Source organism: Perognathus longimembris, chromosome 4 (genome assembly GCF_023159225.1).
Source record: "Perognathus longimembris pacificus isolate PPM17 chromosome 4, ASM2315922v1, whole genome shotgun sequence".
Classification (NCBI taxonomy): domain Eukaryota; kingdom Metazoa; phylum Chordata; class Mammalia; order Rodentia; family Heteromyidae; genus Perognathus; species Perognathus longimembris.
In genome coordinates this window covers 15,986,527-16,271,502 of record NC_063164.1, presented here as the reverse complement: position 1 = coordinate 16,271,502, position 284,976 = coordinate 15,986,527, and the positions used below count along the sequence as shown (strand labels likewise).

General features: G+C 53.3%; 2 protein-coding genes and 4 long non-coding RNA genes across 22 annotated transcripts; 4 read left to right on the top strand and 2 right to left on the bottom strand.

The window, feature by feature from the left end:
- Nucleotides 1-52,386: 52,386 nt before the first annotated feature.
- Nucleotides 52,387-213,020, bottom strand: Tns1 (tensin 1). Of its 17 annotated transcripts, none has more exons than XM_048344781.1 (34): nt 213,001-213,019; nt 157,378-157,419; nt 146,197-146,325; nt 145,469-145,522; nt 139,654-139,703; nt 137,579-137,750; nt 135,437-135,487; nt 134,398-134,520; nt 134,235-134,299; nt 133,357-133,440; nt 131,645-131,757; nt 130,858-130,918; nt 130,571-130,646; nt 129,544-129,673; nt 128,636-128,701; nt 127,428-127,544; nt 97,617-99,146; nt 92,572-92,652; nt 87,456-87,652; nt 86,401-86,476; nt 81,706-81,798; nt 80,866-80,889; nt 80,386-80,424; nt 73,303-73,501; nt 69,406-70,463; nt 66,516-66,602; nt 64,870-65,001; nt 64,592-64,684; nt 63,049-63,126; nt 60,233-60,304; nt 59,824-59,992; nt 59,033-59,101; nt 58,685-58,717; nt 56,002-56,777 (listed from the first exon to the last, which is right to left on the bottom strand). In XM_048344781.1, the coding sequence occupies exons 3-34, from the start codon at nt 146,314-146,316 to the stop codon at nt 56,633-56,635; spliced, it is 5,457 nt and encodes a 1,818-aa protein (XP_048200738.1). In that variant the 5' UTR covers nt 146,317-146,325; nt 157,378-157,419; nt 213,001-213,019; the 3' UTR covers nt 56,002-56,632. The 17 variants fall into 17 exon arrangements, with proteins under 17 accessions (XP_048200749.1, XP_048200738.1, XP_048200737.1 ...); XM_048344780.1 differs by lacking the exon at nt 213,001-213,019 and adding an exon at nt 178,900-179,147; XM_048344782.1 differs by lacking the exon at nt 213,001-213,019 and adding an exon at nt 172,627-173,052.
- Nucleotides 60,311-74,669, top strand: LOC125350322. The gene is made up of 3 exons (XR_007210718.1): nt 60,311-60,565; nt 60,713-60,722; nt 74,655-74,669. It is a non-coding gene; the product is annotated as an uncharacterized LOC125350322 (long non-coding RNA).
- LOC125350319 lies at nt 102,330-119,887 on the bottom strand. Its single transcript, XR_007210716.1, has 3 exons — nt 119,760-119,887; nt 103,269-103,276; nt 102,330-102,341 (listed from the first exon to the last, which is right to left on the bottom strand). It is a non-coding gene; the product is annotated as an uncharacterized LOC125350319 (long non-coding RNA).
- Nucleotides 124,062-126,629, top strand: LOC125350318. Its single transcript, XR_007210715.1, has 3 exons — nt 124,062-124,377; nt 125,460-125,464; nt 126,616-126,629. It is a non-coding gene; the product is annotated as an uncharacterized LOC125350318 (long non-coding RNA).
- Nucleotides 158,754-166,497, top strand: LOC125350321. The gene is made up of 3 exons (XR_007210717.1): nt 158,754-158,767; nt 162,959-162,966; nt 165,971-166,497. It is a non-coding gene; the product is annotated as an uncharacterized LOC125350321 (long non-coding RNA).
- A 52,297-nt stretch (nt 213,021-265,317) lies between the features above and the next one.
- Nucleotides 265,318-284,640, top strand: Rufy4 (RUN and FYVE domain containing 4). Its single transcript, XM_048344171.1, has 11 exons — nt 265,318-265,419; nt 265,536-265,642; nt 266,765-266,890; nt 267,044-267,150; nt 267,466-267,609; nt 268,377-268,446; nt 269,601-270,221; nt 270,780-270,886; nt 275,098-275,244; nt 283,206-283,316; nt 284,134-284,640. The coding sequence occupies exons 1-11, from the start codon at nt 265,374-265,376 to the stop codon at nt 284,231-284,233; spliced, it is 1,686 nt and encodes a 561-aa protein (XP_048200128.1). The 5' UTR covers nt 265,318-265,373; the 3' UTR covers nt 284,234-284,640.
- Nucleotides 284,641-284,976: the final 336 nt, after the last annotated feature.

The following is a 284,976-nucleotide window of genomic DNA, read 5'->3' as shown; positions in this document are numbered from 1 at the left end:
GTGACTTCTGTCCTGGCTGCTGAGGCACAGATGAAAGGCTCTGGGAGAACCCAGAAGGGAGTTGAGCCTTCCACTGGGCCTGAAGGGAGCAGGCATTTGACCCCAGTGGCATTTCTGTGCCCCAGACAAGCCAGATCCATGGAGATTTAGCAACTGGCTTTCCCTTAGGGAGGCACAGGGACACGGGGTGACAGAGACAGCCCAGAGTGCTTGCCGTGAAGACTTTGAAGGGAGCCAGGGCTGAAGAGCAAGCTATGGTCCTCAAGTCTGCTGTGCCCATGGGCTCTGAGGCTCCCCGCTGCATGCTCCCCAATACCTAAGAGCCCCCAGGCTCAGCCTAGCTGGGTTTCTAGGCAGGCAGAGTCTCATCAAGGGCCCCAAAGCAATGAGCCTGGAAGATACCTCTGCCCCCATGAGTTCTTGGGCTGGGGAAGTAGGGGAGGCACCTCTCGGACCCGTCATTCAGCAAGCAGGAATGAAGTCCCTCTGCTCCCCTAGACCTGGCAGCAGAGCAGCACAGAGAAAAAGACCGGAAGCTCAGGCTAAGGCACTTCCGGAAACATCTGCCTGAAAGCAATCCCAGAACTCTGAGGTCCTTTTCTTTCTGTAATTTGTTTACTAGTTCTTTTATTTAATGAATACTTAGTGAACCTCGACATTCTGCGATGTTTGCGGCCTGTTTTAAAAACATACTGACTTTGCAGCAAAGGGCTCCCACACTGTAGGGCTTTGATCTTCTGGCACAGATGAGGGGGATACAATTGAAGGATGACCCAAGGGTCCCCTCACTTCTACACCACACAGAAGTGGAGTCCCACCCAGACGTCTGAGGGTTTATTTAGTCAATGGTAAACCTCAGCTGGTTTGTTATTCCCACGCAGCTGCAGTCTCGCCTGCCTGCCTGAACTTGATGTTCTACGGGGCAGTGCTGGGTCCCACTCATCCCCACCCCCAAATACCTGGTTCAGTCTTGCTGTGACCAAACCACAGACTGACTCCTAAGCAAGACATCTGTTGCTCATGCTCTACAGGAAGACCAAGGCACTGGTAGAGTTGATGACAATACCATCACTTTGGAGGCGATGGTTTCCACATGTGAATTTTAGGGGGACACAGCCTTCAGAACGTACTCATTTCACATGCTAAGAACTGGGAATGGAGCAAGAGTCTATTTCTATGAGCATTCTCAGACCCTCCAGATAAAACTTCCTAGACAAGGAGAATATTAAAAATACTTAGCAGGGCTGGGGATATAGCCTAGTGGCAAGAGTGCCTGCCTCGGATACACGAGGCCCTAGGTTCGATTCCCCAGCACCACATATACAGAAAACGGCCAGAAGCGGCGCTGTGGCTCAAGTGGCAGAGTGCTAGCCTTGAGCGGGAAGAAGCCAGGGACAGTGCTCAGGCCCTGAGTCCAAGCCCCAGGACTGGCCAAAAAAAAAAAAAAAATACTTAGCAGCTGTATACACTGGTGGACCACAACTATAAACCTAGCTACTTGGGAGATCTAGAAGACAGAGGTTCAAAGCCAGCCTAGGTAAAAATGTCCTGGAGATGCCCATCACTAAAATAACCTGCAAAAAGCAAGCATAGTTCAAGTGGTAGAGTACCAACTGAGCAAGCAAGCCAAGGAAGCACAAGGCCCTGAGTTCAAATAGGAAAACAAACCAAGTAGTAGAGCAGAGGCAATGAATCAAATGGAACCCAGGTATCAATACCCAAGCCCTGCTTCCTGGCCAAGCCTTCCATGTAGTCATTCAAGGTCTCGTGCTCACACATATTGAGTTTGACATTCTTTCATCGCCATCTTGAAATTCTGATTTTAGGAGGAGGCAGAACTAGAGTTTGATCCCAGGGTCCAATGCTAGCCAGACAGGTGTTTGACCACTTATACCATAGCTCCTGTCTTTTTTGCTTCTAATTGATTTTTTTTTAATTAGGGCTGAGCTTTCTGCCCTATAGCATCAGGCTTTGATCCTCCTACTTATGTCCCCCACATATTTGAGAGATAGGATTATTGAGATGGGATCTCACCAACTTTTTTGCCCAGACTAGCCTTGATCTTATCTTAGAGCCTCCTGATCTCTGTCCTCCAGTTGCTGGAATTACAGACATGAGCCACTGCACCTGGCCCATCTTAAAATTTTTATTCTACCATTTTTGTTGTTGTTGTCAGTCATGGGGCTTGAACTCAGGGCCTGGGCACTGTCCTTAAGCTCTTGCTCAAGACTAGTGCTCTACCACTTTGAGCCAAAGCTCCACTACCCTGACCAGGCTGGCTTTGAACCACAATCCCTCAGATCTTAGCCTCCTGAGTAGCTAGGATTACAGCTGTGAGCCACCAGCACCCAGCTTTTCTTTTTCTTTTCTTTTCTTTTTCAAAGAAATTGTGAGCACAAGAGAAATGGGAGGATGTCTGGCCAGAATTCCTTCGGTATATGGAAGACACTTCCATATTTCTCATGAATACAGAATCATAGCGGATTACTGATACACAGCAGTGTAAGACCCAAAGCGAGTACAGAGTGTGTTTCATCAATACTCCAGAAACATGAGAGCTGATATCCCAGAAAACTCAGCTTTCCATTCTAAGCAGAGCTGGCTTTGAACCCAGGAACAGGAAATAGCTTCTAGGAAACACATACAATCAAAAAACCTAATCACGCCTTTCTTTTCTCTGTTGACTCCCACTGTGACCTAATCATTTATCTATGCTGCAAATGGGGACACAGAAGGAAAGGGAGGGCTGGAGGAAAGGCCCAGGGATACCTGTCTAGCAAGCATAAAGCAGTACTAGAAAGAAAGAAAAGAAGAAGAATCAAAAAACAGAAGGAATGAGGGCTGGGGATATAGCCTAGTGGCAAGAGTGCCTGCCTCGGATACATGAGGCCCTAGGTTCGGTTCCCCAGCACCACATATACAGAAAACGGCCAGAAGCAGCGCTGTGGCTCAAGTGGCAGAGTGCTAGCCTTGAGCGGGAAGAAGCCAGGGACAGTGCTCAGGCCCTGAGTCCAAGGCCCAGGACTGGCCAAAAAAAAAAAAAAAAACAGAAGGAATGAAAGGGAATGGTAAGACAATTGTTAGATCTTTTCCTTTCATTCCTTCCTCATTCATCAATAACCTGAAAGTAAAAAGAATCTGGTAGGATATGTGTGTGTATTGTGTGTACGTATGTGTGTGTATGCACACGCGCATGCATGGTGTCAAGAAGTGAAGAACAAGTTAGATGCTGATGGTTTCCATCTATGACCTTAGCTACTCAGGAGGATCTAGGAGATATGGAAGCAGGCTAGCAGTGAGATTCAGATATGTTTACTTTGTCCTAGGCAGAAGAGTTTGCAAGACTCCATCTCCAAAATAGCCAGCAAAAAGCCAGACTGTAGGAATGGTTCAAAGGAAAGAAAGTGGGGCTGGGAATATGGGCTAGTGTTAAAGTACTCGCCTCATATACATGAAGCCCTGGGTTCGATTCCTCAGCACCACATATATAGAAAAAGGCCAGAAGTGGTGCTGTGGCTCAAGTGGCAGAGTGCTAGCCTTGAGCAAAAAGAAGCCAGGGACAGTGCTCAGGCCCTGAGTTCAAGCCCTGGGACTGGCAAAAAAAAAAAAAAAAGAAAAGGAAATGAAACATAAAGAGGAAAGAGTTGGATTCCTTTTGTGAATGTTTCCATTATGTCATGTCTGGAACTGAATTTTGCAGTTTTGGGTTAAGCAGTAAAGGAAATTTGATTGTGTAATTTTAGTGTTCCTACAGTTAAATGCTCTTCTGTTTATATGTGAAACCATTGTTGAACACTATAAGAGTAAGCCTGGCATGGTAGTGCATGCCTACAGTCCCAGTACATGGGAAGTGGAATCGGGAGTTCCAGAGTAGTCTGGGCTACATATCAAGATCCTATCTCAGCAAAATCAAAAGGAAGCGGGCCAGGGAAGATGAGTCTAGGCTACAAGATAGGCAGGGTGATGCACGGGCTGGGTCCTAGAGTTGGTGCTAACAAACCAGGCTAGCATGGACAACATGGCTAGAAAATGGCTAGCTACAAGTTAAAAGTAGAAGGACGGAAGGAAAACAAGAAGAGCAAAAAGAATAAGTAAGCAAGAAGTTGAAACAGGTCACTGAAGGCACAAGAAGGTATGACAAGGAACTCAAGAGAGAATAGGTGAAGCTAGGTGCCAGTGGTTCACATCCATAATCCTAGCCGCTCAGGAGCCTGAGATCTGAGGATTGAGCTTCCAGCCCAGGCAAGAAAGTCTGTGAGACCCTTATGTCCAGTTAACCACCAGAAAACCAGGAGTGGCGCTGTGGCTCAAAGTGGTAGAGCACTAGCATTGAGTAAAAAAGCTCAGGGACAGCGTCCAGGCTCTGAGTTCAAGACCCATGAAAAGCAAAATAAAAGAAAAACAAAAACAGGTAAAAGAAGACAAAAAATAAAGAAAAAATTGAAGAAAAAGAAGAAAAAGCTGCATAATGGAGAGAGATTAAAAGAAGGCCTGGGGGCATGGCTCAAGTGGTAGAGTACAAGGTCTTAAGTTGAAACTCCAGTACAAAAATAAGAAAAGAAAGAAAACCTAGAAAATAGAAAGACAGAATAGGAAAAGACATCAGAAAGAAGAACTGGCTCAGCTGACAGAAAAATCAGAATATATTCAGTTTCATCATGAAGCTTGGGGATGGTACCAGTTTTAAAGAATAACTTCAGTTGGCTCATGCCTATAATTCTAGCTACTCAGAAGGTTGAGATCTGAAGATCACAGTTCAAACCTGCCTAGGCAAGAAAATCTATGAGACTCTTTATCTCTAATAAACTACAAAAAAATAAAAGCTGGAAGTGGAGCTGTGGCTCAAGTGATAGATCACTAACCTAGAGGAAAAACAGTTCAGTGACACCAACCAGACACTGAGTTCAAGCCCCAGATCATCACCTCCACCAAAAACAAATCAGTCTCGTATGGTACTGCATACATGTAATCCTAAGTTATTGGGAGAGGGAAGTAGTGGAATCTTGGTTCTAAGTATGGCTCAAACAAAAGCTCAAGACCTTATCTGAAAAATAACTAAAGCCAAAAGGGCTGGTTTTGTGGCTCTACTGGTAAAATGCCTGCCTGCCTGCCTGCCTGCCTGCCTCCCTGCCTAAAAAGAAAGCAATTTCATAGCAAACACCAAAATGGCCCAGACAAATGTATCAGAGGAAAATTTTGTTAGCTACTTTGACTCCAGCTTGAAGAAAAATGCTGCTTTTGTCAGAAAACTAAAAGCTATTCAGAACAACAGAGAGATTCCTTGTCCCCTGGGTTTAATGGTCTAAATTGAAGCAATGAGTTGCAGAAGCCGGCACTGTGGGGGCCAGGCTGGGAACTTGTGATATGAACTGTGCAATGTGCCTATGATTGCATTTCAGAGCAAGAGCCAAGGAGAAAATATCTACCCTTACCATGCTGAGAACTGGTTTACAGTCCATCAGAGAACTGACAATTTCGACTGACCAAAGGGGCTGGGAATATGGCCTAGTGGCAAGAGTGCTCGCCTCATATACATGAAGCCCTGGGTTCAATTCCTCAGCACCACATATATAGAAAAAGGCCAGAAGTGGCGCTGTGGCTCAAGTGGCAGAGTGCTAGCCTTGAGCAAAAAGAAGCCAGGGCCAGTGCTCAGGCCCTGAGTTCAAGGCCCAGGACGGCCAAAAAAAAAAAAAAAGAATTCACCTCGACTAACCAGAAAGGTCTATCTTTATTCTGTGAATAGCTAAACACCCTCATTAATGTGTAGTTCTGTGGTGATTTCTTTCTGTCACATTGTGGCAATGACATTTTCAGATCTGTACTGAGAAGAAAGATCGGAGCTTTCCGCCTATTGAGATAATCAGCCTAGAGCAACAACAAACAGCCTTTCCAGAATGTTTTAAGAACACTTTACGTTGTTGCTCAAGGTCTTGAACAGTGACTACAGAGAACTCCCGATTATAATGACACAAAACAGGCGATCTTTCTCAAAACGGAGAAATTATTTCAGAGTTCACACATAGCAATGATTAAAGTCCACAGGGCACTAGAAGAATTCAGGGAAAGGAGCTCCTTACAGGCAATTTCTCAACATTCTAGGGAAACTTACAGGTGTAACTGTCTAGGTACTCACGCTTCAGTGTGAAGCTGCAATCTCTTTTGTTTCTGATTCCTTAAAAAGAAATTCGACAAGTTGACAATGATTTTTTTTGCCATGTGCATATGTTTTCTTTCTGTGATCTTAAAAGATCTTTAACACTGAGGAATGAATATCTCTTTCTGTCACTTAAAAAAAAAAAAGAGTAAAGTTGGAGCTGGCCACTGATGACTCATGTCTATAATCTCAGGAGGCTGAGATCCAGAGGATCTTAGTTCAAAGCCAACCTGGACAGAATAGTTCATAAGACTCTAACTCCAAAATAATCAGCACCAAAGCTGTGATGGAGATGTGATTCAAGTGGCAGAGTGCCAGCTGAGCAAACAACCCAAGCCCATTCAAGGCCCTGAGTTCAAACACCAGTACTAGAGCTGGTGGCAGTAATTTAATTTCCAATATTCATTTCTTTGGAAATGTATTCAGCAGCCATGTAAAACCACAATGAGAAGCCATGAAAGAGAGAAATCCTTATGAACCAGCTGTGGGAATCCTGTATAGGCACAGGTGTTGTAACAGGGAGGTCAGATCTGGCCAGTGCCATCATTAACTGTGGAGGGACTTCAGATTGACTCCAGCTCAGATAAGAGCAGAAGCCAACTCCATCTCCACTAAGCTCTCCCCGACCCTAATCAGGGAGGCTACTCTTTATTATGATAAGTTATGTAGATTGACCACCTGAGGCCTGGGAGCTTCAAGGGAACCTGCTATGAGTAGGCGTATCCACCTGCATCATGTGAGCCCCGCCAAATCCATGCGTCAATTCTAACTAGAATGATAGGTTAGTTCAAATAGATATTATGAGACAGAATGTAACTCTATTGGCCACCTGCGTGCAGCCTAGCATGCTCTGTAAGTGTTGTATCTTCATTGGTCACCTGCATGTGGCAAGTTTGTCTGTGATGTTTACCTTATAACCAGGCTGGAAGGCCACACGGACACGCGGTTCCAGCTCCCGAGTCTGGGCTGCACACGTGCGGGCGGTTCCAGCTCCTGAGTCTGGGCCCTGATCCTGCACATGTGGTCGGCAGTTTTGGCTCCCGAGTCTGGGCTGCAACCAAGGCCGGTCGGTTCACTTTTTGTTCACTTTTTACTTCCCCAATAAAACTGTCTTATTGTCATCTTGTAGCTGGAGACTGTGTGGTAGACTCTTGGGGGAACCAGGAATCCCCTCCCTTGGGGGGGACCCCGTTTCATTGTAGCGAACCCCCACTCTACTTCAGTGTCTATTTGTGTGATAGAGCTGGTCAGTTGTATCAGCAATATGGCAGATGAACTTGAATAAGACCCAGTGGGGTAAGGGTGAAGGGACCTGCGGGTATCAAGATGTTCAGAGCTAATGTGCTAGACTGGCTCCTTCAATACACATTGGTTCCCACATTGGCACATGTGGGCCTTGCTTCCCAAATTCACATCCAGTGACATCACACCATTGCTTAAAATTGGTCATGGTAAAAGTATTCTCACCACAGGAATCAACAGACGCTACAAATCAGGGACATTTTTCCCCCAAAGAGCCGACTGGCATTCAACTTTCACAAGCATACAACTGTTTACACTCCTTCCAGTTCCACTTCCTTATGGTGCCACAATCACCAGGGACAGAACTGTCCACAGTCCCATCATCACTCCTAAGGAAGACTTCACCATATTTAGTCTGGGAGGTCCCAGCATTCAAGAGAGTCCACTGGGGGCCTCAAGGAGTCCATTAGGGGCCAAAGTCCAGATTAGCTGGCATGCAGAATCCTGGCAGTGCCAGTCTGACCCAACGCCTCCAGGAGTCAGGCCCCCTGGGATGGGATTGGGGATAACTGGGCCTGATTATGCACCCCCCCCACCCTGGGGTTGTCCCGTCACCAGGCAGGAAGGGTAACCTTTGCTTATAAATGCTGGGTCTCGTTCCAGAACACGCTTCCCGACCCATAATTACTTTCAGAGCATGCTGTTTCCACTTAGGGAAACCTGAGCTTCCTTCCAAATGGCACCGGACATGACCTGAATTATATGTTTGCCTTCTGTAATGGGCACACAAGTCAAGCTTGCTGCCTTCCAGTCACAATGGGCTGGGGTGGAGGAGGGGCTGGCCCTCTGGGAGTTAGCTGAACTGAGAGAAGCCATACTGCCCGGTGACTCCACTGAAAGCTGGCCTCAGTCAGGTCCCACTGCCCGGCAGAGGCCTACTGGCAGAGGCCTACCCTGTGCGATCCCCACCCAGGACTGGACTCGCTCCCAGTACAGGTCTGCAGCCTGGGTGATCAGGGGCATTCTCTGCTTCAATATCTTTGCTCCTTAAAGAAAAATACATGTGTTAACACCACCCCCGCTGCCATGATGGGGCAGGCATTGCAGATAGAACCCTGAATGAAATGCGCATCCTGTCCATCACAGAGCTCACAGTCTAGAAGCAAGTACTTGTAAGTTAAAGGAGACTGTGGTGCCATCCTGAAGAGGAAGAGGACATACAATCTGATTGGTTCTGACCCAGCAGGGAAGGGTAGGATCCAAGGTCACATGACAGGCAAAGATACTCAACCTGGACTGGTACGACTGGATACTTTATGGTCTCAAAGCACTTGCATGAATATTCGTGAATTTGATCCTAATAATCAGGTAATCAAAATAGGAAAGAAGGTATTATCTGCCACTTTCTAGAGGTAAGACATAAGCTTTACCAGGTGCTGGAGGCTCAAGCCTGTAATCCTAGCTATTCACGAGGCTGAGGTCTGAGAATTGTAGTTCAAAGCCAGCCTGGGGGGGGTGGCAGGGGGAGAGACACAAATCCAAGAGACTCTTTATTTTCCATTAACCACCAAAAAAGCAAGAAATGGAGCTGTGGCTCCAACCTTGAGAGATAAAGCTAAAGGAGAATGCAAAAACACTTGAGTTCAAGACTCAGTACTGCCAGGCACACTTGTGCATGCACCTGCATGCACACACACACACGTGCACACGCACACACACACACACACAAAGGTTCAAGTTGATTTACCCATGACCATTCAATTAAGGAAGGAAAAAGACAAGTCCCAGGGGCATGTAATTCTATTTTGACTATTTTATTTAAGCAATACCTGTCGGCACAAGGGTATTCACAATAGCATTTTATGTAGTAATGGAAAGCTTGTTCTCCAAGCCCTTGGGAATCATTTCACCACTCTGCTCTGTCTTCAAATGGAACCACCCCCTCTGGAAGGCCCATTTCCCAAGCTTCTTGGAGAAGACATGACAATGGCATTGCCTTCCTCCCTGAGGAATGAAGGGCAGTAGTTTCCAATAGTCTACCTCCATCCCATCCCTGTAGCCACTTGACCATCGACACCAACGTTCTCCTTCAGTACTTATATAGAGTTGAAGGCAGACAATGCTAATCCACATTTCAGGTGACGATAATAAAGACCTGGAAGATGCGTTTGTTCAGATGATATAGGAACAAATGCAGCAAATAAAAAGGAGGGGGAGGGAAAAGAAAAGGGGGGGCACACGAAATCTCCTGACACTTCCACAATGAGAAAAAAAAATGACAGGAGGAAAGTGTGTGCCTTCTCTTAAAAATTCTGTGTCAAAGCACCACAGACAGAAAGGCTCAGAAAAACAGAATGTCCTAGAAGTCTAAAAACCAAGGTGTTGACGAGGTTGGCTCCCAGAAGTATCTGTTTCAGACCTCGCTCCTTAGCTTAGAGACCATCCCCATACAGTCTTCCATGTGTCTCTGTCCGCATTTCCCCTTGCTATAAGGAGATGGTTCCTATTAGATCAGGGCCTCATCCCTTATGACCTTACTCGACCTTCATGACTTCCATAAAGACCTCTATTTTGAGGTACTGGGATACACAAATTAAGGAGGAGAGAGGGAAGTAGACAAATAACCCCAAGGGACTTAGCACCTCACCTCCCTAGTCCTCCTCGTCTCACAGAAAGGCAAACTGAGGCTGGGGTACAACAGGCTTTCTGTGCCCAGTAACTTCTGAGAAACCCAGGCCAGGGCCAGAAGCTGACCTAGCAAACCCCGATTCCAGCCTGGAAGGGTCACCACAGACTCCCGCAGGGCCAGAAAGCATAGGCTTCAGGACAAGATCTGACTCCATCCAGTACCATGTGGTTTGCTCTGAGAACATTTTATTTACTTTAAAATATAGATGTATAGAGATCTGTGTGCCCCCAACATATGTCAAAGAGCCTCAGGACAGATGATCTGCAAAACCCCAAATTGTCCCCATTAAGTTCCCAAGAACTTCTTTGCTGAGCTCCACCGGACCTCAAACCCCACTGCCTGGACAGCATCCAGCAAGTCATCCTGGTCACTCTAGAAATCCCTCTCATGACCCCCGTCCCCTCCCTGCCTCTGCCACGTCATCGCAACTCACTGGCTCCCCACTCTGTTCAAATTCAAAGCTAAATCTTTCCTCCATTTCTTTCTAAGACAACCTTGTCTGAGGCCTCCCCAGTGACCAAACACCCTCCAGTCCCTGGAAGGAATTCCCAGGGTACCCAGCTTGCCTTAGCAACTCTCTATGGTAGCTAGCTGCTCAGACAGCTCCAATCAGTCTCCAGGCTGAACTCAAGGGACTCTTTCTAACCATTCTAGAAGGAAGGCATTGGCTGGGGAAATTCTATAGCTGTGCTTGGTACTGTCTGAGGTTCGGTTGAATCCCTGGGTAATAAACCTAATTTCCTATAGCTTCCCCATGGGGGTTAAAAAAAAAAAAAGCATGAAACCACACACAGAGAATTTTCAGGGACAGTAAATGTATGAATTGCTTGCTATTGTCCCCAGTCCTTTGTAGAAGAACTTTCCAGAAAGAGCAGAGGACTGGCACCGCAGATCCATCATGGTCAGATGCCCAGGCTGACAATGGTCTAGATGGTTTAGGGTCAGAAAGAGACACAATGGTGTAAGACCACCAGTGTGTCCATCATTTGCCTCTCTGTAGAAAACTACCTCTCCTGGGCTCCCTGGCACAATGACTCTGGGACAGCTTTGTCCTTAGAGCAGCAAGATGAAGGCTTCAGGCAGAGGGAGCACATACTATTTCTGCCCCTTCTTTGTGCTTTGAGCAGTCTCTCAAGCAGCAGCAACCTCTGCTTCGGGGCTAGCCATGGTTTCAGACTTTGCTAAGCAGCACTGTCCTGCTGGCCAGCAATCCTACCTCCCCCGCTGTGTCTCCAGCCCTAGGCAACTTCTGTGTCATGGATTACTGTTTGGCTTCTCAGAGGTGCCAACGCCATGTAACCAGTTCCCCACACTGGACTCTGTGAAACATGTCCAGAGTGATTTCTGTTTTCTGTCTGGACCCTGACTAATCCAGCAAATGACAGAAATCAAATGCTAACGAGCCAGGAAAGTGGAGGGATTTATTGCAGAGGAAAATATGAGAAGGGCAGGGGTGCAGCTGGGGCTCAGGAGCAATTGGATCCAGAACTCTCGGTCTTGCTCATCTCTGCCTCCCTCTGTGGGCCTGCTTCCTTCTGCCAGATGGGTTTCCTCCACAGTCCCTGGGAAGCAGCCCCCAGCAGCTCTCAGACTCTGGGTTCAATGCCAGGAGAGAACAATTGCTTTTCCTTCCATTCTTATTAAGACACCAGGGGAAGGTTGGGCCTGGCCAACCTCCAAAACCAAAGGACCAAATCTAAGACTTGACACTGGTGGCTCAGGCCTATAACCCTAGCCACTCAGGAAGCTGAGATCTGAGGATTGCCGTGAAGTTAGCCTTGGTAGACAAGTACATACGACTATCTCCAACTACTCAGCAAAAAGCAGGAAGTGGAGGCATGGGTCAAGTGGAAGAGCACCAGCCTTGAGTGGAAATAGCACAATGAGAGCACAAGGCCTTGAGTTCAAAGCTCAGTGCTGGCATGAAAGACAGAAAGAGGGACAGGAAGGAAGGGAGGGAGGAAGAAAGGAAGGAGGGAAGGAAGGAAGGGAGAGGGAGAGAGGGAGGGAGGGAGGGAGGGAGGAAGGAAGGAAGGAAGGGAGGGAGGAAGAAAGGAAGGAGGGAAGGAAGGAATGAAGGAAGGAAGGGAGAGAGGGAGAGAGGGAGAGAAGGGCAAAGGGAAAGGAGGGGGAAGAGACAGAAGGGAGAAAGGGGGAGGAAGGGAAGGAGGGAGGGAGGGAGGAAGGGAGGGAGGGAGGGAGGGAGGGAGGGAGGGAGAGAGGGAGGGAGGGAGGGACGGAGGGAGGGAGGGAGGGAGGGAGGGAGGGAGGGAGGGAGGGAGGGAGGGAGGGAGGAAAGCAGGTAGGCACTGGGAGGTACAATCTCAAGGTGAGAGCCAGGGAAAGGGAAAACACCAAATACAAGCAAAACTGAAGAAGCTGTCTACAGCTTCGCGAAGGGGCGGGACCTGCATGTCTCACATAGCGGGCGTCTTCTCTCAGCCTAGGCGTAATCACTGTGCCCGAGGACATTCCACGAGCTAGAAGAGGGGAGGAAGTACGTCTGCCCCAGTCTATCCACACGAGGTGTCATCTCCCCCACATCGCTGGGTATTCCACCCCCTGGCAGCTTGGTGGAACTCCTGGCAAACATGGGAAAGAACCGAGGTGTGCTCTGGGAAGAGATGTGCAAGGCATCTCTGTGTGTGCACTGGAGAACAGACTGAGAAGGAGATGGAAGCTTGAGACAGGGACCAGGCGGGGCCCACTACTGCATAATGGGGACTGTGGCTGAAGCCCACAAGTCAAAGGAACAAGGAGTAAGGACCTTAGACGTTAAGGTAATGCAGCAAGAGGGCAGGCTCCAAGAAAGAAGGGATCCGGGCTGGGGATATAGCCTAGTGACAAGAGTGCCTGCCTCGGATACACGAGGCCCTAAGTTCGATTCCCCAGCACCACATATACAGAAAAAGGCCAGAAGCGGTGCTGTGGCTCAAGTGGCAGAGTGCTGGCCTTGAGCAAGAAGAAGCCAGGGGCAGTGCTCAGGCCCTGAGTCCAAGGCCCAGGACTGGCCAAAAAAAAAAAAAAGAAAGAAAGAAGGGATCCAATAGGGGAGAGCCACAGGCCAAGAGATGGGAACCCACCAGGGTGAATAACCCTGCCCACAGCTCTCTGCTCCCATCCCTGCCTTGTGCTGAGCCCCTGCTCCGTGCTAGGGGTATTTCGGGGAGCTGTCACCTGTCTGTGCCACACTTACACCACCTCTCACCTCCCCAAAACTCTCACCTCCCCAAGCCCCCTGCTTTGCTCTATCATGCCCTTCCTTCTCTGTCTTTCCTCCATTTCAGTCTCTCCTATGCAGTGGTCAGGAGATCCTTTTAAAACCCAAATCAGAAGTCAGATGGGCACCAGTAGCTCACACTTGTAATCCTAGCTACTCAGAAGGGTAGGATCTGAGCATCACATTTTGAAGCCAGCCTGGGCAGGAAAGTGCCTTGAGCCTTGAGATTCTCATCTCCAATTAACCAGCAAAGAAGCTGGCAGTAAAGCTGTGATTTAAGTGGTGGTAGAACACCAGCCTCGAGCAAAAACAAAAGCTCAAGTACAGCACCTAGGCCCTGAGTTCAAGCTCCATACATTACAAAATCAGATTCTACTTGCCCATTTCTCCAATACCCCTCACACTTCAAGCAAAATCTTTGCTCACGGAGCCCTGCCTGCCCTAACCTCTACATTTTCTGCCGCCTGCCCACCCCTTTTCTCTTTCACTCACGCAGTTTCAGAAGCACCCTTTCGCCTAGAGCCTCACCAAGCGCCATCCTACCTCAGGACCTTTGCTCTAGCTGTTTTCTCTCTGTGGTCCTCTTTCTCTACATGTCATTGAGGCTCATACCCTGGCTTCGTTCTGGTCTGTGCTTGAAGTCACCTCTTCACATGGCCTCCCTGGTCACCCAAGCTTAAGCTTCTATTTCTGCTTCATGCTCTTCCCCTTAACCTATTCCATTCATCCTCAAACTGGCATCAAAATGGGAGTGTGTGTATATGCACATGTGTGTGCATGTGCACAAGTATGCATTAGTGAAGGCGCATATGTGTATTTATGTCTCCCTCTGTGTTCACACATAAGTGCCATGCCCTAAGGAACTTTGTTATCCTTCCCTGGAGAATCTAGAATAATTCCTGGCACTAGCAGGCTCTTAGCACACATGTATGCAATGAATGCATTCATTGGGTGGAGAACAGATTGGTCCCAGGCGCATGACAAGTGTTGAAACAGATGTCAGAAACCCGAATCTTGAGCTTGGCTCTTCTACCAGAGGATTCCGGAAAGTCCATGAGCAAGTGGGACCTGTCGCTGCCCTTTCTCAATCAGTTTGATGATGATGGGAGACTTCACTCAAAGCCAGCCTGCAGAGAGGCCAGTTCCCTGCTGGGGAAGGACACCTGAAGGTGAACATCAAGGTGAGCCTACCAGGTCTCCTGGGGACTGTGCTTGCCACGCTGCCTGTTGTCTTGTCTTCAAATATCTCTCATGGGGTGCCAGGCTGGGCACGCGTCCATGCCAGCTTCCTTGTGTAGGCCAGGAAAGCATTCTCAGAGTAACATGACTTGTTCCAGGGGGGCAACTCTGCTCCTATCTGTGACTTGTAGAGTCTCTCAAGAGTCTGGGTTGCTGAAAGGACTTGGAGGATACTTGACTGCTTGATCAGCCCACTCTGAGAAACTTCCATAGCAAGACTGCTAAAGGGAAACTGGGTTACTGGAAGAAGTTTCATGACATTTAAGTTTAAAGCAATAAAGTGACTTTCAGTAGACCAAGGATTCTCCAACTCTGTGTGTGTGTATATGCATGTGTGCACACTGGGACTTGAACAGAGGGTCTCTTGCTCTCACTTGGCTTTTTTGCTCAAGGCTGGTGCTTTACCACTTGAATCACGCCTCTACCTCCACCTTTTTGCTGCTCACTAGGAGACAGGAGTTTCACAAATTTGTCCTCCTAATGTGGCTTTGAACCATGATCCTTAGATCTCAGCCCTCTTGAGTAGTAGCTGGGAGAAAAGCACTAAGAGTGAAGTCGAGAATTCTCTGCATTTTGTGTTTATAAGGGGGATGATTCAAGAAGACATATTTTAACCTGACCGTGGGAGTGTCAAAATGACAGACTGAGTTTCCTAACTTGAATCATTCTGTTTTGGGACTAAAAAATAACAATTCTTACCACTCAGCACTCTTGGTGTTTTTCTCAACTTACGCAGGAAGAAGAGTTGGTGGGAAACTCGTTGAGCTACTCATAGCCTTGAAGGATTTGCCTTAAGTGGATGTATCACAAGAAATGTCCCAGTGGAGCTTTTGAGATGAAACCAGCAACATTTTTCTAACTACCATCAATATCTGAGAGAAAGTGGCCTTATTGCATTCAGGAGTTTGCCTCTTCTCAAATTTGCTTCTTAAAACTTCAGTTTACTCCTAAGTGGTTTGTTTTTGTTCAAGCCCTAGAGCTTGAACTGAGGATCTGGGCACTGTCCTTGAGCTTTTGTGCTTAAGGATGGCATTCTACCACTTGAGCCACAGCTCTACTACCAGGTAGTTTGAGATAAACAGTTTCACGAAGTCTTACCTGCCTGGGCCAGCTTTGAATTGCAATCCTCAGCTCTCAGCCTCCAGGGAAGCTCAGGTTACAGGTGTGAGCCACCAGCACCTGACACTCAGAAGAGGCTTTAATAATGTGTTCTGTTCCCTTTCCAGCTTGGAGAGTCAATCACGTCTGACCCAGGGCCATGACTCTACATTCTGCAATAGCTCACTTCAAGACGTAAGCAAACCCCCTTCTAAGCTGGGCCAGCAAGTCTAGCATTTCCTTCAAGAGGTCCCTGCTCTGGGTCATTCTCCAAATACCCATTCCCACCCTGAACTTCCTCTGTTCTTCCATAACAAGCATCTCCTGCAACCACAAGAAGATGCCAGCCTAGAGCTCCTGTTCCCTTCTGGAAGGAAGATACCTACAGAGGGCTTTGCCCTCCCAAGACTGGTACATGCCACCCCCAGGAGCTAGCACAGCCCAGGACTTCCATGGTGGCCAGCAGGGCTGCCCTATGCTTGCACCTGGAACCTCTGGGTCTGTGTAGAGGTGGAGTGGGCGGAGCAAAGGGGCCAGGGCTGCTTTTCCAGCTCTAGCATGGCCCCAGCCCAGAATGCTCACTGTAACTATTCCCCTGTGGCTCTAACTCTTAAATGCCCAGCTGTGCACTATGGAACTCCACAACTACTCCCGCATGGGACTCCATCCACACCAGGGCTGAGCTGGTAGGGAAGGCAAACCCCCACCAAGGCCCCAAGGCCCACTGCTGCAGAAGCAAATCCCTGGCTTATTTAGACTCGCTAAGGCAAAGGGTCCCAGGCCTGCAGAAATAGTCCTGTAGCCTTGGCAGTAAGAGGCCTTCTTAGACCTGCAGTCCATAGGGACAATGTGGGGACCTCCCCAGCACCAGACATCTCCAACAAGTGTGAGTAGCCCAGCTGGCAAATGTGGATAATACCATCAGAGGTGGGTAGGACAAGGCCATAAGAGCTATTCAATTAACAAAGTGGTGATGAATAGTGATATTTTCAGAAGTCGCCAAAAGTTACCCATTGGGTAAATGAGAGACATCTTCAAACCAAAGCAGCTCCCTCTCCCAGTCTGTCTTTCATACCTACAAAGCTGCCATCTGAACTATGGTTGGTTAACATGGAGATAAAACTCCTAAGGGCAAAGCAAGGCAGCAAGCCTAGCAGGAAGTGGAAGGAAGCAGAAACCAAGCAGAGCCTCGCAGAGCCTCTGGGCTCGGCAGCCAAGAGTCAAAAGGAGCTTAGGGCCAGATGCTCTCAAATAATTACCCCAGCAGACTCAGGATCCAGGTTTAGAGAAGAAAGAGACAGGAGGAAGAGCTGGGCCATGACCCAGGGAGAGTCACCCTGAGCCTGGTGGGTAGATCCTTCCAGTGTGTATTAACATCCCTCCAGAGTGGCGCATCTCTCCCTCCATGTACAGGCAGGGTGCTAAGACACCCCAGGGATACCGGGGGGCCATCTGACTTTTCAGATCTTGAGGGAGGACCCCTCTCACCCCACACGTTCCAAACCATTTCCTAGTATATTTCTGAAATTATTTTTTTAAAAACCCACACTGACCTCTGTCCTCTTGCTCTCTGCCCCCCTTCCATCTATCACCTTAGCGTTCTCATTGACAGAAGACCCTCTTAGAAGGACTAATTCACAGCCCAGCTTGCAATTTTTTTAATTACTTCAATTTTGTTTGGGCACATGTGCAAGTGTGTGTGTGTGTGGTGTGTGTGTGTGTTTAATCAGCTGAATCCAAGCCAATAACCTGAGTTTCTTTAAAAAAAAAAAAAAAACTTTATTGGATTGAAATCAAGATCAACAAAGTGTTTTGTCTTCGATTTCCCAAACCAAACAACATGTGCAGATCTAGACTCTAAGTGTCAGAGCGGCATCCCTGACGCAGAACACACGCAAAACCAAACAAACAGGAGAGGAAGGGTGGACGGAGCAAAGCCCATTCCTTCCGGGCCAGCTGCTTGATTTCCATCAGGCCAGGAAGGCCTGAGAATTCTATGGTCCAACCACATGGCTGATTATGATTTAGGGGCTGGCAGAGTCGAACAGGCATCAACAGAAGCTAGAACCTTCTGATGGCTGCCCACAGTGGGAGGAAAACAGTACTTGATACAGATAATCATGGAATCCTGAAACAAAGCCATCAGTCCAGCAAGCCTCAGGGCTGTGTGCAAGGAACTTGAAAGATGATTTATTTGAGAGATCCAGTTTTAGAAATTAGCCAATGGGTTCCGGAGAGATAAAGCAACTCAGCCCCCAGGACCCCTCCCAGTCAGGACTAAAATCCAGGGTTCCCAACCTCCAGCCCAAAGCTGTTGCCATGACGTCACTTGCTTCCCTCTCCCCCTCTCCACCTCCTCCCCCACGTCTGCCTTTGCCCCCTCCACAATAACTTAAGTGAACTCAGCTGAAAATTTCCAAAGAATTTCACTCTGGGAACAAGCCCAGAGATTGGAAACTTTTAGCCTGGGAAGGGAACTTAACAGGATGCAACGCAAGTGAGAACAGAAGAGAGATATTAGGAAAGAGAAGAGCATCATAGCCTCCACACAGCTGCCCCACAGAGGCCCAGCACTGGCCTGGTACAACCTGCAGCTTCCCCCACGTGGGGGCCCAGAAGCACTAGGGGCTGTATTGAAGGGTGCAGGGGTCCTACAGGGCCCAGAGGACCCATTCCAAGCAAGAAGCCATTGCCTACATGGGAAAAGATGGGGAGGCTACAGAGAAATCTCTCATTATGGAGGTAATCTCCATGAGCGTCTTCATTTCCCCATGGAGATAATGCTTCTGTAAGAGAGGCAGAGCCTGACAGACACCCCCACCCCCACCCCAGGCTGCTGTCCCAGTTAAATGAAACAACAGTGTAGAGGTCGGGCCTGGCACTCAGCATTGACCATCCCTGGAGCCCAGCCCTCTGTGGCATACAGTGGTGCCTAATTCATATTAGATGAACAATCACGTATCAAGAAGTGCTAGGGGACCTGGCAGGCTGAGTACGGCAACCAGTCAGCTCACTTAGGAGCAGCTAAGTAGGCAAGCCGCCTTCCATATTAACCACACCTCCAATGTGTTTCTCTCAAGCTAAAACCTTGCACAGAAAACTGAGCACGCCCAGAAATGTTCCCAACCACCATCTTTATGAGGCAAGCTGAGGTTCCCAAAAGCTGGAGCACACTTAGTTCCCATCCACACCGATTTAACCTTTTCAACAGGAGCTCCATCACTTGAGCTCAACATGCCCAAAAGTACGTCCACCGTCTTTCCCTCATGGAGGTACGTGCTACTTAACAGAGCATGCTTGGGAATAAAGCGCATTCCTTTATGGATATGGATAGGGTCCTGGAATAAAACCCTTTGTTCTAAGGGAATATGGCTTTGCAAATAACTTCATGTTCTCCTTATGTGCTGCAGGTCACTGTTCTTTCTCCAATATTTCATTTTTGTTGTTGTTGTTGGGGTTTTGTTTTTGGGGTTTTTTGTGGGGTTTTTTTTTGGGGGGGGGGGGTTGAGACAAGGTCTCATTCTGTAAGCAAGCCTGGTCTTGAACACTCTCTGTAGCCCAGGCTGATCTGTAACTTGATATCTTGCTTCCTCCATCTCCCAAGAGCTGATATGACAGATGTGAACAGTTTCACTGTTTTATTTCTTGGCAGCATTTTGAGAGAGCTTTGAGCTTGCCAAGATGTTAACCTACTGCATTGAGGTTACACTTCTCCAAGACATGGGGGCTGCTCCTGAGAAGGCTGAGGCCCCTGTGAATGCACGTATAGCTCAGGGAGGCTGCAAGGGAGAATGTCCCCCTCATGGTTGAAAACAGTAAGGTAGCCAGTCAGAAAATCCTAGGCAAGCTCAGTCCCTGAACCAAGCAGAGAGCAGGTGTTCTCCTCACCCCAGCCATACATCAACCTGTAATGAACCTCCCACTCCAGCACTGTGGGGAGCTCAATGGTATCCCATAGCTCAAGTTCTCCCCAGACTGGGAAATGGCGGCATAAGCACAAAGTATAATACTGTGGACAGGGGTTTCCATACTGCAACCAGCAGACGCATGTGAAGAAATATGTTTAACACGTGAGGAAACTGAGGCTTAAAAGTCCTACCACCCAGCCAAGCTTGCACAGTACTAAGTAGCAGAGCTAGGATTTGAGCACAGCCAGATGTTCTGGCTCCAGAGTATAGACTCCTCGTTAAGAGGTAAGAGGAGGAGAGCTGGGCATGATGGGAGTTGGACGGAGAACTCGGCTGCCATTGATTCAAGCCAGGAAGGCATCCTGGAAGAGGCAGGCTCTGAGGGGTTGAGCCAGATGGCACCAAGTGACCAAGGAAGGAACAGATTTCTCGGGACAGGACTCTCAGAGAAAATAACCAGACATGGATCAGAAAGCCCATGGCCACCTTAACAGTAAGCTATAATGAAGGCATGAATAGCCCTACACATTGCCCTGTAATCCCATCCTGTACCTAGAATTGTCCTGTTCAAATGAAATGCATTCTTCTAGGCTCATCCTAGCAGTGTCCACAGATTCAAGGAGGGGAGATTTACACTTCTGCCACAATCTGGCCACAAACCTGTAGAGGTGGCATGGCCCTTGGCATGAACCCAGACCCTCACAATTGGATGCCATTTGCCCATTCCCAAATCATCCCATCTACCTGGCCTGGCTCAGTCCAGCCACAGGGATAGGCTGCTGTCCCCCAATCTTACTGAACCTGATGCTCCCCAGTCCTTCACTTGCTCTGCCCCACCAGCCCAAACAGCACAGTGTTCCTCATCTTTGGAAGCCCAATTCAAATGTCACCATCTGCTTCAGACAAACTTCCCAGCTGTTTCAAAAGCAAATTGATATTTCTATTATTTTTATTATTATTGACTACTTCCGCCTTGAAAAACTATATATTTTCTTCTTTGTGCTAGTACTTGGACTTGAATTCAGAGCTTGCTTGTGCTTAACTTTTTTCCTCTCCGGAGTCTCTACCTCTCAAGCCACACCCCTACTTCCGGTCTGTGGGTAAATTGGAAATAAGAATCTCTCAGATTTGTCTGCTCTGACTGGTTTTGAACCGCAGTCCTTAGATCTCAGCCTCCTGAGTGGCTAGGATTACAGATGTGAGCCACTAATGCCTGGCTACTTCTGCTACTTTTTGATGTTGGTGAAAAATACATATAATGTGAAGTTTCTCACTATCACCACATTTAAGTGATACTTTGTTGGCATTAGGTGCACTCATCATTAGGTACACAAGCATCATCATTGCCATCTAGTTCCAGAACTTTCTCCATCATCCCAAGTGGAAATACTGTACCCATAATTATCTACCACACCTTCCCCATCCCTACCATCTCCGCTCCTGGTAATCACATCCCAACTCTGGATTTGACTGTGCTGTACTATACTATATACCTCCTCATGCACACTGAGTCACACATTTGTCCTTCTGTGTCTGGTTTATTGCATGTGGCATAATTTCTTCAAGATTCACCCATGTTGCATCCTGTCTAGCCTTTGAAAGGCTGAATAATATTCCATTGTGGGAGAAATTGCATGTTGTTTATTAGTAGACACAGGTAGCTCCCCTCATTTGGTTCTTGTGAACATGGCTCTGCAAATAGAAAGGCAATGGGTGGGGGGGCAACTAAGGTTTGCTGGGCAGGTGCTCTTTTGAACCATACCTTACATTATTTGCTCACATTATTAAGATAGGTAGGGTCTCTCTTTTTTTCCCAGGCCAGCCTAGATTGTGATCCTCCTATTTATGCCTCTACTATAGCCTAGATAACAAGTGTATACCTCACGCCCATTTGTTTTTGTTGAGATGGGTTACATAAACATTTTCCCTGGGCCAGTCTCAAACCCCAACCCTCCCCATCTCCCTTCCTGAATAGCTAGGATTACAGCTATGAGCCACGAGTGCTCAGCCAGAAAGGCATTTTTGATGGGGGGAGGAGGGAACTTTGGGCCAGAGGGCCAAGCTAAGGAAAGAACATATCAGGTGATTCACCTTGGTGGACAATGATGGGAAGAGTCGTCCCAGCCCAGTCCTGCCTCTATTCTCCTTTGCTCTCTATGACAAATGAGCTAGCATGAGCACACGCACGTGGACAAGACCTTTTGCAGTGCTGCATTCTTTCTCCTTTTCTCTTCTTTCGTGTGCTAGGGTTTGAACTGATGGTTATATCTTGCCACATAGCGTCCCTACCATCTAGCATGTAAGAATTCCTAGCTGTCAGATCCGACAGACAGCCTTGTGCACGCACTCTGCTAACACGCCCTCTTTACAGGAGAAGAAAACAAGGGCCAGGCCCTCGGCTTCACACCGCAAGCTGGCAGGAAGCAGGGACTTTCAGCCTTCCCGGAGAGCCTTGCCGAGCCCAGCCCTCCTCCGGTGAAGAGAATGATCTGGATGTACCCTGATCTAGCTCCACAAGCTCCTCACCAGAGAGCACGGGAGCTGGGGGTCAGGAGCCAGGACAGTGTGGCAGATGCACCCCTGGCCCAGTTGGGGGGACTTTGAGCTGAGGAGGGAGGAGAAGCCCCAAAGAAAGCCACAGTGGCATTGGCCCCCAGGGGACGCAGGGTGCCATCCCAAAGCCAAAGGGACTCCTGGACAGAGGACCTTCTTGGCAGCCTGGGTTTCTGTGGGCCAGTTGACTCGGGAACCACAAAGCCAAAATGTAAAGGAATCTTATTTTCTAAGGAAAACACATACTTATACATTCTGAGTAATTTCCGTGGAACAAGGAAAAAAATAAGCACAACATCCCAAATGTTTGTTTTTTTTTTTTTTTTTTTGCTTACAAATGGGTTCAAGTAAAGACAAGTGGGAAAAGAAAACCAAGGGTCAGGGGGAAACTGCCCACAGGTGCCAAACCTCAGAAACAGCCAGAGGGCTGAAGGGACCAGGCAGGCTGGGGATAGAAAGAAGAAAGGAAGGGAGGCAGGCATGGCAGTGGGAAGTCCCTCAGAGCTGGTGATTCTTCTCTGAGATCCTTGCCCACCCCCTAGGGCTGAGAAGTTGGTTTTCACACAGAGGAACAGGGTGTGAAATCAGGGAACTGCATGCCACAGCTTTGTACAGGTTCGAGGCCACGTGCATTGTGGGAGTTAGCTAAGCAAGGGCAGAGAGGCAGGATAGGGTAGACACTATAGTCCTGTGATTATGGGGTAGAAGATAATGGGTTCCGGAGGGAGGTGTGTGTGGTGGGGGGGTGGGCGGGGGAAACAACTGAGGAGCTGTAGATCATGGTTCTATTCCAGAGCACTCATGAAAAAGAAAAGGGGTGGATCAAAGCACTAGAACCCAAAACAAACCACTTCTCCCTCCACGGCTCGCTGAGTCTCGCTTGAATATAATTGGAATTCTCTTAGATTTGTTAGATCCCTTCCTTATAAATCCAAACTGGGATTTATAAGGGAGTTGGGGTGGGGGGGAAGGTTGATAGATGGAGTTGGGGACAAGGATGAGGACTTGAGAGCCAAGAGAATGTGGAACCACTAAAGAGCCAATTTGCCCTGCAAATCAGACCCAAGGGACAACATCATGACTGGCAGGGGTCCCAGGCTATTGAGAAGTCTGGCAGTGCCAATGTTCAGAGCAGCTGGCTTGGATTTGTGCTAGCAAAAGATTCCTAGCACACCACCAGCCTGTCTGCGTCTCCAGAGCTTTGAGGACCCCACTCTGCCTGGAGCAGCCTCAAGAGTTTGAGAGTTCTCTCCCTTACCTGCTGCCAGCTAACTTACTCTTCTCGCAAGGCCTGTAAGAGCTGCGCACTGCCCCCATCCCCGTCATCCTGCTCCTGAGATAGTCCTTAAAACACGCCGTGCTCCTTTGCCCATGCTATTTCCTTAGTAGAAAACAAAAATGTCCTTCCTCATACCACTCTCTCTCACCTAGGCAAACTCTAACCATCCTTTCAACCGCAAAACAGTACGATTTCCCAAGGAACCCCTTCCCTGGCCACTGAATGTCCTTGGGACCCACACTCCAGTCTGTGATTATCCAATTAATCCCTCTACCTCCCACAGGCCATAGAGATCCACAGAAACCAACGCCTGCCATGGTGCACCAGCAAATGTGCACAGCTCCTAACTCCAGTGCCTGGGACAGAGCCAGTTTTCCAGCAAGTGTTGGTGGAGTGAATATGCAATGCTGTTGCCACAGCGAGGGTTCCAAGACAAGCCAAAGCTAAAAAACATCTGTGTTCTCCAGCCAGCCGCTCCTCTCTCACCTGCTTGAAGGAGCTGGCTCGTCCCGCCCCTCCCTTTCTGAGCCACCCTCCCTGCCTCCAGCTTGGATAGTACAGATGGATACTGGACCCTTCTGGGTGGGGTAGGGGGGACAGCTGGAGCTCTCTACACTTCTGAGAAAGTGGTGGACAATTCTGTCCTGGGCCTTTAGACCACAGGCCAAGGTACACACTTGCCTGGTTTCCTCCGTGACTTCCTTTATCTGCCCATCCTCTATGCTGGTCATCCCGTCACACGGAAAGGACAATCCCTCCCTAGAAAGACTGTGCTCCGGTTCCAAACTGGGAGGCCAAAAATCCACGTCTGACCCACAGGCAGAAGAGAGCTTGCTTCACATGCTCACGCAATGATGCTCACTTTGCCCTCTTCTGCCTTCCTCATCCACACAGCCAATGTCTTCATGCTGGATCTGTCTACCCCATGCCTGCTGCTGGTGGGCCAACATCAGCCCCCGTCCACTTCCTGGTAACAGAGACCCTCCTGTTGCTATCACCGACAGCCCCTCTGGAGCCCACCCTTCCCCCAATACAAGCAGGAAACATAAGAGGAAGTCCAGGAGAATGGAGTCTGGGGTCCTCCCTTCGGATCACAGCTGCCTTGGCCCCTGTAGCCCTGAGGCCCTGAAGCCCTTGGCCAGCCAGGGGCTGCCTTCTCCTGTCTGGGCCTATCCTGACCCCAATCTTGGCCACCACTGAGATCCACTCTTCACAGCTCAGGGTTCTTGCTCTGTTCTTGGCCCTGCTCTTGCTCTGAGGCCCTGCTGCCAAAGAATATCATCTTGGATCCCCCAAGTTTCTGAAGAACACCTTCTCCAGAGGCCCAGGAGGTAGGAAGGACTCTTCCAGTCTCCCAGCCTTGGTCCTCTGTCCACTCACTTGAACTAATATCTCCCATCACTTCTCTTCTGTCCTAGATCACCCCCAGCATAGTCTACCTCCTCTTTACCCTGCTCCCCAAGGAAGAGCCCCCCCACACACACACAGATTGCTCCCTACAGAGATGACCCCCAAAGTCTCCTTTGGCAAGCTTTTGTGGAACCCTAAGTAGATATAAAGGACTCATGGCTCTTGCCCTAAGACACCTTATGTTTCCTATGTCCATGGAACTGAGTTGTTGTTTTTTTTCATTCTTTATACTGGGCTCTATTTCTTGTGCTGGGATTGAAGTAATGAACCAGACAGAAAGGAACCATTGCCCTGGTACGTTTTGTCCTGGTGAGAGGTACCAGACAGGGTGCTAGAGTGTACACAGAGAGTGTCCTCTGCTGTCCTGAGGCCTCTCTACCTCCCAAGATGGAAGCCTTCCTATGCTACCATCTTGAGCCCCAGACCATGGAGCTCTGTTCTTGTCCCATCGAGTTCAACTCTCATTCCATTATCACCAATGCTTTTCTTCCCCATTCCCACAGCCTCTCCCTCCTCTCTCTGCTTCAGATTCACTGATCAGCACTTTCACTGCAGGGGTACAGCCCTCCCCTCCCATCTCCAGTAACCTCCTCCTCTCTTTATTGAGTCTCCTCAGTACCACCAGCGGGTGCTGGTCTCCTGGAGACTTTCTCTTGCTCAGAGACTGCCGCTAGAGTCCATAGTAATGGAGAGCTGGATTTCCTACTCCGTCGCCAGCCCTCAGTAGAGCTTGGCCGGGGGCCCATGCAAGCATCTCAGAAGAAAATCAACTTTCCTGGCCCCGGCCGCTGGCTTTCCAGTGAGAGCCACAGCCTCCACAAGGCGCTGGCATGTGCTCTGGAAAGGACACAGCGGATGGTAAGCAGCACTGCTGATGCCTGCAGCCCAGCTCCATAGGGTAAAGGCCTGCGCATTACCATAGGAAAGGGCCCAACATGGTGCACTGGTTTTCTGGTCCCAAGTGGACCTGGTATTCAACCAATCTGGGATACCTGAGTGAAAGAGCAGCCAAAGAACTCCTGAGAGCACTGAGGCTGGAACAGGGACTTAAATATCTAAGGCCCGTTAGCACAAATACCAAGTTCCAGCAGCTCTACCCTGCCCTCCAGGGGCTTCTCCTGTATAACTTCACATCTCAGGGCCATAGAGCCCTGGCAGGATGATAAGAGTCCGCATACCATCCTCTTTCCCCCTTCCTATGCCCTTAAAGAGGGTGCTGGGCACCAGTGGCTCACACCTGTAATCCTAGCTACTCAGGAGGCTGAGATCTGAGGATCATGGTTCAAAGCCAGTCTGGGCAGGCCTGTGAAACTCTTACCTCCACTAAACTACCAAAAACAAAAGCCAGAAACAGAGCTATGGCTCCAATGGTAGGGCACTAGCCTTGACCAAAATGAAGGTCAGAAACAGGGCCCAAGACCTGAGTTCAAGCCCCAGGACAGGGACAGAGACAGAGACAGAGACAGACACAGACACAGACACAGACACAGACACACAGACACACACACACACACACACACACACACACACACACACACACAAAGAAAGGTGCTCTTCATCCTCACAGGGCAGCAAGTAGCCCATACCAGCTCTCAGCTGAAGACTCAGTGAAGTCAAACACCCCACCCACAGCCTGGCCTTAGCCCCTTCACTAGCCTGGGGCCATTCCACTCCGCCACCCTCTGAAGGGATGTGCCTGAAGAGGGCAAGAAAGGCCAAGATAGTGCGGCTCTCCCAGATTGTCGCCGAGAACACACCAGACGTGAGCAAGGTAGGTCGAGGTGGGGAAGGATTGCCACAGAAACCAAGTGATCTCTTGTGGGACTTGCCCCTGGAGAAGATGGATTGTAGGATGACTGACACTTTCCCATCGTTCCTTCCTTCCCTAGAGGACAATTTTGAACTAGAGAGAGGTTAGTCCCAGCACAAACCAGCCCTGAGTTTTAGCCCCAAGTAAGCTGAAAACAGAAACTAAGGAGAAAAAGGTGGCTTTCAAAGGCCAGCTTTCCTGGGAGGAGAAAAGGGGAAAAAACAATGGAGGTGTCCGGCCCCAGTGGCTTACTACCAGCTCCTCAGGAATATCAATGGCTCAAATCTGTAATCCTAGCTATTCAAGACACTGAGATCTGAGGATGGAGGTAGAAAACCAGCCTGGACAAACAAATCCACAAGATTCTTATCTCTAATTAACTAGCCCAAAAAAAGCCAGAACCAGAAGTACAGTTCAAGTGATAGTGCGTCAGCCATGATGCAGAAACAGCTGAGAATGTAAGGTCCAGGACTTCAAGCCCCAGTACTAGCAACCATGGCAATGACATCATTGACCCTGGCAACCTAATAAGACTCCCACCAGGAGCTGCCAGGAGAGGGGTCGATGGTATTCAGAAATACCACTGAGATGATGGCAGCCAGCATCCTGGGGGCAACTTTCCAAAGATGGCAGAAGAGTGGTGAGCTGTCACCATCTTCTCTAGAAGTCAGTGACATAGAGGGAGGGGGGATAGCCAGCTTCCAGCTGCCACTCAAACAGCAAAGCTTCTATTGTAGAAATGCTGGCATGCGTGAGGACCAGCTGAGGACAGAGAGGTCAGCCAGCCCATCTGCCTTGGTCCCTCCAGGGTAGGAGCCATTATATCACATTTGGGCAGGTACAAAGGAACCAAGAATGAGCTCCAGCACTCTGAGTGGCCTCCCCTGTGTCACCCAGAGCATCTTCAGCCTGACCACATATGTTTCCATCATTACACAGCTCAAACAAATCTCCAGGCCCCATGATGCCTAAAGGATCCTTCCAGCCCCGACAGGTGCCATCTGAACTGTTCTGTCCTTTCCTTCACTTTCCTAGCTCTAGGAGCAAGAGTTGGCAGGCTAAGCTCCTTCAAGGTTGTCTTCCTCTGTCCCCAGACCCATATGATTCTCCCCCTCATGACACCTCGCTGGCTACCAGCACCCATCTTTGACTGTCATGTGAGTTGTGTTACAAGGAGAGTTCACGCCACACATTTCAAGGCCTGGGATATTCCTTGGAGAGTTGCTGGATATTGAGGCTCCTGGGAGCCCAGGAGACGTTGGGCCAATCTTGCTGGACCCCATGCTTTCAGACTCAACCTCCCTTTGGATTAGCATAATTCTCAGAATCTTCTGGGAAGAATTCTAATCCCTTTAGATACTCCAGGGAAAAAGGAGCCCTTCCGACAAATACTCACAGAAGCACGGCAACAACCCTGGCCTGGGCCCTGCCCCTGTCATTAGCATAGCAAAGAACTTGCAAATCCTACTGTAAGAAGGGGGGAAAGAGTTTCATTTTGGCTGCTGTTTTGCTGGGGTTTTGTGCTGTGCTACCGGATGTGGAGGGTGGAACCCACAACCTCCTGGCTACTAGGCAAGTGCTCTACCACCACTGAGCTACTTCCACAACCCTGGCTGCCATTTTTTTAGTCAGTGTCCATATGGGGATTCCATCCTAAGTGCTTTATCTCAAAGCCAAATTTCTTTGGGGTGGGGGCGGCACACTAACCATCATTCATAGGGTAGGAAATGGAGGCACCAATCTTTCAGATACTAAGTGACAGAGGCCAGACTTCAATGCAGACTGTGTGACTCCAGAGTCGGAGCTCTTTAGACGCATGCCACAGTATCAGGCTGGCTGGTGGCCGAATCCTGAGGCAGGGCAGGGCAGCCTGCATTCTGCCACCTTGGTCTGCCCAGTTGGGCTCAACTGGGGAGACCAGGGAGGGGGCTGTTGCTGGAAGGTGGGGTTCCAATGCCGCTTCAAACCCTAACACTCCCCAATTTTCTCCTAGTGGTCAGGATTTGTGACAGGCTGCGTGGGAGGGACGTTTGGGGACAGGTGGCCCATTTCAGCACCTCCTAAATTAGGTCCAAGCAGGGTATGATTGCTTCCTCTTGCTCACCATGTGGCTCTCACTAGGACTGCAGAGAAATGGACAAAAGACAAAAGATAGGAAAAAAACAAAATCCTACTACCATGAAGGAAGATAAATGCCCTGGGCAGGGTGGGAATCCATAGCCAGCTAGAAAAATTCCACTGCAGGGCTTCTCGTGCATGTATCCCAAGCCATATCCCAGCATCCCAGCATGCCTTGGGAAGGGGGATCTGCAGGGCATCTAGACTATGGGGAGTAGGATCGCCTGTTTCCTTAGTAGCATTTCTTCCACTGGGTCCGGGCACATCGTTCTCAGCTTGTAATGGAAGATGACCGAAAACACTCATGCAGAGGAAGGTGGCCCAGGGTGGGAGGCCCCTTGCCCTCCTCCCCCTCCCCCTCCCACAGCTCACCTCACCGGCTTCTCCCCTGAAAACGCTGATGACCAACTTCCTTCCCCCTGCTGGCTCAAAGAAACAGTGGCCGCCCAGCACTTTTTAGGCTCATCCTTCACCTTCTCTGTACCTTGGGGAAAAAACCAATAGGACAATCACAACACCTGTCTCACAGGATTCTTATATTAAATAAGATAGAAGCCAGGTGCTGGTGGCTCATGCCTGCAACCCTAGCTACTCAGGTGGCCGACATCTAAACATCCTGGTTCAAAGCCAGCCCAGGCAGGAAAGTATATAAAAGTCTTATCTCCAATTCACCACCATAAAGCTGGAAATGGAGCTATGGTTCTCAGGGTAGAGCACCAGCTTTGAGCAGGGGGGGAAAAATAAAGCTAACGGACAGTGCCAGGCCCTGAGTTCAAGCCCCAGTATCAACACAAAGAAATACGGTATAAGGGAAATCCTACGTAAATACATAGCACATAGATAGCTGCTCATAACTCAGTATTGGTGATGAGCATCCTTTAGATTTTGGGTCAAGGGGAGGCCTCTAAGGTCCCCTGGAATGTCAGTGGCCCTTAGCACACATCCCCAAGTACTACTGTCTGTCCCCAAGAGATGAACGCTAGAGTATCTGCACAGGCAAGAATAGAATCTGGCCCCCTGCAACAGGCAGAGAGGAGACTCCGGGGCAGACGCTGCCATCTCCTTTTGCAGGCAAGGAAACTTGAGAGCCTAGGGCCTCCGGCCTTTACCTCCAAGCACTTCTGCCAGCATCTCAGAAGTCAGCAACCATCACCAGGGGTGCTAAAGCCGGAGATGAGAGGAGGGGATTGGAGGATGCACACGGCCACATGGCCCCAGGAGGTCTCTCTCTTAGTGCCAGAGAATGCCTTGGCTTCAAGTTTTTCCAAATTGTGCCTCTGTCCCGAGAAGCCATCACAGGCTGGGCTCCCTCTCCCAAGCTTCTGTTTACAAAATTATAAGCTTCCTTTGTCCCCAGTCGCCTCTGGTTATAATAATACTCACTGGCTCTCCGGAGCTTTCGGGGCCTGGAAAATATGACCACACTCCTCAAAGATGTTCTGCTTTTGCAAATGGCATTGGGGAAAGAAAATGAAAAGGGGTGTCTCTATCCATCCTCATGGCTCAGAGTAGGGGCCGCAGAGCCTTCAGAGACAGGGGCCTCACTCCCCTCCCTCCCTGAACTCCTGGGACTGGAAAGAAGGCTGAGACCAGGCCTAGCCAAGTGTTAGCCCTGGAGACACAGAAGCCGTTGCTTCTGGCCTTCATTCCAATCATCGAACGGTCCAACGCTGGACTGTTGGAGGCGCTGATTCCAACGTGCCCTCTGTGTCAAGCCTGGCCCAGGAGCCTCCTTGTTAGGACCCAGTTGCTAGGCCTCGAGTAACAGGGAAGTTGAACAAACAGGACAAGCAGCGAGAAGGGATCCGTGCGCATGCGCAGCACCCAGTGTAAGTGCTGCGGGGAAATTGAGAAGCAGTGACTAGAGACAACTCCGTGTGGGTGAAAAATGTCTTCATACCCATTTCATTAAATCACTCAGGGAGCCGGCAGCTCACACCTGCAACCTCAGGAAGCTGAGATCTGAAGTACTGAAGCCCACCCGGGTCAGAAAAATCCCACCAGACTCTTAACTCCAATTAACCAGCAAAAAGCAAGAAGTAGAGGTAAGAATCACCAGCTGCTAAAAAAAAAAAAAAAAAAAAGAAGAAGCTAAGGAACAGGAGCCAGGCCCTGAGTTCAAGCCCCAGTACTGGCACTCACAGACACACACACACACACACACACACACACACACACACACACACACACCCCATATTTCAAGTTGGATACCAGTCACTTATACCTGTAATCCTAGTCTGGAGGCTGAGATCGGAGGATCACGGTTTGAGGCAAGGCCAGGCAGGATCTGCGAGACTCTTATTGCCAATTAACTGCCCAAAAGCCAGAGGTGGAGCTGTGGTTCAAGTGGTAGAGCACCAACCTTGGGCACAACAACTCAGGGACAACACCCGGGCCCTGAAATCAAGCCCCAGAACTGGCACACACACACATGCACACACACACCCAAAACAAACAAAAAACCCACCGTATTTCAAAATCTGCCTCTAGGTCTCATCCCACATCAACACACGCCCCCCTGCCCCCTACCCCTGCCTCACCAGCGTCCTGTCCCCACAGAAGCATGCTTGGTCAGGAGCCACTGGTTCCTTCCCCATGGCTACTGCTGAGATGCCCACGCCAGCCCACATGGCCCCCCACAGCCCAGAGGCCCTGCTGCTCCCATGCCAACGAGTGCCAGAGAAAACCGGCCCCAGACACACCACACAACCAGTCCTTTCCCCAGCCCTGCCTCCCTGGGCACTGCCGGGGGGAGGGGGGCCTGGAGGGGGGGGCCTCTCAAAGAGCACCATTTCAGCCTGTAAACACAGGCTCCCAAAGAAGAGGCTGCCTGTGTGGGAGTCAGGGGGGGAAGTGGAGGCAAAAATATAGGGAGGTGAGAAAATGAACACCGAGATGGGCGGTACACACTCACCTGCGAGGAGGTGGCTTCCGGGGTGCCAGGGGGAACACAGGAAGACATCTTCGTCCCTTCTGGAAAGCCGGGGTGCTACCTCAGGAGTAACAGAAGCCCTCCGGGACGCGATTCAAACTGCAGCATCTTCCTGAACACCTACCCTCTGTCTACAGGCAGCGTCCTGGCAAAGTCTCATAGCCACACGGCTGCCTGCGTGTCACCGAAGCAGCAGCCCTGCTCTAAAACAGAGCTTATTTTGCACCTGCCAGGTTGCACGCGGGTTCACAGGCCTCCCACCTGTTCCGCCTCCGTGATTCGGGGAACAGGTGGTGTTGCTTTGCCCTGCTACCGACAAGGAAAACAAGCGAGACGCACCAAGGCCTCTTTGTATTACGTGATGTCAGAGCTGAGCTGAGAGCACTCAACCCATACTTGATCTTTCCATTTCACGAAGAAGACTCTCAGACACTGCGCTGAAATGACAGTGAGGGGTCCCAATGTGGTGGTAAATGCCTGTAATCAATCCCAGCTACAAGGGAGTCATACATAGGAATATCTCTGTCCGTGGACATCCTACCTGAAAAACAGCTAAAAGCAGAAGGGAGTGTGTTCCAGAGGTAGAGCCCCTGCGCTGAGTTTAAACCAGGCAGTACCATCACATACACAAGAAAAAGAAAGAAGGAAGGAGGAAGGAGGAAGAGGAGGAGTGGGAAGAGGAGGAGAAACAGGAAGCAGGTGGCTCAAGAACCCTGACTCCCAAGAATTCACTGTGTATCCTACAAAGTTAAAGAGTGAGGAAGGGGTGAGGAGAGGAGGGGTGCGTGAGACTGTGGAAAGCCGTGGCATTGATCAAGATGCATTGTATTCATAAGCTCCTTTGTTAAATGGCAACTCCTTCCCACCACCACCTAAAATTAATTTTTAAAAATTAACTAATAGGGGCTGGAGATATAGCCTAGTGGCAAGAGTGCCTGCCTCGGATACACGAGGCCCTAGGTTCGATTCCCCAGCACCACATACACAGAAAACGGCTAGAAGTGGCGCTGTGGCTCAAGTGGCAGAGTGCTAGCCTTGAGCGAGAAGAAGCCAGGGACAGTGCTCAGGCCCTGAGTCCAAGGCCCAGGACTGGCCAAAAAAAAAAAAAAAAAAAGAATAAAAATTAACTAATAAAAAGAATTCTGACCCCTGAGCGATTTTTGCCACCTCTCACCCCTCTTTTTTTTTTTTTCTGAGGGGTGAGTGTGTATAACGTCTTGCCCGGATCTCTGCCAACGGGCAGGGAGCTCTGCCCAGGGACACGGAGAGGCCGTGCCTAAGAGTTAAAGGCTATTTTGAAATAAAACTTGCTCCCACATTGCAAATGTTTAGAAGTCAAAGCATTGCTCTGGGGAGCAGAAAGTAAACAGGGCTCCAGGGGTCCCCTCTCCAGCCTTCTCCCCACCTCAGAAGGAAGGCCTGGACTCTTAACTCTCTCAAATGAGCAGCCATGTTTCTGAAGAGAAAACTCAAGGAGCCGAGCCAGGACAAAGGATCACAGACTGTAAGAGGAATGAATGAATGGATGAATGAATGAATGAATGAAACAAGGTGCAGAAGACAGAGCAGGGCAGGCCCAGGTCTAGCACCTGAGTGCAGGCCGCGCCTGCTCCAGTGCACCTCCTCCCCAGCCAGTACCCCCATCCCCTGCCCTGGAAGTGAGCTGCTGATCTGTGGGGGGACACCACCCCCTGGCGGCCATCTGCACCCTCTGCAGGCCCTGCAGCCTGAGCAACTCTCCCCTTCCTGTGAGATCTTCCCCCCAAAAGAAACCCTGAGAGGTGGAGAGGGCAGGAGGGAAATAGGGAGGGAGGGAGGGAGGGAGGCTGCTCTGGTGTAGGTCTGGCCTCTGTGGTCTTAGAACCGGGGGGGGCGGGGGGGGAAATAAAGCTGAGGCTTGGTGTTGCCGGTGGGTTACCTGGGATGAGCAAAGGCAAATGGATTGCAAAGTTTTCTAGAGGTCCATACCCGTTTTTGGTTTTTTCAAGGGGGGCGGGGCATCATTGGGGGCTGAGCTCAGTGACCTGAGGCCTCCGTTGAGCAGCGAGGCTGGGGTGGCCTTCCAGGGCTGCGTGACTCAGCAACGGGGAAACACAGGAGGCCGGATTTGATGTGGATTTTAGGAAGACTGTGACTGCTTTGTAAGCTTGGTGACAAGGGTGGTGTGTGTGGGGGGGGGGGCTTTCCACAGCTCCCACAGGGGGAAATGAGGCCAACCTGCAACGAACTAAGGATGGGGCACCGTTGGAGGTGGATAAAGGAGACACGGCAGGAGAGAAAACAGAAACCAGCCAGCCCTGTGGAATTTGAGATACTGGTATGAACTCTGTTTTAAAATATGGAGATATAGGAATAAGTATCTACGCACCTGTAATCCTAGCTACTCAGGAGGCTGAGATCTGAGGATCACAGTTTGAAGCCAGGCTGGGCAGGAAAGTCCATGAGACTCTTATCTCCAACTAATGACCCCAAACCAAAAGTAGAGCTGTGGCTCACAGTGGTAGAGCACTACCTTTGAGCACAAAAGCCCAGGAACAGTGCTCAGGCCCTGAATTCAAGCCCCACGACTGACAAAAAAAAAAGTGAATAAATAAATATCTATAAACAAATGGAAATGTGTGTATATTATCCCTACGTCAACAATAAGGCTTGGGAAGAGCCACATTTCAATAAACTCCAATAACTGAGCACATGCCTTCACTTCTAAATACAGGTTGAATAGTCCCTGTGCCTGAGATGAGATTGGGGGTAGGGTTCTTTCAGATTTGGGGGATATTTCCATAGATATAATGTGATAATAATCTTGGGGATGGACCTCAAGTCTACATCCAAATTCATACATGTTTAATATAAACCTTATATATATAGCCTTATTGCAAATGTCCACATTTTTATGGCATGTCTGCCTTTTGTTTTCAAGGTCAGTCACGGGATTCTTCACTTGTGACATCATGTCACCAGTGGGAAAAGTTTGAAATTTTGGAGCATTTTGGGTTTCAGATTTTTTTGTTTGAGATGCTAACCTAAGGGAAATTAAAAGTTACAGCAGAAATAGGCACTCCTAAGAACCAAGGAGAAAAAGGTACTGCAACTTACTGAATGGTAGGTATTCAAACATCCATCTGTGAATATCTATTTCTCCCTTTAGTGTTATCACTTTTGCTTCATGTATTGTGAAGTGCTAGTGTTAGACTTACGTGCATTTAGAATTGGTATGTCATGAATCAACCTATACTAATGAATCTGTATTAGTCTGCTAAGGCTGCTATAACAAAACTTTACAGATGAGTGGCTTAAATAATAGAAATGTAGTTCTCTTTATTCTAGAGACACTAAATGCCCCTATTAGTAAATAAAATGGGTCTCATATCAATGGATGGGCTGATCTTCTGCTTTAAGAAACTAGCAAAGTAAATTCAACCCAAAGGAAGAGGAAAACATGAAGTAACAAATAATATCGCTCAGTGCAATAGAAGTCAGAAAATCTATGAAGAATGAGATGAAACCAAAACCTGGCTCCTGGATTAAAAAAAATTAAAATGAATAGACGTTATAAACCTCTGGCTCTGTGGATGATGAAGGAGAAAACTGAGATAACACGCCCCAATGTTAGGGATGAGCAAAGTGGTGTGGCTTAGCATCCCGCCCATACTTGGAGGAAAATCAGATAAAACCATGGACAGTTTTAGGCCAATAAATTGATCAACGTAAGTGTAATGGACACATGCCTCACAACACATGACCAACAGTAACTAAATCAAAGGAAGAGGGAAATGTCTGAAAATTTCTTAGATTTGGTAAGACTGGGACATGCAGGTTTAAGTTTCATCTCTGAAGGTCAGAAGCCAGCCGTGAGGTTCAGTGAGCTGAAGTCAGGGTGATGGAGGGGCTCCCTTCCCTCCCAGAACCCCGGGGTGTTCATCTTCTTGCCTCTTTCCACTTGTGGAGACGGCACTCCTTGGCTGGTGGTTCCCTCCCATCCTCATAGCCATCACCACTCAGAGCTGCACTCCTTCCACCTCTGCTTCAAGTCCTCCCTGACTCTCTCTCTCCTGCCTTCTTCATGTAAGGATGGCTATGACTACAGGGGCCCACTTACCACACTCACAAGACCCAAAGGTTACTGTATGGGTATCTCTCTGCCTACTACACTCTTCAGATGCAGATGAAACAGAAAACCAAGCAGACAAAGCAACCTACACCCTAAGTCCCAGTTGTCCCCTACTCAAACCCAGTGCTTGCTCAATGGGTTCATGAGCTGAGTGGTCAGGGTGGTAGCACTGGGGTTTCCTCATCCTTGCTGGGTACTCTGTAACAGAAACAACGCCAATCACTCAGTGCAATCATCTCCGTCCATTAGACACCTTCCTCTGTTGGAAGAGCAAACAATCTGCCCTTGTTGGAGTAGACATGGCCTTAGTTGTGGGTCTGTCTTCACTGCTGGTGGTAGCTCTGCCAGCACAGCATCTGGGGCTTTCTGACATTCAAGACTATCCCTCTTGACATGATTTCTATCCAGCTAAGTCATTTGGATAAAAGACCCACGGATCATAGGCTCGTATCCACAGGATAGACGGGTCTTATCATGGACCTCCTCACCCCAAAGCAGGTAGATTAATTTAACAGTGAATGAAACTGCTCAAGATTTCACTACAGCCCCAATGTGGAGTCATCGCCTTATTTATGGTGTGGTGGGCAGGGTGGAGTATTTGCTCAGAACTGGACACTAATATAAAATGGCTAGAAATGAGTGAATCCAGTAGCAAAGGAATGGAAACAGGAGAGGTGCCCCTAACTATTAAATCTAAAAGCCCCTTACAAATATTTCCCCCTATCTCTTGGTTCCAGTTGACTTAGAGACCTAAAGGCTCAGGAAAGGAATTCTCCTAAACAACCAAAAATAGCTCCACTACACAAAGTTCTAGGGACCTGTTTCCTAGCCATTTGGCTTTTTTCTATATCATCAAATCAGCAGACAAAAAAAGAGAGTAGGTTCCTATATGTGGGGTGGTTGACATGAGAGATTCTCAAAGGTTTCTGTAACTATTGCCATGTCTGGAGGTAAAATGAATGGGATGCTACACTGACCCTGACAGGAACAAGTCTCAGAACTCTGATATAAAGTTTGGGGTTACTTCACCAAGTAAATGCCCAAGTAATGTAGCTCCATGACCACTTGCAGGAAAAAAGGACCATCGACTCTATTATTTTCCTTGTTTGTTTAATTTCCTCTCTTTCTCCTTGATTTTTTATAAGGTGTATGTTAGACTAAAAAATATGAAAATGGGATTGTAGTGGAACAAGATAGGGAAGGCTCATCACTGAGAGATAATTATAACTGATAGGATAGTAGGTATCTCAATTGGGGGGAAGACAGAGACTTTATTTTTCCAGGTGCTTGTCCTATCATTAAAAAGAAGTTATGTGTGATAGACTAAAAGGTATGTGAGGTACCTCTTTATGGGTGGGAAAGGACCAGAAATTTACTTGTGCATTGTTTAAGCCTGACTACCATAGTAGCTTTCTCTAGTAATGGTTCAAAGTTCTCCTCATGAGGTCTTTCAGATTATAACTTTGTTCTCATAGCATCATTTTCCTTTTTGTAGAGTGAAAATTGGAGTAGTTTCTAAATAAAGAGCAATCTTTCAAAAATAGACTGGGAGACATTTTAGTCTTAAACTACATTTGGTTTTAGAAGTTGTTAACAAAGCCTAATTGATGTTTTTAAATCAAACACAACGGAGAATAACTACAATTTGTATCTTGGAATTTATGTTTGAATAAAACAAAGCTCAATGAAAAAAATAAAAAGAAGTTAGCTAATTTCTAAAATTTGAATTTGGAGGATAACCTGTTCATAATTCCTTCTGTCCCATAAAGTTCAGTATTTCACCCTAAATACCTTTTAATCTACATATGTTTATCACGTCTAATAAAATAGAAAAATAATGGAGGAAAAAAAAGTTAGCTAGGCACTGATGGCTGACACCTGTAACCCTAGCTATTCCGGAGGCTGAGATCTGAGGATCGTGGTTCAAGGCCAGCCCAAACAGGAAAGCATGAGACTTATCTCCAATTAACCACCAGAAAACTGGAAGTGGCTTTGTGGCTCAAAGTGGTAGAGCATTAGCCTTGAGCAAAAGAACAGAGATAGCACCCAGGCGCCAAGTTCAAGCTCCACCACTGACATAAAAAAAGAAGCTAGTAATTTTCTATTTAAGTGTAAACAAAAGAATATGATTATTCAAAAGGATGGAGTTTGATAACCACAGAAAATTGATACACAGTCTCCATCTACCTTTGTTGAATGGTGGAAGCTAGAAAAGGAAGAACTACATTTATTGGATCTCTTGCAGCTACAGTCTTACCTATGATTTACATCCTATTCATCAGATATGCTCCAGCTTTCTCAACAATGAAGTGAGGCAAAGGGAGAATGAGTTTTGAGCAACCTGTGCTACACTCTGCTGAAATGCAGAGCTGTGGGTATGTGGGGTTTTCTTTGGAAGCATTCACAGAAATCCAAGTGTCTAATCATAAGCTTCACGTATGTTGGAGCAGTGAATTGGTGGTGTGGCTAAAGTAATAAAGTGTGTGCCTGCTTAGAAGTATGAAGCCCTGGGGGCTGGGGATATAGCCTAGTGGCAAGAGTGCCTGCCTCGGATACACGAGGCCCTAGGTTCGATTCCCCAGCACCACATATACAGAAAACGGCCAGAAGCGGCGCTGTGGCGGAGTGCTAGCCTTGAGTGGGAAGAAGCCAGGGACAGTGCTCAGGCCCTGAGTCCAAGGCCCAGGACTGGCCAAAAAAAAAAAAGAAGTATGAAGCCCTGGGTTCAATCCCCAGTGCCATAAAAAAAGAGGGAGAGAAAAGTGTTGAGTGAAGGCTTATAGTACTCATTCTGCTGGCCAGGTCAGAGCAGCTCTGCGTGGTTCTAGAGCATGCCACAGTGGAAACTTCCTCTTCAAGACAACTTCCTATTCACAGAGCTGGCCCATGTGGTTGTAGAGACGGAAGCTTTCTGACCATGGAAGCATTTCAGATCTCTTAGCAACTATTCTGAAGTGCTTCCTGAATCTCCATCTACTGTGTGTTTTTTATCCCTCCAAAATATAATATTGAGATCCAGTGGATGAATTCCTTCCACCTTAGCCCATGAGGTCATTAAAACAAAATACCATAGATCCAGGTAGGTTGTAAATCACATAAATCCTAGGAAATCCAAGATCAGATACTAGCCAATTCTATGTCTGGTGAGGTCCCACCCCCTGGTTCATAGACAGCACCTTCTTCCTTCTCCTTGTGTCCTCATGTGGCAAAGCGCAGCTCTCTGGACCTCTATGACAAAGGCATTAATCCTATTCGTTAGTGTTCCATCCTTAGGACCTAACCACCTCCCAATGCCCCACCTCCCAACCCCATTTGCTTGAAAACTGGACATCAATTGTGACTTTGACATAACACAATATTCAGACCACAGCACCATCTTCCTCAGACTAACTACAATGAGTTAAGCTCTACACCGTATCCTGACCACACAGTGGCATTCGGGTAAGCCCTGGAAATTGATTTTCAGCTTTTAGAATCAACTTACCAATAAAGTATTAAAGATACTATAAAGACTAAAGATTTGACAATATAAAAATGATCAAATTCTGGGTGATGCCAATGGCTCATGCCTATAATATTAGCTATTTCAGAGGCTGAGATCTGAGGGTCATAGCTTGAAGTCAGTCTGGGGAAGAAAAGTCCATATGACTCCATTTCCAAAAAAAGAGAAATACTGGGCTAGAGGCATGGCTCAAGTGGTAGAGCACTAGCTGTGAAGGAAAAAGTAAACAAGACATCCTGAGTTCAAGCCCTGGTATTCAGGGGGGAAAAAAGAGTGACAGAGTCTACTAGTCATCAAGCAAAATAGTTTTCTGTAGGAAACTCTGGAGCCGAGCTGTGAGATCTGGAAAGAGTTAAGAGATTGGGGGCTGGGGATATGGCCTAGTGGCAAGAGAGCTTGCCTCATATACATGAGGCCCTGGGTTCGATTCCCCAGGACCACATATACAGAAAATGGCCAGAAGTGGCGCTGTGGCTCAAGTGGCAGAGTGCTAGCCTTGAGCAAAAAGAAGCCAGGGACAGTGCTCAGGCCCTGAGTCCAAGGCCCAGGACTGGCCAAAAAAAAAAAAAAGAGTTAAGAGATCGGAAGGCCATCTAACAGCTCAGAAGTCTGAGAGCGGAGCCCTGGAAAGATCAAACAGTCTAGGCAAAACAGAGGTTCAAGTTTCTACCCAAAGTATGAGCTGCTTGTGCACAAAATGTTTAAGACCCTGGAGATAAGATGGAAATCTATGTTAATCTATGAAAATCTATGTTGGAGTGTTTATTGCTTCCCTCTGCTTCCTAAGGGAGTCAGTTATCACTTGTATACAAACTATGCCTCCTGTTAATGGTTGTAACTTCTAAGATATTGATACCCAAGTCTCTGAATGTACCTGTAGTCACCTTTCCTGTACTGAACTAAATGAATAAGCTTATTAACAGGTTCAGAGGCCAGTAACCTCTGGACCCCCTGATCCCCCCTTTCCTATCCTTGCTCTCCTTTCCCAGTTCCTTGGCCCTAGTATCCTATCCTTCTGCTGTCCCTAGTTACGGTTAGCAACAGTTTTCCTTTCCTTCTTAGACACTAAATCTGACTACATTCCTACCCAAATTTCCTTACAGTAAGGTGTAATCACATGACTAAGTTCCCGCCGAAGGAATATAAAAGAAGTGACACCGCCACTTCCAACCTGCACAGAATGGGTGACAGGAAGACCTTATTGATCTGTGGTTGAATTCAAAATGCTTCCATCAGACTAAATCAATGATGGGCCTGCCAGCCTGTCCACTCTCCAACCCAGTGCTGTTTTATGATCAGTTGTGTTTCTAATCTTCCAGTATTATCCTAACAAATACAGCAAATAAAAGCCCACACAAACTATGTGAATGTAAAAGGGGAGTAAACAAGTGAAGAAATTGGCTCCTTTGTAATGGAGGCTCTGGGTACATTTCCATCATTTTTATAAGTTGTATGACAGGAAATAAGAATGTATTTTATAGCCAGGACCAGTGGCTCATGCCTGTAATCCTCAGGAAGTTGAGGTCTAAGGAATCACAGGTTGAAGCCAGTCCAAGCAGGAAAGTCTGTGAGACTCTGATCTCCAATTAACCAGCAAAATGTGGAACTGGGGCTATGACTCCAGTAGTAGAGTGGCAACTTGGAGCAAAAAGCCCAATGACAGTACCCAGGCCCTGAATTCAAGCACTGGGACAGGCAGAAAGAAAGAGAAGGAGGGAGGGAAGGAGGGAGGGAGGAAGAAACTTACATAAAGATATACATAATATACCAACTACATATAATTTTAAAGAGGGACTAAATGTAACTAGTATGGTGCAGAAAGCGAAAGGAAGGGTATAAGGGAATTAGTTCTCACCTGTCAAGGCATAAAATGACTGAACAACTTCTATAACTGATCATCAAAAATTGAGAATATACCATGGAAGAGGGAATCACAAACAAGCAGTACTTGGAAACAGAAACTGCATTTCCTCTGGATCATGGACTGAGGTAAGCAGGGCCTCGGAAGGAGCTCCTTGATGAGGGAGCTGACCAGCCGCACAGGGAGAGGCCTGGGCTCAAAGGGCCACTGGTTTGGCTTAATAGTCAGTGTCAATGTCATGAAATTCATGAGTTTGTCTTTTTTTGTTTTTTGGCAGTCCTGGGGCCTGGGCACCGCCCCTGAGCTTTTGCTAAGGCTAGTTTTCTACCACTTAAGCCACAGCTCCACTTCCAGATTTTGTGGGTGATTAATTGGAGATCAGTCTCATGGACTTTCCTGCCCAGGCTGGCTTGGAGCCTTGATCCTTAGCTCTCAGCCTCTGGAGTAGCTAGCATTACAGGTGTGAGCCACTGGCACCCAGCATGAGTTTGTCTTTGAATTTTGGTTTTCCAATTTAAAAATCCAATGAACCCATGGAGCAAGCCCATAAGTAAAGAGATGCACAATGTGCTTGTCTGTGATTCCTTCTACCATGCGCATGAAGCTGTTGGCAATGTCCCACGAAGCCAGAATCCAGAGAAAGCCCTCTACATGGACATCAGGTGGGTATCTGGTAAGAATGCCGCTTCTGGGACAGCTCTGGGAGGCCACACTTACGGGTTGCAACCACCATCTACTTTGAACTCAGAAAGAACAATAGTGTTCCAAGACACACAAGTGACCAAAAACACCTACCAGATTCTTTCTTATTACTGTAATCTCCTAACCCTCTGAATTGAAGATGATGATACAGGAAGAGAGAGAGAGAGAGATCTATTGTCCTGGTCCTTCCGGTCCCCTTTTACTCTATCAGTCAGCCTAAGACAGAGAAGGTTGGAGAATATTTGGTGAGATAGAAGCCGTTGAAATAGTTTGGGAGACAAAGTTCCACTGACTACATGAGCTATGGGATATGAAGGGAGTCATTTTCATGATTTTGCATGAATATAATGGGATCCCCAGTAGATGCGGAAGGATTTTCATTTTTTAAATAGCAATATGAAAATAGAAACAACTCTCCATTTCACTTAGACTGGTAAAATGTTGACCTATAGGAGGTGATAAGTTATGCATCTATAATGTAAGAGTGATCATTTTTTAAACAAATCTATGTAAGTCAAGAGCTGGTGGTTCACACCTATAATCCTAGCTACTCAAGAGGTTGAGATTGTGGATCACAGTTCAAAGCCAGCACAAACAGAAAAGTACTTGTGAGACGCTTACCTCCAATTAACCACACAAAAGGCAGAAGTCTTGCTGTGGCTCAAAGTGCTAGAGCACTAGTCTTGAGCAAGAGAGCTCAAGGACAGCACCCAGGCCCTGAGTTCAAACCCCGCAACTACCAAAAATAAAAATCGTCTCTACAAGTAAATGCATGCAGATCATTAGACAAATAAAATATAATTCTCAAAATGTTCATGTAATGCACAGGAAGCTAGCAAAGAAAAACAGAGAAACACATACATACACAAATCAAATAGGTGCCTAACAACAGTTGAATGAATATGAATAAAGAAAATGTGGGGCTGGGGATATAGCCTAGCGGCAAGAGTGCCTGCCTCGGATACACGAGGCCCTAGGTTCGATTCCCCAGCACCACATATACAGAAAATGGCCAGAAGCGGCGCTGTGGCTCAAGTGGCAGAGTGCTAGCCTTGAGCGGGAAGAAGCCAGGGACAGTGCTCAGGCCCTGAGTCCAAGGCCCAGGACTGGCAAAAAAAAAAAAAAAAGAAAAAAGAAAATGTGCTTTACATACACAATAGAGTTTCATTCAGCCATTAAGAAGATGAAATCCTGTTGTTTACAGGAGATAGAACTGGAGGTCAGCAAACTAAGCAAAATGCACCAGACTCAGAAAGACACAAAGTCTTTCATCTACAGAAACTACATTTAAAAAGAAAAGATATGATTTTTGAGGGGCCAGTGGCTCACATCAGTAATCCTAGCTACTCAGGAGGCTAAGATCTAAGGATTGTGGTTCAAAGCCAGCCAGGAAGGGAAAGTCTGTGAGAGTCTTATCTCCACTCAACCAGAAAAAAAAAGGCCAGTAAGTGAAGCTGTGACTCAAGAAGCAGAGAGCTAGCCTTGAGCGAAAAATCTCAGGGATAGCACCCAGTCCTTGAGTTCAAGTCCCAGTGGCACAAAAAGAAAAGAAGGAAAGGGTGGACATGAAGGGAGGAGGGAGAGAGGGCGGGAGGGAGGGAGGGAGGGAAGGAGGGAGGGAAGGAGGGAGAGTGCTTGGAATAAGGAAAGAGTTGATGGTAAGGGGAGCAGGGATGAGAGGAACTGGATGAACCTGATCAGGCTGCATTACATGCATCTACAAACTCATCTCTATTTTGTACAGTCACTATCTGCTAAGAAAATGCAAAAAAAAAAAAAGCACATAAATTTCTATAGCAGCTTTTGTTGTAATTGTTGTAATATGTCCTCCACAGGATGGAGCAAAAAGACACTCACAAAAATGAACAAGAAGACACAGATACCAACTATTTGTAGAGCTTTAGTCCTAATAGCTAAAGACCGGAAACAATCCCTCTACGCTGACATACATTTCTATCAGGTGACCTTTGCTGAGTGGATGTTACTGTATAAAAACCAGCCCCATGCTTTGCATGGAAGCAAAGCTCTTCTGCGTGGCCGCGGCCCATCATTACAGCCTGTCCTGGACACAGTTACCCAGACACCCCACAGCTCTGCCTGTGCACACGGGCCCACCGCCTCTACCCACTTTGACACTTTCCTCTGAATTTCCTGCAAGTCAAATCCCAAGTCAGAAGGGACCTCCTTCTAGAACCTTCTTTGAACTTCTACTTCACACAAGCTCTCTCTCTGTCTCTGTCTCTCTTACTCTCTCCACCCCCCCCCTCTCTCTCACACACACACACACAGACACACACACAGGCTGAGTTCTGCACTTCTATCTTCTGTTGTAATTTCTCATCACACCTGCAGCTTTTGGACATGGCTGATGACCCTTGACACTGAACACATAAAGTGGGTTGATTCTCATTATGCATGACTTCCTGTGAATTTTAGGATTCCACACCCCCCCCCCCCGCCGCGGGCCAGTCCTGAGGTTTGAACTCAGAGCCTGGGGCGCTGTCCCTGAGCATCTTTTGCTCAAGCTAGCACTCTACCACTTGAGCCACCTCATTCCTTCTGGCTTTTTCTGTGGTTTAATTGGGGATAAGAGTCTCACAGACTTTCCTGCCTGGGCTGGCTTCAAACCATCATCCTCAGGTCTCAGCCTCCTGAGCAGCTAGGATTACAGGCGTGAGCCACCAGCACCCAGCTAGGATTTTTTTTTTTAATTTCACATCTTTAGCCTCCATCCACTAGATGTGAATATAATCCACACCTCTCCATCACCAACTGACACAGATGGCTCGCTGGCTGGGCAGCCCACACCACTGCCATCTGAAAAGCTCTGGTGGGGTTGGAGGCATGGCTCAGTTGGTAAAGCTCCAGCCAATGGGCAAAAACAGCAGGAGCTCAAGTCCCAGTCTAGGACCTAAAACAAAGAAAAGGAAAGAAGCAAAGCTGAAGTGTTCTGCAAGATCAATAAGTGACATCCCCTTGGCATAGCTGACTTCAGCAACAGTTGCAACGCATCCAAAGTCAGCAAGGTGGAAATGCAAACACTGGAGACAGAGCTCATGGGACGCTGACTTCCCCCCTGTGGCTGTCAACCCCTGCTCACCACGCACCTGCGAGGAGGCCTCCAGCCCGGAGATGAGAAGCGCAGCGCGCTGGGGAGCTCCTTCTCAGGACAGGCAGAACGGAGAGCGGGATGCCATCCTCCTGGGCACACTCGGGCTGTGCCGGGGACGGGGCCACCGGCTCTGCTTCTCCTCTCAAACTCCCAGCCAGGATATAAAGCAAGACTTCTTAGGTGGAGGGAGGGGTGAGGAGGGGCGGGGGCTGGCCTGGGAGCCCTTCAGGGGGAGGCATGGCACTGGTCCAGCTCTGCCTGCCTCCATCATGCCCCCAGGGCATCCCTCTCTGCCTCCTGCATCGGCGGTGCAGGCATGGACCGCCACGACCACCCCTGCATGCCTGGAGCCTGGCACGGGCTGCACGCATAGTGGCAGGAGTTTGGTTCATCCAAGCCCTGCTCTTGATGCTTTCACCATTGAGTGCCTGTGATCCAGAGGATGCCCAAAGAGAGCCACACTCCGTGCTGTGGGACCTGAGGGTCGCTCCTCTGGGAGCCCTTCCCCCTGGCTCCTGGACTGTGCTCACCGCAGAGATCCTGGCAGCTGGCAGAGGTGCCTGTGTCTCCTTAGCTGCGGCCACCTGGGCTGCCTGGGCCACCAGGGCCACCTGGGGAAATCCCTCTGCACTCCTGGGCTCAGCCTTGCAGTACCAAGCTGTGACCACAAGGGGGCGGACATTCCCTTCCCAATGCCTGGGCGGCCACATCCTTCAAACCCACATCCCTGGGACCCCACAGAGGCAGGAAGGAAGCAGAGGCCGGGAAGGGAGGCCTGCAGGCCAAAGCTGCCTGTTTGGCTGACTCTAGATCTAAAGAAGGACACGGGCGGGCACGAGCTGCCTCTCTGTGGCTTGTCCTTCCCCTTGCCTGTATCCCTTTCAACCCAGCCTCTCACCATTCCCTCCAGAGCCAGAAGAGGGGACCCTCCCTCCCCAGCGCCACCCCAAAGCTGCCCCCTAAGACTATGCTCCCCTCTGGGACTCACGAAGGGGTCCTATATCCTTCCTTCCCCAAGATGCCCAAGAGACTGCCTGGCCTGGCAGCCATTCTCCAATTCCCTGTATATGGACCCCCAAGGGTTTCATCACGGCCACTGCAAAGGTGAAGGGGAATCCAGTGGCCACCAGGATTACCCAAACCCCAGATTCCAGTCTCTCAGACCGGCCCTGGTTCTCCTCTGATCCTAGGGGACTTGGGCTCTGCTCCCTTCCCAGCTCCCAGCTTGCTCCCGCCAGCACCGCCCGAAGCATTTGCTAGAAGGCCGATGTGAGCTCACAGATGCCAGCATTGTACCAACAGCTGGTCACTCTCTGTCTCCCTGAGCCGTGGTTTTTCTCATCTGTGCAATGGGATAGAATGTGGCCTCCTCCTGGAGTTTCTGTGAAATTCTGTACTGAGGTGGAAGTGTGGCTGGAGTGCTAGAACACACGGCTAGCAAGCATAGAGGCCCTGGGTTCACACTCCCGTACCAACGGCACACAGAAAGAGCGAGAATGAAACAGGGAGCGGTCCTGTGCACGACACACAGGGCCGGCAGTGGGCTGTGTTACCTTCTCTGTATCCCACACACGCGCTAGTGTGTGCGTACACATACTACATGTGCACAGCTCTCCCACTTTGTACACAAGGAAACCGGGGTGCAGAGTGATCAACTCTGCCTGGCGAGGACGTAGCAGAGCTTATCCACGGGCCCAGATCAGAGATGGCCTCAATGGCCGGTCCTCTGGGCCACACAGAGCCTCCGCGTGTCACGTTCGGGCTGCAGCCAAGTGTGGCTGCTTTCGGTCCTCCATCTGACTCCGCTTCTGCCCCCGCAGCCACCATGGTGCCTTTGCAGGGAAACCAGTCCAGTCCATGTGTGCTGCTTTGGAGGTACTGGTGTTTGAACCCAGGTTCCTGGTCCTTACTAGGCGGGTGATCTCCTGCTCCAGTCACACCTCCCGGCATTTTGGCTCTGATTACTTTTCCCATTGGCTCTCCATTCTGGCTTGGGCAGGCCTGGACTGTGATCCACCTCTTTAGGCGCCTGGCTACAGACAGGCATGAAGTGCCACGCCCAGCTTTGACAGCGTTTGAGATGGGATTGTGTGAACTTTTGGGCCCATGCTAGCCTTGTACCTCAGTCCTCTGGCTCTCTGCCTCCCAAGTAAGTGGGGCTACAAACGTGAGCCATCGTGTTCGGCTCCGCTTTTCATCAATTACTCTTCCCCAGGCAGAGACGTGGGCAGGTGGACGAGAGCAGAGGCCTGGGAGTCATGGAAGAAGGGTGAAGTTCATCGCCATTGCCATTTCCTAGATGATCGGACAGGAGTGACACTTGCCCCTCCTGCCAGCTTGATGTAGAGGGCAAAGGGCAGGCCAGCTGCAGGGGGCTACAGGGAGTGAGTCCGCACACCAGGGAGCAAGCTGATGAGCTCGGGCTCAGAGGGGCAATGGCTGATCTGGGAGAGGAATGATCCTGCCCATTCCCCGTGTGTCCAGAACTGTGTATCCAGTGCCTCCTCCGTAGAGCCACACCCAGGGGCCCTTCCTATCTCCTGCCACTTCTGGCTGGCCCTGCCCTGTGCTGGTCTAGCTATGACTGGACCCAGATACTAAAGATGGGAAGAGAGGCCACCAGGTCTCTCTCTGTCCTGCAAACTCCTCGGGAACTTTTAATCAACAGAACGCCTCTCTAAGTGTCCAATTACTCCCTGCTTCCAGCTGTCAATTAATGGACTCCTGGGCCCTTGCAAAGTGCCCCCCTCCCCCCCCCCACCTCTTTCTTCTAAATTGGACAGGAAAGGACTGTAACTCCTAGATTGGCCACTGGAGGGCGTGCTAGGCACACCCACCACAGCACCAGGACGCTAGGAATGCCTTTAGTTCTTGGTTGTTTTTTTTTTGTTTTTGTTTTTGTTTTTGCCAGTCCTGGGGCTTGGACTCAGGGCCTGAGCACTGTCCCTGGCTTCTTCCCCCTCAAGGCTAGCACTCTGCCACTTGCGCCACAGCGTCGCTTCTGGCCATTTTCTGTATATGTGGTGCTGGGGAAGCGAACCTAGGGCCTCGTGTATCCGAGGCAGGCACTCTTGCCACTAGGCTATATCCCCAGCCCCTAGTTCTTGGTTTTGGGGAGTAAACCAAAGGATTTCGGGTTCACCCAGCACTTACCCCTAAGAACTCCTGCTCCTGATGTTGCTGGGACACCTGGAGATTGAGACGTGCTTGGTCTCAGCACCTGTAGCCAAGCCCAGTCTACTGTTGCCTCGTCTGGAGAGGGTGACAGACGGATGATTACAAACAAGGGGGAGACCCAGAGAACTAGATTGGGGGGGAGGGGGAGAAGGGGGGATGTAGACAGGAAGCAACACGTGAAGGTGAGAAGCCTCAAGGAGGAAACCTTGAACAGCTTCCTCCGCCCCCCACCCCGCCCCCCTTCCCACGGGCCCAGTGTCTGCGGTGACCACAGGACAGCGAGGAGTGAATAATGCCCAAGAACCCAAGTTGTCCCCACGTGCCTCTATCTATGCTGGGCTGCAAACACTGAGGGAGGCATGTACCCCCTCCTCGTGGGGGGGCCCTGCACTCACTCACTCTTGTCCCCAAAGAGGAACAAGGATGACTTTGAGAAGCAGTTTAAGAACCTTCTCCCAGGGACCCCTAGACGCCATCCTGAGGTGGTATTGGACTGTGGACCAGCCAGCCGCCTCCTTCTAGAAATTCTCACCCCAGCGCACCCCTTGCATAACTTGCCCATCCTGAAGTTATCAGAACCACAAAGCTGACTGATGCCGGGCCCCTGAGCACCTCCGTGAGGGAGAGCCTCGATTTGAGAGACTTTGATGGCTACCTGAAGTGATGGGAGTTCCTGAAACCCTGAACCAGTGTTCTAACCCTGCAGCGCTCGAGTTAAGGAGAGCTTCAGTTTGTTCCAACATGGCAACACTTTCCAGGGATGGGACCTTTGGAAAAATGATCTTTCGTGCGTGCATTAATACTAGGGCTTGAACTCAGGGCCTGGGCACTGTCCCTGAGCTTTTGTGCTCATTGTTGGCACTCTTACTATTTGAGCCCCAGCTCCACTTCCAGCTCTTTGGGGGTTACTTAGAGGTAAGAGTCTCCTAGACATCCCTGCCCGTGACGGCTTCGAACCTTGATCCTCTCAGATCTCACCCCCGCTCCGTTTGTCAAAGCTCTAGTTTTCCTTCACTCGATGCCCAGGCTCATTTTATGAGTTGACGGAGACAGCACGTAATTGAACGCCTACTACAACATCTGATGTACTGGGAAGGCTGGACAGAGGCTGGGGTGGACAGCCCTGTCCTTGCAGGACGCTGCCCGCCTGCCCCCCACCCCCGACTCGGGGCCTTCACGCAGGTCCTCTGCGCATGCGATCAGCTCCCAGTCTCCACAGGGGACACAGCCCAGCTGAAGGAAGGGGCCACACTCCCTACCCAACCCTCTCACCTCCCCAGCTCCCCCACACTGGCCTCACAAAGCCCCCTCCCCATGAAGAGAGGGTGGCCCACCCACCACGGGTCCATACCACGGTCATTCCTCTTGGGGACTTCCAGTCCAGTGATGGAGAAAGGGAGAAAAAAGTCAAAGAAATAATACACTAACATTTACTGAGCACGCACTATTGGTTAGGTGCATGTCTACCCTGCTTTGTTTTTGCAGGGATAAACACTCAATGCCAGTGGCTGTTTTCAGTTGAGTACCAACCACTGCCTGCTGCACCCCCCCCCCCATTTACAGATCTGGAAACGGGGCCACTGCAAGTTCAAGCAACTTGCCCAAGGTCTCACAGCTGGTAGGGAGTGAGCCCGAATTTGAACTCCGGGAGTGACACCAAACAGCCTGCTCATTTAACCACTACTCTGGCTTTAGAACTCGAGAAGGTACATGAGGTCAGGCATCCCACAACCCTCCTGCCCCGGGGCCCTTGGCCTCTGTGTTCTCTGGGATTGAAACACCCTCCCTCTCCTCTTCGCCCAGTCAACTCCTGTGTACCCTTTGACCTTGAGCACTGAGGTAAAAGGGACACCTCTGCCCCCACCCCCAGGCCATCCCATACCCATACCGTTCCTCCAGCGTGCTTATTCCAGTCCGATTTATTCCCTGAGCCCGTGTCTCCCCTCTCATTTGACCCAGAGTGCCGTAAAAGAGACGCTGATAAAGCAATGCCCGCACCCAGTGGGTGTTCCACCGACATCGCTGGATTGATTGGCTGAGTGACTTACCCGGTGGCAGTCCCGAGCCTCCTCTCATCCGGAAGCTTCACGGGCGGAGGCTCCCCTGGGCTCTTCCAGGACCCCTGTGTCCCCTGCCCCTCACCCACCCTGCTCTTCACCACCCAAAGCAGCCCGCGTCCCGGGTCAGGGCTGCACAGGATGTGGGGTGCAGGGTCCCCCTGGGCTGCCAGGGCAGCTGGGGCTCCTGTGGGATAAACCACGATGCTTGCTTTCCCCAGAGCCGTGGAGATCGACTCCCCAGCTAGCTGGGCACTGGGTGCTGCTGAGAAGGGGCCAGGAGGGAGACATCCACAGGGAGACACAGCGCCCCCCAGCGGGGCTGCGCCGCGGGCGCACGGAGGGCGGCTCCGCGCAGGCTGTGTTCCCGCGCCCGTGTCCACCCATGTGCCCGTGGGTGACTCTGTGTCTGTGTGTGCCCTTCTGTGACTGTGTCCACGTAGCTGTGCACGTGTGCGCAGGTGCACGTCTGCGTACACATACCCGTGTGTGTGTTCCTGCATGTGTGCATTGTGCATCCGTGTTCCTGTGCCTGTGTGCTGCATGCACATCAATGTGTGTGTGCATGCGTGTGCGTGTGCCCGTATACATCAATGTATGTGTAGGGGGCATGTTCACGCCTATGTGTGCATCAGTGTGTGAAGGCATAAGTATGTGCATTTGTGTGTAAGTGTCTGTGTATGTGTGTGCCTCAGTGTATGCATGTGTTCACGCACATGTCGGTGGCAGGGACACACATGCGGCACCTGTGTGCCTGGTCCTGGTTGGTATTAAGAATGGCCCAGGGGCTGGGGATATGGCCTAGTGGCAAGAGTGCTTGTCTCCTATACATGAGGCCCTGGGTTCAATTCCCCAGCACCACATATACAGAAAACGACCAGAAGTGGCGCTGTGGCTCAGGTGGCAGAGTGCTAGCCTTGAGCAAAAAGAAGCCAGGGACAGTGCTCAGGCCCTGAGTCCAAGCCCAGGACTGGCCAAAAAAAAAAAAGAAAGAAAGAAAGAAAGAAAGAAAGAATGGCCCAAGTTCTGAATTGCTCAGAAACTACTAAGTGGGGAGCACCGGGGCAACCACTACCCCACCTCCTCCAGATTGCAGATCTCCTTGTGTGGCCCGGACCAGGACAGAGATCTGTGCCAAGCAGGGCAGCTCAGGGCCCTACGCACCTGCCCTGGGTTCCTGCTGGGGACAGGGAGTGTTGGGGATTCATCTTGGCCTTAAGGGGGGGAAGGGCGAGGAGAGCACTCCCGAGACGCCGCCCTTCCCCCAGCCCTGGGGCAGTGTGGAAGTGAGCCACACCTATCTCCTTCTGGGTCCAGAACCAGAAGGGGTAGCTTTGAGACCATCCCCCACCTTGCACCAGTGCTCCCTTTTCGCATGGGCTTTGCACAGAGGGCGGTACTTGGGAAGTGATGTTAGCCCATGAGGGAGGTCCTTGGGAGCTGCTCTTGGACGGACAAGCTCGCCAGCCTATCGCCAGCTCATGCTCAATCCTCGTCATCATCATTATATTACTGTGAGTCCCTCCCGATTAAACCGGATTGCTCTCCAAAGCGTCTCCGAGATCCGTCTGCGCCTGGCTTCCTTGGTGGGTAAGGAGGGAGGAAAAGGGGATCTCGTTCGGCCACGTGCACCTTAGGCTAGCCCGTGTCCCTTCGCTCCACCTTGGCCGCCCGCGGGTCGGGCGCCCAGGGGAGAGGGTGAAAAGGGGAGCACTGATAAGGGAGTAAGCTTAGCATCCCCGCACCGGGAGAGGTAAATCTAGCCCGGCAAGGGAGAGGCACCCTTCTCCTTGCAGGAGCCGCCTGGAGCCTCCTGGAACGCCTGGAGCGTGGACAAAGCCCAACAGCCGGCCACCCCACCCCACCCCACCCCACCCGGGCCTGAGACCCGAGCCGCCCAGAACCTCCTCCCTGCTCCCGCCATCCGAGCTCCTGGCACCAGTTCTGCCCACCCTTCTCAGCCACTTGGTTCGAGAAACTTATTCCTTCTTCTTTTTTATGACTTGGAGTTTCCTTCCAGGTAAAAATGTGCGGAAGAAAAACCCTCAGGGCTCAGGACCCAGCTTTCAGTGGTGGGGAGACTCCAGACCCATCACCCCAGGACCCACAGAGCTGGAGCTCAAGAGAGACCCCCCCTTCTGCCTGTTGCGGACCGGTCAGAGCACACACCCCCACCCCCCCGCCCAAAACAACACAGCGAGAGAGCACAGTGTGGATTTGTCTTTAGCTTTATCTCTGTAAGGCCGTACAATAGATGGCAGGAGGCCAGGCGCTGTACAGGAGTGGGCAGAGCATTAGTGTACATACATTCACGTCTGGGAAGAGGCGCACACGGCAGGGTTTATACAAGGTGGCAGAGGTTATAGTCACCACGATACAAAATATAAAGTACATTTCCATCTATATAAATACGCAGCTGGGGGGAGGGGGAGGGAGGAAGGAGGGGAGAGACCGGGACTGCTTTTCCAAGGGTGGGCTTGTGACATTGGGAATCGCTTACATTTGCTTTGAATGTGCCACACACATGCACAAACCAAATGTGGACACGCAGGAGAGTGCCACCCGGGGTAAACATGGATCAGAAGACAAAACCCAAGACGTCACTCAAGAGCAACCTCGCCGCTGAGAAGAGCCAGGTTGTGCCAGTAGCCTGAGACCATTTCGATCTCGATTCCTCTCGCTGCTGTGTGTCCCACTGAACGTGACATCCCACCACCTACCACGTCCGGCCCCCACCCCTAAGTTCTCTAAAGAGATGAACACAGTACGCTCACACACATTCACACTTGCACGCACACACACATGCACATCCCATGTTACCACTGACCAAGGAAACACAAGTCTCAGGATCCCCGAGCCTGAGGCTGGGTAAAACACAGCTCTAGTGCTCTGCCCCCCATGTTTTTCAAGGACCCCCCAGCTGAGGGGGACGGGGAGGGGATGGCTGCTTCCTGTACCCAACTTCCCCTCAAGACCTAAAGCTGGGGAAAAACCAAATGAGGAGGGAGGAATCCCAGGAGGTAAGGCTGGAGGGCCATGTATCACACTCGGGGTTCCCTTTGTACCCCACTGGGCAGCACAGGGAGCTGGTTCTACCTCTGCCCAGGCCCTCAGAACAAGGCAGAAGAGTTGCTGCTCTTCTGCCTCCTGCAAACTTTTATTGAGTGATCACAGCCCCCCGCTCCCCCAGTCACACATAGCCAGTCTCAATACATCGGCAGCCCCTCAAGAACCCGGGGAAGGGGGGCAGGAATCCTGGCCATCGATGTCCACAGCCATCAGAGGTGCCGGGGAAGGCTCCCGTGAGAGAGGGCAAAGGCCAAACCTAGGACTGAGATAGCAGGCGGGGGCCTCGGTCCCTCTGAGGTGACCGCTCCATTACTCTCAGGCCCAGTTCCTTCCTCTGGGCCCCTTGGGAAGAGCCACAAGGACCCCAGAGGGCCCTTACCAAATCAGAGATGTCCTTTCCTGACCTCCTGTCTCCAGGTTGCGGCTGGGACAGAGCCCCCAGGCCGCTCCCCGAGACCCGCTGGGCAGCCAGAGGCAGCCCGGCTTTGCCACCATCCTGTCTCGACATCTCAGGCTGGCCATGTCTGTCCTGCTCTTTCCCTCCATGTCTCCCAGACCCTTGTTCAATCCCTGGACCCACATTCAAGATCAGACAGCACTCTTCCTGCTGACACGCAGACTCAACAGCCAACGACGGCAAACCACGTCAAGGGAGGGGACGCTAAACACTTAGAAAATAATAGCAATGAATCAAAGTGCTTTCTTTTAAAGGAAATCTTTGGCAAGAGTAGACTGCAGGTGCGGAGTGGTTCGTGTGTGCATGTGTGTGTGTGTGTGTGCACGCAGGTGTCTGTGCGTATGGGTGTGCACATGCCCAGGCCCACCTGTGAGACAGGGAGAGGAGAAGGGCAGCAGGCTATGGTGTCGTCCCCCAAGTGGGGCTACTGTGAAGTCTGCATGCCCCTTCCCACGTCATTCTTCTGGAAAGGCTGACGCCCTTAGGCTCCCATGGCCTCCAGAGGCATGCTGGGAATAACTGACCCACTCTCCAGTGGGGTCCCTGGTTTTCCCCACAGCTCTCGCGTGGTGAGGGCCTGACATACAGGGGCTAGCCACACTGAGGAGGGGCATACTGGTGGGCTCTGGTGGGAAAGCAAGTGTAAAAGCTGACCCCAGACACAGACCCAGAGGGGGCATGAGACCCCACCCAGCTTCAAGCACATACAGGACACCCCGACCGGAAGAGCCCCTGGACTGTGCAACATAGGATACAGTATTTACAAAGAACGGGCAGAGGACTTTTCCTATCTCAGAAGAAGGACTCTGGGGTCCACGGGGAATGAAGAGAGGGGCCACGGGGCATTGGTTTGAATTATCCCAGAAGGAAGGACACTTGAGGAGGCGCTCGGTCACTAAGCCCAAGGTTTTATCCTTTGGGGAGTCTGCCCCTGCTCCCCGTCTAACTGAGATGCTTCCCAGCTCCCTGAAATATACCTTCTCCCTACCCCCACACAGACACAGCTCCCTGGAGGAGAAAAGAATCACAAAATAGACAGCACCCCCAGCCGCACACAGCTGGGTCTTACCACACTCACACACTTGCTCTGGCCCTCGGTCACAAGGTGCTCTCTACTCATTCCGGGAGCTGGGCCCCTGGATTGCCAGAAAATAGTGGGGGGGGGGGGCGAGCAAGAGGGTTAGACTCGTGCACCCCTTCACCACGGAGCCCTACAGCTCTAGACACAGTCTAGGGAAACCAAGGCCAGGGTTTCTGGCTGTTCCACAGATAAAGGTGTGCAAAGGCTCTACTTCCACTGAAACTGGTTCATGGCCAGAGAGGCCGTAAGGTAATATGGGAAAACAATAAATACTTCTTGTCAATTTACCTATTCCTTTTTTTGTCACCTTTTCTTATATTTTATTAGCTTACAGATTCTGTCAGTATGTCTCACATATATTATATATATATATATTTATATATCAATACAATGCCTCTCTCTAGAGGAACCCCCCCTACCTCCCCCAGAGGCTTTAGAATGGACTCCTGGTGAATTTTCCCTCTGGCTAAGAGTCCTGGAGATGGTGGCCAGGGGTCTCCTAACTGCCCAAATGGATCCTAGACCCTTTAGTCTAAGCGCATACCGTTCATTGGCCCACCACTCGGTGGTCACTGTGGCTTTGCATGGGGGAAACTAAGGCAGAAGGAGAGACAGCAAGGCTTTGGCATTGCAGGTAGGCCACACGGTGCTCTGGTAGCAGCCCAGGACCCTCCAACATCACCCCCCGGGGTACCTGGGTGGAGACTGGGACTCGGGGAGTCCCCGTGTTCTTGCGGAGTGGGGCCTTGGGAAGCAAGCTCCTCGGGATGAACCCCAACAGGAGGACCCTGTAAGGGCAGGGCAGAAAGGCTTGGTCCCCACACCCCAGAAGGCATCATGCAAAGGAGCAAGTCTGAACTAAGGCTGGTGTTGGGGCTCCCAGCTGAGAAAGGAGGCCGAGAAGAAAGGGTAAGGCATTGTCCTGGGCAGCCCCCGCTGGCTGCGATCCACTTTCCTCTGGGAAGGCTGGGGGGCTCAGCAGCTGCCCTGCCTGACAGATCTCTCCCTCTGGTCTGTGATTATACAAATATCTGAGTCTCCACGTCCTCAAACCCAGCTCCAGCTCTGCCAGTGGAGACAGAGGTGACCCTGGACGGGTGCCGCTAGAGGGCAGGAGCAGTGGACCAGCAGAGAGAGAGAAAGAGAGAGAGGGAGCACGTGCTGCTACCCATAATGCTGCATGCTCTGTCACCCATCACTCCCTTGGGACGGAATGCACATGTGTGTGGACACATGGGCCCAGGCAAGCAGAGCTGTTCAGAATAATTCTAGCAGACAGAGGCGGATCAGAGTCTGTGGCTGCGGGTAAGGATTATACACACCCCGCAACGATATAGGGGAGCACAGTGCAGACCTGGGGGGCTCTGGTCTAAGAAAGTTGAGAAAGTCCCACCACGGATGGCCCATGCTGGCTGACTGCTTTAGCAACCGGCCCTGCTGATGGCCAGAAAAGGGACTCTCAGCTTGATTTCTCCTTGCAGAGCAGGTGGGTTGAGGAGACTGAGCTTTTTCATTACCCCCCCCCCCCCGAAATATGGATTCCCAAGGAGGCAGGTGAGTCCTCCTCTTGAGGGGCTCTGTTCTCTTTGCAGGGGACAGAGGGGAGCCAGGAGGAGCACTGGGTTCTTGCAGTTTCCATCTACCCAGGGGAATCTCAGGTTCTCCGTCGCATTCTTTCTCTTTCTCCCTCTCCCCTTCCCCTCCATAACTCACTTCCCTCTCCCCAACCATGCACTTTCTTCTCTCCTTCTCCCAAAAGTGGCCCCCAGGTCCTCCTTCTGGGTCCAAGGTGGGTCCCCTCCCACATGCCCCCACCCCGACCGTCTGGCGCTAGGCAAAGACTCCCGGGGTTCATCTCTTCTGGCCAGCGCTCAGCATGACCTTGGAGACGAAGTTGACAATGGCGGATGCAGGCTGGTTGGCATCGAGCTCGGCGAAGAGGTGGCAGGCATTGTCCGTGGTGCTGCCTTGCTTCCGGGCCACAAAGCCAAAGAGCCTGCAGGGGAGGGCAGCGGGGGGGAAACGGTGTGAGGGGGGAGTAGGAGGACCCCCAAGTCCCGACAGCGGCCTCAGAGGCAAGTCTGACTCAGGTCCGACTGTCTCCCATACCCCGACTCTTCCAGAACATCGGAAATGGCGCTTTGCCCAGGGAGGAACCCAGCAAAGTCAAGTCCTGGAGACAATGTCTTGCTGTGTTTCAGGGCTGGCCACGACTTCCCCTTTCTGGGGAACCACGTCTGTCTATACATTGCATGCATCTATGTGCATTTGGGGTACACAAAAGCCTAATTGTATTCATGCAGGTTTGTGAAGCACAGACATCTACTTCTTGCTCCCTCATTTCTACTGGCTTTTTTTGGGGGGGGCGGGTTGGCTCAGTTTGGGGGCTTGAACTCAGGGCCTAGGCACTGTTGTTGCTCAAGGCTAGCACTCTACCACTTTGAGCCACAGCTCCACTTCCGGTTTTCGGGTGGTTAATTGGAGATAAAGAGTCTCATGGACTTTCCTGCCCAGACTGTCTCTGAAATGCCATCCTCAGCTCTCAGCCAGCCTCTCAGAGCCAATCTGCCTGTGTGTGTGTGTGTGTGTGTGTGTGTGTGTGTGTGTGTGTGTGTGTGTGTGTGTGTGTGTGTGTGTGTTGTGTGTGAGTGGCTAGGATTACAGGTGTGAACCACCAGCCCCCTTCCCCTGCAAAGGGGAAGCGGGACCCTGCTCCCACCCCTGGCTAGGCTGGGAACCCCAGAGAACAGAGCTGTCCCTTACCTCCTCCCACCTGTCCGCCCTCTCCCTCCCTGCTGTCCGAGACTGGAGAGACCTAGCTGTTCTCTTTTTGCAAAACGGAGTTAAAAATATGAGGGCAGAGAACAGAATGTGAGTTCAGGGCCTCTCCCAGCCGGCATGTTGCTAATTAGAGCGAGATGGGGACATCAGGACAGCTGGAGATTCCGATGGAAACCCCTCTGCCTGGAATGGCTCAGCATGGCTAAAATTAGCCAAGTTGGGCTCTGCCTGGTGTGTGTGTGTGTGTGTGTGTGTGTGTGTGTGTGTATACATGCATTTGTACACACATATATCTACACATACCACATGCATATCACACACACACCCACACGGGCGCGTGCGTGCGCGCATCATATACTCTGTGCTTGGAACTGCTCTGCTAGCTCAGGAAACCACGGGGGTGAAGTGTACGTGGCAGGGCGAGGGACATCTCTTGGCCTCTTGTGTGGAGCCCTTTTCTGCTAGGATGGAGAGCTGGCCAACTAACGCCACGCCCTAAATACTGTCACCTGCTGTGCCTACAAGTTCCAACTCGCCCAGCTGGCCAGCAGGAACACCAGGGGGGAGGCACAGAGACTGGGGGGGGGGGGGGAGGGGGCGCTAAAGAACCCTCTGTCCCACACCACCCTCAAGGTTAGTGGTTCCCAGACTGCTGACCAATCCCCTCCCATCCCAACCAAGGTGGCCTCCCAGAAGCCCTCTCCCGCCTCCACCCTCTCCTTCCTCCAATCAGTCCCCATTGCCAGCCTCCCCACGGGCCAGCACCTTGTTTTAGGAGCCTGCAGGCTGGAGGCCGGGCCATGCCCTCCTCGGGAGCAATCTTTCACCAATCTCCACATCCACTTCCACCTGTCCGCGCATCACGCCTTTCCTTTAAGACCCACTTAAATACACCTGTTCTTTCCCCAAACCTTTCCATCTCTCTCTCTCCGTCTAAACTTGCTCTCCTTTCTTAGTTTCACAGATGTGGCTGGACTGTCCTCTAAAACTGTGTGTTTTTTGGCACAAAGAGCCAGACTGCCCTCTCTCAACCCCTGTCCTGGATTCTAAACCTGCCCCAGCTGCACCGGTAGAGGCACACAAGACCAGCTAGACTGGAGAGGACAAAGAAGACACACTTACTTAGCCGGGGCTCCTCCCTCCATCTTCATCCACCTGGGGAGAGAAAAGACACTCGAGGTAAATCACAGCACCTCTCCCTCTGAGCCCCCAGGCCTGAACCAGACCTTCTGAGAGAGGACAGAGGAACCCCCACTTCTGAGAGACAGAGCTTCTCCAGGTCTCTGGAGAAAAAGACTCAAAAAGATGCCCAGCGCAACGGCACTGCCCGGGGTTACAGGCAGACCTTCCACCTGAGCCAAGACTACAGAAGGATGTACGCATGCAACCACTGCAGAGTTAGACAGCAGGCAGAAAGGAAATTTGTCTGGTTTTTGTTGTTGTTGTTGTTGTTTTGTCCAAGAGACTTACTTTCTTTCTTGTGGATCCAGGTCACAGAAGGTGACAGTGTTGAGAGGGTAGTGTCGTCGGAAGAAGAGCCTGTGGCACAGACAAACCAAGAATGAGTACTTCAGTGACTGCTTTTCCTACATTTCACCTACTGGGCAGGTTACTTTCCCATCTTCTGCCTGCCATGGGTCCACTTGCTTAGGAGCAAGATGGCCCGTGGCCTGAGAAATGCACAGGGGCAAACAGGTGTGCCACAGAAACATGACCCCAGGACTGGGGAGGAAACCAGCACTGAGGAACGGGAGGACCCTGGAGGAGGAAGGAAATGGGCTCGGGACACGTTTAAAAGAGAGCCTAAGGGCAAAGACTCTGCTTCTAGAAAGCAAGGACTTTTTATAGGTTGCATTGACAGCTGTACACAATGCAGGCACATCCTTGTAGGATGGGTAGATGGATGGATAGAAGGATGGATGGATGAATAGATGGAGGGATGGATAGATAGAAAGATGGATGATGGATACAAGGAAGGAAGGATAGATGGATGGATAGATGATGGATAGAAGGATGGATGGATAAATGGGGGGATGATAGATGATGGATAGAAGGAAGGAAGGATGGATGGACGGATGGATGGATGGATAGATGACAGATAGAAGGATGAATGGATGGATGGATGGGTGGATGAGTGGATGGATGGGTAGATAGGTGACAGACAGAAGGAAGGATGAATGGATGAATGAATGGATGTATGGTCAGACAGCTGGGTTGCAGGAAGAAACAGTCCATCATAGAATTGGATAGAAGATGCTTACTTTCTCTGGTTGTCAGTCAGTGTGATTCCCTGGGCAGAGACCTTGAAGTGAACAATGGTGGCAGTTGGTGTGGGGTCAGCAGCCAGTGTCTCAGATGTGGCTTTGGAGATGGCCTGTGGCCCGGTGAGTGACTCCATGTCCACAGAGTTGATGAAGAGCACATTGCAGGCTAGAATAAAGCCAAGGAGAAGTCAAGGGGTTGGGGAATGGGATGACAACAGCCCAGGCTCAGGGTTCAGGGAGACATCAGCATATTCACGTCAGGCCAGCCTCAGGCCAAAGCCTCTGCATGTAGCAACGTGATCAGCACAGCGACATCTGAGCCTAGGAGAGGCTTCCAACCCACTCGTGCAGGAGAGGGCAGAAAAGAAAGGCCTGGGCATGGGTCCAGTCTCAGGTGAACACTCACCTGCTCCTTGCTTCAGCAGGTCAGTGGTTGAGTTAGCAGGGCCAGAGCTATCTTTGGATTCATCTGTGGGGTCTGAGACAAAAATGCAGGTAGTAATTAAAACCTTAAGAGCTAGGGGGGAAAAAAGTAAAGCATGAATTTGGCTGGGCCTAAGGCAAGCTCTGCAAATACTCTGTGCACTGGATATGGCTTTTCAGATCAGGCCCCGGGGCTTGGCCTGGCCTTGGACACAGTTACTCTAAGTACTCAGCACACTGCTTGAGAGCTCTGGAATCGGGCAAAGCTGGGTCACTAGCCAAGTAGCTGAGACCGTGACGGAGAGTGATGGTGGTGGTGGTGGTGGTGGTGGTGGTGGTACCCTATCACCGAGTCTTTGAGATGTTCTATAAGCGTTTGTCTATACAAAACTACATGGTGTAAACCAACTGTACAACTCATGGGGGGAGAGGGAAATGGGGAGGCGGAGGGAAAATGAGGGAGGAGGTAGCAAGTTGGATGAAACGTATGAAACTGTAACCCCTATGTACGTCACTATGACAAAAAAAATTTTTTAAATAAAAATAAAATACAAAAGTGTTAATAAAAAGAGTGTGTGTGTGTGTGTGCGCGCGCACACACGTGCAAGCACATGCGTGTGCTGGTTCTGGAGCTTAGACTGAGCCTAGGCACTGTTCTTGAGCATCTTTTGCTCAAGGCTGGTGCTCTACCACTTGATCCACAGCTCCACTTCCTGCTTTTTTGTGGTTAATTGGAGATAAGACTCATGAACTTTTCCTGTATGGGCTGGCTTTGAACCACAATCCTCAGATCTCAGCCTCCTCAGCTAGGATTACAGGCGTAAGTCACCAAAACCTGGAAGGTATTTTTTGTTTTGGGGTGTGTGTGTGTGTGTGTGTGTGTGTGTGTGTGTGTGTGTGTGTGTGTGTGTGTGGTGTTGGTGCTGGTCTTGAGGCTTGAACTCAGGGCCTGGGCCCTGTCCCTAAGCTTTTTGTTGCTCAAGGTTAGTATTCTACCACTTGAGCCACAACTCCACTTCTGACTTTTCTGGTACTTCACTGATAAACATGAGGGTCTCACAGACTTTCCTACCCAGACTGACTTTGAAGGGCAATCCTCATTCCTTAGGCTTTTAAGTAGCTAGCCATATAGCTTTTGGTCTAGTACTCAACAAAAGGCAAGGCTTCAGGCTCATCCACTGGCATTTGCTGTTGTTGTTTTGCACTGATGTATCTTTGTATAGAACAAATGACCTCATCATTAAACCACAAATGCAGCACAGCCATTGTTGAGTGATAGTGATTACACTTGCACTCAAGAAGCTGAGCCTGGGGTTAACCTAAGCTTTAAGAGTCTAATGTCTCAAAAACCAAAACAAAAACCCACCTAAGAACTGAGTAGATATGCAAAATAGCTTGGCTTTACATTTCACAACATGTCTGTATATCAAAGCATCACAGTAGGGAATGGAGGCATGGCTCAAGTGGTGGAGCACGATCTTTGAGTGGAAAAAGCCAAATGAGAGAACAAGACCTTGAATTCAAGCTCCAGTACTGGCACCAAACAACTATTTTATTTTCTTTTTGTCAGTGGTGGGACTTGAACTCTGGGCCTGGGCGCTCTCCCTGAGCTCTTCAGCTCAAGGCTAGAACTCTACCACTTGAGCCCACAGCACCACTTCCAGTGTTCTGCTAGCTAATTGGAGATAAGAGTCTCACAAACTTTCTTGCCAGGGTTGGCTTTGAGCCCTGGTCCTCAAATCTCAGCCTCCGGAGTAGTTAGGGTTATAGGCATGAGCCACTGGTGCCCAGCTGAACAAATAATAAGCAAGTAATAAATCACAAAACACTCTGTGCCTTGTACAATTTTTATTTCAATTATACTTTAATAAAAAAATTGAAACAGAAAAAAAAAAGAATTTGGTCTTGTTTCTAGAAGTGCTTTTCATATTTTAGTGTGAAGACTTTTATTTATTTAGTGCCAGTGTTGGGGCTTGAACTCAGGGCCTGGGCACTGTCTTTGAGTTTTTTTTTTCCTCAACGCTAGCACTCTACCACTTGAGCCACAGCCATACTTCTGACTCTTTGGTAATTCATTAGAGATAAGAGTCTCATGGACTTTCCTGCCTGGACTGGCTTCAAAGCGTGATCCTTAGACCTCAGCCTCTTTGGCAGCTAGGATTACAAGCATGAGCCACCAGCAGCTGGTAAGGTGCAGGCTTATTAAAACACAGGTCTCTGAGCCCAACCTAAAGTCTCTAATGCAGTGGGGCTTGAGAACATTTGCATTTTAACCAGTTCTCAGACCACATGGTTGGGGGACCATACTTTGAGAACTGCTCCTCCAAACAATTTAAACCTCAAATGGTTTTTTAATTGCACAGTCAAGCCTGTATAAAACGTAATGTAATCAGTGTCTCAGTTGTGTGGTTAATAATGCTATTGAAGTTATAGTTGAACTTTTAAGCTAATAATGTTGGCCAATTATTATTAATAATTCAATGAGTTTAACTGGATAAACATCATGGGATAAATAGATTTCATCTTTTCCACCGCGGCATCGGCCTCTAGTGACTTGTCTCAGGCTGCTTAGGGGTCGTCCCAGGAAGAGGCTCTGAATTCTGAGAATTGGGAACCCTTCGGCATGTCAACTTACGTAGGTTCCTAGGGTAAAGCTCTTTAATGATGGAATGCGTGTGGTTTTGAGTTTGCCCCGACTGGCAACATGACTGGTCACCCTGGCCCCCTGCTCTGGAGTGGCGGGGAAGTTGGGACAGGCCGTGGCTGGCTGGGCTTGGTGAGCAAGGCATCTTGTCTTACCTCGGTTTGGAATGACCAGCTTGCAGGGCAGAGCCAGCGGGATGATGGAGTGCTGGTAGACCAGGGCCGACAGCGAGCCTGCAGCAGGAAGGTAAGACAGCACGTCAGATATACCTGGGCACGCCTTCCCCCACGTCAGGGAGATATCCCGGACACACCTACTCTATGTCAGGGGGATATCCCCGGATAGCCCTCCCCCACATCAGGGGGATATCCCTGGACACGGCCTCCCCACAGCCACCCTTCTACACAGCACCTGCAGCAGCTTCCTCTGTTTTTAGAGCCTGAGCAAGCTAGGCCAATCCTCTACCAGAGCTACACTCCAGCTCTCAGCTACTTTACTACCTCTCGTGCTACCCACAGAGCGGAACAATCTCTCGCATGCTATCTCTTTCTCCTATCTCTCTCTCTCTCTCTCTCTCTCTCTCTCTCTCTCTCTCTCTCTCTCTCAGCAAAATCCAAGAAAGATCTGATCTCTGATCACTGTAGTAATCAGAAGGGGAACCTAACAATCTTCCTTGAGAGAATGCCCTCCCACCCCCCAGGGCTGGGAATGTGGCTTAGTGGTAGAGTGCTTGCCTAGCATGCATGAGAATCTGTGTTCAATTCCCCAGAACCACATCAACAAATAAATAAATCAAATTAATTTAAAAAAATTGAAAGGGGAAAAATATTTTTTTAAGAATTCCCCCAGACATCTCTCCTAAGTCCCTCTAGTTAGGGGGAGGGGGCTCTCAGAATAGGACAGGAGTATCAGAAAACTGTGGGCTCAAATCCCACATCAGTAACTTAGAGTCTGTGTGCTCTTGGATAAGTCTAACTTACAAGTTTTCTCATGTTCAACATGGGGACGATGACACCTATCACAGAGGACTGTCATACAACCAGAAATAATAGCAGGAGCCAGGCACCAGTGGCACACACCTGTAATCCTAGCTCCCTACTCAGGGGCTGATATTTGACGATCTCAGCTCAAAGCCAACCAGGGGAAGAAAAGTTCATGAGACCCTCTCATTAACCAGCAAAGAAGCCCAAAGTGGGATGGTGGTCCTACTGGTAGAGTACCAGCCTTGAGCAAGAGCCCAAAACTCTGAGTTCAAGGCCCATACCAGTACAAAGAGAGAGAGAGGGAGAGAGAGGGAGAGAGAGAGAGAGAGAGAGAGAGAGAGAGAGAGAGAGAGAGAGAGAGAGAGATAGAGAGAGAGAGAGAAGAGATAGAAAAGAGAAAGGACAAGAGAGAACTATAGGAAGCAGCTATACAGTGACATGCGCACAGTAGGTGGCCAAGAACCGAAGATGTTAGAGTTCTAATTGTAACTGTAATGACAGAACAATCAGAACTGGGCCCACAGGACAAATACGGGCAGGAATGCAGGGTGTGAAGGAGCCTGAGAACAAAGGAGGAAATGAGATCATGGTTCACTTTCTCTGTGAAGTCTGTGATAAGCAGAGCCCATGTGGGAAGGGCTTAGGGTCATACCCCAAGGACCAGAGGCCGAGGCCTCGACGGGCACACCATGGTGACAAAGGCTGGGACACTCACCAAAGTTGGGCTCATTTGGACAGCCCTTGAGCTTGACTCCTCTGGGGCCCGTCTCGATCAGGAAGTGCCGCACCAGCTCGTGGGTCATGTCTCCTGGGAGGAAGAGGAAGAAAGAATTGGTCAATTTACTACTCTGCGTTCAGTCCACACCTCCCACCTTCCTCGCTTCGTTGCAGGAAGCACCACGGTGGGACCCAGATGCTACTACTTCCCGGTGCCCTGCCCCCACCATCACAGGCCCAAGACGCACTGGGGTACGGCCTGCAAGAGGACGTTACCTTTTTTATTCTGCTGCATGATGGTGGGAGGTGGGGAGGACACCTTCATGGCCAGCCCGTAGGCCCCTCGGAAGGAGTGGCTGTCACGGATGATGAAGGCGCCTGGCTCCTGATCCCTCAGGAGTGCGATGGCTGAAGTGGAGAGACAGGAGAGGAGAGGAGCAAGACATTGGTGGTGGGCTTGAGACACACAGGGCATTTTGGACTTCATTCTCTCTTAGGCAAGACTCATTCTGTGTGTGTGTGTGTGTGTGTGTGTGTGTGTGTGTGTGTGTGTGTGTGCGTGCGCGCGTGTGCCAATCCTAGGGCTTGAACTCAGGGCCCTGGAGCTGTTCCTAAACTTTTTTGCTCAAGGCTAATAGTCTACCACTTGAGTCACATTTGGAGATGAGTCTCGTGGACTTTCCTGCCTCAGCTGGCTTCCAGCTGAGATCCTCACATCTCAGACTTCTGAGTAGCTAGGATTATAGGTGTAAGCCACAGGTAACCGGCCGAGACTTATTCTTTAAAGCCACCACCAGATCTGTGCCAACGTAGGCAAAATTTCTGCAAATAGCCAGAGAACCACTGTTTTAAGCCTTACAGGCTACACAGTCTGTTTTGATTACTCAAGTCTGATGCCACTGTGGGAAGGAGCTAGACAGGTTAGCCATATTCTGATAAAACTTTATTTGTTAAAAAAACAACAACAACAACAAAATAGCCTGCTGGGTGCTGATAGAGATCTGAAGGCTGAGATTTGAGGATCATAGTTTAAAGCCAGCCTGGGCCAGAAAGTCCATGAGACTCTTACCTCCAAAACTGGAAGTGGTGACATGGCTCAAAACTCAGGGATGTGCCCTGGCCCTGAGTTCAAGCCCCATGATACACACACACACACACACACACACACACACACACACACACACACACACACACACACACACCATAACTTTTCTGCCAGGTGCCATGGCTCATGCCTATAATTCTAGCTACTCAGGAGGCTGAGATCTGAGGGTCATGGTTTGAAGGCAGCCTGGGCAAGAAAGTCCTTGGAACTCTTATCTCTGACTAAGCATACAAAAAAATAAAAATAAAGAAGTGGAGCTGTGGCTCAAAGTGATAGAGTGCAGGCCTTGAGAGAGAGGAAAAAAAAAACCCAAAACCTCAGGGACAGTGCTCAGGTCCTGAGTTCGAGCCCTAGGCCCAGCACAAAAACAAAAAACAACTAAGAAACAAAACCCGCAGTCTTTGTGAGCCTGGGGTAGGCCTTACCTCCACTCCCATATTCCCAACTTTGGTTTCTTTCTTTTTCTATAAAATCTAAAGACCTCCGCCATCCTCCAGCTAAGGTTTCATCTTATGCCGGCTGGACTTTTACTTTCCCCATGAGAACCAAGGCTTTGCTAGATCTTTCTAAGGAGAGCCACAGGCACTAGGTCTGCCATTCTCACGTTCTATCACGAGTGCTTCTGTGTGGCGTCTAGCTCAGCCTTGGCTCTGTGAGCAGAGGAGCCAGGCCTCACCCTGCTCTCCACCACCTGCTGGACCCTGGGACCCCCACCCCACTCACCCTGCTCCCCGCCCCCTGCTGAACCCCAGAGCCCCCACCCCACTCACCCTGCTCCTGGCCCTCTCCTGAGCACCGGAACCCTCACCCCACTCACCCTGCTCCCTGGAGATCTCAGGCTTGTACCAATACTTGGAAGTGTCCTGGACGAACTTCACTTTAGCCCGAGTCTCAGGGCTGTTGTCTAATGGGGAAGAAAGGGAAACATCATGGATTTCTTTAAAAGACACGTTGAAGTCCTAACCCTGAAACCTATGGATGAGCGGCCTTATTTCTTTATTGGGAAATAAGGTCTTGGCAGATGGAATCAAATTATGGCATTCTGGATTTGGATGAGCTCTAATCCAATCTGACTATTGTCCTTAACAGGAGAGAAGAGACAGAGACAAAGAGATGGTGGATGGCATCGGTGAAGGGGAGACAAAGATTAGAGATACCATGGATCCCCAACCACGGGGAGACTGACCCAGAAGATTCTCCCGAGAGCCTCCCGAAGAAATGGCCCTGTTGACACCTTGATCCTAGACTCCTGGCCTTTGATCCTATGACAAAATCCTTTCCTACTGTCTTAAGTATGTGGTGCTTTGTTACACAGCCTCAGGATACAAACCCAAAAACGGGTGTCCCCCAAACCCAACAGAGCAGAGTGGAAGAGACCACAGTGGTCTCCCCCATTCCCATTCCCCGCCTCCCACCTCTATCTTGGGTCACCATGTGATCACCATTAACGGACCTGGCTCTCATGGACCCCCCCCCCCAAAGCACCACCTCTTCCCCTAAGGAAATAAAAGCACCACCTCTTCCCCTAAGGAAATAAAAGCACCACCTCTTCCCCTAAGGAAACCCTTCCAGCATCTTCCCTCCATAGGCTGACACCCCTCTGCCCCTTTCTCACAGGCCCAGTTCGGGTCATTTCTTCCAGATCCTACTTTCCCACGTGGAAAGTGGGATTCACGATCATGCAAGGCAAAGCCACTCCCACTTGAGGGCAAGGAGGCAGTGGGCTGGCCTAGAATCAAAAGGCCATCCACAGTGTCACCCTCCTTCTAGGGCAGGGGACCCTCCCACCCACACTCTACCCACTGTGGAATCTTGCAGAGAGCATTGCATTCTAGAGGGAGCTCAGACAAGACAGGACAACGGTGTCATGTTACAAGTGTCTGTCCATGCTACCGGAAGACAGACAGGAGGGCCTTCCCAGGAGGCTCAGCGGAGAATTCAGGTGCAAACACATCATCCTGTCTTCCTGGAGCACTAGCAAGATGGAGAGCCTCCGTTCCTCAAGCCCTTCCTTCATGATATTTCTATTTCATTAATTCATCATCACCACACGTACGTATCGCATATGGTATGATCCTTTTAACTTGTGCTGATCCAAGTAGGCTCATTAGCACTTCTAGCTCCTTATCTTTTTGTTAGGTTGGTTGATTTTTGAGATAGCGCTCATTGACCTAGGCCATCCTCCAGTTCTCAATCCCTCTGCCTCAGCTTCTTAAGTGCTGGGACTACAGACATGTGCCACCACACCCTCCTCCTTATCATTTCTTTGTGTTTGGAGTCTGTTCTTCATAGTCACCCCACTTTGCTGCAGGACTCCTGTCTACCTAATGTGCTTTCATCTTTCGGCACCAATGTGAAAAAGAAAGGGAATGGGGAAGAAGAGGAGGAAGACATACAAGGGCAAATTGTAACTCTCCAGGTGTCATCTTCAGGAAGAGGGAGGAGAGCCAGTCTGCACTGAGGGAGTGGAGAGGGAGTAGTGTGCTTGCATGGGTCCATGCCTAAGAGTTTGCATTCCCCTGGGTCCCTGTGCTCTGTCTCTGGAGGCCAGGGAGGGGCCATCTCCTTTCCCAGCAGCTGTGCACCAGGAAGCACTACCACCGACACCTGTCCCCGCTCAGAAGGCCCAGGCTCCGCGGTGGCCTCAGCCTGTTTAAGGAGCTGTCAGGGGCGGCCTCGGTCTCCTGTGCCTTCCTTCCTGTGTTGACTCCCAGGGCTATTTTAGGCAGGAAAGATGATGGGAAACAGGAAACATCCCAACTACTAGAAGTGTTGCATCCTTCGAGGCGAGGGGCTGGGAACCAGATGTCCCCAAGAGGGTGGCAGGAAGTGGAGCGGGGGGGGGGGGTGTGGAGGGGGGTTCTCCAGGGTCCCAGTGTGGCGGGCTCAGGGAGGATTTGGGTATGGATGGCTTCCCCCTGGGCCGCCTCAAACACTGAACATCTGTCTCGACTACGCAGGGCTGGAAAGCCACTCTGCACACAGTCAAAGCCACGCTCTGCTGGAGAAGCCTGGGTCCCAGAGACGGCAACATCAGAGGACGGATGAAGACTTCCCCGGGCAGACCTGTACCGGCTTCCACGATGCCGGCTCCATCAAATCTGGCCTCTGGTAGGAAGGCCCAGCATTCATCCTGTCCTACCTGGCCACCACCTCTACTATCAGTGACAGATATATGGTGGGGCTGGCCACAAGCATGGAAGTCACGTCCCTCAAGTTCTATTAAATCACGGGATTGTAGATTTATGATACAGACCACTCCTGCGATACTTAAAGAATGCGAATTTGGGGGTCATTTGGACCTGGATTGGAAGCCTAGCTCTGCCACTATTAACTGTCGAATGTAATGCTGGACAAATGACAGGAGCCTTGTAAGCTTTGGTTTGCTCCTGTGTAAAATAGGACTTACCAGGAAGCCAAAGGGGATTCAAGGAGATAGCACTTAGTTCAGAGGCTGGCCTGGGGCATGCGTTCAGCCTGTGGCTCTGAAGTCCGATCATCACGGAGGTCAGGGCAATGCCAGACACTGGCAGCACTTTATCACCTCACACCGCAGGACCCACAGTGACAGGAGGAAATGGAGGCCCAGGAGCCAGTGTGACTCATCCAAAGTCACCTGCCCAGGGAGACGGGCCCCCTGCAGAGGTCCTAGCGCATGGACTCAGCTCGCCAACAGGAGCGGAGGAAGCAGGAGGGAGGAGACGCACCTGGCATGGAGTACTTGGAGAAGTCAGGCAGGGTATGGGAGAAGGAGACGGTGCTGCCCGCGCTGGGACTGGACATGCCACTGGTGACGGGCGAGGAGGACACCTTGCCGTTGACGGTGGCGTAGTTGGGCAGGCTGCCCGCCCGGTCTCCCATGGACATCCTGCGTTTCTCTGGTAAGGCTGGTGTCGGGCTCCCCTGCCTGAAGGCGGCGGAATCCGGTGAGGGCGACGTGGCTGGGCTGCTCAGGCCTGGGTAGTAGGCTGGGGAGACGGGGAAGGAGGGCGTGGAAGGAGCCTGGTAGCCCGAGGCGCTGCTCTGACGGGACAGCGTGGGCCTCCGGTCCTCTGGGGTGGAGTAGCCGCCATGGGCCACGTGCCGGTCCAAGCTGGGGCTCCCGGAAACTGCAGATCCAGACCCTCCCAGGTGCCGGCCCAGGCTGGGGCTCCCAGGGCTGGCTAGTGTGTTGCCATGGAGACCTTGGTGAGTTCCGGGGTGCCGGCCCAGGCTGGGGCTCCCGGGAGTGGTCACCATATTGCCATGGAGGCTTGGAACTGGGTGGGTGCCCACCGGGTGCCGACCCAAGCTGGGGCTCCCGGGTGTGGTTGCTGTACTGCTTGGGTGACTGGAAACTGCATTCCCATGGAACCCAGAGCCCGACGGCCCCATCACCTGGCGGTGGCTCAAACCAGGACTACCAGGGGCAGCCACGCTGGGGTTGACGGCCCGCCGGCCGAAGCCGGGACTCGGGGGAGTGTTGGTGCCCACTGTCCTGTGGCGGGCCTGAGGGCTCCCAGAGCCTGCGTGCACACCAGGCACACTGAACTGGGCCCGCGCCTGGCTTTCGGGAGAGGAGTTGAACTGTTGAAGGGAGTAGTCAGGGCTGCTGTAGCTGCTGCCCGTGCCCGGAAGAGGAGAGGAGCTCTGGTAACTTCTCTGTACCACAGGGCTGGGCTGCCCCAGGCTGCCAGAACGGAAGCCGGAATCCAACAAGGGCTGGGTGGGAGTGCGTGGGCCCTGCTCGCTGCTCTCCCCGGATGGGAAGCTCCCCATCGAAGTGCTGGAGAGAAAGAGACAGAGGGATGAGAGGTCAGCACCGGCCATTAGCAACGGGGAGACTTGCAGTGATGCCTTACAGGACCATCACAAGAGACTGAGGGTCAGGACCACACAGCGTGAAAAGCCCAGAGTTTCCACACAGCAGTGTATGACTGAAAAGCCCACTCCCACCCCCCAGCCCCACTGTACTTGATAACTCTTTAAAAACATCTATTTTTTACTGCTGTTATAAAGGTGATATGCAGAAGGGTTACATAAGTTACATAAGTCAGGCAACGAGTACATTTCTTCTTGGACAGTGTCACCCCTTCCCTCACTCTCTCCCAGTTTTTCCTTCCTGGACCCCCCCCCCCACCCCCCAAGTTGCACAGTTCATGTCCGTGCCATCTCTTAAGCCATAAATCAAGGCAAAGCCACCTCCACCATTGAAAACTAAAGGTGTGACCTGGTAAGGACCTCCTGTACCACAGAGACAGGAAAGGGAGTCGAAGCACCTGGAGTGCTTCCACACAGGCCCACCTTGACTCAGTTTCCCCAAATGTGTCACCATTCTCTTTACCCATTAAGAGTACTAGAATTTGGGCTTTCACTCCTGGCTGGCTCAAAATTGGAAAGAAAAAAAAAAAAAAGCAAAGAAATGGAATCCTGGGAGGAAGTTTGAAATAAGGGGATACGGGCTCATCCAAAGATCGACCTTCCAGCCTCTAGCATTGCAAGCCACCGTGCACGGTGCCTCCTGTCACCCAGGCTCCGTCATCAAGAGGATTTCAGTGAAGGCCGGCAGGATGACTGGCTCGAATGTTAAGGACAGAATCTCCTCAGGTGGCCTAAGAGTGAAGCCATGCTCTTGAGCTAGGTGAGAACCAAGGGCCAGGAGAAAACTAAGGGCCAGGCGGGGACAAAGTCTACCACACACCCATAAGGGGTCCCAGAGCAGGATCCAGAGCAGGTCCCAGAGCTACGTCCTGCCAGGAAGGGAATAGAACTGGATCCTGAGGACTAGCAGAAAGCTGGGTGTAGCAGGCTGAGGAAGCGAGGAGAAGAATTTAGAAATGGAATTCTGGGAGATGAATCCTACAGGAAGAGCACTGGCTTCTAGAGTCCTGAAAAGAGTTATACCATGCAGAGGTGGGTTGGGGTGAGAAGCAGGGCAGTTCTTGGCTGGAAGGTTCGTTGGCAGGCTGGGGAAAGGGAGGGCCATCCCTGTGCCTTGAACCAGGGCCACACCTCCGGAGCAATGCAGGCTTCTTTCTGGTTAAGGGGCAGGGAGAGAACTTGGCTTGAGGACTCAGAAGTCCGCAGCTCACCTGCCAAGCCAGGCCACACCCTCGATCTGGGTCGGACTCAGTATGCTGAGCCCAAAGTGGGTGGTGTGGTTAAGACAGCCTGCCAGGCTTTTAAGGGAGATAAGAGAGCAAAGTAATGGGGAGTCTGTAAGACCCATGAGATCTCAGGTGGGCAGTCTCCCTGCCTGCTTCCCTCCAGGCTTTATCTGAACTGCTCTCCACCTCCCTTTCCTGTGTTTCCCCTGGCCCATGGCATGAAGTCTTCTTCACTCCTAAAACTCAGCCAAGCAGCTTCTCGCTACACTTCAAGTCTGAAACCTTCCACTGAGCCTGTCTGCACAGGCTGTCCACCCCCACTGCCCAACCCTGGCCTTTCCTCTCTGCCTCACTCAGATGGATGTGTGCTGCCTATCCACCTGGACGCCCTTCCTCAAGGACTGTATGCCCTGAGTTCACACACACACACACACACACACACACACACACACACACACACACACCGGCCCTCTGTCCCTCTGCACTAGACTCTGCACTAAAATGCATCCCCTTCTTCACTCTGCAGCATCCTGCCTTCCTTTGGGACTCCCCTCAAATACCTCCAGCCCTCAGAATCCTCTCTGCTTGCTTGCAGGGAAATAATGACTCTTGTCCTGAATTGCAAGTACTTTTCTTCTCTACCAGCTCAGGGCACATGTGGCTGTCATCCTGTAAAGAGTGGCACACCACACAGGTCTCAAGGACAGGTAGAGATGTGGACTGTGGAACCACACAGCTGCCTGCTGAGGCCTGGTTCAGTTGCTGCTCAGCCAAGAAAGCTATCTTAAGCTGCATCTCCTTTGGGTCTCAGTTTCCCTCCTAAGTAGGATGTAGGGATGAAAACAGTAATTAGCCAGGTACTGGTGGTTCACACTTTTAATCCTAGCTGCTCAGGAGGCTAAGATCTGAGGATCATGGTTTAAAGCAAACCAGAGTGGGCAAGAAAGTCCGTGAGACTCTTATCTCCAATTAACCACCAGAAAACCAGAAGTGGCGCTGTGGCTCAAAGTGGTAGAGTGCAGCCTTGAGCAAAAGAACTCACGGACAGAGCCCAGGCCCTGAGTGCAAACCCTACGACTGACAAAAACAAACAAACAAAAAATGTAGTTATCTCCCAGGATCGGGGTGAAGAGTAAATAATTGTGCAAAGCCCTGTGCAGAGCCCCTGGCCTGTTGGCTCTTGCTGGTGAGCTGGGTTAACTTTGGGGCCGGAGCACACCGGTCCTGACTGTAGGTGGATCTTAACCTCAGTGGAAAGACTGCATCTCGCGTGTACATGTCGATGGTGCTTTTCACTCCTTCCAGCACCACGGTGGGCGTGGGAGGAATCGAGCACTGCCTGGGAATTACAGCCAAGCCATCCTGGCTTTTCTAAGTTGCTTCAGTAACGTGGTTTTCAAGATGCAGAAATCTGGACGCAACTTCTCCCCGATCTCACCTGGGCCGATCCCAGAAGCCCCCTCGCCCATCTCAGGGCCAAGAATGTCCTCCACAAAGCTCCCTGCACGCCTGGCTTACCTATCAGCGCTGAGGATGGGGCTGCTGGTGGAGAGAGGGCTGGCGGAGACAAAAGAGCCGCCCAGGGTCCCATTCCTCAGGGGCATCTCATGGCTGTAGGCCTGGGAAGCTGGAGCGTTGAAGTTCTTGGGATCAGCATCCTGAGCTCGAGGCCCAGCCACGGCTGTCCGCGCCACGGACTCCACATAGCTCCGGGGCTCTGGAAGGGGCAAGAAGACAGACATTGAGTACAGGATGCTGTGGGTGCAGAAAACACAAGAGTCCCCTAGAGTCCAGCCTGGGGGTAAGGAGCCTTGGGAGAGCCCCCAAAAGACATTAGCGTATAGTGCCAGCATGCCCATCTTCCCACATCCAATCTGCCCCAAGTCAACCTTTAACCAGGCGCCGGCACTGAGAAGCTTTCAAGAATCACGATTTCCAGAGCTCAGGCTCTGTCTCTGCACATGGCCGTCAGAGCATCTTCCTCAAGAGTGAGGACACCTGTCCACAGCTGGCCCTTTTCTTCCATGGCCTGCTGCCCAAACCCCAGGCTCCCTAGGCAGTATGGGAGCCTGAGCCTCTCTCGTGCACCGAGACCTCCCGCCTGACCTTGCTTGTACCTTGGACATCACCAAGGTCGTCCACCCGCCCACTTGCTCGCCTAGCAACAGGCCTGTGTTACTGAGTCATGGCCAGTGCTGGCCACTGCAGACTCTCCAGCTCCGCTTCTCTGCCAAGACATTTCCACCCGCCTCCGCCTGACACACTCAGCATTCCTTGGAAGACTGACGCCAGGGACGCCATGCCCAACCCAAGCCAGGCATTCTGCGCCACCCCTGCCGTTCCCATCTCAGGAGGCCCTGGACAGAGGACATGGACACACCTTAGCTCCACCGGGTGTTCAGCCTAGGAGGGGGAGGCAGGAAGGCCACTGGACAGATGAGGAGATGGAGGTCTGGAGAATGCAATGACCGGGGGCACAGCCAGGACCCAGGCCACCTGACTCGCAGTCCAGCACTTGGCCACCATGGCCAGGGCCTCATAACAAACAAAAGGGAGGGAGCCGGGCATTGGGCTTCTCCAGGAACATGATCCATGTTCCTACATGCCACCTACAAATGCGGCATCCCTGTCAGCCTGGAGGGACAAGGCTGGAGCACAGACCCCACTCTGTCACACTTAGGACATCCTCTGAAGCCACCCCGGGACGCCCCATGACCCTGAGAGACCGAGTCCTGCAGGCCCTGTGGACCAGTGTTGCAATGGCCTGATCAGAATAACCCAGATCTTTAAATGAAAGTCTCCCTCCCAACCTGGAGAAAACCTCACACAGGCAGGAGGGGTCAGCAGGAGTGTCCAGGCCTCACGTGCAGCATCCCTGAGTCTTTCCTGAGTGGTTCCAGACCTGACATCCTACAGCCAGGCCCACAGGCCTCCAGGATCATGGCCTTCAGAGCTTGTCATCTGTGGAGGTCGGTGGTGGGGTAGGCTGGTTCAGGGTCCCTGTCCCAGACACTCTGTCCATGTGCCACGCACCTGGGCACTCAAGGCTGGAGTCCCCCGTGTGGCCTAAGCCAGTATGGAGCCAACATTCACCTCATAAAAGCCCCAGGGCAACTCTGCGTAGAAGGCCTGCTCTCTGTGTGCCCAGGCCAGCAGGCGCTGCACAGCTAGAGATGCCCAGAAAGTCTCTGCCCCAGGGCTGGGATGCCTGAGCATCTCCAGAGTGGCTCAAATGCTCTCCGTCGCAGGACACGGCCCTGCCTTGCAATGGGACGGCACTGTAGACAGTAGCTAAGCGAATCCAACCTGTTTCCTCAGCACAGAGAGAGGGAGCAATTTTCCCAGGACACACAGCCAATTGGTGGCCCTGGGCAACATTACCTTAAGTCTCCAAATTCATAGTGCAGGCCATGGATGGCGCGGACCAAGCCCACGGTCTCACAGGGACACCCAGGGCCCATTACCACCTAGAACACCAGCCCTAAGAGCCAGAGACATGCTATTAACATGGGGCTGTTCCCAACAGCTAGTGGAATGCAAGATTCGAAGACCTTGCCTTGGTCTCAGCTACCAGAGGAACACAGGAAGACTGGCCAGAGCCCACCAAGCCCACCCATAACCACAGCACCCGGCTTCTTGCCCTAGGTAATAACCTAGCATGGCAGAGAGGACCCATCAGAGGAATCTCAACCCACAGAAACACAAACCTGAGTCCGCCATGCCTTCCTGTCCCTCGCCATTCAGGTTGCTCCCTCTAAACACTTCCTGAGCCCCTGCAGGTCTCCTGTGTGGCCTTGCCGAGGTCCCCACGGCATACCACAGCCCATCTCTCCCACCCAGAGACAGCGAGGGATATCTGTGTGCCCTCGGCTGCCCATGGGCTCCCTCGGGGCCTAGGGCCTGCCTGCAGGTGGGTGCCTGGCACGGAGCAGATCTCCACGCCATTCAGGACACACCATCCAATGGTCTCTGCTGGCTCCTTCGAGATGGGGAGAGTCTCGCTCCTTCTACTCCTTCCACTGTTCCACCAAGAGCTTTCCAGCTCTCAGACTTTTCAATAGCCCATTGAGCTCTCCTGGGCTGTTCTACTGAAATGAACTATAGGGTTTGCCCAGACCCCCACATAACGACCCCTACCCACATCTCCCTTTGCAAACACATGTGTAGCCCTCCTACCAACTGGAGGCTGAGGACTCAGCCCCACTGCCCCCACCCCCCCCCCATGTCCACTCTTTCCTCCAGGTTTTCTGGCCACCATCAAGCACCTGTGGCCTGAGCCTGAGCTTCCAGTGCAGACGGGGGAGAAGGGGGGAACATGAAGGACAGACCCCGGGACACCCTGAGAGATGCTCAAGGCCTCAGTCCCCTGGGACCTTCCCCAGTCCCTTCAGCTTCTAAACCACGGAACGCCAGTTCCCCACATGGGGCGGGAGTCTGGACCTGGGGCACAGGACCCCTTACCAGGAGAGCAGCAGGTGTCTGGAGACAGTGCTGTGGGTTGAGTCCAGCCAGGGCCACCCAGAGGCCCGCCCCACCCCTGAGATCCCTGCCTTTCTCTACACCTCCCTTCTCTTCCACTTCTTTGTTGTTTTGCTCATTATGAGGCTTGAACTCAGGGCTTGGGCACCGTCCCTGAGCCACTTGAGCCACAGCTCCACTCCCAGCTTTTTGGTGATGGGTTGAAGGTAAGACACTCACAGACTTTCCTGCCCAGACTGGCTTCAAACCACGATCCTTAGGTTTTCAGCTTCCTGAGTGGCGTGAGCTACTCTCCCACCTCTTATCCTCCTCCGTCAACCTCCTCTTCCTGCCCCTCCACTCCCAAGCCCAAAGAAAGAGACACAAAGCCCCCCCTCCCCCATGTTCCCACACCCACCGCCCGAGCAGCAGGGACCTTTGCCATGTCACCTGCTTTCATGAAATCACCTCCGCACTGCTCAATCACCAAAGGTCCCTTTCCTGCTTCTGCACTGACTGAAAAATGTTCCCATGCCTCCCTTGGTTCTCGCTCCTTCCCACCTCCCTCCCTCCCTCCCTTCACTTACTAGACCTTCCTGGGACTCAATGTCCCTGTTGTGACTGTGACATGGGACTGAGAGCACCCACCTGCACAGCCAGGATGGAGTGATGGAGAAGGGACGGGTCCTGCTGGTTCCTGGCAACTCAAGCTGGCTCGGAGTATGGAGGGCTGGCCTCGTCACTCCTCCGTCCCAGCCTTGCCCCCCACTTCCCCCATCCTCCTTGGTGGGGGGGACTCCCTCCTCCTCCTCCAGTCCCCAAGCAGCTGACCCACAGGCCACAGAGCTGGGAAGGGCAGGAGAGGCGGGGCCGGGGAGGGTGCTGCATGGAGAACATTCCAGAAGCCCAAACCCATCCCAAGTGGCTATTGGTGGCTGAGAGCAGCTGGAGGCCCACGGTGACTTGGCTCCTCAGCCCAGGCCCTGGTAGCTCTTCACCCACACCCTCAAATGCATTTCTGACTCCCTGAACAACACGTTGGCTGGGGAGAAGGGGGCCTGCCCTGACAACCCTGAACAAAATAAAGACATGCAGGGGCTGGAGGGGTAGAGCCCTTGCCTAGTGTGTGTAAGGTCCCGGGGTTCAAAACTCAGTCTGTACACAAACACGAAAACCCAAGTCTCTACCGGTACACTTAGCTCACTCCGTAATCCCAGCTACTCAGGAGGATCATGGTTCAAAGCCAGTCTGGGCAGATAACTCCTAGAGACTCACCTCCACTTAACCAGCAAGGAGCCACACGTAGAGGTATGGCTCAAGTGATGGAGCATCAGCCTGGGGCAAAACAAAGCCAAGCAAGAGGGCAAGGCCCTGAGTTCCCAGTACCAACACACACAGCACCCAGGTGGCAGGGATTTATGGCACTCCTTCCTATCCCAGCTCAGCCTTCGGCCCCAAGCTGATGTGGTGGATTGTTCTCCTCCCTCAGCTTCTCACTCAGGACCTGGCACAGAGTTGGTGTTCGATAGAGCTGAACCCCCGGACTCCACAGAGCACCTACCACCAAGCCTCTCAGAGAAGGAGAGGCCATGTCTGGCCCACGAACTCTCCCTGAGCTAAACTGTAGCCACACCCAATCTCTAGGACAAACAGAACCTGGCGTGAACGCCCACTGCTAAGGAAGCCACTGCCCACGTCCTCTGTATGTCCTCACAGTGGCAGGCCTTCTTCCTCGCCTTCCCTCGTGGAGGAGGAAGAGCCCTGGGTCCCCCCTTCCCCTCGGCTCCGCCACGATTACTAAACAATACAGTGTGACAATGACCCGGGGTAGCCTGGCTCCTACCTGCTTTAACCTTGCTCGATCACATATGCACCTTATTCAATGCTCCAGCCCCACTGATTTCTCAGTTCCTGGAAAAATCATATACTATTTCTTCCCACCCCAAAGCCTTTCTACCTCCCATTTTCATCTGACCTTCTCCCATGGGGGTTTCACCAAGTTGATCCTGCTCAGCCTCACATCTTATTCCCTTAGCCCCTACCCTAGTACCGTTCTTCATCATCGGGGCTCATAAAACTGTGTCCCTCCCCTCCAAAGCACTGCATGCACAATTCCGGTTCTTGTTCACACCGACGCTCCACTCCGGAGATTAGGAACTATATCTCGTGCTTCGCTTTATTGTGTCTCCAGAGCCTGGCCTGTGGCAGGAACTCAAATGGCCAAATCAATGAATAAAAGAAGGCACAGATGTCGTTAGAGCACAGTGACTTGCACAGAGCTGAATAATTCTGCCGCCGATTGGGTATGCCTCACAGGCTCCTTCGTCTTTATTTCCCATCGGAGTATCAGCTGGGAAAATCAAGCAACACCTCTGAGGGTCAGCAAAGAATGTGCTCCAGTCTGACCCAGGAGGTGGGGCCTGAGGCAGGAAAGCTGGCACCGGCTGCCGCGGCCTTGCTCCCTGCCCTCTCTGCCCAACTCCCCCAGCAGCAATTCCAACGCCCACACTGGAATCCCAGGGCATGGCGGCTGAAGGCAGGAGAAGGGCTCTGAAAGTACCCCCCCGCAACATTAAGAGGCATGGGAGGCATGGGAGTCAGCACTGCAGTCGCTTCTGCTGTCTCCTGCCTGTGGCCTTGGGCGGATTCCCCTCTGCCACCTAGAACACAGGCCTGAGCCCCAGATCTCCGACAGCCCCAGTATGGCTGAGTAGATCTCCAGGAACCTGCACTCCCTGCACTCTCATGGCTCTGGGACAGGGGTTGGGGGCTGGGGGTGGAAGGAACTCGTGGACTTGTAAGTGGAGAGTCCTCTGTGAGTCGTACTTCACATGCCTGAGCTCCTCGGAACTGAGAAAAGCCATAGACCCAACTGCCACCGTATGTCTGTCTGTGGGGTGGCCCAGCCCTGGGACCTCATTAGAATCAACCTGAAGTCCAGGCGAGCCGGCTTTAGCCTACCTATTCCAGCCACGACTTCCCAACTACACTGCACTGTGGCTGTCTGGTCCAGCCTGGGAAAAGGCCCTGCCCAGCTAGGAGGCTGGGGCGGCTCATCCCTGGCCTCATCGGCTAAGCTCCGCCGCCCAGGCTGCCGTGTCCTACAGCCCCCTGGCAGCCTGTGCTCAGGCTGGCCAAACAACAGACAAAGGCGTCTGGGAAGCTCCTGGAGGTAGCAGGGTCAGGGGCACGATGCTTTGGGGGTGGGAAGTCAAGGCAATGGTTCAAACGGAATTGGGGTTCAGAAACTCAGATAAAGTCCTAGACAGACAGACACCCGGAGGCAGGGCCCAGGTGGGGTCAGCACCCACCTCATCCAGCCCCACCTGGTGGAGATGGGAACACCCATGTCCAGTGCCACATGGGCCAAGAAGGCCCACACCCTTCTGTGATCATTGCTCAAGTCCCCAGTGAGGGAGCTAAGGCCTCATCCCAGCCTTGTCCCCCCTGCCTAGTCTCGCTGGGGTACACAGCCATGCTAAACTCCTTAAAATTCTGCTTAGACAGGGTCCCAAGTCACTTTCCAGAAAGCTCCAGTGGTATCTGAGGTCCCAGGAAGATAGACATCTGCTCTCTGTGTGGACAAGGAGAGCAGGCAGGGGCTTCCAGAGGGGAGGTTCTGGCTGTACGACTGACTGGCTCTGAACCAGGGGCAGTTATCCCCCACTAAGGGGACAGCAGCGACACTAGAAGCATCTTTGGTCATTATGACTGGCCAAGCACTGGCATCTAACAAGGAGAAGCCAGAGATGATGCCCAAAGACCCCACAGTGCACAGAGCAGCCCACCACCAGGAGCTGGGCTGAGGGGGACAATCTGCTCTGTCTACCTCTGTATGTGCCATGCCCCCGGGACAGGAAGCCGAGGGAGAGGCATCTTCGTCAACAAGGTGACACCTCCCTGCTACCTGGGCACTGGATGTGCCTGAACTGGTGCCCAGTGGCCACGAGCTCCCCCGGCAGCATTCAGGCAGCACCCAGGGTGACAAGGCCTTGCCAAGGGGTGGGGACAAGAAGGCTGTGTGCCTGTCACTTGAGATCAGGTAAGGAGAGAGGTGCCAGGCTCCAGGCTGGTCAAGCTCTGTGTGGAAAGCCATCCCCAGACCCCGAGCACAGGAAGCGGCCATCAGCAAGCTGCACTTACCTTCCCGAAGCTTAGGAGCCTCCTTGCCCTCATCTTCCTCTGAGGGAGGAGGCGGGGGGAAGGAGAGGCAGGAAAGAGGATCAGGTGACCAAGATGAGAGAAAGAGCCAGGAGGAGAAAGAGACAGAGAGAGTTTGGTTAAAGGGGATGCACTCTAGAGAAAGGATCGTTGAGAAGAGGGAAGCAGGGAGGCGGAGGCAGAAGAGCCCCGTGGGGAAGGCCGAAGTCCAGCCCGCAGAGGATCCCCGAGTCCAGGGTGCTTGGACCCAGGTCTCGGCAGCCCTTGCCTTTCAGTCAGGGCTGCGGCCAGGGCTCCTGTGGGCTGTGTTGGGGGCAGCAAGTGCTGACTGGTGACAGGCAGCCCCCTCCCCCTTCTCGCTAGTGGCTCAGTGTGCCCGGCCATGCTGGCTTCTCCTGTGTTGGAAGCTGTGGCCCAGCCAGTGTCTATGCTGGTCACCAACGCATGCCAATGCCCTCCTACCTGGCTGGATGAGTCTTCTGGTAACTAAGGAGAAAAGGTAAAGTTGACCCCCAGACTCCCAGTTCATCCCTAAAGCCAGATTCATTTTCTAGAAGCCATTTTTCCAGGCTCAACAGGCTCTCCAAGTCATCACTCAAAACCCAGACCTCTACGGTCCCCAGTGTCTCTAGGACAGGATGGGAAATGGCCAGGGGAGGTTGGGAGCCCAGAGGTGACCGCCCTGCTGGGCAACTTCTTCTGCACAGGCCCAGGACTCTGCCCTCTGCTCTGTCACCAGGACAGGCTGCTTGACCTCAGGGAGGTTGGGGTCAGCCCAGACAGACCCTGGGGCCCAGCTCCCATCCTCAAGTGTAGGCTTGCCATTGGGATGTGGGCAAAGTGATGGAGGAGAGGCTAGCTTGGGGTGGTAGGGCCTAAGGCAGGGGAGACCCAGGGCTGGGGAGGTGGCAAGCAGCGGTGGCTGCTGCTGAATGACAGTTTTTTGCCCAGAGGCATATGAGGAGAGCATTCCGAATGCCAGGGATTCCGCTCAGGGCAGAGGCTGCTGGGTCACAGGCAGGGGCTCTGGTGTAGGATGGCAATGGCTGAACACGGGGACAGGCTTCTAACAGAGAGCTGGATGACTGCAATGAAGCCTCGAGGCAACAGTAAGGCAAGACAGCTGTAAAGGGATGTCACCCTATCCCCAGCAGTGCTACATGGCCACTGCCATCTCACCCCAGGAACACCCAGAGAAGCTCCACACTCTGGGGGTCCTCCCATCACGCCCCCTGCCCAGGATGCAAAGGCCTCTTCCCTCTCACCAACTGATCCCCACCTCCCTCCCAGCCAGCCACTCACCGCCTGTGGGGTGCAACAGGATATCTGCTGGGTTGTGGGGCTTCAGGCCCAGAGCAGACAGGGGTGTCTTAGCCAGACCAGGAGGTGAGCGTACTGTTTGGAAAGAAAAGGGGGAGACACCAGGAATGAGGGTGTAGCAATGAATGGGCTAGACAAGCTATAGTGGCCAGCCACAGGGAGGGGAGCATGCTGGTGGGGCTGGGCACTAGGGAGACAGCCCCCAAAGTCCCAGGTGCTCCCATTCCTTCCTCAGTCTCTGTGTTTCTCCATGCGTCAGCAGTTTAAAGGACAAAAGGAAAGTCAGGGAGCAATGTCTCTGTCCCAGACCTGACCCCAACCTTGAGGGAGTCATTTCTACCCCAGATACTTGGTTTCTCCCAACAGCCCAATAGCCCCTTTATGTTATAGGAGCTAATAGGATACATGTAGGATTCTTCAGATATCTCTGCCTTTCTCTAGAATAGTCTATCCTCCCTCCTACCCACCTCATGCCCCAGCACCTCTACTATACACACACACACACACACACACACACACACACACACACACACACACACACCCCTGCACATACATGCACACACACAGTGTTTGTAAACCTTGTACATGGATAGACTCAGGAGAGGACAGGTAGAAATGGAGTCTTACAAAAGTACAGAAAGGAAACAGAGATCACAGGCCAGAGCTCACCAGCCCTGAGATCGGAATAGCCCTCTGCCCCTTACGAATCCCAGCAGGCAAGAAATCCGTGTGGGGCCTGCAGAGAAGGAGAAGACCAGGCGGTGCCCCACTAGGAACACCAGCTTCCTGCACAAAGCCCGGGCTTGTCCTGAGCTGCCCATCTGGGTTACAAGTGTCATCTAACACACAAGGTCAGAGCAGGCCGCGGGCACAGCCGTGTGGCCTGGTCACGGGATGTCTCGGTGGCAGCTGCCTCCTCACACGGAAGAAAGGAAAGAAAGAAACTCTAGGTCTCCAACTGGGGAGCTCAGGCCCCTGGCAGAGGCCACAGCCCAAGGACACTACTACTGCTGCCCAGCGGCCTGGATGAGCTAGATGGGGGCCCTCCTGCTGCGCTCGACCCCCAGATGTCCAGTGGACAAATGATATACAAATATACCACTCCAAGTGCCAGGAAGTCCAGGCTTAGCTCCTCTGCCTACACCACCACCTCACCCCACTGCCTAATGTGGCATCTCGCTCACAGACACCCTTCAAGCTTCTAGAGATGTCTGCCAAACAAACCCTTCACCGAGTGGTACCATGGATGAAGGAATGCCCGCCCAGCCTGAGACTACTGTGCAGCTCCAGTTCATTCTGCATACGCCCATCTAGCAGGTCCGCAGAGGGCAGGGGACCCCGTAAGCAAAGACGAGGAGTGATGTAGTCCTTTCTGCCAAGGCGGGGAGGTGGGAGTGACACCAAAGCCAGGCAGCCCCCTCTGCTTCCTCAGAGAAGAATTCCTCACGTTTCTCCACCTTCCAGCCTCTCTCCCCAGCCCACTTGTTTATGAAGCCTCTGACTTACTCTTATCCCCGGGGGATAGAGAGAAAAGGGGAGAAATGAGCTCTTGTGCAGCCTCAATGGTTCAGACCACTCCACACTACCCTCAGGTTTGCCGGGCCCTAGGGTGAGTCAGTCTAGAGGCTCAAAATGGGGCAGCTTCGCCCATGGATGTGTAGATTGCCCAGGCCTGCAATCACTGAGTCCAAGATAGTGGCTATCAGCCCAATACTTGAGGTGAGTTGATCTGCTCTGAGATACACAGCTGAATTCAAGCTGTGTGCAGGAAGAATATAAAGTAGCTCTCTTTGGGGTTAATTTCTTTTTGTGCCAGTATGGGCCTGAACTCAGGGCCTGCATACTTGTTGGGGATTCATCTCGCCCTTCCCCCAGCCCTGGGGCAGTGTGGAAGGGAGCCACACCTATCTCCTTCTGGGTCCAGAACCAGAAGGGGTAGCTTTGAGACCATCCCCCACCATGCGCCAGTGAGCACGTGTGCTCCCCTTTCACGAGCTTTGCCCACAGGGCGGTACTATGGGAAGTGACATTAGCCCAAGAAGGAGGTCCTTGGGAGCTGCTCTTGGATGGACAAGCTCGCCAGCCTATCGCCAGCTCATGCTCAATCCTCGTCATCACTACTATATTACTGTGAGCCCCTCCCGATTAAATTGGATTGCTCTCCGAAGCGTCTCCAAGATCCGTCTGCGCCTGGCTTCCTTGGTGAGTAAGGAGGGAGGAAAAGGGGATCTCGTTCGGCCACGTGCACCTTAGGCTAGCCCATGTCCCTTCGCTCCACCTTGGCTGCCTGCTGGTCGGGTGCCCAGGGGAGGGTGAAAAGGGGAGCACTGATAAGGGAGTAAGCTTAGCATCCTCGCACCAGGGGAGGTAAATCTAGCCCGGCACATACTGATCCTTAGTTTTCATTTTTTTCCCACTCAAGGCAGGTGCTGTACCACTTGAGCTCTACTTCCAGCTTCTGGGTGATTACTTGAGATAAGCATCTCATGGACTTTCCTGCCTGGGCTGGCTTCAAACCACAATCCTCAGTTCTCAGCCTCCTGAGTAGCTAGGATTAACGGCATAAGCCACTGGTGGCCTGGCTATTTTGTTTTTGTTTTGTTTCGTGAAGACAGAGTCTCACTATGTAGCTCTATCTGGCCTCAAAGTCTCAATCCTCCTGCCTCAGCCTCCTAAGTGCTGGGATTATCAATGTTTGCTATCATGCCTGGATTATTTTTTTATATTAATCAAATCAGTATCTCAATAGCTTACATTGAAGTTAAGATAAAATGTATTCTTAAAATGTTTCTTTTTACATAATGGTACTTTCCAAAAGACTGTAAAAGTATTCTAATGACAACATTTCAGATTTTTTTTTCTTTTTTTTTGGTGGTACTGGGGATTGAACTCAGGGCCTTGCGCTTCAAGTATTGGAAGTCATGTCCCTAGCCCTTGCTAGTTTTTGTTCAAATAAGGTCTATTTTTACCCAGACTGGTCTCAAGATGCTCCTGCTTCTGTATCCTGGCTGGGTAGCAGGAATTCTAGTCATATAGCATCATGCCCTGTCTGATAAATATACGTTGCAAATTAATTTCACCAGTAAATTTCCTGTCACCCTTTTGCATGTGACTTCTGGAGAATGTCATTATTCTGTCTGCGCTGGGCAGCAGGAGCCACAGCTTCCAAGGCCTGCCGATCAGTCACAACTTCAACCTCACGTGTATCCAAGATGGCAGCCTACCCACATTCTACTGGCACATGGGCCAGGGTTGGTACCACCTCCCACCCCAGTGCAGAAAAGCCAGTTCCCAATAGATGCAGTCAATTCCAGCCCACCCTTCCTCACCCACCCCCACTCTCACAGAGGCAAAGAATGGCTCAACCTTAGGCCCAGCTCAGGAGCCTGAGTCTCTCCTGTTCTGACAGCCCAAAGCCTCTTGCATAAGCGAGCCTGAATCCCTCACACCCTGGTGTGGCTCGGCCACTGCATTTCCCACAACTACATCCCCTGGTTTGTTGGGGATTCATCTTGGCCTTAAGGGGGGAAGGGCGAGGAGAGCACTCCCGAGACGCCGCCCTTCCCCCAGCCCTGGGGCAGTGTGGAAGTGTGGGTCCAGAACCAGAAGGGGTAGCTTTGAGACCATCCCCCACCTCGCGCCAGCGAGCACGTGTGCTCCCTTTTCGCACGGGCTTTGCCCACAGGGCGGTACTATGGGAAGTGACATTAGCCCATGAGGGAGGTCCTTGGGAGCTGCTCTTGGATGGACAAGCTCGCCAGCCTATCGCCAGCTCATGCTCAATCCTTGTCATCACTACTATATTACTGTGAGTCCCTCCCAATTAAATCGGATTGCTCTCCGAAGCGTCTCCAAGATCCGTCTGCGCCTGGCTTCCTTGGTGAGTAAGGAGGGAGGAAAAGGGGATCTCGTTCGGCCACGTGCACCTTAGGCTAGCCCGTGTCCCTTCACTCCACCTTGGCCGCCTGCTGGTCGGGTGCCCAGGGGAGAGGGTGAAAAGGGGAGCACTGACAAGGGAGTAAGCTTAGCATCCCCGCACCGGGGGAGGTAAATCTAGCCCGGCACTGGTTCAGGATGGTTCCCGAATGAAAAGGGACACTGCCCACTCCTGAGCTCATCCAGGCCTTTTCTCTTGGCTGTCCTGGTGGGGGCCTGCCTCCACAATGAGTGTGACAGGGCTATAAATGACCCGCCGGTGCCTGAAGGCCAAGGGTGGATGGCACCGAGACTCTACCAGCCTGCCAGCCCAGGCCTGTGTGTCTCTAATGGAAGTCACATAGGCTGTCTGCAATGGAGGATCTTCCTAGACACAGACAGAAATAGGAGTTGGAAACAAGGGTGGGGCCAAGTCACAAAGAGTCACATTCGGGTGGTAGAAATGTCAAAAGATTCAAACAACGAAGTCCCAAGAATGAGAACCCAAGGCTCATGGTCAACCAGTCTGAAGGCTCAGACAGTGGCTGCCTCATCCTTAGGTGTGGGTAGAGACTATAGAGGACAACAGGGCATTGGAAGAAAAGAAGCGAGGATGAGGGTGGTGAGCCACAGAAGTGAGAAGCAAGAGATTCTAGGCCTGCCCGACATGCCTGGTGCACTCCTCCCTTGCACCCATACACAGGCCAAGACTGAGAGGAGGGGCTGAGGGGGTGGGAAGACAGGCTTCTCCAGGGTCCTTACCCCCACTGGGTGGTGGGCTGGTTGGGGAGGCTCCCTCCATCTCCTCGAAGGCCTCCTTGTAGCTGTGTAGATGGGGCTGCAGGAGAACAAAGGGGAGATCCCTGAGGAGAGGTTCTTTCCCCTCCAGATGACCTTGTCCATAGTCACACAGCACAATTCCCCTCCCGGCCTGACTCTCCCCCAGTGCTCCGGTGAGGGCTCCGGTGGAGATACGGGCCATGCACAGCCCCACAGCTGGGAGCATGTCTGTCTGTCGGCAAGGCTACTTCTGCCAATCGGAATTCAGGAGCACCTGCCATGGGAATATTTCAGAGCAGGGCCACAGAGGAGGGGCTGGAGGATGGACAGGAGATTTGGGTCTACCAGAAAGCAAGGGAGGAAAAAAACCGTGTGAAGGCCATTGCTGTCCAAAATGACTTCCAAGCATGGAAGTTACAAGGTCGCACAATATCATAAAGCGTGGCCCATGCTCCAACAGTATCAGAATCTTTCAGGATATATGCTTAAAATACAGGTTCCTGGGTCCCAACCCAGCCTCTGCAGCAGGACTTGGGAATCTAGAGTATGATCTGACTCCCCAGTGGTTTATACACACGTTGAAGTTCAAGACCCAGTGTCTCTATCTCTGGAAACATCTCAGAAAGACAAACATTTGAGCATGACAACTGAATCTTCCAAGAGATCCTTGATTTCTGGAAAGGACTCCAACACATTCCTGACAGTCTATCTGACCAGGTTTGGAGACTCATGTCACCTATGGCCTTCCCAGGATCCTGATCACCTACTCAAGGATTCTCTTTGGGACTCAAGATGGGAGCACTCATCCCAGCATTAATATATAAGGAGTAGGAACATAAAAGCTACTGCAGGGAGGAAATGGCCTCCCGATTCTACATGGCCAAGAAGAGACCTTAGGGAAGGATGTGCGGGGCGGGGCCAGGGGAGAGCCAATCGCTGACAAGGCTGACCACCAGGTGACAAGCTGAACGCTGGGTCCTGGAGATAGTCTATGGGCTCCACTGCTCTCTTAGAGCCCCAGCAGCTCACAGACTCACCTCTTTGGGCCGCCCTCCGGGATTGAGGGCGATGGTGAGAGCCAGCTCGGGGGAGACGCACTGGACAGGAGAGCGGACCCCAGGGCTGCGGGGGGATGTAGCTTCGGGAGACTGGTTCTCATACTGTCCCTCGCTGGCTGCCCGCCTCCGGAGTGGGGCTGGGGGCTCTGCAGGCTGCCTCTCCCGAGCCTGCACCCCTGAAGGAATGGCAGGGCAGGGAGGGCAATGAGCACATTACTTGACAAATGAGTGATTCCATCTAATCTCACACCCCCTCCACACACACATACACCTTTGAGAAGACAATGCCGGTACAGGGGCCAGACAGGATCTCCCTCCCCTTAGCATCTCCCTCAGTCTTCCTGGGCCCAACTCTGCTCCCATCCTAGAGGTTTCTCTGTGGGTTGGGGATCAGCTTTGCCCTGGGCTCAGCCTTCTGTAGGAATCTACTCCATGAAGAGTGGGGATCAGGAGCACAAGAGATTGATACAAGAAACAGATGTTCGCTCCTTCCAGCCCCTGGAGGCAGGGGGCCAAAGCTTCTAGACGAGGGATGGGAGGCAGGGAAGAGACTGTCTCCAAGGCAACCACATCAACCAACAAGCAACATGGAGCCCGTGGGGAAGAGCTCTTGGAAAGGACTCAATTGCATCATCTTGCAAATGGTGAAACAAAGGAACGACCAAGTCTTACTCGCTCTCACATCCTCTCCCCAACTGGCTGTTGGGAATGTTTCTGACCCTCTCTAGGGCCTTCTCCCCAACCTTCATCCAGTGTACCCCAAAGCCTCTTATCAACTTCCCCTTATCTGCGCACTCTCTCCTCTCACCCCAAGGTGGCAGAGGGCCCACCCTGCCCCTCCTCACAGAGAGAAGTCATGTGTTCCATCTGCCAGCTGGCTACACGTCCTATCCCAGGCCCACTGCATGGGCTGGGCATGCTGTCAGCCTCTCCCTCCTCCACTCCCTCCCACCCACTCTTCCTGCAGCTGGACTGAGGCATGGAACCCATTGCCTCATTGAGATGGCTCCCAGAATCCTAGAAAACTCACATCCTGGAGACCATGACCCAGCCCAGTGCCTTCATCACGAGGACTTACCAAAGGCCCTAAGTCACACAGGCTGGGGACCCGGAACATACATCTGGGACACGTGGGAGTGCGTGCATACATGTAGACACACATGCGCACACACACATCCATGCACGCGTGCACACCCACACACTGCTGGGCCCTAGGAATGTGCCAGTGCATGCAGGTAGGAATCAGTCCACCTCCTCAATCATCTTCCCATCTACAATGAGGTCTGCATATCCCAGCAGCCCCTGTGAGCCCCAAGCTGGCCCTACGGCAGCCATGATGAGGGTTGCCAGCTAGGAAACAAACCTTCCTTCTGGTCACAAGCAGTAGGCTGCTGGCTGCCAAGTTCACAGCTGATGTTCCGAGGGTGCCTCACACAGCCCCTGTGACACACATTCATACGACCCCAAGATGAGGGGACTCCCAGAGCCCGTAATGCGTATCTGTGTGCTGACGCAGACGCTGTGGAGGAATGGGCCTGGGGTCCCCACATGGGCTGTCATTCAAGTCGTACCACTCCCCGCCAACTCAACTGATACTCTTGCAAACTGTTGAAAGTGAAGAGGCCCCTAACTGCAGACTGTCCTGATTTGCAAGCAGGAGCTAGTAGAAACATCCACCAGGAGTGGAGGAGGGAGTGTGTGGCTTGGGGGTAGGGGAGCCATGCTGGCCACCTCCACTAAGCCCAGGCTCCCAGGCCTTGGAGGGCGTCCGTTGTGCTGTGCCAGCACCTCGGCCAGACCTGTGGAAGGATGCCTTCAGCCTCAGCCACGCATCCTCCTTCCTCCCACAGCCCCTGACCCACACTCAGTCCTCTGGGGAATGTGGACCAGAGCTGCTGCTGGCTTCGTTCCTGGCACAAACATCAGAGGGAAACAGACCCAGCCATTGATGTTCTAACAATGCTGTGACAGACGAGGATGGCTGGAGTAGGGCGCTGGTCGCAGTTCCGGCCTCGCCTACCTCAGTAGCCTCATTCCTGGCGGCTTCTCTGCCTTGCAAGGGAATGACCTGGTTCCCTATTTGGAGATCTGAGGCTTCCGTTCTGCCTACAGAAAAAGGGACTGGTTCCCTCGGAGGCAGCCCTGGGAGCTGAGGTGGCCCGTCGGGTGGGGCTTACCACAGGTGGAGGGGGTCACGCGACCCTGCCCAGGACAGCCAGTCACTACCAAAGAGTGCACCCAGCCTTCTGGTGGATTTCCTCCCCTGGCTGCCAAATGCCAACAAGTCCTGACCAGGGCCAGGGAGGAAGGATCAAAAGACCACCAAAGAGTCAAGGAGCTGCAGGACAGAGCCTCCCCCGCCCCCACACTCCACCCCCTCACCCCCCGGCCAGCCCCCTGGAGAGGGTTGCCAGGGTACCCCATGACAGCAGTGGCCCGTCGCGGCCACTCATTCTCTCAACACAGTGTCCCACTGTTGTCCCCCTTGGCAAGCCCAGTACTACCCTAGAAAGTCCGGAGAGCCCCTATTCTCCCCACCCTCTCGCTTTCGTCTCTCTAAGGGAGGAGGTCGCGGCATGGAGGAGAGAGAAGAGAGCGCCATTGTTCCTTAGCCAAGCAGAGATGCCTGGACACAAGCTGAAGGCCAGTGTCAGAGAGAGAAAGAGAGAGAGGGGGAGAGAGAGAGAGAGAGAGAGAGAGAGAGAACAACCCTCTCTCATCCCATAGACTGGCCGTCATAAAAACAGGCCTGCTCCCCAGCACCACCCTCCACCTGGACGTCCTCAGTCCCCAACCCCATTCTCCCTCTCAGGGCCTCTCTCCTACACACACACAAGCAGAGGCAGGCACACACACATGTGCGGGCACCCCCCCCCCCAACAGAAGGGCAGCAGGGCACTAGGACAGTAGAGTCCTAGGGGGCCTTCAGCCCCTCTACAGTCAGCCCCTACAGATCCCTGCAAGAAATGAGGGGCCCAGAGGAAGAAAGGATGAAAGAGGAACTCTGGAAGGTTCTCCCAGCCCAGCTGGAGAGCCATGCCTTCTATCCTAGGAGCCTGAGGAGCAGGAAGCCCTGAAAGATCATGACACCCCAATGTCAGAGAGCCTGCCTTGTCCTCTGGGGCTGGCATTGGGCTCTACTGCCCTGTGAGAATTACTGTCAGCTCAGCCAGAGACTGCCACACAGCCCAGAAGTCAGGACCGGTGCAGAGGTCAGTGCCACTGCCAAGGACCGACACTGTGCCATCGGGATGGTGTTGCTCCTAGGAGAACAGCTCTCTGCCCTGGGCTCCCCTCACAAGAATGGACTGTCACCTGATACACACACTTGCACATGTGCAAATGCACACACACACACACACACACACACACACACACACACTGCAATCCTGGAAGCTGAAGTCCTGACACCTATCACTAAAATACCCTCTGGAAAAGCACTTCCCCCACACCCAGCCACATAGACAAATACCCTGGTATCTTCACAGGCCCCCCAAAAGGTCCCAGGCTAGTCACCCCCCACCCCCCACAGACCCAACTCTTCTTTCCAGCCTTCCAATTTCCAAAAGACTGGATCGCTCAGCTCCAGACGGCAGGACTGGGTATCCGACGGCATGCCCAGGCTCCGGAAGTGAGAGGATCCAGGAGGAAGGCCACCTGCTGGACCAGGGCACCAGAAAGCCACACGGCGACCACACTAGCAGCCCCAGGGCAAGCCATGCCAGCTCCCCTCGGGACAGGATCTCTCCACCCAGACCCTGAATCACTGTACTCCCCACCACTGGGCTGAGAGGAGGGCTGAAGGGGAGGGGGGGAGGAGGAAGAGGAGGAGGAGGAGAGGAGGAGGAGGAGGAGGAGGAGGAGGAGGAGGAGGAGGAGGAGGAGGAGGAGGAGGAGGAGGAGGAGGAGGAGGGGAAAAGGAGTCTGCCTGAGCCAGCCCTCCATTATCCATCCATGAATCAGAACAATCAAAGACTAGAAGGCACTGCCATTGTGGTCCATGATTCCCACAGCCCCTCAGCCTCTTCCTGGAGCTGCTCAAGGCCATGGCATTTGGGTTGGCTGAGTACAAGTCTCTCAGACAGCAGCCTCCAGGTTCAGAGATGGAGGCAAAGACCTGGGGATTCCTTCCCTAGGTCTAAGACCCTAAGGTCCTGCTTTTTCTAAGAGGCTGGGAGTTGATGTGAGTGGACATCATTGCCTCAAATAAAAAAAATAAAAATAAAAAACAGTGGGGGCACTGGTGGCTCATGCCTGTAATCCTAGCTACTCAGGAGGCTGAGATCTGAGCATCTCAGTTGGAAGCCAGCTGAGCAGGTACGTTCAAGAGACTCTTACCTCTAATTAACTACTCAAAAAGCAGGAAGTGGCGCTGTGGCTCAAGTGGTAGAGTTTTAGCCTTGAGCGAAAAAGCCAAAACACTGTGCCCAGGCCCGGAGTTCAAGCTCCAGTAGTGGTACAAAAATAATAATAACAATTTCTAAAAGAAGAAGCAGGACCCTGATGCAGGACTGCCACACCACTGAGCAAAATGTACATGGTGGGACTTGAACCTCTATTTCCAGATTAGGAAAATGAACCCCAAAGAATTAAGAAACTCCACAGGGCACAGAGCAGGGCACAGGCAGGATCAGAGCCACAACCCAAGCCTCTGGGGTCCCCTGTCCCCAAGGTGTGCTATGCTCATGAGTGGCCAGATCAGTGGGAGCTGGGCTACCCACCACTCCTTGTCCGGTGCCTTGTGTCCCCGCACAAAGCCCAGCCTGGCTCCTTGACAGAGACCTGGCCCTGCAGCCCAGGCTGTCCACCTGAGTGAGAGGCCAGTGAGAACTGTCAGTGAGACCTCACCCGGGAGGCCTGTGTCCCCACGGGGGACCCTGAAAGCTCAGGCCAAGCTGAAAGCATACAGCCGCGCAGGAGGGAGCCTGGGCTCATGCAGGGTGGAGAGGGGAAATGGGCAAAGGGAGAGGAAAGAACAAGAAGAGATGTAAAGGGGACAACTACTATAGAAGGACAGGAGAGAGGGAAGGAGGGAAAGAGCAGGAGGGAAGGGAACAAGAGCTACCAATGGAAAAGGGAAAGGGGAGAGATTAACCAGAAAGCGAGGAGGCTCGGTGGAGAGGAGGGGGCCGGAAGCTGCCCCTTTGAGCCAAGCCCTGCAGTTTGGCATTGTATGCTGCCCACCCGCACCCCAGGGGAGCCGGCAGGAGGGGAGGCAGGCAGGAGGGACATACCAGGCAAAGCCAGTGCCCCACCAAAGGCACAGAGAACAGGTGGACACGGGCACAAGGGGGTGGGGTGGGGGAGGCAGAGGACAAGGCATTAAACAAGACGAAACAAAACAAAAACAAAGAGAAAATTAAGATTAGTGGATGTTCTGCCTGGGGGTCTGGGCCACACACTGGCGGGAGGAGGGGAATGGGACAAGAAGAGAGGGTCGCTCGGAGTCACGTTCCTCACAGAGCCCTGGGCCCCCCTAGTTTCTAACCCAACAGTGAGAGAAGAAGATGGCAGCCCGGGACCAGAGATTTCAGTTATGTCACTCCTCCCTTTCCTTCCACCTCACCCCCAGCCTGGCCCCCACCATCTTCCTTTCTCTCTTGTGTCAACTGCCTCTTGGGACAGGGAGTCCTTGGCTGTCAGAGACCGGGGGTGCCCCGCCAAGCATCGCTCTGCCCCTCAGTCCCACTGTCCAAACCTCCTCACTCCCCGCTCCAGGGCCCGGGCCTGCACCTGCACAGGGCTCTCTCCTCCCCAAGCCACAGTGTCTCCCTCATAGACTCCTGACCATTCCTAGGCTCCACAGGCCTAGCAAGCCCGGGGTGTCCCTGGTGAGCTGGATCCCTCTAATCCAGCCCCCCCCCCAACACACACACTTCTCACCAGCTCAGTAAGAAGCCTCCCTAGTGTTTACTGAAGCCAAGAACCTGCCTTTGTCCCTGCCTTTCCTTTTCTTCTCACTGTCTTGTCCCATCTGTCCCTAAGTCTTGTTGGCTTCACTTGTAAAATGTTTCCACAATCTTCTCCCCATCCCCACCGCTCCCTCCCTGATCAATAGCAGCAGCCTCCAACCTTGTCTCGCCCTCCCCTTCCATCCTGGACACACTGGTCCTTTGAAGAGCAAGCCAAATGATGTCACTCCATGGACCGAAGCCTTTCCAGGGCTTCCCATGCCACACAGAGCAAAAACCAAAGTCCTCAGGATCCAACTGTAAGCCAGTTCCGACCCTGTTCTCTTTCCAGCCATACCAGCACATTTCTCCTCTAGGCCCTTTATACTCCCTATTTTACAGTGCACATTCCCTTCCTGCCCAAGAAATCTCTGACCATCCCATATCAAATGCAACACACACACACACACACACACACACACACCCTTTCCATCCCTCATTGGCACTCCCTTTGTTATCTCTATGGAGCTGAGCAGCCATCTGAAATACCTATCTGTTGGCTTCTTTGGGCCATGTCTGACTCTGCCGCAGGGAAAGGTGTTATGCACTACTTACCACCCTTTCTTCCAGAGCCTAGGTAAGTAAGTTGCACAGATGCAAGGCGGCAGCCTGCCTTGCCATGTTGAATGGGCCTTGGACTCAGCCCTATGTACAGAATAATTTTTTTTTTAAAGAAAGTGGTTTCCCACGCCCGCTCTGAAGGAGTGACTTGAATATTCCTTTCTATATTTATCATCCTTTGTATCTTCATAAAGAGATATCAGAGCTCCCGGCTGGGCTTCACGTATCCCCCTGGGCTGGTAGGTCCATCCCTTCACTGGCTCAGAGACTTCATTCCATCCATCTCAGTCACTCCTGCCTTCTCCATCTTCCTCCTCCACCCTCCTTGTCATTGACCTCCAAAACATTCGCATTCTACCAACAATTCCCAAGACTAATCTACCCGCCCTCTTTAACTCCTGCACTCCCCCCTCCCCCGCTCTCCCTCTTTCTCTCCCCCCCCCCCCCGACCTTTTATCAAAAAACCACTCCAAAGCATGTTCGGCAGGCTGTCTTCACTTCCTCCCTACTCCCTCCTCAATCCCTCCGTCAGCCCCTCGGAGGCTCTTTCTCCTCCCCAAATCCTTCAATCCCTTGACTTTGGATGGCCATTGCCCTCCTCTCTGCCACCACCCTTGCTCACATCCTTTCAGCCCAGCCCCCACCCTCCCACATAGCTACCCTCCCCAGCTCCAACACAGAGACCTTGCCACACCCACAACTCACCCTCCACTCCAAAATCCACACACAGCTCTCCCCACCCAGCTCTGCCCCAATTCCAGACTCGAGGGAGTATCACCGTGCGCTGTGCCTACTCCAGCGCCTTCCTCCTCCCCCTCTATTGGGTTAAGGGGGACCCCCATTCGATCATGTTCCCGATAGCCCTCACCCACCATAGACAACGGATTTGTGGCTGCCTTGGCTCTGCCCCCACCCTACCCATGACATCACTAGGTCTTTCCCATGCTCGTGGTCAGCACCCTAATCTAGGGCTCCCTGACCAGGCCTGGCTCATAAGCTCTAAGCATCTCCCCTTCAAAGTCACACCCACTTTGCATTCTTCCTGCCTAGAGCTATCAGATGTATCTGCTAGAAACCACAGGTCTGCCCATGGCTCATCCTCCTGATGAATCCACCTAATGGCCACCTACATCAATGCTAGGTAAACCACAGTTTGGTCACTGAAGAACATCCCGATGCCAGGCACCAGCTGCTCACGCCTAAAATCCAAGCTACTCAGGAGGCTGAGACCTGAGAATCAAGGTTTGGAGCCTCTCCCTCCAGAGAAGATAAATTGGAAAGACTTACAGCCAATTAACCAGCAAAACGTAGGATACAAAGTCACTCAAGTAGTAGAGCACCAGCTGTGAGTGAAATGGCTGAGAGAGGTGAAGGTTCTGAGTTCAAGTGTGAGCCGGGTCCTTCCTGAATCTCCCTGTCACAGCCTACAATGCTGTCCATCCACTCTCAGCCCGGCAGACACTTGCTGTGCTTTCCTGTCCTCATCATGGGCCTGCTTTGTCCAGGGACCTGGTCCACTTAGAGAACACTTCCATCTCCCATGGCTTGGTTCAACCATGCCCCATGCAGCCTCCTCAGCCTCTCTAGCTCTCCACTTCTCTTCCCCAGATCTTTCTCCATCCCTCTTATTACAAAGGAATGGGGCTTCTTCTCTTCTTTTTTCTTCTTGGGATTGGTTTTGCTTTGTTTGATTTCAGTGCTGGCCATCTAAAGCCTTGTACATGCAAGGCAAGTGCTCTACCATTGAATTACATCCCTAGACCATAAGTTTAAAATTCCAGGTTCTTTCTCTCTCCTAAAATGCTAGACTCCTGAAAGATAAGTCCCATATCTGACTTCCAACCTGCATTGTAATTTCTATCAGGAGAGTCCATCATTCACAAAGGAAGTGTCTAGAGACACACACCATCAGTCTAGTCACAGAGCAGAACTTCAGACACCTCCACTGGACTCCCAACTCCAACTCTTATTATTTCATTGTCTTCTTTGTTGCACTAGATGAGACTTCCAATTCAGTATTAGATGATAAGGATGATAATGTTAAATAATAGTGATTTTGATACTTACGTTGCCCATCCTTAAGTGTGATGTGTACTACAAATGGATCCACTCTTTCTCAAACTAGGAAAGTTGCATCCTAGCTTTTAAGACTCAAGCTACAATAAGAGCATTAAAAGGAGGATTGCATTTCTAGAAAACAATAAAACCAGAAGGAAAACAGTTCCTGCTGACAAAGCAGCCAGGGAGGTTCCCTCATGCCAGGGACCTAGATGTGTTTGTGGGTCAACACAAGCCACAGCCCCATCTAGAACATGTCACCCCCAGAGGCACAGAGTTGGTTCTGGGTCCTGACATGGGGAAAGCAATGATATGCTGCTCACCGATGCCTTAGAAAGCGAGGCCCTGACTGCCGGCTTCCTTGGTGTAAATATGTCTGCTACTGCAGGCCACTTAGAGTGGAACTGGGGATTCTCTGCTCTGAAGGGCAAGGGCAGAGCACCCATGCCCCCACACCCAGTCCTGAGCCCAACTCCAGAGCCAGCTGGCCTTCTGAGCTGCTTCCCCTAAACCATGGCCCATCCCCAGGGAGGGCATCTCCCTCCCTCCTTGCAGCTGGCACGGTGACTCAGCGTCCCCTAAATTTAGGAAAAGGGTGGAGGGCAGAGCCAGCTGATCTTCTTCCCCGGGAGCTCCTACCACCCTGTCAGCTGAGGGGCGGGGCACAAGGCCCACCTCTCCCAGTCCCAGTTTCTGGGCCACCCTTGCCCTAGGCCCTACCTCACAACAAAAGGACTTCCTGCTCAGATTCTCTGTCCTGGTAGACCAGCAGAAAGTGAGGCCAGTGGGTTGTCTCTCCTGGGCTGGATACTCATTTTCCTCCCACATTTTCCCCCCAATAGGTTCTTCACACTGTCTTCTACTCTCCCCTCTCTCCAACTAGCTTTCTGGATCTCTCTGGTATGAAAAGGAGCTTTGTTTCCCATGCTGAGTTGGTCCTTGACCAAGAAAGGAGACCTTTCCCCAATGACAAAATTCCTTAAAGGCCCCCTGGAGGATGAATATCAGACTGAACTGAGCTCGGGGACTTTGGGATACCCTGAGGGCCTCTGGGAAATCCTAAGAGAAAACCAAGTCCACAGAGCCCCTCCCAACGCCCACCCCCTGCACCCCTACCCCCACCATCTCCATGCCTGTCATGAAGGTTTGAAGTCGGAAGCTGGAGCATGGCAGGCAGGCAGTCCCTTAGAAAGTCTGTACTCTGGCCACCAGAAAGCTTGCCTTGATTGCCTTAGGCTTTGCATTCCCAAGGTGTTAGGGGCCTTAGTCTCACTATCGAGATAGCACCATGCCCTCTGTGGGAGCAGCCTGTGTACCTATTCCTTGGCCACACGGTAAACTTCCTGAAGCCGGGAACTGAGAGATATTGATTTCTGAGTCTACATGTCTGGTTTGGTTCCTAATAGGCAATCAATGCAGGAAAAGATGGCTGGGTGCACTCTCCCGCAACCTGCAGGGCTGCAGAGGGGACACCACTCTGCTGTACCTCCTTACCCTCCCAGACCACAGAAGGAAGGGGTAGGGGAAGAAAGAGGGGAAATCTAACTCATGGGGTCCCCAAGGCTCTTACCTGCCACCCGGTGGGCCACCAGCCCTTCCAGGTTCAGTGGCTCTTCCTCTGGGGTTCGGGAGGGGTCTGACGTTGCTTCCTTTGGTGGGAGCTGAGGCTGAGCTGTGAGGCCGGGGAGCGAGGCCGGGGGCTGCTGGGGCCCTGCAGGGCTGTGTGTGAAGGTGGATGGGGAGGGGGCAGCTGGGCTCTGGGGACGGAAACTCTGGTTGGCCCCAGCTGGACACGACTGATAATCATAAGGCGTGTAAGACCTGCCAGTTGTGACAGGCTCGGGGGTTCTGGTGGCATGCCCGCTGGGAATGTAGCCAGATCTGGACTGGGTGAGTGGATGGGACTGGCGGGAAGACCCGGAGAAGGGCTGGGAGGAGAGCGGGGAGGCCCCCGGCCAGGCCCCAGGGACGCTCTGGGACTTGTGCAGGGGGGCAGCCGTGGAGGTGGGCTCCAGGTCCAGCATCAGCAGATTGAGGGTCTCGATGGACTGCTCGATCTCCTGCTGGGAGGCCGCCCTGGGGAACTCGGGGAGAGCAGGGGTGGGGGGTTCTGCCGGTGGCTGGGGGCTGGGTCTGCTGCCTGGAAGACTCTCCAGCTGGCGGGGAGGCGGGCGAGGCTGCGGCGGCTGCTGCTGCTGCTGCTGCCATGAATTCAGGCCCCTCTGCACGGCCTCCCGGCTGCTGCCCCCACGGGCTGGAGCAGGGGGCAGCTGGGGCTCCACATCCGGAAAGGACTGAGAGCGGAACATGCCGCTGGGGTCATGGCCATAGTGGGAGGCGGACACCGGCTGTGGCCAGGCTGAGTGGAGCCCCTCACGCTGGTAGCCAGCTAAGCCCTCCTGTGCGGAGTAGGAGGGCTTCATGGGGGCCATGCGGCTGGCATGGGCCGGTGCTGCCCGGCTGGCTGACTCATAGGGGTAGCCCCCACCATTGACCAGAGGTTCTCCAGGGTATGGCTTGTCCAGACCATTGGTGAGTGGGGACAGAGCCTCGGGGTAACCTCCTTCACTGATGTTGGTGACCCCATCCAGGGAAGACAGAGTGCCCATACTGCCCCCACTGTGCCCATCCTGGTTGGGCAGCTCATCGTCCAGGATGTCTGTCTCTCGCTCAGATGCCAAGGTGCCACCGTTGACATGAACCTGGGCCGGCACAACATGGCGGCCTGAGGCGGGCCCAGCCGGGCCCCCCGCTGCGCGGGACCTGAGGTGCGGCGAGTGGTACATAGCACCTTGTTTCTCTCTCTCTAAGCCAAAGCCACTGAGCAGGCGGTCCAGCTCCTGCTTCTCCTGGGGACTCAGGGAAGTGGGGACGCTGGCAGTCCCCAGGCCAGGCTCATCGGTCTTGTCTGTCTTGGTGGAGGCGGTAGAGTTGCCTGAGTCGCTGCTCACAGACAAGGTGTGCTCCACGTGGTTGGGTGTAGCTGACAGGGCAGGGCGAGTGGCAGCCACTACCCCGGTAGTGCCATTCAGGGAATCTTTCTTCTTCACCTTGGCATACAGGCTCCCATCCAGTGGCCCATGGGTGTGTCCCACCACCTCTGCAAGACAGGGCAGGGCAAGGGGGAGACAGCAGGCAGCAGACATTAGTGGCAGGCAGGGGGACATCCGCCATGCTCCCAAGAAAGGAGCTAAGAGCTCCCATTTTCCCGATGCCAAACCCTCATCTGAGAAAGCAAAAGAAAAGGACCAGGAGCCCTTCTCCAGGCTTTCCGACAGAGCCTTCACCGACACCCAGCTTCAGGCCAGACAGCAATGCTAAGGACTAAGCACATCACTCCACTTCCAAGCCCAGCTCTGGTGTTTCACCAGCTTCTCAAACACGTGTGCGGGGGGTGGGGGGGCTCAACTATTCCCTGGGCCTCGGTGTCCTTGTCTGGGCAAAGGAATCACGGTGAGCTCCACGAAATGGCCAATACTCAGTGCATACACGAAGCTTCACACTGAAATGAGCGGACATACATCATGTGCTGAGACCTCTGACCCTCTACATGGAGATATCAGCATCTGGGAATCATGGCCAGCAATTCCTGAAGGGTGAAATCCAAAATATAACCAGCTCCCTCCTCAACTCCATTTCACAAAGCTTGCCTCTAATTCCTAGAATTCCTGCGTTGGGTTAGTTAGAAGCAGAGGCCAGGAGACGCAGGCATTGCCCGACCACACAGGGAGGTGCAAGCATGGTGCTTCAAGCATCCTCTAAGGGCAGCCTTCACCCCAGGTTGCTGGAGAGAGCCTAGGAGGGCAGTAGAGGGGCTGTGAGGGGTTGGGGGTGGGAGGTGGGGGCGTGGCGGGTGCAGGAAAAAGGCAGACTGAGGTTCTCTTAGACAAACTTGTTCTGGAGCCTCTACAGTTTGTCCCAACGCAAATAATTTTCTAAGGCTGTTCAGACAATACCATTCAGCCCATGCACTGTCATTTCCAGAGGCGTTTCCCTGGGCTTCCCCGCCATGGTGCCCTCTTCACAGACCCCAATCCTGCCACCAACAAGCAGCCCTACCACCCAAGCCTCCGCAGAGATGGGCGCAAGAGACAGGAAGATGGGAGGGATGCAGCAAGCCCACCAAATTGAGTGTCCAGATCACCATTGCTCAGGACCCCCGGAAGACCCAGGCGGAGGTGGAGCTCTGTAAGACAGCAGTCTGCATGACAAAGGGGAGCAGCTCTGCCTGGGAGGGAGAGGTGGCATGAGGGTGGGGGCTTTGGATCCAGGGTGGTGGGGGAGCATCTTAGGGATAGAGAAGAGCTGACAGCTCTAGGGACCCTTGGGGAACAACATGCTCCGAAAGGAAAAAGTGAGCGCTAAGTGGCTAGAGGCCAGAGGGCTGACTCAGGAAGAGAGCTTCCCCGCCCAGAGCGGCTCCAGGATTCCACACACTATACACAAGCAGCTCAGCCTCCAGCCCCGGCACGCACACATGCACACCCATGTGCACATGCACATGCACACATGTGTAGACACTTCCTCTCCCCCCTCCCTCCAACCCCAGCCCCTAGCCAGCAGGGAGGAAAACGCCCGCTCCCCCACACAGCCAGCGACTACTCCAGCCAGCACACCAGACAGGAAGATGGCGGGAGCCACACACCACCCAGAAACCAGCCAAGTCAGAAACAGCCCGGCGGGGGGGACGCTCACTGGGCGCCCACACGACGTGAAAACACAGGCCAACGCCACAGTGGCCAGTGCGTGGTGCAGGGCTCCACAAGCCAAACTCATGGCTAGGCGCTTCACACGTGTTCTGTCTCAGGGGAAGATGGGTAAACAGAGGCTCAGAGGGGCAAACTGCCTGACTTGCAAATGATCAGTACCTGGGTTAGACAGGCCTTAAATCAGAACTAATTTGCTTTAGAGACCATAAAATTTGTATTATCACACACACCCACACACACACACACACACACACACACACTAGAATAAACACACAAAAGGCAGAAATACCACAAAATAAATATTTCAATTTAAAGCCACAAACATTTCCAAAAAAAAAATACAAATGTCCCTGCCATACCAAAGATCAGCCCTCAGGCCAGAAGTAACAGCCTCTAAAAATAAACCCTTATACAGAAGCTCAGGGCCAAAAACAAGTGATCAGACAAACCACACAACAGGAATGTCCCAATCAACACACACACACACACACACACACACACACACACACACACACACACACACACATATGCAGAGAGAGAGAGAGAGAGAGAGAGACCACAGGCAAACCAAGTTACCTCACTAGAGGACTTGTGGCCACAAGTTACCCTAAACATATACACCCACGCACACACACACACTTGTACTCTGGGGGCTGGTGCCCTGCCCATCCACTGCACCCCGCAGAGCCACACATCTGCCCTCAGTCTTCCCGAGGCTTCAGAAGCTCAGCCAGAGGTGGGTTACTTAGAGTCTAGGGATCCTAGGGGCTGGACTGAACGTTAAGGGGCTTGGGCTGAGACGTGCACTGAGTCCCCCACCCTCCCCTGTGCCCAGCCTCCTACAGGAGGCTAAGATGTAGGTCTGGGTATGATTGCCTCTCTAGCTGATCCAGGGGGTCCAAGTGGCAAGGTAAGAGAGGCTGCCCTTCATGCCTGTCCCTCCAAGAACTAGCCTAGCTAGACACCAAACCCAAATTTCCCCAGCAGGCTATTTCCCCAGGGGAGGTGATCGTTTAGTACTGTGTGTGTGTGGGGGGGGGGGGGTGCCTGGAGGACAGGCATGCAAAGAAGAAATGGCTCTCGGAAGGTGGCAGGACCTGTGTGCAGATACCACACTGCCATGCCGGGGTGTGCCTTCTGGGGTCATGCTGCCTCCGCCTCTTCTGGGCACCCAGCAGGGCTGGGTATCGGTTATACAAGTCATACTCCCATGCTGGGTGGTCAGCAGGGCCCTCCTGGGGGCTGAACAGGCCTGAGGACCCACGGCATTCCACTCACTCTGAGACACAGAGGCCACCAGAGCTACTCAGAGCCAGGCCTATTTGGGGAGCACCAAAGCCACCCCCACCCACTAGTACTTCCTTATAAAAGAAGACCTTGCAGCGAGGGAACTCAGAAAGCATCCCCGAGGTAAGCCAACCGGAGAACTCACACTGTTCACACTCCCCCACGCCTGGGCCCTTCCTTTTGCTTCTCCAGCCGGGCCTTGCTCTCCATCGATTGGCAAATGTCAATATTCAACCTGCTCTGCCAGGTTAAGTTTATCCCCACGAGGCCTACTGTTTGCAGAAACATCAGGATCAGAACTTGCCAAGCCACTAAGACTTACTAAGAAAATCGAAGAGGTGTAAATTATTTAATTAACCTCTGCTTGCTAAGTGCAAATGAACATGCCTCTTGCTGTCCTCAAAGAAGGGGGCCAGTTGCTCCTGACTGTCCAGGGCTGGCCGCAAGAAACCATGCACTCACTCCAGGCCACTCTGCACGGTGGTTGAACTGTCTTCTTTACATCAAGGACAAAGTCAAGGACATGTGGGCCGCCCCAGCCACCAGGACAGCTCTACTGGCCTGCCCAGCGTGGGGGCGTGTCCTGCAGAGTCCACACCCCTCCTCCTCTTCTGGAGACAGAGGCTCCTGGCCACGCACACACTCGCCTCACCTCACTCCCTTCTCCCCACCCACCATGGCCACATTAAGAGCTATTTACCCGGACCACAAACAGCCGGAACACAATGTTGGTTTCAATCTATCAAGGCAAGAAGGGCAAAAGAGAGAGAGGCAGATCGAATGAGGGAAGGAAATAAAGTGGTGGAGGACAGGACAGGACACTTAGAAGGAGTTAGGGAAGACAGATTTAAGAATTTAAGCTGCCCAGCCATCAGAGCCCTCTAGCCTAAAGTCCCAGCAGCATCATGGGACTGGCTGGTTCAGGTAAAGCCACCTGACAAGGGAAGGAGTTTGTTGTGGCTCAGAGGAGCTGGGTGGGGGTCATGGGTAGAGAAATTGGCCACAGCAGAGTACAGGAGTAAGGGCCTCCAGCCCTGACCCGGCCAGCCAGGTTGTCCTGCAACATAGGCCATCTCCCATCCATTCCTCTAGGGAAGCTGAGAGGTCCACAGTCTCCTCAAGGCCTCCGCTTGCTTTGTCTGGCTGTGCCTTCCCGAGCTTCTCAGCAGCTGCTGGGAGCCCCAGCCCCGGGCTCCACCCTGGCTGCGGAAGTTGGTTCCGTGCACACTGGGCCCTTAACTCCACTGCGGCTGAGATCCAAGGTGCGAGTCATGCTTTTGGAAAGAGGAGAGGAAAATCCCCAGCTGACTTGGACGAGGCCCTACTCCCTAAGCCTCCCCACAGCCCCTGCCATATACTGCCAGGAGGTGTGAAGTGCTAGGAGCCCTCCCCGCCCCCACCCCGCAAGGTCTTAGGGCAGCATTTTCTGATTCTGATGTCCATAAGAATCTCTTTGGGGAATTATTTAACATGCAGGTTCCAGGACATGATCCTAAGAGAGTTGGTCTTGGGATGGGGCTGATAATTAATATTTTCATGAACTTTCCTGCAGTTTGGGCACACACACACACACACACACACACACACACACACACGCAAAACATCTTAGGAAACCCAGTTTGGGCACACACACACACACACACACACACACACACACACACACACGCAAAACATCTTAGGAAACCCAGGGCCTGAAGTGTTCACACTTCAGGCTTTGAGGTGAAGGGCCCCTCTTGCTTTCTGAGATGAAGAAGGGGTTCTGCTTATTTAGATCTCAGGACTGATGGCCCAGCCATGAAGAACAAAAGATGTCTTCCCAATTGACTACAAAGGGATCTTCACCAGGTGCCGGTGGCTCACACCTGTAATTCTAACTATTCAGGTAGCCAGAATCCGGGGATTGTGGTTCAAAGCCAGTCCAGGCAGACAAACCTGAGACACTCTTATCTCCAAACCACCAAAAAAAGCTAGAAGTAGATCTATGAGTCAAGTGGTAGAGTTCTAGCCTTTAGGGAAAAAATTAAGAGCACCAACAGAGTAAAAACAAAAGTGGGGTGCATCCCATTCATGGAAAGGACTCCAATCAGGAGATCTGTTTGAAATAGTGAATGATTTGTTAAGGTTTCCAGCTAGGGCCCTGCATGAGTCTTAAAAAGAAATCCTTAGGGTCCCTGTTCAGCAAATAACAATTCAATAAAATACATTACTCAGAGTAGCAACGACCAACCAACAGAGAAGATAATCGATGCACTGCTAAGGAGAACAGGCACTGTGCCCACCCTGGACACAGGCTGTTTGGAGGTAAACAGGGGCCCTAACAGGAAGTAATCTCTGTTCCTTAAACATACGAGTTGAGGAACCCAAGACCTTATGTGCCTGGCAGGTAGAGAAATGAGGCTGAGCCAGAGATAGCCAGGAAAGAAAGCCTGGCTGGGCTATGTTACACTCTTAGCATGAAATGGACAGTTGAGGGCAAGGCTAGGACAGTTCAGGAGCAACAGGTAGGAGCCATCAGGTGGGGCTAGGTACCAAGGATGGGGTTCCGAAATCAGAAGTAAAGTATGCTCTCTCACCCAGGCCCCACTAGGTACACTCATCACTCAGAAAAGTAGTCTCTACCTTAATGGCCCAGTCAGCTCCCATCAACCACATAACCACTCAGAGCCTGGCCTCCTGGCCTGTCAGGAAAGGACTGGATGCTTACTTGCAGGTTTGCTGAGTGACAGAACTCAGGAGCTAAGCATCCAGAGGGAGGCCTGGCGGTGTATCCAAGCACTCTCTACTCTTCCTCACTCCATTCTCTGCTTTCCATTCCCCATCTCTCTCATCACCACCACAGCAAAACCCTAACCCACTGGCTAGACTTGGCCGACTTTTTCATCACCTGGTCCTGCCTGCCTTTTGAAGCCTCTGCCTCATTGTCTTCAATACCTCAAGCACTTTCCACTCTATTCCTACAAAGCTATTTATATATGCTCTTTCCGCTCAGTGTCCTGGCACGTGCCATCCTCTCTCCCCAAATATCCTTCCTCGCTCTGCCCCTGAAGCCTCTAACTTGCCTGGCAAACGTCCTCCCTCCTCCTTTCAAACTCAGCCTCGGCTCCCTTGGGAGCCTCCCATCATGGAAGCTCTTTCCTGTGGTCCTCCAAACTCAACTCCAGCTCTACCACATTCCCTGCTTCCCTTCATAGCTGGCTCTCCTGTGACACCCATAGTACAATCATTCCTGTCTGTCCTCACCTCTAAGCCAAGTGCTCCCAGAGAAAAAGCCGTGGCTTCCTCCCTCTCCCCCTCGGCCTGCTTCCCGGAAGGTGCTGTGCATGAGGTGGCCTGTATAAATGGAACCTCCTGAATGAAGTTCAGGGCCACCTTCTATGGCTGCACAGACGGCCCTATGCAGTGCCGAGCCTGACACAGGCTAGCGGCTCCCACAGCTGCTTCTTACATTCCAGTAAGCAACCCCAAAAGCGGTATACAGTCCTGTCAACAGCCAAGACAGGTGTCTTCCAACACAATCAGTGGGAAATTGGGGGCTTTAGGTAGACTCTAAGCTACTTCCAAAGGGAAGAGAGAGACACCACAGCCAGAAGTGAGAGGCCAGTGCTTCTCGTATTTGCCAGCCTAGGCCAGACATGGTAAAGGTCCTTTATAAACGAGTAAAGCCAAAGCCCATCCCAATGGCATTCCCCACGGACCACCCCAGCTATACCTCAGCCGGCAGACATTAACTACACCAAGCCAAGGATCTCCTGTAGTATCTGTTCACATCCTAGAATAATTCCTCCTTACACACACACACACACACACACACACACACACACATACACACTCTGCCACTGCATGTAATTCAGGAGGCTGATGGATACCCCCAAAGTCCATCTGTGGATCCCAGATGAAGATATCTAAGAGATGGGGGCACACTTCTGGAGCCCTTCTCTGTCACCCAGGACTTGTGTAAAATGGGAGTGCACAGGGGAGAGGAAGCCTTCCACCGAGAGACGGGTAAGCACCAGCCAAGGAGGTCACCAGGAGGCAGGAAGAGAACGAAGAGGGCAGGGAGATGTGTGCCAATGGCTCAGCAAGACCCAGGACTCCTGGGTAGCAAGAACCTCCTGGGTGCAGCCTGTGACTGTCCTAGCCTCCACTCAGGCTGACTTCCCATCCCCTGCCAGCCAGGAGCGAGGCACCCTTTGTTTGATACAGCCTATAGCAAGCTCTAGAAACTTCTATACAGAAATGAGCATCCCGAGAGGTTCTAAAGATGAGCAGGATAGGGGGCTGAAGAGGGGGTGTCTGGAAAGAGCAGTCTCAGCCTCCAGAAAGGAAAGGAGGCAGGAGGCAGGTGCCACCCCAGAGAACACACAGGGAGATGTCCACAAAGGTGGCTCTGAGAAGCACAAGCCTGGGGCCTCTGTGGGCGAAGGACAGGGAGCCCAGATGTGGCCCGTGTCCTGCTGAACACGACTTAGCTTTGGAAGGGACCCCCTACATGTCCAGAGAGTGAACAATAGGGAAGGAAAGCTCTTCCAGGATGTAAATGGTGACCTCACCAGAGTTACCCACAAATCCACCTCTGTGGATCCAAGGAGGGGGTATGAAATGGGCTTTTCCTGGCCACAAGCCTAGCCTGCTGGGACCAAGAGAGAGAAGGAGGTGCAAAGCCCAGTGTCCACATGCAGCCAGGCCTGAAGGTCAGCCTAGGGCCTTGGGAGTGGGAGAGGTCACTCCTCTGACAGCCAGCCTGAGCCCCTGGTCCTTCTCTGCTGCTGCTTCTCCTCTGTTCCATGTACCTTCAGAGATCCCAGGCTGGATGAGCCAAGAGAACATTTAGAAACCCCGAGACTTAAAGAGTTTATGGGGATCCCCAAGGATCCCCATTTTACAGGCTGCAGGGGTCCCCAAAGTCACCCCATCAAGAACGATCCACATGGACTCCAAATGCAGTGTTCCCATCCCCATAGAACTTTGAAGTACAGACAGCTGGAGGGGTGATGACAGGAAGGGAGAAAGGGAAGACGGACGCCCCAGCTATGACAATCCACCAGGAGCCTCGGGACAATGTGACATAGGGAGGGGGGCTCCAGTCCAGGGACAGTGACAGATGCGCCCCAGACCCTCCTTAGGAAGGCGGAATCATGACGCTGTTTCCAGAGACCATCTCACTTGTACCATGCTCTGCAGAGGGAGGAAGTAGGCGCAGAACACCTGATTGTGACCATGACCTTTATTTCAGACCCAAGGGACCCAGAGCCTGGAGGGTGAATGACTTGCCCTGGTGACATACCTACAGGACAAAAGCAAGTACCCTGGCTAGTCTCCTGATTCTGACTTGGCCTGCAGCAACCCAGCCCGGCGCTATCACCCGAGCCTGGCGCACCCACTCCCCGCCCTTGCCTATCCGGGCACCAGACAGCACAGGACACTCAGGCTGGTAAAAATAGCTCCCAAGCCCACAACAACCCAAGTCCTTCTCTGCCAGGCCAGATCGCTGCCTGGCCACTCAGAGAACCCTGGCCAGGGGCACCACGGAGGAGCTGCCAAGAGCCCTGCCAGAGCGGTGGGGAGAGAGCTGTGAATGGGAGCCTGTCGGAGGAGGCAGCCAAGAGGGGTCAGCCATGGGGAGCCCCAAAGTTCAGGCCACAAAGGGCGGGGGGGAACATTCTGAAAAAACATCTCCCAGAGCTACCCCGGCCTCTGCCGTATTCCCTCTGCCTCCTCTGTTCCCACCCCAGATGAACCGCTGAGGACAGCTCAGGCCCGCTGCTGCTCCGGGTGACCCAGCCACCCCTCCAATCAGAAGGCTCCACAAGTCCAGACGGAGACATCCAGCCCTGGCCAGCCTCGCACCTTTCCCAGGGTCAGGTCCCAGCATCACCGGCTCCCACCCCAGGTCCAGACCAAAGTTGAGGGACAAAAGAGCTGCCCAGTACTTACCCTCTAGACGGACACAAGAAAGCCCTCTGGGACGGATGCTCTGATTTGCTCCTTGCACCTCAAGTTTCAAGTCATTCCTACATGGCTGGGGCTCCCAGGGCTGTCCGTGTCCTACTGGGGCTTTCTGGGACTGTCACTGGAGGAGGAGGAGCCAGCTGCTTGCTCAGCTCCTGCAGGCTGCACGCTCACTCACGGACACCACTCCCTCCTCCTCCCCTTCCTCCTCCCCTCCGCAGCTCCCTCTCCACCCCCCTCCCCAGCTCACTTTCCCTCACTCTGGCTTGTAGGAAGCCAGTGGGATAACACTCTGTCTGTAATTTCAGCCAGCTGGGTCCCGAGGGATTCACTTATCATCTTGCAGCTATGTAAGTTCTTGAATGACATCACGGTGGCTTTCCAAGCCCTCCAGCCTTGAGTGAGGAGTAGCCAGCCCAGCCCTGCTACAGCCCCGACCTTAGCTCAACCCTCCATCCAGCCCAGCAACAAGACACAGGGACATCCCAGCCCAGGGCCGGCCCAGTCCTGGCCCAACCCAGCCAAACCCCAAACCCACAGCAGCCAGCCCCCAGACCCCCAGATGGGGGAGGTCAGGAGGAAGAGAGGACCTGGGAACAAACCCACTAGCGAGCCCAGAGCACACAGGCACGGCTGCAAAGACCAGCGAGAAAGAGGAGGTGACTGAGATTTATTTCCCCAAATTTTCCACATTTTTTTTCCATTCTCAGCAAATGGAAGGCAGAACAGATGACAACGATTTTCCAGCTGCTGAACAATAAGGTGGAAATCATTTTTCCCCCTTACTTTCTCCCTGCTGCCCCCCACCCCAGGCAGAGTGTAGGAGCCAGGACATTTCATAGGCTTGCAAGAGGAAAAAGGAAAATGAAAACTAAAAAAAAAAAAAAAGAATCCACAAGCTCCTGGACTTCCCAGACAGGCCGGGTGGAGGACAGGAGACAAACGGGTAGGTTGGACTCTGGCCAAAAACCTTGACACTTCTCTGCTGGCCTGGCTCTGGAATGCCAGAGGGTGTCTGGCTGGGGACATCGATCCTCTGGCCACCTGAGAGCCTGCAGTCGACTGGCTATGGCTGTTCTATGGATCCCATCTGGGGAAATCATGAATGGCAGAGAATAACTTTCCAGAGGATGGGGGTGTCTGCTCTTGTTCCTCACCACGTGGGTCTGTGGCTGATCACTCAGCCCAAACTCAGGCAGCTGCTCTCAATTGCCTACCTTGAGCATGGGAGGCCCAAAACCATGCCAGGAATTCCCATCAGGAGATATAAAGACATGACATTGTGTGTGTGTGTGTGTGTGTGTGTGTGTGTGTGTGTGTGTGTGTGTGTGTACTAGGACTTGAATTCAGGTCCTAGGGCTGTCCCTTAGCGTTTCTGCTCAAGGCTAGTGCTATACGAGTCGCACAAACTTTCCTGCCTAGGCTGGCTTCACCTTGATCTTCAGATCTCAACCTCCTAAGTAGTTAGGATTACAGGCATGAATCACCATCGCCCAACGAAATCACAACTCTATTTGAATGTTTTCTGTGATTTATTTAGATCTCAGTGGCATCTCCCCACCCGACTCGCAGAGCTGACAAGCAGTGGCTTGGGGTTTGCAGCTATGCCAGTGGGGACATCACTGAATGCCCCTAAGTTAGTTTAGGACCCCACCTCACAGTGGTGGCCAGACCTTCACAGCCAGGCTCGGTACTGCCAGCTTAGGAAGGAGAGCCCTGTCCATCACCTGCTTCTCCACCTTCCCCTGCATCCTGGGAATCATACACCTCATCCTCCAGCTCCCTCCTCCTGTCAATCACTCTCTAGTAGAACACAAATGCCACCCAGTGCAGAGGCAGGTGGGGAATGCATGGGCAGCCTGGTAGCACAGACTTCATTGTTTTTACAGTGCTGAGGAATCAAACCCAGAGCTTCATACGCACTAAGGCAAACGCTGTATCACTGAACTGTATCCCTAGCTGCCATAGACTTTAAAGAAACCATTAAGAATGGGAAGGGGCTGGCTATGTTGGTTCACACCTGTAGTCCCTGCTGCTCCAGAAGCAGAAGTAGGAGAATCACAGTCCAAGGAAAAACTAGCAGAGACTCTACCTGGAAAACTAAGATCAAAAGGACGGGGATATTACTCAAGTGGTAAAAGTGGTACAGTGCTTGTCTAGCAAGTGTGAGGCACTGAGTTCAATCTCTAGTACAAAAACAAAGAGGAGAGGAGAAAGGAAGGCAAAGAAAGGGTCCTGAGCCTTAGGCTCCAAACTAGAGAAGATGACGAGTTGTACAAACAACTACAATGATCCCCTCACCTCCATAGAGTCTTCAAGAACTAACCAACACTACCCCTGCTGGGTCCCGTACCCCAGTCTACCTGCTTATGTTTGGTACATTTTATTATCATTCTCTTGCAGTGGTTGCACAAAGAAATCCCCGGTTAACAAAGAAGTTTATGAATACAATATATCTTGATCAGTGTCACCCCTTTCAATATCCTCATCCATCCCTGTCCCTCCACTACCCATCCCTCCACTCACTCTTCTTCAGTTTGCAGGATATATACTGTATTCTTGTCTGCATTTCCCCTCTTCTCTTCATTTGTCTACCCCTTTCCCTTTGACCCCCCACCTCTTTTAAGTACCAACTTTCCTGGGGCTGTACTTCGCTGACCTTTGATTGTGCCTTTCTAAGGATTTACATTGTTTGAGCTCTCCCTTGAATCCACCATATTTCAGTTAATACATTTATATACACTTGCCTACCACTCCACATATCTACTTGTACGTTTGTTAACTAAACCTAACTTCCATATATGAGGGAAAACATGGATCCTTTTTCTGAGCCAACTCTCTACTTCTTTACAAATGGTACAATCTTCTGATGGATGAGTGGAATTCCACTGTGTATATACACCACATTTTCCTCATCCATTCATCCACTGAGGGGCATCTGGGCTGATTCCAAATGTTTGATAAACTTAATTTAACTTAACCTTACTCTACCTATGAATCCATCACCTTGCAGATCTGGCATGCAAAGTATATCTGTTTTTTTTCTAACATACACCAAGACAGGTGCTCTTGATCTCTGTTTATGCATACTTAGTGTCCTGGCCCCCGTATTGTGCCCTGGAAGACACCCCCACACAGGAGCTCCTGCATTGGCCACCCAACCCAACACTTCTCCACCATCCACACTAGAGCTGCTCTGGAAGCCCCTGGGGAGTTTGAGGAAAACCTTGATTCCCCAGCCCCCACTTCAGACAGAATGGCCACAGAGGAGCCTGGGAGTCTGAATTTTAAAATACCCCTCAACTGAGAAGAATAATCAGCTGGGTTTGGCAAGAACTGCTTCTAGACGAACACTTCCCCAATACATCCTACTGTCCCCTTCATCTTTAGTTGGCCAAACAGGTAGGTCTTGACTCAATGTACCATAAAAAAAAAACCCTAGGGCCATCTCTGCCACGAGTTACCTCTTAGATCTCTTTGGGGTCACTTAGAACAGGCCCAGTCTCCCCCTCTAGTACCTCATAAGAGCCCATTAGATACAGGGCATGGTGTGATCTCATCCTGAATCTCCCTTTGACAGATGCTCTCTCCCCTGAAGTCTGCCTGTCCTCACCACCAGAGCAGAAGGCCCACAGAGGCCCAAGAGGGGCGCTCCGACCTAGGAGCCATGTCACCCATGTCCCACTTCCCAGAAACTACATCTCTGATAACGCAACCTAGCTCCTATCATTGTGCCAATTCAGCACTGCCGGGAACACAGAAGCTGAGAGCATGACACCTCCACAGCCCTACCTCATCATGCTGATACATCCCACACCCCCGATTTCTTCAGGACATATGGTTTGTCCTGCCTTTTCTCTGTTCAAAAACCATGGCATGAGCCAGGTGCCAGTGGCTCATACTTCTAATCCTGGCTGCTTGGAGGCTGAGATCCGAGGATCAACATTTGAAGTCAACCTGGGCAGGAAAATCTATAAGACTCTTATCTACAATTAATCTCCAAAAAGAGAAATGGAGCTGTGATTCAAGTGGTATAGTTCTAGCCTTTGTTATGCCCAAGTCGTGAGAAGACCACCAAGAAGACCAATGAGAGCCAGACGTTCCGAAATGCAAAAGCAAGGCTTTATTCAAGCGGGCCACGGCTCAGGCCTCGTCCTACACTCCGACACAGCGGAGGTTAGGAGGAAGCCCCGAGCTGAGATTACACAGAGCTTATAAAGGCAAAAAACAAAGTTACAGCAATCAGGTGTTCAAGCAAGATTAGGACACGGGTACAAATCTGATTGGCTCAGGGCTGGAGGCATTCCGGGGGCGGTTAGAGTTAAGCATTCCCAGCGGTTAGAGTTCTTGACCGGCTGGGCCCTAATAAGCTTGTCCTGGGTTTGCTCACAGGCAGGGCCTGCTTATCTCAGGTTCACGTGGTAAAGTGGGGCCTGACTTCAAAATGGCTTTAGTCTGGCTCTTCACCTTGGGAACAAAAGTTCAGGGCCACCACTCCAGCCCCTGAGTTTATGCACCATGACAAGCACAGAGAGAGAGAGAGAGAGAGAGAGAGAGAGAGAGAGAGAGAGAGAGAGAGAGAGAGAGAGAGAGAGAGAGAGAGAGAGAGAGAGAGAATGGCATGCCCAGCAGAGTCTCTTGAAACAATCCAGACTCCAAGGATGCAATGTTGTCCCATTAACATACACTAAGACTATCGCAGTACTTGCTCTGTTCTGTCTTCTCCTGCATGTGTGGATGCACACACGTGCACATGTGTGCACCTATACAGACATGCAACACAGCAGAGAGGTTTCCTAAAACACAAGTTCTAGAGAAGGGAAGTGGGCCTGAAGAGCCTGTAGAGCCTCCTCAGGAACCCAAGATTGAGATCCTAGTTTCACTACCACAGTGAGCAGCCAGCCTGGGCCATTTCCTCGAATCAGATTGGTTCCCAGGGGATCAACTATCCTGGACTCACCCACCAGCCTGTCCCCCATTTCTGTCCACCCACCTCTGGGAGGGGAGGCCTTTCCCACAGCTCCAGATGATCAGCACCACAGCCAAGGTCACCACCAGGGCTGCTGGCTCCCAGAGGGTCATGACCCCCAGCTGCCAGACCATGGTCAGATACCCTGAGGCTGGCAAGTGGAAGAGTGCTAGGATCTCCAGCATGAAGAACCACAATCACCTTCGGGCCCAGCCAGGCAAAGGTAGAATAGCAGCGGACAATCCCACAGAGAGGACAAATGAGTTCCCATTCCCACATTTCTAGGACAAAGTCCACTAGCTGACCCACAGCTGGGAGTGGGTCTCTCCTGGGAGGAAGGGAGCCTGCTTCCCTTGGCCACCCCCTTGGGAGACTCGGCCCCTTCCTGTCAAGTTCTCCCTTTTCACTGGCAAGTCTAGAAGCATCTTCCCAGGCCTGGCTTCAGGGACAAAATGGCTGAGTGTTTTGGTTTCTAGCTATCCATCCAGTGGCTCAAACAAAAACTGGAGCCAGGCATTGGGGACTCACACCTGTAACCCTAGCTACTCAAGGGGCTGAGATCTGAGGATGGCAGTTTTGAAACAGAAGACACTTATCCTTAATTAACCAGCAAATGCCAGCAGTAGAGGTTCAAGGAGTAGAGAACCAGCCTTGAGGACAAAAGCCAAGTGACAGCACAAGACCCAGCAGTCAAATCCCTGTACCAGGAAAAATAATAACATAAGAAAAGACGAAGAAGAAGCAGGAAAGTGTATTAGAGCCTCAGTGATGCCTGACTTCACAGCAAGAGATGAGGAGATTGGAGCCAAGGAAGAGGAGGAAGCCCCAGGCAGCCAGGCAATGTGCTCCTAGGAACGTAGCCTTGTCAGAACCATCTTGGCTAATCACATCTATTAATCACGTTACTGGCACCCAGCAGGAAGAAGCCAAGTGGACTGCAGACTTACCCACAATGCACAGAGCAGCTCCCATGACCAACTCTCCAGTCCCGCATAGCCCCATCCAGGGACAGCTGGAAGTGACCCTCACTGCCCCCCCACCCCCGCCCACCGTGGCCTCATCCAATCTCCTGGTCCTCACATCCTGTGAGGAACAAGCCACCTGGGCATCAGAGGTTGTCAGCTGGGGTGCAGGGGGAATCTGAGACACTTTACACTTTCATATCACAATCTGACCTCATCATCCCCAGAGGAGAAGAACAAGCACCAAGGAACACTTTGATGCTTACCAGTTTTCTTTTAAGAAATCTAAGTGATACAGGCAAGAGTCTCAGCAAGCAGCCGGGGCAGGGCCTGTGTTCTTATCACTGGGGATGAGCCAATGGGTGCAAACAATGCTGAGAAAGAAAGGGACAGGAAATAAAGGGAGTTTGGGACAAGACAAGTGAGTCCCCCAAACATGGGGAACCTGACAAGCTAGGCCTTGTCAGAACCCACTAGAACTTGCCATGTTCTCCTACAGCCTCGAGCTCTGCTCACTCAAGCCATCTAGACAGATGGATGGGTTTGGTGGAGAGATAGTCCCTCACTTGTTCCCATTTCTCGATTCCCCATAGGCAGACCTCCATGCCTCCATCCTGCCACAGCTGAAACTCGGCCTTCCTACTCCATCCGTCTCTAACCAGCATCTGTGTAATAATAAATAGACTTAAAGCCAGGAATAGTAGTGGACACACCTAAAATCACAGCACTCTGGAGGCTGTTAGAAGAATCACAAGCTCAAGGACCGGTAGCTTTATGCCTGTAATCCTAGCTATTCAGAAGGCTGAGATCAAGGGTTGCAGCGTGAAGCCAGCCTGGACAGAAAAGCCTCTAAGACTCTCACCTCCAATTAATGACCAAAAAAAAACTAAAAGTAGAACTGTGCCTCAACTGGTAGAACACCAGCTTTGAGTGAAAAAGCTAAGGGGCAGTGCTCAGGCTCTGAGTTCAAGCCCTCATAATGGTACAGAGAGAGAGAGAAAGAGAGAGAGAGAGAGAGGAGACAGACAGACAGACAGACATCCTAGGCTACATAGTGAGCTCCAGGCTAGCCTGAGCTATGAAGTAGGGCAGTTTCTCAATTTCCTCAGCCTCCTCAAAAGATGGACTTAGGAAAAGACTGTCAGGAGGCTACAACAGCAGACCAGAGCCAAAGGCCAGAGTATCAGGGGCAATCATGGATGGGCCTCAGTTTACTCCTCTGAACAGCTGGATGGCACAACCAGGTTGACCTCTGAAATCCTGCCCAGCACTGACTGCTCAACTGGGAGACGCTCAGCCACGCTCTGAACTGTGCCCTTCCCCACCCCCCCACCACCCCCACCTGGCGCCTCTTTCTCCTCCTGCCCACCCTGTTGGGGAGGCTCCAGGCTTCAAGGCTATTTCTGCAGCAACCAGGGAGTCTGGGGCTAGGACAGAACCAGAATTACGGAAATACACACTGAGGTCCCAGGGGCCGCACAGGGCAATCGAGGCTGATTTATTTTCATCAGTGAAATTACTGGAACATAATCCCTGAGTAAGCCGACCCAGCAGACGGCTATGACTCCCCACCAGGGCAGAATTAGCTAGCCCCCACTCTCCCAGGCCTCCCTGCTAGGGCTAGCAAGCAGTATGGGCAAGGAGAATGCCAGGCTTGGCCAGCTCAGCCACTAGGACCCCAACTGGCACCCCCAGGCCCACTGACCTCTAAGATGCAGGCACAGAAGTGGGCAGAGAGGGGCAAGTGGGCTGTATCCAAGCTTCGGAGGGCAGGGTATGGGGCTTGGAAGGAAATGCTGGTTTATTGAGGAATCAAGGATGTTAGAATCCGGCTCCATTCCCACCTGGCTGTTTAAATATCCATAGGTAACTTAACATCTCTGAGCTGATTTATTTGAGTGTGAAGAAGAAGAAAACTTCTTGCTTCATAGGAAAGTCGTGAGGACTAAAGGATAATTGGGGTGCTTTCAGGATCTCATATAGGAAGGGATGGGAGAAGATGGCCTTTCCAGTTCTGACTGAATCGCTGGCTGGCGGTATCAGCTAACCCAACCCTTATGGAGGCCAATTCTCCACTGCCTATCAACACTGTACACGCGCACAGAATCTTGTGCACAGAAGTGTCAACTTGCATAAACTGTATCTCAGAGTCTTACACAAGCAAAAATGGTATACATACAAGGCGATTTCTGGAAACAGGAGAAAGGAAATAACCTAAAAGTCCATGGTACTTAAATAAGGCTTATAAATTACTACGTGAAATAGTAATGGACACAGTGAAATATTATATAGCTGGAAAAAAGACAAGAACACTCTTGGCTGCTTTCCAAACATCTCAGGTGGGCTCCTGTGCCAGCAAGGTAAACCCTCCATCTGAGCAGAGGAGTGGGTCACCCCCAGGGAAGCAGCCTGTGTGTGGATGACGATGGACCAAGGGTCTCCTGCACCCCTGGGATAGTGTGGAATTAAGAACACTGGATATAAGCCAGATGATGGTGGCTCACACCTGTAATCCTAGCTACTCAGGAGTCTGAGATTTAAGGATCACAGTTCAAAGCCAGCCCAGGCAGAAAAGTCCACGACACTCTTATCCCCAATGAACTGCTCAGAAAAAGCCAAAAGTAGGTCTATGGCTCAAGTGGCAAAGCACTAGCCTTGAACTAAAACAAGCCCAGGGACAACACCCAGACCCCAAATTCAAGCCCCATGACCAACAACAACAAATCAAAAACAAAAACACTGGGCTTGCAGCCAGAGGCTCTGGCTCAAAGGAGCTCAAGAGCAGGTGCCATCCTCCTCCCCATTTTCCAGGCAAGAATACTGAGGCTTGGAAAGCCTAAACAGATTCTCCCACGGCCACCAGAAGGCATGAGGCAGAGCTGGGCCTTGCCCTCGAACAGCTTAAGTCCCAAGCCCGTGAGCTCTACCTCCCACCAGGGACCTGCGTGCCTGAGGACCCATGGCCACCTGAGGACGTGAGTTCTGTCCCTCCTCAGCCCGCTCTATGACACCAGCCTGCCTTTCCCTGAAGGCAGCCTATTCCTGAAGTCTCATGAGCTCAGGGTCTCTGGCAGGCCTCTCGTAGGTCTTCTGCCAAGGAGAGGGGCGCAGAGAAGGAGGAGGAGATTTATAGGGGATGAGTCACCCCTGAGCAGCTGGGGACGGAGAGGGAGGGAGGGATCGCATAAACGGAAAAGGGACTGATCATCTGCCAGCCCCCAGATCCATTGAAACTGTGGCCCATAAATGGCCTCATAACTGTCCTTTGGACAGAAAGCAGGAACTAGAGGGGTAGACGGGAATGGAGGGGCTCTGCTGGCAGAAGACAGGACTCCAGGTGGAAGGGGCAGGGCAGGCAGCGCACAGGGGCTTCTGGGAGGACGCTGCCCCTCCCCGGCTGATGGAGAGGTAGACCTCTGAGCCAGGCCAGTTAGTGAGAGAGCTAAAGTCTGCCAGAGAGCAGGTCATTCTCCACCAGCACTGTACCAGCCCCTAGAAAATGGTCCCCAGAGGGAGAGAGCAGTCAGACACTCCGGAAGCAGAGATGGGCCCCGTGAGGTATACGCTAGAATAATCCAAAAGAATCTTCCCCACCAAGAGGCTGGATGACGGATATGGCTGAACAATGTCACGCACAGCCACCCGCACTGAGTGGTGTCAACTGCCCGAGCCCAGTTATCTGAGCTTGGAAAAGCAAGCAGGCCATGCATCTGTGCTACATCTGGCCACGTCTACCAGGCCTGCAGGAACGCAGGCCTCCATGGCCCAGCTGCCACAGAAAACAGAGTGGCTCCTGGGGAAGGAAGGGTACTTTGAAAACTAAAATGAAACAAAAGGAGAATGGAGGAAATGGAACCCAGAGCCCAGCCAGGGCTGAGGAGGCCAGCACCGTTCCCAAAGGCCAAAGGACCCCAGAGAGCACAGGGCCCATGCTCAGTTACACCCAGCATCTCTCCTTGCTCCCGGACTCTGCTAAACCTTCCCCCCTCACCCATCTAATGGCTACAGCCACATAAGAAAAGCATACAGCATACAAGAAAAGCCAGGCTTCCCTTCCCTGGACGTTCTAGCCTTGGAGCAATGTCTTTGTGCCGCAGTTAAATCTGAAAAAACAGTGGTGTCTCCTTTGCCCTCTACCTGCCAGAGCCTGGTCACACGCAGCCCCCAGTCCAACACCTTCCTCTCCAGTCACATTCCCCACTGGACTGTAGGTCAGAGTGGCCCGCACACTTCTCTTGATACTTCCTCTCCAACCCCAGATCCATTTCTACTTCCCAGAAATAACGCAGCGTCCAGCACTCCTAAGAGATAGTTAAGAGCCAGGCTCCAGTGGCTCACGCCTATAACCCCAGATACTCAGGAGGCTGAGATCTGAGGGTCACAGTTTCAGAGTCAGCCCCAGGAAAGCCCTCGAGATTCGTGTCTCCAATTAACCACCAAAATGCCCGAAGTGGAGCTGTGGCCCGAGTGGTAGAATGCCAATCTTGTGCAAAATTAAAGCTAAGAGACAGGGTTCAGGCCTTGCATTCAAGCACCAAATAAATAAGTAATAAAGATGATTAGCCAAGTAATGGAGAAAAGAAGGGGAGGAAAGAGGAAAAGCGACTCAGGGAAGTCAAGGGTAGGAAAACAGAACAGAGCAGCTTCCGGTGGGTAAGAAACACATTTGATTGATGGAAGCTTATTCCTTTTCTTGGCTATGAGGAGAGAGAGGCTATCTTGGGGACTCAGCAGGTCTGGCAGAAGAAGCAGGGGAGGGCGGAGGGGCGAGAGCACACATCCTGTCCCCTGCCTCAAATGCCTTCTGAGTACAACAGTAGGGCAGCCTATGCCACCCCAGCCGCTGGCCACGAGCTCACAGTCACCCCGAGTATGGTTCCAGCCTCCCACCTCCCCGCAGATGGCAGAGATAAAGAGACCAAAGGCGCATTCACACAGGAGAGGATTGGCTTACTGTACGTTCTGAGCCAGACTGCTGCCTGAACCAGCCAGCCGCCACTCAAGGCGGGGCCAGAGGACAGGGCCAACCCTGCCCAGCCCCACCATGGGGAGCAGCGCTAGGCAGGTGCCCGGTAGGTTCTCAGTCACTGGGGTCATGTCCTCCCCATCCTCAAGGTCAAACTGACCTTGTGTCTGAATTCTCGGGCTGCTAATTGGCCCAGCAGGTCTGGAGAGTCACCCCCCCTACAGAAGGAGAAGGGACCCAGAATCTGCATTTCACCCATGCCTGTCACTGTCTCCCTGGAGACACCCCTCACTAGACCTACCTAGCCTTTCTGTTTCAACATCTCCGTCCACGAGGCCCAAAGCCCAGACTGCCCTGACTCCCTTCTCACAGTCTGGAAGTTCTAACAAGTGGCTCACTCAAGCCCCTCCTACTGCAATCTGACCCTGTCCAGTAAGATCTGATAGATCAAGAACAGTCCTTTCCAGAATCTCCCTCCCACCCTTCCCCCAACCCACCTCAAAGTCAGCGGGCTAGCAGGACTCACCCCTCCTGCAGTCAGGAGCCATAGCCCAGGGAAAGTCAACTCCATGTCCAGCCACTCACCCCCTGACGTTCTAACACACACAGCGGATTCATCACTCGGGACCTCCACCCCCGTCCTGAAGCAGATCTCGTGCGCACGTTCTCTCTCCTGCTCCCAGGCCAGGGAGCTGCTTTCTACAGCCTGAACTTCATCTTCCTGCCTGAACTCTGGAGGGGAAGGAGGCAGGACCACCTGAGGGTAGTCAGGCCGGCTAGGAGGAAGAGCTCTATTATTATTATTATTATTATTATTATTATTATTATTATTATTATTATTATTTTGGCCACTCTGCCCCCAGGACCTGACCAGATCACTCTGGAACCAGCTCCAAGGCTGGAAAGAGAGCCGGCCAAGAGCCTAAGCAGGCTGCAGGTGAAGAGCCCTTTCATGGAAGCCGTAAGGTTACAGTGCTGGTACACATGCCTGACGCAGCTCCAGACCCCGCACTGGAGTCCCGCCTTCCCCACTGAGGCGGTGCTTCCCCGACCTTTACCTTCTTGCCACCAGACTCGGTTTTCCTCATCTATAAAATGGGGACATTACTTATCACTGGGTCTTAAAATGGAAGTCTCGGGGGTCTCTATTTTGAAAGGGGTCCCAGGACAAGGAATACCACATTCCAAAGGGAAGGAAGGACACCCCCCACCCCAGGGAGAGGGGCTTGCGTGAGAGCTGACTGAAGCCAGACAGCGGGGGGAGGATCGCTATCTGCTGGTCAGATATCAGATGAGAAGCCTTGCTCCTAGAATTAATAATAAATAACGCGTGCAATTCAATAATTAAACTTTTACAAGTGGGCAAGAAATTTGAAGAAACGTTTCTCTAAAGATCCATAATGAGCTTAGCAGCTCATGAAAAGGTATCCAACATCCTGGATTAGAGAAAAGCAGATCAGGTCTGCAGCAAACTGCCTTAACTGTACATCCACCAGGATGGTAAGAGTCCCCAAGGCCCAAAACAACAAAGAAGCTGGAGCCCCCTTCCTCCTCCTCCTCACCCTTTCCTCTGTGTCTGGAATGCAAAGTAACATGGTCACATTAGAAAACAGTCCAGCAGCTCCTTCAATGACTAGACACAGAGTTCCCAAAGAACCCAGAAAATGCCATCCATAGCCAAAAAAGAACAATGAAACCATACATTCACACGAAACCTCGTCCATCAAGCCAAAGGATCATCCTGTGATCATGAACACAGGACATGGCCCAATGGAATATTACTCAGCAGTAAAAATGAACAAAGTGCTACTACAGGCTATAGCATGAATACATTCTGAAAGAAAGCATTATGCTAAATGAAAGGGGAAAAAAAAAAACACAGAAGGCCATACATCGCATAATTCTATTTAGAAACAATGACCAGCAGAGACCAATCTATAGAAACAGAAAGCAAACTAGGGTCTGGGGTGGGGGACAGACATAGGAGGTGAGGGCTACCAGGGATGAGCTTTCTTTTGGGTTTGATAAAGATACTCTAAAATGATGGTGATAACTGTACAACCCTATATAGACTAAATCCGCTGAGATATGTGGGTCACTTTAAAAAGTGGAATTTGAAATTATATCAAGTCAGGTATGGCAGCTCACATCTGTGATCGCAGCTACTTGGGAGGTAGGGCTTGGATCACCTATTCCAAGGTAAGCTGGGCAAAACATGGATGTGATTTCCCCATCTGAACAGAAAAGGCTGGGAGGGGGGGGCCCTTGTCCTCACAAGCCACAATGGGAAGTGTGAACGGAAGGATCACATTCAAGGATGGCCCCAGCAAAAAAGTAAGAGTATATCACAAAACAAAACAAGCAAGCAAATGAAACACGACCAGCACCGGAAGGGCTGAAGCACAGCTCCAGTGGTAGAACAGCTGCTTAGCAAACGGAAGACTCCTCAGTTCAACCCCAGCGTCACCTTCCAAAAAAATCAATCAAGACAGCCACTGAACAGTTGTTGTTTTTTTTAATAGAAAAAGGAGATGGCCAAAGCCTATCCCGTGGCTCTCATCTACACCCCCCTACACATGCACTTATGCGCGCGCACACACGCGCGCACACACACACACACACACACACACGGAAAGTGTAAGAAGGACAGGAAGTAGACACGGGAGGGCACTCGGGAGGTGTGCAGTTTGAACACAGCTCTGCCTTCCCCAAGGCAGCTCAAGATGGACAGGAGCACGCTGCCCTTAAGGGACAGGACAGCCAGAGAACTGGGGCACTGCCCCGCTGGCCATCCAGGTCCCAGTCACCGAGGCCAGGAACGCCACAAGTCCCCCGTGGGCCAACAGGAAGAGCCAAGTGCTGTCCAGGATAGCCACAGCAGGAGCCAGAGACCTGCAGGAGGGGCCTGGGGGGGAGGGGAGCAGGGGGTGGTGGGCATCTGGACAGAGCTTGAGCACCCATCATCCGTCAAGAGGGAACTATGAGTGATGGGAAGTGGGAGGGCTCCAAAACACCCCCAAAAGTGCTCCACCACCACCATCATCATCACCATCAATAAGCACCAGCATCCCATCACCACCATCACCACCATCATCAGGAAGCCCCCTTAAGGAATTCGTCCTCTTTAATTCACGGATTACAAATAAAACCAAGGAGACGTAGTTTTTCTAAGGTCACACAGCAGGTTGATGTCAGAAGCCAGTCTCCTGACTCCCAAAAAGTAGGACTTCCGGAATGCAGCCAGCTACCAACAGCTCTTAGGGAATGGAGGGGAAAGGAGGACCCCAAATCATGTCTTGGGGAGAGATAGGCACTTCTGCCAGCACAACGTGTGCCAAGCATTAGGCTGGCTTTCTCTACTGAATTTCACTGAACCCCAAGCAAAAACCCTATAAGGAAGGTACCTACTGACTGCTACCGTACCCATATCATAGACGAGGCATTTGGTCTCCAAACTCCCAAACAACTTCTTCAAGGATCACAGCTCCAAACAGAGCTTCCTCCCTGTCATCTGACCCTAGACCTCACACTCATAACTCCAACGGCAGAGGTGGCTCAGTTAACCTTATTTCTAGTTTTCCTTCCACACACAATTTCTCTGCCCCTCTTTAAAGTCAGGTCGCAAAAATGTGTGGCTCGTTTTGGCCAAGGAAACGGAAGCAGCAGGAGAGGCAGCAGTTCCGCACGGAGGCAGTGTTCGCACCACGGTGGCAGCAATCATGGAAGCATCCGCCTCGGCCACTGGTACCATAACAGAGGCCCCCATTCACCCTCACCGCTGAGTAGCATGGGTGAGAAATGCGCAGTGCTGGGTGAAGCCGCTGCAGGTGGCTTTGAAGAAATGAGCTCCAAGAAAAGAGCAGAAATGCTGTCCCAACTTCTCACCAAAGACGACTCATAGCCAAAGGGCTACTGAAGATGCCCAGAGACCAAATCCCACCACTGGATCACGGCCTTCTAGAATCATGCCTACTCAGGAGGTTGAGATCTAAGGATCACAGCTGGAAGCCAGTCCAGGCAGACAAATCTCTGAGACTCTTATCTCTGGTTTAAAAAAAAAAAACCCAGAAGAGGAGCTGTGGTTAAAGTGGTAGAGCACCTGCCTGAGTGAAAAAAAAAAAATAAGGAACAGCACAAGACCCTGAGTTCAAGCACCAAAAATAAATGAACAAAAGAGGCCCTATCTCCTGATTTACAAGCCCGTGTCGGTCCTACACCTGTCTCTCCATCTCCCTGTAGATCAGCTTCTCTCTGCCTGTTTGCTATATGTGGTTCCCTCTCTCTTCACCCTAAAACGAAAGCAGAGTCCTTGGAGGAGCCCGCCGCCGTAGATGCCATCAGAGCGGGGATCCTGGCACCAGGTGGTAGAGGGAGGAGGACCCCATCCCTCTCCTCCACCCCTCTTCCCAGGGTAGGGAAGACCTCCACTCACAGGCCCCCAAGGCTGAAAAGCTCAGGCACAAAACCGATTCCACCTGTCACCAGCCCTGGCTCTCTTGGGCAGCCAGTGGGGAGCAAAGACTGGGCTTGTGGGCACCAGTGAGGGTGGAGAGGGGCCCTCAGCACCTTCGCCAGACCTGGGGCCTGCCATCTCCCTTCATCATCTTCCCACCTCAGCATCAGCTTCTCTATCCCCGATCCTCTTAGCGCTGGGTACCTTCCTTTCCCTTAAGTCATGACTTGCTCTAAGTGCTTGATCCCCCCCCACCCCCGCCCCACCCCGCCCCGCCCCGGGGCTCAGGAAATGGGAGTGAGCCGGTAGGCAGGGAGGTCAGCTTCTGGCTGCTCAGAGTCAGGGGCAGCCTCCATCCCACTCTTAAGAGCTTGCTTCCGAGAAGGCTGGCCCTGGAACGCTCTGAAGGAATCTGGAAGCTGTTCTATGCAGCATAGGCAAAATAAATAAATAAATAAATAACAACAAAAAAAACCCACAGCCCCACTCCCTGCCCCCCTCAAGGGGTGCTGGGACCAAGACTCAGGACTCAGAACTCAGGCCAAGAATCTAATGGGGCTCCTGGAGGCTCGATGTGTGGTGTCAGCCAGGGCGCTGAGCTGGCAGGCAGAGGCAGTGCTCCCAGACCTTCCGTCCGCCCCGTCACAGCTCCATGGAGCTCTGGAAGTTCCTCCCCAGGGATGAGGGGCTTAACCGATCCCCCTCCAGGTTACATGCCAGAGCCCTGACCCAGAACACCACTGCACAAACGGAGGGTGCTGCGATGGGCCCTGCTTCAACATGGCGGCTATCCTTACAAGAAGAGTCCATCAGGGCACCGTCACACAGATGGGGGGACACGTGCAGACAAGGGGCCAAGGCAGCAGGAGACAGAAACCAATCTACTGCCACCTCCCAACCCTCCTGGCCTGGGGTGTCCCGTGACAGCTGCCTGGCTGACTAGGCCCAAGTGTGGGCTCTCCTAGAGGGTGGGTGCTCCTCCCTCCTGACCTCCTCCTGACCTATGCCTGCTGCCCTCAGCTTTATCTCCTTCCTCGTAAGAGCCCCATGGCTGGATGGTGGCCGAAAAGAAACCCCCTGAACGAACTCACTCACTCCGCATGTGCATGGAGTCGGTGGGTGGCCTGGCTAAGCTAACGTCAAAGTAGGTGTCATATGTGGGGGCGGCCCTGCCCCTGAGCAAGTCCTTTGTGGTGGCACAAGGGCTTGATATCCGGCCTAAAAACAAAGAGGTTAGAGGTGCTGCTCCCCACAGCGGCCCCCACCCTGGACACTATGGACCAAGTGGTGGGATTCACAGAGGGACAGACACTGACCAAGCTCAGCAAGCACCCAGGCGTGGTCATAGGAGACCAGTAGCCAGATACAGGCCCAAGCAGCAGGGTGGCCGTCAGCATGGCACTCCCCACCTGGGACTGCTCCTGAATAGCCTGGCAGATCTGGCAGGCACTCAACCATCTGTGGCTAGTTCTCCATCTGGGTAGGAGGACAGTGCCCGCCCCATACAGGGGGCAGCCATCGAGAGTTCTTGGCAGGCAGGAGGCAGCTCGACACACTGGTGCATGGTGAGTCCAGGCCTTCTCCCTTATGATCCTAAGGTACACAGTCACTACTGTGACTGACTGATCACAGTCACTACTGTGTGTGTGTCAGGGACTCAAGTAGAAACACCACAGGCAGCCGCTCCCCAGCTCCTGCTTCCCACAAGGCACCCCAAAAGGATTGGCTGCTGAGCGCTGGTGGCTCATGCTTATAATCCTAGCTACTTAGGAGGCGGAGATCTGAGGATCACCGTTCAAAGCCATCCTGAGCAGGAGAGTCTCTGAGACTCTTACCAGCAGTTAACCACCCAGAAGCCAGAAAAGGAGTTGCGGGTCAAGTGGTAGAGTACCAGCCTTGAGCACAAAAGCTCAGAGATAGCACCCAGGCCACGAGTTCAAGGCCTAGGACTGGCTGAAGCCAGCAACCCGAGGCTCCAGTGGGCAGCACTTTGCTCTGAGACCATGCTCCTGACCTCTGCACTTGGCTGCGAGAACACAGGGCAGTGGGTAGGATCTGTGTTCACACACAAGTGAAGACCAGAGAGGGTGGAGCCTTCGGGCAAAACCCAAAGGCAAGACCCTGTGTGTCACAGGGTCAGCCTGGGGTCTGCACCTGGGTCAGGCTTTGTAGTACTCAGACTCACCCACCGCACCAAAGGCCTGCAGTCCGCAGACCCCATCTAGAATCTCTGCAGAGAGCGGGCAAAGCCACCCGGGATACCCCATCACAGTGACCGCTCTGCACAGCCATGCTCCCTTCCACGCCCCAAGTCATGCCATCTCCAGTACCCTGGAATCTCAACGGTTAAGTGCCTTATCCCTGCTCACACGTGAGGAAACTGAGGCAGATGCACTGTCCAACTTGGGAGCCGCACTCACTTCCCTCTCATCCGTAGCCAGCTCCAGGAGCTTGACCAAGAGACTGTCCCTGCTCCTACAGCTGTGTCTAGCTCCTCCCATTCCTGCTGGGGCACGCCCACCAGCGGGCAACCCGGAGCCACGGGAGGGGCAGAGGGTGGGCTGTGCACTGGCGGCTGTCCCAGCTCAGCAGGCCAGGCCAGGGAAGAGAAGGGGCTAGCCGGGCATGAGCAGCTCACTCTCCAGGCACGGAGCCAGCTTCTCAGCCTCCAGACAGGAGCCCCTCTGTCCTGGTGCAATGAGATGACCTTTAACTGGCCAAAGGTCACACTGGCTCCATTCCCCCTTCTGGGAGAGCAGATCAGAAGGGTGGGGAGGAAGAGCCAGGGGCAGGAGAGCAAGGCCAGGGTTCCCTCCATGCGAGCCTCCCCTCTCCTCTCTCCTCTTGCTCTGTTTGTCTGTGCTCCTTCCTTCCTTCCTTCAAGCCCCCTCCTTCCTTCTGGCCCTTCGTTATTTTACCTTTGATTTGCCTGGCACTCTGTAGTTCCCTCAGTGTTTTTTACATTTATCATCACATTGAATCTGCACCAGGGAAGAGACAGGGAGGCATTAAAAATTCCTTCCAATTGCCAAGTGTTCTTGTTAAAAATGCAAACATTCCAGAACTAAGAATGAGGCTGTGGCCACAAGCTTCAGCGAATTCATTTCGGTGTCTGCTTCCTCCAGACCCCCCACTCCCGCACCAGGGGATGGACGGGGTGCAGGGGCTCACCAACTGAGAAGCGAAGAAGGCAGCCCCAGAAGGGGCCGGAAGCTCTGGGGGCAGGCATGAGGACACAGCCCCTATTCTGCAATGCTGCCCTTGAAGGCGGCAGCCTCACTGCATCCTAGGTTCTAGTCCAATCAGCCTCAATCTTCCCACCTCTCTGAAATCTATTGCTCATTCTGCTGCCTCCGCCAGAAGGCTTTCAAAATGGAGTCATGAAATCCAAACCTTACTTGAGGAAGGCTAGCCAGCGCTCCTCAGCCCGAGTCCTCCCTTCCCCAGGAAGGCCACATGGCCCGGAGCTCCAGCTCCAAGCCTTTAACCCTGGGCAAAAACAGGAGAGCTTACCTTTAAAAAAAAAATAACAATAACTGAAGCAAAAATAAGGGTGTGGGATGAGACTCAAGTGGCAGAAGGCTCGCTAGACAAGTGCTAGGCCCTGAGTTCAAATCATAGTACCAAAACATAAAAAAAAATGAAAGACTCCTGGGCTCTGGGCTCTGGGCAAGCTCGTTGTGGGTAGGCTTGCATTCCCAAGCTCCATTCCTGCCCTGTGCAGCCTGACAGAAACACAGAGAGCTCCCCAAGTCCCAGCCGACCATCCACAATAATGTTAGGCTTTGTAGCTCCATGAAACACGCACAGATCTCAATTCCATGGCCTCGGTGGCTTTGATTCCAGCTCCCAAATACTTTCTTTGGCTATTGATGAAAGCCCAGAGGCCCCCAGTGCTCTGATCTCGGAGAATGCAGGCACAAGCCTGAAGAAACCCAACAGAGGCTTTGAAAGAAATATAGCAAGGGGGGCTGGAGGCAGTATCAGGAGTTCTGCTTAAGGCCACCTCCTCCACGGAGCCCTCTCTCCAAGAGAACCAGGGCCGTGCAGTTCCAAGACGGCTGGAAGTCCCTGGTCCCCACCTACCCTCCATGCCATCCTCACGGTGCCCACTGAAGTTGTCGTAGGAGTCCCAGCGAATGAGGGGGTCGGAGGTGTTGTAGTCCACAGACACGCTCGGCCCGTTCTCCAGGTGCTCCATGCCTGAGTGGGACCAGAAATGAGGCGGGGGGAGATGGTGTGGGGGAGAGGGAAGAAGGGATCAGTGGCTGGAAACACAGAACGCCAACAAGCACCCCACAGATGTTCCAGAGGGACTTCCCTGTTCCTGAGCATGGTACGACCAGGCTGGGAGCTGGGCCTGGGTAGGGAACCCACTGCGGCCCTGAACTCACCCCTGGGTCAGAGGGCAAATCAGGACAGGACACTGAAGAAGGGAGACCCTCTCAAGACAACAGGACACCCCCTCCCCGACCACCAGGGTCGTCTGTCTCTTTCTTCTCTTCTGGGGCCTCTAAGGCCAAGGAGCAACACACCTGCCCTGGAGCCTGGAGATGGGTATGGGACGGGCTTGTCATGAGCTGCCTGGGGCCAGGACAGCAGAGAAAGCACAGCCTTGACATGGGGAGGTCACAGAGCCCCTCAAAGGGCTTAAAATGTCCTCCACTCCAGACAGACACCTCAAGGGAGCGGCTGAGTCTCCTCCTCATCCTCAGAGAGCTGGCTGACCAGAGGGAGCTAACTTTTTCTGGCTTGGCAGTCCTTTCTTTCGCCTATGCAGCGGGTCTCTGCCTATAACTTATCTTCATCTCCTCTCATGATATTTTCAAATAAGATGAACAACTGGTCCCTGTATTTAGGCTGGAGGCTTAAAGCTATTATTAAATTGGCCTTTGAGGTTGAATCACCTCAGTTCTCATAAATAACCCTCCTTCACCAGCACCTTCGAGCGGCTGGCCTGGCTATCCCTTCCACTCAGCAAGGCCCTGAGTCTCTGAATATAACCAGGTGGTGACTTAATGGGACCAGAACAGTTTATCCAAGCCAGTGCCTCTCTGTCAGCTTTTTGTATTTCGGGGGGGGGGGGCTGCTTACAATCCAGAGTTTAAGCCACTGGTTCCTGCTTAGTGAGGGAGGGGTCCATTGTGACCCGAGCTCCCTGTCTTCTGGCCCACCTCCCAATCACAGGCAACTTGGTATATGTAGAGCCGACTAATGGCAGGATGGGAGGAGCAAGAGGGACAGGTGAGGATGGAGGGAAGGGATGCAAGAACGATTCCAACTTTGTTGTATACCTTGAATTTTCTCTGGCCCGTAAGAAAACACAAACTCCACTTTGCCGTATTCTGGAAATCGATCATCTACAAAAAATAATAATAATAATAATAAGGAAATGCAAAAACAAGCAATGAATTTCCAAAAAGGAGTCTAGAAAGAACTCTAAAAAATGAAGTCATAACCAGGCACCCGTGGCTGACATCTGATGACTGCAGTTCAAAGCCAGCTCATGTAGGGCAAAAGAGCTCAGGGATAGTGCCCATGCCCTGAGTTCAAGCCTCGCAACTAACCACAAAGAAAAATGAAGTCATATGTATATATGGCTAATAATAATAATTAACATGTTTATATTTGTGTTTGTATATACAAACGCATAATGAAATCATAGCTCCTGCCCACCCTAACGCCAGCGCTCTTTGCCTGAAGTAACCACTGCAGGCAAAGTGCAATCGGTCTACTATTTGAGCCCCGGCCCCAGCCCTTTTTGCTTTCGTTTGTTTTGTAGCGATGGGTTCATCTTGCACTTTATCGTAGGCCGGCCTCCGAGGGAGACCCTCTGCCCTCCACCTCCTGAGAAGCGGGGATCACAGGCATGCGGGCCCCGGCACAAGGCTGAAGAAGTGACTGCCCACAGGTCACACTGGACCAAGTGGAGGGCAGGATGAAGGAGAGGGATGTAGGGCAAAGAAGAGGTAGAGGGTCCAGAGCAGCCCAGGCTTCAGGGGGAATGACTGCAGCCTGAAGCCCCACGCGACCCCAATCATAATTCTGTTCTAATTTCCGGTCAGTTCCCTCCCACGTCACCAGGAACACCCCAACACCTAGATGGTGTTGATGGTGGAGCTCATAATGTAGGAACCCACCACTGTATCTCCTCACCCTGGGCTCTGCTCCGAGCCACCGCAGCCCTGCCCAGGAAGCCCACCTTTGAAGGCATCATCAAGGTCCTCCTTCCCAAACACAACTCCCAAGTCATGGATGGCACAGGTGTGGAACTGCACGCGAAAGATGACATCCCGGGCTGGGCTGCGGAACTTCTTGTGGTAGCACTTCAGCTGAGGGAGGGAAGGGAACAAGGGTTGGGGAGACAGGTCCCAGAGAGCCTTCTGATTGGCTCCACGGAACCCCAAGCTTCTCCCAAACCCATGATCAAGAGGTCACCAACACAACACAGGAGCTCAGAGCTCTCTGAGGAAATTTTTAGAATAGCCAAGGGGCCAATCCGGGATTTTCTGCACTGGTGGCTGACATCTGTAATCCTAGCTACTCAGGAGGCTGAGATCTGAGGATCAAAGTTCAAAGCCAGCTTAAGAAGGAAAGTCTAAACTACTCATAAAAGCTCAGAAGTGGAGTTGTGGCTCAAGTGGTAGAGGGCTAGCTGTGAGCAAAACAACAACACCTAGGCCCTGAGCTCAAGCCCCAGGACAGACACCCTCAAAAAGGAAAAAAAGAAAAGGACTTTGGGTTAGTTACATTATCTTTTTCACTCCGGGTTTCAGGCTTCTGATGCGTTCCTTGTTTGATTTGGTGAGCTATTGAGAAGTTCAGTTGACTTACTCATGTTAAGTAAATGTCACAATCTATTTTAAGAAAGAATCAGCACAGTTCCCCAAACCTGTCCATGTCACATGATGCTCATTTGCTAATAACTTGATTCAATGAATGTAATGAAACCAACAGCGTTTAAACTGTCTTTACAAAGTATAATTAAATGAGATATTAGAGAAAAGGAAAAGGAAAGACAGCTGAGTAGTTCCCAGAGAAAGGACACCAAATCCAGGGCAGGAGAGGGGACCAAGGAAGGCTATTGGAGGCTGAGCAGCCTTGCAGGACCTAGGAGCCCAGAATTCCAAGCCCCACAGCCCACCAGGAAAGGCCACCATGTCCCCAGGGGAGGAGAGGGGCGCAGGAAGAGAGAGAAGAGGTACACAGAAAAGGAAGTTGGTGCTCACCAAGATGTCTCCCTTCAGGAGCAGTCCCGGTTCAATGGTGATACAGATGCTGGTCTGGCTGTCTCCGGGGATGTTGCTGGGGGGGAGAGGCGGGCGGAGGGAGAGGGTTACAGTGGGGTGTGGGGCATCATGCTTTCCCCACCGCCCGGCCATACAGAGCTGCTGGGACCCCTCGCTCCCTTCCTTCCCCAGCACTCTTGGGAAGAAGAGGTGTGGGCAGCCTTGGCTCCCCCACTCCTATATCCCCAGCCTGGGCTTTCGACACTCGGCTTCCATGGGTCACTCACTAGATGCCCGATGTGTAGACAGGCTGCATGGCTTGGTAGATGCGGAGAAATGGCCGACACCCTGTCAGAGAGGGGTGGATGTTAGCTAAGAAGCACAGACTATGGGAGGGAAAGGAGAAGACAGAGTGAAGGAAGAGAGAGAATGGAAGGGAGACAGGAATGGGGGGGAGAGAAAAGAAAGAAGGAGAAAAGGGGGAGAAATGCTAGCTTTTCATTTGTAAGGCATTCTAACTTGACAAGACATTGCTCCAACTACCACTAGATTCTGTACGGAGACCACTTTGCAGATGAATGGACTATAATCCTACCTGCCTACCTGGGAGGCCAAGATTGGAAGGAAGCCACAGTTCCAGACCACGCTGGGCAAAACAGAGTTTGTGTGAGGCCCTGGGTTCAAATTCCAGTGCCATCAAAAAATTTAAATTTAAAACATAGGGACTTGGAATGTGGCTTAGCAGTAGACTGCTTGCCTAGTGTTCCCAAAGCCCTGGGTTCGATTCCTCAGCACCACATAAACAGAAAGCGTGGGAAGTGGAGCTGTGGCTCAAGAGGTAGAGTGCTAGCCTTGAGCAAAAAGGAAGCCAGGGATAGTGCTCAGGCCCTGAGTTCAAACCCCAGGACTGGTAACATTTAAAAAAAAATAGTCAAGAAGTGATGCATTTGAAAAGCCAACACAAGCCTTCGGACCCCACAGTCTTCAGACATCCTTACCACCCCATCCTGCCTCCTAAGACAAGGAGAAGGACAGCCAGATGGCCAGAAGGAAGGGGAGGGCTAGGGCGGTTACCTCCTTTAGACTCAAAGTTGGGGATGCCGTGCATGATGACGTGATGCAGAAACAGGGGCTTGTTGTTCATTTTGATGGAGCCGGAGAGCAGGCCGCTGAAGTAATGCACATACCTGCCATGGAGAAAGGGCAGCTTCAGGGAGGGGTCTGGATTGGCACAGAGTCGCTCCCTGTCCTCATTTCAGCAAGAATAATACCCAGAGCAGGACTACTTCCTCCCTGCCTGCTTGGAGTCTCAGGAAGAAAATCAAAACCAAGTCTGGAATACAGACAGACCTACCTGCAGCTGGACCAGGCCAGGGCGCCCACTTGGGGTTCTGCAGCGCCCCCTGGTGGTCTCTTCCCTGCCTCACTCCCAGCCCAGGGAGCCCTCCACAGACACAAATCCTCCCCACTTCCCTGACCCCCACAGGCCTCGCCAGCTGCTCACTTCTGTACAAGTCAAGCTTACGGACTAGCGAGCATCGCCGATCACTTCAAACTGAGCCCACCAAGCCTATGCTTATTCTTGTCCCAAGTTTATACTTCTGTTTTGGTTCTGCCCTGACATACCCCCCAGACACAGGGTCATCCAGAAAGTAATTACCGCTTCATCAATAATTACAGTTCTTCATGCCACGCTAACACACGTGGGGGCCCCCTCTGTATCAGCCTCTTCACTTGGGGTTGGGGATGACTAACTTCCAACAGGTATCTTATCGCTAAAGGGCAACAACCCATGATTCTTTTCCCAAAGATTTTACTGTGCAAAGGAAGGCCTGGCATACTTGCCTTCCTTACAGACAAAAAGGGGAAATTAGGTCCCGAAAGGGACATTGGACTCTCCAAGGCACAGAAAGAACGCACCAGGTTTGGGGTGGGAGGGAAAGAAAGAGGTCTGGGCCCCAGTGCATCCACTTGAACTAAGGCTCAAGCATTTTGCTGTAGATTGATTGGCACTTCCTCTCTTCCTGATTGGCCAAGGAACACCCACCTGAGACGGACAGACCAACCAGATACAGCCTGAGGCTCCTGGGAAGCTAAAACAGCTCTATGAAAAGGGTGGGGCCGGAAATGCAAGACCATGACAGTATTTTCCCCTTCCTTCCCCAGGCTCCTTGGCACACCTCCAGGCCCACAGGCCTGGGTCCCTGAGCCTGGGTGGAGCCACAATAATCTGATGGGCAGCCCAGCTCCTATTCAGGCCCCTGCCCAGCCCCCAGTCCCATTACTTAAACCGGAAACCTGGAATGGCAGGTTCCCATCAGATCCCCCTACTGGTGCCAACAGGATAGTCTGTGTGCTGGGGACAATGAGTCAGAGGGAGGGTGACAATGAATGGGGGAGCTGCAGGCAAAGCTGTCCCTCTGCCCCTCCCTCCCTGTTCTCCTTTCTGTCAGCTGCCCCCATTCCCTGTTAGCCACACTGACAGGAGAGTGGAAAGAGAGTGGCCACAAACATAGGAAACCGAATGGCTGCACTTTCACCTGTGGGCAGATAGAGCGGCCCACCCTCAGCAGGCACAGCACCAAGAAGGAGCTGCAAGCAGGTGTGTGTGTCAGCTTTCTGGCAGAGGCCTGTGGGCACACACGTGGACTACAATGAAGGCCTCACCCTGAGGCCTACTCCAGGCAGTTCACCCCACTTAAGCAGCTGTTCCTTCTCCTGTGACAGCCATTTCCCCACTTACACACACACCACGCAGGCCCTGGGCTGCGAGCCCTAGGACTCACCTTCTCTGCGATGGCTGGCCGATGGGCACAATCTTATCTTCGTAGAACCGCTTCATGGCAAATCGATCGAGAGCCTGGTCCGCACTGTGGGGAGAGATGGACAGTCAGAGGAGCCAACTCCCACAGCCAAGAGTTCCTTGTCTTTTCAGTCCTGCTCCTTTAGACCTGAAGAACCTCAGCCACAGTGCCGGATGAGAGGGGGGAAAATTTCCAGCCATGTGGTTACTGAGAGCTTTTGGCTCAGCCTGGGCCACCACCAACCCCAATCTTCCATTTATTAACTGCGACCTTTCGTGCTCCTGAACTATCACCTGTCAGATGACGGTGATAATCACACCTTCCTCTGAGGTTTGGTGGAGAGTGAGGTTAACACCTGAAAAGCTGGGGGCACACAGTAGGCCCACAGGGAGTGCTCCCCACTGAGCAAAGGCGACTCTGGACTGGGTTTCCAAAGACACAATCTCTGCACAAAGTACCTTGTCAGTCCTCACAGAGTGCTGGAGAGACCACACTGAAGAAAAAGGACGGTTCACATGGTAGCTCCTCCATCCTCACTGCCCACCTCTCCTCCCTGCTCACCCAGTGAGTGAACCACAGGGTAGCTGGACAAGTGGCCCCCAGAAGCTGCTAGTTGGGGCGCCCCCCCCCATCGCTTCCCCAACCAGGGCCCTAGAGATTGGTATCAACTCTACTTCCTGCAGCCATGGGTTCTCAGGCTCTGCCTCAGAGCTGTGGGCAGGTGCCTTCTCCTATCCTGGGGCCTCCTGTGCCCCTCGAGGCCTCAGACCCCCTCTACCTGGTCCTCCCACCCCAAGCAAGGCAGGAACCATGATGGCCGGGACGGTGTCACTGTGCAGAAGGCAGGCTGGGGCCCTGACCTGGCAGAGATGTTGCTGTAATGCATGTAAGCCGCAATGACCACTCCGATCCTGCCTCGGTTTCCCTGAAAGAGAACACAAAGCTTTTCTTTTCGTTCTCAGGCAGGCCCTGCTGCCCCAGAGCGATTCCGGACACAGGGAAGGGGCAGGGCGGCACGCTCACCTTGTTGTGTAGGACCACGACGTTGTGAGGGTCGGCGTTGAGCCACGTGTCCATGGCCTTGCAAACGCTGCAGATCTTCTCCAGCGCCGGGGTGTGCAGGTCAGGCCAGCCAAACTCCAGGACCTGTGTGGCCAGCCAAGAGTGAGGAGAGGATGGGCCAACAGGCCGGCCGGGGCAGCACCTCCAGCAGCCAGGCCTGGGCTCCTGTCCTGCTCCTCAGCCCTTCTGGGAAGCAGGCAAAGGCCACCAGCCTGGCCTGGAGCCCCCAGGCCTCAAGCTCAAGCTCCACACAGACTCGTGGGGTGGGGGGGTGGGGGGGTTCATGAAATCCCAGCCCCTCTCTTAGCCTTGACCTTCAAGCCTGAACTGCAGAGGGCCCCAATCCAGCCCTCCAGTTCCTCCCGTACAGCTTGAGGGCAAAGGAAGAAGAGGAAAGAGCCTCCTGGCGCTCACAGATCTCCACAACCTGGTCATATGAGCCATTTGTTTGGGGGTCCAGGCTAAGAGGACACAGGGTGACTCTCAGCATCAGCTTCCGGTTCCTCAAGCCCTTTCTAAACGCACAGTGTGTCAACTAAAGGAGCCTCTGCTTGGGCCCACACAGTACACGTTTACCAGCTGTCCACTTTGTATTATAGCATGAGACCAGAATCCAGGAGAGACAGAGTGAATGGAGGACATGGGGGCAGAGGCAAAGCCTACTGCCAAACTCCATACAACCCACTAGGCAAGCAATGCCAGCACAGGCTGCGGGAACCGCTTGAATGTAAAAACTAAAAATCTCCCTCCTCCAGCTGCAGCCCAGCCCAGGTGCTCCCTGGAGGAGGGCCTGGGAGAGAAATGGCTGCAGGCAGCTTTGAGTCCTGGAATTTGCATAATGGAAACAGCCCCTGTGTTGGAGTTCCTGTTCCTGCTATAAGGTAGCACCTGAACTTGGAATAGGCTTTTCTAACTTTTCTCTGTGATTTCAGAGGGGGAACCCCCATTCTCCTGCTCTTCCCAACAAGGTGAAGTCACCCCCAAACAGCCACAGGCTCACCTTGGTGTGAAGCTTCGTGATGTCAGGTCTCCGCTCAGAGAGGTTAAACAGCTAAAAGGACAGAAGGGACGCAGGAGGTGAGGGCAAGGAGAAGCGGCAAGGAGACCTCCCCCTCCGCCCCCACCCCCCACCCCCGTCACTCAGAGATGGGGGTGTCATTTCCAGCTCCTCTAACCCCTGAAATGGCCAGGCAGAGCCGCACAGAGACTCCCCCGTCCCCAGCCAGGGCACCAGGGCACCAGGCCACAGGCTAGACAGAAGCACTTGGATCTCCTGTGCCACCTGTTCCTCCTTCCCTGACAGAAATGCTGCCCATCTCCCGACACAGGCTGCCCAACGAGGTCAAGGATAGGAAACAAGAGGGTGTTGATTTTTACTTTTTTGTGGTTCTGTTTGTTTTCTGGTTTTCCCCTTTATCACAAGGACTTTATATGCTTGATCTCTGTACTTTTCGTCTTGCATGTAAGTGTATCTGAGTTGGGGATGAGAAGGAAACACAGAAATGGGGCGGGGGGAGAAGCAGTGAACTAATTCGGCAGTGATACTCACTAGACACTATGTTGGAAAAGAATGATACAACTTGGGAGAAGGGGGTGCCAGGAGGGGAAAATCTAGGAGAAAAAAGTTACCTGACTGCAACTGTAACCCCTCTGTACATCACCTTTCCAACAAAAATTAAAAAAAAAAAAAATGAAGAAGCCAGAGGGGTGTGAGGCCACACCCCTCATCGATGACCACGCCCCTTAGAGTGGTCGCGCCCCTCATGGATGACCACGCCCCTTAGAGTAGCCACGCCCCTCCTGAGCAGGGAGCTTGATGGAAGGTGAGCACAGACAGAACCCCACTGGCGGTATGGATGGCCAGAATGTGACCATCTCTGGTGTCCACTTTCCACTTTGACTTTAGAACCATCACGTAATAATGCGACTTCCCTGTCCTAGACACCCTCCATCAGAGGGTGCAAAGCATCCTGGGGAGGGGGGCACCCTCTCAGACCTGGGCACACCTCTCCCAGTACCCCTCAGTGCCCAGCCACACCCCTTGGGAAGCCCCTGTTCCCAGGGCTCCTCCCGCCGCTCCATGAGGGTGAGCACAGCTGCCCATCTCCATCTACTGTCAGGAGACACCAAGGCCACCGTGTCACCACCTGGGAGAAGAGAGGACAGCCGGGCCTGGGATGGACAGGACAGAGAGAGCCACGATAACACAGTGACCCCCCTGAATCCTGTACTCCTGGAATCAGGTGGGAACTTAAGGGACTTCTAGGCCACTCCTGGGACCCATATTACATGAAGAATGGCTGCCAGTCAGTGAGCACCCACCACCTGCCAGCCCATGCCAAGGACTTTGCATGTGACAGCTGGCTTCCTCCGCTCAGAAGCCGGGTGAGGTGAGGAGCGTACCAGAGCTGCTCTGCGGCTCAGTGACACAGAAGGGCCAAGATCACATCATTCACAAGTGGAGTCAGGATCTGAACCCAGGACTTCCTGATGTTTAAAGCCACTTTCTTAACACAGCCCCAACACAGCTACTGGATGGGTTTCTGTGGTAAGATGAAAGTGTCCCCCAAAATTCATGTCCACTCGAACTTCACAATATGATCATAGTTAAAAGGGTCTCTAATGTTTGATTCTCCTGGGTTTAGGGTGGTCCTGGATCTGACCATGGAGGCCCTAATAACAAGAAGAGAGGGCACGGGGAGTGTCCCAGGGAGGATGGCAGCGGAGAAAGGTGATGGGTGACAAGCCAGGAGTGCCCAGTGCCACCTGAAGCCAGGAAGAGGCAAGGAGAGAGAGTCAACCCTCGAGGATCCTCAAGGAACTTGATCCTGGGATGCCTTGGTTCCAGACTTCTAACCTCCAGCCCTGAGACGCAGGACATGCATGGCCACGTGTTCCTGCTGCCCTGGGAGACTCACACAGCCGCCCCCCCGCCCCCCCCAGCTCCTCTCCAACACCTGACGACAGTGCTTTTGGCTGGCACCTGAGTCAGCCACATGGATCTCCATGGACCTGAGCCATACCCTGGGGCTGGCAGTAGGTCACACCCTTCCTGCATCAAAGGCACATCCCCTGGCCACACGTCACGTGGCCTCAGATGACGCCTGAGGCCCCCAGGGCAGCAGAGGCTCAGCTCTCTTACCAGGTAGCTGCCCCCGTGCTTGGACTTGAGCATGTGCGCCACCTCGCGGAGGTTGCTGCGGAAGTTGTCCTCGTTGGCCGTGCTGGGGAAGGACACGGCAATGATCCTCTCCGTGACATACACCAGGTCCAGCTCACAGCTGTCCTCCACTGTCCGGCTAACGCTCATGTTTCTAGGGAGACAGAGAGCCAGCGGGCGGGGCAGGGTGTCAGATCAGCATCCAGCCCCAGGGTGAGCTTCAGAGGCCTGTACCCTGCCATTCAAGACGAGATGTGAGAGCCCCATAACCAACCAGGGACCCCGGCAGATCCCCAGCCCAGGGCCAAAGCCAGAGGCTCCCATAAGAAGAAGCCCGTGCCAGGGACTGAGAGTACGCCAGACACAGCAAGCGGGGCCAGGGCTGATGAGGACCGGAAACGGCATCAGAGGAGCGGTGAGGATGAGTCTCATGTCAGGCCAGGACCTGCCCAATCAGGAACCAATGGATCCAGGAGAGGAAGAAGGGCCTGGACTGGTGCTCCCCGCCCCTCCCCCCCCATGCACCCTTCCCCTGCTTCCCTATGGGCGGGCAGGAGGCCTCTCAGGAAAGGGGGCAGAGCTCAGGTGAGCTGTCCACTGAGTTCTCCAGGTCAGCCAGACCACAGGGAGTGCTCCAGCGCTCCCTCAGGCAGGCCGATGCTGCCCTCGGCCCCCAGCTCTCCCCGACGCCTGCTGCTGGAGCTGCTTCTTGGCTGGGGCCACCCTGCTTTCTAAGGGCCCAGGAGTCCTGAGGGCGTTGATGGGCTGCTGCAGATGGCAGCAGTAGGCAGGTCCTGGAGAGATGGGCTCCCGGGGAGCTAAATGTCTGGATGAAGGGAGCCAGGGGCCTCGCCGCTCACGCATCTCCTGGCTTTTCTCCCATGGGAGGGGAAATCTAGAGATGGACCCTTGAGATGGACCCCAGGACCTCGGATGGGCTTGGCAAGTGCCACACCCCAGCTCACCTCCTCTATCTAACTGGGCAACTCTCTAATTCCATTCTGCCTCCACTATAACAGCACAAAACTGAGACTAGGGAGGTCCCTAGAACTGGTGACCACAGGCCTGTGGCAGAGGAGCCTAGAAGAATACAGACCTTCAGGGTCTGTATACAGGCCAGGGATGAGCTATGGCTTCCTCCAGGTGGGATGAGTGACAGTGGAGACCTCATACATGCACAGACATCCTGAACATGGGGACACCTGGGCAGGGTCCTGGAACATATTCAGCCTCCCCTCCCACACGCTCCAGAGCCGCTCTGGGAAGAGCTCTGGGGAGGGACTGCATTGTCAGAAAACTGATAAACCCAGTATTTGTCTTACCCGGGGAGTGAGAGGGGACGTGGTGTTGCACTGGGTGGTGACAGGCCTGGGTGGGCCAGCCTGGGGTCCTGAGCTCTGACCTGCCCCCGCCCTCAGGCTGGGTCCCAGGGAAGGCAGACCAGTGCCACCAGCTGGACGAGGTCTGCATTGCATCCTGGTCAGCCCACCCCAGGCCTGCTCCTGGCTACAGGGCAGGCAAGGGGTCTTCTAAAGAGCCGCCATCTCTGTGGGCAGCTGGCAGCTGAGCCAGAACCACCAGATGCCTCTGCCACCCACTGGGGCTGGCGTACTGACTCATGATGAGACAGAGAGGGAGGCAGACCGAGCCACAGAACCTGGCTATAGTCCAAAAGGACTGGATTGCACAGGACACAGGGCCCCTGGGCACCCCGTTCCCACGTGGAGAACTTTCTTCTCACACACAAGGCCCCACCGTCAGAAAGCCCACCTTCTAAGAACAAGAATCCAGTACAGGCCTGGCGGCAGCCAGCCCTTAACACTTCCTCAACCAGCACCCTACAGAGCTCATGCAGGTCAATAAAGAACCCAGCTCCAGGTCTGGCTTAGAGCTAGTGCTCACTTGACAAGACGCCAAAGGCCGTTCACCCCAACCCTCTCACAGTGGCTTCCTGCCTTCAGTCCTGGGGACCCCTCCTGACCAAGCGTGACTGGAGAACACCCACAGGGGACCTCACTGCCTGCCTCCTCTCTCCACACCCTGTGGGCCAGGCATACCTGATGGGCTGCAGCTGGGGCTGGAGATTCGGGGTGACTCTGGCGCCGCCCTGGGAAAGAGAGAGGGGACACAGCATTACGGGGAGGGGGGAACCGTGCGAAGAGAGCAGTGAAGATGAGTCCACAGGATCAATTAGGGGTGCTGCCACATACAGATCTGGCTCCCTCCCCTGCCAACATTCCAGCCCTGCCACCCTGCCACCTGAGGCCAGAAGCCAGGGGTGCCAGTCCCACCCTGCCCCCTGTGGGCACGCCTGCCCCTGTGCAAGCCCCAGGGAGGATGCAAGGAAGAACTCCCCGATTCCAAGAAACGCCCCCACCGGGGCTGAGGCACACCCCGTTCACAGTCACTGAATCCGTCCTGACTCACTGGGACACGGTGGTGCTAACCCCTCGTACAAAACACGATCGCAGCCACACACGCCGAGGATAACAACAGTGACAGCCTCCCCAGCTCCCCTCCCCTCCTCAAAAGCAGTGACAGCGAGTCGTTTGATCGAGTTTTGAGAGGGCAAGCAGGAGTAGAATAGGGTCAAAGCACATCCTAGGCGCATATATAAAGGTCATCCTTGGGAGGCAGAAATCTGGACAATCACGGTTCAAGACCAGCCCAGGCAAAAAGCTACAGACACCCCATCTCAACCAACAAACTAGGAATGGTGGTAAGTAACATCTATAGCCCCAGCTATGAGGAAGACACAGGTAAGCAGATGAAGATCTGAGGCCAACTGGGGCAATTAAAAAAAAAAAAAGCTATATCCAAAAACTAAAGGGCTGGAGGTGTGGCTCAAGTGGAAGAGCACCTGCCTAGTAAGTAGTTCAGTCCCCAGTACCACTAAAAATAATCATTAATTATCATCTCACAAATGTTTTGAGCCAAAAGAGCTGAGCATAGCATAAAAAACAGAATCAAGGGCTCTGGCAATGGGGCAGGCTTCTAAAGCCCCCCCAGGTCTGTGAGTCCAGCTACTGGACTCCAGTTCTCAAGGCTGTTGGTTGTACAAAATTCAGAAAACGGCTCCCAAGCAGGTGGCCCAAACCAAACTCCCCAGGGCAGTGGGTGAGGGTGGGGGGCCTCTGAGCTCTGAACCCCTGCATCATGCTGGGGACCCCCTGAGCCTTGAGCAAAGGGACCCCACAGGGGATCACCTCTGATCTGAGGATTGCGGTTCAAAGCCAGCCAGGAGGGCAGGAAAGTCCTTGAGGCTCTTACCTCCAATTAACTACCAATGAGCCAGAAGCAAAGCTGTGGCTCAAGTGGTAGAGTGCGAGCCTTGAGCAAAAAAAAAAAAAAAAAAAAAAAAAAACTCCGAGACAGTGCCCAGACCCTGAGTTCAAACCCCAGGACCAGCACAAAAGAAGGGTGGAGGAAAGTCACTGCACCCTCCAGAAATGGAAACTCTGCCGCGCAGCCCAGCAGCCAGGTATCCCAATATCCACCCCCATGACTCAGGGTCGGATGCTCTTACCTCCTGGGGGAGACCACACCACGGTCTACCAAGGAGGAAGGACACAGAGGCACAGAGCGACTCACCCCCAAATCCCTGGGAAGCTGCTGGCCGCGCAGGATTCGCACTCAGACCTGCGCTGGACCACAGGCCCTCTGTTGGTGCCACTGTGCGCACAAGGCAAGGGAGGGGGCTCCGAGGGAAGCTTGGAGCAGCTCACTCGGGCGGCTTCCCCATCCAGCCTCCCAGGAGGCTGGCAAGAGAGTCCCTGCCTGCCTGGGCCGCTGGGGGCTCTGCACAGCTCAGCAGGAGGACAGCTGCAGCAAGCAGGAAGGAGGCTAGTGGGACTGCTGGGTGGAAAGTTCCTCCGTCTCCCAGTTGTGCTGGCCCCGAGGACTTGGGGTTGCATGAGTCAGGCGAGGGGGGTGGAGGCGAGCTGGTTTGCAAACCCCAAACCAGACCGTGCCAAAGCTATCCACCCAGAGGAAGGCAGAAACCCAACACTTCATCCATCCCACTCTGCCGGGGCCCTGATGAGGCGGCCCTGACTCTCCCCAGGCCCCGGGCCCTGCTCCAGGCCCCAGGGCCACCCTGCTATAAATAGCTCCTTGGGCTCCATCTGCCACTGGTCCACAGCCACCCTGGAGGAAGCCAGCCACAGCTGCTGAGAACAACTGGAGGCCACCGTGAAGCCGACGCTCGCTGGAGGTGGGGCCACGCCGCCTGGGGCCAGGCGAGGGAGCCAGAGAGCCAGGACAGACGGCAGACCCGGCTGGGCTGGGGAGCGGGGAGCCACAGAGGCAAAGGGAGAGAGAGGAGGGCAGGCCAGAGCCCTGGCCTCTCCACACATGACCACACCCCACATTCCTTACAGCCCCTCCACCCCCACCACCCCCCCAAAAAAAGCCAGAGAAGATAAATAAAAACTTGGCCCAAAGGGAGTCTGGCCGCACCGCCTCCAGAGGTGATAAGGGAGGCCACGGCTGGCTCTGCGCCACCAGGACAGAAAGGCAAAGGAGGAAGCTGTCCGGGACAGCGACCCCACCCCAAAGGAGGGGGACGGACAGACGGACGAACAGCTGGACAGCTGGACAGACTGCCAGCCCCTGATGAATCACCGAGCTGCGCTCTAACTGCTGGGGCTTCCTGTTTTCTACAGTGTGTGTGGGGGGGGGGGGGGGGGGGGTTGGTTGGCATATGACTAGCAACAAGCAGACACATTTGGGGGGGGGACATAGCTGAGGAATGGGGCCCACGGGCACCCTGGGAGATCTCGGGGACCCCCAAAGGCTACTGTGTCTCCTGCATCTGCATCATCTCCTGCTGAGGCTCGTTAGCAGAGAGGGTAAGTTGAGGCTTCTGCGCCAATCTGCACCACCCATCGTGGCTCCCACTCCCCCCCACCGAGGGGGTAACTGTGGGCAGGGACCGCACTGTGTGGCTCCCTGCAGCCAGGCTGCAGAGGCCTCAAGCCCCCAACCTCCCAGGGCTAGAACCCCATAGTGAGGACACTCAGGAGCAGAGCCATCGGGGGACCGGGGGGTGCCTGGCAGCTCAGCCTTCATTGGCCCATCTGTAAAATGGGCACAGCACAGAACTCCTCAGATTCCCCTGCCCACCCCACTGAGAGCTCTAAGGAACAACTTTATTTTTAGAAGGAAAAATAAATAAAATAAGCTCTCCGCTCTACCTACCTACAATCCTATTCTTTTCCTCTCTGGGGATTTCAAAGCCCTTAACCTATTTAGAACTTCCTCCCAGCTCCTCCCAAGACAGACCAATGAGAGAACTTTTGATTCAAGTGGGTCCCTAGACACCACACCAAACTCTCTCTTATCCTCCTCTCCAGAACACATCTCTCCTTTGCGGAAAGGGCACCGTGAAAGAAGATCCCACAGTTCCCACCCCACCCCCCCCCCACCCCCCAAAGTGTCACTTTTCTGTCAGGAAGTTTCTCCTGGTATCTAACCATCAGCTTTCCTGCTGCAGACTCAGTCAGCTCGGCCTTGGTCCTGGCTGCAGGCAGGAGGAGCTGATCGTCACTCAGACATTCCTGGGTGGCTCAAGCTCTCTGACCCCAGGCTTCATTATTTACTGTGTCTTTCTCCACCCATGGTCAGGAACCTCAGACCTTGGGGATGAGTGGGGAGGGGAGGGGCACGGTTGGACATAGCAACAGTGGGGCGGGAAGAGAACCGGCTTCCTTTGAGATCCACAGAGAAAAAACAAAACACCTCTGAACAACAACAAGGCTGTTTCCTGAGCCCAAGTGGAGGTGGGGGGGAGGGGGGCTGTGGGGAGGAGGGTCTGGGGGTGGACGGCAGGGGTCAGGTCAGGCCTACCTTCACCAGGAGCCCCATCCTCCTTCCTGGGTCTCCTGGGGGTGAGGGGGGGGGGGCTGTGCTCCCCCTGTACCCAGCCACACCCCTTCCTCTCCCCTTCCTGCCCACCAGCTTGAATTTTTCCAAAACAAAGTGCGACACAGTACAAGATCCAGAGCCGGAGCCGCACCGACCCTGTCAAGGGAAACGGCTCTTCCTGCGCTGTGAGCTCTGGGCCCCGGCCAGAGGCAGGAAAACAGCCCCTGAGACAGGCAGGGCCCGAGGCCAGAGGGCTCCCCCACCCCCCGCGCGGGCTCCTACCCAGGCTCCCCTTCCCCGGCCACATGGGAGAGTTGGTGAGACCCTCGCCCATCCCGCGGACCCACACACCAGGGCAGGCATGTGGGGGCCTCTGTCACTGTTCTAGAACCTGCTCCAAGCACACCTTCGCCAGATGAACTGGCCTTCTTCTGTGCTTTCTCCCGGACCCAGGCAGGCAGACCCCCATCAACCAGCCCCGGCACTCAGACACATTCATTCCTCATCAGATACACATCCTTCAACACAACAGACTGGCCACCTCTCCCTTCCAAAGCCGTGTATGCCTTCCCGGTCCCCAGTTCTTCCTGATGTCTGACCTCAGTCTTTCTTGATAGGAGCTCTATAGACTGGCCCGGGCTGGGGAGCTAGAGAGAGTGGGAGCTCTCAATGCGCCCAGAGCATCAGCTATGAGGCTTACCTGACAGACTACACTCCCCCCCCTTCCTGAGACAAGGGTTTGGAGTCCCCCACCCCCGACAATGTCTGATCCAGACACTGTCCCAAGAGGGGATGAGGAGCATTCCTACTGTGGCTCAAGCCTCAGTTTCCTCAGCCGTCACACGGGATGGCAGCAGCGGACACCGCCCAAGTCCTGAAGATGAAGGACACCCGGCCCAGCTGGGAGTCTTTAATCCAAATAACGTGTAACCGGAAGCTGAGCACACGGTGTGCGCTTCGGGCACCCCCACCGGCTCCACACTTCAGGAGTGGGGACACAGAAAACCCATCCCCCCTCACCCCGGCTCCAACCCTCAGGAACCTGGGTATCACAGTCCCCACCGCAGGATCCTTCTCGTACCTTGCCCCCCGTCGCTGCTGGGGGGCTGGGTCCCCTCTGCTCCTCAGGGCCCGGGGTTGTGGGGGGACCCTTGGCAGCCCACGGTGGCTGGCCGCGGCGTGGCAGTGGGTGCCCTCAGGGCTGCCGCCCCGCTCCCCGCAGGCCCTCCCCGCAGGCCCTCCCCGCGGCGGGTCAGGCAGCTGTCAGATGATACGGCCAGCCTCGTGCCACTAACAGCTCCCCCGTGCCAACCGCCAAAACCACTCCCTGCCCCTCTGCCGAGTGGCCAGGATGGGGAGGCCGGCTGGGGGGAGGGGCGTCACCCGGGAGCAGAGGGTGCAGGGAGGGGCGGCCTTGCTGGAGAGACAAGCCACACACACACACACACACACACACACACACACACACACACACACACGGGGCTCCCACCTGGCCCCGGCAGGTGCCCCCTCTGGAACTCCCTCCGTGATACGAACTTGCCTGTAAGCCCCCCCACCCCACCCCAAAACACTGGCTGGGGGAGCAGCCAGTCCCTGGCCCGGAGGCCCCCTCCAGCTGGCATTTGAGCCTTTCCAAAGATCCCTGCTTCCAAGGAGACTAACCACGTCCCCAGGGTCCCCAGACGACCCCCTGAGAGCACAGGGTCCATCACCTGGGCCACTGTCGCTGGCACTGTGGTGTGCCTTCCTCCTTAGCCCTTCTGAGCCTGCCTGTCATCCAGCCAGACCCGGCCTAGACGCAGGCCAAGGCCACGGCAGAGACCCTGCCATGAGTCCACGGGCTCTGCCCTCTTCCCAGCCCTCTGTGCTGGCCCCCCTTCCAGACAGGGGGGTACACCCAGACCAGCCCAGGGCGTCCCCTTCCCACCCACCACCCCCCCCCCCCCCGCCAACCAGGCCCTGACCACGCTCGTGGTTCCTCCGTTCCCCTCCTCTCCTCGCACTTACGTTGTCCTCCTCCAGGCTCTTCCGGGAGCTTCCACTCCGGGGGGCTACCTCTCCCTGTAGACCAGCAGAGGCCAGTCAGAGAGAGGACAAATTCAGAGGTCAAGGGTACCATTTCTACCACCTGCTGGGTACCAGAGGTGGAGGGGAGGTGGGCAGGTGTGGGGGGGGGGGGGGAGGTTGGCAGGAGGGTTTGGGAAGGAACTTGTATTACTTGAGCATTTCTTCATCCACTAAATGCCCCCCCCCCCACTCAGAGCCCTTACAATTGTCAGTGTGGGGGAGAGCATCATTGTTATTCCCACTAAACAGATTAGAAAACTGAGGCATAGACAGGTTCAAGCTTCAAGCATAGTTAGGCCATTAGGACCTTGGCAAAATCCAGATTTGTTGATCCCGTGTCACTGGGCCCAAGAGATGCCTGTCAGTGACTAACCTCAGTTTCCCCACCCACATTCCTACCTTCTTCTTCCACCCAGCTGGAAGGAAGACTAGCTCAGACAGAAAAGTCCGTGTGGAAAGATCTGCCGGGCTTTTCTCTCACTCTGTATATTTAATATAGACGCTCACATCGCCCCCCCCCAGCCCTTTTTGTCCCTCCCCCCTTCTCTCTGCCTGTCTCACTCCCAGCAGCCCATGTCTGGACAGCTTAGGGACAGCCAGACCCAAATCACCAGCCCCCTGCGACCCCTGATACCTTCCCCAAGCCCCAGAAAGAGGCCCCCAGCTACCTGGTTCACTCTTGACACGAGACGCCCTCGGCTCCCGGCCTCCTCGCTCCTGTCCAGGCTGTCTCCAGCCCCGGAGATGTCACTCACCGTGTCCCCTACATTCTTCGGGGTGTTCTCCATGGTAATGGGCTGTGAACAGAGGCAGAAGGCAGGGTGAGACTTGGGGCCCATGTCCATCCCTGGCCTCGTGGCTGGGACTGAGACATTCCCCTCTGGCCCTGAACAGGGTTTGCAAAGTGAAACACCATCCTTCTACTACTCGGGCCACTCAGCTCCACAAACCCTCACCCCCATCGTGGAGGTCCACGCAAGGTGGCCAGTGTGGCCTCTGACCCGCACGCACCGAGCGCTCCAAATGGAACAAAGAATAAAGGCTGGGTGCCAGTGGCTCAGCCTGCAATCCTAGCTACTTAGGAGGCTGAGATCTGAGGATCGAGGTGCAAAGCCAGCCTGGGAAGGAAAGAACTTGAGACTCTTATCTCCAAGTAACCACTCAAAAACCGGAAGTGGCACTGTGGCTCAAGTGGTAGAGCGCTAGCCTTAAACACAAAGAGGCTCAGGGATAGGGCCCAGGCTCTGAGTTCAAGCCCCACAACCACCACCACCACCAACAACAACAAAAGAGCTCAAGGACCGAGCCCAGGCCCTGAGTTCAAGCCTCATGACCAACAAAAATAAATAAATCAATAAATCCAGAAGTGGAGCTGTGACTCAAGTAGTAGCTCACTTAGGCTTACGTGAAAAAACAAGACAAGGTAAGTGAGTTCAAGCCCAAGGACTCACACACAGACACACACACACACACACACACACACACACACAGAGAATACACTGTCCCTGCTTCCACAAGACAGGCTACACTGAACACTGGAAAGCAAGGACCTTTGTGGATGGCCTCCCCCCTACCCCACCCACCTGAATCAGGGGAACTTGAGCCCACTCCCACCCTCAACCTCCTCACACAAAACTCTACTCCCCTAAACCTGAAACCCCTTGTCAGCCCCACACCCAGCACTGCCTTGAAGACCAGCTTCCTTCCCCTCGCCCTCGTATAGGCTCGCCTCTCCCAGGAAGCCCTCCCTGTCTGAACTCCCATCCACCAGGCAGACTGTACTCTTAATGTGCCAATAACCTAATTGTAGGAAGCTACGCCCGCTTCCCTCAACAATTCTTTCATTTGGGGTTCTTATTTTACCTTCCTCCAAAAGAGATCCCAAAGCAACATTTCTACTAATACACTTAACTTCCTGACTTCCTCCTGTCAGAGACCTTGATGGCTGGGCAGTGGGCCAGAAGAAAGCACCTGTAGGCTAAAACCATCTTTCCTCAGCCCAGGCTGGCCTGCAAAAAGGCTGCCCGATAAAGGCATCTTGAATGACCTCCCCAGGTTCCTCAGGAGGAAGAGAAACGTCCGGTTCCAGACCCACCTCCTGACTATAGTGTCTAGGGCTCCATCTCCAAGTCATTAAAGGGACCCTTCACTCAGACAGACCAGCACATGTAAGACGATAAAGAACAAGGCAAAGTCCAGTGCGGTGGCTCACACCTGTAATACCAGCTCCTTGGGAAGTAGAGATCAGAAGCATCACAGTTCAAGGCCAGCCTGGGCAAAGTTATCCACATTCCATCCCAACCACTGAGCTGGGCGTGGTGGTGCATGCCTGTCATCCTAGCTAAGTAGGAAGATGAAGGACTGATGCTGACCTGGGCAAAAAAGCAAGGAAAATAAAGCAAAGGCGATTTGGCTCTAGTAATAAAACACCAACCCAGAAAGCACGAGGCACCCTGGTACCGCTGGGTACCAGTCGCTCACGCCTGTCTGTAATCCTAGCTCCTCAAGAGGCTGAGATGTGAGGCTCGCACAGTTCAAAACCCCAAGTGGGACAGGAAAGTCCCTGACACTCCTATCTCCAATTAACTACCAAAACGCCAAGAGTGGAGCTGTGCTCAAGCTCCAGAACCCACTGGTAGTAAGCTCGGGGTTCTGGGGACCCTGGCCCCAAAGGAACAACTGTACTGTGTGAGGCCCCTCAGCCCCTCGGCCTTCCTTTTCCTATCCAGCGCTCTGCCCCCATGGCCGCTCCGTCAGGATGGTGCCAGGGCCTCTCTGTACCATTCCAGTCTCCTGGGTACCCAAATGAACGGCCCCAGAGAGCAGAGCCCAGGACTTGCCCATGTAGGCCCTGAGCATCCAACTGGGCGCTTCCTCTGGGAAACAGCAGAGCATGAGCTGGGGGGAGACCCCCACAAAGCCAGGCCCATGCAGACAGCTTCTGAGTCAGTGAACCCCATGCAGGGACCCAGGCCCGTGACCTGAGATGGGTCCTGGAGGACTGTATACCGCTGGCCCACAGAGCCCCAGTACCCACCACACTGCCCTGTCCTCCTGAATATCCTCACTCAGCAAGGGGGCTTTGGTGGGGTGCAGACAGAAAGCAGGACAGAAAGCCTTTAGAACAGCATGTCGGGCCCAAGAAGCTCTCAGCGCATATTGGTTCTCTCTGTCATTCACTATCTTACCCTCAGGGGCACCCCACGGGGCCCCAAGACCCACCCTGCCCCACCTTGGCCCTGGCCCACCCCTCCTAGGCCTGGCATCAGCAGACAAGGGAGCAGCCCGCACTCTCTTCCTGCCCCTGCTCTCTTCCTGCCCACAGTCATCTGAGCAACACCAGCCCTGCTGCCCCCGCCCCTTCCCCGGCAGCTGGAGGGCAGCCACAGGGCCACCCTCACCAACAGTCAGATGCCTTCAACACACTGCTCCCCGTGCTCTCTGAGTAGCTAAAAATGGACAACGCCCCCCCCTCCGCCAGCCCAGCATTTTGGAAAGCCAGCCCAACAGGCATCGCCCCACACCCACCCACCCAAGTCTCCCAGGATTCAAGTTCCCATTGTGTTTCCCAACACAGCCCCGGAGGCTGCTGGGAATGAAAAGGGCAAGGGCCTGGTCCAGGAGGACCAAGTTCTCTAGCCAAGGCTGCCCAGGCCCAGTCCCTGGCCACCCAGAGCTGTGGTCTCATGAGCAGTGACCCCAGACCTCTGAGAGCTGGGAGAGATCCACAAGGCCCCCAAACTTCAGCTACAAGTCCCCAAGTGGGTAGGCACACATACACATGTGCACGTACACACACACACACACACACACACACACACACACACGTGCAGGCACATGCGCACACACGGCCATACACCTACACAGAACCTATTCAGCATCAACTCTGAGAGGGATTTCTCCCTTTCCATGCTTCACAGATGGGAAACTGAGGTACAGAAAGGGAGGAGTAAGCCAGGTACTGGTGGCTCATGCCTGTCATCCGAGCTGCTTAGGAGGCTGACCTCTGACGATCACATTTCAAAGCCATTTGGGGCAGAAAAGACAGTAAATATCTTATCTCCAATTAACCAACAAAAAGCCAGAAGTGGAGCTGTGGCTCAAGGGGTTGATCACCAGCCTTGAGCAGAAACGAGAGCAGGAGGCCCCGAGTTCAAGCCCCAGTGCAGGCATGAGCACACACAGACATACACACACACACACACACACACACACACACACACACGCAGCTCCCCGTGGCCCCCAGCTGCGGCTGGAAGCCACCCAGAGCCTTCCAGAGCCCCTGCCTCCACGCAGGGAACCCCGGCTGCATAAAAGCCAAGCCCTGCCCTTCTGCATGGCTCGGCCCTGGGGTCCCAAACCAAACGTGGGCAGCAAGGTGGCACCGGAGCAGGGTCTTTTGCCCAAGCACAAAATCTAAGCAGCCACCTCTTGGGTCTCAGAAGCCACACTTCACACCGACCTCCCTTAGTTCCAGCCCTGGTCTGGATACGCTAGTTCCTACAATGGAAACAGAAACGACAACTGGCAATACGTGCAAAGGCCCTGTGGGACCATGATTTCCCCTCAGAGCCTAGATGACACACCCAGGCTTGAACTACCCAACATGCCATCTCTCCTCTCCATCTTAGTAGATGGCCCTCCTGTTGGGAACTTGCTGCCTGAGCCTCCAGAGCAGCTGGAACAGCCGCCCCTGGGGCTCCCGGCTCCATAAGAAGAGACTTGCCCACACTGTTTCCATAGGAAGACTAGGAAATGGGTTACAGCGCGAGAGACTGAGCTCAGACAACAGAGAGGACTTCCTGAATTTGAAGGGTTGTGAACCACAGGGTAGATAAGAGTTGCTGTGCATCCTTTCTCCAATATTTCCTCCCACAAAAGGCATGCAGGGGCTGGGAATGTGGCTTAGTGCTTGCCTAGCATGCAGGAAGCCCTGGGTTCGATTCCTCAGTACCACATAAACAGAAAAAGCCGGAAGTGACTCCGCCGTGGCTTAAGTAGAATGGTAGCCTGGAGCACAGACAGCCTTGGGGACAGTGCCCAAGCCCCGAGATCAAGCCCCAGGACTTAATAAAACAAAACAAAACGTATGTGGGCCCTTTCCCGGGCCAGGCGAGCCCTCTGCGCACACTGAGAAAGGGCTGTGTGTGCCAGAAGGCTGGGGCTTTGCACAGCGGCCTGCAGGGAGGGGGCGGCCAGGCTGGGGGGAAATGTGTCTGTGGGCTGCTGTTTTAGAGGAAAGAAAAGCATGGGGGGGGGGGGTGCCAGGACCAAGCCCAGGGCTGGGGGGGGGGGCTGGGAGGGGGGCAGAATGCAGACTCAGCCTCCAGAGGAACATTCCGTCCAGAATTCCTCCGGCCCTCCCCGCCCTCCGCTCCCCCCTCCCACCCCCCAGGCCTGCAATCCACGCAGGTTTGTAAGCCAAAAAGACCCCGTGGCAATCTCTGTCCCGGGAATGAGCTGTGAGGTCACTGGTAGCCCTGCAGGAGGGGGAAGGAGCTGGGGGCAGTGCGGGCTGGGAGGGGGGGCCCGACCGGCCTTGAACCAGGCCCAGGGGAAAGTTATTCCAGGTCCCAAAATAGACCCATCAGCGGACGGATGGAGAAGGGAAGGAAGGCTGAGAGCTTATTACAGGGTGCTCAGTGGCTGGGGGTGGGGGGGAGCAGGGGGAGCAGAGGGAGCAGCAGGGCTCCCTCTTAGCGCTTGTGCCTCCTGAGACACAGCTCTGTGGCCCTCTTCTAGAACCTTCCAAGAGGGGGATCAGTTCCACAGGAGCCCAGGCCTGCCCTCAAGACCTTGTCCTTGCTTCACTGCATCCTGAGGAGCAGGGACCCACCAGGGTGGCCACGGGGGGGGGGGGGGGCAGGAGGTCCGAGGGAGGCACTGGACATGCAGCACAGGACCAGGCCTGGGGTGGAGGCACAGGGGAAGGGGACCCCGAGGAAGCCTGAGGCCGCCAGGGGACAAGAACAGACTGGAGGAGACTGAGTGGAAAGTTATGTCTGACTTCCCACATCCCCACGGAGGGCGGGGGCCAGCCTGCTCCGGTCCTCAGCCTTTCCCCAGTGCACCCTCAGAGGCCCAGGACACCCCCCAACCCCAGCCCTGCCCCAGGCCAGGCTGCGGTGTCTCCCACCCCTCTTGCTGTAGGCCCCTAGATGGTTCCCCCCTCCCCTTACAGGGCCAGCGGGCACCTGAGGCAGGTGCAGATTTCCGGCTCTAAAGCCGCAATTCGGGTCACACACCCCTCTCAGGGACCCAACGTGGCCCTTCATGCCCAGCACATCGAGCTCAAGTCCCCCAGCCTGTCATGGCTGGCAGCTCCCGTCCATCCCACCCCACCCTCTCCAGCAGGAGTTCAGCCCACTCTGCACTGGTCCCCCACCCTCCTCTGTCCCCCCTCTCCCTCCAGCCCCCTCCCCCTATAACTAGTACTAATGTCCAGCCCTGCCAGCCTTCGTCCTTTCTCCCTTTTCTCTCCTATGTGCTCAAATGCTATATATATCTGCTCCATAACAGGAGGTCGACTGGCCCAAACACCCCAACACAGGAGGACTGAGGTTCCCAGCACCTGAGGCTGGGCCCTAAGTAGTTGGTGGTGGTGGCTGAAGAGGAGATGTTTGGCTCATTCACAGAGACCAGGTTCCTTCCCAGCCTCAGCCTGAGGAGCAGGCCTTCCTGCTAGGTCCCCGGCCATGACCCTTGCCCATCCAGAGACAGTGCAGGGTTCCAGTGCCAGCCCCCAGCCAGTGCCATGGGGCTACTTTCCATGTTAGAAAGTTACCTTCTTGAACAATGTCAACCGCAAAGTTCTTTGGGGCATGGTTACATTTTTTTCCCATTAAAAATTATTCTTGGGGGTGACATTGATCAAAAAGAAATGTCCTCATTACCTGATTTATATAACCGTCACCCCTCTTTATAACAACAATTTTTAAAAATCTAAGAAAAAAAAAATTATCCTTCAGGCCCAGTGTAGAAGCTCAGACCTGTAATCCCAGCGACTCTGGAGTTAGCCATCAGAGAGCTCAAAGTTCAAGGCTAGCCCTTGCCCAAAACAACAAAAAGCACAACATCTATTTCCATGGAACAAGCTGGGGGTGGTCGTGCACGCCTGAAATCCCAGCTCCGTGGGAGGTGGGGGTAGGAAGACCATGGTTCTAGACCAGCCTAGACAAAAAAAGACCGTATCTGAAACTGAAGAAAAAGCAGGGGGAGGGGGAAGGGGGGCTGGGGGCGTGGCTCAAGAAGTAGCAGAGTGCCTTTCCTGGCAAGTACAACGGCCTGAGTTCAAACCCAAGTACTACCCAAACAAGGGCCCGTTAGCTTTTAAAAGGGCAAAGCGAGTAAGTGGTTGGAAGAAACACTGCAGGGCCGGGCTGGCTCCTGACAAGGCAGAGTCCAGGAGATGCCCCCTGTTTCAATGGCTAGATGGTTAGAGGGACTGACAGAGCATCCGCCAGGGCCACGTTTGCTGGCTGCCACCCTCCCACCCCCCCACCCCACCCCCGCCTCACTGGCCGCCTCTGCAGGAAGGGTGCAGGCAGCCCAGGCCACTTGGAAAGGTCTTAACAACTTCAGGTGCTAGGCCAGGGTCAGGGACCTTTGTCATGCTTGGTGATTAGCAGGGTGGACTCTGGTGCCAGGCGACTGAGTTGAAATCCCAGTTTTCCTTTTGCAGTGCTGAGGCTTGAACCCAGGGCCTGCTGCTTGCCAGGCCAGCTCTTTAACACTGCACTACAATCCCCTTTCCAAGCGGCTCTTGGCCTTTGGCCTCCACTCCTGATAGGAATACAGCACAGCCCCTCCTTCCAGAACTACGAGGGGAGAAAGAGCTCATTTTGGGCTGGGCGCCAGTCGCTCAGGCCTGTCTATAATCCCACCTAGTCAGGAGGCTGAAATCGGAGAATCGCAGTTCAAAGCCAATCCTGGGGCAGGAAAGTCCATGAGACTCTTATTTCCAATTAAATCACAGAAAAAGCAGGAAGTAGCGCTGCGGCCCAAGTGGTAAGGTGCTAGCCTTGAGCGAAGGAGCTCAGGGACAATACCCAGGCCCAGAGTTCAAGCCTCAGAATTGGCAAAAAAAAAAAAAAAAAAAAGGTGTGTGTGTGTGTGTGTGTGTGTGTGTGTGTGTGTTGCTCATTTTTGTAAAGCTTTTCTCCATTGCTAGCATGGCAGGCCCCCATCATAAATCAAAGTTATCACAATGCTTGCCCTTTGGGCCACTGAAATAAGATGGAAGCTACTGGGCCCCACAGGCCTGAGAGTCCACCACAGTGTTTGGATCTGCTGGGGGAAAAGGCACCAGGCTCGCCCTGACAGGACAGTCCCGAAAGCAAGATTTCCTCACTGCTACTTGGAAACACACACACACACACACACACACACACACACACACACACACACACACACTTACTTCTGAATTGCTTATTTATTGCTGGAATTTTCCACTTAAGATTTTCAGAACTCCAGTAACTGAACACAGCAGAAAGTGAAACCTGAACAAGGGTATGGGGGGGGGGTAGATTAGTGTCCCCCCTCACCCCAGCCTGCCTTCCATCCCCCCCACTCCTTCCCTCCCTCCTCCAATAAACTTCCTGTCTTACCTTCCATCGCAAGCACCCACAGGAGGGACCCATGGTTAGCCTGCCTGCTCACCTGCCTCCAGGAGACCTTGCTATTGGCTCCATTTGGCTATGGCCATTCAGAAATTGCTGGGCCGTATTATTACCTTTTTTTCAGACGCTGAAAAAAGCTACTTCAGCTCTTCACAAGCCTTCTCGCCTCCATCCTGCCCCCTAGCCTCCCTCGAGGGAGGGAGGGAAGCCTCAGGACCCTTCTACCCAATGCCAACCCCTTGGGCAACATCTGTTGAGTCAGATGAACACCCTGGTTGAAGATTAAGCCCCGTTGCCCTGCCTGGCTGGCCGGGGCGCTGGCTGGAAAAACTGTTGGGACAGCAGGGCCTGGCACTGGGCAGAGATTCTGAGTCCAAAATGAAGGATTCAAATGCAGGGGATTCAGCAAGGTTAGTGAGGCTGTCTGGAGAAGCCTGGGCCGAACTGTGAGATAAGACAGGAAATGGACAAACAGGGGGACACTACCTCGAAGCAGGGGGAGCGGAGAGGGAGGGAATGAGAGAATTAGGGATGGGGTGGGAGGAGGGACGCCTGCCCAGCCAGACTCAAGGGCAGGCAGAGATGAAAAAGGAAGGAAAAATACAAACCCGCCCTTCCTCCCTCTTGTGAACCTGCTGTAAGCACTTGCCACAGAGTGAAGAGTGAGGAAACAGGTGCTGAGTGCTCTAGGGGTGCAGGGGGGACCCACACTTCCCCCCCCCCGGGAGGAGGAGGAGCACACACCCCAGGGCCAGCAATGAAGCCTCCAGCCCAGGCACAGACCCCAGCCTGCTCTGAAGGTAATGCCAGCATCATTCGCCAAGCCAGACATCCATGGGGCCTGGCCACCTTCCTCCCGGACACAAAGATGTCTGAGCGCCTCCTGTGGACAAGACAGTGGACAGCAAGAAGCCAAAAAAGAAGAGATTAAAAGGAGGGGGCAGGGGGAAGCCTCCTTATCCTAAAGGAGTTTGATATGCTCATGTGGGCACAACCCCTTAGAGGAGATTAAAAAATAATAATAATAAGCCATGCACACAGGGCCATGAGGTGCTAAGTACTAAGGGCAGGGGAAGGGCAGGGGGAGGGAGCGAGGGCGGCTGGAAGAGGGAATGTCAGCAGTGGGGAAGACTCTCCCTGGAATCCATAGGAAGAAGGAAGAGCGGCCCAGGGGCCAGTGCAACTGTGCCTGCTACACTGTAAAAGCAGCAAGAAGGCTGGGTAGCGGGAACAGACGGAGGGAGGAAGAGAGAGACGGCCTCTAGAAAGAGACAGGGTAAGGAAGGCAACCTCCTCGGGGGTTTTACTCTAAGTGAGGTGAGAAGCTTTGGAACATAGATGCAGTGGATTGTTTGTTTTCTTCTCTTCTTTCTTGTTTCCTTGATAAGTACCGGGGGAATTGGACTCTGGGGCTTGAACTGACTAGTTGGGCCAGTACGCACTCAGTCCTTTTTGCTTTCTAGTTTTGTTTTCTCAGAGAGTTCCAGCTTTGCTCCATTCTTCTAAATTGAAAATAAAGAGTCTTACCGACTTTGCTACCCCAGCTGGCTTTGAACCACCATTTCTCACATCTGATTCCCGAGTAGCTAGGATTACAGGCGTCAGCCACTCGCACCCAACTTAGCTTGTTTTCTTTTATTCACTTTTCCCCAAGGCCAAACTTCACTTCCCCTCATCTCTGCGCTCTGCCCCCCTCCCCCCCACCCTCCCCAAGTAGCTGGGATTGCAGGCATATACCACCACTATGTGCAGCACTCCTTTCATTCTTTGGACAATGTTACAAGGTAGGTACTATTACTAACTCCCATTCTGAAGAAGGGAAACAGGATCAGAGAGGCCAGACAATGTGCTTAGCATCACCCAGCTGAACCTAGAGGACAGAGTAGCAAGGATGCAGAAGGAGGGACTTGCTAGATGCTAACTACTACTGGGAAGGCAGGCTCTGCCTCTGGGAAAGAACCTTTAGGAACAGAGTCAAATCCAGGTGTCCCCCGCAGCTGGCTTGTCGCTTGTCCATCTTCTGGGCGGGCAGAGCCCCCTGCCCAGGTGGGACACGTCATGGACAGGCCAAGACTCTATGACCCCACTCGGGTGGGCGAGAGTGTTCCTGGATGCTGACCAACCGCAGGCCTTCCTCTGGAATGCCAGCCTCTGCCCTCTCGTCCTGACCTGTGACCTTGCCTTCATAAACAAACGTTCCCAGCCTCAGGCGCCAGGATCTGGCCCCTGCCCAGTGGCTACTACACCCTGGACCCTTCCACCTCCCAAGCCAGCCAAGGACATTCCATTCTGGGCCACAAGGTGGTAGGTAGCTCAGCAGACCGACAGAGCAACGACCCCCCCCCGCCCCGCCCCACGCGGCCCTTTGTGACCCCACAGACATCTATCTCTCACTGGCCTGGCCGGCTCCAAGCCAGGCTGCTCAGCAGTCGCCACCCTGCTGTTCCCACATGACCCTCGACGGGGCTCTGTGTAAGGAACACTCCACAGCTGGGGAGCACCCCTTGGCAGCTGAGGCCTGGGAGGGGGACAGGGCCCGGGCCCTACGGACTACGGAGAAGGTCCACACAGGGAGGGCAGTCCTGGCCCGGGTGCAGAGCGTGAGGACAGCGGCCGACCTGGAGTCTGGGGGCCTCATGCCCTGCACCCCAACATTGACACTACCTCAGATGTCCCCTCCACAGCCCATCAGATCGTGCACGCCCTCAAACGCCCCTCCATGACCCACCGCCGGGCACACGCACACGTGGGCACACGCACACAGACCCCTCCCCAGCAGCCCCCCGAGGCCTGACTGCCCCCCCCTCAGTCAAGGGGAAAGGGGGAGGGAAAGGGGGTCCCCACCCGGTCCAGGCTCTTCTGGAAGCCAGCGGGGCAGTGTCGGGAGAGACAGCAGCAAAGCAGCACCCGGCCTACGTGCCAGGTGGACAGTTCCGGGGCATGCTGTCCAGACCCACCGAGGGGCGCCTGACCTGGAGGCAGGCAGGTGGCGGGAGGCGCCCCAGCGCATGGGCCTCGAAACCCTGTCTGCTGGCCAGGCCAGAGACACAGGATGGCCTTTTATGGGGGTTTTTCAAGGCCTCCGCATTTCTCATCCAAGAGAAGCTCGTGACTGACTCATTTCCTCCCATCCAGCGTCAGCCCAGGAACGGGGGACCCTCCTCTGCCCTTCCTCATATAATTGGGTCCAAAGCGAGGGGTGGGCAGGGGGAGGCACGGCCCGTCACTTACCACCAGTTCATGGCTGGACGGAGGGACGCACGGGGCAGCCACCTGTGGGAGGAGCAGAGACAGGCGGTTAGCATCTCTCCTGGGCAGATCCCAGGCCTCTGGGGTCTGAGCCACTCCCACCCCACCACCGTGGGGGACAGCCCCCCACCCCACTCGGGGCCCACCCTGAGCCCACGGACTCAGAAGACCATCGACACAGGCAGTGTATAAAGCCACGAATGCATATCAGAATTTAAATCCTGCAGAAAGGATCAGACGCTGATTTGAGGTCAGCACACTAGCAAGGTTTTGTTTGTGCGACCGCCTCAGACCTCCAACTTCCAATCCTCCTGCCTCCATTTTCCCCAGTGCCGGCATGAGAGGAGGATGCCACCCCCACCCCCACCCCCACCCCCGGCCAAGACACCAGCATTTTAGTTAACTGTGGGTTATGGTAATGAGAATGGGGATTTGCTTTTCTGAGTTTTCTACAATATGGCAAAATGGATTTTAAATGTTGGTTTTTTGTTTTCTGTTTTTTAATCCTGGTACCGGTGGCTCACACGTATAATCCCATCCACTCAGGAGGCTGATCTGAGGATCGACGTTCAAAGCCAGCTGGGGCAGACAAATCTGAGAGACTCCCCGCCAACTAACCAGCAAAAAGCCAGAAGTAGAGATGTGACTCAAGTGGTTCAGCACCAACCTTGAGCAAGAAAAGCCAAGCAAGAAGAGGAGGAGGCCCTAGCTGGCGGCTAGCGGTGGCTCATGCCTGTAATCCTAGCTACTCAGAAGGCTGAGATTTGAGGATTACAATTCAAAGCCAGCCAAGGCAGGTAAGTCCATGAGACTCTTATCTCCAATAAACTACTCAGAAAAAGCCAGAAGTGGTGCCGTGGCTCAAGTGGCCAAGCATTAGCAGAAGAAGCCAAAGAAGCTCAGGGACAATGCCCAGGCCCTGAGTTCAAGCTCTGATCAGACACAAGGAAGGGAAGGGGGAGAGGTGGCGAGAGGGAGGGAAAGCTCATGACATGACAGCTCAGGCCACTCCAGCAGTCACTGGGGACATTGGTCAGACTCCCAGCACTCCTAGCCACCAAGGCAAGTGTTTCTTAAGAGCTCAGGGCTCAAGCTTGGTGCTGATTCTCCACCCAAACACCAGGCCAGGGGCCCCAGTGGGACAGAGAGGAAGCATGGGGGTTCTGGACAAGCCTGGAGTGGCCTGAGAGAGGGCAGCTGCCTCCCCAGATGATGAGCAACTTCCCTACCCTCCACCCACCCCACACCCCATACCTAACCCTGATGAAGGTGCACTATGTGACTGGCGTTATTCTGAACGTTTTACCCACGTTAAGTTATGAATCCTTTCAACAAGCCAACAAGGTAGACACAGTGTGGGGCACAGAGAGAGGTTAAAGAACTTCCCCCAAGGTCACACAGCTCCTAAGAGGCTGGGATCTGAACCCGGGCATTCTGACACTCAGAGACACGAAGGGGCCTTGTCACTCTCGGCCTCACGTTTAGGAGGACGAGGAGACACAATGAGCTGCTCCCAAAGCCCATGGCTTGTGATATGCAAGCATGGAGCTCACGGGGACTGATTTACAGGGTTCGGGAGTCCCTGAGGGGGGCCCACCCTGCCCCTCCGTGTGGACGTGAGGACTGAGACAGTGGGGGGGGGGGAGAGAAGGAAGTCACACTTGGAGGGGTGCATAGTAGGCAGGGCTCTCCCAGGCCCAGTTTAAAACTGTGGGAAGGAGGCCCCAGGTGTCCTGACCCTGAGCCTCTTCCCTGTACCCCCCAAGAACCTGGATCTAGGGGGTACAATCATGCCCTCTGCCCTCAGCACACATTTTAGGCCAGCCCAAAACTGCCCCACAGACTCGGTCATGTTTCAGCCTCCTCTCTCTCTCTCTCTCTCTCTCTCTCTCTCTCTCTCTCTGTTGTTGTTTTTTTTCTAAAGTGGAGAAATGCTTCCTTAAAAGGCTCCCTCTCCTTCCCTTGGGCGCCCTGGCCTCCCCCCCCACCTCCAACACACACACACACACCACCTTCTCAGGAGCCTGGAACAGCCAGCAGCACCCACAGCGTGTGGCCCGGCCCCCATCCCAGGCACCTGGCAGCAGCGGTCCCTGCCCTCCCCTGACCCCTGGTGCCAGCTAGGCAGCCCGCGCTGCAGAGGCGCAGCCCCTGGGGGACTACGGAGGGGCTCAACGCCCACCCTGCCATTTGCTTGCCTCTAGGGCTGGAGCACAGGGTGCTAGACTCAGACGCAGGCCGCCAGCCTCGGGCAGGCGGCTTCCTCTGGCACACACACCGCAAATGGCCTCTAGACTCGGGACCCACAGGATCACAGCCACTATACACCCACCCGTGTCGCCACGAATACCACGAACACTACCATTATGCCTCACAGGGAAGATGGGGAAACTGAGGCACGGGGAGCGCGACGAGGGAGCCAACAGGGAGCAGGATGTGAAGTCTGGCTTCAGAGACATGCTCTTGTGGCCAGGCCCTGCTGGTTCTCCTAACCACCCCGTGCCACAGAACCAAGGTTGAGGCTGATGGACAGCCCCAGGTGGCTGGTGGCGGGGGGGGGCGGGCAGTGCGGAGAGAGATAGCCTGGAGCTCAGCCTCATCAGGAACCAGCTCCTCCCCACTTCGTAGCCAGCCCCCCCCCACCTCTGCCCCCCCCCCCCCGCAGAATTCCTCACTATTCAGTACCCAGCCCTGGCCCAAATTCTTTGTGACTTGGTGCCCAGCCTGCACAGGGACTCACTTGACACGGTTCACACATGGAGAAACTGAGGTTCTCTCAGTCTGCCCAGCACCACGGTGGAGCACTGACCTCTGTTGGGATGTGGCTGGGATTTGAGGGTGTTCCCACACCCAAGAACCCGTGCCTGGCATTCATCAGCCCACACCTCAAGTATGCTCTCCATGTCAAAAGCCCCTGGGCACAAGGCCAGCACCACGCTCCCCAGAGGGGTGCCAGGAGGAGAGGGTCTAAGAGCGCCAGACAGCAGCCAGACGGTGCCCAGGGCAGCTGCGGAGCTTTCCACGTGACCTGGCTCTGTCTTCCTCTCAACCTTGCTCTGCAGTCCACCACCCAAAGCCCTGTGCAAGTGGCAAGCTCCTCTCTGTCCTTTGAGAGCCTTTGAGAGCCTAGCTCTGTTTGACCTTAGGGCCTTTGCACATGCTAACTCTTTTGCTTCAGCTATCTGTACCCTCCTCCTCTTCCTCCTTCTAGTTTCAGTTCTATGCCACCACTCTAGGGGGGCCTCCCTAACCCCCTAAGCTTTGTGAGAGCACACACACACCTTTCTATCCCTTCACAGACCTAATTACATTTTATAATGATACAATGATACATGTGTTTCATTCTCTCCAAACCAAATGTCACAGGGCAGGAAGCCACTCTTGTTCATCTCGTGTACCCCAGCACGTAGTAGGCGCACACTAAAATCTGTTGAAAGGCTGAATATCGGCATGAGGCCTGAGAAAGGGAAGCATCAGCGGCCTCTATCAGACACCTGCTGCGCGCCAGGCACCACAGCTAATCCTGGGCCCTAGCTGCCAACCCCTCTGAGGCCTTCTATTCTGCACATCAACAAAGTTCTACAGATGAAGAAACCGAGGCTCCAAGAGGGCAGGACACAGCCCATCCATGCGGAAGAGGCGAAACCCTGCTCAGCGGCTCCGTGCAGTGCTATTGGCAGAGCAAGGAAACCCCCACTCCTGGCCAGCACTGTTCCTATCGCCCCTCTATCTGTAAGTGACAGGACCTGGGCCCCAGCTGGGTGGCTCTCTTGGTCCCAAGGCTCCAAATAAGATCTAAAGTCCCAGCTTTGGTCACATAAAATCCAGGGCTCCTGGCCTGGCCCAGGGGAGGCACCCCACCCCTTGCCACCTGGCCCAGCGGGGTACACGGGACAGCTCCCTCTCCAGACCAATCTTCATCAGTTCATGGCCCAGAAGTTCACCTGTGCCCTGCATGAAATAGTCTTGGATTTTCTTCTTCTTTCGTAACTGGCCTTGGGTGGTTTTTGTTCATTTGTTGGTTTGTTGGTTTTAGTCATGGGGCTCGAACACGGCCTGGGTGCTATCCCTGAGCCCTTTGTGTTCAAGGCTACCCCCTACCACTTGGAATCACAGCTCCAGTTCCGGTTTTCTGGTGGTTACCTGGAGATAAGAGTCTCACGGACTTCCCTGCCTGGGGCTAGCTTTGAACTGTGATCCTCAGATCTCATCCTCCTGGGTAGAGAGGATTACAGGTGAGAGCCGGCAGTGCTCGGCTTGGGTGTTTTTGTTTTTTTTTTTTATCATAGCAAAATGGACAGAACATGGATGTCCCGTCATCAACCATTTCTAAGCACAGAAGCAGTCGTATTAAGTCCACTCACAGTGACCTACAACCACCATCACCATTCATTTCTAGAAAGTTTCCAAGTACCCCACCGGTAAGCAATCATCCCCATGCCCCTCCCCCAGCTCCTGCCTGTGCAGCCCCTTCTCCTAAGTGTCCGGTTGACAGAAGGATGTCCTCCACGGTTCCTGGTTCAAACCCTCCCTTCCCAAGCAAGAAACCGCCCAGGGAGACCACAGCTAGCCTCCCCGAAGAGGTTCAGAGAAACTTCCACCTTTCTGGGGCTCCCTCTCCTGTGCTGTTGTTATTAGGCTGGGCCTTGTCTTATTCCACAGGGGGCCTGGACCACCCCCCAGAGGAGGGAAGACTGCCGGAGAGGCGGACTTGATCCTGGAGACATGGCCTCCCCTCTCCAGGATGGCAGCAACTCTGCCTGCACCAGGAGGGCTCCGAACCTCCCAGGGACAGGGTCGGGGAACTTCTGGTCAGCTGACCTGACCCCTGCCCCATGAGGGTCTCCGATGTGGCCTTCATGGCGGTGGTAGGACAGCTCATGGAGAGAGGATGGCCAGGGAAGTTGCTCTCCCCCAGCTTGCTTTTTTGTTTGGTTGGCTGCACTCTGTGAGTTATGAGCAAAATTGTGCGTGTGCGCGCGCACACCACACACACACACACACACACACACACACAAAATCCTATGTCAAAGTTCTAACCCCTGGGCCTTCAGAATGTGGCCAACTAGAGACACACACACACACACACACACACACACACACACACACACACACACACAAAATCCTATGTCAAAGTTCTAACCCCTGGGCCTTCAGAATGTGGCCAACTAGAGACAGGGTCTTCACAGATGTGATTACGTAAGGTCACTAAGGGGGTGGGTACTCTAATAAACAGCGCCATAGGAAGAGGACATTAAGGCACGGATTCCCAGGAGGGACCACGTGAGGACAGGGTGCAGGTGGTATCTGGGTACCAAGGAGACTGGCCTCCGTGACACTCGCTCTGCTGACTGACACCCAGGTGGCAGACTTCCAGCCTCCACAACTGCGAAAACCCAGTTTCTGTGTGTAACCGAGCTGACTCAGACACGGAACAAAACGCTTTCCAGATCCATTCACGGTGCGCCATGCGTCAGAATTCCCTTCCTTTTTAAGACTGAAAATGATTCCGGCTGCGCACGGATGCCTCGCGCCTGTCATCCCAGCTACTCAGGAGGCTGAGAGGGAGAGGTCTCAATTCAAAGTCAGCCTGGGCAGACAAACCGAAGACACAATGTCTTCTCTCCAACTTAACCAGTAGGAAGCCCGACATGGGGGTGTGCCCAGCTGCTCTTGAGACCTCGGTCCTCACATTCCCCCCAGTAAGGCAGACATTAGCACCCACCTCCAGCCCACGGGGAGGCCATGAGGCAGTCACCTGGGTCAGCCTGGCTCACAGGCCTGTCTCGGAAGCACCATGGCAGCGTACCAGGGCTGGAGGGCACAGAGAGAGGGCACAGGCATCCCAGGTAAGGCTCCGTACCCGGGAACCGGGAGCCAGGCAAGAGGGCATTTCTCCCACTCATCCGTTGCGTGCCACCCACTCCTGCAGGAAGGAAGCACACGGGCAACTTCCTCAGAGAAGCCCGTGCCTGGCTCACAGCCTGACGCCCCCTTGAGAAGGAGATACAGTTTTTGAAAAGAAGAGGCAGAGGAAGGGCATGTGAGGTGAAAAGGAACACGCGAATAAAACATGGAAGTGGGAATGTGTCCCCTCTGGCTGGGACACGGGACAGGAGAAGGGAAGGAAGCAGGGACACCGAGATGGGGACGGAAGGGAAGGAGACGGAAGACCGGACACAGCTCCTTCTACAGCTTCACCCAGTTAGCACTGGGGAACACGGAAGGTACCTGACGGAAGGTAGCTGAGTAGGAATGGGACCAGGCTGACGCTGTGTTCTGGGTGCCCATGGCTCTGTCATCATAGCTACTCGGGAGGATGAGATCTGAAAATCCAGCCCTGACAGAGATGTCTGTGAGACTCTTCTCTCCCACTAGCCACCAGAAGCTAGCCAGATATGGAGGTGTGACTCAAGTGGTAGAGCTCCTTGAGAGAAAAAGCTAAAGGACAGCACCCAGGCCCTGAGTCTAAGCCCCAATATGAATGGGCGGCGGGGGGGGGGGGGGGGGGGACAGGGACGGTGAACAGGAGTCCTAAATCCCAGAGACAGAGGAGCATTATGCACCCTGAAACCCTGAAACTCAGGGGCGTAACACAAATGAACCCAGAAACCCCGCCCCAGCCTCTTCTCCCCCCTCCCACTCAGAGCAAGGGAGAGTACATCTTGCCCTGCCCAGGAACCTGCAGCAGGAGAGAGCCAGCTCCTGAGCCCAGTCACTCAGGTGACCCCCCATAGGAGCAAGAACCATCCAGACACTGATGCCAGAAGGGCCCAGGCTCCACGTCCATGACTGAGCGATCACCAGACCACTCCTCAACTGCAGGCGCCCCAGGCCTCGCTGCTCCCAATACAAATCTGCTGGCCCCGTCCTGCAAGGCCTGGGACAGCCCTGTGAGCGGGCAAGGGCAGGCTTCAAGGCCCAGCACAGGGGTCCTGGGAGGAGGTGACCTCTGCTGGTTCCACATCCTCTAGGCCTGCGCCCTCCCCTTGGGGCACACGCCCTGTCCAGACCTTGTTCCAGCCTCTCCCTGCTCCCCACACCAGGCCGTTTCCTGCCCTTATATAGAGTTCTGCGAGGACACGGACGGGAAGTGCGGCCAGTTCCAGCAAGCAAGAAGAGGCCTGTTCCAGGACACCTCGAACCAGGGGCATGTCCCAACCCTAAGACACCCCCCACCCAGAGCCTAGGAGCCATGGGGGACATGGAGGGGCCCTGGGGCCCTGGGAGTAACATGACACAGGAGTCCCAGAACACTGACTAGAGTCATGATTTCCAGGGGATCCCAGGCCTCTGTCCCCCAAATCCTCCTCGACACATTCCTTGTGGATCGTGGACCCAATCAACCTGCCTCTAAGGCCCCAGAAGCCTCCACTGCTCCTCAGCTCCTTCCCTCACTGGGGGGGCCTCCTGTCAGTCCTACTAGCTGTCCACCCAGCGAAGCAGGGCTCTGAGGTGGCAAGCTGCCCAGGCAGGAAAACACGTCCCCAGCCTCTCCCTGCACCCACCGGGAGCTCCTACCCTCAACCCAAGGGCCACTCCACACACACTCAGACTAGGGGAGAGAGGAGACAATGGGGTGTGCCCAGCCAGGCCCTTCTGCCCACGGAATGTGGCAATCAGAGCGGCCCTCTGTCAGAAGGTTCCAGAACAAGAAGAGAGAGTAGCTTGGACCAAGCTCTGGGACCAAGGATGGTCCCATTTAGGGCCAGCCTGGAAGGTATTAGTTGAAAGCATCCAGATTATTCCACCACGGAGGCTCGGAAGGTGGCCTCCTGCGGGAGGCACCCTGAGACCCAGCACAGAGCCACCCTCCCCCACCCCAATGTCCACTGACACTGGGTGAGGACGCAGGCTACACACAAGGCCAGGCTGGTGAGCAGGAGACTCGGAGGAGCTAGACGCTGACTGTCCACGGTGCCTGGAGAGGGCACAGAGGCCTAGAGGACATGGGGCCAGCAGGGGCTGCCTCCTCCTAGGATGTCTCCTACTCACCGAATCTGGACAAGGCCACCCCTAACTATCAAGTTAATACTGGACTGCCCCCGCAAAGCAGAGGAGGTGGAGGCAGCCCTGCCTGGTGTGCTTGCCCTCGGTCTTGCACCTCTGAGCTGTTCTCTCCACTGGCAAATTCTGAAATGCATGCCCAGCGCTCCCTGCTCGGTGGGAAAGGCCCAAACGCCCTAATATGGCTGCCACGGCCCCTGGGGCCCTGGTTGGATCTCTCTCCCAGCCCCGTTTGCCACCTCTCCTCCACTTCTGGGTCCAAAGGACTCCAGTCCCTGGCAGAAGTTATCAGCCCATTTCACACATGAGGAAACAAGGCAGTGAGAAGTCACATCCTCAGTCTAAGGTCACTCAGACAGGGAAAAAATGGAAATGGACACACAGTTCCTCTCTGGCACTGTGTAAGGCCTCGGGTCTAGTAGGGACCGCAGGGAGCTTTTCACAGAAGGCACAGCCTCTGAGACAGGAGGAGAAGGGGACACAGGAGAGCAACTGGTAAGGCTCTGAACACAGGTGGCCAAGCAGAACTGAGTTACTCATGAGCTGCAGGGCTGGGCTGAGGCAAAAGAGAAAGAGAAGCCTGACACCTCCAGAGCCAGTAAGAGAGAGTGGGTAAAAGAGAAGAGCAGAGAGCTAGGAAGCCAACCTGGAAGAGGAGGCTGCAGTAAAGTAATCAGGGACAAAGGACAGAGAATAGAGGATAGAGGAGCTCTCTAAGGAGACACAAGAAGATGGCAGGGAGGAGGACAGTTGGACACTCCGAGGCTGCTAGCCCGGGACTGAGGGGAGCCAGGCCTGTGTGCTGAGTGGCAGTGCTGAGTGGGTAGCTTGGAATGTTGCCTTGAAAGCTGCCTTTGGAATCCAAGGAGCAGCAAAATCTCTCTGTCCCTGTCCCTGTCTCTCTCCTTGGGCCTGCCTATTTGATCTAAAAGCAGAGGGCTATACAACACGACCTGAGGCACCGAGAAAAGCCTCTAGGAAGTTCCTGGAAGCTGCTAACAGGCTGTGGTCTGTGGTGGAGACTAGGTTGGAAGCACAGCCAGAGGAGGTGGCAGGACTAAGAACTGGGGCCACACAGTCACTCACAGTCCCTAGACAAAGGCTTTACGGGGCCTTTGACCCTAAGCTTTGCTACAACAGTAAGGCCGGAGGAATGTGTGGGGAAAAGAAAACCTTCTAAGTGCAATGGGAAGACCCACAGAGCCGAAGGTCTGAGGGTGGGACGCACCAGCCACCCAAGGAGGAAGGTGATGGGACAGACTGACCCAGCCCAGAAAACAATTCCATGACTGGAGCCTCACAGACCCGAACAGCCGGCACCAACCCATCATCAGCCCTTTCCCTTCTTAACCACCCCCAGAGCCCCACACCTGCAGGGTACTTACAGGTTACCCAGATACATTCACTGCCCTGTTGCCTAACCCCGAGGACGCCCTGAGCCCATTGGTCGTCCATGGTATTGGTCGCCTCCAATACCATGACAGCTTCTCCGACCAGCCCCGCCCCAGGAATGGTTGCCCCACCCCACTCCTCACCAACCAGTCCTGGGGCTTGAACTTAGGGCCTGAGCCCTGTCCCTGAGCTTTTTGCTCAAGGCTAATACTCTATCACTTGAGCCACAGCTGTACTTATGATTTTGGGGTGGGGGTGAAGGAGTTATTTGGAGATAAAAGTCTCATAGACTTTCCTGCCTGGGCTGGCTTCAAACTATGATCCTCAGATTTCACCCTCCCAAGGAGCTAGGATTATAGGCGCGAGCCACTGACTGGACCCAGCACACTGACCATTTTTTGAGAAGGAAAAATGCTGCCCACACCAAATGCACACATTCATCATGAGGTATGCTCTAATTGCAGTACCATTAAAATGTAAAAAGAGAGAAAACTAAGAACGGGGTGGAAAGCAAACCTTGCCACACACTAATCTGAGGAAAATTCCATATTCCCCACATCTCTCTCTGGCTTTCTGCTCCGAGGTCCTGCACAAGATCATTCTATCCACTCTACTGACTCTAAACTGAAACTGGTATTGGATAGTAGGCTCTCATCTGTAAGATTATTACACCTCTGCAGTGTGACTCCTCATTTCCAGATTCCTGAACACACCATGAAGCTCCATTGACAGCGGGGGTGTGGGGGGGAGATAGGCATGGGCTTCACAACCAGTTCTGCCACAGACCAGCTATGGAGACCTTTCTCACCTCCATCAGCCTCAACTTGCTCAGCTGTAAAATGGGGGCAAGTAAGTCTACACCATCAGGAATACTTAATAAAGTTTAACAGAGGTCAGGGTTGAATGGGGGTATAGCTCAGTGGTAGAGTGTTGACCTGGCATGCATGAGGCCCTGGGTTTGATTCTCAGCACTGAAAAACATGATGATAATAAAGTTGACTGAGATCCAACTGGTAAAAATGTCTGGAGCAGAGTCGTGCTGTGTTAGCTGTCATGCAATCAGGGCTCGTCTCTGCTCCTCAGGGTCCTCATTTGCAAAGCCATGAACTGGCCCCCGCAGGCGGGGTATGGGGGAGCCAGTGCTAAGCATTGCCTGCCCCTCAAGTCACTCAACCCCCACCTCCACCACAGGTTCTACTCTCACCCCCATTTCACAGAAGAAGCTGAGAGACCATCACAGACTGCCAAAAGGAAGGGGATTTTTAAGATCCTATTTACCTAAGTGGAAGGGAGGTTGGGACACCATCCAATGCCAGCAATTCCCTACTGCAACAGCAACAAAACTCCCTTTCCTTCTCTGCTTCAACTCGCGCATGGCATCAGCTTCCGTTATCTGCAAATTCACTCATGTAGAAAACTCCTGGCCACAGATGGCAGGGCAGGAGGTAACATGATTGTTCTGCACAATTAGCACACAGCTGGGGCTGGGGTTCTGGAAGCCCATGTGCCCTAAGGGACAAAGCAACCCTAGGAGTTCCCCCCCCCCGCCCCCTGGAAGCAGGAGGTCCTGAGACCAGGGCAGCCCAGCTCCGTGGTGCTCCTTTAAGTCCATCTGTGACTAGGGCAGGAAGCCCCTCTCCCTCCCATTAGCCAGCAGCAGAGACTTGAAGCGAGGCCAGCTCCGCGGGGGAAGGCCGAAGGCCAGTGGAGGCCTGGCTGTCACCGACATTGTTCAGCGCCATCTGACGCATATCCACCCGGTGCAATGTTTCCTTGTTCCGGGAAGGATCTGAGGGACTCAGGCATCTGAAGACAGGTCTGCGGGAAGGCTTGAGATGGAAGACTGTGGAAGAGCTGGTTTTCTTAGGCTCAGAAAACACAGGCAGACTTGACATGGACAGGAAAGAAAGCTCCTATCAGAGAGACACAGGGACCCAGAGCACCGCTGTAGCCACAGCTGTTGTGTCTCCACACAGTTCCCAACACGTGGATTGGGCACACGCACGGCACACACAACCAGAATACTTCGCCAGGTGTGGTGACTCTGGGGCTCACTCCCGCCCCTCCCCGTCCCCATCAGAACTACCCAGATGAAAAGACACAGGCCAGGAAGCCAGGTTCACGCCTGTCATCCCAGCCTGTAATCTCAGGAGGCTGAGATGTGAAGGCCAAGGTTCAAAGCCAGTCCAGGCAGGAAAGCCCATGAGACTCTTAGCTCCAATTAACCACCAAAAAGCTGAAAGTGGAGCTATGGCTCATGTGGTAGATCCTTGAGAGAAAGGCTAAGGGGCGGTGCCTGAGCTCTGAGTTCAAGCCTCACTGTTGGTACCAAAATAACAATATTAATAATAAAGACACTAGCCCCACCAACATCCTCACTGCTGGAGTAGTACCCTTGAGCACAGTTAACTTCAAGAAGCTGGGGGAGGAGGCAGCTTAAAGCAGGGGGCAGGGGACACAAGAGCAGCCTGAAACTGACGAAACAGAAGCATGGAAGCAGGAATTTCCTGGGTAGAGGAGGTAGAGCCCAGGGCCTCTCTTGAATGTGTATAGAACATATTCAGTGTGCACTTTAGACACATTATCCCACTTAATCCTTCCAACAACAGAACAGGTACAAGTAATGCCTCCTTTTCCACAAGGTCACTTCAGCTCAGGCGGGGGTGGAGGGGAGGAAGGAGGGGGCCAGGCCAAGCACCCGTGGCCCACATCTGTAATCCTAGCTACTCAGGAGGCAGAGATCCAAGGACTGCAATCTAAAGCCAGCCTTGGCAAGAAAGTCCATGCAACTCTGATCTCTAATTGACCACCAAAAAGCAGGAAGTGGAGCTGTGGCTCAAGTGGTAGAGCACATCAGCGCCCAGGCCCTAAATCCAAGCCCCAGTACTAGCAAGAGAGAGACAGAAGAAGAGAGAGAATTGAGAAAACAAGGGAGAGAAAAAGAGGAAGAGAGAAAAAGAATGACAAAGAAAAGAAAAAAAGAAGAAGGGAGGGAGGGAGAAATCTCACAGCTAGGAGTTGTTGAGCAAGACTCAAACCCAGGGTAGCCAGACTGCAAACTGTGTGTACGTGCGTGCGTAAGTGTGATTTTTAATTTTTTTGTTAGCTTTTAATAGTTGTACAAAGGGGTTTCAATTCAACATGACAGTGTGTGAGTACAATGACTGCATCTTGACCAAGCAGACTGCAAATTTTATATGCAAGGCAAATCCTTGGATACTTAGAAGAAAAGACAGAGGGAGGATGGTGGGAGGAGCCAATGCAGAAGAACCCGAAAGGGGGAAGATGCCGTGGCCCTAGCTGACCAGAGCCCCCTGCTCCTACGGACCTCAGCGATCAAGGCATTTAGGCTGCTGTGATTCAGTGTCTGGTAACTCTGGGAAGCATTTCCGGAGCCCCAGACAGCTCTACGTCGACGAGGAGCCACCTGCCCCCCAGAGACACGAAGTCATTACTCACTGCTACTTTGCCTCTGCACCCACCCCCAGCGCATCCCTTCCTCCCTCTGTTTCCTGAGGGTAGCCAGCCAGGAGCGCTGAGATCTGTCCAGTCCCTCACTCGGCCACACGGCTAGCCCTGGTCCTGCCAGTGCGTCCCTGCTGGGACAGCCCAGGCACTGGCCCCCTGCCCCTGACAGCTGTTGTTCTCCACTCCAGGCCAAGAAGCAGCTACCTGGAGGAGTCACCGCTCGGCAAAGAGCACCTCAATCCCTGGACCGGAAGGGAGCTTCTGGGGCATCTCAGTCAGTACCCAGCAAATACCTGAAGCCCCTCTGAACCCCTACCTCCACGCCGGACAGCCAAGGCCCCTCAAAAGCAGGAGCCTCTGACCAGACAGGTCCATGGGCTTGCAAAATCTCAGCAACTCTCCGAACTCCAATTCTCCTAACTTCTTTCCTTCCACCAGTGAGCTAGCTGGAGCCCAGAAAAGGGGCATCATTGACCCCAAGTCATATAGTGCTGGGGGAAGAGGGAACCTGACATCCTTGCACTACACAGCCATCCCCAATTCTGCCCTCTCCCTCCCCCTACAGAGGGTTTGCTGCCCCCCATCCTGGAGTTGTGAGCTCTAAGGATGGCAAGGGAAAGGGGGAAGGGAGGGGCGGCAGCCAGACAGTCATTACTGAAGAAAATCACGTTCTGATTCGGGGGGGGGGGGGGGTGTAGCCTCAGGCGGATGTTGCGAAGCTGCCCAGAAGGCCGGGAGATGGACCAGGTGACCTGAGGAGGCTCTGGGAACGCAAGACCCGGCCCTCTGGCACTTAAGGAGGAGAGAGGCATTCCTGGGGTCCCAGCTGGGGACTTGCAAGGCCTGCCCTCCTCTGGCTCACCTCTCCTCCCTCCCCCAGCATCCTCTTACCCCTGCTCACCCCAGTGCCCCCAGGGCTCCAGCCTGGAATCTAGGCCTGGCCTCACCGCCTCGGCTCCCACGCTCAGCTCAGCCGGCCACAACAGAGAGACCTCATATTAAGGCAGCTTCTGAGCCACCCAGAATTCCTTGGAAGACTCCTGAGGAACCTTAGTGTATCTCTCAGGCTCTCCCGTCCGACCCATCCCACCCCCCCCCCCCCCAAGCCCCGCTGGGCAGCTGCAAGCAAGCCAGGCAACAAACCCCCTACCAAGGCCCTGCTGGCTCCCCCTGCAGCCGCAGTGCCTGAGGGTTACACGGCTGGGCGGACTGCTTCTCCTTCTTTCCCACGTTTTACAGATGACTAAAGGAGAGTGCTAGCTGGCCGCATAAGCTGCTGCAGACTGCCAGAAATGGGGTGGCGGGGTGTGATTAGGGAGTGGGGCTGTGCGGTCTGTAGATTATTTTTATTTATTCAACTTGGGGGGAGGGGCGCAGTACTGGGGATTGAACTCAAGGTTTTGCGCTTGCGCTTGCGAGGCAGGTGTTCTGCCACGTGAGCCACACCCCAATCTTTCTGCTTTTAAGTCTTCCAGATAGAGTCTCTCACTTTTGCCTGGCCCAACCTCAGATGAAGATCTTCCACCCTCCTCCTCCTGCATGGCTGGGATTACAGGCATCACCATTAGACAGTGGCCCAACACCTGTGACGTGCCGATACCGGGCTTGAGAGATACACGGAGGCCACTGACGGTCAGATGTGGCATGGCTGCTATGCAGCCCCCGGGCTAGGGGGCCTCCTCCTGTTCATTTTGCTCACTCATTCAAGGAACAAGGGGCCTACATGTGCCAGGCCAGATGGCAAAAGGTTCTCCCACCCTGAGTCACTTGGTATTTAGAAATGGGAGCTACCTGTAGTCTAACCTTACTTCTGCCTGGTTCAGGAGCCCAGGCTCAAGTAAGAAGCCTTGGCACACTGAAGGATTTCCCAGGAAGGCGCTCTCAGCCTGCTCAGCCTGCTCAGCCTCCAGATCCAAAGAAGAAAGGGGGCCCATAGGAAGGAAGCCCGGGGAGACGAAGTGGCAGGAAGAGGAATTTCCAGCCCCATACATCCCCGGCCTCCCTGTTGCACCCTTTTCCTAAAACACAATCCCATCATGTTTCTCCTAGGCTAGAACCTTCTTCTCCTGCTCCCCTTCTTTAATCAGGCCTACCCTCAGGCCCCAACACCACCTCTGAGCTCTCCCAAACACATGCCATCTTTAAACCAGATTGACTGAACTGAGCTCAGCATCCTATACACAGTATCTCATGCCAAGCCCCCCCCCACCCCCCAGCTCACAGTGGGAGCACTGATGCACTGATCCCATTTTACAGATGCAAACACTAAGGCTGGGGCCAGACACCAAGTGTGAGGTGGCTAATCCTGGCTATAGTCACGATTTACGTCATCCATCCTTATTATATGCACACATCCCCCTGTACCTGAAGAAGCCCCTGCTTTCCTCTTCCCCACTGGAAAGCTCCCCCTCAAACTTCCAGGTCCAGCTAAGAGGTTCTTCTCCAAAGCCCTCTCCACTCAGCCAGCCCATGGGAACTGCTTCCTGCTGGACATTCCCACTGCATTTTGCAGCAATCTCCTTTCTACTCCCTTTTGTCTCCCACTAGACTGTCTCCCTGGCCTTTCCAGCCCCATACCTGGCACCTTGCCTGGCAAAGGGTGGATGCCCTAAAAGGCTGTTAACGTGAACCGTCAGGAGGTGGAAAGCATCCAGCTGGATGTGCGTGGACACTAGCCTCGTGCTGGGTGAACAGACCCTGTGACTGACCTCAGGCACCAGCCTGAGGACCACTGACTTCTCCAGCCTCAATCCTAAGCGGTCATCCAGAGACCTAGTCACAGCCCAGCACCCCCACCCCCGGCCCCCTTCCTGGCCTGGCCCCTCTCTGCTCAACCAGCTCTGCTGTTTCTGGGAGTCTCAGCCGGTGATTAGGGCCCTAATCACCAGGACTTCCTGCCAGTGACTGCCAGAGGTGGGGGTGGGGCCAGTGCAAAGCAAGGTCAATCCAAGGTGAAGTTCCACAGCCTGGGACCAGGGGAGTCCCCCCGCCCCACCCCCACCACATGTAGGCAGATGCACTCAGTCTCCCAGCCCTACACCTCTCCAGTCCTTGGGCTGACCGATGACACAGGGACACAGAAGGGAAGGGACTCAGCTAAAGGACAGAGCCAGGTGAGACCTGCTCCTAAGAAGCAGGGGCTACGGGGACCCCAGGTTAGAGACCCACCCCTGGCCCAGCAACAAGACCTAGACTGGACCCATAGCTGGCTTCCTAAAGGATAGTTTTGGGCCAGCTGATTGCCAGGGCTGGTGGAGATCAGGGGTCAAGGGTCAAAGGTGAGATCTACCTTGGAGCCGGGGGCGAGGGGGGGGGTGGCTCAAAATGGGGCAGAGATGGTCAGGATGGAGGAAGGAAACGAGATAGGGCCTTTCTGGATAGCGTCCTCATCGCTCTCCACCCATTCTTCCTCCAACAGAAAGCTTAAGGCCTTTTACAGCTGTGCCTGGGTGAGGCAGGGGTCCGGAAATGGAGTTCACCCCTGACCTAGAGCAATCCAGCCTCTCTGGGTGGAGAGCACAGTTTGGCAGGCCATGAGGGCTGACCCTTGCTAATGAGAAATGCCAGGGCCACCAGAAAGTGAGCTCAGGAGCCCAGAGAGGGCAAGGGCCTGTGGTGAAAAGGGAGAGTGGCCAGGAACCCCACCCAGCTGGCTCCAGAGCCTGCAGGAAGCACGCGCCGGCTCTCTCCAGGCCCTGCCACTGACCGACCGACCGACCGACCGACCGAACTACCCGGAGGTCAAAGGCATGCAGGTTAGATGTCAGGTAGACCTGGATGGCCTAAGACAGGAACACTTGTAGCTGTTCTTTGAGGATCCTGCTTCCAAACATGGCTGCCTGCCACTCCTGTGGGCGCAGGCCAGGTCTAGGGAAGCCGGCTTGGAAACCGCCAGGTCCTCAACAAGCCTGGGAACCTCTGGAGGGTGGGAAGGGACGGCCGCCGCAGAGCGGGTTTATCATCATGTATTTTGTTTACAGCGAGGGCAACTTTCTCAGAGTCCTCCATAAACACAGATGGGCGGCGCTGGCTCCCTGGGGAGATAAGGCTTCTGGAGGTCCCCTCTACTCTGGCCTATCGTGCTAAGAGGAAGAGGGCTGCTCTGGGCTCTGATACCGAGACCCACTCGCTCTCCAGGTGGGCTCTGGAGGAGTGATCCCATCAGCTATACTAATGATCATCACCTCGGATCCTCGGTCCCGTTTATGCAGACACCCAAGTCTGCTGTAGGCGCCATGCCGGACCCTCCAACATCGACCCTGGGTGAGTGTGCCAGGACCACCAAGGATCACCAACACTGCCTGCCTCCCAGCCTTGAGCTGGAGCCCAGGGGAGAGGACCTGCGAAGGTCCCAGGGACAGCCAGGGCTCGGCCACTCCCCATGGCAGAGGGTACTCAGGGGACCCTGGTCCCCATCAGCTTCTAGGACTGCTCTCCCAGGCCAGTCCCTCCACTCCCCGCCAAGGCCTGATTCCAGGCTCACAGCCCTAAAAAGGCAGGGATCACAGAGGCCTGCCAACCCTGCAGGCTACAGCGCCCAGGACTGCCCGGGGCCCACCTAACCACCTCAGCCCACCGCACCCCAGTGCCAACTCGGCAGAGGTCAGCCACCCTCCCCAAGGGGAACCAAAGCAGAGATGAGCAAGAAGCCAGCCAAGGTCACAGAGTTGGGGAGGGGCAGACCCTGAGCCTCATCACCACACTGGTGGTCTCCAGTCCACCCCACCCCACCCCGGCCTTCCCCTTGGGGATGGGAAAGGAAGAATGCAATGGAAGGGAAGAATGTGACCTTGCATAATGGAGAGCAGCGCCCAGGGAGGTGGGCACAGCTGCAGGGCTGCCAGCCCCGCCCCCCTCGCCACTCTCGTTCCAGCTGGCTTGTGCCCACACACCTCTCCGTGCCTAATAGCTGAGGAAGCTAAGAGCCAGCCAGCCGGGGGCCACACCGCCAGAGGCCACAGACCAGGGACAATGTGGGAGCCACCCCCCCCCAGTCTCTCCATCTCCTAGTCACACCCCTTTAGATTTGCTTTCTTCAAGCCCAGTAACTGGAGGATGGGGGCTTTCTTGCCTGTCTTCTCTGTCCTTCCTCAACACCCCCCTCCCCAGATATATGCCCCACTTGGGCCTCAGTTTCTCTTTCTGGGGACAGAAATAAGGCAAGGAACAGCCAGTAGCAGGCCCTACCCAGCCCTCTTAGTCCTCCCTATCTCTCCTCTTCAGAGCTTGGGTCTTGCAACCAGGTTAAAGGGTCCAAGTGAAGCCGCTTCATCTAGGCCCTGGCAGGTGAGGAGACAATGGACTAGACATTGGGAAGGACTTCCCCTTCAGGACTATGTGAGGTGTTGTCCTGATTAGAAACTCCTGTTCAGAAGGAAAGAGGACATAAGCCAGTCGCTGGTGGTTCACACCTATAATCCTAGCTACTGGGGAAGCTGAGATCTGAGGATCCTGGTTCAAAGCCAGCCCAGGCAGGATAGCCCATGAGACTCTTATTACCAATTAACCACAAGAAAACCCCAAGTGGAGCTGTGGCTCGAGTGGTAGAGCACTAGCCTTGAGCAGAAGCAGCTCAAAGACACCGCCCAGCCATTGAGTTCAAGCTCTACAATGGACAAGAAAGAAAAGAGGCCAAAAGTCAACTACAGAGAAGCGGGTAGGAGCTCCCAGGAAGGGTAGGGCTCAAGAGAGGTTCCAACGATGGGGCTCCCCACCCCCCTTTCCTCTCTCACTGCCCACTACTACCTGGAGAACAGGTTTGCTTCTCCCCACCTCTCCTGAGAGCCCTTGAGAGCAAAGCCCTTGGCCTGAACCCTCACCATCCCTGCAAAACACACACACACACACACACACACACACACACACACACACACACCTGCACAAGCTAGATGCCCTGACATCTACAGAAACTGAGACTCAGAGGACATGCAGCCCTGGGTTCTCCTGCCTCCCCAAGAGCCTCAGAGTTCCTCCAGATGTGCCCACACCTGTCCTCAGACACTGGAGGCAGAGGCTGGGGGCTAAATCTGTCCTGTCCACACCCCGCTGTGGCAGGCATCACAGGCCCACTCCAGCCCTGGAGGAGTTAACCACACAGCAAGGCAGAGACGAAGCCCATAGAGGAAGCATCTCCGAGCAGGGCAGGAAGCAGCTGGCGCAGAGCTGGGGCAGTAAGCAAGAGAGGGGCACGGGGCAAGGGCAGAGCACCAGGCTCCGTTCCCTAAGCACTGGCGAGGAGGCGAGCCTATGAGCTCCATCCAAGCCCACGCCCAGGCCAGAGGCCACAGCTTCTGACTCCTCCATTCCAGTGTCAGAGAATCCCAGGACCTCAGCATCCCCAGAGACCCAGGGAGGTCATCCCTTAACCACATCCCAGCTCAGGAATCCTACACAGCCTGAAGCCGGTCTGTACACTGTGCCCAGGACCGACTGACTCCTCACTACTTCCAGGGGAACCCACTCTCCTGGGAGCTCTTCATTAAACTGAGCCCCAAATGCTAACATCCGGTCCTTCTTCCTCCAACCAGATAAAAATCCATTGTGCCCCCCGCCCCCCCGCCTGCCATACACATGCCTTGCCCTGACAGCTCCCAAGCTACAAGACCTGGGTCACCTTCCAACAGTGCCTGGCAGGGCACTTGCAATCGTATGCACCCCAGCATATATCCCCCCCCCACACACACACACAGCCACCAACTTCTGTGGGTTTTAAGTTCCTAGATACAAGTCGGACAACAGTGGCTCACATCAGTAATCCTAGCTACTCAGGCAACTGAGATCTGAAGACAGCTGGGACAGGAAATCTGTGAGATTCCTATCTCCAATTAACCACCAAAAAGCCAGAAGTGGGAGCTGTGGCTCAAGTGGCAGAGCACCAATCTTGAATGAAAAAGCACCCAGGCCATGAGTTCAAACCCTAGCACCAGCACAAATAGATAGACAGACAGACAGACAGACAGAACCACCCCTAGGGGAAGCTCTGCCCTAGGGCTTTCGGAGAAGTAAGCCTGAAGTGCAAGGTATTAGGAGGGGAGGGATGGAGGAGAGCCCACAGGGTTCAAGGACAGAAGCTGGGAAAGAGAGGCCTTTGGTTGCCTCCTCCATCACCCCAGAGCACGGAACTCCAGATCAGAGTCCATTCTGGAAACTGGCTGAGGCGATCTTGTTCTCCCCCCAGCTCCAGCACCAACAGACTCTTCTGTGCTCTATAGGTAGGAGAATGGCAGATAATCCCATACGGGGACACCCAATGCAGACCACTCGTTCTCCACCCCACCACACAGGCGTCTAGGCGGACAGCTCCTTGACTACAGCAAATGTGGAGGTCCTGGAGAAGAGCTGGGAGAGACACTACTAGAGGAGCCACCAGCTGGTAAGGCCAGGGGCCACAGTGTTCCCCACTCCACCTCCAGGCAGGGGAAACAGTGCCTTCTCCACATGGTTGGTTCCCTTTCCCAGTTCCACCACCCAGGAAGGGCGGCAGGCTGCCTGAGCCCCAGGACAAAAAAAAAACCCTAGTTTCCAGTCCTTCTCCTATCCTATCGTCATCACCCCAGTCCAACAGGGCTCCTCCCAGCCAGCACCCATCCTGTCCCTCACCCTGTCCCACCACTACCACCCTGTGGGAGCCAAGCCTGTGAGCCCAGCAGGCTCCTCTGAGCACACACACACACACACACACACACACACACACACACACACACACACAGAGCCACCCCCCTCCCAATTTCTTCTTCTAGAGCAGAGTCCAATCTAAAAACATCTGGGTAGGCAGTCCTGGCGCTTGCCCTCCAGTGGGGGCACTGAAGTCGAGCTCTATGTGGCTTCTCCAGCTCCAAAGGGGTGGCTGGCAGGGGGTCAGAGGCACGGAGGAAGAGGAGGGGTCAGGGGCGAGGAACGGGGGAGGCAGCTGCCTGTGTGTCTGTTCATTAACCACCTGGATTAGCCATTTCTGCCCAGAGGGGTGAGGAAGGAGCGAGCCCGTTGGCTGGCGGAGGGCAGCAGAGCACTCATGCCAAGCTGTGCCATGGGCCAGGGGCTCCAGACCCACGTGGAGAGGAGGGGAGAAAGGCAAAGAGCTATGAACCCTAACCCTCCTGGCTCCAGCCCCCTAGAAGCACAGAGAGCCCCAAAGAAGAGAAAAGTGCGCAGAACAGCTACTGGGGATGTCTGAGAAAGAAATGAAGAGGGCTCATTTCCCCGTGCCACTCAGGAGGTCCTCCCAGCTACCGGGCACTGACTTGAGAACAGAGACGGGCAGACAGGCAGCAGAAGAGACATCCTCTACTTCCCTTGGTGAGCTGGCTATCCCTCTACACTGCTGGCTGGCAGCAATGACACCAGGAACTTCCCTGGCAAATACAACTCCTTCTGACAGCGCAAGCGGGGACAGCCCCACCCCACGCATCCCTGCCAGACGCTGGGAAGCTGGAATCAGACTGACAACAGGGGATGGAGACAGGTTGGCCTCCCAGGGGCCTAGCCCAGAGACATGTGAAGGGTGGGGCTGACCTCACCTTCTCCTAGTTCATGCCACAAAGTGGTGGTCTTGACAGCAACCAGGCAGACCTGGCCCACTCCATCCCCTGTACACACACACACACACACACACACACACACACACACACACACACTCACCTTTCTGGCAGAGGAGTCACTGGGCAGGGTGGGGGTCTGGGCCAAGGGGCTTGCAGGACAGGGGTGGTGGGCAGTGGCCGGGCAGCAGCGATGGCTGGCAGGAAGCTGGTTGCCAAGAGGAAGGCAGTGAGTGAGCGGAGTGTCCAAGCAGGAGCTGGTGGGGAGGAGCTGCGCTGGTCCCAAGGCCAAGGTTGGGAACAACTGAGCAGGAGGAGGGCGCTGCTGCCCGGCTCCCTCTCTGCTGGCTGGCTGGCTGGCGGGCAGCAGAATGCACCGCCTCTTTCCTGGAGTCAGCGGGCTGCCCTGCCTTCTTTAACCCCTGCAGCACTTGTACACAGCAGGGGCTGCACACTTGCTTAGGCACACGGGGGCAGGGAGCAGGCCTCCATTAGCCATTGGGCCAGCAACTCCAGAGGGAGACACAGTTATGGAGAAATGGCCCAAGGGCTGCTGGGAGGGAAAATAATAGAGCAGTCTTTAACTTCAGGAGAGCACTCTGCCTGTGGCATTTCCAATGCACTTTATGACCAGATGCCACAAATCTCCCTTTCCCAGTGAGCCTGTTTTCTTTAGCTGTCAAATGTGCAATAACAATCTCTGGTGTGTTTTTTTTTCCCCCTCCTGGCTGGACTGAGGACATTTGTGACTGTATACTTAAGTCATTTCAACTGAGCTCACATAATGAAATGCATACTTCAAAGCTCCTTGGAATACAGAAGGAGGCGGGGGGGGGGGGGAAGTGGGGTTAGGCACTGGAGGCTCACATCTGTAGTCCTAACTACTCAGGAGGCCGAGATCTTAAGATCCCTGTTCAAAGCCAACACAGACAGAAAAGACCTTGAGACTCTTATCCCCAATTAGTCAATAAGAACAACAAAAATGCTACAAATGGAACAGTGGCTGAAGTAGTAGAGTGCCAACCATGAGCAAAAAAGCCAAAAGAAAACTCCTGGCCAGTACTGGAACCAATGCTGGTACAAAAGAAAAACTAAGGTGAGTTGAAAGACATTTCAGCAAGCAAATGCCACCATTCCTGGGTTTCCTGAGGGCTACTAGCTCCGGTGACACATCTAGTGTAAATGCAGGAAAACAGTCCTGTGCTGTATTTCTCTAAGGGGGTAACGACAAGGAAATGACACCTGCACCAGTAGAGTCACGAGGGTTGTTTTTCTCCAAATATTTTCAATCAGAGATATACAACCCCAGAGTACAGACCATGGTGTTAATATATTCTACAGGCCAGTCTAGATCTAAACATACGGCCAGTTTGCTGTATATTCATTTTAACTTTCTAAGCCAGGCCCTGGTAGCACATGCTTATAATCCTCTAGCTACTCAGGAGGCTGAGGTCTGAATATCCCAATTCAAACCCAGTCTGGGCAAGAAAATCCATGATATTCTTATCGCCATTTCACCTCCAAAAACACAGAAATGGGGCTATGGCTCAAAGTGGTAGAGCATTAGCCTTGAGTAGAAAAGCTCAGGGACAACTCCCAGGCCCTGAGTTCAAGCTCATGACCACCAACAACAATAACAAAAGAAAACTGTCTGTCTGTCTCTATGTATGTGTGCGTGCACATGCGCGTGCACACACACCTCAAGGCCTAGGCACTGTCCCTGAGATTTTGTTCTTAAGGCTAGCCCTCTACCACTTGAGCCACAGCTCCATTCCTGGCTTTTTGATACTTTATTGAAGATAAGAGTCTCACAAAGTTTCCTACCCAGGCTGGCTTCAAACTGTGATTCTCAGATCTCAGCCTATTGAGTGGCTAGGATTACAGGTGTGAGCCACCAGCACCCGGCTTCATTTTAACTTTCTGTGTGTAGGGAAACCTTTTTACGGTTAAAACTAACAGAACAACGGTGATTTGAAAAGTTCGGAGCATCTATAAATGATAAAAAGTGAAGAACGTGTGGTGTCACACGTGCCTGTATTTTCCCAGTTACTTGGCTGGTAAAGGATCACCGTTCATGGCCAGTTTAGATGAACGTTCACAAGACCCTATCCCAAAAACAAGTCAGTGTCGGGGTGAGGTGGCTTACTCAAGCAGGTGGGCAGAAGGATCATGGGATCTGGATGGAGGAGACCCTATATGGCCAGAGCCACAGAGAGATGGCCAGCACTTTGGAGCACTGCCATGCCCCCAGTCTATCCCAACAAACCCCTTGGGGATGGAAGTGGAGGAGAACTTCCTCACAGACTTGGGGACAGTGCAAAGAGAAGCATCCTCGGCAACTCTCCATACACATCCTACCCCAACTCTCCCTCCACAGCAAGGTGAGCTCACCTCCTCCCATGGAGAAAGACATTAGGGTTCCAAAACCCCAAATCCAGTACTTCAGAGCGCACAGCCTGGACAACAGCCAAATTGCACATGATGGATTCTGCCCAGAGGTAGCAACAACAAGAAAACTGATGGAGCAGCCAGGGGGCAGCAGCTCCTAGGTGCAATCCTAGTTACTCAGGAGACTGAAATCTGAGGATCACAGTTCAAAGCGAGCCCAAGCAGCAAAGTCTGTGAGACTCTTATCTCTAATGAACCAGAAAACAAAAAAGGCAGAAGTGGAGCTGTGGTTCAAGTGGTAGAGTGCTAGTGATTGAAAAGGCCAAGCAAGAGTGTGAAGCTCTGAATTCAAGCAAAAGGAGAGAAGAGAGGAACGAGGAGGGAAGGGGGGGCAGGAGGGAAGAGAGGATGAAAAGGGGAAGGAAGGATTGAGGAGGGGAGGAGACAGGAGAGGAGGCAGCCCAAACTGAGTCTCCATTCACCATCCTCTAATAGCCCCGATAGCCCCTAATACCACCACCCCCATAGCCTACCTAACCCTAACCTTACCAACCCCTATTATGACCACCACCCAAGTCTGTGAGTTAGAGAGGTTTATGTCAATGCTGGCTCTCTCCTCCGCTCTAGAGATGGATGGGGAGTAAACTATGGAACCCCCATCCCATTCTCAGGTTCCCAGAACAGCAGAACAAACCATCTTCCTCATCCCTTCCTTCAGACCCTCACCCACATCACCTGGCTTGATATCACATAGTCCCTGCTCCCCACTAGCAGCCCTAGCTCTCCAAGGCTTTCTAGGCGCTCAGGGTTGAAGCCCCGCCTCTTATCCCTGCCCCCTCCCTCCCCCCTCCACTTTGATTTCCACAAACATTCTCCTCCATCCATCCGCTGCACCACTCTTCCATGCTCAGCCTTTGCCCTGTGACCAGTGCCACAGTCTGCAGCCCGGGCTTCCACACCTCCTATCCCTTCAGCTATGGAGGATGGATGCACGCTTTCCTTCCCCTAACCTACTTTGCCTAACGCAATGTGGTGTGAATGTCTTCAGCTGACAAATATCCACCGAGAGTCAGGCAGGTACCCACAGCTCACACCTGTAATCCCAGCTACTCAGGCGGCTGAGATCTTAGGATCACAGTTCAAAGCCAGCCCAGGCAGAAAAGACCATGAACCTCTTATTTCCAAGTAACCACCAAAAGACAGAAGCAAAGATATGCTCAAATGGCAGAGCGTCAGCCTTGAGTGAAAAAGCTAAGGGACAGAACCCAGGCCCTGAGTTCAAGACCCCAGTACCCTCACCAAAAACAAAAACAGAACCCAACAACAACAACAAAAAAAAACACTGTTACTGTCCTCTCCTTTCTTGGTTCTGTATTTCCTTATCTCTTGCTGCTGAGAGATGGCCAGATGGTTGGTTAATATTTGAATAAAAGAACATTTCTAAATGCTAAATATTGCACGAGGCTGGACCAAGCTAACTGTAGGCAGACTTGTGTCTCTGACACTACAGGGTCACGGGCTGCAAGTGTCCCCCAGGCCTGTGGCCAGGCCACTCTGGGGAATGCTGTCCCCCAGCTGTCCTCCTCTGGAGTTTTGGGGTGTCAGGCCCTCCACACCACTCACTGTCACCCTCTCTTTCCAGACTGCCTGCTCCCGGCTCCTGAGCCAAACTTTGACCTCTAAAATTCTCTACAAACCACAGCAGAGCCAAGTCAAGCAGTTAAAAGCAGTTCCGAAAAGAAAAAAAAAAAAAAAAAACGGCTTTTCTCTTGATTTACAAGAATTACCCCACAGCCCATCCACTGCGCACGCTCCAGTATGTGTGTGTGTGTGTGTGTGTGTGTGATAGAGTGATACACATGCACGTGTGTGTACACACACTTTCTGAAGAAGCCTGCCAGCCCTTTTCTCCCCTCCACTCCTCTAAACTGGCTGGCCCTCCTCCTCCCCACCCCCAGCCCCCACCCAGCCCCTAAAGCCAAGCCCATGCCCTCTCCTCCCCCCCCTTCCCTCCCATCCCTGGTGCAGGACTGCACATCTGTTTCCAGTTGTGGTCGGTCCATTCAGGGGTAGGCCTGGGGGGTTCTCATAAAAGTGAATAATGCCAGTGTTGGGAGTCTGGCGGAGCTGGGGGGAGGGTGGCAGGAGGCCCAGGGGTGTGGGAGAGAGAGAGAGAGAGAGGGGAGGGGGGCCTAGGGAGAAGTTGTAAAGAGACAGAAGCAAGAAAGGAGACAGCAGTGGCTGGCATCTAGCGGGGAGGGCTCAGTGGGCATTTGTTAGCTGAAGACAGAAGCTACAGAAACGGATGACAACAGAAGAAAGGAGTGGAGAGAGAAGGACAAAGGGGGTTTGAAACACAGCCAGAGGAGGAAAGGGATGGGACTGGGGGTGGCCGGAGAGCCCCAAGGACCAAGAGAGAAGCATGGAGAAGACGGGGAGGAATTGCACTGTGTGTGTCCTGTTGGGGCTGAGATCGACACTTCCATTGGAAGAAGAGGGGTGGCACAGTAGAAAGGAGGACAGAGGACTCGGAGATGCAGAGAAGGGCAAGGATAAGGTCAAGAGAGGTGGATCAAGGCCCAGGAATGTTGGAGCCAGGGTCCTGGCCGCTCAGACTCAGCTCCCCACCCCCACACTGGTGCTGAACCCACCCCACACTGAACCTTTCCTGGTGCATTTCTCTAACAGTCCTCACTGAAACCTGGTTCTCAGAGATGAGATCCGGAGATGAGATCCGGACCCTTGTGTAAAATCCCAGGGCCGCTGGGACAGGGACACACGGATCCGGGTATCCCAACTCACGCCCGAGTCCCCCCAGGTCACACCTGGGGATTCTGGCTCCTGCACTTCCTGCACTTCTCTGGAGGACATCATGTCCATGAGCCTTCCCTTTGGGGCTCAGGCTGTATCCTCTGCAGAGGGCCCTACCTCCCATGTCCTCCCATGATGGGGGGGGGGGGAGGGAGCTGCTGATGCCTACCTTTCTAGCCCCCAGGGCCCCATGTTCTTCTTGGCTCTCCACCATAGAGAAAGCAGGACATATGTCCAGCTTTCAAAGGGAGGGCACCTTGGTCCATTGCTTCTTCCCTCCCTGAGGTCCTGGGAGGAGGGGGATTCTAAGCTCCGATTGGGCCCCACACACAGCTAGCTGGGGACCAGGCTGAGGGCCACTGCAGGCCTTGGTACTGTTCACGTGAGTTCACCCTCCCTTCAATCTATACCCCTCTTCCTGCAGGCAAGAAATTGTTCAGGTTGTCCTCTAAAATGCTTTTTAAATTTTTTTATATAAAGGTAATCTACAGAGGGGTTACAGTTATATAAGACAGGTAATGAGTATATTTCTTTGTGGACAATGTCACCCTTGCCCTCCCTCTTAGTTTTTCTCCCCCATCCCCCCCACAAGTTGTATAGTTCATTTCCACATAGTGTCTAGTGAGCACCACGGCTGCATTTGTTCATCCTTGGCCCCTCCATTTCTGTGTCCTCCCCTTACCTTCCCAAAGACAAATAAATGAACAATCAAAACAAAAACAGTAACTAAGAAAAAACTTCTGTGTCCTTTTCCTGGAGTTCATTTCAATAAATATTATTTTATATGATCAGATGCACATAACCCTTTGTGTTTCTCTCTTCCGTCTCTCAAGGTCACCCCCTCTTTTCACTGTCCCCCTCTAAGGCTGTCTTCAGAAGCCATATCCACACTGCTCCCTAAAGAGACCTGCCCTTCCTTCCTTCCTTCCTTCTTTCCTTCCTTCCTTCCTTCTTTCCTTCCTTCCTTCCTTCCTTCCTTTCCTTCCTTCCTTCCTTCCTTCCTTCCTCATACTGGCTTCTCAGCTCTTTATCAAGCTGACATTCCCTATCATCCATCTCATTTGCATTCATTTGCATCTTTCTCAATATGCAGAAATGGGCACAGTGGTGGAGGGGGGAGCAGACTACACACTGGCAGTATGTGGATTTCCACATTCTAGCTTCCTATTCAAATGTGTAGCAAAAAGGGGGAGCCCTCTCCTGTAATAACTTTTCCCCCAGGGCCTGCACAGCAGTCCTCTCTCCTCTACACCTGCCTCAGTTTCCAGCCAGAAAGGCACTAGGATTCAGCTCTTTTGTGGAGTGAGATTAAGTCACAGTCCCTCTTAGCTACTGATGGCTGTAATGTCTCTCAAGGCCCCAAAGCTTCGCTAGGAGCACAATTCTAGACAGAGGTTGGTGCAGGGCAGAAGTCTCTGCTGGAGCCTACCTGTCACTGCTTACAAATTGGTGGTTTCCCTGAGAAGCTGGTTTCAAGCTGGAAGGGCAACATGGGACTTGGCTGCCTCCGGGGCGTGACAGCTTCTGGGAACCCTCTCCTTCTCCTCAGCCAGAGCCTTCCAGGGAGCCCAAGCCCTCTGCCTCACATAGCTACTCACAGCCTCTGAACCCCACTATTCTCACATTCCTAAGCTAGACAATCAGGGATCCCCCAGGCCTTGACTATCTGACTTTCAGGAAGGCGTTGGCAGGCCCCGTGATGACACTGTTGGAGACAAGACAGAAAGCGGAGTAGATTCCTAACCGGCAGGCCACGAGGTGTTGATTAATAGATCAGTGTCAACTTCCTGGCTTACCAAAGGCCTCTGTCCTCTGCCCTGGCTTGTTCGACATAGTTATCAGCAACGTAGCTGGAGATGTGGGAGGGAGGCTTAACTCACACCCGTGAAGGGAAGAAAAGACAGCAGAAGAAAGAGTTAAGATGCTGCCCTGAGTCAAAATGCAAAACTGAGTTTATAAATGGACCACTGGTAGAAAGGGAACGTTTCTCTGGGGGTAATGTCCTGAGCTACGGTCATAAGAAACATGAATTAATAATTCACTCAGGGACAGGTCTAAGATTTAGTGAAAATACATTGGATTCAGTTAACAACAAGGGTATGGCTGCCCCCAAAAGACAAAGATATTTTGGAATACATTAATAGAAGTACAGCATCTAGACCAAAGAATATGGAAGCTCCACTGCGCTCCAAATATCATCAGAAGTGTCAGCTTCTCTTTTATACCTTATGTTATCAAACAACATCCACAAGGGGATGCCAGTAGATAGGCAATAAGTCACCGAATAAAAGCACAAGGAATGGTTTTGAAAACAAACGGGACTCAATATTTATTTCAGATGGTAAAGGAAAGACATGACAGCCATCATCAACCATGAAAACTTGTCTGGGGCCGAGCAACAATGCCACACGCCTGTAATCCTGGCTGCTCGGGAGGCAGAGATCTGAGGATCACAGTTCAAATCCATCCTCAAGCAGGCAAGTCCATGGGAGACTCATCTCCAATTAACCACCAAAAAGCTGAAAGTAGGAGCTGTGGCTCAAGTAGCAGAGCCCTAACCTTGAGCAAAAAACAAACAAACAAACAAAAAAGCTAAGGGAGAGCTCCCTTAGCTTGAACCCAGGCCCTGAATTCAAGCCCCAGTATCACCACACCCAGGCATACATGCACACGCGCATGCAGACGTCTAGGGAAAACTCACAGAGCCAACTCTGCTGCCCACATAATACAACTTTCCTCTGTCTGCTACTATGTCTGTGAACTCCTAGGAGCCTGGGGCAAACCCGTTCCCCTCTGACTGCCCCCAGGCAGAGAGAGCACTGACCAGCAAAGGCTATGGACGTTGGCTGGGGCAGAATACACTGGCCACCTAGGAGCTGACCTTTAGCCCAGCCACTGGGCTGAGGAGGAGGGGTAGTGACAAGGCTGTGCTAAGTGCTGGACATCTGGCTCACAGATGCTGTCCCCAGCCAGGGCCGTTCCCAGTGCTAGTTGAGCGACCTCCTGCCCCCAGGCCTCTCTCAGGCCTTTTCTCAGCATCCTTGTGGAGACTGGCCCTATCTGGACACATTGGCCCAAAGTCCAAAGCGGTCCAGTGGCCCAGGCCCAAGACTGTGGTCTCTCATCATCTTCTCTTCCCTCGGCTGGCCTCTCAGCCTCCAATCTGGTCACCTGCATGGCCTTCTTCCTTCACACTGTGTATCACCTCCCTTCCCTTCACCTTCCTTAATCTGACCCCTCACTTCCCATTTCTTCTCCTTGACATTGACTCTCATTCCTCCAGGGTTCTACTTAGGACCACTGCTTTACCCTCCTCTCTGTGGCCATGGCCCCAGACTCCTAGGCTTGGGAGCAGAGGGCACAGCCAGGCTAGGCCCCAAGCTCTTAGGCCTGGGAGTGGAAAGGCACAGCCTGGGCTGGGGACGTGGCAGGCACCACATCTGAAGCCTGCACAACTGTGGTTCTACCTCAGGAAGTCACTGATGTGAGCACTGACTGCAGAGTCTGTCCTACAACAGTGCCCCATGAAGTTAGCTCTGCCTACATCCTTCAAAGATGCCACCAGCTACCCACCCCACAATTCATCACCCCAACCTGAGTCACTCTGGACAGTTTAGGAAGTGCTCAAACACACCAGGCTTGGTGGGTGCTCATTTATTCTCATCCTCTCAACGTCAGTGGGGACTGAGCATGCAGCACTTTGTTCTGACCAGGACAGCAGCAGCAGCAGCAGCAGCAGCAGCAGCAGCAGCAGCAGCAGGGTGACAGGGACCCTCAGGCCTGGATAGGGCATGTCCTGTCACTTCCTGGGGTCCCTGCCCCACTGTAGCATAGGAGCCCCTTGAAAGCTTTACCAGAAGTACCCCTCCCCCACCCCCACACAAATACACACAGTCACTCAGTCTCCTAGAGTCATGGCTCCCCAGAATGAACATCCCTAACCCTCTCGCTTTCTGGATCTTTACACATTCCAGTACTCCATTGTCTCTTGTTTCATCCTTTCCCATGGCCCTCACTCACTCAGCTACTCGCGCTCTGAGTGCTAGGGCAGGGCAGGCTACAGGGACCTAACCAGATACATTCCCTGCCCTCAAGGAGCATTTACACACACACACACACACACACACACACACACACACACACACACACACACAGAGCTGCCAACACAGCATGGAGCGCTGTTGTGAAGGGCAAGAGCTGACAGCCTGCAGAGGCAATGTTAAGACCCCATTGGCTAGTGTGTGCTTAGCACGCGCCAGGCCCTCTTAGGCGCTGCTCCCCGCATGAGTCCGCTTACAGCTCACCACGGCCCTGGGTGTGGATAGCATCGTGACCCTACTTTGTACAGTTGAGTGATTCAGACACAAGTCAAGTGATGATGGTGATGGGATTTGATATCTGAATTTGTATTCTTGACCACGATATATCATACCGGCAGTAAGAGGGTCACAGTGCGCTTTAAAACCAAGGGCCCTGACTAACGTCCCCTGTGGGTGCATTTGCAAATATGCACGCACCACATATGCCAGCATCAGCCAGACTCATGCAAGGGGCAGGGCTGATCCTGGTGACTCCCCAACTCCAGACCTTCCGCTTGTTCTTCCACTGATGACTGGATGTCATCTGCAGACACTTGTCCCCCGCGGGCTTCATGATGGCTGCAGAAACTATCCAGAAGGAGGTAGAGGTAGCCACACACTCCCAGAGGGTTTATTTGGGACACAACTCCTGGTCCCACCAAGGAGGTGAGGGACTGGTCAAGGGAAAAACTGTTGTGGGCCTTGCCCAACAACGATCCAATCAGGACTCACAAGTGATGCATGAGAATTTCCAGTTGGCCAGCCCAAACTCTCCATGTAGAGGTGGAAAGCAAGACCCAGGGAGATCCAGGGAAGGCAGTTTAGAAGTCCTAGTGTCCCTCAGGCCAGAGTCAAGCTGAGAAGCAGTTCCCAGCCCAGTGTTCAGACCCTGCACCACTCTGGTCCCCAGGAGAGGAGGCGCTGGCTGGACCCACCCAGGAATGGCCGCAGAGTACCCTGTCCATAAGGAAGGACAGTAAGGCTGGCACCCCTGGGATGACAAGGGACCTGCAGAGCCTGGATAACGGATGCCAGCACACCCGGACAGCAGAGACCTGCCTTCCACAACAAGAAGGGAGCTGAGGCTGGTGGCAGGGAGGGGAGCAGAATGCAGGGCAGTGGCCGGAGCCCCTCCCTCAGGGTGTGACTCCCCAGGGTCCCCATGGGTGACTGTTTCTTGGAACATTGTGTTCAGGCTGTGAGTCTTGGCTCAAGCCATCCACTCTGGCAAATCTCCAGCAGCCTGTTTAATAATGTACAGCCAACCAGCCATTAACTGCAGATTTCTGAAAAGAAAAAAATTTCGGTGCCTGGTTTTGTTGTTGTTGAGGGTTGTTGTTTTTTTTCTTTCTTTCTTTCTTTCTTTAGTTCCAGGTAGTTGGTGGTGTTTGGAGGAAGGAGGAAGAGGAAGATGGAAGAGGAGAAGGAGGAGGGAGGAGGAGGAAGGAGGAGGAAGAAGATGGAGGAGGAGGAAGAATAGGAAGATGGAGGAGGAGGAGGAGGAGGAGGAGGAGGAGGAGGGGAAGATGGAGGAAGAGGAGGAGGAGGAGGAGGAGGAGGAGGAGGAGGAGGGGAAGGAGGAGGAGGAGGAGGAGGAGGAGGAGGAGGAGGAGGGGAAGATGGAGGAAGAGGAGGAGGAGGAGAAGGAAGAGGGGGAGGAGGAGGAGGAGGAAGCAGGTCAGCCTCTGGGGCAATCACAGCCTGCCTGGCTGAGGCTCCTGGCAGATCTCACCTGCCCTTGCCCTCCCCGACCCCCTGCCATGCTCAGGTGCCCTGTGCCTGTTCCCACCTCCACACTCACAGAGACGCCCGGCCTGCTGCTGAGGGAGAGAATGTGGGGTGTGCAGAAAGTCCAGCTGTGTGTAGCCAATCCCACCACTCCCTGGCCACATTCATCTGCGGAAGTGGCCCTGCCAGAGCCCAGCCAGGTGGCAGAAGTGAAGCGCCAGGTGTCCTGCTTTCCTGGCCTGGAGTAAGTGAAGGAGGGAGGGCATGGGGTCCCTCTGCTGGGCTTCGGCTCTGTGAGCCACATGAGCTGAGAGCCTGGTTGGGGAGGCGGGGGAGGGGGGGGGGAAGGATTCAGAGGCAGAAGGCTCATGGGAGAGCAGTTAGAGCTAGGCAGAAACACCAGGCAAGGGCTGGGCTGGAAGGGATGGGGCTGTCTACAACAGCTGGCCTGCCAGCCAGAAAGCCTGCCAGCCTGGCCAGGGGCCACCACCCTCCAGAAACCTGAACCGGGCAGCGCAGCATGGTGCAGGAGCTGCCCTGGCCTGGACCAAAGCTCCTAGCTGGTGACCTTGAGCCCATGGCCCACCCTCTCTGGGCCTCCATCTCATTGCTGTGAGCTGGGGATCCCTCATCTTCCTCTAGGAGCCCAGCCAGAAAGGGGAGCCAAGGTGGCGGTGGTGATGATGGTGGTGGTGGTGATGAGGATGATGGTGGTGATGCTGTTATCATTTCTGAAGCTCTTAGAACATTCCAGGCCCTGTGTCTTCTTTATTTCTCCCAATAACTCCAGCAAACAGGAACTGCTATTTATCACCATGAATATCAACGAGGAAACTGAGCCTAGGAAGGCTTACTCCACCCCAGGTCACAGCCTAGCAAGCCACAGAATCAGGACTTCCACCCAGGCTGTGGGACCTCAGGGCTCCTCCTGTCTCAGGGACTGCAGCCTGGCAAGAGGCACAGATACCACCACCAAGAGACCCCTCGCCCCCCCCCCAACACCTGTGCTGCCACCCCCTCCCTGCCCACCCCCTCCCAGACTCCCAGCATACTGCATTGAGGTCTCCAGCCTCCTTTGGTCCTTTACTTTGCTCCTGTTCCCTTAAGTTCCCGTGAGGGATTTGTGCTTCCCATCCCACTCCCAAACACACACACACACACACACACACACACACACACACACACACAGTGGTATGCATGCAAGCTGTCACATTTATATACACACACATTTGCACACGCAGACAAATGTACATTCTGTACATGCATTCCTACGCATAAAGGCCCCAGGCTGGCAGACACTCCCTCCCCTCCCCCCTCAGACACGCACACACAGGTACACACTCCATGCTTGCATGCACACAGAGCCCGGCACACGGGTACCCTGGGGAGCATCATCCACAGGTGGCTGGTCAGGCACAGGCACCCCTGAGCTGTCTGGACAGGCAGGGCTGGACAGGTGTCCAACACACACCCCAGGGGGTTCTTCCAAGGCGAGAAAGCTGCCGGCTAATAATACCACCGCACATTCCTGGCCGAGATAAGCAGCCCCAAGCATCCTCGGCACGTTCCAGCCCCCGTGTCTCACCCCGGAGGATTTCACCCACCCACAGCACCGCCCTGGAGGAGCCGCAGGGGCCGGCGCCAGTGACAGGCGCCTTGGCAGGGGCTTGCCACTCTGCCTGCCTTCTGCTCCCCGCCACGGCCTCTGTGGGCCTCAGCTCTCCCTCAGAGACAGCCACACAGGGAGAGAGAGAGAGAGAGAGAGAGAGAGACAGAAGTCTGTGTGCCCGCACAGGTCATGCCCCCAGCCCTCTGAGCTGGGTCCACACACCGCACACTGTCTCCATACCAAGTACTCACTGCCTGGGAAGAGTCTGGGGCCACAAGGGGTTACAGTATTCATCTCCTGGCATGCTCACGGTTCCCTGCTAATGTCATTGTCACAGAGGCCAATCCATAGGTGAGGGTCCTGAGCCTGCTGGGCCAGCAAGGAAGAAACCTAGAATTCGAACCCAGGTTTTCCAACACCTAAGCCAGAGCTCATTCTATGACTTCAAAATATCCTCCTTCCTGGCCAATTCTCGAGGTTACATAGCTTCCTTGGCCTGGGTAGATCAGGGTACAGGGACTCCCACTGAGGGGTGGGGGGAAGGAAACTCCTATTTATTACATGCTGAAAAATGGGCACTCACCCAGGCTCAAGCCTCTAATCCTAGCTACTCAGGAGGCTGAGATCTGAGGATCACAGTTCAAAGCCAGCCCAGGCAGGAAGGGCCCTGAGACTTTTATCTCCAATTGACTACCAGAAACCTAGAAGTAGAGCTATGGTTTCAAGTGGTGGAGCGCTAGCCTTGAGCAAAAGAGCTCAGTATCCTCCACCCATGGGACCCAGAGAGAGAGCTGTCTTCAGATGTTAGGGGTGGGTGCTGATGAGGAGCTGGAACACTGGGATCTGGGAACAAGGTAGGCCAGAGGGTGACCCAAACTTATAGCATCCTAAAGGGCACAGAGATACAATTAGTAACAAGGACACAGAGAGAGAGAGATCAGATACAAAGAGGAGAAACAAAGATCTAAGGACTGGGGGGAGGGGTAGTCCTACAAGACTTCAGGGAAAGAAAGAAGTCTTTAGAGGCAGGAACTAGAAAGTTCCGTAGATCTTTGTGATCCCAGCCACAGCCCTTACTTCCAGTCTCTTTCTCCCCCTGGAGCCCAATGCTTAGGGCTGTGATGTTAAAATATGTGTGTACGTTCATGTGAACACGCGTGCGTGTATATATACATGCTGACATCAGAGCCAGTGAGGCTGGGCGTTATTCTGGGCATTTCTCAGATGAGACCATTGTGACCAGGGGTTTGTGATCTAGAGGATGGGAATAAGACCCTCATATCCTCATAGCCTCAGTTTCCCAACAAAGCAACTACAGTAGCCAGCAAAACCAAAGGACGGGATGTCATAGCAAGACTGGAGACCCAGTAAGACTGTCCCAGCCCCCAAAGAGACAAGAGACAGGGCCGGGAAAGGCCAGAGCAGCCTCTCAAGCCCAAAAGCAGCCTGCAAGGCACAGAGGGTCCCCCAACAGCTCAGAGCAGCAGGGAGCCAGGCCATGGTGGTGTGCCCACACAGTCAGCTCACACCGGAAGGCCTCTTCTTTCCAGAGCAGAGTGACCCACATGGCCAGCCCCTTCCATGCTGCCTGCCTGCCCAGCTCTGAGAAAGCCAGAAAGCCTTACATGGACATCCCAGGACACGGTGCGCATCAACTGAGATACCCAGGGAGTCAGCCTCAGGAGCTGCATCTTCGCTGCCAAATGCACCCCAAGGTGCTGCTCTCCTCCCTCCATCTCTGCATCGGCACAGCACCAGAGGCTCGGCACAGAGGAGGGGACCCAACACAGGCTCACAGTGGGGAGCCTGGAGTCCAAGGAGAGGGAGAGGAGAGCAAGAGAAATGAGGAACTAGAAACCCCTGGAGAGAGTGCCTGAGGCTGGCGAGTCAGGCCCGTCCAGTCACGGGTGAAAAGAGAACCCGTGGATACTTTGTCAGGACACGGCCATCATCCTGACAGACTCAGGGTCCAAGAAGCAGCTTTTCCAAGTCCATCGGCCTAACAGCAGCGAGCTGACCCAAACAGGACACTTTTGAGATAAATCAGAGCAAATTGAACCCAGATGGGTAGTAGCTGATCTCAAGAAAAGTATTATTAATTCTGTTAACCGGGATAATGGTATTATTATAGTTAGGTTAAAAATAAAAAGGCCCTTATCTGTTCATGATACAATACTGAAGTATTTAAAGTCAAATGATATAATGTCTGGGATTTGCTTTAAAAAAAAAAAAAAGAGAGACCACTCCAGCCAAAAATAAATAAATAAACAGGGAGAGGAGTGAGTTGGGGGTGGAGGGAGGTGAAATAAAAATAGCAAAACGTCAATGGTTGTTGAAACAAGGGGGGAGGGGACAAAGGAGTTCATTATACTATTCTAGCTACTTCTGTATATATTTAAATCTCGGAGAAAAAAGAATTCTTTCTCTTTCTCTCCCCCTCCTTCCCTCCCTCCTACCTTCCCTCCCTCCCTCCCTCCCTCCCTTCCTCTCTCTCTCTCTCCCTCTCTCACACACACACACACACACACACACACACACACACACACAAAACAAAACATAAGAAGATAAGTTGACTATATCCCATGTTTCTTTCTTGGTTTTGTTTATTTGTTGGTGGGGGGGGCGGTATATGCACCAGTACTGGGACTTGAACTCAGGGCCTCATGGTCTTGTTTGTCTTTTTCACTCGAGGCTAGCACTCTACCACTTGAACCAGAGCTCCGCTTCCAGCTTTTCGGGGGTTCACTGGAACTCAGAGTCTCATGGACTTTGCTACCCCTTCTGGCTTTGAACCTCAATCCTCAGCTCTCAGCCTCCCGAGTAGCTAGGATTACAGGTGTGAGCCACCAGTGCCTGGTCCCATGTTCTTTAATGTATGGTAAACAAAAAGATTTTAAAAGGAAACATGGCTCCATCGTCTTAACAGAATACTTAAATCCTTAGAAAGAAAACAGAGCCCTAGAGGGGATTCATGCTGTAATTCCAGCAGTGGAGAGGTTGCGGCAGGAGGACTGGGAGTCCAGGCTTTCCTGGGGTACAAAACAAGACACTGACATCTGCTTAGTCTTTGCACCGCGAGTGCTAATGGCGTCGGACGGCAGCCCCCTACGGTAACACAGAGATCTGATGGCAGCTGCGGGGACACAGGAGAGACCCTCATGTGGAAGCCAACACATGGTCTCACAGGGCACTTGCATGCTGCGCCCAAGCCCTGAACTTTCAGCACACAGGGCACGTGGGCCGCGGGACATAGAGGAGGTACCAGGCTGCCCTAGAATGGATAAACAGCTCAATGCAGGGTGGCAACGGGGAACCCCCTCCTCTGCCCATCCCCAAAGCCATGAGCGCCCAGGCCATCCTCCCAAAAGAGAGAAGTCGCCACCCGCGCCCACTTCACAGGGGGTAAATGTGACAGAAAGAGGGCAAGGGACCTCCTCGTGGCTCCAAGGCCAGGGGGCAGCAGAGATGGGATTTGAACCTGAGTCTCTGCCATATCCAAATCCACAGACCCTCCCAGGCAAAGAGACTGGAAATGAGACCCGAGGCGGGGCCTGAGGTCATGACAGGGTCAGAAAGGAGACAAGGGGAAGATGTCTGTTGGGGAGGAAGGGGAGGAAGGCGGATCTGCACAGACTTGGGGGACCTGGGTAGTTACGACACAGAGCACAGTCCACAAGGAAAGACGGCAGCAAGGTAAATGGAAGTTAGGTCAGGAGGAGAGGTGGAAGTCAGAAGGGGAAGCGGAGAGCCTCGATGGAAATCTCACATCGTGTTTGGGCCCTGGGTTCAAATCATGCAAATGGGTATGGGCACTTGGGTGACCCCACACCTCCGAGCTGGTGGTCAAAACGCATATGATCCCACAGAGGGGAAACCAGCCTAACTCCTCAAGACATGAGCGCCCCTGGGGAGGCGTTCATCAAAGGCGCCTTCAAAGAGGTTCAGGTAGCAACCCAGGAAAGGGCTAGGAAAGTAGGGGGACCAAGAACTTTCCACAAGGCTCTGGAGCCTAAAGGATCCCATCCCTTTTCCTCATAGCTGAGATGCGCCCGAGGACACCCAGACCACTAAGCAAGTCTTGCTTCCCATTTTCTGGAAACTTCTCTCAGGACTGTGGTCCTGAGGAGACAGGCTGAAGGGAACCTTGTGCTTGCTAGGCTGCGGGGCGGGGGGGGGGGGGGGGTGAAGGGGGAAGGACATATGCATCACTTGGGTCCTACATTCAGGCCTGCCTTAGCTGCCCCTCCTCCCCCCCCCACCCTCTCTAATCTGGCTAACACTGGACAAACAACGATAACAGTAACTTCCTGAAGGGGCTGGCTGGAGAATTTATGGACACAACCTCTCTAAACGACTTAGCATGAAACCTGGTGCCTAATTGCTTAATGGACTTTAAGTACTCTTATTGCTACTACGATGATGATGATGATGATGATGATTACAAGTTAAGCCATCCAAGACCCACACTGGGGCCCTGCAGCATTCGAGGCTCTGAGAAACTGGCTGGGAGGACAGTGGGCAGCAGCCACAGGAGCAGAGTGGCAGCTGAATGGTCTGAGGACACCAGCGGGGAGCTGAACTGCATCCTCCTTCCCAGGAATGCAGGGGGGGGGCACGAGGAGGGCACAGGGGGGGCCAGGGGTAGATGCCTCACCAATGAGGTCAGGCCCTATTTGGAGCTGTCGGTGTGTTTATCATCATCCTCACACGTGATCAAGGAAGGGGGAGGAGGAGGGAGAGAAGCAGCTGCAGAAAGCCTGCTGCCACCTCCCACCCCTGCACAGGGGTCAAGGAGACCCCACCAATCATCCAGGACCTCCCATGGGAGGCAGCGGGAGTGCCAGCATCACTCACCACCCTACCTGGCCTGAGCACTCAGTCCCTGAACTCAGTCCCTGAGCTTCTTCAAGGCTAGCACTCTACCACTTGAGCCACGGCACCACTTCCAGCTTTCTCTGTGTATGTGGTGCTGAGGAATCGAACCCAGGGCTTCCTGCATGCTAGGCAAGCACTCTGCCACTGAGCCACATTCCCAGCCATACTCCTCTCTTACAGATGAGGAAACTGAGGCTGGCATGAAGGTGGTCAAGCCAGATCCCACCCCCTAGTCACTGCCCCTCACTCAGCCTGGGCTCACTAGGGAGGGCAAGAGGGGAAGGCACAAGAAACACGGCTGCGTCCCCACCCACCAAACTGGGCCTCGGTTTCCTCTTATAGGAAGAAGGAAGAAGGAAGACAACTGACACCCAGGGAGGAGGAGGGAGGCCAAGGCCCTGTTGGTGGGTGGGTCTGGGTCTTCAGGCTATATTTAGGGTTTTGCCTTTAACCTGAGGCCCCTTTCCCTTGAGCTCCCCTATCTCCTTCACAAATCCTAGAAAAACCAGGCCCCTCAGAGAACTACAGGGAGCTTTGCCTTGTTAAGAGGCCCTGCTGGGGCTGGGCTGGGGGCGGGGACTGCTTGGCCCTCCCACTGGTTTACAGCCCAGAAGACCTCCCTAGATTGCTGGTTATAACCCATCACTGCTTCAGAACATCACACGTGTACACACACATGTACACATGCGTGTCTGCACACACAAGGCTACGCCCACACCTCCCGGGAAGCCACCTTTCTTACCTGGGCTCTGTGGTTAACCACTTGGGCCTCTCAGATTCCCTCCTCCGAGCTGATGATAGCAAAATGAGGCCAGGCTGTAGCCAGGATCACCTGAGCGCCTCCCACAGGGAAAAGGAGCCAGCTGGGCCCCCAGGAGGAATGAAAACCCCAGCTTGGAGGCACCCCAAGTTCTGGAAGTAGCTGAAGCCATGTATTATGGGAGGACATGCATGAGTCTGGCTTCAGAGACCAGCACCCCAAATCCTTCTGACCCCCAGCCCCGCCAAAAAACAAGAATGGTTCCCCTACTCCACAGAGAAGAGGCAGGATTTGCTCACACTCAGGGGTCAAGGATCAAAGGCAAGGATCTAGAAATGAAAGAGGGCTGAGCCAGAATTGCATGCTTCCTTCTCGGGGAGCCCAATGGGCCCACGGCCCCACCCCTCCTCCCCACGTGGACATGAACAGGTTGCATGCTTCCTCTAGGAGCTGCCGATGGGTGGGGTGGCTATGTCAGCTTGGCAGGCTACAGGAACCTCATCAAAGGCTAGTCTAGTGGAGGCTGTGAAGGTGTTTGTAGATGCGGTTGACACCGACAATCAGTAGGTCACAATCAGTGACCTCAAGTCAAGGAGATTACACTTGAGAATGCGGTAGGACCTCCTTGAAGTTGTTGAAATCCTCAAGAGCACAAAACACACATCTCATGGGGAAAGAGAAATGGTGCCGGAGTGGACGCCGGTGGCTCATACCTACAATCCTAGCCACTCTGGAGGCTGAGATCTGAGCCAACCCAGGCAGGAAAGTCCATGAGACTCTTATCTCCAGTTAACCTCCAGAAAGCTGGAAGTGGTGCTATGGCTCCGAGTGGTAGAGCACTAGCCTTGAGCAACAAGAGCTCAGGAACAGTGCCCAGGCCCTAAGTTCAAGCTCCACGACTTACAATAATAAAAATAATAACAACAACAACAACCAGCACACAAAACAAAAAAGAGCTACTGCCGTCAAAGGCTCAACAGCAAGCATATTGCCTACCTAGCAACAAGCACAAGGCCTTAAGTTCAAACTCTACTACTGAAAAAGTAATTAAGTTCTTTAAAAGGAAGAGGTGTTAAATAAACAAAGTTCCCCAGAAGCCCCAAGGACTCAGAAAATGTTTCACAGGCTAGGAGGTCAGAGGGAAAGGGCAGCGATGGTGCAGGAAGCACAGCTAGCACACCCCGGCCTGGGGGTCACGTGATACGAGCATTCCTGCTCTGGGAACAGCAGTCAGACTCGGCATCCTGGGATCACAACCTAAGCTGTCACAAATCACTGGCCACTGTGCGCCAGGCACTGCCCTACCCAAATTTTCACTATAGTCCTGTATAGTCCCCATCTACAGATGAGGAAACTGAAAAGGAAGGCACTGTGGAAAATGGCCCAAAGGCTGCTCCCCTGCAAGCAGAGGAAGTAAGGAAACCTATCAACTTTGCCTCAGGTGCCCCCACATCCTAAAAACAAGAGTCCAGCCTTCCTCCACCTCTGTCCAGCTTCGTGGGGCCCATTCTGCCTTCCCAGGAGAGTTCTGTGGAGCTCATTTCTTCCACTCAAGCGCACTGCAGCCTCTGCCCTGGGACTCCATGATCATAATTGCTGGTACTTAACATTCTGAGCATTTTTCTATGTTAACTCTTGATCTTTACAATAACCTGTGGGACGGGGACTTCCACAGGTCAGGAACTCAAGCTTGTCCCAGGTCAAAGGCAAGGGAGGGCTTGGAACAGCTCACACAGTCCTGGAGGCTCTTCTCCCACCCCGACCCCCTACTCCCCCCAAGTCTGAGGCCTAACCTGGGGTCCCTGGTTCCTTTTCTCACTGACTAGAACAGCACACTGCTCAACTGTCAGAGCCCCTTCCCTCCCTGGCGCCCAGCAATGGCACTCCTGTCCTTACAGCCTTTCTCCCTGCCCCTCCCTACACATAACCAGAGAATAATCCACCCCCCTCAAACCTCCAAGAGAACCTGCGCGGCACACAGGCGCCTCTGGACACCCTCCCCTGGGTGCCCTAAGCCAGTGCCAGTAGAAACAGGCCAGGGGTTAATCTATCACTTGCTCTGTGCCCAGGAGGCACCCCCTACACTTCTCCTAATGGCCCCCTGCTAACATCTCACTTGCCTGCCCGTTGCAGGGGGCAATGTGCCAAGTCATTCATCAGCCACCCCCCTCGAAAGAGGAGGTGAGGCCTCCCAGGTCCTTGGCAGGGCAGAGCAGTGAGGAGAAGCCCAGGAAAGAGGCCTCAGGACCCACAGGTAGCCACCTACAGGGCGGAGGGGTCAGTGGGGGGGCTGTGGCTGGAGGGGGGGAGCTGACCCCGCTGCTGCCTGTGGATCTTGGGCCTTTCCCTTCCTTTCTGTGGCCCTTAGCTTGTCACTATCCTAGGATCTCAGGATAAGAGTTAACTATGGAGCACATGCTCCAAAGGTAGATTGTATCTACCTTTCCCTAACCCTTGGATGGCCTAGCAAGGCCAGCATGATGTGGGCAAGATATCAACGTCACCGTTTTTTTCTTTTTCAAGTCACGAGTAGGGTTTGAACTTAGGGTCTGCGTGCTGTCCTGGGCTCTTTTACCCAAGGCGTACTCTACCACTTAGAGCCACAGTTCCACTTCTGGCTTTCTGGTGGTTAATTGGAGATAAGCGTCTCACAAACTTTCCTTCCCTGGTTGGCTTTGAACCACCATCTTCAGATCTCAGCCTCCTAAGTAGCTAGGATTACAGATGTGAGGCACCAGCGCCTGGCCCATGTCATCATTTCCATACCAACAAGGAAATCATTTTTCATAGGGTGAATGTCACCTGATATAATGTACAACAGCAGAGTTAGAACCCACCCGAGCCCAAAACTCAGGGCTCCAACTTACCTACCGCCTCTCCTGCCATCCAGACTCTGGGAAGGGGCCCAGGCTAGTGACTGGAAGGTTTACTGGCAAGATTGAGCCTGGGGCTCAAAGCAGAGCCCAGCTGAAGAAAGTTTGGGCCTTGAGTAGCATCTCAGAGACCATCCTGGGGGTTCTCTCCAAGAGCAGAAGCCTCTCTGAGCCCCACTGTGTACCCCGACAGGCAGAGACTATGTGGCTCACCAGGTCCAGGAGGGCAAAATCCACCAGCAAACGCCTACCTCTCCCACTCAGCCACTCCACTGGGCAGGCAGGCCCCTGGCTTCAAACTAAAAGCAGCCAAGGAGGGATTAGCATGGGGGGGGGGGCTGCACCCCACTGACCAGGGCTCTTGAACTGCACTGGCCCTCTATCCTCAGGCTCGCACCATACTCTCCCAGTCTTCAGCGGGTCCCTCGTGCGCTGCTGGGGTTGGGCATTTTCCTCTCCTTTCTCCTCAGCCTCCAGTTCTCCATCTCCCACTTGCCCTTTCTGTAGCCTGGCCCTCCTCCCCCGTGTCTAACTCCCAGGGCCCTGTGGGAGCCAGCGACCCCTGTGTGGTGTTTACACAGCCCAGACCAGAAACCCCAACAAATGGGAGACCTTTAGAAGCCACATTCCAGGAAAATGAGAAGCCAGTCACAGCTCAGAGACACTTTCTCCCCCAGCCTTGTCCCTCCCTGTGTGGATGGGGAGCAAGGCGTGTGTGTGTGTGTGTGTGTGTGTGTGTGTGTGTGTGTGTGTGTGTCCATCCAATCCCACAAGTCTTTGCAGTTTATAAAGCAACAAGGAAATGGCTTCCCAAGACCCCACCTCATCCTGGGCCCGCACCCAGGCAAAGCAGAAGCCAGAGACACAGAGCCCTTTGGGCAGCCACTTCCTGCCTGGCTGCATCCCTGGGCTGCAGGAAGAGTTTCCAGGGCCCCCGAGGGGACCCGCAGCAGTCTCCAGGGATGTTAGAACCTGATCCCTGGGCACAAACCCTCCCTTTGAACAGGGTGGCAAGATGGGAACATGTCAGATGATTCTGACGCCCATTGGGAGAGAACAGCGAGCTATGGCTGGTCCCTGGGTGACACGGTGAGCCACAGAGGGCACGGAGCAGGAGCTGGAGACTCAGATGGACACAGCAGGCAGCCTCCCAGCCTGCCAGCCACATTCCTAGGGCAGCTATTTCACCTGAATGCACTCCTCTGAGGTGTGGCCAGCTCACCACACCTGCGGTGCGTGTGCTGCTTCAAAGGACTCCATGAGATGAATGGCTAGGAGCCACCTTGCACAGGACACTCAGCAGGTAGTGGCTGCTCCTCAGCTGCTCCTCCAGGGAAACGCTGGGCCAAAGCAAAGGAAAGGTACGGGCAGCAAAAAAAGGTACTGGTCAGCAATGAACAAACCTTCAGCTAGACTGACAAAGTCAAAAGGGAAGATTACTCAAATTCCCGGGCTTCAGGGCTCACTCCTATAATCCTAGCTACTCCGAAGAATTAGATCTGAGGACTGTGATCGGAAGCCAACCTGGACAGACAAATTGGTATGATTCTTATCTCCAATTAACCAGCAAAGAGACAGAAATGGAGGTGTGACTACAGAGGTAGAGTGCCAGCTTTGAACAAAAAAGCCAAGCAAGAGCGAGAGGAGTTGAGTTCAAGCCCCAATACCAGCATGAACCAATTCAGAAGAGAGAGAGGGAGGGAGGGAGGGAAAGAGGGTAGGAGAGAGGGAAGGAGGGAGGGAAGAAAAGTACTAAATACAAAGAGAAGGAAGGACAGAGAAGGTAGGCAGGGAGGGAAGGAGGAGGGAGGGAGGAAGGGAAGGAAGGAAGGAAGGAAGAAGGAAGAGAGAGAAGGAAGGAAAAACAGGCAGACAGGCAGACTCAAGCTATCAGGAACAGAAATAACAACATGACATTGCCTCTGACCTTATAGAAATTAAAAGGAATATGAGGAATATTATGAAAAATGCACACCAAAACAATTTAAGAAATAAAATGAATAGGTTTTCTAGAAGGTTACATATTACAGAAACGGACCCAAGAAGACACAGAAATGCTAAATAACCCTATCACAAATGAAGAGACTGACTGTGCAATCCAAAGTCGAACCACAAAGAATAGCCCAGGCCCAGAAGCCTTCATAGGCGGACTGTACCACATCATTGAGGAAGATGCAGTATCAACTGCTTACAAATTCTTCCTAAAAGTAAAAGAGGAAAAAGCTATCGGCTGAAGCAGGAGGATGACTTGAGCACAAAAGTTCAGGCAAGTCTGGGCACCATAGTGAGACCTTGTTTAAAAACAAGAAATCAAATCCATACTATACCAAGTCCTCAGGAATTAACACAATCAAGGAGTAGGATACCATCAAATGTTGATGAAGATGTAGAGAAACAGAAACCGCTGTAGTGTGCTGCTGAGAATATAAAATGCAGCCACCAATGTTCACAGCTCCAATTGTGCACTCCAAAAAAAAAGAAAAAAGAAAAAAGAGAGACACCAGGAATCCAAACTCCATCTGCTCTAAATGTGACTTCATCTGGAAAATAGTGTCTCACTGAGGAGATTGAGTCAAAATGACATCCTTAGAGGGGATTTAACCACTGTGATGAGGCCTCATAAAATGTGAGAGTATTGGTGGCTCACACCTATAATCCTAGCTACTCAGGAGGCTGAGATCTGAGGATCACAGTTCAAAGACAGCCCTGGCAGAAAGGCCAATGAGATTTCCATCTCCAACTAACAAGCAAAATGCCAGACTGGGGGTGTCAAAAAAAGAAAAAAAAACACCCAAGAGTATAAGACCCTGAGTTCAAGCCCTGGTAATGGACCACATACAAAGAAAATCTGAGGCAGCATGCCAAACAGCCATGGAGGAAGATAGTATGGAGACACAGAAGAATGTCATGAGAAGAGGGGGCTGGGAAGAGGCAAGAAGGGCTCCCCTGGAGTATGCAGAGGGACCTCACCCTTCCAACACTGTGAACTTACAGCTTCCAAAACTGCAAGACAAGAACACCCTTCATTTTAAGCCACTCAACTTTGGGTATTTTTTTATATATACCCATCCCACGTAAGTTACTTTGGAAGAGCGATGGAGTAATCACTCAAGAGTTAATGGGAGTTGCCAGAGATCGGAGGTACTACCGTCAAGACAAGTGACAAGCGTCCCCAACAGAAAAATGTATGCGAATACTCATGGCAACATCCTTCCCAACAGTCTAAGGCCAAAACAACCCAAATACCCAACAACCAACTAGCAGAGCGGAAAATACGGTACACTTCTATGACACAATGGTTTTCAGCCATCCAAAGAAATGTAGCTACCATACAGATGTGCTCCGAAAGCCAGATGCTGAGAGAGAAGCCAGGCGTGGGGATGGTGCAGTCAGTGGTCCCCTGGTGCAGAACCTCTGGAGCAGGCAAACAGAGAGAGGCAGAAAGTAGGGCAGGACAAGGGACAAGGCGGGGTGAGGGGGGTCACAACCAAAACGTACGGGGTTGCTTTCTGGGGTGCTGAGAATGGCTACAACTGATTCTGGTGATGGTTGTCCAACTCCATGGATGATTAAGGAAACAATACTCCGAATTATACACAGCAAACGGATGAATTGTACAGTATGTGGATTACATGTCAAGAAAATGGTCACTCAATAGAAACAAAGGCAAGGGAGGCCCTCAAGTCCAGCAAGGCGCCATGCCCAGCGCCTCCACCAGGATAAATCTTCAGACTCCCATAGCGATGTTGAAATTTGGCTGTAGAAGATACTCAGGTAGGCGGTTCTAGTGTAATAAATGTTTTTAAGATGAAATTGATATAAAATGCACTTAAGAGTGTAGTTGGATGGGGCTGGGAATATGGCCTAGTGGCAAGAGTGCTTGCCTCCCATACATGAAGCCCTGGGTTCGATTCCCCAGCACCACATATATAGAAAATGGCCAGAAGTGGCGCTGTGGCTCAAGTGGCAGAGTGCTAGCCTTGAGCACAAAGAAGCCAGGGATGGGACAGTGCTCAGGCCCTGAGTCCAAGCCCAGGATTGGCCAAAAAATTTAAAAAAATTAAAAAGAGTGTAGTTGGAAGAGTTAGGGCAGGTGTATGGACACGCTTAGATAACTAGCACAACCTAGATGCCCCTCAGTAGACGAATGGATCAGGAAAATGGGGTACATATACACAATGGAACTTTATGCCTCTATCAGAAAGAATGACATTGCCCCATTTGTAAGGAAATGGAAGGACTTGGAAAAAATTATACTAAGTGAAGTGAGCCAGACCCAAAGAAACATGGACTCTATGGTCTCCCTCATAGAGAATAATTAGCACAGGTTTAGGCTAGTCACAGCAGAGGATCACAAGAGCCCAACAGCTATGCCCTTATGAACGCATAAGATGATGCTAAGTGAAATGAACTCCATGTTATAGAAACGACTGTTATATCACTGTTGTAATTACTCTCAACATGCCATGTGAAATGGTAGCTTTTTTTTGTTGGTGGTGGTGATCCTCTTGTATCCTCTTCCTGTGGTTGTCCCCCACTCTATCACTGTGTCTCATCTGAGTACCCTGGATACTGTATACACTGGTATTAGAACTAGGGAAGTGAAAGGGAATATCAAAATCACGATAAAGGATAAAAAGACAAATGACTCCAAAAGCAATACTTACAAAATCATTTGGTGTAAACCAACTGAACAGCTCAAGGGGGAAGAAAGGGAAAGGGGGAGGGGAGGGGGGGAAATGAGGGAGGAGGTAACAAATTATAGAAGAAATGTACCCACTGCCTTACGTATGAAACTGTAACCCCTCTGTACATCACTTTGACAATAAATAAGTAATCATAAAAAAAAAAAAAAAGATCCAGAGCACTTCGGGCTTAAGGCTGTGGCTCAGGGGGTGGAGGCGTGGCCTACAGGTGTGGGCGTGGCTTAAGACAAAGGGGCGTGGCCCTGGTCGAGACACTGAGTTCAAACCACCATATATTAGTGACAAACAACAGAGAAAGAGACCCCATTTCCAGTCCCCCAAAATGTTCCCTCGTGCCCCCTGCAGCCCCTCTTCCCATCACCCAGTTCCCAGTATGTAGTCATTAATCTGTTCTTTGTCACTGGGTTTGTCTTTTCACGTGGATCACGTGGCATGGCTTCTCTCAATTCCCCAGTGTTTCTGAGACTCCCCCACATAGCTCTGCTAGAATAGTCCATTCCTTTTTATGGCCAGGAACATCATATTGTACTGCTAGATCACAACTTGTTTTCCCATTAACCTGGCATGAAATATTTGGGTCCTATCCAGTTTGGGCATCTTGTGTATTTAACTGCCATGAACATTCATGTACAAATCATTTTTGAAGACATGTTTTTAATCTCTTTGGTAAATACCACGGGGTGGAATTGCTGGGGCATCTCGCCAGTGACTATTGAACTTCATAATTAAATGGCCCTAGCTGGCATGGTAGTACAGGCTTGTAATCCTAGCACTTGGGTGACTGAAATGGAAGGATCAAGAGTTCAAGGCCAGCCTGGGCTACATAGTGAAACCCTGTCTCCAAAACAAAAAAAAAGAAAGAAAGAAAAGGAAAGGGAATTCTCTCTCCTTACAAAGATAGGAGAAGATTAAAATAAAACAGTATTAGTAACTTTGGGAGGGATAAGGGGTTAAGTAGCCTGGGATGATCCCCAAACTCTTAGTCCTCCTGCCACAATCTCCCAAGGGTTGGGATTAAAGGCATGCTCCACCACGCCTGGTTTATTATTAGCAACGTTTGAGCACCACGCTTGGCACTGTAGCTGGGTTACCATTTTCACTGCTCACTAAAAACCCTACACCATAGGTCCTACTGTAATAACCATGTTATGCAAATGAGGAGATCAGGACTCAGAGGTCCGGTGATTTGCCCAAGGGCACAAAGCAAGCTGAGATTCCGTTCAGTTGTCTTGTCTCCAAGGCTAAAGAGCTTCACCAGTCCACAAGGCTGTGATACTGGAATGTCACACTGGAATAGGGGTACTGGAATGAAAAGCCCACTCCCACCCAGCAGTCAGAGAAGCCAAGCCTCCCACTCAACCAAGACAGAAGCTGCAGGTGTGTTTATGAGACTAGCAGGAAAGGTGGCATGCAACGCGGCTCAAAGGTGGGGGTTCATTATGGGATTTCCTTTCCTTTCAAGCTTGAAGGATGAGCTGTAAGCCCTTTTGATACAGGGGAGGAGGACCTGTCACTCACAACAGCCTTCTCCCTCCACATACAGAAATGCATCAGGTCAGGCCTGGCAGGAGGAGAGGATGCAGCGAGGAAAGCCTGGGGAACATACACACGTGCACACACACACACACACACACACACACGCACACACACACACACCGCCCACTGGCCACATCTCAACTCTGCGCATCATCTTGGCTACTTTCTCATAAAATCTACAAACCTCTCAAAGAGAAGCACAAAATATCAAGCACCTCAGAGCTGGGAATGTATGCTTGCCTAGCGTGCATGAAGCCCTGGGTTCGGTTCCTCAGCATCACATACACAGAAAAAGCTGGAAGTGGCAGTGTGGCTCAAGGGTTAGAATGCTAGCCTTGAGCACAGAGAGGCTCAGGGACAGTGCTCAGGCCCTGAGTTCAAGTCCCAGGACTGTCAAACACACACACACACACACACACACACACACACACACACACACACACACACACACAAAACACCGAGCACCTAGCACCATGTGCTGAGAGGCTGTTGCGTTACCAAGCAGGAGATAGAGGGAGACCCAGGAGAAGACCTCTAAATCTTCTAGATCTCTCTGGATCAGAGAGGAAAACTAGTGCAGATAACCCACCCATGGGGCACCTGCTTGCAGTGAAAGCGGAAGGCAAATCCTCAGCCAGAAAAGGGGAACAGACCCCAAGACAGGCAAGGGGTGGGGGGTCCATAGGAAATTGTGAATCTGCTTCCTTCTGGGGACAGAAAGCGCTGCAGGCTCATCACCATGGCCCCGCTTTACCTGTCCACGCATGTATATCTCCAGCATATTCTCATGCTCGCTCTCTCTCTCTCTCTCTCTCTCTCTCTCTCTCTCTCTCTCTCTCTCTCTCTCTCTCTCTCTATCCTTACCTGCTTCCACCCATCTATCTGAGACCTCGGAGACGCCCTCAGTGCCGAGGTGCCATTCCCCCAGCCGGCTACCCTCACTGGACTTCAATGTCAGATCTGTATAAAGCGGGGCCACTGTGGGCCCCACTGCCCCCTCCCCGCACCCTGAGCGGGACTATACGTGTGCTGCATGGGTCTGCGTACATACAGCTGAGGAGGTGCCCACAGCTCGTTCTCAGCACAGCCCCAGCCCAGAACGAGCCCCAAAGCTGTCAGCAGCGGCATGGATAAACTGTGGTTTATTCGCATCAAGGAATACAACACAGCAACAGAAACAAAAGAACACACTGCAACCCACAAAAATACAGGGGAGTCTTCCAGACATAAATGCCGAGTGGAAGAAGTAAGGTGCAAAAGGGAACACGATGAATGATTCAAGTTTGGGGGAAGTTCAAGGGCAGGAACAACACATCCCTGACCAGGTGCTGGTGGCGCTTCCCTGCAATCCTAGCTACGTACGAGGCTGAGATCTAAGGAATCAAGGTTCAAAGCCAGCCTGGGCAGAAAGGTCCATGAGACTCTAATCTCCTATTAACCACCAAAAAGCTAGAAGTAGAGCTGTGGCTCAAGTGGTAGAGCACTAACCTTGAGCAAAAAAAAAAAAGCCAAAGGTGCCAGTGGTTCACATCTGTAATCCTAGCTACTCAGGAGGCTGAGATCTGAGGATCCCAGTTAGATACCAGCCCAGGCAGGAAAGGCTATGAGACTCTTATCTCCAATTTACCACCAGATAAACAGAAGTGGAGGTGTGGCACAAAGTAGTAAAGTGCTAGCCAATGGATCACACTTAGGCCCTGAGTATTTCTAGTACTTGATCCAATTCCTATCTATGTACAAATTTATCAAGCCTTATATTCAAGTTTTGTGTGGCTAATGATGTGCAAGTTGTACCCCAGTCAGGAAAATGGGAATGATTGGAATTATTTGGAGGCCCTCTGTACCAGAGGCAGAAGGGGAATTCACAAAAGGTTTTGCTTCTGTTTCTTTCCTGGTCTCCTCAATCTCTCCCTAAAAAGAAACAATTTCTTGACATTCTTGGTGGGGTTTTGCTTTGTGTTTGGCGGTAGTGTGGGGAGAACTCAGGGCCTCGGGGATGCAAGGCAGGTATTCTACCTCGAGAACCACCCCCATAATCCTTTGGCTTTTAGTCATTGTTTTCTGAGATAAGGTCTCCGAGTTTTGCCAGGGCTCGCTTCTAGCCTTGATCTTCCTACCCCCCGGCCCCCATGAGCAGCTGGGATTGCAGGAGTAGGTCATTGCACCTGGAATCTTAACTTTCTTTTTTTTTGACGGTACTACCTTTTGAACTCTGCCTTGTGCTTGCTACACAGGCGCTCTACCACTTGAGTCACGCCTCAGCCCTTTTTGTGTTCGTTTTTTCTTTTCTTTTTTTAGATAGGGTCTTCACATTTTTGCACAAGGCTAGTGTAGACCACCATCCTCCTAAGGCCTGTTGAGTAGCTGGGGTGACAGGAATCAACTATTCAACCTCACTATTGGTTGAGACAGGGATCTCGCTGACTTTTTTTTTTTTTCAGGGACTGGCCTCCAACCACGATCCTTCTGGATCTCTGCCTCCCAGTTAGCAGAGATTCCTGTGCACAGTGCAGGTTCAAGTAATCCAAGAGCTGGGCACGGGATGCCAGCCTCCTTTTCCATCCTCCTCAACCATTTCAAGAAAGGGGAAAGGTGCCCACCGTGCGCCCACAGGCCATCCCCCTCTCCACCTCAGGGGACAGAGCACACACGCAGCACCTGATTCCTCCGTGCCTCACCCAGGCCTCCAGAGAACCAGCTCAGCCTAGCACTCTCCGCAGCTTCCAACATGGCCCCATGGGCTCAGGTCCCCCAGGTGTCGGCCCCAGCTCAGGCCCTCCCACCTGGCACAGGACTGAGTCACTTGCCAGACCAGGGTGTCTTTCAGAACCAGAACTCAAGGACAACTCTACCTGGCTCGCTCTTGAGTCACTGACTACCGGGCCCCAGTGCCACGCGGCAGGGACACGGGGGCCACCACCAGCCAGCCCCACTGCGCTGCCGCTAATGCAGACAATAACCAGAGAGTTGTGGCCCTCACCTCCCCCCAACTCCAGCCCAAGTAAGCACACCCCCAAAGTCCAGACTCTCAAAGATGGCTTGAGATCATACATCCTGCTGCCGTGGGCCACTAACTTTGGGGGCAATCTCGTCTCTCAATCTTGAGCAGTTTTGCAAAGGGTGGTTTCACTACAACAAGTCAGATTATGAGTTCAGGGCAGCTTACTCCAGGGGGATGATTCCTTTGCACCGTGCTGCTATGCACTCGTACCTCGGATTCAGGACGCAGTGCATGCTGCAGAAGCATTCTAGAAAGTGGTACATTCGGGCATTCAGAACCAGGCACCCACGAGCAGGTGGCTGGAGTGCAATGAATTAACTGGAGATGATCGATGTGAGCTAGAAGCCCCCCGGGTATGGGAGGAGAGCCGTGGAAAGATCTAGCAAAGCAGGGTTCTGGAACCTTCTACCCAGGAGGAGCCTCACACACTTCTTCCGTCTCAGTACACAAAACCACCACATGCCGCGCGCTCTGGACACAGCCTGGGCATCATCCCTGAGCTGGTTTTCTCCCTCTCACTCAACATCCTGCCCACCAGCTTCCGGCTCTACTTCAGAATGCCCTCCAGACCCAGCCCTTCTTCCCCGGGATACCGCAGGCTAAGCCACCAGCTGGTCTCATGTGACCACAGTCAGCAGCATCTAGGCCCCTGACCTCGCGCCTGGTCCTAGTGTCTGCTCAAGGCCAGAGCGACCTTCACCCAGTGAAGGTCAGATCAAGCCTCTCAGAGTCAGAACTCTCCCTTATGCACTCACCTAGCTGCAAAACCTTCTTTCAAAGCACCACAAGTGCAGCGCACCTCAGGATCTTTGCACATCCACCCTATCATCAAGCTCCATCGCACACAACTCTGCCTCCAAGAAGTTCTGCTGGGCTACCCTAGCCAAATCCTCTCAGTGTTCTTATTTCTTGTAGCACAGGTTCCTGCACGCGGGAACAGTGTAACGGTGGTGTGAGAATCCGGGAAAAGAGACAGGGTGACTATGGAGTGTATCTGGTTATGAAATCTGGAGCACAGAGCCCTGCTGTGTGCTCAGGGGCTCCCCCTGCCCTTCCCAGAAGGAGGAAAAGAGCAGGGCAGTGGTGAGAGCTGTGGTTTCTTAGAACGAAATGCCAACTGGGTGGGGCCCACACCACCAGTGGGTCCTGTTTTCCTATAAAAAGCCCCATCTGTACGGCCGCTGGCTGCCAAGGCCCCCTCTGGTCCTGGCTGGGCTCCTCAGCCAGGCAGAGGAGGCCAGAGCAGGACAGTGGCAGCCAGGGGTCCTAGAGCCCCCAGCAGGCATGAAAATCACCAGGCAGGGCACACACGCACGCAAACATACACGCAGCCCAAGTTCACCTGTGACCTCCTTCTGTTCTCACACACAAGCCAATGCACAATAAGAGGTGCCTCTCTCTCTCTCTCTCTCTCACACACACACACACACACAGACACACATACACACACACACACACACTTACCAGAGCTAGAACTCAGGGCCTGGGCACTGTCACTTAGCTTTTTTCTGCTCAAGGCTAGCACTCTACCACTTAAACCACACCTCTACTTCCAGCTCTTTTCCAATCCTGGGGCTTGAACTCAGGGCCTGGGCTCTGTCACTGAGCCTCTCTGTGCTCAAGGCTAATACTCTCTCTACCATTTGAGCCACAGCACTACTTCCAGCTTTTTCTGAGTAGTTTATTGGAGATGAGAATCTCACAGACTTTCCTGCTCGGGCTGGCTTTGAACTGTGTTCCTCAGATCTCAGCCTCCTGAGTAGCTAGGATTACAGACATGAGCCACCGGCACCCGGCTCACTTCCAGCTTTTTTGCTGGTTAATTGGAGAACAGAGTCTCACAGACTTTTCTGCCCAGGCTGGCTTCCTTAGATCTCAGCCTCTGGAGGAGCTAGGATGACAGGCATGAGCCACCTGTGTGGGGCTTGATGAAGCCACTTCCGGCCACATCTTTGTGGGCCTCTCTGGGCCACCTATCTTCCGTACTCAGACCCTTTGTGGCTAGGGGGGGGTCAGTGGCCAGCAAGGTCTTCCATTATCCTCTTCACATGTTTCCTGCTTCCGCCAAGAGGTGGCAGAATGGAGACACGCTTGCCAGCATGCAGGGCACCCAGACCAAGTGGGGACTGAGACCCCCTTGGGAAGTCACTCCACCTTTTGGTGCCTCCATTTCCCCATCTGTAAGACAGCATGCTTCTTTCAACCTGCGCTTTAAGCATAAAATCTGCTAACTCCTGTGTGACCTAAAGCGCAGCCTAAGTGTCCACAGCGATAATGAGGCACCGGTGCAAGAAGCGAGAGGGAGGGGGAGAAGAGATGAGCAAGAAATCTGGAAGGTTCTGGGGTTCAGGCTGGACAGTGCTACTCCAGATGAACAGAACGAGGACGGTGATGGAGCAGGAAGCCCAACAATAAAGCTGAGAAGTCTGCAAAGCGGCAGCAATGGGCAGAAAAGTCACTGCACAGATGCTTCTACTGCAGGCCACAGGCCCTTTGCACCATGGCTAAGTGAACCCACAGCCTGGAGTTTATAGAAGGGAGACACACCTGCCCCAGCAAGGAGTATCCAAAGCCCCACGCAAGCTCCCCCAGCCCTCACGGTGCCCTCCTCCATCCCTGCTCTGAAGGAATCCCAAGGCCCCAGATCTACTGCACTGGGCAGTCATCCCACCAACCTCAGTGCTGAGCAGCTTGCAAGAGGGGAAACACACCATGGCATGTAATCCTCTGACCAGCTTCAGGAACCCTGTTCATTCACACACCTGAGGACGAACCAGCCTCACCTCGGAGAGGCACCTGGGCTGCCAGGAGCCACCCAGCTCCTAAGCAGCAGAGCAGAGATGGGGGACACTCACTCTCCCTTGACAGTGCTCCTTTCTGAAGCATCAGTCCTCCTCTCTCCATTCCCAGAGCGCTGGTCTGAGAGGAGGAGCATGGGCAGCAAAAGCAGGCGAAAGGGCAGGGGTGGAGAAGGGGTGGACGCTGGCAGGGGAGGAGGGGAAAGGGAAGATGATAGGGAAGGGCGAGGAAGGGGAAAGCAGGGAAGGGAAAGGAATGGGGGGGGGAGGGGGAAGGGAAGAGGGAAGGGAAGCCCACCCCAGGTGGGGCCCAGCAGCTTGACAGGGCAGTTGTCTTGCACACTGCTCCATATTGCCCCTCTGCCCTGGCCAGACACCTGGGTGACCCGAGCCGGCAACCCCGGGGGTCGGTCCGTGGTTCTCTGGCCTCCCCGATGTCCCTCTCCCGCCAAGATCAACCAGGAGCCACAGTGGAGGAAACTGAGGACCAAGATGGGGCCTGGATAGTACAGACTGGAGGGACAGTGGCTTAGCCGGTTCCAAGATCCTCCGTGCTCCCGACTGACCCCCACGCACCCCTTCTCGGGCCCGCGGGGTCCTGCCACTAGAGACACCCCATTTACCCAGCCTGCCTCAATGGAGCCAAACCCAGCTCTCCACGGCCCGCCGCGGGGTGACTGCCACACATCGCGCGCCCCACCCCCTCGTCCTCAGGCCCCGGGGCGGGGGGGAGGGGGGAATACCCCCGAAGACCTGGGTTCCGTCCTGCCAGCCACCTCCAGGAGCGTCCGGGTCCCTCCACCCCCTGTCCGCCCCTGTGCGCGGGGGCCCTGCGCGCCCCCCCACGCCCCCGCGCGCCCCCCTGGGCCTGCGCCTTCACCTTGACCCTCGCGCGCCCCGCGCTTTGCATAAACAAAGAGAGGAGGAGGGACAGCCCGGCCCCGCCCCGCCCTGCCGGTGCCCCCCCCCCTTTACCCTGGCCCAGGGATCCCCCCCCCCAAGTCCTCCCAGGGACCCCCGGAGCCCGCGCCGTCCCTTACCTTGGCCTGGCATTTCCGATGACAGGAGAAGCTGCAGACTGCCGGCGGGAGAGACACAGAAAGAAAGTTTTAGCCGCGAGGTATGAAATGGAAACTCCACCGCGCTCCTCCCGCCCCGCCCGGCCCAGGGTCGGAGCTGCGGGGAGGGGGCGGGGCTGGGGGCCGAGACCCTCCCCGCAGGAGGGGCGGGGGGGGGGGGGCCGGAGGGAGCGGGTAGGCTAGGGGTCCCCTCCCCTCCCCAAGCCCCAACAGGGCAGAGGTGGCTGGCTGGCGGGGACCCAGGCCCCGTGCCAACCTCGCCAAGGAGTAAGGGGCGGCCCCCCTTACAGCAGGCTCCAGGCCCCGTGTGCACACTGGCATGCACATATGCGCAGACACACACACACACACTCGTCCAGGATCTCACAGCCACATCCATGCAAACAGCCTGGCGCTTAGGAGACCCTCTGACTCACACACAATTGCGTGGGAGACCCTGAGTCTGGCCTAACATGGATCCGTGGGCTGGGACACGTTTGCAGACAGAGTTCTCATACACACATACACACACATACACACACACACACACACACACACACACACTACCAGACGCCAGCATCAAATTTCCTATCAGGTTCCCAAAGCCTGGAATGTCCCCAGCCCAGCCGCACTGCCCCAGGGCCGGGACTTGCAGGGATTTGAGTCCCTGGGGTGGGGCAGGAGGATTCTCCAAGCAGGTTCTGGGCCCACAGGTCCTGGGGAGGCCAGAGAGTTGGCACGGGTTAGACTGGGGGGAGGGGGGAAGAGGACAGGAAAGACCCAGCTCCTTAGCCGCCACAGCCCAGGGTCACAACCAGCTGCCCTTCCCATTTTACCTGGGCCACCTGCCCCAGCTTGAGACCTTCTGGAACCTACTCCTGGCCCAGCGGAGGCCTGGGACTCAGCCAGTGCTGACCGAGGTTTTCCTGACCCCAGCTCAGCCCAACAACAAGGGACATGGTCCACCGCTGGCCACACAGGACACACCTCCCTCTGCCAATCATCTGGCCTCTCTGTCCCTGCCCCACCCCAGGTGGTATGTCCTCCTTCCAGAAGGTTCTCTCTCAGAAGTCAACATCTTCCGGGCTCCCCTCCCCCATGTCTTCTTTAAGGTTAGAGAACTCAGGAAGCCTCAGGCTCTGGCCCCTCTCACTGGGCCACATCTCGGAGGTAAGAAACTTCTCCCAGTTAAGAAACATCTCCGTCTCCATCTCAGTTTCCACCTCGTGGAAACCTCCTTCATGGGTGTGTGTGTGTGTGTGTGTGTGTGTGTGTGTGTGTGTGTGTTGTGTGTTGTGTATGCGTGTGTATGGCATACAGTATTGTTCATAAACGTTTGCTAAATTGGACCTGACTAAGGATCTCCTGCAGAGTTTATGTACGTGTATCATCACAGTCCGCTCTCAGCCTTTTCCTGAGCCCTAAGCACCTTCCAACATCTTCTGTTCAACCAAGAAAGCAGCTAGCTCCCAGGGTCCCCCCGGGGGGCCTCACCACAGTCTAGACACCAGGGACCCGAAGAGGCCAGGATTCCATCTGCCTCCGGCCAACTTCACAGTTCTGACAGTTCCCAGAATGCAGCATGCTCTTCCTTCCCACCGGGCCCTTGTGCCTTGGGCTCCAGCTGTCCAGATCCCTCTCCCTCCCCGCCAATCCATTCAAAGCCATCCCCTCAGCCAAAGCCTTCCTGACCGCCCAAAGCCAAGCAGGTCCAGCGCCCAGAGGAGCGCCCCTCTGCCTCGGCCACATCTGAAGTCATGGAGGGTAACTTCCATGGAGACTCAGGAACACAGGGTCCACGTCTGCCTGCCCGTCTCATTCATGCCCTAGCCCTGCAGCTGGGACCCTGTCAGCTTCAGGCCCTGGGGGTGCAACATCTGTGTAGGAATTGGGCCCCAGCATTCTCCTCCGGGCAGATCAGCCACAGGACCTGGGCCCAGTTAGCGCACCCTCTTTGGGGAAACGGGAAGAAGGTGCCTATTTTCCAGGCAGATCCAGCCGGGTGCCACATACCTGGCCTGGTTGGCGGAGTGCAGGCTAGTGCCAGCATCCTCCGGGGTGGGCGCCTTTGGCAGTGCAGAGCACACAGCGCCCCATGCAGGGCAGCTTGCCCCTTGCACAATAGGCGCACACTGGGTGAAAGCTTTGGGGGACGGCGGGGGGGGGGGGGGGAACCATCAGGCAATCACAATCAGGACCCTGAGGGCCCCCTGCACACACACACACACACACACACACACACACACACAGCTCACCCTGGAAGACAAAAACTCAGCAAATTCGGGGGAGTGGGGTCTCCATCGGGTCAAGCTTGAGAGGTACCTGCCCCCAACCCCAAGGAGACTTCTTGCAGGGTCCCTCCCCTCAGAGAGCCTCCTTTACATTCCTCACCTTCTCCCATCTTCCCCTGTGCTCTGACTTGTGTCCCTCCTGCTGTTGCTTGAAGCTTGGGAAGGCCAGGCTGCTGGTCTGCTCTCAGGCCAAGGAAACAAGCAGTGCAGTCTAGAAAGGGATGGTTCTTGCTCCTGGCCTTCCCGTCCTCTCTGTCCCCGACCCCATTGACAGGGCCTCGTCTAGCCTGGATCATGAATGGCCCCCACAGCCCCCGTGTTAAAGGCTTGGTCACCAACCCAACGTGCTACTGGAGGTGAGAATAGCTGTAGTGGATGGGGCTTGTGCTGGGTAATCTTGACTGCTAACTTGATTGGATGGAGAAGCACCTAGGAAATGAGTCATTTGACAGTCTTTCCAGAGAGGATTAACTAAGCGGACACACCTCCCCCAATGTGAGCAATAGCACCCCACAGGCTGGGGAACCAGACAGAATAGAAGAGAGGGGGAAGGAAATCTGAGTGCTTGCTTGCTCACTCTCACTCTCTCACTCTCTCTCCTGGCCACCATGAGGTACGTGCACCCCCAAATCCTCTGTACCGTGATGGACTACCTACAACCTTTGAAACCAGGAACTAAAATGAATTCCTTCTTTCCTGAAGTTGTTCTGTTCACGTATTTTGCCCCAGGGGTAAAAGTCTGAGGAACACAAGACGAGTAGGAGGAAATGGAGCTGTGGCTCAAGTGGTAGAGCACTAGCCTTGAGCAAAAGGAGCTCAGGGACAGCGCCCAGGCCCAGAGTTCAAGCCCCAGGATTAACTAAAAAAAAAAAAAAAAAGACTAATGGGAGGAAGTTAGGTCACTAGGAGGGTGCCCTTGAAGGGAATATGGGGGTCTTAGCTCCTTCCTGTTTCTCTCTTTGCTTCCTCACTACCCTGAGAGCAATAGATCATATACACTCAGCACATGGAACCATGTTCCATAGGCAAAGAAACAGGCCAGGGCAATCACAAACTCAAGGAGCCCGGGCCAGGCACTGGTGGCTCACACCTATAATCCTAGCTACTCAGGAGGCTGAGACCTGAAGATCATGGTTCAAAGCCAACCTGGACAGGAAAGCCTGTGAGACTCATATCTCCAAGTGGCCACCAGAAAACCAGAAGTAGAGCTGTAGCTCAAAGTGGTAGAGCACTAGCCTTGAACAGACAGCTCAGGGACAGTGTCCAGACCCTGATTTCAAGCTCCACAACAGACAAAAACAGGGCTGGACATGGTGTATATACCCAGCACTTGGGAGGCTAAGTTAGAGGATCTTAAGTTCAAGGCCAGCCTAGGTTGCATAGCAGTATCTTGTCTCAAAGGTAAAGAAGGGAGACGACACCAAAACAAGTTGATTCATTGCAAGTATTTTGGTCACAGTGATGGAAATCTGACTAACACATGACTCAACTTCAGAGAGGCTCCGAGCCAGAAGCACCCAGCCAGGTCACTTTATAGTCCTGACCCTCAGAAAGCATATGCAGTAGCAATTCTACATTTAATCTAAACTGCTAAAGCCAGGTGTGCTGGCTCATGCCTGCAATCCCAGCTACTGGGAAGCAGAGATTGGGAGGATCAAGGTTCAAAGCCAGCCCAGTTAAAAAGCTAGTGAAACCCCATCTCAACACACAAGCCAGATGCAGTGGTGTGTCTACAGAATCCCAGCTACACAGGAGACCCTATCTGAAAAATAAGTAAATTAAAATTAAATTCTAATTAAGTTAAATAAAAGTAAAGTAAAAGGCCTGGGAGGAAGCGGTCTCAAGTGGTAGAACCCCTGCCTAGCAAGCACAAGCCCTGAGTTCAAAGCACAGTACTGCCAAATAAATAAAAATGAACTGCTAGCCAAGTGCTTGTGTGTTACACTTATAATCCTAGCTACTCAGGAGCCTGAGATCTGAGAATTGCAGTTCAAGGCTAGCCTTGTCAGGAAAGTCCATGAGACTTTTATCTCCAGTTAACCGGCAAAAGTTGGAAATGTGGTTGTGACTCAAGTGGTAGAGCACCAGCCTTGAGTGATAAAGCTTAAGGGACAGTGCCCAGCAACTGAGTTGAAGCCCCAGTTACACACACACACACTCTCTCTCTCTCTCTCTCTCTCTCTCTCTTTCTCTCTCTCTCTCTCTTTAAATAATTTCTAAGGCTAAAATGTTATTTGTTACCCGGCAGTAGATAACTAATACAGAAACCAGAGCACATGGGCTGGGGATATAGCCTAGTGGCAAGCGTGCCTGCCTCGGATACACGAGGCCCTAGGTTCGATTCCCCAGCACCACATATACAGAAAACGGCCAGAAGCGGCGCTATGGCTCAAGTGGCAGAGTGCTAGCCTTGAGCGGGAAGAAGCCAGGGACAGTGCTCAGGCCCTGAGTCCAAGGCCCAGGACTGGCCAAAAAAAAAAAAAAAAAAGAAACCAGAGCACAGGTTCCTACAGAAGCAAGAGGCCAACTGCCAGCTTGACTTGGAGCCACGACCAGAGGCCATTACCAGGGTCCACCTTGTTCCACTTACTGCACAGGCCTCTCTGCAGCTCCTCGTCCCTTCACCCCGACCTTGGACCTACAGCCTCTGAAACCCAGTGGAAAACGTATCTATTTATAACTTACCCAGTCCCAGGCATTTTGTTACAGACTCCACATCAAAAAAAAGAGGGAAAAGGGCTGCTAGTGTGGCTCAAGGGTAGAAGACCTGACTAGCAAACACAAGGCCCTGAGTTCCAGTGCCAGTGCTAGGAAACAAAACAAAACACAAAGACTGGGGGTGGGGGGGGGGAGGGGGAGGAAAGCCCAGTCCCAGTCCCAGTCCTGTAAACATCTCGGAGGCCGCTGGGGACCAGCAGGCCTGAGGTGGGTGGCCACAAGTCCCATCTCTTGCCTGTCACGGCACTGGGGCTACAGAGTGGAGATGAGCTCCGGTCGGCCAGGCCTCCTTCCGCCACCCGAACACCCCTCAAACACAGGGCTCAGGGGACAGCCATGGCTGCCCGAGCGCCTCCCAGCTCCTACAACGGCTTTGGGGTCATAAACACGCCCACAGCACCCTTCCGAGCGAGTGCGCTGCGGCATACAGTCAGGGACGCCCCTGTCTAACCAAAAAGTCCATGAGGACCGGGAGCCCCTGGGGTCTTCTGTGGGTGCCACCATCGCACGCAGCTGGTCACTGTGGCCTCCCAGGGACCGGAGTCCCCCGGCTCCAGCCCTGGCCCCTGTGCCTGCCTCCACCGCTGGGACTGTGTCCCAGGGTGACTTCCTGCCGCTTGGAACACAGGAAGCCAACATTGTTGGGATTTAAATGGCCTTTTCCTCCCAGCTTGGGTTGGAAAGTGAGCGCGAAGCCCCGGCCACCAGCCCCACCACCCACCTGCTCACCAGGACGCCCAGCCTGCCTCACCAGACCAAGCCGGGAATGCAGGTCCAGGGTAATCCGTCCTGTGTGTCAACCTGGCTAGGCCACCGTACCCGGATATTTGGTCATACATTTCTCTAGATGTTTCTACAGAAAGTTAGGCTTTTTTGTTGATTAACATCAGAAAACTGAGGAAAGCCTGCCGCCTTCCATCACATGAAAGCCTGAAGACATAAAGACTACACAAGAAGGAATTCTGCGGGCACACTGTTTTTTAACTTGAACTGCCACTCCTTCCCGGGGTCTCCAGCCTGCTGGTCGACCTGCAGATCCAGACTGGCCACGCCTTCACAAGCACCTGAGCCCATTCCTTACATCTCCAGCTCTTTCTCCATCCATCCATCCATCCATCCATCCATTCATCTCTAGATACACAGGTCCTGTTGGTCCTATTGGTCCTATTAGTATAAAGAACTTAGCTCTTAGCACCAGTACTGGGGCTTGAACTCAGGGCTTGGCTGCTGTCCCTCAGCTTTTTCACTCAAGTCTGGTGTTCTATCAGTGGAGCCACAGTTCCACTCTGTGGCATTTTGGTGGCTACTGAAGAGTCTCGTGGAACTTTCCTGCAGAGGCTACCTCTGAGATGTGGCCCTCAGATCTCAGCCTCCTGAATAGCTAGGACTACAGGCATGGGCCACCAGTGCCTGCCTAACAAACTGCCTCTTAGAAAAGCAGTCACACACGCGAGCAGGAGGAAGAAAGGCTTGGCAAACGAAAACAACTTGAAGCCATTTTCATAAGATACTAGTCACAGAACCAAGTCTTAGAAGAATACACGCAATACCACAAGTGACACAAGATGTTGGATGATGGAGAGCACTGTGTGGCTCCAGTGTAGTAAGAAGAAGATTCCTAAGTCATCATTCCCTGCACCTTTTTGTTTTGTTTTGTTGCTGAGTTGTTGTTTTTGTTTTTTAGTGTTTTGACTGGGAATCTGGCTATGGAGCTGATCCTGGCTGAGAACTTGTGACCTTCCTGCCCCCTCATCTTGAGTGCTAGGATTATAGGTATGAACCACTAAGCTAGCTCCAGTGGGTTTCAAACTTTTATTTTACAAACTGTGCAAGTAGCCGCTTGTGTGAAATCCAAGTGATCTGGGCTGGCATTTGTTGGATTTGTGGATCTGTTTTGTGAATATTTTCACCCCTAGTCCTCAGCAACCTGAGAAGATAAGTGGGCTAGTGCTCTTTGTCCCTTTTTTTTTTCTTTTTGGTTATTGTTGTGTTGTTGTTGATGTCAGTCATGGGGCTTGAATTCAGGGCCTGGGTGTTGTCCTTCGGCCTTTGTTCGCAAGGCTAGTACTCCACCACTTTGAGCCACGCTTCCAATTTTTAGGTGATTAATTAGAGATTAGAGTCTCATGGACTTTCCTGTCCAGACTGGCTTTGAACCATGATCCTCAGATCTCAGCCTCCTGAGTAGCTAGGATTACAGGCGTGAGCCACCAGCATTCAGCCTCTTTGTTCCATTTTAAAGGTAAGGAAACTGAGGCTCGGAGAAATGAAGCAATGTGGCCAAATGCTCACTAGCAAGAGTCAAAGCTGAGATTTGAACCCAGATCTTGAGCCAAGTGCAAGATCATGTCATCATCCAGCCTGCACAGATACATAACTTCTACAACAAGAGCTGCTTGGACTGAAATGGACAAGGAAGAAGGGGGGGCAGAAAAACACCCAAGCCAAGAGCCTGGTGGTATGGGATGGGGTGGATAGACAGAAAGGAAAGGAGGGAAGGAGAGGAGGGAGGAAGGGAATGGGATAGATGGAGTGGATGGATGGATAGATGGATGCAGAGAGGTGTAGGTAGGTAGATGGACAGGTAGATAGACAAATGGAGGGATAGATGGAGGATAGGTGAATGGGTAGATGGACAGATGGGTAGAGAGAGAAGTGGGGAGGTGGGGAGATGGGGAGGTGGGTGAGTGGATAGAAGGAGAAAGGAAGGGATGAATGGGTGATCTATCTACCTCATGAGACCAAACCTCCTAGTTCCAAAGCACAAAGACCTAGTCCACCTGGTATCTCCCAACAGTGACCCCAGGGTCCCCCAGCCCTGCCCTAAACCTAGTGACTCCAGTCTTCCAGCAGAGGGTGACATGGGGCTGTGGACGGAGAGCCAGAGGTCGTCTTCCCTGTTGGCTTGCCACCTTCTGTAGCCCAGCCCTGACACCCAGTGGCGCCTGTGCAGTATCGCCCTGGCTTTCTTCCTTCTCCCTGCCAAGTGCCCACCCGCAGCTGCCAAACCAGCCTGGCCACTCACCCTCCCTTCCGGTTCCCAGCAGCAGGGCCAGGCTGGGGTCAGGGGAGAGGAGAAGCCATTTTCCCCAGAAGGCATCCATGCACGTGGAAGTCACACCCCTGTCTACTCGAGCCCTCGAACCCTGAGTGGACCCTAAGAATACACCATGGATGCCAGCACCTCTGCTGCCTCTGGTACCCGTGCTGCCTCACACCACAGCAGTACTGGGGGGGGGGGGGTCTCTTTTCCCACCCCTGGGGAAATTAAAAAAACTGAAGAAGGGAAGGGCTGGAAGGTAATTTGTGCAGGCTCCTGGGGCACAACAGCATCGGGGCAGAAGTCTTCCTCAGCCATTCTAAATCTCCAGGGAGTCAGTGTCCCCACCCCACCCCCACCCCCGCTTCTTGGGAGGCAGGCGCCACCGTGTGGCTGATGTGAGCGTTGCACAAGATCCTTTGGTCCAGTGTGAATGGTAAACCCTGGCCCTTCCCCCTCCTCCCCCCCACCCCCACACAAGTCTTCTATACAGCCGTCCACACATGCTCACTCATATGCACAACTCAAGACAAATCCTCCAACCTCCAGCTCCCAGTTGCTATGCTTTCACCCGGCCCCTAGCACAGACCCTGAGAACTCTACTCCCACCCAGCCATGGATGTGCAAAAACACAGATGAGACCTTCCCCTTCTGGGGGCTGCGACACTGGGTGAGATGGTGCATGAGAGGCCTTGGCATGTTGTCGCCCAGGCTCGGGACCTGGGCATGACCACGGGGCGGGGGCGAGGCTGGGGGAGAGAAGCGCACGAACCCGAGGCTCCAGAGAAACAAGAGCTGAGCTCACCTGGCATAGTTGGCATACCTGGCCTTTCCCGAAACTGGGTGGGGGACAGCTGGTTTGTGGATGGAGTTAGGGGTGGGGGACACAGGGCAGAAGGCAGGGCAAGGGCTGAGGCCGCCAGGCCTCACAGCATGGGAGGAAGGCTCTGCTGGGTCTCGAAGGCGATGGGGCCCCAGAGACCCGAACCAAGGACATGCAGATTCACCTTGATGAGCTCCATGGAGCTGGTGCAGAGCGCAGACTAGAAACAGGAAGGAGCCAAAGGGCAGGGAGACTGAGGCAGAACTTAGTAGGAAGACGCTCAGTGGCTCAGCTGCCCTGAGGGCCCCCGGTGGTTGATGGGAGTAGGGAAGACGGCAGCCGGCAGAACAACTGCGTGAGTGCTGATGTCACAGAGTGGGTGCAGGGCCCTCTACTGGTTTCCCTGGGTAATCTGTGACTAGATACAGCCAGTGACAGCCACACCCCAGGCCCATCCAGGAGCACGTAAGCACAGGACTTGCAGTTAACAGGTCCTCCATCAACTCCTTTTGTGTGTGTGTGTGTGTGTGTCAGTCCTGGGGCTTGAACTCAAGGCCTAGGCACTGTCCCGGAGCTCTTTTGCCCAAGGCTAGCCCCTCTACCACTTCGAGCCACAGCGCCATTTCCAGGTTTCTGGTGGCTAACTGGGAGATAAGAGTTGCATGGACTTTTCTGCCCAGGCTGGCTTTGAACTGTGATCCTCAGATCTCAGCCTCCTGAGTAGCTAGGATGACAGGCATGAGCCACCAGCTGCCAGCTCCACCAATTCTGAACATCTCCCCAACCTGTTCCCAGGGAGGAAGTGTGTGTGGCATTGCTCCTTCATAATGCTCCCAGTGCCAGGCCCTGGCCACCAGCTCGTCCTCCCACGCACACGAGGCCACGTCCTCCACAGACCCGCCCCAGAGCCTCCACACCCGGTGCTACCCTCACGCATCTGCCCGCCCCTCCCGGTCTCTCTGCGGCACGCCATCCACGCTCTCCAGAAGGCTCGAATGGCACGGACCCGCTCGGCAGAGCCCCGCCGCCTGCCCCGGGCCCGGCCAGTCCACTATCCAGGCCCCAAGGCCGGCCAGCCGCTCACCTTTGCAGGTACAGCCCTCGCGGGTGATGGCCTGCCGGCAGATTCCACACGGCTTCACCTTCTTAAATGTCTTCACCTTGAAGTGGTGGGCCTTGGGGGCCTCCAGATCCTCGGGCTGTGGGAGAAGAGACACGGGAGGATGAGAACCCCAGGGCCCTGGGGAGGAGAAGAAGTGGACCGGAGGAGAGTGGAGGGGAGGGGCCCAGAGGGAGGAGGAGGAGGCGCCCAAGGACCAAGAACGGAGCAGAAGTGACCAGCGGTACATCCCAGGCTGGCCAGCCTAGCCGGGGTTCAGTGGACAGGTCCAGACAACCGCTGAAGACCCCAGCACCCCGGAAGTGCGTGCTTCTCCACGGCTTCCACTCCGGGCTTGAACTCTGGACCTGGGAGTTATACTTGAGCTCTTTTGCTCTACCACTTTGAGCCACAGCGCCACTTCCAGTTTCCTGGTGATTGGGTGGAAATAAGAGTCTCACGGGTTTTCCTGCCAGGGCTGGCTTTGAACCGTAATCCTCAGACTCTGGAGTAGCTGGGATGGCAGGCGTGAGCCACCAGCTCCCGGCTTCCCTATTCTTTTTGATTTCATGATTTATTTGCTCATTCACTTGAGGTCTCACTGTACTGCCCAGGTTGGCCTGAGACTCAGGGTCCTCCTGCCTCTACCTCCCGAGGGCTGGAATTCCAGGCGTACATCACCCTGCCCAGCTAAATTTCCCATCTTAAACCCTGCCACACTCAGCTGAATATCCAAGTTTAAACTACACCAACTCACACCTGGAAAGAGAAGCCGGGTGGTTACCACCACCCGGACGTGCCTGGAGCCTCTGAGCCAGTCCCTACCCCACCTTCACCACAGGCCTCAGTTTCCCTTCCCGATAACACTGCAGCCTTGGAGCTCTGTATCCACACATGTAAGACATGTAAGACATGCAGACGCTGTCCAGCCTGCGGCCCCACCTGGTCAAAGGACTCGGGGAAGGTATCTCTGCCCCGGGCACTCCCCCAGCGTCAGCCCCTGCGGGGTGCCAGGGAGCACAGAAGTTGCAGTCCCCAGCTACCAGGCACAGACACAGGACCATGTACCCCGCAGTGCAAGAGAGGGGGCTCTGCTCCCAGTCCCCCCTCCCTGTATCTGGCCCCAGAGCCCCCTGCTCTGAGACAGGCAACCAGAGGGGGCAATTCTGTGTGTCTGATGAGGAAGGATGCCCACACATTCAGCATATCCAAGACTCAGAAATCCAGAAGAGGAGGCAGAGGGGCGTCCCAGAAAAGACAAAACCACTCAACCAGGGAGAACAACAGATGCAAAGCCACAGCGACAAAGGGCAGACAGAGACAAGAGACAGAGACAAGAGACAGCAAGAGACAGGGGAGGGGGAGCAGACAGAAAAAGAGAAAAACCACAGACAGCAGAAAAGAAGACCAAGATAAAGACACAAAGAAACACAGACACCAACAGGTCCCCACTGAGAATAAGAGAGATTAGATAGAGCATGCAGAAACTAAGAGAGGACCGAGGATCAAAGACAGACAGACGGACAAAGGACATAGGAGTTCCCCAAGGGCAAATCAGGGAAGATCTGAACACCAGCATCCATCCTGTCAGCAGTGGTATCCATGAGTCCCTTTGTGCTATGAGGAAATAAACGAATAAGCAGAAAGTATGATTTAAAAAATAAGTAACGTTTCCAGAGTCTTAAGGCACCTCACACATCACACATAAACATCACGGCGTGTGGGGTGGGAGAGCTGTAGATAAGATTTCTTAGTGGACCCCACTTTAAGCAAGCTGATGATTAAAATTCAATTGCCTGAAAGGACTGAGAAGCCGTGTGTCTTTAAGACGAGGTGACCGAGCACCAAACGTCACTGTGCTGTTCCTGCCAGGAGGCTATACAACCTGAATCTAATCAGGAGGACACATCAAACCAACCAACCCAAATTGAGGCACAGTCGACAAATTAAATGGCCTGGAATCTTCTCAAGTGACAACAAGGTCGTGAAAGTCAAGGAAAGACGGAGATTTCCAGACTGATTCTGAACTGCAATATAGATATGCACATGTCATAATACACACAGATACATACATATATTTATATATACATAATATATACATGAGGACACAAATTTCGATGAGATCATGTATCAGCGTCACCTTCCTGGTTTTGACAGCTGTGGATTCTACTTTGTGGCAACTTGAGGACGTATTTAGGAGAGGGAGGGCACCTGGTGTCCACACAGCCTCAAGAAGCCCAGGAGTAAACGTCTTTTTGACATTTGAAATTGCTTCTAAAGTCAAAGAGACAGACAGAGGAAGGTCAAGGCAAAGGAACCGGACAGGTTAAACCAAGGACAGCAATCCAGCCCGGCTGGGAGCCCAGCAGCACCCCCTAGTGGTCATCCTGGGACACAGCGCTGGCTGGGCAAATCCCACCAGGAGACCCCAAATTCTGAAGGGAGTATTTCAGAAAGGTGAACTGGGGGCTGCAGCCCACAAGGGAGTGAGGGTGTGCTCAGGGCACTTCCCAGATCTGGACAGGGAAGGTAAGTCCCCTCTGTCCCCTGTTTGTCCACCTCAAGCACTTGATGGAAGATTCCTGGGCATTTTCTGTTACATCACTGCAGAAAGGGATCCCAGCCCATAGAAAGACAAGGGGAGCGCTTGGGGGTCCGGTTAAAAGGCAGGAACCCCCAAACCAACCTCCAAACCTTCTTCTCCCACCCCACTCATTCTAGAGTATCCCAAAAGTACCTCCCTGCACCCCAAAACCAACCTTTCCCCGAAGCCTAGAATGAGAGGCCTTCTCCAGAAAGCACAGCAAGGACTGGAAAGTTCTCTCCAAAGAGAATCCTTGCAGCCTGCTTAGCAGATGGGCAGATGGGCAGCACATGGAACCTTCCAGACTGTTAAGTGAATGCCAGAGTCTGAGTTTGCCTGTCCTGCCTGCCCAGCCCTATAAAATCTGAGTTGTATACATGTCTCCTGCTGTAGGCAGGCAGGGCTCCGTCCCCTTTTAATCCTCCTCCACCTTTCAAACATACTGCCTGCATGCTTCTCCTGCCCCTTCTCCTGCATCCCTCATCCCACCCCGTGCTCACTCCTACAAGCGAGTCTCCCCGGACAAGAGATTGGAGACCTGCTCCTTCTCAAGGCTGTGTGGCCTTGAACGCATCAGCAGCCTTGTGTGAGGCTTCATAGTCTCCGATGCAGTGAGGGACTCTGACTAACCCGATGGAGGAAGTGAGACAGAATGGGAAAGCAAGCCCCTCCCCTTGGAATGAAGGGACCGGCTGATGGGTGCAGAGCTGAGCATCTGAAGAGACATCACACCTACACCTTCGAGGAAAACCTGTGGATTCCCACAGGTGACACCCGCACTAGCACCTGCACACAAGTCTCCCTGGCCAGGCTGACCTTGGCCTTGCTGGCTGGGAAGGTGAGTGCTGTCTGAATATCTCCAGAACTGATGAAAGGTAGAGATAAGCCTTCTGTCTCAAATACTCATAAACACTAAAGGAGTTGTCACTGGAGCCTGTTCTGTGGGCACTAACGGCCTCCAGGCCAGGAGGCAGACCTGGAGGCCAGGACCAAGAGAACTCAGCATACCACAGTCGAGTTTGAGCCAGGAGAATGAATGGGGTGCCTGGCTACTACCCTGCTCCCCACCTCTCCTCCCAGGGTTGCTCTGCAGGTACAGGCAGAGGATGGAAGGGAACCCCATAAAGAAAACGAGCCCATTAAGTGCAGAGTGCCGTGCAAAGGCAATGGCTTGTTTTGACAACGACCATGGTTTTCCAGACAAGTAGCGGGCAGCCTCGGGGGAAGCCCAGCTTGGCCCAGCCCTGTCCCTTGCTAGATTCACAGGCAAAACTTAGGGACAGAAGAGGAGGCATGGCGCCAGCAGGGAGCGTCCAATCTGATCAGCCTCTGCCCTCCTCAAGAGCCAGTGCCCAGACAAAGGGAAAAGGATCCAGCCTGGAAGTCATTCTGTCCAGCCCTATGACAAGCCCACCCAGCAGCGGAGGACTTTCCAGCCCCTGGGACACCCTTCCCTCCCTCTCTCCAGCATGCTGGCCAGAGCGCCCAACCACAGGGGTGTGGCACAGCTGGCCCGACAGCCTTGGCCAGAGGCCTTAACCTGGGATGGGAAACACTGCTTTCTGGGCCCGCCCTGCCCCATGGGGCAGAGTGAGGGCAGGGGTGGGGGGGATTATGAAAGAGACGGGTGACAGCCCACAGGCTCCTAGGGCTCATGAACTCCTCCCCCATACACACACACACACACACGCACACATGAGCAAACACACACACATAGCTTTTCCAACCTTGCCCAATGCTCCGGATGGCATGGGGAAGCCAGGGAGCAGGTCAGTCTGGGAGGTCGGCTCCACCCTCACCTTGTGCCTCGGTGTCACCTCATCCTTAGGCTGGATGGCCTAGTGGGTGTTCCAGGGTATCTCAAGTTCAAGCATCAACCCCCCCTCCCCCAGCCCCTAGCCAGCTAATGGTCTGTCCATGTCCTTTAGTCTCAGCTTGGGTGGAAAACTCTGACTCACACTCTCAACTCCTCCCTGCCCTCTCCTCCCCCCACCTCCCCGCCAGCCTCTTGCCAGGTCCTGGGAGGGAGGCCTGTGAATTCCCCCCATGAATTGTCCCTGGGTCTCTGTCTCCTTGGGGGCCTCCTCACTTCTGCATAGGGCACTACAGCCATCTCCAGCCTCCCAACACAGAACCCCCCCCCAAGACTATCATTAGCATAGCTACAGCTCTGGGGACCCATGACACCTCCCACTCACCCCCAAACTGCACCGCCCTTCTTCTCTTTGAGATGTTTAAAAGCTTTGGAAAAGATGAACGCGCATACGCCCTTCTGGACCTACCACCAACTGGCCACGCGGTGTCCTGTTGGCTTCTGCTGTCCTCTCTTGTCACCACAGACACACGGGGATGTCAACAACAACACAGCCCCTCTACTCCCCACCCCCCACCCCCCACTGCCCACTGAGGCCCATTATAGCAGGGTCTGCTTTCAGATTCGGAATCTGATCAGGACTATGCATCACCACATTTGGTGGCCTTTCCTCCTTCCATGTAAACACCTTGTCCATCTGTGTGTGGTTTGGTCTGCTTTGCTTTGCTTGGGTTTGGGAAGGCTGGCCTCCACCTCTCGTCCTCCAACTTCAGCCTCTCGCATGCAGGGATCTCAGGCAGGCCGTATGGAACTAGGTTTTTATTGTCATCGGTGTCTGAGAAGGCTGTTTCGCAGGATGGCCTCCCCATTTCGGGTTCGTCGGCCTCCTCCCCGCTTACCTGGGCTCACATGTGGGTGAGGAAAAGAAAAGTGCCTTCGTCTCCCCTGCTTGACCTCAGTGGCTCTGGAGAAAGATGCCTCAGCGACTATTTGAGACACAAGTTGAACTTTCTTGTTCACCCTGGACTCGCATCCTAGCTCAGCCTTCACCCCCCCACCTCGCCCCCCATTCCTCAGAGTAGACAATCCAGAGCTCTGCTTTCCTACAGCTTCCTGCTGGAGATCACAGCCATATCCGGCCAACTGGATGGGCTATGCTGTCCCTCACACCCAACCCCAGCAGTCACCATCTGGATCACTGGGAGACCTCCTGGAACCCACACCTGCTTGCTTTAAACTCACCCGTTAGAATTCCCCTTGGGAAACATGTTTGGACAATGGCTTGATCCTCAATAAAAGCCCTGACCCACAGGGCTTCTCCCTCTCTCCCTGCAAAAGCTACTGATCTGTGTGTATGCGGGGGGAGGGGTGGCCTCTGAGTGTGCAGAGTAGTCCCAGGACCTGTATATTACACAATCTGTGGCTCTCCTGCATGTCTCCCCATCACTGAAGGGCATTCTCCGTATGGGAAGATTCTCAATGAAAATACCCCACAGCCGGCACTGTGGCTCACATCTGTAATCCTAGCTACTTGAGAGATCTGAGGACTGTGGTTCGAAGCCAGCCCAGGCAGGAAAGCCCATGAGATTCTTCTCCCCAATAAACTACTCAGAGAAAGCCAGAAGTGGTACGGTGGCTCAAGTGGTAGAGCACTAGCCTTGACCCAAAGAAGCTCAGGGACAATGCCTAAGCCCTGAGTTCAAGTGCCAGGACTGGCACAAAAGAAAAAGAAAGCTGGAAGTTGGTGGCTCACGCCTGTAATCCTAGCTACTCAGGAGGTTGAGATCTGAGGACGGCAGTTTGAAGCCAGCCCAGGCAGGAAAGACCATGAGACTCTTCTCTCCAATTAAGCACCAGAAAACCAGAAGTGGAGCTGTGACTCAAGTGGTAGAGCACTAGCCTTGAGCAGAAATGCTCAGGGACAGTGCCCAGGCCCTGAATTCAAGCTCCATGACCAAACAAACAAAAAAAAGAAAAGAAAAGAAAATATCCCTTCCCCTCAGCAAGCATTTGGAGCAACGTGATTGCTCCTTTACCTGCTAGCTGGGCGCTTCCAGGCAAGTTCACTTAACCCTGTTCTGTCTCACTTGACTAAATCTGTTAAAGAGCCAATGCTTAGAACCACCCACAGGTGCTCGTGAAATCTGGCCTCATGCTCCCTTGTCCTATGAGACTCAAGCAAGTCTGAGGACCAAACCTAGTACAGGCACTCAGCATGTAGGTACCCCATAAGGACCTAGCAAGAGAGGGACAGTACACAAGGTGGGGGTTGTTATTATGTTTTATTTCTCACACGGGCTTTCCCCCAATAATTCCTACCCCTGAGGTCACTGAGAGGGTCACATGAAATCGTCCAAGGACACAGGCAAGGCACAGAGGAGCAAAGGAACCTGCTTGGGCCCAACAGTGGCAGGGCCAGGATTTGAACTTGGGAAATCCGGTATGTGGGTCCTCACTCTAACTCTGCAGAAGATGATGATTCATATATTTAGGGGCTTTTAGATCTTATTCCTGTGACCCTATTCATTGACCCGAAGTGCCAATCCCAGAATAAAGAGTACAGGAGGGAAAGCAGCAGGTCCAGACTGCTCCTGCCTGTGGCCATGAACCCAAGCCGACCTAGGAGAATGACTGAGTTCCTAGCATATACAGGACATTGCGCTAGCTATATAGATCAGCCCATTTATAACCTAGCAACCCAGACTGGGAGAGACTCAGTAGTCAAGCGCTTTGCCTAGCATGCATGAGACCCTTGACTTCCAATCCCCAGTAAAGGCAAAAATGTGCACATACAAACACGGCAGGCACTGGTCGCTGGCTCACTCCTGGACTCCTAGCTACTTAGGAGGCTGAGATCAGAGGACTGTGGTTCAAAGCCAGCCCAGGCCGGAAAGTCCACGAGACTCTTCTCTCTCCAATTAACCACCAAAAAGCCAGAAGTAGAACTGTGGCTTGAGTGGTAAATATCAGCCTGGAGAGAAAAAGCTAAGGGATGGTGCCCAGGCCCTGAGTTAAGCCCTAGTACCAGCAATACACGCGCATGCACATACACACACACTCTATATGCATATATATACATATGTACACACATTCATAGATACATACATGCATACATACATACACATACATACATACATACACATACATATATCTAACAACCATAAAGGTAGAAAACCCAGGGCCCATAGATGTGATGCCTTGCTGTTTCTCCCGTGCGCTGTTGCTCCCCTGGGTGCTGTTGCTCCTCAGCCATGCACCTCCGGTGTCATTTTTTGTCCCCCTTGGCAGAAGGAGAGGTTTTATTCCAGACACTGTTTAAGCTCAAGCAGCCTGGCTCCCACCCCCAGCTCAGGTGAAGAAGCAGCAGAGGAAGTTGGGCCAGCGCAGAAGACCAGATTGGGATCTGTGTGGCAGGAAGGGCATGCAAAGAAAGAATGCAGGGGTCAGGGTGCCACTGGCTCTCTGAGAAGAGAAAGAAGCTGAGATCTAAGGATCTCAGTTCAAGGCCAGCCCAAGCAGGAAGGTCTATGGAATTTATCTCCAATTAAAAACTGTGGCTCAAGTGCTAGAGGGTCCAGCCTCGAGTGAAAAAGCTAAGCATGCCCCTGTGTGTCACACACACACACACAGAGAGAGAGAGAGAGAGAGAGAGAGAGAGAGAGAGGAATGCAGGGGCTCCCGAGGACCCTACTACCAAAATGTGTTCTCAGCACTGGGCAGGACACCAACTCCCCCAAAACACAACACATCATTGTCTGCAGCTGGAGGTGGCCTTAGAGAATTGTGTGGAAATTTCTGTGAGGTCCAGAAAGTTGAGTGACCAGCTCTCAGCTGCACGGCTGGCTCAGGGCAGGGCAAGGGTTGCACTTGACCCCCAGATCCTGCCTTGGGGCTCTTCCTCCCCATTCTGAGAGCAAATCAGCTCCCCCCGGCCCCCCGGAAGGAAGGGCTTATGGCTCCAACTCTACCCACACCACATCAACACGCTCAATTAATAGGCGTGTAATTATTTTCTAAATAAACTCTACTTGACTGTGTAATAACAAATGGAAGCATTTGATGGGAAAATCAAGTTATGCATAATATATAGCTAGGCTCCCCAGCTAATAAAGTGGTTTTTATTCCTAGATGTTGTTAGAGCTCTGCGCTACAGATGTGCTATTTTGTGGACAAAACATCTGTAGCTTCCCCAAATAGAGACATGGGAACATGCATGCATGCATGCTATCTCCTCCAGATCGTGCCTTGGTTTACCTCCCTGAGGCTACAGACCTAGGCAGTTCTTGGCTGTCGCTGGAGCAGTCAGGAAAGACTCAGAATGAGTAGAGTCCTGTCCCAACACCCACCTCCTCTTCAGGCGAGAGCTTGTGCCTGGGTGCTGGTTCTAGCAAAAGAACATTATCCCTGTCTTGCCCCAGTCTGGAATGAGTATACTAGTCCCTCCCATTTTACAGATCAGGAAACTGAGTCTCATGGTGGGAAGGAACTGCCTTACTTAATACCATCTGGTGGTAAGTGGCGGAGCTAGGAATTGAGCTAAGCCTGGCCTGGTGGCAAAGTCCACATCCTTCTTCCCACCACTGGTCACCTCTCCAAACAACCAAAAAGCCAGGCCCAGGTGGCTCATGCCTGTAATCTTGGCTACTCAGGAGGATGAGACCTGAGGACTGGGGTTCAAAGCCAAGCCCAGGCAGGAAACTCCATGAGACTCTTATCTCCAATAATCTACTTTTAAAAAAAGAAAGAAAGAAAAAGCCAGAAGTGGCACTGTGGCTCAAGTGGCAGAGTGCTAGCCTTGAGCAATAAAAGCTCACAAACAGCACCTAGGTCCAGAGTTCAAGCCCCAGGACCAGGAAAAAAAAGTGAAGCCATGAATTTGTCTAGTACTGGTACATGCACACACACACACACACACACAATCTGACTCTCTGGTAATGTCTACTGGGCCGCCAAGACCCCTCTGTATGACAGGAGCCACTGGTCCATCCATCTTCTGCTCCAAACCGCACCCCTAACCCGGCTGAGGTCTGTTCAGGGGGAGAAAGAGAGCTGTCTTAAGACAGCTGGGGGTACAAACAAGAACCATGACATGCCAAGACGGCTTGTCTGCCCAGCACACCTTCCCCTGGCAAAGGACCACGGGCCAGTGGCAGCAGCGAGGGGCAGGCACGAGGAGCAATCAGGAAGGGAAAGGACAGAGGGGACTCGATGCAGGCTCATCTGGTGTGACAGAAACTCCAGACACTGGCTCCTTCCGTCTGTTATCAGACCCAGCTACCCATCCCCAAAGCCCTCACTCCAGGCCTTATCCCCCACTTTCCCCCTCCACCCAAAGTACCCCCCTGACTGCCAAGTCTGCCTTCTCATAACTGTCCTCAGCCTCAGCTTGCTGCTAAGCCCTCCCGGGGACTGGAGGGTGAAACAGGGAAAGGGGCTGGACCGACCGGCCACATCTGGATTCTGGGCCTGCAGCCCCTCCCCCAAACCAGCCATGGCTCTCCTTAGACCAACATAAACCTCAGCCAGGGATGACTTCCTCGCCCTCCTGACCCCAGTGCATGCCTTCACCCAGCCCAGACGGCCCCCTCAGAGTGCCTCTAAGGAAGGGGTCTCCTCCGGGCCCTGCCCCCACCCCTCCCTCAGCTCTCCGCCCTCTCCCATCCCCCCTTCCCCAGGAACCTCTGCCCATCACTGGCCCCTAGCCTTTCACCCTGCCACATGTGCCCCTAGACTTGTCTGTGCATCCCGTGGCACCCTCACCAGTGACCACACAAGCTTTCCTGAATCTAGCTAGGGTCCTCCAGGAGGAGGAAGGTTCTTAATGAAGACGGGGCGGGGGTTGGGGGGGGCACACAGAAAAGGATAGAAGCCGAAGTTGAGTATCAAAGTGATGGGCTGGGGCTTTTCCACATCTCAGATTCTGAGTGAGTTATCTGGGTCGTCCAGCTCCCCAACAATGACCCATCCTCAGGCCCCTGTATGGATCACGACAGAGGGAAGTTGAGGGGAGGAGGAAGCAGGAGAAGACTCTTAAAAGAAACGAACTTCTCCACGACCCCCTTCTGTCGGGCAGGGCTGGGAGAGAAAGGGGTCGGTAACTGACCTCTAGAACCCAAACCAGAGCCGGAGCACTGCTGAGAGAAGATGCTCAGGCTAGGGGCTGCTCAAGTGGACCCCCACTCCTGTAAGAACCCCTTCACCCCAGCCCTCCCTCCCCCCACTTCAGGCTCTCAGCTAAAGGATGGGGTTGGGGGTACAAGCTCAGAGCTAAAACAGCCAGACCTACCCACAGCATGCAGGACAGACACATCCACGTCATCTTCAGTGAGTCCTGTCCCTCAGTCCACGCAGGGGCCTGCAAGGGGACCCCCTGAGCTCACAGCACCCACAGAGCAGACAGGAGAGAGTGCCGTCCTCCGAGTCCTCCTCCGGGTGCTGGGCTCAGCCAGCATCTGGGCCTCCAGCGCACTTCCCTCCTCCTCCTTCTCCTCCCCCCACTCCACCCCCTGTCCCAGCCTCCTCTCTCCTCCCTCCTTCCAGGCTGCACTGGTGGCTTGGGGGTCAGAAGCACAGCTTGGCACGAGGCAGAAAGAGGACAGGACACCTCCCCCCTATGCAGGGCCTCCTGAAGCCATGGCCACCCCCCCCCCCCAGATTCAGAGCCACTGGGAATCCCGAAGCTCCTTCCGTCCTCCCTCCGGATCTGGGGCCAGGACTGTAGCCCTAGGGGGCTACTCCAGATTATACCAGACCACGGAGCCAGAGACAGAAAGACAGACAGACCCAGGACGGCAGTGTATGCACCCCTGGGGTCTCTTGGGCTCTTCCCGTTCCCCCTGGCCTTGAAGCACATCGTCATTTGAACACACAGAGTGAGGACCGACCCTGGCACTCATCAGCAAGCTCCCGGCCCAGGACAGGACAGGCCTTGACACTGGAGAAGCTAGGGAGAAGCAGAGGCCTGGCCCTGCCCCCAGGACATGGATTTCATCCCAGTTTTTTTCTCCTATTTCTTTTTTTTTTCCCCTCTCCCTTCTTTCTTTCTTTCTTTCCTCCAAACATCTGTCCCAGCCCTTCCTGCCCTTCTAAAAGCGAGCCTCGCTCCAGGCTCCCGCCAGAGTCTGTTTTTCTTGACTGTACCCTGGGCCAACATTTGGTTTGCATTTCTCCACTTCCTCCTCCTCACCCTCGTCCTCCCCCTCCACCTCCTCCTCTTCCTCCTCTCCTCTCCCTTCTCACCTCCCACCATTCCCCCCACGCTGCCTTGTTCCCACAGTATCCCCTGCCCCTTACTCCTGCCTGCTAGCCCCACACCCACCCAGGGGCAACAGTTGGGGAAGAAGACAGGGTACAGAATACAAGTATATTCCCAGGAAGCCAGGCAAGAGCATTGGGCAAAATCTACCCCAGGCCCCTATTGTCTGAACTCACTGTCCCCACCCCTCAAAAAATAATAAACCGTTTTCTCTCTTGGCTCTGGCTGTGGCTGGATCAAGTGAGGGCGGGGGGGGGGGAGGGGTGCTGTGAGTAGTGGCCGGGCTCTGGAGCTGTCCCGGGGCAGGAAAGGGGCTCAGCCCCCAGGCCCTTGCGTGTGTGGATCACCAGTGGGACTCAGTCCAGCGCAGCACGGAGGAGAGGGCCCAGCCCAGTTCCCTGGACTGAGTCACTTAGCAAGAAAGTCCTCTTTTCTCTGCCCCCCACCCAAGGGTGGGCACAGCCCCAGGCCACGCAGACAAAAGGGTCAGGATTCCCTACCTCTCTCACCCTAGCACTATGCTTAGATACTCTATCAGCACCCCCAAACTATACAGCCTTGCCCTCTCCCATCACAAGGACCTGGCCAGCCAGGTGTGCCCCGTCCCACCTCACCATCCAGCCAAGATAACACCTTGGAAAACCAGAGGAGAGGGTGCAAGAGAACCGCTCCTTCACTCTTCCTCTGAGAAAACACTGTCCTGTCCAGAAACTTGGGTTGTACACTGCACAAGGGACTCACCGCCATTGCTGGGGGATTTTGAGCAGGTAGGGGAGACATTGAAGTGAGGAGTCTAATTCAGGTCCCTCCTACAGCAAGTGCTTAGATGACTCTTCGCTCTCGGCGTCCATCTCTAGGCCCTTCTGCAGAGCTGTGGGGCTGGACACATGCTGCCCCTGGCTTGGACCACCCCCACCCCCTTGGGCTCAACGATAGCCAGCTCTGTAAGGGCCCAGCATTGCACGTATAGCTGGTTTTCAGCCACCATGAGTCTCTGGGCTAGAGCCCCAAACAGGGTGCCTGGAGACCCCTGAGCCCACAGGCACCATCACCAGCCCTGACAACCCCCCTTACACACACACACACACACACACACACCCCTCAAGAAGCTCAAGGGCTCAGCTAGCTGGGCACTCGCAGCCCACCCCTGGCTTCCCTGTAGCTGCCGTTCCGATTGCTCCTCCAGCCTCCCGGCTGCTATCTCTGGAGTTCTGAGAAATCACCTTGGAGCTTCTCAGAAATGCTGGAAAAGCAGGCAGAAGAGCGAGTCACAGTGACACCGACTTGTCTGGCCTCCCACGCATGACGGAGGGGGGGGCCTCCGGCCCCCAGATCTGCTTCCCTTCAGGCCCCTTCACCGAGATGAAAAATGTGAAACACAAACTATAATATTGGAGCTCCTCCTGAAAGAACTAAAATCTCCCCTGTAACCTCTTTCTAAGCCTGTGGGGGGAGGGGGTTCTTCTGTACCCTAATCTCTCCTTCCTGGAAGTCCTACCTGTTACCCAGCTTCCATTCCCTGTTGAATGTTAAACTTAGCCACCACAGGACATACACAATAGACCCTGGTCCAGGTTGCTTTCCCATCTCACAGTCAGTATCTCCCCCCCCCCCCACCATCCTACCCATACATGGAAGTGTTTGGGGCAAAAACACGTGCTATATGCTGTATCTCTTGGACGTGCTACCCAGAAGACCCCAGACACACGAATGAATGAATGTACAAATCAATCAATGGGCCTTGTCATATTGTTCTACAATTTGCATCTACTGTCTGCATCCCAAGCCTTACCCACACACAATACCTAGGCATCCTCAGGAACTAGCTCTGCTTGCTGCCAGCCTCTTGCTTCTGACCTCTAGCAGGCCGCAGACTCTTCCAAAAGTCTGATTCATCTTTGGGAGCCCCATCCTTGTACCTGGACCTGTGGTGCCGCAGACATCAGGTACACACACTAGTGGGCTGATTTGGTGGTCTGCCCCCCCCCCCGAACCCCAGAAGTTTCAGAGTCCAGCTGTGATCCACCTTTCCACTCCCACTCCCAACCCCAACCCCACCCCTACAGGCCAGAGGTTTTGACAGACAGCTGTTTGGTGTTGACTTCCCCGCCCTCCCCTCTGGCTCCTCCCCTCTGGCTCCTCCCCTCCGGCCTCCAGCATGGCAGCCAGCTGAAGAAACAGGCAGAACTGTGGGGTCTGGCACTGGTGCAGAGGCAGGGTAAGCATGTGCACAAATGAGCTAATACTTGGCAGCCCCAGCATGATTCTCTCCTTCTTGGCTCCTCAGTTTCCTCCCCTGCAAAATAGGCAGAGGGTGCCCCTGGGTCCCTTCTGTGGTGTTTCAAATTTTTCAGGTCCGGCCTGGAGTTTCACCCCACCCATCTTTCTTATCATCCGAAACTTGCCCCTCAAAGTCTTTCCTGGGTGTTCTTATGTTTATTATTGGGTTGATTACTGTTTTGCGCATCTATTCGGGTACTGAGCCTTCTCTCTGCCCACCACAGGTCACAGAATCTGAAGATCATAGATCCTAGGGCGAGAAAAGCCATCAAGTGCAGCCTTTGGGGGCCAGAAAGAGTAAATGAGGGGAGCAGGAATGGGGTGATCAGAATCTGAACAGGGCAGCCAGCCCCCCACAGCTCCAGCCATAGTGATATACAGCTATATGGAGATCCCATTGTCATCTCTTTCGGTCCGATGAGAGAAGCCCTAAACCTATATTATTATATTAAAATATTTTGCAAAATTTTTGCAAAATTTGGAGCTGGGAATGTGGCCTAGTGGCAAGAGTGCTCGCCTCGTATACATGAAGCCCTGGGTTCGATTCCTCAGCACCACATGTATAGAAAACGGCCAGAAGTGGCGCTGTGGCTCAAGTGGCAGAGTGCTAGCCTTGAGCAAAAAGAAGCCAGGGACAGTGCTCAGGCCCTGAGTCCAAGGCCCAGGACTGGCAAAAAAAAAAAAAAAAAATTGCAAAATTTAAATACACTGTTTTATTTGGGAAGGGGGCGTTTTGTTTTTGTTTCTGTTTTTAAACTCTGAAGGACAAATTAAATGTCTGCCAGGAGGATTTGGCTTTTAGAAGCTCTCCTGTCCTTTAGGGTGCCTTTCATCTCACCTCCTTGTTTAACAGATGACAACCCTATACATGAGCCTGAACCACAAAGTGCCCCAGCCTCGGGGTGCAACTGAGGTCACAGCCAACCAGGGACACAGCTCTCATTTTGTGACACTCAGACCCCAGATGTCCCCTAAGCACAGTAAGGACAGTCACCGCAAGGCCAAAGGCAGGTGCTCAGCTTTCTCCTGAGACCCTGTGGCCCACAGCTTTGCACCCCAAGGCTACACACACAGCACCACTGCTCCCAGCCAGAGGCTCCCCAGCAAGAGCCAACCTGAGATTCCCAGAACCACCCCCCCACACACACACACTCCGCTGCTGGATCTATACAGTTCTGCCCGTCTTAGCCCCTGCTCCAGGATAGATCACCACAAAACTAACCAGCACCTAACTTGTGTGAATGCCGCCTTATGGTTGCAGACACAGAGGCGAGAGAGGTTTAGCAACCTGCCACAGTCCCACAGCTCTAGGTAAAAGAAGCCTGGAACATTTAATAGCACATATCCTCAGGATGAAGAACTTCATGGCTACATCAGTAGCAAACCAGTCACCCAGGGACAAGGAGCTCTGTTCTTTTGTTTGCAGTTCACTGTCCTCCCCTTTCCTTACCCAGGAGTTGCCACTGCTGGCCCCAGGAAGGGATCAGCTGCCCAGGCTCAGATCCGGCTGGGGTGGGGGGGGGGCGGGGAGAAATGACAGGGACAGACAGCGGGAAGCCAAGGACAATGCTACTTCATCATGTGTCAGGATGAGACTGACAGTCTGTCCAGTGGCTCTAGAAGAGCAAACAAGAAGAAACACAGGTGTGGACCTGTGTTTCACAGGGTCTGACCCCTGCTGTCCCTGAGCCTCCCTCTCAGTAAGCTATGTGCTACCTCTTACCCAGCCATGCTCCACTTTGGAGCTCTGAGAGCCCAGAGCCCTGGCATGGCTATGTACCACTGCTCTGGATGTTCGTTGCCTAAAGGTGTGGAGACTTAACGCCCACCGACACCCCACTCAGCAGGCTCTGGTAGGCAAACCCCACCCGAGAGCACTGCGAGTTTCCTCTTAATGCCCACCAAGGCACCACATGAGCTGGGTCACTACCCTGTCCCTTCTCTCACACACAGCGGCCCCCTGAGACTGAAGTGGCTCCCTGGTGCCCCTGAAATCTGGGTGCTATCTGGGAGGGAAGGCAGAACTCCAGACAGGCCCAGCCCGAGCCTCAGTTTCCCTAGAAGACACAGGAAAAGAACATACACCACTCACTCCCCTTCTTTACCACCCCTCCCCAAGCGCCCAGAGTGGGGACAGTGTCTGGATCCAATCCCAATCATTTTTTAATAAGATCCTTTCCAGAGCTCAGCTCTGTAATCTTGATCTCTTCCCCAGCTCTAATTTCCTGCCTGACTCAGGCCCCTGCAAGGCAAGAGGAGGCAGCTGCAGCTGCTCATCCAGCCCCTAGCTCCAGCCCCGGCCCTAGAGGAGGGAGAAAGTGGGGCCAAGATGGTTGGATCTTCCCCTGTGCCTGTGGCAAATGAGAGATTGCGAGGCAAGCCTGGGGTCCACTGACCTGGTCCTGGGTGGCCATTTCCCACTGGAGAGGGCCTTTTCCCAACTCTGAAGATGCAGTCTCCACAGCATCTGAACTCAGAGCCCACTGGACTGTGGATGGGACGCCAGCCCTGCGTTCCACAGCTGCAGTGCCGGCCTCCCAGCCAATCCCCGGGGATGATGTATCCTGCTGGAAGATTTTAATGCAAACCCGGGGTGACTAGAGCCGAAGCCTGCTGGCACCTTTCCCCACTGCGGACTTGCAGAGAGGGAAACTGAGGCTCAAAGGCAGCACCTGTGAGGAGGAACTGGAAGTTCAAAACTGCATGAGAATCCTTTCCACCCATTTGAATGGAGAGAGAGAAAAAAAGAGAGAGACAGAGACAGAGACTGAGACAGAGATATCTCTGCGGAAATGGGACAACTAATAAATAATAAGGAAAATATCCCTGATATTTACCAAATCCCTACTGTAGAGGAGGCTTAGTGTTAATTACCTTTAATGCACTAGCTCACTGAATACTACAATCCCATGGGATCAATGTTTCTATGAGCCCCATTTTACAGTTGAGAAAAATGAACACTGACCAGACTATATAGTAACTCACCCAGATCTACAACGAGTAAGTGGGAGAACTCTAATCCAAAGCCAGGCCAGGGGGCACCAAAGTTAAGGTAACCCCCACATCTTATCAGCCCCCCCCCTACCCATCCTGAAGGCCCTGACAAGGGGAGGGGGGAGGCCTGAGAAAAAGCTGCTCACCTAGGACACTCCATCTTATAGCCAAGTTTCCACCGCATCTTTTCTGCTCCCCACTACCCCAGCTGCTGCTTCCTGGGGTCGGGGCTTACCCATCCTCTCCTTGTACAGTTCCCCGTTCCCGGGATCTCCAGAAGAAGTGAAAAGTCTGTTCTGAAGCCCATGGACTTCAGTCTAGGGTCTCTGGGGATGGAGAGGGGCACATTTCCAGGAATACACATGCTCTTTACCCCCCCCCCAACACCCGCAGAAATTGGAAACAAATGCTTAACGCCCCCCATCCCCAAACATTCCTCTATACTCAAATCTCCCCATCCCTCCCAAGACTTCGGATGCTAGTCTGCAGACTTTGAACTCAAATCTAAGATGTTGAGAGCCAGCGCGGGAAGGGCGGGGTGGGGGTGGGGGGGAGTGGGGAAGAGCCCCTCCCCTCCCCTCCAGGATCCGTGCAGCCTGGGCTGGAGCTCCTCAGGAATTCCCTAACGCTGATGCAAGCCAGGCTGACAACCAGCCAAGATGGTGTGTCCCGGGAAGGGGGGCGGCGGGGGGGGGGGGGGAGTGGTGGGAGATGATCAATCGGCACGCCGAGGAAATCCGAGACCCAGGGTGTGGGGAAGCAGGTTGGAAGGGTGGAGGCGGCGGCCAGGTGCGGCAGATGGGGTTTACCTGGCTGCGGAGGCAGAAGCGCAGGGGCAGGAGGCACGAGAGAAAGTACTGGCCCCATCGGATCACGCAGGAGAAGCACCAGCTCAGCCGAGTCATATTGCCCCCCCCCAAAGAGAGGGTGCAGACCCCCCCAAGGGTCGGGAGAGAAAGATCAGCTGCGCCTGGGCGCGAAGTTGGGGATCTGCCCCCCGGGGTCTCCCCAAAGCTTCAGTCCAGAGACCAGCAGCCTGGCTGCGCGGTTTCCCTAACGGGAAGCGCCGGGCAGCGGACCCTGGGCTCGGCTCAGACCTGGTTCCATGCGCCCAGAGTCCCCGAGACGCGCGCTCGGAGGGGAAGCCAGCGGGGCGCCTGGCTCCCGCGGCTGCCTCTTCTCCTCTTGGCGCTGGTGTGCCAGCCTCCAGCCTCCTGCCTCCCTTGCCTGCTTCCCGGGCAACTTCGGAGGAAGCAGAGGAGCCCCGAGGAGAGGCAGCGGCTGAGGCCGGGAGAGGTGGCGGCCGGCGTGGGCGTGGGCGTGGGAGCCCGGGCGGCGGCATTGTGCTCCACGCTGCGGGTGAGTGTGCGCGTGTGCGCGTGTGCGTGCGTGGAGCCTCTCCAGACCCAGCTCCAATTCCCATATTGCTCCCCGGGAGCATAATGTGATTAAAACAGAGACCTCCGGCTTCCACCGCCAAAGCAGAAACCTCCTTGCTGCAGGATTTGCTCCTGGGGATCCTGAACACAACCCAGAGATGCCGCCCCCCCCCCCACCCTTCCCACTCTCCACCTTGGCCAAACCCCAACTCCTCCACGGGGATTCCCTCTCCAGCTAAAGCTCCGAGAAGTCAGAGCACCCAACAGGTTGGAAGGGACTGTGTGGAAAGTAAGCCGAGAGCCATGACCATGACAGAAGGTGCAGCCCAGGAGAAGACTAGGTCCTCCTATTTGTGGGGTGCAGGACCATCCTCCGACGGCACCGTTCCCTCCCCATCACAGCCCCCCACCCTACAGACCTTCCCTGCCCACACCATGCTCAAGTGAACAGCGGCTGAGGGTCCTCTCAGAAATAATTGGGGGGGGGGCTGGAACTAGCAAGGGGAAAGGAAAGAGGAAGCGAACATGCTGAAGCAGAGGGAGCCCGGCTAGGACCCTGGAACAGACCCCGGAATGGCTGGCTGCAGCATTGTGCTTCACCGACTTCACCCCCGGTTGCAGGGTTCCGAGAAGCCCGGAGGGCAGACAGCCAAGCCGGAGAGAAAAGGGGCGGGAGCAGACGTGGGGCCTCCACCACAGCAACTGGCTGCATGGGGCATGGCCAGACCCCAGTCCCCACCCCTACTGCCTGGGGAGTTCCCTCTGCTCCATCTCTGGGCCTTTTCTTCCTGGTGATATATACCCCTGCTCCCTTTCTCTCATAGGCTAAGGGCCTTCAAGGGTCTAGCTAGCTCAGCCCTGCCCCCATTCCCTGCCCACCACCAGAGAAGGCAGCAGGGCCCAGCATAGAAGACACTGGCCAGGAACAGAGGGAGGCAGGCCAATGAGGAAAAAGGAAGAGGTTCCTGATGGTGCTCGGATACAGAGAGGAAAGACAGATGTCAGGGCCATCAGCCCTCAACAAGTCCCAAGATCTCACCCCACCAATGACAACACCACTGACACTCTGAATGAAAGCTGGTAGGGCATGGGGAAGGATCTGGAGAGATGGTGCAACCCCCAGTAAATCAAGCCTGTCCCTAACAAGATGACCTTTGTCTGGGCCCATCATATCCAGAAAAGTGCCCAGCATGGTCAAATCCTTTCGGCTTGAAACGGAGAAAGGGGAAGTCATTCATATACACACACACACACACACACACACACACACACACACACACACACCTTGAGACCAGAGGAAAGAGATCAAGAGGGGACAGAAGGAAAAGAGACTTAATCCACAGCTAGTGGAATGAAGTTGAGTTGAAAGGAATCACGTGCTGCATTTAAAACCTGGAGGAAGTTCCTTAGATAAGATTGCTGGACCTATGCCTTTGTCTAGCATGGAGGCAGGCAAGATGGCTCCCTCCTCTATACTTCTTCTCTGCACTTAAGGCATTTCAAAAAACACGAATACTCCTCAAATCTGGAAGGAAGGTGGGAAGGCAAGAGTGAATCTTCCCCTAGCATTATGGAGAGACCTATAAAGAGAAAGCCTTGCATTTCCTGCCACCGCCCAGCAGGAGGTGCCCTAAGCCAGGGGTCCCTAGATGCAAAGTCACATGACTGTGGCGTGACCCCCAGCTTTCCCCTCATACTCTGGCTCCATTATACCCCAGGCAACTTTATGCAAGGCCAATACCATACTGTTTCCATCGCTAGAGGTCAGGATTCTGAGAAGGACCGCTCTATTCTCCCAAAGCCATTCTAGAACCTCCTGGAAGATTCTAGGCTGCACCTAATTTCACCAAAACTCATGAGGAGGGGGATGACAAGAGACTCACTGCCAATTCCCAAAGGTCTCCTGCTCATCTTGATTTGGGTTTTTTCCCTCAAAACACCAGAAGAGCGCCAGAAAAGTGCATCCAGCCTGTGGGAGAGGCTTGCTATAGCATCCCTTCTCCTTCTGGGCCCCTCAGCCTTAGGGACAGGGACATACAGTCCTCAAAGAGAACGGGGTTTAATGTCCGCACTGGGGAACCATGGGCTGGAGGCCAGAGCAGAGTGTGAGGGAAGGATCAGGTGAGCCTGGTAGATTCTGTCAGAGACCTCATGGCCACCCACAGCAGCACCCCAGCTACTCACAGCTTCCTCCCTGGTGTTACGTGCCATCTGGGGGAGCAACATTCAGGGTTGCCTGGTCCTCTGGGGACTCCCTGACCCCTGTGCATTCGCTATGGTGTTTTTTCCAGACCCGCGCTGACCCTGGGGCCTATCTATCCGCCCTCACCACCCCAGCACAACTCTGGACAGACATGCATGGCTAGGTTATGTGTCTGGCCAGAACCGAGAAGAGTAGGAACTTCTTTCCCCACCCATCCCACTCGTGTCCACACGGTCAAAGTCTGGATTCCAGGCACGGGCCAGAGAGCACAACCTAGTCCACAGCCAGGCAGGATGGAGGCTGTGTGCGGAGAAGGACTCCTTTCTCCTCCAGGGTCATGGCCAGGAAGGGTCCCCTTTTCCCACAGAACAGATGCTGGAAAACAGGAAAACTTCCCAAAGGGGCAAGCACAGGTGTTGGCAAACAAGAGAGCAGGTTGTAGCTCACGGGTCCCATGGGACATCTGACAGCAGGAAGGGTCCCCCTGGCTCAGCGTAAGCACAGAGCCTCCTCTGTCCCAGCCTTTGAGGGCTGCAGTGGCCCTGGCTGGTTTTGTCTGCAGGGGACAAAGGCAGCTCCTGTTAGGGGAGAATCCCTTGGGCATCTGATCGAGGCTCCAGGTCTGGCTTTCACACCCAGAGAGAGATGCCCAGAGACGGCTCCCCAGGGGACCTGCCAGCCCTTCTCCAGTGCAGGCACGGGGTCCTCCTGTGGCCCCAAGTGGGGGTGGGGGGGGCTCTGTCTTAGGGGAAGTCTTCCAAGCCCTGAAATCTCCCACACCAAGGATGGACAGGTCTCCCAAGCTGGACTCCCCAGTAAACTGCACAGCAAACACAAGAACAGGCAACAGAGCTGGCAGCAACCCCGAGACCTCTTTCCACTCAACAGATCAGAGATTCCTATGGGGCCGGACCAGCCCTCCTATGCCTCCAGGGGCATCGGCTAGGCCTCCTCTGACCACCTCATTAAAGTACGTTGATTCTCTCCAGCCAATCTCCGTGGGACAACAGCATGTCCATTTCTGCACAAGGGACCCCGTAACTGTTCTGAAATAGCTCCCCAATATCCAGTCCTGATTCTAGTTATCAGATCTTTTCCTCTATGGCCAATGGACAGACGACACTGAGAGGTACAGCCAAAGTCTTCCAGCTATTCAGTGCTCCCCCCTCCCCATCCCACCGACCCCAGCCCCACTCATGGTCCATCGCTTGTCTGCAGCGCAACACAGCAGCCAGAAAAGTGCTAGGGATGCCCCTGACGGTGACTCCGTGAGTCCTCTTTCTGCCTTCACCACTACTAACCCGGACCTCTGATCTCCAACAGGCAGGAAGTTCCTCTTGATACCTAACCTCTTATCCTGGTCTCAAATTCCAGACCCGTTTCCTCAGTCTGCCTTCCTGAGGGAAGGAGAAGAGCTCAGTCTGCAGTTGCTCTCTTCTTGCAAACACACAATAAATGCCTTCAGACACTGGAGGCTCATTATTCAAGCCCCTCACCCTCCCCACCCCCACGGCCCTCTATTCTCCCTGCCAGCTGAGAATCCCCATCCTCTGGGCCCCTTTCCAAATGACTTCCATCACCACCATGATAAACGGAGGGTGGGGGAGGGCTGGGGACAGGCCTGGTGTGGAGGGTGGGTATTGATCCAGCAGGGAGCCCCGTGGGCAGGGGGTGAAGAGGGAGGGACACGACACACAGGAGCTCCTCTGAGGTCATCCTGGTCATCCTTCAGCCCCTGGGGTATTGGCTACAGAGCCCAGCGTGGAGACTGCAGGCAGGCCTGGATGCCGGGTTGCTGGGTTGAAGCCCAGGCTCCAGCAATGAGATTACAGCAGGGACTGCCTAATTGATTCTGATGGAACTAGGAGAGTGTAGGAGATGAATGGAGGAAAGAAGGGAGGGAGGGGAGACATGGGGGAGGGAGGGAGGGAGGGAGGGAGGTGGAGAGAGGAGGAGGATAAGGAAAGGCACAGGGAGGGCAGGTCTGGGAAGCCCATCTATGTCAGCAGTCAACACTGTATTCCCACCCTTCCATGCAGCCTCTCCCCTTCCTATGCAACCAGCCAGCCTATTGGCTGCTCTGCCCCTGAACTGAATAGAGAGGGTCACTGACAGTTGGTATAGGACACACAATAGATGGAGGGCAGGACTACAGCCTTGGGCTCAGGAACCAGGACAACACAGAAAGGCCAAAGATGGTCACAGTGACCAGCAAACAACAAGTGGGCATCAAAGACCACCAGATTCCACCCCTCCTACTTCGTATCCACATTGCAGTCCTTCCAATCCTGTCACAGCCAGCGGCCACCCCTCTCCAGCCCTACCATCTCATTGGGCTCCTCTCCTGGGCTACCTCCAGACTATTGTTTCCACCATGTGCACTGAAATAGGACGCCAGGACTTTCCCACTCCCCACAGCCCTCAGCCTGTGCCGTACACATGTCCCGAGTCCCACTGACAGGAGGAACAAAGACAAGACAGGCAGCTGCAAGACAGAGGAAGATGGGAGGCAGGAAAGGGAACCTCCCAGAGAGATGATCCAAGGTCAGAGGAGGCCCGAGATGCTGTGTCAGAGACACAAGAAGGAAGGGCCATGTGTGAAGGTGCACAGCTGTAATCGCAGGTACTCAGGAGGCAGAGGTAGGTGGATCAAGGTCTGAAGCCAGCCTAGGCCAAAAAAGCATAGAGAGAGAGATCCTATCTGAAAAACAAACTGAAAGAAAAAGGACTAGGACATGGCTCCAGTGGTGTGCCAGTCTGAATGGAGAGAAAGAGACAGGGAAGGAAGAAGGCCGGAGGCAAACTGAGCAAAAAGAGCCAGGAAGAAGGTGGCTGTCCCCAGGCGCTGGTGGCTCGCACATGTAATCCTAGCAGGTGCACAACAAGCTCCCGAGGAAACCCAAGCCCATGCAGACATGACCCCTCACCACTCCTTTCACAGAAGCAGGATCGACGGCCCCCATGCCTAAGGTCCCAAGCCCCTCTGTGATCCACTTGGACCTAGCTTCCGGCACATTCTATTGTCATTGACTGATAGCTTAGGGCACCAGAGGGGAAGATTTCTACAGCCCTTTCACAGCAAGGTCCTATAGATAGGCTTGGGGCACAGCCCCTGTGGGAGCCTTCTTGTTCTCATCTATGAAATGGGCACGGCTGTATTTGCCAGGTGGAAACCAGAGAACCATCACCTCCCACCACCCTAGCCACATCTTCAGCCTGAGTGCCCACGCTCTGCCTCCCAGAACATCACCTGCATCGCCTCTCTTTCCTTTCCCAGAGAGAAGAACATAGGGATCAAGGCCACAAATCCTGGCCCTGATACTCACAGGCAGTGTGACCCTGTTCTGAGCCAGGCATCCTAACCTCATGGGGTATGTGGAGTAAATTAAACGTGGAAATGCCTGCCGCCACCCTGACCCACCGACGGACACCCTAGCCCATGGGACTGACAAGCAGCTCCAGTCCGCAGGACTAGAGGGGCTCCCTGGGTATGCCCCTGAGGCTACCAGCTTCACACAGCTCATCCCAGCAGACTGCGTTCAGCCAGAAGCCTTGTCCAGAGCACCGTGTCTGGAACAGGCAGTTCACACCGGAGCCAAGCCCAGACACCACAGTAGGACACCAAAACAGCGCTGGTCAGAGGCTAGAAAGTGGGCCAAGGGAGAAGTAGAACAGGCGGGGACTGGAGGAGGAATAGGAGGGCGCCTCTCAATCAGAAGAGGGAGGAAGAAAGATAGCAAAGAAGAGATGAAAAGAAATGTCCTACAGCTAAGACCATGGTGATGAGTGGGAGTCTGAGACAAGGAAGAGCAGAAATGGGGAGAGCTGGGTACCCCCAGAAGGAGAAAGGCAGGTAGTAAAGGAACTTCCTGGTCATTTGAGACCTCTCCCCCCAAATGATGGTGTTGTCATGCAACCCAGATGCAGAAAAGCAGGCAAATAAGCTGCTTGTCAGGGGATTCTTTGCCTGTGTGACCTTGGCCAAAGGAGATGATGGTTTGGGAGCTACTCTAATCCTCTGGCCCTTAGCCCCCATCCCTGGAGGAAGTCTTTTCTCTCCGTAGGGAAGAGGCCTCCCCTACAGTGGGGTCTCTTCCTGTCCCTAGAATGCCTTATGCCTTCACCCCTCCCACTCCAGATACCCTCCTCCTTCTGCAGGGGACTTACCCCTTGGCCTCTTAGAAGGAAAGCCCGGCCTCTGAGGGATAGATAGCCATCTGTGAACAAGAAGTACCAAAGACATGAGGAGCATGCCCAAGTGCACTGCTCACCTGAGCCGGCAGGTGGCCTTGGGGCTCCTCCCAGACAGGAAGTCCCTCCCTCCTCTGGCTTTGGTCACCATCCCAGAGCCACAGCTGATCTTAGGTAGAAGAGAGTGGGGACACACCTAGGGCCCAGACCCTCCCGCTGGCTTCACCAGAGGCTGACCCCTGCCGCACCCACTCGTTCACAGGTGAACCACACCACAGTCAGGGTCCACCAAGTAGACTCTTCCGGATGGTACAGGCTGATGGAACCCATGTTTGCTCTGCTCCTGCTCAAAATCCCACCAAGTGTGTTCTCTTTCTCTCTCTGTCTCTCTCTCCCCCTTTCTCCCCCTCCTACCCTCCCTTTCCCTCCTTTCTTCTCTCTCCCACCCACCCTCCATCACTCCCTCTCTCCATACCACCCTCCCCCCTCCCTCATTTCATAGTTAAACTAAAATATACATAGTCAGGTGCCAGTGACTCACGCCTGTAATCCTAGCTACTCAACAGGCTGAGATCTGAGGATCATGGTTCGAAGTCAGCCCAGACAGAAAAGTCTGTGAGATTTTTATCTCCAATTAACCAGCAAAAAGCAAAACAAACCAAAAAAAATGGAGCTGTGGCTCACATGGTAGAGCCTCAGCCTTGAGTGAATAAGCCAAGCAAAAGCAGTGAAGCCTAGAGTCCAAGCACCAGTACTGGCACCAAAATAAACTGATTAAATTAATTTAATTAATTATAAACCCTAGAGGAGGGTAAAAAAAGGAGAGGAAATGAGCAAAAGAGGCGCAGGTCTGTGAACGGGTAGGTGCAGCAGGGGGCAGCCTCTGGTGAAGCAAGCTGGAGGGTCTGGGCCCTAGGTGCGGAGTTCCCCACTCCCTTCTACCTAGATCAGCTGCAACTCTGGGATGGTGACCAAAGCCATCGTGAGAACAGCCAAAGGGTAGGTCGGACTCCAAGAGGTTCTTCCCCACCACCAGGGCTGTGAAGCCAGAGGAGGGAAGGACTTCCTGTCTGGGAGGAGCCCCACGGCCACCAGCAGTCTCATTGCTCTTGCAGAACTGCTCACCTCCAGGCTGCAGGCTTCCTCACTGGACAAGGCAAGGGTTCACACCACGCCCAGCACGGGGCCTCGGGCTCCACCTGGCCTTCCAGGCTCTGCGATCATTTGTTAAACATTATTGCCTCTGGGTCAGGATTCTAGGAGCTGGACAGTGATGGGAGATTGGAATCCTAGGCCGAGGAAAGCAGGCCTCTGAGCTACTGGGGGACAGCCAGGGAACAACTGGACTCACAGCATGGAGCTCTCCCAAGCTTCAGCACCTGTGCTGTACACGCCTTTGTGAACAGGGGGCCTGGACTTGGGCCTGAAACAGGCACCTTGGAAGGACATCTAGAGTAAGGCCTCCAGGTGCCTCTAGATTCCTAGGAAGACAACACATCCCCACAGTAAAGGAGCGGCCAGGCTGGGGCCCCAGACACAGTTGAAGGTCTGGACACGGAAAGGCCAGGGTGTATTTGTTGAATGTAAGTGGCCAGGCCTTATTCTACCCCAGCAGAGGAGTGAGGACTTCTCAGGGGAGGGGGGAGGGTGTCTAGCAAGCCCAAGAGGAGAGCCTCAAAGATATTGGCTAGAGATTAGAGCAGCCCAGCCAGACAAGGAAGAACAAGTTATCTGCTCGCTTCTATCCCTATTTAAATGCCAAGCCCCCCCCCCAAAAAAAAAATGAGGCTCCAAGTAAAAGGAACCTCCAGCGGGACACCCGTGGCTCATACCTGTAACCCTAGCTACTCAAGAGGCTGAGGCCTGAGGATCAAGGTTCAAAGCCAGCCCGGGCAAGAAAGTCTAAGAGAAGTGGAGCTGTGGTTCAAATGGTAGAGTACTAAGCCTTAAGAAGAAAAAAAAGCTAAGGGACAGCACCCAGGTCCCAAGTTCAAGCCCCAAGACCAGTACAAAATACAGGAACTCCAGAAAACCCAAAGGTTGGGGGAATATTAAGGCACCAGAGCCCTAGCAGAGCCCTGAGTGAGCTTGTGCCTGGCGCCCACTCTGCCTTCTTTGCCCCCCTGGTGAAAGAGGGCTGCCCTCCCCAGGGGCTCAGCAGGGCCCTCGGGTCCTAGAACTCCCAAGGGAGAGCTCACAGGAATCTGGGAATGGAGGTTGGGACAGGATAGGGTGCCAGGGCCAGGATGAGAAAAACTAAGAGAAACAGGCCTGGGGGCTAAAAAGGGTGGGGGCCCCTGGCCAGGTGAGCCTACCAAAGATCCACTGGGCCTTGTCACCCATGGTCCCAGTAGAGTTTGCTCAATGGCGGAGGCCTCCGTTCTCTTGTGAAAAGCCGCCTAAGGCCAGCAGAGTTCTCAGTACCTCACCTGCAGGCCACACCGCGGCCCACAGCCTGGACCACTGCACAGGACTCCGACAGTGCTCTTGGGTGCAGGATCCCAACACTTACCAGCTGGAAATCCTGGGCTAGCCTCTCTCTGCCCATCTGCCACCCACCAGCACCAGGGGTTCCCTCCCAGAGGTCACGAGGGCCCATGCCCTGCAGACTTCAGCAGGGGGGAGGCCTTGAAGCCCAGCGGAAGCCTCAGGGCGAGAACAGAACATGTGCCCCAAGGTAGCCATGAGGAACCTTGAGGGCTGGACCCTGCCTGGGCCCCAGACTGCCTCCAAAGCACATGGAGCCCAGACTCAATGCCCAGGCATCCACCCGAGGTTACTCTAGACTGCAGGTCATCTGACCAGTCAGGGTCAAGGCAGACATGGCTGCCCCAGACACTCTGGGGAGACATCACCCCCAGGGAAGTGTCCTGCCAGCTGCGGGAAGGGCAAAGAGTGAGGGCCCCCCGGGCAGGGAGGCTGGTAGAGTTGGGACAGAAATCTACACCAGAGGAATACTGGGAGGACTGAGGGTAAAAGGACTGTCATCAGGGGCAGCGACAGGGCCAGCCCGCTCGCTCTCCTCAGTGCCAAGGAAGGCGGATGACTCGGTGAGGAGAAACAGGCAGTGCGCAAGTGAACTGGGCACAGAGAAGGGAGACACAGATAGAGACAGAGACAGAATGACAGAGTGACAGAGACGGAGGTAGTGAGGGGTGAAGTACCCACTCATGGAATGCCATCAATGACTTGGTTCCCCCATCTCACCCCACCATCGGGCCTGACAGCCCCCTCCCCAAAGGAGCCCAGCCTCCTTTCCTAGACTTAGTTCATAGGCCCCAAGTCTTCTCTGCACCCCTGAATCTTTTCATGAACCCTCCCTGCCCCCAAGTTACATGCAAAAGAAACTAAGCTGGAACCTGGACACACACACACACACACACACACACACACACACACACACACACACACCATGCGCAAGGCCTCCTGGGAAGACAAGGGACAATGGGAAAGGGAGAGGGGTATCCTTTTGTCCTCCCGCCTGGCCTTGGCAGCTCACATCCACACAAAGACCTTCACAAAGGGCTTCTGGCTCCCAGGGGGGGAGATAAATGGGGAGGGGGTGGAAGGGGAGAGGAGAGACCCCCAGGGCTGGAAATGCCTGATCAGTAGGCCTGGGAAGCAAGATGGAGGCTGTTCTCACAGCCCCAAAGGCAGCTAAAGAGTTGGGGGGCTGGGGGAGGCAGGGCTAGTAGGTAGGTGGGGTGGGGGTTGGGACTTCTACTCTCAGAGGATGGCGGAGGGAGCTGTGACCAGGAGTCCCTTCCTGGAGGAGGCAGGTACTCAGGGAGAAGTAAGCGTGGCAGACCCAGCTCTCTGCTCTTCTCCTTCAGCCTGGGAGCAGAGGTCATGGCTTCAGGGCTAAAGGACAAGCTTGCAGGAAGGGGATGGGGCATGGCGTTATGTCCCAGGAGAAAGACTGATGATGGTTAGTCAGGTAAGACCACAACCTCTTGCTGCCAATGGACCACTGAGAAGAAGAAGAGGGGCCCATTCTCACCTAAGAACCAGGCGGAGGGGCTGTCCAGCTCCGCAGGTAGAGGCCTGAGATGAACTAAGGCAGACTGCAGGCCTGGGACCCAGGTCTCCAGCCACTCTGCACTGTCGGTGGGTCTGTGCAAGCCCCTCTGTAGACTCAGTTCACCTCCTGTGAGCTGATCACCACCTGCCCGAGATCTATGCGTGGCTGTTCGGAGCCATACTACAGGCTGGTGTTAAAGGCGCTTCTTTATTATTGGTTATTGCTGATTCACTTCTGACCCATTTGGCAAGTCAGAGACCCCCAAGCCCAAGTCTTCCCCATACCCAGTCCTACTTATTAGGACTGCTAGATAAGTCAGCAAGGGGAGGGGTCAGCGGGATGGCCTAGAAATCTCCTTCCACAGAGAGAAGGAAACATAGCTTCTACCTGCCAGGAACTCAACTTCCTCAGTCACCCTCTACCTCTTGCTACCTTGATTGTCATTCCCACTGTCCAGAGGAGGAAGCCAAGGCTTATAAATCAGCCATCTGTAGAGCTCACGCTTGCCGCCAATTCGGCCTGGCCCCTGGTACATGCGCTCTGTAGTCAGGATGTTCTGAGCTCCCTCTAGGAGCTCCCAGGACTGCCTCCTGCTCCAACCCTCCCCAGCTGACCGCAGCACTCAGGGCTCCAGACTGCAAAGGCTGACAAAGAGGGGACAGAGTATGGGTGAGCATGGGCGGTGCCTTCTGCCCACTGCGTCCCAGAGCTTGGTGTCAACTATGAGGCCAGCTCTTGACAGCAGCTTGATATAATGGAGTTTGTTCTCCCCACTTCCAAGTCTGTGTGTGTGTGTGTGTGTGTGTGTGTGTGTGTGTGTGTGTGTGTGTGTGTGTCTGGGGCTTGAACTCAGGGCCTGGCTGGGTGCTGTCTCTTAGCTTTGTTTTTTGTTTTTTGTTTTTTTTTTGCTCAAGGCTGGCTCTCTATCGTTTGAGCCGCAGCTCCACTGCTGGCTTTTGGGTGGTTATTTGGAGATAAAAAGTCTCACAGACTTTTTCTGCCTGGGCTAGCTTTGAACCTCGAACCTCAGAGCTCAGCCTCCTGAGTAGCTAGGATTACAAGCATGAGCCACCATGGCCCAGCTCTAAATGGCTTTTGTGTCCAGGGTACCCACTGAGGAAGTGCTAAGAAGGGATTCATCCTGCCTGCCTTGTCCCCAGATCCCTTCTCCCTTGGCCACACCGCATCCTCTCAGATCCAAGGCCTTTGGAGGATAGCATGGCGTCACACAGAGGGCCACAGGGTACTGCCGAAGGATGCTAAAGAAACAGCCCCCTCCTCTCCCTCCTCCACCCCTGAACACTGCCTCCATCATACCACCCCTGCACGCCCAGGGATCCATTAAGAGGCAAAGGAATAAATTAGGCCTGCTTAGCATACTGAGTGGCTGGGAGGGTCAAGAGGCCAGCCGTGTGCCTCACACATCTCAATGCAGTCGGCTGCTGCTGCGGCCTGGGAGCTGAGGGGCAGAGGAGGAGGGGGACAGTCTGGCCGGGCCTGGTTCCACCTCCCACAGCTGGCTTCAGCTCAGTGCCCAGAAATACTCAACCTGCTCCAACTTCATTCCCCTAATGGCGCTGCAGCTTGGCAACGGCTCTGGGCACCCGTGCCCCACACTCTGGCCAGCCTAGGCCAGTTCCTCAGCCAGAGACAAGGTGAAAGATAGGGGTAGGATCAGGTTACCTGTTCTCCCCCAGTGGGAACTTTGGGGTGGGAGCCTCTGGGGGATGGGGTTGGGGAGGGGGAACTAATACAATACCAGTTTCTGAATGTCCCTTCCTAGTACCTTCCTCTGGTCCAGTGTGCTAGTGGCTCAATTTCTCTATCAGTTCTGAGCTCCCCCCTCCCACCCCCAGAGGAGAAAGGAAAATCAGGAAGAACAGGAAGAGTGGTCAAAAGCCAAGTAGAATCAAGCCTCTGCTCCAGGCAGGATAACATTAACTAACATAACTGGGATAAAGGATATTTATGCAACAGCCAGGACCCAGCAGCCATGGCGGGAAGTGAGGAGGCCTGGCAGCCAGGCTTAGCAAGCCTAAGCCAGGATGCGGACATGACAGCCCCAGGGTCCAATCTACTGCCTCCTTCCAGATGTTTAAGTCATCCCCACCCTTCCCATCTACCTACCCAGAACCCCAGACCAACGTCCCTCTCCATGTCCCAAGGGCCTGCAGCAGCCACAAGGATGCACTTGGAAGAACTTGCACTGTACAGCAGCTGAAATCCACCTCCCATGGGCCACTGCGGCACTGGGAGGGGCTTCTCTGTAGACCAGCTTGACTCCACAGATTCTATGGGCTTCTCTGAGATCCCCTCCAAGTGCAGGAGGCCTTGTCCTCCTTTGAACCCTTCCTCTCTCCATCCGTCGGGGGTAAGGTTCTTTCCCCTCCAACAAATATCACCCTTGACACACTGACCACACATGTGACCCATCTCATTTCCCACAGGGCCTGGACTAATGCAGTCACTCTCCATAGCAACAACGACAATGATGAGGAGCACAACTGGGAGGACCGATGTCCTTCGTTATATGTTACTCATGTGCCCCACACCACTGTACTAAATGATGTTAGGACACTGAAGGAAACTGAGGCACAGAGAGGATACGTAGTGTGCTCATTGATACACAGGCCTTAAGTTGGTTTTCAAGCCCAAGTTGAACTAAGTAGAACTAACCTGGAAGCCCACTGGCCAGCCACCGCCCCACACAGCCCCACACATAGAGAGGCTGCCCAGCTCTGCCTCAGAATAAAGATGAAACTAGGAGGACAGCCTGCTCTGGCCCCAGAGAAATATGATCCTGGAGGCTGAAGGTCCTCATTGCCAGACATGGTCAGTCCCAGTGCTGGACCAAATGGGCAAAAGAGAAAGGAAATGCAGTCCTACAGCACTTTCCTACTCCTCAGCCCAACCTGCTCAATTGCCCTACTCCAGCCCTGCCTGGGGCATGGTATGGAATATCAGCAATGTCCAGGCCAGAACCTCTGTGCCCAGACCCCTGTCACCCCATCTCTACCTGCCCCTCCACCTGTATCCAGTGCCCCCCTGCAAGCACAGGACCCACAGGCCTGGCCCAAGGCTTGGGGCCCCAACAAAGCTAGGCCTGTCCTCTGCCCAACCTGGGCTGGGCAGCATATGAACAGAGCCAAAAGGACAGGGAAGAGAGCCAACTACACTAGGTGAGTTCTTGGCTCAACTCCTTGCCTGCCAGGCCCAAGTTCTTAGGGCTGAGGGTTGGCTGGGGAGAGAGGGGGGAGGGGGATGGGAGCAGAGGTGAAGCCAAGGACAAGGAAGGGCTTCCAGGAAGTCCACCAAAGGAGGAGAGACTCATGGCAGACACAATAACCCTGTGCACACACGCATGCATACACCCACGTGCATGCACACATGTACACGCTATGTGGTCCAACCACATAGAAAAGATCCAGAGACAGGCTCCAGTCATTGGGTCTCTACCCTTCATGCACTCTCTACCCTGATTCAGGGAAGTTCAAAATGAAGCTTTTTAAACCTTTTGGTGAGTTTTCAGGGGCTCTCCTAGCCCACTCAATGTCTAAGGCCAAACTCTTGTGCTTGGCATTCAGGGCCTTGTCTCTGCACTCCATCCACACTTCACCCCTTTGCTTCTGGGGCTGCCCCAAATGGCCCTGCCATTCAGTAAATGTCTGTTCATCTTTGAGGACCCCCAGTTCAAAATGTCACCTCTTCGAGAGCTGCCCAGACTGCTCCAGGCAGAACAGGTCATTCCTTGCTCAGAAACCAGGTGACAGCTCATACTTCCACCTTCCAGGCACGCCAGGCGCATTGTCTCAGGGTGATGTGATGACAGCTGACTCCCACACGGAGCCTCCGGGGAGAGGAGGAGGACTTGCCGTGGTCTGTGTGCACGCGGCACCCAGCGTTCAAGCACTGAAACCTTGATTCGCAGGGCTGTGGTGTTGGGAGGTGTTTGGTCTTGGGGACACCATCCTCAGGAAAGGAAGGGTTAATACCCATTGTCACCAGGCTCCAGTGAGTTCCTTAGAAAAGGACAAGTTCAAACCTTTTTCACCCCTACCCCCTTTCCATATCTTTCCCCACACCACAGGAAATCCCTCACCACACAGGAACCATTCCATTTTGTACTTCCCAGCTTCCAGAACCACGAGAAGTATATTTTTTTGTAACATTTCTGTCCCATTAAAACTCTGCCAGTCTCAGGTGTTGCATTATAGCTACACAGAGTGGACCGGGGCTCTCAAAAACACAATGTGTGTCCCAGTGTGTGCACATGTGAATCCAGTGGTCCAAGGGTGCAGGGTAGATGTGTAAGAGAGAAGATGGAGGAAGCATTGGGGGGGGGGGGCGGAGAATAGGTGAAAGGTGAGCCGACAAATGAAAATGAGAGTTCCCTCTGCTGGGTGCAAAGCCAACATGGCACACCACCAAACATCAGACTAAAGAAGGGGTCAAAAGACTAAAAGAATCATCTCTGGGGATCCTCTAAGCCACTTTTTACTTGGTTTCATCTATGACAGGAATAGGGTAAAATGGGAGCTGGCTGATGAGGAAACCAAGATGGTCCTAAGAGGGATTGCTAACAGGAAAACCCAGAGGAGATAGATGGGTAAAAGTTTAACCTGAGACCAGAAGACAGCCTCTCCAGTCTCCTTATGACAGCCAGCACTGTCAGTGCCGGCCGGGGACATCACATCTCAATATCTTCAAACCTCAAGATGTCCAACTCTCCATACTTTCCCATTTATTTCCACCATGCCTGAGCTTGACCCCCATAAGTTCCACCCTAACTCCCATGCCCACATCTCCACCTTCCACTGGAGGCCTAAAGGAGCTCAGGTAGGTGGAGCCCTAAGATAAAGAGGAGGCCATGGATAGCTTGGCTCTGGACAGCAGAACACCCCCCCCACCCGAAGTCCCATCTCAGCCCCCGCCCCCATCCATTCATCCACCCATCCATCCATCCACTCAAGCACCCACTGAGCAACTCTCAATGAGCATCTGTGTGCTGCATATCCTTTGCTAAGTTCCTGAGACAGCAAGTTCACTAAGCCCTGGCCTGAACACACTGGTTTACAGACTTCCAGGAAGTCAGACATTGCAACAGACATCACCAGAAGCACCGCAACACACTTCTATCCCTGGCCAGAAAGCAGCACTTAAGCAAGGGTTTCTCCATCCCCTCTCCTGGCCATGCTTTGGAGACCCAGTTCCTTGTTCAGGATGATCAGAATCCCACACACACACACACACCCCACCCCAGCTGTGTGCTCCTGGAAATGGAGATCAATGTAGGGATCAGAAGTGGGACAGTCAGAAAGAGAACCTGGACTCTAAGCATTGTGTGGGTCCCCTTTCTTCTCCATCAGTCAGCCTCACAATGCAAATAGCAGCCTCTGCTTCCTATTCTACAGGAGATGGCCCCTCTGGGGCTGCCTTAGCTTGTCTGCCCTTGGCACTAGGTTCTGTCCTGATCCTAGAGACCCTTGGCAAATTTATATATCAAACAAGGAGGCAGTTGCTGGCTTCTTGCCCATCCAGAAGGAGAAAGAATAGAAGCCCTTATCCCTAGCCACGTACCCTCCTGTGCCTACCAGGGATCAGGCCTGGTGGCTAAGACTGGATAAGGCTGAGAAAGGTGATCAGATGAGCTTCTGGTCTCTCCAGTTCAGCTCTCTTACCTTCATCCCCCTTACCTTCCTGAGTTACACAAAGGGGCAGGCAGGATGTACAGAAGCACTACAAGGGAATGTATTAGGGGCTAGGGAATTGTCTTTCCCCAAGGTTTAGCTCCTGCTTTCCTTCTTTTCCTGTGTGTGTGTGTGTGTGTGTGTGTGTGTGTGTGTGTGTGTGTGTGTGTCAGTCCTACAGTTTGAACTCAAGGCCTGGGTGCTACCCCCAGCTTTTTGGCTTAATGCTAGTACTCTACCACTTGCACCACAACTTCACTTCCAGCTTTTTGGTGGCTAATTGGAGGCAAGAGTCTCTTGGATTCATCTGTCCAGGCTGGCTCCCAACCTTAATCCCCGTTATCTCTGCCTCCTGAGTGGCTAGGATTATAGGCATGAGCCACTGTGCTAGCCTTTTCATGCTTTCTTTATAGAATAATTCCCCGGATTCTTAGACACTTGAGTCTTCCCAATGCCTATCATCATGGAGCCATGACTGTACCCAGCAAATGTCAATTAGAATCGCTGATCGCCAAAAGACAAGTGTGTAAATGCTCACAGGAGGGTGATTCGCAATTGCCCCAAACTGGAAACAACCTTAATGCACATCACAAGCGGAACAGATAAATCAGGACTGGATTCTCACACAATGGTGCACCACGCAAGAATGAGATGTACAGCCTCACATATGAATATGGATGAATTCCACAGCCATAGCAAGAAGCAAAAGAAGGTGAGCACCAAGAGAACAGGCACTTTGTTTATGAGCAATCCTGTAACCCACAAATCTATCCTGTGAGAAACTGGGATGATGAACACACTTTAAGGAGAATTAATGATGGACCAGGGTGAGAAGAGAAACTTCTAGGTGCTCACAAAGCTCTCTTTCTTGACTGAGTGCTGATGCCATGGGTACCTACCTGTGTTTGAGTTAGTGAAGAACCTGTAAACTTTCTGTGTTCATGAAATACCTCAATAAGCAGAAACGGGGGGGGGGGGGCATTTCCCAATGCCTTATTAACTACAAGACAAGGAAGCCATTTTGCCCCGCCCCCCCCCACTCTCTTTCACTCCCAAGCTATCTCCACAACCATCCCCGCTGAACCCTCTCCACCTTCATCGCCCAGTCCAGGGACCTCCTCACATTCCCAGGCTCTCAGCTCTGCTTCTCCCCCTTCCCAAGCTATGCAGCACAGCCTGGACAGGGCGGGGGGTGGGGAGGAGAAGGCTCGTGAGCAGACAGAGAAGTCAGGGGAAATCTTTTTAACACTTCTACAAGGCCAGGCACTGGTAGCTCATGCCTGTAATCCCAGCTACTCAGAGGGCTGAGATCTGGCAGTTTGAAGCCAACCAGACCACACAAATACAAGAGACTCATTAGCTCCAGTTAACCAGCAAAAAGCCAAAAGTGGAGATGTGGCTCAAGTGCAAGAGCACTAGCTTTGAGTAAAAAGAAAAAAGCCAGGCCAGATCACAAGGCCCTGAGTTCAAGCCCCAGTACCAACACACACACACACACACATACACACACACATACACACACACACACACACTTCTATAGGAGCTCCCAACAATCTCATCCTAAGACCTCCTCCCCCAGCATACTGCCCCTGCCATTTCTTCTCGCTATCTGTAGGCGCACTGGATTCTTGCCACCTCCTCACCTTTTCCATCCAGTCCCATGGTATCCTGGCGTATCACCCCCCTTGCCTTTACTCCAGGCATGCTTTTTTTTTGGCATAATTTGTGCAGTTTGTTCTATCTCTCTCATTGGATTAACAACCCTCACTGCTTCTAACCCATCCCCTACTCAATGCCTGGCTGAGGGCAGGTGCTCTTTCAAATATCTTTATGCCCGAATCAACATTGAACCAATGAGTGGTAAAATCTGTCTGTCTTGTGAGCTGTCTGTGGGGAAGACAAAAATTGTATCTGGAAACATGCCTCCCACTCGTCTGGGGCCAGGACAGCTAGGATGTGATCACGTCTCTGCTGCTCATTGGAGTGTGACCTTGGGCATGTCCGTGCCTTCCTTTCGGTCTCAGTGTACTTATTCAGGAAGCACAAGGGTGGAAGGAACAGGGTCACAGATGGGTGGGGGAGGCGGGGTAGAGGATATCACGTATGTGTTTGTATACCAGCTGTGTGTGCCCATGTATATGTGCATCGCCCCAGCAAGAACATCCATTGTATTCTCCAAAGGAGCTGTGACCTCAAAAGGTTCAGAACCATGAACCAAGATCCTTTTCCGCTCTGCATCTATGATTCTATATAACTAGAAGGAAGAGAAGAGGAAGTCACCCAACCCACAGGGGTGAGAGTTGGTTTAGGTCCCAGAACACCCATCAGATCTGTAGGACCCCACGGTATGTGAGAGGAGGCGGGGGGGGGGGGTCCTCCAGCAGGGAAGATTGCTGACTATGCCACCTTGGGGGCCTGCTAAACTCAAGGGAGCACTAAGCTGGGGGAAGGAGAAGGCAGACAAGCTGCCCCCAGGGCTGGCTTTGGGGAGGGAGGAGGCAGAATCTGCCTGGCGTATCTTTCCCTGTGCTCCCGCCACCATCAGACAAGCACTCACTTGTCTTGGGATGTGGCATAGAGAGAGGAGGCGAGGTTGGCACCTGGAGATGCCCGCCAGGCCCCTTGGCACCTAGGTCAGAGAAGATTTGGCGGGAATGCTCAGGAGGGATGCCAAGCCCCGCCCTCTTCCCTCCTCAGGATGGCATGTGGGGCCAACGAGGGGTGGGGGGGGGGGGAACCTCAAAGTACAGGGAGTTGTGGGAGCCAGAGCAAGCGACCTGAGAGGGACAGGGCTTCGGGCTCCTGGCTCCAGGATAATTCAGAAGTGGGGCTGAGAGGCCTGGGAGGCAAGCCAGGAAGCCCTCCTCAAAGCCAGGAGGAGAAGGCCACAGATTCAGACCAGAGAAGAACGGGGTTGAGGGTCTGGGGGACAGAGGAGCCAGGCAGCATGGCGGGCAAAGCAGACAATATGGCCCCAGGCAGACTATAGAAAAGCAAGGGGAAGGATGGAGTCAGCAACAGAAACCCAGCCCGAGGCTCAAGGTGAGAAGCAATGGCGGCGCGTGTCTGTGGCAGGAGCATCGGTGGGAGGGTCCTGGCTGCCAGCCCAGATGCCTGGTAGCTTCTGAGCCTGGCTCTCAGGGTGAGAGCTCCAGAGATGTTTATCCACCACAAGAACGTGGGCAGCATGCCTCCTCCAGTGAGGGCCAGGTGATGGGCTGGGCGGCAGGCTGCTCTGTGCTCCCCAAGAGCCACCCTGCCAGTGGGGGCCTGGACAGGGGAGACAGCTACCAACCCTCCCCCCCACAGCCCCCACTGGAGCCAGAGCCAGGGCACATGGCAGACACAGGGCCTTATCCACGCAGATAAAACAGGGAGTGAGTCACCGCAGGCTTTCCCCAGAGGCCACTGGGAAAACAGCTCATCCAAATGCAGACAGACACCCGTCCCCATCCCTGTCCCTGTCGCTGCCACACAGGGTCATCCCCGCCCCTCCCCCCCAACTCATCCTTTCTCCTTGATTACCTACCTGCCTCTGGCACCCCTGGTTCCTCCCCTCATCTCAGCCTCAACCTCCCTCACAAAGCCCAAATCAAAGGTGTATGTGTGGGTTGGGGGGGAGGGGAGGGAGTAGGGGTGGAGAATAGGAGGAATTAAGGAAATCCACAACAGAATCCTGAAGCCACAGTCCTAGGGGTTAGACTAAAACTATAAGCTAAGAAGACAGTGGGACAAGCTGGGAAATGAGAGACAAATGAGGAAACGAAGGATCCACGAGGAGATCTACCAAGAGGGAGGGGGAGGGGGAATGGCAACAGGAGATGGCAAAACTCTGGGTGCCCAGGGCTCTGTGCACCAACCTCAAAATACCAGATGAGCTCAACATCCCAGAGGAGAAGCACAGATCTGAAATAGGAAGATGAAAAAGGAGGAGGCAACCACCTATGACCTCACACACCTGGTACCTCGGAGGACAGGGGAGTTCATGGGAGGTAGGAAGATGTTCTAATGACTCTGGAGAGGCCCTAGAGGCTGAGAGTTCTGCCCTGGCACCCCCACTTTCTACCAGGACCAAGAAGCAGTAGTCTGGGAGTCCCAGCCCATACCGTCAGGCCTTCCTCCTCGGTCCTCTAGGACTCAAAGCTAGGTCAGGCCTCCATCCGAATCCTAGGAGGATGCTGGCCACTTTGAGGATGCAGACTCCTTAACTCCTCCCACCCCGAAATCTATCCCTAGACATGGGCCAGTAACTGGCCATAGCCTTGTAAGATCCAGAGTTTGGTGTACAAGAGCCTAGCACTGTGCCTGGCACAAGTATACCACAATCTGTATACTGGACAGACATCAAGTGGCATCCAGGGGACTGGCACGACAGACATGTGAGCACACAAGGCACACATTGACAAAATGGCTTCCCTGCTGTCCCTGAGGACAGGCAAGAGTTGGCTGCGGGGGTGGGGGGGTGGGGGTGGGGGGGGACATTTAGGGCCCTATCTCTGTGTGCTTCAAATGGAAGAACCATAAGGCCCCAACAGAACCAAAACTCCATCTCAGCCAAAGAGTCTCCAAGAGGCTACTGAGTCCCAGGCCCCAACAGGGAAGTAGGCTGGATTGCTCCTGGTCCTGGAGTAGAGCTAACCTAGTGACCCCAAACATCCTCTCCTCTTCCTCTTCCTAGGAAATTCACCTGAACTCAGGCTGGGAGTTCCAGACAGGTTAATCCACAAAGACACCAGCCTTCCAGATTCCTGCCTCTGAATCCATTTTCCCATTTCAAGACTTGCCCAGGGGAGAGAATTCTGGGGAGGGGGTGTTGTTTCTGGGTCCCATGGTGCTCAAACTGGCTCTGGGGGTGTCTCTGCCAGCTCAGAAACCTCTCCCACTCCTACCACAGAGCCAGAGTCTAAGGCAGTCACCACTGTGCTCCTTGTCCTTCCATGCCAGCTCAGGGAAAACCTCACCTATATTGGTTATATTGGTTATTCATTTCCTTCCTTCCTTCCTCCCTCCCTCCTCTATTCCTCCCCCCCCCCCCGCCCCGGTCTGTCCTATATGCTGGCCTCGAACTTGTGATCTTCCTACTTCAGCCTCCCCCCTGTTCTGGAAGTACAGGCATGTGCCCAAGCCGCACAGCACTTCAGACTTTCTAAGGATGGGGTCCCACAACACCGCACCTCCCCAGGGCAGGAGAGACCTAGGTGGGCGCTCACTCTGGTCCCAGTTCCGCCGCGGCTCCGGGGGCAGTGTGCCCGGCAGGCCCTGGCCCTCGGCTTCCTGCCGGCCTCCTCACCTGTCTCAGGTGGCCTGGGCTCGCTCCCTCCCTCCCCCCCCACCCTACCCCCCCCCCCCCCGCAACCTCCCGCTGCCCACTTGGGCGCCCTTCCCCGCCCTACCTCCAGCAGCCGCCGCCGCCGCTGCCTCTGCGCGCCGGCCGATCCCGCGGGTTCCCAGCCCTCGGCCGACCCCGGCGGAGTCTGGGGGTCAAAGAGGGGTCCCGGCTCGGGCGCCCCGCAGCACGCCAAGCTCACCGAGCAGCCCATCCCGCCTGGCGCCCGGCGGGCCCGGGGGGGGGGGGAGGGTATGATAGCCAGGCGCCCCGGGAGCAGACCCGCCCCCAAGCCCCGGCCCGGGCCTGGCCCTGGGCGGCCGCCGCCACGTCGGGAGGGAGCGGCGACGCCCCCCGGCCCGCCCCCCGCACGCGCCCGCGCCTTCGCCGCCACCCGGCTGGGAGGGAAAGCGGGGACGTGCGGGCGGGACGAGGGGCGGGAACGACGCCAACCGGGGACGGGGACGGGGCGCGGGGGGCGCGGGGCGGAGGCGTTGGGAGAGGCCGGGGAGGGAGGGACGGGAGAGAGGGACAGACGGATGGACACGGGGGTCGGGCACCTGGGGGACCGTGCGGGGACGGAGGCACCGGACGAACGCGCACACCGCGTCTTGCACACACTTCCTGGGGATCGCTTTTGCGGGTTCCCAGGCTGGCCCCACCTCGACGAACGCAGACCCCAGCCTCAAGAAGCGGGGAGGGGTTCACAACCTGGTGGGAAGATCAAGGTCACCCACCCACTCACCCCGGGCAGTCCACCTGGGACCCACCCAGCTCTTTGAGGTTCACGTCCAGTGGGTACCAGGATGGGGACCGGGGGGGGGGGGGAGCGCAGGTGGCCAGCGCTGATGGGGACCCCGCTGCAGTCTGAACTGCATTGGTGGGGAGGGACCCCCTCTTCGGGGATCCCCCCCAACTCCTCCTCCCCCCCCCACCCCATCCCCCCACCCCCGTGCTCCGCTCCGGAGTGGTGACTGGGAAAAGCCACCGCGGGAGGAACCTGCGAGCAGCACCTAAGCCTCTTGGCGCCATCTTGTGGCAACAAGAAAGAAAGACGGGAGCCAGGGAGAAGGGGGGGACTGGAAACTTGAACTGCCACCATTGTTTATCACCCACCCGCCATTCAGGAGTTTGGCCTCCTAGATGTGCCTCCTAGAGAAAGAAGCCATCTCCTCATCTCGCCCACCCTGCTGGACCCCCCTGATTCTGCTTCTACCACCCCTGGCAGGCCAGGGCTGGCTCCTCCCCTCCAGGGTGTAGGGAAGTGACTCAGGGCCAGGGCCGGATCACAGGCTCTGGGAAGTGGTGTGTTGGGGCCCACGGTCGGTCGGTCACTAGGGAAGGACTCGGGGCTGCAGAATTCAGCTCTCTATGCTTCTAGCCAATCCTTCCCAGGTAAGCAACGGGGTGAGCGATGGCATGGGGCAATGGGGTAGGGGGATCCCCGAGAGAGCTGGGGGAACCGGGGGAGAAGAAGAGGGACTCCTAGCTGTTCCTAGGATATACCGAGGATCTGGGCTGGAAGGGATGCAGAGAGAGGGTCTTCAGAGGAGGAATCCCAGGCTCAAGAAAGGTGGTGATTTACCTGAGGACACACAAGGAATGAGTGGCTAGACCAGGATGATTTCTGGACTCCCAGTTCTGTGCTCCCTGACCCCTATCTTTTTCTTTTCCCCTTTCCTCCCTGACTCCCAACCCCTCAGTTCAGACAGAACCCTTGTCCCTGACTTCAATCTAGGCCCACTGGCCCTCAGGAGTCTCAGTGTCCCTCTCTGAGCCCCAGCGCCCACTGAGAGGAGAGCACCCTGGAAAAGGGTGGTAGGATATACATCAGGCACCCTGCTCTCCATGCCTCATCCTGAGGCCTCACTCTACATCTGCCTCCCTCCTCCCAAGGAACGCACATTTTCCATGCAGCTGGGGCCCTGGAAAGGATGAATGTAAGGTCTCCAGGATGTGCCCAGGGGAAGTGTGATGGCCTTCCCCTAGTCATTATAGCAACAGCTCTCACGGGATTATTGACTTCTAGTGAGCCCCAGAACACAGGCCCTCTGGTCGTACAGATCTGAGCTCAAATGCTGGCTTCACCACTTAGGACATTGTGCTGTTGCATGTAAGGCTCACCCTCTCTGGGCCTCGGTTCATCTTGAATAAGATGGAATTAATAAACTTCTAGGGCTACCGCAGGGGTGGACTGAGATGCTGATGTCAACTAATATGACCAGTGCCTGGCATATTGGAAGCCCAAGAAGTGGAGGTCACGCGCTGACCTTCAACAAGGAGCCCAGCCAGCCGCCAGTGGCTCACGCCCATTCAGGAGGCTGAGATTGGAGGATTAAGGTTGAAAGCCAACCCTGTCAGGAAAGTCTATAAACTCTATCTCCAGTTAGCTGGCAAAATGCCAGCTGGAAGCAGCCCTCAAGTGGTAGAGCATCAATTTCTGTGAACAAGAAAGCCAAGCAAGAATGTACAGTCCTAGTTTCTGGGGAAGAAAGAAAAAATAGAGCTGGTTTCCATCCTGTCCATTGACTTGCAGTGTGGCATTTAGGAAGTCCAGTGTCCTCTGCCGGCTCTGGTTCCTGTTGGGAAGGGAGCTGGATTTCTTGAGCTCACCTCGTGAGTTCCACGAAGCACGTCGCTCCGAGATCCCGATGACAGAGGAGGGGGCCAGCCTGAGGATCACCAGGGACCTGAAAGGTGAGCGTGCTCTGCAAGACTCCCCCAAGTTCTATCGCAGAAGTGAGGAGCGTGGAGCGTACCTCCCAAAGTGGGCCAGCGCCCTGACCTCTGCTGTCTAACCCTCCTCCTCACAGCTGCTGTCTCTGCCATCCTGCGGTCCCACGGGGACGGGCAAGGGCCAGTGACAGATGCCAGTGCCGAGCTGCACAGACTCTGTGGCTGCCTGGAGCTGCTCCTGCAGGTGAGACCCTATCCTCAACACCCCCCCCTCCTCCAGCCTTCCCTCCCTGGCTACCCAGAGGGCTTTTCTGTTACAGGGAGGAATATCACAAGTCTCAGCTACAATACACTGCCTCATCTTCTCCAGTCAGTCCTTCCTCATATCTGACCTCACTCCTAAAGTCATGGAAGTGAAGGGGGGAGAGGGAGGGGACGGGTGCACAGGCCGAGGACAGCTGCCCTGCTTTACAGGCTAATGCTTCCGAGGCATAGCTATCTGCAGATTAGCCTTCACGCTGCCACACTATTTCATTTAATTTTTTTTTTCTGTTGGTCGTGGGGCCTGGGAGTTGAACCTGGGTTTTTACATTCAAGGCTAGTGCACTACCACTGTGGGCCACAGGGATCCTTGTGGTTTTCTGGTGGATAATTGGAGATAAGAGTCTCGTGGACTTCCCTACCCAGGCTAGCTTTGAACCTCTGTCCTCAGATCTCAGCCTCTTGAGTAGCTAGGATTACAGGCGTGAGCCACCAGCTCCCAGCATTTCGTCCTCATTCTTAACTCCCCTGAACTTCTTCACAGCTTCTCCACACACTCAGGTACATCCTTCCTATTTCATCTCTTGCCAGTGTGCTATACTTCCTCAATACCGTCCTGATCTTCCTAGGGTACACCAAGAATGCACCTGCCTCGGGCCTTTGCACTTGCTAGTCCCTCTCCCTGGGATTCTGTTCCCCTCAGAAATTTGTATGGCACAAATTTTCCTTTCCTTCAGAGTTGGGAGTTTTGTCTAGCCACTCTAGTCTACATTTCAATGTACAGCAGACATAAAACACATGTTGTGTTCTTCTTTTCTTAGCTGTCATCCTCACTATCCAACACAACACAGGCTTTTCTTTTTGTTTTTTGTGGCCAGTCCTGGGCCTTGAACTCAGGGCCTGAGCACTGTCCCTGGCTTCCTTTTGCTCAAGGCTAGCACTCTGCCACTTGAGCCACAGCGCCACTTCGGGCCTGAAGTAGGGTCTGTGTGCAAGACACTCCTCTCCTCTCCCACGGCAACCTGTGCCTGTGCTCCAGGATGCAAGGCAGATTCCAGAAGGAATGACACTGTATTTTCCTTTCTTGCATCTTCATCTGTTCCAGTTCGACCAGAAAGAGCAAAGGAGCTTCCTGGGGCCCCGGAAAGGCTACTGGGACTTCCTGTGCACCGCTCTGCAGCGGCAGCGAGGGGACGCAGAGCTGACTCGCTTTGTCTGCTCACAGGACAAGGTATCCGGTAGGCTGGCCTTTGCAAGCCTGATGGAGACCTGGCCCCAAGCCCTTGACAAGAGTGGAGGGGGACAGGGACACAGGCCACCCCCAAGGTCACTTTCTCACCTGATCTACTGAGCCCTCACCTGGCCCCTTCTCTTTGGTCCCCAGCTGAAGACAGCTCTGGGCAAAGGCCGAGCCTTCATCCGATGCTGCCTCGCCCGCGGACAGCTGGCTGAGTCCCTGCAGCTCTGCCTCCTGAGCCCTGAACTTTCCAGGTGTGGCTGCCAGGCCCAGCTCACAGGACACCATCGAATCCTGCCTCTACTGTTATGGGGGGGAAAGGACCCTCTCTCACCCCTAGGGTGACTGAACTTTAGGATGGATGGGGTGAGGGTTAGCAGGGAATCTATGAAGAAAGGGGAGGGGGTGGGGAGTGGCTCTGTGGAGTCCCCGTGAGTATCCCAGGCCTCCTGCCCTCCAGGCCACTCCCCCCACTGCAAAGAGCCCACAAGGCAACAATGGAGGCTGATTCTTGGAGCGGGTAGGGTGGGGGCGGCATCCAACGCTGATGCTGATTACTGCTACCACAGGGCATGGTATGGCCCCCGCAGCCCTCTCTTGTGCCCCGAGCTCAAAGAAGACATCCTGGACTCTCTCTACACACTCAACGGGGTGGCCTTCAACTTAGACCTGCAGCGGCCAGACCTTGATGAAGCCTGGCCCATGTTCTCTGAGTGAGTGAGGGCAGCACAAGGCACCTGTGCACACCTACTGCCTGGCCACCTCACATCCCAAGAGAGCCCAAGCTTTCCGGGCCCCCTCTCCTTCCTCTCCCCCTTTTCTCTCTCTCCTCCTCCTCCTTTTCTTCCTCTCTCTCTCTCTCTCTCTCTCTCTCTCTCTCTCTCTCTCTCTCTCTGAACTTAGGCCCTCGTCCTTGCCAGGCAGGCATTAAACTACTTGAACCATGCTCCCAATCCTGTTTTGAGTTAGTTTATTTTTCATATCAGATCTCTCATTTTTGCCCAGAGCCAGCCTCCAATGAAACTGGGATCATAGGCACTTACCAGCATACCTGGTCTATTGATTGAGATGGAGTCGTGATAACATTTTGCACAGGCTGGCCTTGAGCCATGATCCTCCTGAGTAGTTGGGATTACAGGCATGGGCCACCACATGAAGCCTTCCTTTCCTTCTCCAGTATTCCAGCCTTCCATGTCTTCAGTATTGATCTACAGTTCCCACGCTGCTGTATAGATTTACATGGGTGGACGGTTGGGGGTGCATGGTTAGAAGGCTGAACGGATAGTGAGATGCTAAGATGGAGCATGGGATGGAGGGATGGGTGGATGGATGGATGGGAGTGGGATGCATGCTGGTGCAGGAGTGGGAAGGCAGGAAGGGTGATAGGATGGATGAGTGGTTGGACAGATGGATGTCCCTCTGAGGATCAAGTTCAATGCTGGACAGAGACTCAGATTCCCCCTGCCTCTTTCCCTTTCAGGTCCCGCTGCTCCAATCCCAGTCGTGCCCAGGGAAGGAGAGCCAGAAAGACTAAAGATTCACCAAAAGAGGTAACTCTGTCCTGCCTCCACTCTGAGTTGCCCCTTGCCCATCTCATTGGGACCCCCGTGTCCCGCAGTAACTAGGCATTCATTCCCACTGTCCATGCAAAGCCCCCACAGGATAGAGAGGGAGACAGTGTGTTGGCCAGGGGTTTGGGGGGTGTAAGAAAGATGGGGTTCATATTCCTAGGATGACTGAGGAGGAGAAAAGCACTGGGGCTTGGGAGGATGGGGACCTGAGGGTCACTTGAGGCTTTCAGGAAACAGACTAGAGCAGTGACCTCTGCTGAGGCCTCTGCACTGGTGACACCCATCGCCTAGTTGAGGGAGTGACCAAAAAACACCAGATTTCCCAGTTCCACCTCCTCCTAACACCGTTCTTGGGTAGGATATTTGCCCCGCCCCCTCGGGTAATTGTGGGCATGAGTTGGTCCACCCACGTGCTGCATAGAGCAAGGCTGCCACATTGAACCATGTGGTCGTCACCATGCCTGTCATTGTGCCACAAGTGGCCACCCCAGGCATCAGACAGCTTGCTTACTAGGACACTGAAGGCTACACCAGAAGTGGACCATCAACCTGCCCCATCTGTGGTTCCCACATCTGTGGATTCAACCTCAACATAGATCTGCAGTGAACACATCCAGACTAGTTTTTTTTCTTCTCATTGTTTCCTAAACACGTGTGTAGCATCCACATGGTACACGGTATTCTAATCCACAGAGAGGTGACTGAAAGCATATGAACTATGCAAATCCCATGCCATTTTATATGAGGAACTTGAGCATCAGTGGATTTTGGTATTCATGAGGGTCCTGGAACACACACACACACACACACACACACACACACACACACACACATCAGATGTCACTCTAGTGACACAGGCGTGGACAAAGAAACATGGGCACACAGAGGAACTTCCTGAGAGAAATTCTCTGTTGGGGCTATTCTGTTTAAGATCCTACGACATTTTGACAAGCCAGATAGTACCCCCATTTGGCAGATGAGGATGCTGACACCTGAGGTCAGGTTGAGGAGAAAGGATGAAAGGAAAAGGGTGAGAGGAACTTAAGGAGAGAGGTAGATGCTGAGACCCTGGCCTCTTCCCGGTCCCAGGTCCGTGAGCTGGTGCTGACCGAGTGGGGCTGGGCTTCTTGCAGATCGCATCGGGAGGCCCCAGAGGAGCCTGGCCGAGGGAGCCACACACCAGTCAAGCCAGCTGTCAGCGAGATGCACCCAGAACAGACCTATTGCCAGGTTCTTCCAGGTCCCAGCAACATGGGCATTTTCCTTCCTTTTTGGAAAAGAAGAAAGAAGATTCCAGAAGCCTCAGTCCTTCCCAGAACACCGAGGGAAAGGAGCTTCCTCTAGACCAGGAGGAAGGAGATCCAGACCCTGGGAGATACCTGGAGACCTTAACAGCCAGCATCCAGCAACCAAGGGAGGGAGGCAAGGAGGCTCAGACGGTGGCAGGGATGGAGGCTGAAGGCAAGGAGGTTCTGCTAGGTATAAAGGATCCAAGAACCACAGAGGCGGCTCACAGAGGAGAAGCAGAGCAGCATCCTGTCCGGGGGTTTCTGGCCTGCACACCCCAGGAAATGACAGAGGAAGCAGCATCAGGGAGCAGGCAGGGGCAGGAGGGGCCTGGCCTTCTGCAGGAGTTCTGGGCCCTTCAGGACCTGGAAGCAGAGGGAGATTCCACCACGGAGAAGTCAGAAGAGCAAACAGGAGTGGCCAAGAAGGAGGAGCTCGCAGAGCTGTCCTTACAGGATATGGTCAAGGTGAGCCACCTTGAGCTCCACACCTGCCTATTCTCTTTCTAACCTGTCCCACAGATGGGCATCTCCCATGGTAGCCCAGGGGCCATTCTAGTCCACAAACCAGTTTGCATCGCCCCATCCAGGATGGAAAAGCATCCATGCGTCCCCTTACCACAGGTCCCCATCTCTCTCCCTGTTGCCTCACCCCTAGACCTACTTCATTCATCAGGACTTCCTACCCAACAAGCCACCACTAATTTCAAGCTCTGCATCTTTCTTCCTAGCAAGTCTTATTTCAGGGTCCGAGTTCTGCTGCTGCAGATCCCACCTAGGCGCTCAGAGATGCTTGTCCTGGAGGCTGCCCAGACCCCCACTAAACCTGCCTTCAGACTGCTCCCTAGCTGGGCTTTTCCAAGTCCTTGAGTTTGTTACCCATCCTTCGGGGAGGAGGAAATCGTAGCCCCAGGCTCGTGCAGCTCCCAGCGCCATCCAACCCAGGGAATGTTCATCATATAGGCTCCAGGGCTGGCGTCTCTACCCTCTTTCTTCAGCGTCCTCTCCCCCTACTTCCTCTACCAGAGCCTCAGACAGAAGCTCCAGCGGGCTGAGGAGCAGGCCCAGCGCCAGGAGCAGCTTCTGCAAGTGTGGGAGGGTGAGAGGCAGGCTCTCCAGGAGCAGCTCAGCAGGTAACCTGGGCAACCCCAGCTGGGCTCAGGCTGTCAGTGGAGCCCAGCTGGGTCTTTTCAGCACCTAGGATGCTGAGGTCAAGTGTACACAGGGCATTGTTCCTGATCACAAGGGGAGCTCCTCCTCCTCTCCCTGCCCTGCCTCCCCCGGAGCCCTAGGAGAGTTCCCTGCTCTCCTGTCCCTGCTCCCCGCCCCACTCTTGTAGCTACTCTGTCTTTTCAGTCTGTTCTGTTGCTTCTCCACCACACCCCCTCATGTCTTTCTGTCTCCCTCTTTCATTCTACACCTCTCTGTTTCCTATTCTCTGTTACACAAGCTGTCCCCCACCCTCCTGACAACCATAACTGTCGCTGTCACTTTTGTTTTGTGCTGGTACTGGGACTTGAACTGGGGGCCAAGGCCTTGCCCATCGTGGTTTTTGCTAGAGCAAAACCTCTTGAGCCACAGCTTTGCTTCTGGCTTTTTGGTGGTTTATTGGAGATAGGAGTCTCATGAGCTTTCTTGCCCAGACTGTCTTCAAACCACAATCCTCACATCTCAGCCTCCTGCTAGAATTATAGGCATGAGCCACCGGTACCTGACTTAAAGAAATGAAGACCTCAAACATGTCTACTGTGTCACAAGTTCCAAGTCACAGGTGTCCTGTGTCCTTCTCCCTTGGCCTCTGTGTATCACAGTCTGCCTGCCTGCCTCTGTCTCCCTCGGCATGGTAACACCTGTCTTAAGCTAGGCCAGAGTCTTCCTAGCACAGCCTGAGTCCTTGAGACTCAGGGTGCAGTGGGGGCCAGGTGAGAATGAACCTGGTAGGTCCTTAAAATGGCCTGATCTTGTGTGTGTGTGTGTGTGTGTGTGTGTGTGTCTGTGTGTGTCTGTGTGTGTCTGGGTTGGTTCTAGGGCTTGAACTCAGGGCCTGGGCACTGTCCCTGAGATGTCTGGCTCAAGGCTAGTGCTCTACCACTTGTGTCACACTTTCGGCTTGGCTTCAAACTATGACTCTTGGACCTCAGCCTCCTGAGTAATTAGAATTAATGGCATGAACCACTGATGTCTAGCCTAAGTTCTCTTTTTAATTGCAAAGAAAAGTTTATATATTCTTTCTTTTAAACAATTCAATTGTTAGTCTGTTCACAAAGCTGGGTAAACAACACCACAGTCAGTTTTAAAGCATTTTTTATCACCCCCCACAAAGAAAGCCTGCACACATTAGCAGTCACTCCCCAGTCTGCCTCGCCTATTCAGGCGGACGTGTCTGAAAGGCACCTTGGAGCTGGAATGTCAGCTACGGGGCTGGACACAGGCAGGCCAGCGGAGCTGCAGCTGGCACAAGAGGGAACAAAGGTGCTCGATTTGTTCTGGTGGCAATGGGAGGGGAGCACTGGCTGCTTTCTGGATGCATTTTGAAGCAGAGCGCCAGTCCCCTAAGGGATTGGATATGAGGTCTGAGAGAAAAAGAAACATTAAGAATGACTGAGCCAGGCACCGGGTGGCATGAACCCTAGCTACTCAGAAGGCTGAGATAGGAGGATTGTGGTTCAAAGCCAGCCTGGGTAGGAAAGCCCTTGAGACTAAGACTCTTATCTCCAATTAGTCACCAGAAAAGTTAGAAGTGAAGCTGTGACTCACAAGATAGGATGCTAGACTTGGGTGAAGAAGCTAAAAGACACCCAGGCTCTGAGTTCGAGCCCCAGTACCACCCTCCTCCACACACACAGAGAATGGCTTTGAGCCAGGTACTGGTGGCTCACGCCTGTAATCCTAGCTACTCAGGAGGCTGAGATCTGAGGATCTCAGTTGGAAGCCAACCAAGGCAGACAAATTTGAGACTCTTATCTCCAGCTCACCATGAAATGGCTGGAAGTGGAGCTGTGGCTCACGTAATAGAACACCAGCCTTGCATAAAAAAACCTAAGGGACAATGCTCTGGTCGTGAATCCAAGCCTCGGTAGTGGCATTTTTAAAAATGAGGTGGTTTTCTTTGTTGTTGTTTTGAGCCGATCACCAGAGGTGCCATTAGCCAAAGTGGTTAAGGGTGTGTGCAGGAAAGCTCAGGAGCTTAGGTTTGAACTTGTAGTCCAAACTTGCTTACACATCCAGGGATGGCCTCTGGCAAGATGTTGGGTGTGGCGTTCTCGAGGGCCCCGCAGGAGAGCAATCAGAAAGATATCCACGTGCGGCAGCTCCTGAGCCTGGGGAGCCAGTGCTACCACAGCCCTGGGGTCTACAGCCAAGGGCTGAGCCCGCTGCTGGGCAAAGGGACCAGGGACATCACCAGCCACTAAAAGTGCCCCAGGCTCTCTGTTGTACCATCTGCATTCACTGACTCTGGGCAGGCTGGGCGGGTGCTGCAGTGGAGGGAGCCCGCAGAGTCTATCCTAAAAGACCGAAGACTGACCGGAAACCACGGAAATGCAGAATCCAGCACTAAGAGATGCTGAGAGGGGCTGGGAAGGTGGCTTAGCGGTAGAGTGCTTGCCTAGCACGCATGAAGCCCTGGGTTCCATTCCTCACACACACACAGCTCAGAGACAGAGCCCAGGCCCTGAGTTCAAGCCCCAGGACTGGAAGGAAAAAAAAAAAAAAAGAGCTGCTGAGAAGAACAGGAAGCCAGGGCTTGGGGGGATTGCATGGGTCTCATTGAGAGGTGAGGTCCAGAACGCCATCTCCTCGGAGGTGACAAGACCCTTGTCTGGAGGGGCATTGCAGGCAGGGAGCCAATGACACGAAGACCCAGAAGACATGCACTGGGGCCCCGCAGACGAGAGGGGGGCAGGTGGCAGCAAGGGACCTAAAAGACTAGACTGAAACCCTGGAACCAAGCTCCAAAGATGAAAGCCTGGGGCGAGGCTTGAAGCAGGCGCAGCTCTTGGACTAATCGGGGCATTTATTTATTTACTTATTGTAGTACTGGGGTTTGAACTCGGGGCCTGGGCACTTGCTGAGAGGGAGGAGGTAGGCAGGCACTCTACCACTTGAGTCATGCCACTACTCACCAGAGGTGCCATTAGCCTGCCCCCTTTCCCTTCTTCTTCCTCCTCCTCCTCCATCTTCTACTTCTCCTCTATCTTCTTTCTCCCCCTCTTCCTCTTCTTCTTCTTCTCCTCCTCCTTCCCGTTTTTCTTCTTCCTCTTCTCTTTTGCCTTCTCTCCTCCTTCTCCCCCTCCTCTTATTCACATTGATTTATGTCCAGATTGGCCTTGACTGTGATCCTCGCCATTTGTTTCCCTTTGTGGCTGGGATGACAGGCACAAAGCGAAGCAAACAGGAAGATCACAGGATCGCACAGTGCCCATCTATTGGTCAAGGTGGAGACTCCTGAACTTGAACTGCAATCCCCCAATTTCTACCTGCCAAGGAGCTCAAATTATAGGCTTGAGTCACCACGCTAGGCCTGGCATGGATTTCTAGAAAGATAGACTAAGAGTGGGCAGCAGCCTCCACGTGCAGCCTAGGTGAGAGGCACAGGCCAGCCAAGCCAGCAGGAGGCAGGCCCTAGGCCCAGCTGCATGGGGCTATTGAAAAAATGGACTTGGTTGGCTTTGTTTTTATTTTCTTGAGATAGGATCATGCCATGTGGCCCAGGCGGTCTTGAACTTAACAATCCTCTTGCCTGGGCATACTGGCCTCTAAAAATTGACTGGGTATTGAGATATGGCGCTCTGATACTCCATGAGTTTCTGGCTCTAATGGCCACAGGACAACACCTCCCATCCCTGGGCTGCAGGTCCTAGTACAAGGCCTTGAGTTTAAGCCCTAGGAAAGAAGGAAGAAATATAGGCAAGCGCCCTCTACAGGAGCGTTCGAAGTCAGGCCCTGATTTCATTTCTCTCACTGATGGCTTGGAAGCCTGCCTGTAAGTGCCAGACCATACAGCTTGCTGTGTGTGTGTGTGTGTGTGTGTGTGTGTGTGTGTGCGTGCGTGTGCTGTGTGATGCGTGTGGCATGTGTTACATGTGGTGGGGGTGGGAGTAGTGTATATGGAGTGTGTGTGTGTAATGCCAAGGGTGTGTGCTATGGTGTGTGTCCCATACGTGTGGCATGCATGTATGTAGTGCAGTGTGTGTTGTATGTGTGGCATGTAGGGCCCATGTGTGTGATTTGCATGTTTGTATGTTTAGCCGCAGGGCACTACAGGCTTCTCCCAACTCCCTGTGAGGCAGAGGCTCTGCCTAGCTGGGTCTCCAATGCCAAATTCTTCCCCTTCTGTGCCCAGGTGTCAGGGAGAGAGCGCCCGGCTGCAGACGCAGCTGGACCAGCAGCGACGGGAGGCGGAGAGGAGGGGCGCCATGTATGAGGAGGAGCTCAGAAGGCAGCAGGACCTGGTCCAGGCCATGAAGAAGAGAGTTCTAGAATTGATTCAGTAAGGATGGAGACAGTGGGGCCTCTGGGAAGAGGAGGAGGAGGGGGTAAGGGAGATGAAAACCCTACTCCACTAACAACTCCCACTGAAGTCAACTCTACGTCTTTCATCTATACTAACTCATTTCCTTCTTTCAGCCCCCCCCCACTTGCTATTCCCCCAGATGAGAGATGGTGAGGGATGACTTGTCATGGAGGACACCCCACCATGTAAATTTCCAAGTCCTCTGACGATGACAGGAGCCCCAACCCAACTCTCCTCTGCTCACACCTCTCCTGGGGTTAAGAGGAATGGGAACTCCCAGTGGAGGACTTGGGAGGAAGAGAGGGAAAACCCAAAGGGAATTCACAGTCTACACCCTGCTGCCCACTGGACTGCCTTAGACCCCGAGCCTGTGGGCCTGCCCTGAACACCTGCCCTGCGTGTCAGAGACTGGACTTGTCAGGGTCCGTGCCAGCCACTAAATAATGTAAGAACTGATCTTCTTCAAATCATTAAATGTCCACTGGTGAGAAGGAAGTAGATATAAGAAGTTAACTACCAGCCAGGCACTGGTGGCTCACGCCTGTAATCCTAGCAACTCAGGAGGCTGAGATCTAAGGATCACGCTTTGATGCCATCCTGGGAAGAAAAGTCTGTGAAATTCTTTTTTATTTTTGTCAGTCCTGGGCCTTGAACTCAGGGCCTGAGCACTGTCCCTGGCTTATTTTTGGTCAAGGCTAGCACTCTACCACTTGAGCCACAGTACCACTTCTGACCATTTTCTATATGTGGTACTGAGGAATCGAACCTAGGGCTTCATGTATACGAGGCAAACACTCTTGCCACTAGGCCATATTCCTAGCCCTGTGAAATTCTTATTTCCAATTAACTACCAAAAAAAAAAAAAAGCAGAAGTGGAGCTGTGGCTCAAGTGGTAGAGTGCAATCCTTGAGCGCAAAAGCTCAAGGACAGCACCCAAGCCAAAACACCAAAACAAAAAAAAAATGGTAATTACCTCACAAAAGAATTTAAAATAGCTATCAATGAAAGGCATACACGTGTGATTAGGAAAAATAGAAGGTTAGAAGGTTAAATGGAATAGCAAAAGACAAAAAGTCTATGCCCTCAAAGATTAAGGTGAATGTTAGCTTTGGTAGCAAAAATCAGAGTTGTCCAAACCTTAATATCCATTCAAAGAAAACATGCTAGCTCATCCAGAGAACTAAATGTTTTTCCTGTACTAAAGAAAAGGCCTTCCGGCAGGAACCCAGACTATCTAACACAATGTCTCTAGCAGAAGCTTTACGGAAGTTAATGACCCTAAGTGGGTAAAAACTGTGAGAGAATAAGGCACAGATATGGACTCCTATGTCAAGACAGTGGACTGAATGCATACCCTCTATTCTTCATTCTGAGACCTCACTAGATGATTGTAAAAGAATATGGGCTGGGAATACGGCCTAGTGGCAAGAGCACTTGCCTCGTATACATGAAGCCCTGGGTTCTATTCCCCAGCACCACATATACAGAAAACGGCCAGAAGTGGCGCTGTGGCTCAAGTGGCTCAAGTGCTAGCCTTGAGAAAAAAAAAAAAAACAGAAGCCAGGGACAGTGTTCCGTCCCTGAGTCCAAGGCCCAGGACTGGCCACAAAAAAAAAAAAAAAAAAGAATAGAACTTACAACAGATTAAAAAGAAAGGTGTAGGAGCTTTCAGCTTTCAGCTCTTCTCCAAAAGCTAGAAAATGGAGAGATGGAAGTGGAGGTGTGGCTCAAGTGGCCAGCCTTGAGCGGAAAAAGCCAAGGAAGAGCATAAGGCCCTGAGTTCAAGCCCAAAGGATAGATAAGGGGATACTGTATGAAGCTCACGTTAGAGCTCCATGACCCAGAGATCCCAGGACACAAATGGTGAAGGGATTAGCAAGAGGGCTCTACATCCCCTGCCTCTCAACCTGCAGAATATCCTGCCAGCCCATCTCCCAGGAAAATTAAGGAAGTTTAGAAGTCCTAAGTAAAAGGCCAATTTGCCCCAGTATCAGGAATCTGGTATGCCAGATTGCTCCTTGCCAAGTATACTCGAAAGCAGTTGTGGAGAAGGTCCAGCCCACGGGCCACATAACATCCTCAAAACAATTTGGTACATGATGGATTAGACACATTGCCTTCTTGTGGGTGACCAATGGGCCATCTGCCTGGACTGATAATTTTGTATGGCCCACAATAATGTTAAAAAATATTCAAATGGGGCTGGGAATATGGCCTAGTGGCAAGAGTGCTTGCCTCCTACACATGAAGCTCTCGGTTCGATTCCCCAGCACCATATATATGGAAAACGGCCAGAAGGGGCGCTGTGGCTCAGGTGGCAGAGTGCTAGCCTTGAGCAGGAAGAAGCCAGGGAAGGTGCTCAGGCCCTGAGTCCAAGGCCCAGGACTGGCAAAAAAAAAAAAAAAAAATTCAAATGACTTCTGCCTCCCCCACCCCCCTGCCACCAATAAAAAAAGATTCTCTAACCTTGTTGTAAAGGAAACCCACTTGACAACCATTCCTGTCCACTGCTCAGAGCTCCAAGGAGCTCCAACTGCCTCTTTCTTTCCTTTTTTTTTGCCAGTCCTGGGGCTTGGACTCAGGGCCTGAGCACTGTCCTTGAGCTTCTTTTTGCTCAAGGGTAGCACTCTACCACTTGAGCTACAGCGCCACTTCTAGCTTTTTCTGTTTATATGGTGCTAAGGAATCAAACCCAGGGCTTCATGCATGCTAGGCAAGCAGTCTGCCGCTAAGCCATATTCCCAGTCCTCCAACTGCCTCTTTCTAAAACATGAAATGGCAACCAAGATCCCCAAATATTTGGGGAGAGTCTGAACATAAATGGGAGAGATGGAGAGGAACAAAACCAACAATAACAGTACATCTCTCATAAACCAACGTGCTGTGAAAGCAACTGTAAAAAGATGAGAAATAGTTCTGAATGTTTAAAAATGATATATGATTGCCAGATGAGGGAGCACACATTTGTAATCCCAGCATTCAGGAGACAGAGAGAGCAGGATCTTGAGTTCAAGGCCATCATAGGCTACATGTTCTCAAATATATATGATTGCTGGGTTGGGGGAGGGGGCCTTCTGGTAAAAGGACTTGAATTCAGAACCTTGTGCTCTTGCTTAGATTATTCACTCAAGCCTGAGGCTTTGCCACTTGAGCTTTTTGGTGGTTAATTGAAGCTAGGAGTGTCATGAATTTTCCTACCTGAGCTGTTTGAACCTCAATCCTCAGATTGCAGCCTCTTGAATAGTTAAAATTACAGTAAAACACCATGCCTGGCCGATTACTGGATTATTTTCATTCACTGACAAGATTGGGAGAAACAGATGATACCATCTCTCGGAAAGGAGAATAAAAAGCACAGAGAGGGCTGGGAACATGGCCTAGTGGTAGAGTGCTTGCCTAGCAAACATGAAGCCCTGGGTTCGATTCCTCAGCACCACATAAACAGAAAAAGCCAGAAGTGGCGCTGTGGCTCAAGTAGTAGAGTGCTAGCCTTGAGCAAAAAGAAGCCAGGGACAGTGCCCAGGCCCTGAGTCCAAGCCCCAGGACTGGCATAAAAAAAAAAAGGCACAGAGAGCTAGAACTCATGAGAGAGCGATAGAGGCATAGTACTCTCTAACTGGCAGACCTTCCAAAAGAGGAGAGAATAACATGAAGGAGATTATCAATAAGATATAACAAAGCTAAAAATGGGACAGCATTCCCAGATGTAAATTCATGGGTAGAGATTCTCAGACTTAGAGATGGTACTGAATGAGGGCTGGGAATGTGGCTTAGCGGTAGAGTGCTTGCCTAGCATGCATGAACTCAGTACCACATAAATAGAAAAGGCCTGATGTAGTGCTGTGGCTCAAGTGGTAGAGTGCTAACCTTGAGCAAAAAGAAGCCAGGGACAGTGCTCAAGCCCCTGGACTGGCCAAAAAAAAAAAAAAAGGGGTGTTACTGAATGAGCCAAGCATTGATGACTCAAACCTGTAATCCTAGCTAGTCAGGAGGATTAGGGTTCAAAACTAGCTTGGAAAGAAAAGTCCATAAGACTCTTATCTCCAATTAACCAGGAAGAAAAAAAAAAAAAGCTGGAAGCAGAGTTGTTGTTCAACTACTAGACTGCTAGCATTGAGTAGAGAAAGCAAAGTAAGAATAAGACATCCTGAGTTCAAGCCCACCCAATACTAGCACAAAAAGAAAAAAGAAACATTTCACTAAAGGAGCAATATAATGAATGAAAAACAAAAATGTGGATTGTTGCATTGTAAAATTTCAGTAAAGGGGCTGGGAATATGGCTTAGTGGCAAGAGTGCTTGCCTCGTATACATGAAGCCCTGGGTTCGATTCCTCAGCACCACATAATCAGAAAAGGCCAGAGGTGGTGTTGTGGCTCAAGTGGTAGAGTGCTAGCCTTGAGCAAAAAGAAGCCAAGGACAATGCTCTGGCCTTGAGTCCAAGCCCCAGGACAGGCAAAAAAAAAACAACTTTTTTTTTCAGTAAAACCAAGACAAAAAAGACTGAACACATGTTGAGTCCATGGTGTAACTATTTATTTTCAAGTTCTAAGAAAGACAGACTTTTGCCCCTTGAATTCTGGTATCCAAACCATGAAGTGAAGAAGATGGTGGAGGAAGAAGACACTTATTAGACAGACAAGTCTCCTAAAACTCACCACCCACACTGTCTTTCTCAAGAAATTAGTTGAGGATATGCTCCAGAAAAATAAGGAAGCAAACCAAGAAAGGAGAAGCTGTGGAATCTAGGAAACAGTACTTCTACCTAGGAGAAGAAAAGAGGGAATTCCCAAGTTGGCATGCAGGAAGCAAGCCAAAGGAGTGGTCAGTCTAGGTTGTAACAGAGGTATCTAGGGCCCAGAAAGGAGGTCTCTGGGGGGGGAAGAAAAATCAGGAGAATACCTGAGAGGATGAGGAATTTGGAGGAAAATAATATGTTAAAGGCGATTAATTTGAAGAATAAAAGAGAGGTGGCAACTAGGAACTTCCAGAAAAACAGAAGCTTTTCAAGAAGGCATCTATTATGAAACGCATCTTACCTCTGGGAAGATTCTTCTTTCCCTCCTCTCGGTGTAGTTATAGCCTGATTTTCATTTCCTCTATTGTTGCCATTGTAAGTTTACAGAATCTACTCGGATATTTCATATTCTATTAATTATGGGCAATAATCATTCTGTAATGATTCTGTCATTCTGTAATGTAATGCCAGCATCCTTTCCTTTTAGTGCTACTTTTCTCCACCTTCAATTTGTCATCTGCTCTTGAAGCATCCAATATAGTAGAGTCTCTCTCTCTCGCTCCCTCTCTCTTGCTCGCTCTCGCTCTGTCTCTGTCTCTCTGTCTCTCTTTCTCTCTCTCTTCCCCCCCCCCCCATTGGTTTTATTTTCTTTTGCCAGTCCTGGGGCTTGAACTCAGGGCCTGGGCACTGTCCCTGAGCTTCTTTAGCTCAAGGCTAGCCATTAGGAGTCTCAACTGGATAAAGCACACCACACATGTCTGAAAGGGGAAGAAAAGTTTAATGCCAGGGAAGACTCCATCAAGACATAGAGCGGCAGCTGCCATTAAACTGGGGAGGGTGTTTACAGAGGAGCGGACCTGCAAGGGTGTGGGAGTGGAAAACTGCATTGTGAGGGCAGGGAGACAGGATTAACATTAGTGGCCAGGCCAGGTGGTCAGGGCGACCCTGAAACGCAGACAGCCAGGCAGAACTGAGGCCGCCAGAATGTTGGCCTCCACAGGATGACTTCACCCCAGCCAACACTAGGACTCTACTGCTTGAGTCACAGCCACTTCTGGCCTTTTCTGTTTATGTGGTACTGGGGAGTTGAACCCAGGGCTTCGTGCATGCTAGGCAAGCACTCTACCACCAAGCCACATTCCCAGCCCTCCACTGGTTGTATTCTTGTTTGGTGGTGGGGATGGAACCCAGGGCCTGGTACATGTTAAGTGCCACTAAGCTACACCACACCCACTTGTTTTTCTCAGTGTTAAGATCAGTCTAAAGAAAAGCACAGAAGTCAATTAGAATTAGAGACACAGAACATTTATATTACTACCTTAAAAATACTAACTATGGAAGAGACTGCTGTAGAGAGTTCAGTGGACATGGAAATGTTCGGCATTTATGCTGTACGATGTAGTAGCTACTCATCACATGTTGAGATTGAGCACTTAAAATAGGGAGCCAAGCTGGACACTGATAGCTCACACCTGTAATACTAACTACTCGGGAAGCTGAGATCTGAGGATCAAGGTTCAAAGCCAGCCTAGGTACATAAATCCAAGACATTTGTAGGTGCTGGTGGCTCATGCCTGTGAACCTAACTACTCAGGAGGCTGAGATCTGAGGATTGTGGTTTGAAGCTAGCATGGGCAGAAAAGTCCTTGAGATTCTTACTTCCAATTAACCAAAAAGCCAGAAGTAGAGCTGTTGTTCAAGTGGTAGAGTGCCAGCCTTGAGAGAAAAAGCCAAGTAACTGTGCCCTGGCTTGAGTTAGAGCTCAGCACACATATACATACACACACACACACCCAAGAGATTCATTTCCAATAAAACAACAAAAAGCTGGATGTGTGTTCCAAGTGATAAAGCACCATTCTTGAGCAAAAAAAACCCAAAAGCTATGCAAGAATGTGAAGCCCTGGGTTCAAGCCCCAATACTGGTAAAGAAAGAAGCGGGGTGGGGGGAGAGGAAAGGAAGGAGGGAAGGAAGGAAGGAAGGAAAGAAGGAAGGAAGGAAGGAAGGAAGGAAGGAAGGAAGGAAGGAAGGAAGGAAGGACAGATGGAGCCAGTAAAATTGAGGGATTTTGTTTCATTTACAATAGCATAAACACATGGCTAGTTGCAATGGTATTACATGCTTCAGGAATGGAGGACAAGGCAAGAGAGGTAAGGGAGCTGAAGGGAAAAGATGCTGCTGCATTATAATGCAAAACAAGTCATAAGATTATTGTCCATGGGGGAATAAAACAGGAAATATATGAGTTTATTCTGTTATTGTGATGATAACCAATAGAGGAACAAAAAATAGGGATATAACCACCCTGGACAGAAAGAAGCTTATGAGTATTGTTAAAAAAAAACAAGCTAAATTTTCTGCTACCAAGGGAAAAAGCTCCACAGAAATAGTTCTGTACGGAAGGAAGGATATGAGTGTGTACTTACATATGGAAGTAATGTCAAGGAGGGGGGAAAATCCCAGTAAGAAATGATATACACCAAAAACAAGTTGACAAGAGTGGGTATCTCTGCTCAAAACCCTGAACTATTTGGTTTAAAATAATGTATACTTATTATTTTGACAAAAAAATGTGAAACAACTCATACTTCTAAATATCCTTAGAAAAACAGTAGAACTAACTTTTCAGGGACACAGACAAATAAATAAAAGATACTAGGCCTAGCTAGAAGCTCAGGGCTAACACATGTAATCCTAGCAATCAGGAGGCTGAAATCTGCAGCCCAGGCAGAAAAGTCCAGGAGACTCTTATCTTCAATTCACCAGCAAAAATCTGGAAGTGGAGGTGTGGCTCAACTGGTACAGCACCAGCCTTGGAGTGAAAAAGCCAAGCAAGGCAGCATAGGCCCTGAGTTGAAGTCCCAGTATCAGTATACAAAAAAAAAAAAAAAAAGCCTTATGTGTTCTAAAGCACCTGGAGAAAGACCCAGAGAATGGCCTTTTATGACCTTGGGGAAGGTGAACCAGTTCCTATGGCTCAGGTCCTGCTGAGGGAGGTTGGTCAGGAATCACCATCCAGTGACTAACTGATCTTTTATGTGTGTCCTTATCCATTTCTCTGTCTGTGTCTTTCCGCCCTTCTGTCCTTGTTTTCATCACATTTGTGTCTCTGTGTGGGCATCTCTATGTGTCTCCCTCCTTACCCTCTCTCTGCCCCTTTCCATCCCTCTGTGTGGGTCCCCCCTTCCCCCTCCATCAGCGAGAAGGACCAGCAGTGGCAGAGACTCCAGCGGCCCTCCACCGTGGGCCCCGGGTGCTGTGTTGGCTGCGGCAAGGTCTTCGGCCGTCTGTCTCGGCGCTATCCATGCAGGTAATGGGAAGGCACAGACTTCTGCCTCTGCCACAACTCTCTGCCCCCTGCCTGTCTCAGGGAAGGAAGGAAAGAGGGACCTGGGCACTTGAAGCAGGCCACTCAAGCCTGGCCACTTTCCTCACTCCATCCGCCTTCCTGTACTAAGGAAAGTCATGAAGAACAGTGGGAGGGGCCGGAGGAGGGGATCCTGCAAGATGGGATGTGTAACCTACTGGGCTCACTGGGAAGTGGGATGCTGCACAGAGGGACACCTCCCCAGGCGTTCACAGGGACAGGACATACAGGAGGTAGGGGGAGAATAAGCTAATAGGAGGCTTGCCACTTGCAGTGGGAAGTTGTAGGGGTTTGGGTGTCAAGATACCCTGTTGATGCCAGGCACGGATAGCTCAGGCCTCTAATCCTAGCGACTCAAGAAGCCGAGTTCTGAGGATTACAGTTCAAATACAGCCTGGTTAGGAAGGTCTGTGAAATTCTTACCTTCACTTAACTGCCAAAAAGAAAAACCAAAACACAAGTAGAGCTATGGCTCAAGTGGTGGAGCACTAGTATTGAGCACAAAAGCTCAGGGACAGTGCCCAGGCCCTGAGTTCAAGTCCTAGGACTGGCGTGTACATACACACACACACACACACACACACACACACACACACACACACACAGCGCCCTTTAGGAAAAGGGAGAGTTTCTGTTACAGACCAAAGGAGATGAGATCCAACAGGTAGACTCAAAGATGCTGGAACTTCTGAGCCCCAATACACACGCAGGAGATCCCCTAGCCACGGGGATCTCCTCGGGTCCTTGTGTCTGTCTCCAGGATCTGCAGGGGTCTGGTGTGCCATGCCTGCTCAGCAGATTACAAGAAGAGGGAGCGATGCTGTCCACTCTGTGCCCAGGGAGGAGCCCAAGTTACCTGAGCAAACCTCCGAGACAGGGCCATACCAGGAACTCACCCCTTCTGAGCCACTCCCATCCCTCGCTCTGTCCAGCCTTCTAGGAACCCGATTAGCTATGTATCAGCACGGTGGGGTGGGGTGGAAGAAGGCAGCAGGCGGTAGCAGGTAATTCTAGCCTGGAACCGTTGTGATGGATGAGGCGCATGAGATGTGCCCTCAGCTCATAGAATGTTGCCTCTCTTGGGAGTGAGTTGAGTTCCAGCCTCCGTAAAATCCCCCTGCGCTCAGCCAGTCCATGAGCGTGAATAAGAGCCCGGGTTCCCACTGGTTCCCCTCCCTGCTCTACCAGCCACAGTGTGGGTTCATGGAGAGCTTCCTGTCTAATCTGCCTTGGGAATCTGTGTCTGGTTCATCTCATCTCATTGCAACGGGTTTGTTGAGCTCTTATTGATAGATAATAAATATTCCACGAATTGGATGAGTTTTGACTTTAATATACACCTGTAGAAACCATTACCGTATTCATATACATATCCACGAGCCCCAAAGTTTCCTCCTACCCACCCCCGTTACCATCCCCCCACCCCTCCATGCCCAGGCAACCACTTCCCCTGCTTCCTGCCACCACAGACGAGTATGCATTTTCTAGCATTTTAAGCAAATGAACTCATACACTACACGACCTCTGCCACCCTTCCCTCAGCATAATTATCCTGAGATTTGTACAGGTTGCTGCATGTGACAACAGTTGTTTTTTTGTTGTG

What these genes read in the sequence shown, in the direction of transcription:
- Rufy4 (XM_048344171.1), top strand. Translation starts at nt 265,374, where the DNA reads ATGACAGAGGAGGGGGCCAGCCTGAGGATCACCAGGGACCTGAAAG. An exon ending in CCTTACAGGATATGGTCAAG is followed by an intron (nt 270,222 to 270,779) that starts GTGAGCCACCTT and finishes TTCCTCTACCAG; the next exon opens with AGCCTCAGACAGAAGCTCCA. An exon ending in TCTCGGCGCTATCCATGCAG is followed by an intron (nt 283,317 to 284,133) that starts GTAATGGGAAGG and finishes GTCTGTCTCCAG; the next exon opens with GATCTGCAGGGGTCTGGTGT.
- Tns1 (XM_048344781.1), bottom strand. Translation starts at nt 146,316, where the DNA reads ATGGAGAACACCCCGAAGAATGTAGGGGACACGGTGAGTGACATCTCC. An exon ending in GGCCAGCCATCGCAGAGAAG is followed by an intron (nt 131,758 to 133,356) that starts GTGAGTCCTAGG and finishes TCTCCATGGCAG; the next exon opens with GTATGTGCATTACTTCAGCG. An exon ending in CCTTGATGATGCCTTCAAAG is followed by an intron (nt 128,702 to 129,543) that starts GTGGGCTTCCTG and finishes TATTTTTTGTAG; the next exon opens with ATGATCGATTTCCAGAATAC.